General features: G+C 39.6%; 4 protein-coding genes and 1 long non-coding RNA gene across 7 annotated transcripts; 3 read left to right on the forward strand and 2 right to left on the reverse strand.

The window, feature by feature from the left end:
* Window positions 1–27,978: 27,978 nt before the first annotated feature.
* Window positions 27,979–33,219, reverse strand: LOC131996094 (uncharacterized). The gene is made up of 6 exons (XM_059365543.1): window positions 32,596–33,219; window positions 32,157–32,547; window positions 29,962–32,015; window positions 29,484–29,721; window positions 29,184–29,405; window positions 27,979–28,421 (listed from the first exon to the last, which is right to left on the reverse strand). The coding sequence occupies exons 1-6, from the start codon at window positions 33,217–33,219 to the stop codon at window positions 27,979–27,981; spliced, it is 3,972 nt and encodes a 1,323-aa protein (XP_059221526.1).
* Window positions 33,220–41,306: 8,087 nt separating this feature from the next.
* Window positions 41,307–195,213, reverse strand: LOC106093049 (protein cup). 3 transcript variants are annotated; one of them, XM_059365979.1, is made up of 7 exons: window positions 193,610–195,213; window positions 193,075–193,544; window positions 173,714–174,637; window positions 171,828–172,442; window positions 130,653–131,571; window positions 76,060–76,854; window positions 41,307–41,413 (listed from the first exon to the last, which is right to left on the reverse strand). In XM_059365979.1, exons 2-7 carry the CDS (start codon window positions 193,525–193,527, stop codon window positions 41,400–41,402), a joined length of 3,720 nt encoding a protein of 1,239 aa, XP_059221962.1. In that variant the 5' UTR covers window positions 193,528–193,544; window positions 193,610–195,213; the 3' UTR covers window positions 41,307–41,399. The 3 variants fall into 3 exon arrangements, with proteins under 3 accessions (XP_059221962.1, XP_013115477.2, XP_059221963.1); XM_013260023.2 differs by lacking the exon at window positions 41,307–41,413 and adding an exon at window positions 75,907–76,005; XM_059365980.1 differs by lacking the exons at window positions 41,307–41,413; window positions 76,060–76,854 and adding an exon at window positions 127,150–127,245.
* On the forward strand, window positions 54,996–56,611 carry LOC106093048 (serine protease inhibitor 27A). The gene has a single exon (XM_013260022.2). It carries the CDS (start codon window positions 55,178–55,180, stop codon window positions 56,522–56,524), a length of 1,347 nt encoding a protein of 448 aa, XP_013115476.1. The 5' UTR covers window positions 54,996–55,177; the 3' UTR covers window positions 56,525–56,611.
* A 12,106-nt stretch (window positions 195,214–207,319) lies between the features above and the next one.
* Window positions 207,320–213,630, forward strand: LOC131996363 (uncharacterized). The gene is made up of 3 exons (XR_009397799.1): window positions 207,320–207,595; window positions 207,678–207,841; window positions 213,075–213,630. It is a non-coding gene; the product is annotated as an uncharacterized LOC131996363 (long non-coding RNA).
* LOC106093052 (oxygen-dependent coproporphyrinogen-III oxidase) lies at window positions 210,439–212,186 on the forward strand. The gene has a single exon (XM_013260025.2). The coding sequence runs from the start codon at window positions 210,710–210,712 to the stop codon at window positions 211,871–211,873; it is 1,164 nt and encodes a 387-aa protein (XP_013115479.1). The 5' UTR covers window positions 210,439–210,709; the 3' UTR covers window positions 211,874–212,186.
* Window positions 213,631–233,466: the final 19,836 nt, after the last annotated feature.

The raw sequence follows: 233,466 nt of genomic DNA on the forward strand, positions 1-233,466 counted from the left end.
AAAAATGTCCAATTGCAAATAAAGGGTGGTACCACTTTTTTTTTTTGGGGGGGGGGGGGGGTAAATTTCTGAAAATCGTTCTTTCGGTGGTTTGAGGTTACCACATTTGATTTTTCTGAGTTTCTTTGCCCAAAATGTTGCCGTTTTATCGGCTGCTTGCGTGCATGTGAACACACAATGTAGGTGTGAAGACCGTACTCAAATTCATATATGTTTTTGCAATTTCAACCAAACACAAAAAAACGAATGCTGCTTTTATTTGTAATAGTAATAAAGTTTTGTCGTGTTTTCAGTGGTATAAGTTAAATAAGCACAACTTTCCAAAAGCCTTTGCCAGCATGTTCCACTATTATCAAAAGAATGTTGTAATTGCAAGACCAAAAGTACAACACATTCACAATCTTTATCACTTCGTTCTGATTTATTGCAACAGCTTGTTATGACGAAGCATTTATTTTTATATTTTTTATTTTATTTTTATTTTTTTCCACCCCGAGTAAGTACATGTGAACACTAACACCAACAAACACGTCACAATTAGAAGTTTAGCGATCGCGTTTATTTCACGTAAGAAAACTATTGGGTTGCCCAAAAAGTAATTGCGGATTTTTCATATAGTCGGCGTTGACAAATTTTTTCACAGCTTGTGACTCTGTAATTGCATTCTTTCTTCTGTCAGTTATCAGCTGTTACTTTTAGCTTGCTTTAGAAAAAAAGTGTAAAAGAAGTATATTTGATTAAAGTTCATTCTAAGTTTTATTAAAAATGTATTTACTTTCTTTTAAAAAATCCGCATTTACTTTTTGGGCAACCCAATACTTGTTTGGGCATCGTGAAATGTAAATATTTTCCGCTTATTTTTTTTATATGGAGTTTCAGCGCGTCAGCACCCTGCTTTGCCAGAAGTTCCGTTACGCCATATCAACAATGTATTATAGACTGTTGGAAAAGAAATTAAAGTGTTCAGTATAGCTACATAGTTTCATTTTCAATGTAATTATTAGTGTGATTAGTAGTATAAATCCTTTGCGTTAAGATATTCCCTCGCTGCACACATTGTAAATCACATTTCAATTTTAAAAATTCCTGCAAACCCAGTCAAACCACAAATTAATTTTTGGTTTATTAATTTCTCATAATTACCAAAATATCAGGCCGTATCACACTGTATGTTCGAGATATTCTGAGCATTACCTACCTTGCTCTACCACTGCAGCATATTAAATTTCTTCCTGTAAATGTATTCTGAGACGAAGAAGGAAAAAATTATTTAAATAGAAAGATGAGATGGATATCGTGACTCACCAAACTTACCTTGGTCATTTTATTTCATATTTATGCACTTTTCATTTATTATGATTACAGACAGTTTCCAAAACACTATAAAAGGGCAAAGTTTTCAAACATAAAAGGGTCACATGTGAACATGGAGATTGTCCCATAGACAGAGAAGAATTTAAAAGGCGAATTCTGCTTTCTTATTAAAAATTTGTACCAATAATAAACCTGTAAAGGTTTCCAAAGCATTTTATTCAGGGTATCAAACATGGACATATTGTCCTACACAACGTGAAGTCATTGCATTTTATTATATTCTAGAATTTTGATCGAGTGATGAATGCATGACTGACAAACAACGTGTTTAAAGAGCACCTTTATAATTGCATTTAGGTTAGGCTTCTCTACTATGAAATCTCACAACCTAAGTCTTTAACAAAATTTTAAATTAAAACTTGTATGTGATCAAATTTATTCAATAATACTCCAACTTGGGAAATTCTTAACTATTTTGAACGACAATTTATTCAATTTGAAGAATATAGGTTTGTAGCAAGCGTTGAACTCAACATAACAACATGTTTATATTGGGTAAATAAAAGAAGCTTGGTTAAGTAGAATGACTTCCCAAAACCAAGTTTATGAAATATTTGTCACTAATTTCAGATGATTAAAATTTGCTGAAAATTTGGAAATTTTCGGCCGCCACGGTAGCCGAGTTAGCAGCATGCTTGGATTACCAGTGCAGAGGTCGTGAGTTCGATTCCCGCCAGAAACCTTGGTCTGTCGCTACTGTGGTATCACAATGAACTTAAAATTGTCTAAGAGAGTCTGTAAAGGACTGCCACTCTTGCCTAACCTAACCAAATTAGTTTACATTTGGATAATTTATTTGGACTAAGTGTTTTATTTATTTCTCTGAGTGTGTGCATTATAGTTACCATAATACAAAAACAAAGAAAAATGGCGCAAACCAGTAACATACTCAAAACCAGAGTTGCACAACAAACTGATTTTGATAGATAGTGCACTCAAAAATTTGTTGTTGGGCAACTGCCATGTCACCAATTGTAAATTCATTTGCGTTTTGGTAACCAAATTGCGTGCGGCACTACTAAGCCACCTACATTGTAAGCATACGTCACTAAATTTAAACGACTTATCTGGCATAACAATCATGACATAATTACCAGGTAATGTACCGTAAACGGCTGAGTACAATTTTTTCTCGTAAAGTGCACTATCTGCCAACGAGTTTTGGTTGTGTGTGTGTGTATTATAATTAGGAACCACAACACACCAAAACAAAACAAAAATGGCACGAGCTAGTAACATACACAAAATCACAGTTGCACTAATCACTGATTTGGACAGATAGTGCATTAATATTTTGTTGTTGGGCAACTGCCACTACCTCTAAATGAATATATCTTGATAACAATAACGAACAAAAGTACAGTTTTGTGTTTGTATATTATTGAAATGATGACGCCGCCGTTTAGTGATTTTTCAATAATGGCGTCAATAGTTTGTTTACTGGGCATGAGTTTCATTCGTCATTTTCATGTAAACATCTCCATATCTTGATATTGCAACGTTGCCATTTGTAATATAAGTGCTAGCAGTAATGGAAAATATTTTTGATAAATATTCATCACGCAAATAATTATTATTTTCCGTTTTTTTCCTGTATTATTATGTGGCGCGCACATCTGGTTTTCTTTTGATTTATAACAAACATCAAAATTTTTCAATGTTAAAAAAAATGGTCCATTTGCACAGCAAGATGAAGCTTTTTTCTCACCGGTGTAAAAAAACACCCCTACGTCATTTTTACATCTCACCACAGGAGATTGATATCATTCGACACACGCTTAAATCTGACATCCTAATACCGTCCTTCGTAGAATTAGGAAAGTAAAGTCACTAACCCAACAACAACGATACAACCCTGCGGGGATCGTGGCGCAAATTCCCACTAGGCTGTCAAATTTCTGTACACTGTCATGTTGTCATTCGATTTTTTTTGCATTTGCATTTGGATGTTTAGTAGGCAAAAATTTGAATGATTTGTGATAACCAACGTGTAAATTATGAATTAAAACATAAAAATTGCGGAAAATAAATAAAAGGTGGAAAAACTTAGAAATCGAAACAAACTCTTTGACATTCTTGTGTGATTTGGATGCAAGTTTAAAATCGCAAAATGTCATCAGCTGGGCTTGCGACTATACCTTGTATGAATTGGCCTGGATACCATCAGGCCAGCTGTTTACATCTGCACAAGTGAGGCAACTTTTGGTGCTTCAGCCATGATGTCAATGTCAATGCATTTCGTTGTTGTGTACCGTCCTTAATGACTATTCCAAAAATCTCAATTGTAACATAATACCTTAATAAGCATTTTTTTAATAGGTATTGAGGGCACTGAATGAAATCAGCAAGATATTTTGCTTCAGTGTGAACACTTTTATTTTAATAGTTAATATATGTATGCAATAAATATTAGCAAAAAGTACATTCGATATATTAATAAAATAAAACACAGGATTTATGTGAGAATAAATTGTATCTACAATTAAATGAATTATTTCAAGCCTATTAATTAGAACTGAATGGAATAGGAACAGAGAATTTGCAAAAGTTTGCACTGAATAAAGAACTGAACGTTGAACCACAACGAAGTTCATTTGTTGTAATTATATTTTTGATATGCTTTAACTAAAAACCAATAAAAATGTTTTTAGCGCTATATGAAGTTCAACTTTATTCGAAAGTAGTTTATTTTTATTCAAGCATTGGGTCACTTTTTCTTGAGTGTAGGAGGAAACATAAACAAAGAATGAATATAAAAAGAGAACAAGTTGAAATCCCCAATGCCAAGTAATGCCACAAATTAAAAAAATTTTATGTCGTCTGTTCTTTATTCTACATACAAAACTTCTGTCAAAACTTAAAAACAAAAATGCAAAAATTCAGCCACATCGGACAAACATGTCGGATTTGAAGGGCTCAAGAAGTCAAATCTGGTGATCGGTTTATATGGGAGCTTTATCAGGAAAGTACTTGGCACAGTTGTCGGAAGTCGTTACACTACAAAATTACGGCTTATAAAGACTCAAGAAGTCAAATCGGGAGATCAGTTTATATGGGAGCTTTCTATTTGCAATTTGTAAGGGCTCAAGAAGTCAAATCTGGAGATCGGTTTATATGGAAGCTTTAAGCTTAAAATTGAAGCTCCTGGGGGCTCATGAATTTAAATCAGGAAATCGTTTTATGCGGGGCCAAGGGAGACCATAGGGTAATTAATCTGTTTCTATTACAAATATAATACAAAAGAAAACCCTTGCGGCCAACCAATATCCGATTGTATGAATTATTTCAAGACCAAATAAATTTAGCGCAAAACATGTGAATGAACGGGAGGCACACCGCAAACAGTGTAGGCTGCAAATATGCTTACATTGAAAACTTACTCTAATGGCAATCGACGATTACTTAGGGTAGCAGTTGGGCAAGTGTGTTTGTTTGTAATAGTTGGATGTCTTCATTTGGTAGAAACATATGAAGTGGAGTGATTTTCTTTCTTGCTGCGCTACAAATGAAAATACTCCTAAAAGCATAGTTTCAACCTAGAAGACATACATTTTTGACAAATCCTACCGACGAAATGGGTGGTTCCAAACGAAAAAAAAAAGTTTTTTTGTGTTCTCTTTGTAATAGAAACATATGAATTACCCTATGGTCTACAGCTGGACAATATGCGATAGTATGAATTATTTCAAGACCAAATAAATTTAGTGCAAAACTAAAAAAAAAATTATTCCAAACATTTTTTGGAATAAAAAAATTAAAAGCTCAGCCGGGCCACCATGGATCGCATTTGCCAAGTTCTTTGAATGACTTTTTCAAATATATATGAGCTATATCAAGTTATTACCCGATATAGACCGTATTTGTCATGACTATTATAAGTCACCGAAAAACTCCAACTCCGAAATTTCAGGCAAATCGAGGAATAATTGCGCCCTTCAGAGATTCAGAAAGTCAAATTGGGAGAAAGTCAAATCGGGCTCGGGCACGAAATGATTTTGCATAAAGAAAAAAAATGAATTAAATTTATTCTAAACACAAAATGTTAATAAAACTTTTTAAAATGACTTAATTTCTTATTTATAATATTCTACAGAGACAAAATTTTGATCAGACCACCTTAAAATTATTTTTCTTAAGTACACATTTTAATGATTTTTGTCTTCTAAACAGGTAATACTTCATGGTATATATCAACGTAATATTTTTTAATAATTTAGCGCACCATTCTCTTCAGCCCTACCCGGACCCCCCTCGAACTTATTTTTGAAAACTGACAAACTGAAACAACATAAAGACAAAACTTGAAACACATTTTTGTCTGAAGCCTAGTACTGACTTCGACTTTTCACACGAACAATTGTCAAAACGCACTATAAAAAAAATGGTGACACAGATAATGCGAACACATTCTGTACAAGTGGTACTAAGTTGTATGAGCAAAATCGTAGCGACATGTCGCTACACCGGGTAACTTCGCACAGTTTTAATTGAAAATGTAATTAAATGCTAACGAAATGGACCGAATCAATGGACTGAATCGTCGACATACAGCTCATATAGCTCGTGATTCATACGTCGCCTATATTCTCCATTAACGCAAATTGGTGCTTTAATTTTACGAAGAATCTTTCTCTCAAATACTCCAAGTACTGCCTCATCTGCTTTCACAAGTGCCCATGCCTCAGAACCATATAACAACACGGGTAGTATCAGTGTCCTGCATAGCGTAATCTTCGTCTGTCGAGAGGTGGCCTTTTTTCTAAACTGCTTACTTAGTCCAAAGTAGCATATGTTTACCAGTATTATTCTTCGCTTAATCTCAAAACTGGTGTCATTCGTTTCGGTTACGGCGGTGCCGGGCTAGATAAAGTTGCTGACTATCTCAATGTTGTGGTTTCCAACTTTCTCCATTTTCTTTATCTGCTCGGTTGTACAAGGCGTTTTGGGAATTGAATTTACTGCCACTCTTATTTTCACTGACTCTCTTTCGATTCTTTCAAAGGCTGCAGTTACTACTTCCGGTGACCGACCTATGATGTCGATGTCGTCGACATAGCGCGTAGCGGGTCCTCTTGTGATTAGTGTGCCATATCTATTCACATCTGCATCTCGTTTAATCTTGAAAAACCTTTGAAAGTTAAGGGTTATCGAAAGCGACTTTGTAGTCAACAAAAATATGGCAGGTGTGGATTTGTCTTTCTAGCGTATTTTCCAGGATTTCGCGTAGTGTGAATATTTGGTCTAGGGTGGATTTACTTCGTCTAAAGCCGCATTGACAGCGGCCAATTATCTCATTGATTTTGATTTTAATCTTTCACACAGTACGCTCGAGAGTATCTTGTAGGCGACGAGGACGAAACTTATTCCTCTGTAGTTGGCACATACCGTCTTGTCTCCTTTCGTTGCTACTGCTGGCAGGGTTGCTTTATATGCCGCATTCTTGGCTTCAGTAGCATCTCGACACTCAGTAGTCGTATATTGTGTTTCTTGAAGGAGGCTTCCGGCACCCAAGTACGGATTTCGCGCCCTTTTCCATGGGGTGGGCAATAGTTTGCCACTGCGCGATTATATCATCGGAACAAGGAGTGCTTTCATCAAGCAGTTGTTTCAGTCGAGTGGAGTATACCGCTGCCGTCTGTTGTGTTTGCAGCTTTTCAATGTCCAGATTCCGTGCAGTGTCAGATCGTACTTTGCTCGCCATGTTCAAACGGGTGCAAACCTTTGCTTCAACAAGGTAATGATCTGAATCTATATTCGCTCCACGGATCGATCGTACATATAACACGCTGGATAAATGCCTTCCATCTACCACAACGTGTTCCATTTGGTTCCTCGTGTTCTGATCGGTTGACAGCCATGTGGCTTTGTGAATATTTTTATGTTGAAATCTGGTGCTACTAACTACCATGTTTTTGGCCGCGGCGAAATCTATCAGCCTCAACCCATTACTGGGTGTTATCTCGTGGAGGGTGAACTTTCCAACTGTTGGACCAAAAATGTTTTCCTTCCCTATTTTCGCGTTAAAATCTCCCAGAACGATTTTAGTATCATGGGCGGGGCAGCGGTCATATTCGTAGAAAATATCCTTGGTCTGCTCGTCCGTCGGGGCATGGGCACAAATATGGCTGATGTTGGAGAATTTGGCTTTTATGCAGATTGTGGCTAGCCTCTCATCCACCGGCATAAAGCTGGAGACAAGGTCAGTCTGCGACTAACCACAAATCCAAATTCATGCCTCGTGTTATGGCAGCTACAGTAAAGTTCGTCACCGTTTGGTGTTTTAGTCGCACTTCCTGTAAGGCGGTAATATCTGCCTTGTAGTTCTCTAATGCATCCGCCAGGTGCAGATCCGCAAATCATGGTCTTTTTTTCGTTTGCGTGGATCGTCGACGTTGGGTGGGGGGGTCCGTTTTTACTATTTCATTGTTTCTCATAGTATAGGTTACTGACCCAGTTCCCCATCCGCATGGGTTTTGTGGGATTGCAAATGTATCCCTCGTTGGGGCGAGCCGCTTGCTCCAAGTCTGACGCTCGCCGCCAGCCGCCCCTAACCTGGGAACAGACGCTGATGTTGGCCATTGGTTATTTGAAGGCGCCAATAACTCGGCTTGTCATCTCGAGTATTATTGGCGCTCAGTATTTAATTTCGCGATAATTTAATAGGCATTTTTGCTGTGAATGAAGTCAGTACTAGGATTAAAGATAAAATTTAAAATCCTCAAAATTATATTTTCTAAAAAAAGAAATCGATAAATTTCAACTACTTCTAATCAAACGCAAACATTTTCCTACAGACAATTTTCAATAAATATTTTTAAAGGCAAAATTTTAACCCATTACGCTTGACCTTCTCTTCCCTTGTCCATTTTTAACCCATAACGCTTGATATTTCAAATATTCATGGTTTAGAGTATTTATATTGACCTAGTAAATTTAAAAAAAGAAAAAAATTAACGAAAATTTTTAATAAAAATATTCTTTTTATTTCCTAAGCCAAAATGTATTTACAACAAAAAAAAAATTTAATATTTTTTTTATAATAATTTAGTGAAAAAATGTGAATTTATTTCCACAAAATAGCACCTATAGGCTTACCGCCATAGCTTTAATTTTTTAATATAGAAATCATCAAATACAACAAGACACTAAAATGGATTCCAGAAATCTCACTCCTAAGAATTTTGAGAAAAATTTTTGTTGGATATTTTTGAATTTAAAAAATTTCGTGGATAGTTCGGCTTGAGGTCATGTACAATTATTAAAAAAAGGTGTCGGTGTTTTTTATTAATTGTTTTATTTTAAATTTTACCAATATTTCGATTACCGCCGGTAATCTTCATCAGGCAATGGATGACTAAAAAGATTATGGTTATATAAAACAGAATTTAACAAAAGCACAGAAACAAAATACGAATTTGATTAAAATTTAACTTTCGAAACATAAATTACATTTTAAAACAAGTGAACTTATTTCTTATACCACACAAGAATGACTGAAGCTTATTGTCTATTGCATATATTTTTGTATTAAGTTTCTATATATTGGCGCACAGTGGTCTGTATCCGTTTTGTAGTTCATACGTTCGGCAGTTGGGGGTGTTAATTATGTGCTGCATTTCTAATGTGTATCTTCTTTTGTAGTTAGGTTATTGGGCTAATATCTTGACGTCCTTGAAATTTGGTACATGTCCTCGAGTTACACATTGGGCTGGGAGTGCAGTCTTCTGTTTTTAAGGTCTTCAGTTTTGTTTTTGTAGTGCCAATATCTGCCATTGGGCATATATTGGACTTGTCCCAACCGCAGCTTATGTTATATACCACGTTCGATTTTTCCTAATACCTTATCCTGGTTTTGGTCTTGTTAAAATTTTAAAATAATTATTTAAAATGAAATCATGTCGTTTTTTTCCTGGAATTTCGTAATCCACAATACAGTATTTAAGGCAATTGTTACGGAGCTCATATATATATAAGTCAATAGCAAGCAGCGTTGATTCTAGTAGGTTAAGTTAGGTTGAAAAGAGGGGGCAGATATAAATCCGGCCCAAATCACTATGGACATACACCAAAGCTAGTAATCGGCTTGTTGTGTGGTCTAAAAACTATAAAGTTACCTCTTAAAAGAAAATTTTAACTTAGGAATTCCGTGCTACTTACAAAATACTTAATCGCTTTCAATACAACTCCCCTAAGTTGGTTCATGTCTGGTATTGTGTATCCACCTAAGTGCCGGTATCTGTTAGACGCGAAAGCCGGGCAATGACAAAGGAAATGCTCCAACGTCTCATCATCTTCCCCGCCTGCCCTACACATGCTATCAATTGCCGCACCGATTTTACATAAGTGAACTCGTAATCCTATTTGTCCCGTTATGATACCGATAACTATACTTACCACGTCTTCTCACGATCTGGATCCCCCCATAGGATTTTCGCCGTCCTACCGACCGTTTCGCTGTTCCACAATCCTATTTGTCCCGTTATGATAGCTATACTGACCTCGTTGTTGTTGTAGCAGTTTATTGTGTTCTATCTTTCGTCTGCTTGATTCTGTTGAGTGTCAAGACCCAGGAACTCCGCGACTAAGATGGGGTGCGTCCACAGGGATCTTGGTCTGAGTCGAGTGGGTCTGGCCGGGCAGTTAAACAGGTGACGTGTATCGTGCGGTCCCTGGTTACAATCGGGACATACATCTTGCACGTCGGCATCAATCCTAGCTCTGTGGGAATTGGGGCGGCAGCATCTGCCGGAACGTATTGTAATTGAGCCAGAACTACTCTGGTTTGCCGGGGGAGGTCGATTTCTTCGGGTGCAATGGGTGGCGGTCGTTCTCCAAGGACTACATTCACCCGGTAGCCAATTAACGCGTCTGCTACCGTGTCTGCATGAATGTTGTTCGGACCCGCTTGATATGCCGCTTGATCTAGAGGTTCTCTCTTGTAGCGCTGAACCTCACGCTCTAGATCGTGTAGATCTATCTTAAAGCTTCTGGGCGGTGGGTATCTATCCACAAGATGATGATTTGGATGATTTCTGCGATAACAGCCCAAAAGGTATTGCTTAGACAGCATGTAGTTATGTCTTCGCACTGGTAGGATCTTTGTCTCCTGATGGAGGTGGTCCACATGAGAACTGAGGAGACAGCCCGTCGCAGTTCGGAGGGCGGCATTCTGACAGATCTGAATATTATTCCACTACGTGTCACAAAGTTGACGTGACCTCACTGGCTCTGCATAACTTACCACAGACCGGCCAATTGCTTTGTACGTGGTCAACAAGGTTTCTTTGTCTGCACCCCAAGTGCTGCCAGCAAGTGACTTGAGGACCTTGTTCCTACTTTTGACTTTCTTGCAGATTGCTGTGGCATGTGGGGAGAAAGTGTAGGAGCTGTCAAATGTGACGCCAAGTATTTTGGGACACTTGATGGTCAGAATCATTTCTCCATCGACCATCACAGTCAGCTCACTATTCACCTCACGCGTATTTGTAGTGAACAGTGTGGCTGAAGATTTGGTGGCGGATATCTTCAGATTTCTTGCAGCGAAATATGAGGCAAGCTCGTTGAAGTAGACGTTCAACCTATCGCAGATGTCATCAATGGGTGGGGGGCCTGATGCCATGATCGTACAATCGTCCGCATATGATACGATCTCTATGCCGTCTGGAGGGGGTGGGCCGGAGCTATCACCCCACCTTGGGGAACTCCCTGTTTCACTCTACGGTGTTTTGACTTCTTATCCCTAAATTCCACAAATGACTGGCGGCCACACAGATAATTCGCGACCCAACGTTTCAGGCCTGGCTGGAGGGACGTGTTGGCGATATCCTCAAATAATTTGGCATGGCTGACCGTGTCGAATGCCTTCGATAGCTCCAGTGCCACGAGGACCGTCCTATCACATGGCCTGGGTTGATTGAAGCCACGGCAAATGTGTGTGGTAATGGCATGCAAAGCTGTTGTTGTGCTGTGCAGTCTCCGAAATCCATGTTGATGCTCGGCGAATGGAAATTCTCCTACCAGGCTCGGGAGGAGTAATGCCTCAAGCGTCTTTGCCACTGGTGAGAGAAGGGAGATCGGTCTGTACGACTCCCCCAAGCTCGGGTCTTTTCAGGCTTCGAAGCGGGATCACTCTGCCCATTTTTCAGACATCGGGAACTATAAGAGTGTTCAATGACAGGTTAAGGACAGTGGTAAGGTACTCAACTCCAGATGAATCCAGATTCTTCAGCATCAATGTAGAGATTCCGTCGGGGCCCAACGCCTTGGAAGATTTGGCGCCACGGATGACATTCGTAACTTCGCTCACGGTAAATTGTGATGGCTGTTCATCGGCTCGGAGACCACGAATACGGCGAATGACTCTCCTCCTTGCCCTGTCTCTCTCGGGATGCACAATAAATTGACGGTTGAACAACCTGGCGCATCTCTTCGGATCAGTCACGGTTATCTCACCAAAAGTGACTGAGGTCCTGTCGTCCCGTCTACCGGGGTTCGAGAGAGACTTAACAGTGGCCCACAGTTTGCCTGCACCGGTGCCTAAGTTACATTGCTCCAAGTGTTCCAGCCACAAATTCCGCTTATGTTCGTTGACTACCCTGTTTATTTCCAGATTCAGCTCGCTGATTCTGGGGTTAGCGGGGTCCATAGCACGAATCCCGTCACGCTCGTCTGCGAGTACCACTGCTTGCGCCGGGAAATTGGGTCGCACTTGCGGTATTCGACCGGCTGGTATAAAGCGAGCGGCTGCTGCGTTGATGATGTCTCGGAATTTCCTCTCGGCCACAAGCACATCAGAGGGGGGTGGCAGTTCATTGAAGCGGCGATTGGTATACTCTCTGAAGCCAGTCCAATCGGCCTTCTTATAATTGATGAACGCCCGGCGCTCAGAGGTTATGAAGTCGGGTGGTCGGTCGATGGTGAGAATTATGGGGAGGTGGTCTGACCCCAAAGAGATGACGGCTTGCCAGGATACGTCACTCAGGAGATCAGGGGATGCAATTTAGATGTCTGGCGAGCTGCTGCACCTCCTCGTAATCCTAGTGGGGGCATCCTCATTCACCGTGCAAAACGTGGAGCTATCTATCTGCTCTGCCAAAGCTATGCCACGCTGGTCGTTACCTAGGGGAGAATGCCATGACGTGTGATGCGCATTAAAATCCCCAGAACCAGACGATTATGGCCAGATAGCAGCCCACTTATGTCGGGGTTGTAAGCCTGGCCATTAATCAGGACACAGCTACCAACCGGCGGTATATACACGTTGTATATCTATATCTCGGCAGTACCAGACCTGACTGCTACTCCCATACATTCCATGTATGGGTCACTAGCATCAAGCGCAGGCGAGATAGGTCTATACTGCATGGAATGGTGTATAACGAAGTCCAATCCCCCACCTCCATTCCTTGAGCTATCCTTACGTAGCACATTGTAACCGTGACAACTGTGCAAGCTGCAGGTGTTGGTCAGCTTTGTCTCCTGGATCGCTGCGACCGATATGCTCTTCCGACTCATAAAATCTACAATCTCATCAATCTTGCCACGCAGTCCGTTGCAGTTTAACTGCAAGAACGATACACTTCCCGGCACTGGCCTGGCAATAGTAGGGCTAGGGTGCAGTCGTTGCATAAATTGCCATACGGGAGAGGTCGGGGGTCACATAGTCCGACGACGAGGACGCCGAAGGCGACGACGGCGACGCTTGTGACCCACTGCTGGCTATGTTCGCACAGCACCTAGCGACATAGCCAGTATGACTATACTCCCGTAGCGAAGTTAGGCCAGTGGAGGGTACCCAATCCAAGCACCGGTTGGACCTCACCGACACCGACCGATGATGAAGGCGGTTCTGGCAAACCGAACAGAACCAGGGTCCGGGGTTCTTTTCAATCCCGGCACGGACCAGAAGCGTACGGAGAAGGCACTCCGGGATGAGCCTCTCCCATGACGAAAAAAGACGAACACGTACACTGAGGCGACAGCCCTTGCCGATGTGGATTCCATCGGGTCAATCCGGTGCGTACAACCGGCTGCCATGGAATTGATACTGACCTCGTCTTCTCACGATCTGGATCCCCCCAAAGGATTTTCGCCGTACTACCGACCGTTTCGCTGTTCCACAATGCATGCGCATCCGTCGCCCACTCCTTTAACTCGGACTGCGTCGACCCGAAAGGCTTCGGGTTAACCAAGTTTATTGACGGCAGTCCTCTGGCCTTCACCGCCAAATTGTCTGCCCTTTCATTTCCCCTTACTCCGTTATGGTCCGGCACCCAAACGATGCGGATTTTGCCATCCTTAGCTAAGGCGTTAATCTCCTTCTTACACTGCAAGACTGTTCGTGACCTTACCGTCCTGGTTGTTATTGCCCTTATGGTAATTTTACTATCGATAAAAATGTTCACACTCGTTAGCACCACACCACTTCACGCATTCCGTGCTCGCCCGGATCTCCGCCTGCAGGACCGTATTAAGGCCAGGCAGTCTAAAACAGATCTCAGTCCCTGGGTTCTCAATCCCCAGGCCCACTCTGTCCTCTAGCTTTGATCCATCCGTGTAACATGATTTTCCAAATGCAAGACTGTGCCGATGACAGCAGTGCCTCTCACTCGACTTCAAGATTCATCTCAGGTATCCATCACCTTAAGTCTCATAGCCGCAGAGACTGCCTCACACTTAATCTGTACGTCAATGGGTCGGATATCTAGAATAGTCTCCAGTGCCTTAGTGAGCGTGGTCTTCATCGCTCCGCCTATGCCAAGACAACATGTTCTCTGAAACTGTTGTATGTTGATTCTAGTAGAAATTAATTAGTTCTGTAGGCTTTGACCGTAATATTGGACACAGTGAAATATTTTTTAGAAAATTTTAAAATATACTTTTTTAATTATTTATTTCCTTCGAAAAAAATAGAAAATTGAAAATGTGTTATAATAATATTTATAAGTCGACAGACCTTTATCTATGAGAACAAGTTTTATATTACACTTACGGTTGCCGCTAGATCATTGGACGTCAATTATTTATTTCATCTACCGAGTAAAAATTAGTGGGCAAGGAAAGAAAAAAGTTTACAACTGCAATCTTTTCGTATTTCTGATTTTTAGCTCTATCACCATTTCCTATTTTATCTCCAATAAATTAGGAAAACTTTAGGACTTATAAGACATGATGCAAATGACAGCCATATACGACAATAGTTGGATGCAATTTTAACGGACATATTTTCCATTAAAAACAGATTTTCGATCGATTTTAAAAAAGTTCGGAGCAGGGCTGTGGAGTCAAACAATTTTAACTCGAATTTTAATATACTCCTGAGGGCATTAAAATCTGATTGCCACATCAACTCGGCAAAGCTGGAGAGCGCCAACGACAACAACAGGGAGGGGATCCAGGGGCCTTTTTCCCAGAAACGGAACAGCGAATCTCGTTTCTGGGCTTAAAACTAGGGCGTGCGCCCTATAAAGTGCATTTTTCCTCAAAATCTCTTCATTTCGTTTGTAACACCTCGAAATATTTATAATAAATATTCTCAATCGTCTGAGTATTCGAATTCAATCTAGCCATATCCGTTCAACAGGTAAACGAAATCATCACGAAGCTATTTGAATGAAATTTTGCATAAATACTTCTAATTGTGGGTCATTTGCTGTCCACTATTGGTCAAATTATGGTAGATTGATTTTAATTTATACAAAAAAAAAAATTAAACTCTGTACTTAAAAACTGTTTCGTACTACGTACGTTTCAACGGTGATTAATGGGCCACCTTTTTTCTGAACTGGGCTTTCGAAATGTTCGAAATCTGCTTGAAAAACGTGCCCAAGTTTTTAATTTTTATTATCCGTTGCAGGATATGCAAGATAGGTAAGGTTAAGTGGCAGTTTGCCATCAGACTCACTTAGACGTTTTCGTCCATTGTGATATCACAGGAACAGAAGAAGGAAGTTGCCTTCTAGTTTCTACCGTTGAACCATCCAGATCGCTTTAAAAAGCCCAATATCTTGTGAATGTTCACATCCGCTTAATCAGACATCAACTCCACTCCTTCTGACTGCTAGTGCGGGACACACACACAGAAGGCGTTCTATAGCCTCTTCTTCGATGTCCTCACAGCTTCTGCAAAAGTCCGTTAGCATGTTTTCTGATTAGACAGTGACCTGTCATCACGGACACAATGACTGAGACGTCCGACAGCAAATCGGTAGTCCTCTTTAAGTCTAGATTAGGCCACATAGTTCTCGAATGCTCACAGCCCCCTCTATGTGACCATCTATCATTCGTTGCCCCTCGGACCTGGTCCTGAAAACTTAGCTTACATGTCGCTAGAGGCATACCCATAGATTCCAGTATCCCTGGAATGTGTAGGGTAGTTCCTAGTTTCGCAAGCTCCTCTGCTTTACAATTCCCTGGGATATCTCTGTGGCCCGGCACCCAGAACAGGTGAATTTTGACCTGTTCAGCCATCTCGTTATCCAGGGATTTAATGACTGCCTGGCTGTCTGAGAAGATATTTATGTCAATCGTCGTAATGACATTATATCTTAACCATTCCACCACTTCCTTAATTGCAAGGATCTCCGCTTGATATACACTGCAGATCTTTAGAGTTCACCCCAAAGCCTGGTCGTTTAGTTTGGAACCATCCGTATAGAGGTCTATGTAACTTCTGTTACCAGGGATATCGATGTTCCAATCGGTTCTATCAGGAATAGTGGTACAGTAATTTTTAACAATAAGCGGCTTAGGTAGGGTGTAATCCACACTGCCTGGAACACCGGATACTATATCAAGAATAACACAGTGTCCGTAATAGCCACATGACCAATGAGAAAGCTCCCTTAACCTCTCCGCTTGATATACACTGCAGATCTTTAGAGTTCACCCCAAAGCCTGGTCGTTTAGTTTGGAACCATCCGTATAGAGGTCTATGTAACTTCTGTTACCAGGGATATCGATGTTCCAATCGGTTCTATCAGGAATAGTGGTACAGTAATTTTTATCAATAAGCGGCTTAGCGGAACATCGATTTAGATTTAGATTTATTTGTTCGTTTTCACATACAACAAGATAACAATGATCTTATAATTACTGTATGTGAGATATCAATGACATTTAACACAGTTCAACAGAGATTAGTAGTATATAAAGTAACATTTGTAATATATAATTAATTAACAAATAATTTTGACAATATAAACATTATTTAATTAAGACATTATCAATATTAAGATTATTTAAAGATTTTTCTGTAAAGCTTTTTTAAATGAATTTGCGTTGCAAATAGATTGTATTGACAAGGGTAGTGAGTTCCATAGGCGGATCGCATTTGTTAGATATTGCCATTGTGATATCAAAAGGCGATATCGAGGCATCACCAATAGTATCCTTCTGTTTGTTCTCCCAAACTGCAGCTTTTGGTACAGGTATTCTGGACATTTTTCATAAACGATTTTATGCAATAGTAACAGATTTTTTATATCTAGAAAATCGCCAAATTTCATATTGCATATGCTTTTTTCATAGGGTGAACAGCCCTCGTATCGATTTAGGCCATGAACATATCTTATTATTGCACTGTGAGCTGTCTCCAGTCGTCTAGTGCTCCTAGAGTCACATTTACTAAACAGTTCACTTCCATAGCAGAGCACAGGCAGTAAGTACGTTTTAGCCAAAAGGAGGCGAATGTGTTTTGGCGTAAACGATTGTGTTTGGTACAGTGTTCTTAGCATACCAAATATTTTTCCAGTAGTCGCAACTATGTGATCGGTCCATGTCAGTGAGTTATTGAAAGTTATACCAAGATTTTTAGCCTTTTCGACTAGCTGTATGTGTTGCTCACCAATTAATATACATATGTTCTTCAGTAATAATATTATGGTTGCGATTTGAAATTAAGATGCAGTTTGATTTTTTAGGGTTTATGTTAAGATAGTTGGCATGAGCCCAGTTGGAAATAATGCCCAAATCTTCATTTATTTTTAAAAAACCTTGACGTATTTCAGGTTTAGCAAAACTCAGATAGAGCTGGACATCATCAGCGTATATATGTATAGAGGAGTATCTGAGCCGTGGTGGTAGGTCATTTATGTACATCGAGAAAAACAGTGGTCCCAAAATCGAACCCTGCGGTACACCCTTATTCAATTGAAGAGATTTGGACATTATATCCTTGATTACAACCGACTGAGTTCTTTGGCAGAGATAGTTTTTAACTAACAACACAGCAGATGCAGAAAAATTAAAATAGTGCTTCAGTTTCAAGCACAACAGCTCATGGTTAACACAGTCAAAAGCTTTTGAGTGATCCAACAGTACTAGGCAAGTAGCCAGTCCATCATCAATATTTGACCTAATATCTTCGGTAACATCGATTAAAGCAGTAACACAGCTGTGTCTTGGCCTAAAGCCAGACTGTTTGCTGGATAAGAGGCGATGCTCGTTTAAGTATGCGCTTATTTGCTTGTGAATTATCTTTTCAAAAGCTTTTGAGAAGAAAGGCAGAATTGATATGGGACGATATTCATTTCCATTTTTCGATTTTGGCACAGGTATAACTTTTGAATGTTTCCATGTGGTCGGATATTTGCCAGTTGTTAGAATTGTGTTGAAGAAGTATGTGATATACGACAGTGTGTATGGTAAGGTGGATTTTATGAATTTTGGGTGTAGGTTATCCAAACCAACTGCATTTGATTTTATACTCATGCAACCCTCATAAACATCAATAGGCCGAATACATGCAAATTCAAAAGTTGTAAAGTCAGGAAATGCTGGTGTGTTTGATATGACATTCATTGGGTTTGTTTCTATATTATTATCTTCAAGATATGTTGTGCTGTTTAGGAAAGATGCGTTCAGTTCATCAGGATTTGCATCAATTTCAACTATAGGAGTGGACCCGACACCAATTTCTCGTATTGTTTTCCACTTTTTTTTGGAATCGGTAGCCTGGCGGAATTTGTTGGCGTAATAGCCAGCTTTTGCGCGATTAATTGTTTTATTTACATCAGTTCTGAGTGTTCGGTATTCTTCATGGAGCATTGGGCATTTAAAACGTTTCCATCGTCTGTAAGCCAAATCTCTCTTGTCAATAACTTTTTTAATTGACTCACTAAACCAACAGTTCTGAGTTTTTCGAGGACGTGGTGTGCAAATAGGTACGGTGCAGTCAAGAAGATATAATAGATTTTCACTAAGAAACGTTAACTGATCATCAGTAGAATAAATGTCATATATCTTACTCCAATCAATGTTGTGTATTTCAGAAGCAAGTGTATCATAAATTATTTTTTATAACTTGTCTGTTTTTGTTCTGGTGTGTGCACAGCATCATATGTCAGAAATATGAGATCATGCTTAGAAAAACAGGGCATACTAAGCTGATCGTATAGTAGAACATTATCAGATTTTGAAACAAGAAATATGTCAATCAGGCTGTTCGAAGTGTTGTATAGTGAGTTGGTATTGTAGTATTTACCCCATACAATCCCATGGAGTTAAACGACTCAATAAGTGTTTTTTCCTTTAAAAGGTTAGAATTGAGATCGCCGGCTATTATGACATCATCGTAGTGCACAGAAATATCAAGGATAGTGTCGAAAATACATTCATACGGTATATGACAATTTGGTCTATATGCACAACCCAATAGAATTTTACGGGTATTAATAACAAGCTCGACAAAGATTGATTCAATTTTCTCATTTTGTTCAGATTTAAAAATTACTTTGCAGGGTAAGTTATTCTTTACATATAACGCCACACCACCTCCAAGGGAGCTTCGATCATTTCTATATACATTATATCCTTCAACACTTATTATGCTGTCAGTAATAGAAGAATTAAACCAGGTTTCACTCACACATATTATGTCAACTCCAGACAGTTCGAAATTGTGCCGAAATTCATCTATTTTCCTTTTCAGGCTTTGTGCATTGATATGACAGATATTCAGGCCAGTTTTCTGTCTACAGAGTACTTTAATCATGTAATATGATCCGTTATTGGAACCCAAAGTACTATTGGTTAAAGACATTTATTAGAAGTGGCAACGCTTTCAATTTGAGAAATTGAAATGAAGGAGAATTTTGTAATGAATTCATTAAAATATGTATTACTATTTTCGCTAATAAAAAAATTAAAAAATATGCAAAAGATTGGTTTGAAAAAAATATAGTTTGGAAAGACATTAAACAGTATCAATAGCATGACGAAAAAACTGGTCAAAATCTATCTCGTTTGCAATATGAATTGGCTCAGTGTTGGGGGCAGTCTTGGCATATATTAAGCCGCGAAAAGAGTAGATCGAGGTGATTTTTTTCTGTCTTTTCAATTTAATACCCGTTTGCAAGATTTTAAAATTCGTCGAAGTAAGATTTTCATTGATGTATACACATTGATTGGAATCAAAACCAATGTGATGTAAACATAATTGACCATTAAATTTTTTCCTGAACTGTGCCAGCATCTTTAAGATATAGTTTTTCACGAATGGCGTTAAAAGTTGAACAATTATAGTAGTATCAGGGCTATTGTTTCCTCTTTTACCTTTCAATCGATATATTGACTTATATGGAGGTGTTGCTACATTCAGTGCCTTACATATACAGTCAAAAATATGATCTAAATTCTCCGACGGGTAACAAGGAATGCCATTAACACGAAGATCGCATGATACCGCCAAGTTTTCTTGTTTTGCCAGATGGGCTCGAAGGTTTTTTATATCTTCTCTCATGCTAACTATTTCTGCACATTCAGTTGCAGCTTTCAGTAGTCGTTCATTTATTTCGTTTGACTTTGCCTCAATTCGTTGTATGTGTGTATCTACATAATTTAACAGCTTCAGTTCCACTTCTTCAAATCTCTTATTCATGGACGTGTTCAATCTCTCTTCAGTTTCTTTAAGAGCTTCTTTGAACATCGTCCACTGCCTCTCAAAACGCACTTCCATTTCATGTATTATATCTCTTTCATATCGAGCCAGCTTAGGTGTTTTCGCTTTGCTCTCTGGATTTGACGAATCATCTCTCTCCCTCTTTGACGATCCCGTTAACTTAGCCATCAGCTCTTCTTCAAGCTGATTGTTGGCGTATGTAATGTCAGCCATCAGTTTCTCTTGAAACGATTCACTTAGCTGAGACATAATATTTTGTTGTTGGCGTTGGCGTTTGAGAAAAAAGCAAGAAAAAAAACTTTTGAGCACAGAGTGTATTTTTCTTTTTTATGTATGTATGTGTGTACCGCACTGCACTGATTTTGTTTATTTCAATTGATTCAAAACCAAAATAAAATGTTTGCTTTTATTTGATAATATACAGGACAGTTTTTCTCAAAACAAACAGATATTGTGTCAGATACAATTTCACGTGGAAATAGACAAACAGTGATGAACTTTTGTTATATTTTATTGTAGATAACCAGAAAATTATGGAGCAAAATGAAAACAGAACTGTCTCTCACAAGATGAATTGACTTATGGATACTATATCAAGAATAACACAGTGTCCGTAATAGCCACATGACCAATGAGAAAGCTCCCTTAACCTCACGGCAGTGGTCGCAGCTATTTGTCTAGCCACAATTTCCAGAGGCACAAGATGCAGCGTTAAATTCAGTGCACCAGATGGTGTCGTCCTCAGTGCGTCTGTGATGCACAAACAAGCCATCCTTTGGATCCGGTTAAGTATTGAGCAGTAGGTGGACTTTTGAAGCGCAGACCACCAGACCACAACATCATATACCATTATAGGTCTGATAGCTGCAGCATATACCCAATGCATGACAACTTTTGCCAATTGCTCTCTTGCAGATGTATAGGACAAGAGTTGCCTTTATTGCCCTTTCCAAAATGTTGGATTTCAAGTTCAATTTCCTGTCCAGCAAAACACTCAGGTTTTTTGCGCTTTCTGTAATTGAAACATTCTCTTCACCCAAGGAGACAGGTTCCACTGTAGGCAACTTGTATTTCCTGCTGAAAAGAACTACTTCTGTCTTTCGTCTGTCGAGAGGTGGCCTTGTTTCTAAACTGCTTACTTAGTCCAAAGTAGCATATGTTTACCAGTATTATTCTTCGCTTATTCTCAAAACGTGTGTCATTCGTTTCGGTTACGGCGGTGCCGGGCTAGGAAAGTTACCGACTATCTCAAAGTTGTGCTTCCCAACTTTCTCCATTTTCTTTATCTGCTCGGTTGTACAAGTCGTTTTGGGAGTTGAAACCACTCATTTCGTCTTATCTCCATTTACTGCCACTCTTATTTTCACTGACTCTCTTTCGATTCTTTCAAAGGCTGCAGTTACCGACCTATGATATCGATGTCGTCGGCATAGGCGAGTAGCATGTTCTCTTGTGATTAGTGTGCCATATCTATTCACATCTGCATCTCGTATAATCTCCTCCAACAGGATATTAAAGAGATCACACGAAAGGCTGTCTCCTTGTCTGAAACCTCGTTTGATATTAAATGGTTCGGAGAAATTCCTTTCTATTATTACTGAGGAACGCGTATCAGCAAGTGTCATCCTGCAGAGTCCTATCAATTTTGCAGGGATACGAAACTCAGACATGTCTTGAAATACCTTTGAACGTAAAGGAGTATCGAAGGCGGCTTTGTAGTCAACAAAGAGATGGTAAATGTTGATTTGTCCTTCTTGGGTCTTTTTCAGGATTTGGCGCAGTGTGAATATCTGGTCCAGGGTGGATTTACCTGGTCTAAAGCCGCATTGATAGGGCCCAATTATCTCATTGACTTTAGGTTTTAATCTTTCACACAGTACGCTCGAGAGTATCTTGTATGCGATGGAGAGGAGACTTATTCCTCTGTAGTTGGCACATTCCGTCTTGTCTCCTTTCTTGTGTACGGGACATAGTATGCTGAGGTTCCAATCATCGGGTATGCGTTCTTCTAGCCAGATTGCGCAGATAAGCTGATGCATACGCCTTATCAGCGTGTCGCCTCCGGTCTTATATAGTTCAGCTGGTAACCCGTCGGCTCCTGCTGCCTTGTTGTTCTTCAGTCGGGTCACTGATACTTGGACCTCATTCTGACTAGGAGGTAAACATTCTATACCATCATCAGGGATTGGTTCTGCGGTATCCACTTCGCCGCCAACCTCGGACACTAGCAGTTGGGTAAAATGTTCTTTCCATATCCTCAGCATGCTATCTGTATCAGTTACCAGATTTCCTTCTTTGTCTCTGCAGGAGGATGTGCCTGCACCAAAGCCATCGATTGGATGTTTAATTCTTTGGTAGAATTTCCGGACTTCATTTTGACTCCTGTACATCTCAATTCGCTTACACTCACGTCTTTCCATTACTTTTTCTTTCCGCGGAATAGACGTTTCTCCTCCTTCCTTTTCTCCCGATACATCTCCTTCATCTGGCGCGTTGCTACTGATTGCGAGTTGCTCTATATGCCGCATTCTTGGCTTCAGTAGCATCTCGACACTTTTGATCGTACCATGGGTTTTTTGGAGGATGCTTCCGGTACCCAAGTACGGATTTCGCGACATTTTCCATGGAGTGGAACAAGGAGTGCTTCCACCAAGCAGTTGGGTCAATCGAGTGGAGAATGCCGCTGCCATTTGTTGTGTTTGCAGCTTTTCAATGTCCAGCTTCCGTGCAGTGTCAACAAGGTAATGATCCGAATCTATATTCGTTCCGCGGATGGATCGTACATCTAAGACGCTGGATGAATGCCTTCCATCTATCACAACGTGATCAATTTGGTTTCTCGTGTTTTGATCGGGTGACAGCCATGTGCCTTTTTTGAATATATTATGTTGAAATCTGGTGCTACTAACTGCCATGTTTTTTGTTGCGGCGAAATCTATCAGCCTCAACCCATTACTCGACGTTATCTCGTGGAGGCTAAACTTTCCGACTGTTGGACCAAACTGGCGGGGTAGCGGTAATATTCTCTCTTTAGGCGCTCGTAGAAAATATCCTTGGTCTGTTCGCCTTTGTCTACCGTCGGGGCATGCGCACACATAAGGCTGATGTTGAAGAATTTGGCTTTTATGCGGATTGTGGCTAACCTCTCATCCACCGGAGTAAAGCTGGAGACAAGGTGTTTTCGACTAACCACAAATCCACATCCAAATTCATGCCTCATGTAATGGCAGCTATAGTATAGTTCGTCACCGTTTGGGGTTGTAGTGACACCATTCCCAGTCCATCGCACTTCCTGTAAGGCGGTGATATCTGCTTTGTACTTCTCTAATACATCCGCTAGCGCGTATACTGCACCTTCTCTATAAAGAGTGCGGACATCCTAGATGCAGATCCGCAAATCATGGTCCTTTTTTCATTTCGTGGGTTGTCAACGTTGGGGGGGTCCGTTTTTACTATTCCTTTGTTTCTCATAGTAGTTCTCATAGTTATCCGGGAGCGGGTGATCCGACGCTCGCCTCCAGCCCCCCCTAACCTGGGAACAGACGCTAATGTTGGCCATTGTTTATTTGAAGGCGCCAATAACTCGCCTTGTCATCTCGAATATCATTGGCACTCAGTATTTAATTTAAGTATTTAGCGCCAGTACCATCTGACTCCTTACTGAGACTCTCCTCTCGAAAATCACTGACTGCCCGCGGCCGCATTTGCAGCTATTCCACATAAAACGGAACTTTCCACCATCCGCAACCTGTGGACGCACCCGGTAGCTTTCAGCTATGCTTTCCGTGATAACGATGGACACCACACAAGTCGCAGCTCAATGTTCCAGCCTGTGCGGTGCTCATAGTTATCCCGTATCGGCCTGTTCATGTAAGCTTCTCCAAATTAGCGCCGTCTACTGGCTGTTTTCAATTGGAAAAATGTCGTTTAAATTGTGTCTTAAGGATACATTTTATTGGGTCACTGATACTTGGACCTCATTCTGACTAGGAGGTAAACATTCTATACCATCATCAGGGATTGGTTCTGCGGTATCCACTTCGCCGCCAACCTCGGACACTAGCAGTTGGGTAAAATGTTCTTTCCATATCCTCAGCATGCTATCTGTATCAGTTACCAGATTTCCTTCTTTGTCTCTGCAGGAGGATGTGCCTGCACCAAAGCCATCGATTGGATGTTTAATTCTTTGGTAGAATTTCCGGACTTCATTTTGACTCCTGTACATCTCAATTCGCTTACACTCACGTCTTTCCATTTACTTATTCTTTCCGCGGAATAGACGTTTCTCCTCCTTCCTTTTCTCCCGATACATCTCCTTCATCTGGCGCGTTGCTACTGATTGCGAGTTGCTCTATATGCCGCATTCTTGGCTTCAGTAGCATCTCGACACTTTTGATCGTACCATGGGTTTTTTGGAGGATGCTTCCGGTACCCAAGTACGGATTTCGCGACATTTTCCATGGAGTGGAACAAGGAGTGCTTCCACCAAGCAGTTGGGTCAATCGAGTGGAGAATGCCGCTGCCATTTGTTGTGTTTGCAGCTTTTCAATGTCCAGCTTCCGTGCAGTGTCAACAAGGTAATGATCCGAATCTATATTCGTTCCGCGGATGGATCGTACATCTAAGACGCTGGATGAATGCCTTCCATCTATCACAACGTGATCAATTTGGTTTCTCGTGTTTTGATCGGGTGACAGCCATGTGCCTTTTTTGAATATATTATGTTGAAATCTGGTGCTACTAACTGCCATGTTTTTTGTTGCGGCGAAATCTATCAGCCTCAACCCATTACTCGACGTTATCTCGTGGAGGCTAAACTTTCCGACTGTTGGACCAAACTGGCGGGGTAGCGGTAATATTCTCTCTTTAGGCGCTCGTAGAAAATATCCTTGGTCTGTTCGCCTTTGTCTACCGTCGGGGCATGCGCACACATAAGGCTGATGTTGAAGAATTTGGCTTTTATGCGGATTGTGGCTAACCTCTCATCCACCGGAGTAAAGCTGGAGACAAGGTGTTTTCGACTAACCACAAATCCACATCCAAATTCATGCCTCATGTAATGGCAGCTATAGTATAGTTCGTCACCGTTTGGGGTTGTAGTGACACCATTCCCAGTCCATCGCACTTCCTGTAAGGCGGTGATATCTGCTTTGTACTTCTCTAATACATCCGCTAGCGCGTATACTGCACCTTCTCTATAAAGAGTGCGGACATCCTAGATGCAGATCCGCAAATCATGGTCCTTTTTTCATTTCGTGGGTTGTCAACGTTGGGGGGGGGGGGTCCGTTTTTACTATTCCTTTGTTTCTCATAGTAGTTCTCATAGTTATCCGGGAGCGGGTGATCCGACGCTCGCCTCCAGCCCCCCCTAACCTGGGAACAGACGCTAATGTTGGCCATTGTTTATTTGAAGGCGCCAATAACTCGCCTTGTCATCTCGAATATCATTGGCACTCAGTATTTAATTTAAGTATTTAGCGCCAGTACCATCTGACTCCTTACTGAGACTCTCCTCTCGAAAATCACTGACTGCCCGCGGCCGCATTTGCAGCTATTCCGCATAAAACGGAACTTTCCACCATCCGCAACCTGTGGACGCACCCGGTAGCTTTCAGCTATGCTTTCCGTGATAACGATGGACACCACACAAGTCGCAGCTCAATGTTCCAGCCTGTGCGGTGCTCATAGTTATCCCGTATCGGCCTGTTCATGTAAGCTTCTCCAAATTAGCGCCGTCTACTGGCTGTTTTCAATTGGAAAAATGTCGTTTAAATTGTGTCTTAAGGATACATTTTATTGGGTTGCCCAAAAAGTAATTGCGGATTTTTTAAAAGAAAGTAAATGCATTTTTAATAGAACTTAGAATGAACTTTAATCAAATATACTTTTTTTACACTTTTTTTCTAAAGCAAGCTAAAAGTAACAGCTGATAACTGACAGAAGAAAGAATGCAATTACAGAGTCACAAGCTATGAAAAAATTCATCAACGCCGACTATATGAAAAATCCGCAATTACTTTTTGGGCAACCCAATATAACATTTTTGTCTTTAGTAAAAAGTGTGAATTGGAAGAATGCATTATAGAAAAATGGAGAATGTGAATATGTAAATGAACGAATTATACATGCGAAATGCACCTGAACGTGTCAGAAATTTAATAAGGTATGTATTTATGTACACTAATAGTGCCCTATTGTTTTGGAATATTTAATTATTCATCTGTAAATGAGGCCTCTTTATATTGACCAACAGAAACACAACTTCCTAAATACATCCCTTCGTGTGGATCAATACTTCGAGATATTATATACGAAATTCTAAGGTTGGGATTTATTACGAATTTTTTCAATATAAATACAATTTTTTCTTTATACACTTCACAGAGATCGCAATGGCGATGTAAATTCTTGAGACGTAAATATCCAAGTAAACGTCGTACAGTCCAATTCCTTTGCTAATATTCCATCTACATGCGCATATTGCTCTTTTGATGACATTGGTTTGAAGCCTCATTGAAAGTAGAAAAAAATCCAATCTCGGTTGAAAAAGTTAACTTTGATTTCCTTATCTACATAGTGCCCGCGCAACAATAAAGATTTTTTGAACCAATGAAATCCATATAGTTGTACCATTAAGACCCTTTCCGCTTGTAATAACTGTTACTTTTTTACTGTCAAAGATCTACTTTCAATTAAAACACAGTTCGTTTACAATTGATTTTTCTTGCATTTATAAAGCGCGTTCTCGAATATGACTCACTCATATTGCGTTGTGCCACTGCCAACCCGGTAGCTTCGTTATCTAGCATCATCTAGATAACATAACTCTTTATCGATCTCTCACATAGACATACATGACGCTCACATCCCAATCGTTACTAAATCGTAACGAAATCTATACGAACTTTGGATGATTCTTCTGACTTCGGATCCGACATCCTTACGAAAGTTTAATATATATTTCATTCATATTATAAAGTATCCAAATAAGATTTTCAGACCAAAAATAGAAAGCGCAAACAGATGATAATCGAAAGGCACGTCGCATGTGGTGTAGGCTAAAACCTGCACACAGAAACGGCATTGAAAATAATAACCGATGGTAGACAATGGTCTTGAGCCGAACAATATCCTGCAATGGAGTCTAAGTACGATTTTCAAACTAAAAAATAAGGCTCAAAGAGACAAAAAGTATTTCTCCTTAATATTTGGAAATTTGACCATGAACATTCCATTAAGAAACAGAGGCAAATATACCATTTCAATGATCGTTTTTGTTTTGAGCCTGTAATCTTTTTTACAGGCTATTGTTGCAAAAAAATAAAAAAGCGACTATTTAAAGTTTTAATGTGCAAAAGCTCCGATATGAACTTCACTTTATTCGACTGCTTCTTTTCTACGAATGATTTAAAAATTCAATGTATGCAAAAATGATCTCGAAAGTAACAGAATGCATTTACCAAAAAAAAAAGGTTTATGTACAAAAAGATTTATTTTAAACATACATACAATAGAATTGACCAGTCTATGTAACTACAAATAGACTGGCAAGTGCTTAGATGTATGAGGGAGTATGTATGTTTATTAGTTGTGTGTATAATTGCACTGCTTGCAGGTACCAAAATATGCACTCGCTTTAAACAACAAAAAACCTGAGTGCAGCGCAAGTGCAAGTGCATTTATGCAATACAGGGCCGGACTTGCGGTTAACATCCTCCCCCCGTTGAAGTACTTGGGGCTTCAACAGAAAAATCAATAGGAAGCAAGGCTAGGTTTGTTACTGCTCGCTTAAAGATGCCACAGCTAGTTCGTATGTTCACCACTCGAGCGACTTCATCTTGACCTTTAATAATTTCAATAACTCGTCCCAATTGCCATTTAAGTGGAGGTAAATTGTCGTCTTTAATGAGCACCAAACTTCCTAAGGAAATGTCTACGCCTTTTGCTTGCCATTTTGTTCGCTCTTGCAAGAGAGAAAGGTAGGAGCTGCTCCATTTTCGCCAGAAAATTTGTTGCAATTCAGAGACCCTTTGCCAGCTATTGAGACGACCGAAGTTGACCCATGTCATATTTGGTTCTGGGATAGAGATTAATGGACCGCCTACTAAAAAATGTCCAGGTGTTAATACATCCAAGTCATCCGGATCTTCTGAAAGAGGACACAATGGGCGAGAATTTAAGACTGCTGATATTTGGCACACTAAAGTCCTCAGTTCATCAAATGTTAATGTGTTGAGTCCAACAACTCTGTAAAAATGAAATTTTGCTGACTTTACAGCTGCTTCCCAGAGCCCTCCGAAGTGAGGCGATCTGGGTGGAATAAATTTCCATTCAATACCATCATCGAGGCACTGTTCATGGACTGCGTTTAAATGTGACTGCCTCAAAAACATTTCTTTCAGTTCATTGAGTTCATTTTTGGCACCGACAAAATTTATTGCATTATCCGACCATATTGTTCTTGGCTTGCCTCTGATGGAAACAAATCGTCGAAGAGCACATAAAAATGAAGGCGTTGATAGGTCTTGTGCGACCTCAAGATGTGTTGCCTTCGTCGAAAAACAGGTGAAGATGCAAACGTAGCATTTTACTGGCGGGCGACTCTTGACTTCTGATTTGTAGTAGAATGGTCCACAAAAATCCACACCAGTTGTGTGAAAAGCTCTATTCGGTCTAACTCTATCAGAGGGTAAATTGCCCATAACGTGTTGCATTAGCTTTGGCCTCATTCTAAAGCATCTAACACATTTGGATATTATAGAGCTCACCAGTTTCCGTCCACCGATGGGCCAAAATTGCTGCCGAATGGCTGCCAATAAACATTGCGCGCCAGCATGCAGCAATTTGAAATGAAAATGCATCACTATAGATCTTGTAATTGGATGGTTTTTAGGTAATATAATGGGGTGACGTGCATCAAACTCCAAATTTGAGTTTTGAAGGCGCCCTCCAACTCGAATCAACCCATTATCGTCAACCATAGGCATCAAAGATGATAATTTGCTGTATGAAGGAATGGCTTTGTTTGCTTTCAATGTTCTATACTCCTCCGAGAAGCAAACTTGTTGAATATTTTTGATTAAAAGGGTTGTCCCAGTTTTGATGTCATCTGGGGTTAACGCTTCAGAAGAACCTCTCAATTTAAAAAATAGAAATTTAGCAATGTACGCAAATATTCGTTGCATTTTTGGAAATGAGTTGTGATACTTACACTGTATCGACAAATCGGTTAATGTAGTTGTAAGTAATACATTCCTTCTCCGCTCTGGCAAGTCCTTCAAGTATTCTTTACTACCAGGCCAGGCTGCAGATTCGCTCAAAAGGAAATCCGGTCCACTATTCCACAACGGTGATTTGAGCAGCTCTTCAGGGGTTGCGCCTCTTGATAAAATGTCAGCTGGATTGAGCTTCGTTGGAACATAGCGCCAAGACATTGTTGTTTCGAGTGACTGAATTCGAGAAACTCTATTCGAGACAAAAATATTGAAGTTTGATGGTAGTTCTCGAAGCCAGGATAATACTACCATTGAATCGGACCAACAAAATACATTGCAGCGAAAAGAAAAAGTTTTAACAACATTATCCACGAGTTCGGATAAAAGACATGCCGCTGAGAGTTCAAGTTTTGGAATTGTCAACGTTTTTATAGGTGAAACTCTAGATTTGGAGCATAATAAACAAGATCTTACAATGCCATCTATTTCCGACCGTACATACACGCATGCGCCGTAAGCAGCTAAACTGGCATCACAAAAGCCATGAATCTGGGTAGAGGCGGAGATTACCGAAACGTAGCGTGGAAATGTAAATCGATGAACTGAATCGAATTTGCTAATATAATCGATCCACGATGAGTGTAACATTTGAGGCAAACTTTCATCCCAATCCAAATTTTGCTTCCAAAGATGCTGCATGAAGATTTTTGCCTTGGTGATAACTGGTCCAATCAAGCCTAAAGGATCATAAAGCCGGGCAATAGATGACAATATGGTGCGCTTGGTTACCACCTTCCAATCATTGATGGGGTTGAACGAAAAAATAAAATTATCACTTTTGGGATCCCAAATCAGCCCAAGAGTTTTTGTGATGTCTGTACCATCATGAAATTTCAGAAACTGTTCACAATCTGAAACTGGAACACCTTCAAGAACAGCTGGCTCATTTGAACACCATTTACGAATCAAAAAATTGCCTCGTTTGAGTAACGCCGACACTTGTTGTCTTATGGCCAAAGCTTCTTCAACAGAATTGCCCCCAGAAATCATATCGTCAACATAAAAATCTCGCCGAACAATCTTAGCGCCAATAGGAAAACAATTCTCTTCATCGATGGAGAGTTGGTGCATTGCGCGTATGGCTAAGAACGCTGCTGGTTTTGTACCATACGTAACAGTGTTTAATTTGTAGACCTTTACTTCCTTCATTTCACTTTCTCGCCAGAGGATACACTGAAGATAGTCATCAGGATGGGATACACGTACGCACCTGTACATCTTACAAATATCCCCACTCAGCGCCACCTTGAAAAATCTGTATCTGACTAGTGTATTAAACAATTTCGGTTGTATGCTAGGCCCAGCGTATAGAATATCGTTTAATGACATTCCTGATGTGGTTTTGGCCGAACCATCGAAGACAACTCTTAGCTTCGTCGAAGTACTGTCCAACTTATGGACACAATGATGAGGCAAGAAATATTTGGCTTCAGGTACCTGGGGCGATATTAACGACATATGATTTAAATCAGCATACTCACGAATAAAGGCAGTGTATTGGGCTTTTATTTCCGGATGGCGCCTGAATTTCCTTTCTAAACCATACAGACGCTGTAGTGCTTGTTGGTAAGAGCCTCCTAGGGATGAAACATCTTTGCCTTCGACTTTAGGCAATCGAACCGAATATTCACCTGTAGGTAGCCGGACGAAATTGTTGACGAAATGGGTTTCACAATACGTGTCCTCTTCAATAATGGGTTTAAAGTTGGTTTCAATTTCCCAAAATCCTTTAATAATTGTTGAAAGTTGTGCTTCTTCTTCCTTCAAATCGGTATAAATAACGGCAAGCGAACAAGATTGCCGTGAACGAAAACTTCCTCCAGCAACTACCCATCCTAGTAAGGTTTTTTGCAAGACTGGTAAGTTGGCGGCAATCTTAATTTGCCCAACTGACATCAAATCGAAGAATAGTTCAGCACCAATCAAGATATCTATGCGATCAGGCTTATCAAATGATGGATCTGCAAGCTGAATATTTTTGGGAATATTCCAATTCGAAGTTTCCAAATTTATGCCGGGTTGATAGTCTGTGATTGTGGGTACAACCATGGCAGCGAATGTTGTAGAAAACTCGCCAATTCTAGATTTTACTACCAGATCAACAGATTTGTTTACATCAACACTTCCATCCCCAATGCCAGAAATGGTGGCTGAAACCCGATGGCAGTCTAAGCTAAGACGCTTGACAAGGCGATTGGCAATCAAGTTAAGCTGCGACGCAGAGTCCAAAATCGCTCGGCAGGGAATGAATTCACCAAATCTATTTTTGGCAAGGATGATGGCAGTCGCAAGCAAAACGCTACCACTTGAAGATGAGGACGGCCCAGATGAGATGTCGGTGGATGACGTCAGCACCGCTAGAGTGCTCGATGGTTCCACAGGTTGCGATGATGTTGAAGGATGTGGCGTAGATGGTTGCTCCATATGCAACATAGTATGGTGTTTTGATGAACATTGCCGACAGCAGCCTGAGAAACATGTTTTCAAGGAATGCCCCTTACGGAGACAATTCAGACATAATTTGAGCCTTTTTGCTTCTTTGAACCGAAGAGAGGGAGAGAGGTTAGAAAACTGTGGACAATTTACAATAAAATGGTCCACTGAGTCACAAAAAACACACGATGGCGATTTGGCTCCTGCAGCCACATGCACATGACGATTTTTGGGGTTTTGTTTCTTGGTGTTTTGGTGTGTTGAATCCATGTTTGTGACAGAGTGCTCCAAATTTTCGAGCATACGACACCTTTGGTCTAAAAATGATGACATGGAACTCCAACTGGGCAATTCATTTGCCACCAAGCTCTCTTCCCACTTAATCTGTGCGGCCCTGTCCATTTTTGATGTTGCCAAATATATTAAAAGACCATCCGCTATTTGGCCTTTGGAGGTAATGGTCATCATAGCACGTAAATGCGAATTCATTTTGTCACTAAGATGTCTAAGGCCTACAGCAGAACCATTTTCGACAGGTTTCAGGGAAAATAATTCTTTAATGTGACTCTGAAAATGTAATAATTTATTATCGAATCTATTTTTCAATAATTTTACCGCTTCCGCATAGTTTTTCTCGGTCAGCTCCAATGAAGAAACAGTGTCTAGAGCGATACCAGTAAGGCTAGAACGAAGATGATGAAACTTCTCTAAAACACTGAGATCCGTGCTGCTGTCGACAACCGTGGTAAACAAGGAGAAAAAGTTCGGCCAATCTGCATAACCTCCACTGAATTTGGGCAACTGAATTTCTGGAAGCCTAGTTTTTCGCATGGCCGATGAATTTTCACCAAGCGAACCACCATCAATAGAAAATTGACGCATCGTTGAAGACCTAAGGTTTGATTCTGACCTTTGAATAACATTCAATCGCCTGGTCAATTTAGCCTTCGCATCCAAGTATAGAGTTGTGAACCTCAGGCGCCCATTATATTCTTGTTCGACGGTTAATATTTCCTCCAATGCTGATTGAGCGTCTTCAAATGATGCGTTTATTTGGTCCACAAAGTCGAGACGGACGGACAAATCGGCCAAATCATATTGGGCCAGCTGCTCGCTTGTTAGGCTTTTGATTAATGTCTCCAACTGCTTCTCCATCGCTGATATTTTAGTTCGGAACGGCAAAACATTTTCAGCAACTTCCCCATTAATGGTATCGGTACCTTGATCAGTTACAGGCATTTTTCACTGTTCCACTTTCCAAACGATATATTTTTAAACGATAAAGTACTATCCGAATTGATATTTTTTTTTTATATTAAATTTTTGTGATTACAACACTTAATCACGTCGGGGTCACCAATGTTTTGAGCCTGTAATCTTTTTTACAGGCTATTGTTGCAAAAAAATAAAAAAGCGACTATTTAAAGTTTTAATGTGCAAAAGCTCCGATATGAACTTCACTTTATTCGACTGCTTCTTTTCTACGAATGATTTAAAAATTCAATGTATGCAAAAATGATCTCGAAAGTAACAGAATGCATTTACCAAAAAAAAAAGGTTTATGTACAAAAAGATTTATTTTAAACATACATACAATAGAATTGACCAGTCTATGTAACTACAAATAGACTGGCAAGTGCTTAGATGTATGAGGGAGTATGTATGTTTATTAGTTGTGTGTATAATTGCACTGCTTGCAGGTACCAAAATATGCACTCGCTTTAAACAACAAAAAACCTGAGTGCAGCGCAAGTGCAAGTGCATTTATGCAATACAGGGCCGGACTTGCGGTTAACAGTTTTCATTATCTCTGATACGCTAGACATAGCTTTGTTTTTGAATTTTGAAAAATATCAATAAATACATGAATTTTTATACGAATCGTTTGGCACTGTTCACTGTGCCAAATTTCAGTGAAATTGGACAATAAATGCGACTTTTGAGTCCAAGTCCTTAATCGTGTGATTGGTATATATGGCAGCTATATCTATAGACCGATCTGGGCCGTATTGAAGACGAATGTCGAAACCCTAACATAGCCCAATGTGTCAAATTTCATCGAAATTGTGTATGGTCCTACGGACTGGAGGTCCGTATACTCGGTACGAATGTCAAAGGGCATAACACAACCCATTTTGCTAAATTTTAGGAAAATCGGTTAATAAACGGTTACAAATAATAATGTTTAGGTTAGAATGATGTGTGGGTGGACCGGCCTTTCAAATACATGACCACATATTAATTTAGAATAACTTTTTTTAGTTAGAAAATCGATCCATCCGAAAAGGTTGCTTAAATCGCTTAACCCAGTGGCAATTTAAACAAGCAAAATTACAAAAAAATTATTACCATTCTTACATCATGGTATCATTCTACATGATCTGTAAAATGTTCAAGAAAATCGGTTTGCCCTCTTACGAGTACATGCAAAAGAAGATTTTTATAATAACTTTCGGTTCACCCTCTTACGAGTACATGCAAAATAAGATTTTATGACAATTAAGCGTTTTTTTTACTCGCACTCAGAACCATGTACTCGACATCCAAAAAGCAAAATCAACGTCACTCACAACCAATATGCGGTAACATACAAGAAAAAACCCACCACCTTAAACGTTGTTGTTGTTGTTGTTGTTGTAGCAGTTTATTGTGTACTATCTTTCGTCTGCTTGATTCTGTTGAGTGTCAAGACCTAGGAACTCCGCGACTAAGATGGGGTGCGTGTACAGGGATCTGGGTCTGAGTCGAGTGGGTCTGGCCGGGCAGTTAAACAGGTGACGTGTATCGTGCGGTCCCTGGTTACAGTCGGGACATACATCTTGCACGTCGGCATCAATCCTAGCTCTGTGGGAATTGAGGCGGCTGCATCTGCCGGAACGTAATTGAGCCAGAATCACTCTGGTTTGCCGGGGGAGGTCGATTTCTTCGGGTGCAATGGGTGGCGGTCGTTCACCAAGGACTACATTCACTCGGTAGCCAGTTAACGCGTCTGCTACCGTGTCTGCATGAATGTTGTTCAGACCCGCTTGATATGCCGCTTGATCTAGAGGTTCTCTCTTGTAGCGCTGGACCTCACGCTCTAGATCATGTAGATCTACCTTAAGGCTTCTGGGCGGTGGGTATCTATCCACAAGATGATGATTTGGATGATTTCTGCGATAACAGCCCAAAAGGTATTGCTTAGACAGCATGTAGTTATGTCTTCGCACTGGTAGGATCTTTGTCTCCTGGTGGAGGTGGTCCACATGAGAACTAAGGAGGCAGCCCGTCGCAGTTCGGAGGGCGGCATTCTGACAGATCTGAATATTATTCCACTGCGTGTCACAAAGCTGACGTGACCACACTGGCGCTGCATAACTTACCACAGACCGGCCAATTGCTTTGTACGTGGTCAACAAGGTTTCTTTGTCTGCACCCCAAGTGCTGCCAGCGAGTGACTTGAGGACCTTGTTTCTACTTTTGACTTTATTGCAGATTGCTGTGGCATGTGGGGAGAAAGTGTAGGAGCTGTCAAATGTGACGCCAAGTATTTTGGGACACTTGATGGTCGGAATCAATTCTCCATCGACCATCACAGTCAGCTCAGAATTCACCTCACGCGTATTTGTAGTGAACAGTGTGGCTGAAGATTTGGTGGGGGATATCTTCAGATTTCTTGCAGCGAAATATGAGGCAAGCTCGTTGAGGTAGACGTTCAACCTATCGCAGATGTCATCGATGGGTGGGGGCCTGATGCCAAGATCGTACAGTCGTCCGCATATGATACGATCTCTATGCCGTCTGGAGGAGGTGGGATGGAGGATAGGTAGAGGTTAAACAGAGCCGGAGATATCACCCCGCCTTGGGGAACTCCGTGTTTCACTCTACGGTGTTTTGACTTCTTATCCCTAAATTCCACAAATGACTGGCGGCCACACAGATAATTCGCGACCCAACGTTTAAGGCCTGGTGAGAGAAGGGAGATCGGTCTGTACGACTCCCCCAAACTCGGGTCTTTTCCAGGCTTCAGTAGCGGGATCACTCTGCCCATTTTCCAGACATCGGGAACTATAAGAGTATTCAATGACAGGTTAAGGACAGTGGTAAGGTACTCAACTCCAGATGAACCCAGATTCTTCAGCATTAATGTAGAGATTCCGTCGGGACCCAACGCCTTGGAGGATTTGGCGCCACGGATGACATTCGTAACTTCGTCCACGGTAAATTGTGATGGCTGTTCATCGGCTCGGAGACCACGAATACGGCGAATGGCTCTCCTCCTTGCCCTGTCTCTCTCGGGATGCACAATAAATTGACGGTTGAACAACCTGGCGCATCTCTTCGGATCAGTCACGGTTATCTCGCCAAAAATGACTGAGGTCCTGTCGTCCCGTCTACCGGGGTTCAAGAGAGACTTAACAGTGGCCCACAGTTTGCCTGCATTCGCTGATTCTGGGGTTAGCGGGGTCCATAGCACGAATCCCATCACGCTCGTCTGCGAGTACCACTGCTTGCGCCAGGAAATTGGGTCGCACTTGTGGTATTCGACCGGCTGGTATAAAGCGAGCGGCTGCTGCGTTGATGAAGTCTCGGAATTTCCTCTCGGCCACAAGCACATCAGAGGGGGGTGGCAGTTCACTGAAGCCAGTCCAATCGGCCTTCTTATAATTGATGAACGTCCGGCGCTCAGAGGTTATGAAGTCGGGTGGTCGGTCGATGGTGAGAATTATGGGGAGGTGGTCTGACCCCAAAGAGATGACGGTTTGCCAGGAGACGTCACTCAGGAGATCAGGGGATGCAATTTAGATGTCTGGCGAGCTGCTGCACCTCCTCGTAATCCTAGTGGGGGCATCCTCATTCACCGTGCAAAACGTGGAGCTATCTATCTGCTCTGCCAAAGCTATGCCACGCTGGTCGTTACCTAGGGGAGAATGACATGACGTGTGATGCGCATTAAAATCCCCCAGAACCAGACGATTATGGCCAGATAGCAACCCACTTATGTCGGGGTTGTAAGCCTGGCCATTAATCGGGACACAGCTACCAACCGGCGGTATATACACGTTGTATATCTCTATCTCGGCAGTACCGGACCTGACTGCTACCCCCATACATTCCATGTATGGGTCACTAGCGTCAAGCGCAGGCGAGATAGGTCTATACTGCACGGAATGGTGTATAACGAAGGCCAATCCCCCACCTCCATTCCTTGAGCGATCCTTACGTAGCACATTGTAGCCGTGACAACTGTGCATGCTGCAGGTGTTAGTCAGCTTTGTCTCCTGGATCGCTGCGACCGATATGCTCTTCCGACTCATAAAATCTACAATCTCATCAATCTTGCCACGCAGTCCGTTGCAGTTTAACTGCAAGAACGATACACTTCCCGGCACTGGCCTGGCAATAGTAGGGCTAGGGTGCTGTCGTTGCATAAGTTGCCGTACGGGAGAGGTCGGGGGTCACATAGTCCGACGACGACGGCGACGCTTGTGACCCACTGCTGGCTATGTTCGCACAGCACTTAGCGACATAGCCAGTATGACTATACTCCCGTAGTGAAGTTAGGCCAGAGCAAGAACGGAAGTGTACCCACTCCATGCACCGGTTACACCTCACCGACACCGACCGATGATGAAGGCGGTTCTGGCAAACTGAACAGAACCAGGGTCCGGGGTTCTTTTCAATCCCGGCACGGACCAGAAGCGTGCGGAGAAGGCACTCCGGGATGTGCCTTTCCCATGACGAAAAAAGAAGAACACGTACACTGAGGCGGCAGCCCTTGCCGATGTGGATTCCATCGGGTCAATCCGGTGCGTACAACCGGCTGCCATGGGATTGACCACCTTAAACGTCATGTCTTTGTGTGTTCATCCAAGTAGCGTTGTTTTCAATACATAGAAATATTCTGTTTGAGTCATTCCAAAAATTAAAACATGATGCGTTGAGGCATGAGTTGCGTTCGCCCGTTGCAGATCTCTGATAGGCACTCAGTATTTGTGCAGGAGCTGGTGCCGCCCGGCCTCTCACTGAGACAATCCGCTGAATACCAATGATTGTCCGCGACTACCGTGCACTACTCAGTATGAAACATTCCACTATCCGCTTGTGGACGCGCCCGGTAGCTCGCAGCTAAGCTTCTTGTAACACCAATAAACACCACACACGGCCCTGATATCAGCCTGCATCCTCACAAGCTGGAGAAGGACGAGGCATTTCCGCAAGGACGTCGACAACTACTACCACCAAGCTGTCCTTAGTGATATTAGCAAAGGTTTTTTGACCCATATTATTGTTTGCCTTAGTTCTTTTTTTGATTAGATACCTTCTTTGTGACCGCAGCCTTTAAACTGCCTGCTGTGCCGTTTCCAAATCTAGACGTATAGCTTAAGGGGTAGCCTGTGCTCGAATCTTCGTGTCCAATCATCGCATTGACCCGATGGAGTCTTTCATCATCCGTGGCCCCAAGTCGCGCAAAGCGCTGGTTCCAGACAGAATCTCTACACTGATGCTGAAGAATCTGGATCTGCCTGGAGTCGTTAACCTTACAACTGTCCTCAACCTATCTGAACACTATTATAGTACCCGATGTTTGGAAGATGGGCAGTCTGATCCCGCTACTGACATCTGAAAAGGACACTAGCAAGGGGGAGTCGCACAGACCGATCTCCCTTGTCTCATCAGTAGCCAAGATGTATGAGGAACTACTCCCCTCGTTGGACAATTTCCATTCGCCTAGCATCAGCGTGCATTTCGAAGGCTACATAGGACTACAACTGCTTTACATGCCATCGCCGTATACAAAAATACACTTGTTGTGCTGACGAAGATACCTTAGACTAAACATCTAATGCTTTTGGACGTTATGGCTAGATAAATTGCTACGACCACTGATGTGAGGCTAAGGGAGCTTTCTATTTGGTCATGTGGCGGCTACGGACACTGTGTTATCATTGAAGATATCTGTATCCGTTCACAATTGGCAGACTAATTTGCACTAATTTGTTATAATCCCACTGTGCGTCACTTGTTTAGCATCTTCCCTCTTAACAAATTCAAAGGAACAGTGTTGGTTTCATCAAAACACTTAGGAAATCGATAATTGCTCTTTACTTGGTGTCTGGAAGGATACAATGTTTAAATTTTTCAAGATTTTCCAAATAATTCCGCAAATTTTGCACCTACCTTCTAATGTACAACAACCGACATGAGGTAAAATTACAACTGCTTGTTAGTATTGTTTGCGGCGTGCCTACCGTGTTGAATATTATTGAATTATTATTGTGTATTGTTGACCTTTTTTTTGATTATAATTTCGTGGATAGTTCGGCTTGAGGTCATGTACAATTATTAAAAACAACTTCATTTGTCGAGTTTTCTGTAACTGAACACTAGCTGCTGCCATGAATCTTCATTAAAAGTAAATAAAAATGAAACAAATTTAAGAATTGCCAATCAACAATATTTATATTTTTTCTTACCTCTCCCTTTTTGATCCATTTTGCCGTTAGCTTTTGTATTTTAATGTAACGGCTGCTCTTCATAAAACAGCTGTCCTTTACAAAACATCTGTTCAAAGTTGCAAATTTCTGCTGGCAAAAGAAGTCCCAGCAGAAATTTGCAGGTTTTCTAACTGTTAAAATTTGCTCTCTCTCGCGCTCTCTTCTGCTGGCAAATAAAGTACGCAAACGACTTCCAGTAAAAATTTGTACAAATTTGCACAAATGTTCGCGTGGGACCACCTTTTCAAATCCGCCTTGGTGGCCAATTAAGGGAGCCTCATACCTTATTGGTGAGAGTTTTAGGATCATTCGCACTCTCAATAAAACCGAGAGCGGTGCGCCTTTTATTATTCCAACCCTTAAAGAGCGTATTGGTTTGCCAGACAAGGCTGATGCCCTAGGAAAATTACAGGCATGTGAAGATAAAATAGGTTCGGCCTTGTCCATCACAAGTTAACTCTGGAAGAACCTCAATGAAATTACGGCTTTCTTAGATCTGATTGCAATTGGCGTGACAAGCTTCAGGCTATTGCAAAACATGACTTTCGTTCTGGCGCTCTCTTCTGCTGGCAAATAAAGTACGCAAACGACTTCCAGTAAAAATTTGTACAAATTTGCACAAATGTTCGCGTGGGACCACCTTTTCAAATCCGCCTTGGTGGCCAATTAAGGGAGCCTCATACCTTATTGGTGAGAGTTTTAGGATCATTCGCACTCTCAATAAAACCGAGAGCGGTGCGCCTTTTATTATTCCAACCCTTAAAGAGCGTATTGGTTTGCCAGACAAGGCTGATGCCCTAGGAAAATTACAGGCATGTGAAGATAAAATAGGTTCGGCCTTGTCCATCACAAGTTAACTCTGGAAGAACCTCAATGAAATTACGGCTTTCTTAGATCTGATTGCAATTGGCGTGACAAGCTTCAGGCTATTGCAAAACATGACTTTCGTTCTGGTTTATTAACCGATGTGCCGAGTGACTTATTACAAAACTGTCAAGTGCAAAAAACTAGAAGAGAATGTTGTAAATGAACAATTGAAAATGATTTAGCTAGTTTTTAATCGATTACGAACAGTTGTTTGCTTTTAAACTTTCAAAAAATTTTACAATTCACTTAATTAATCCATTTTTGGTTAAGAGTGCAAGTACGATTAGTTTACAGGACATGTGTGCATTTATATAAGACGTATCATTCAAATTTAGGGGTATACTTTACTTCTCATTTTATTTCGAAGAATAATTCAATGGTACATATTCAGTTTTTAAATTTTTTTACAGATTATTAACATCCAATTTAATATATAAATAATCCATATTCAATAGAACTTAAAATTAAATTGAACTAAGCTTTCATTCACGGTATTAGTTTTTGCAAAAAAAAAAAAGCTTTTAATTCAGATCTTGTTGGAGAATGAAATCCTTGTTGATCTCATACCTGCACTGGAACTATAGATACAAAGATTTAGACATGCGGATTTTATATTCGCGTACATACTTGAAGTCATATTTGAGGCATATTTGAGGCATATTTGCGCCTAAGCTAAGATGTCATATAAGGTTTTCATGTACTACATCAAATAAAGAAATTTTGCTTGTAGCAACTAAACGAAAAAAAAAGTTATTTAAAGGATAATAGAATAATACATTTGCCCTATATGCAGCTTTGCTTTTCATTTGCAAAGGAATGAAATTTCTGGGGATACGATGAAATTACTTAATTTTATGGGCACTCCTTTTCTATATTTAAAATGTGTCTGGTTTCTTTGAATTACGTTGAACTTCACGCTGGAAGATATAATCCGCAATTGCTTCAGCTTCTTGTCGAGTTTTCCTCTCAAGATCTGGTTTAATAAGCACTCGATAACCAACGGTTATAATTAATGTTGAGAATATGCCGATGGCCATCAGACCAGCTGAAGAGGTGGTGAACTGCTTTAAATTATTAATGATGCTCATCTGAAAAAGAAATCAATTGCTACATTAATATCGGCTGTCAATAATAAAAGTAATGAGATAATATGAGTGTAAATATGAGGATCTGAAAAGTTTTATGTGCATTTAGTTTGTTGTGTACTAACTTTGAGGGTTTGGGTATTAAGTTGTCCGAGGTTTTGGAGTTTTCTTCGCTCTTCCACTTCAAAATAAGTGGTTTCCAAATGTAAACACCACCTAAAAATCCTATCGCAGTTACAACCATTAACTGCTGGGTTGTAACACCACGAGGACGCCTTATTTGCATTATCAATATAAACGAAATAATGTTAAATAACAACCAACATGGATTACAACCGCAACACCATATGATTTCACGGTCACCTAAATACGCGACGCTCAATCACTGAAAGGTAGCATTTTTTGCCCAAGGGGCTGTGCCAAATGATACAAATTTACTATGGTGATATGCATGGTACAATTAAGAGGTAGCGTCATTAGCACAACAATATAATATATAAAAAATCAACTAAGGGACAGGGTCAAAAAAAAATCTACCCCAACGAGACTAACTTGATTGACAAATGCTGCAGATGTCAAAGTGGTTTCAGAAATAAACGTTTTATCAAGGCGTATTTAATAAGGTGGCTGCATCTGCGAATTGCTGCATCTGCGAATTGCTGCATCAAAACATTTTTTTGGGAACTTGATATGTCAAAATGTGTAGGCAAGGCGAATAAAATTCTATTCGGCGTGACATTTAAAATTTTCGGCAAATTTGTTTCATCCAATCAGAATATTTGAATTTGTTTTTGAGTCAAGCAGTTGTATCAATAATGAAGAAATAAAATTACAAAGCTACCAATAGCACGTGAAGCGTTTAAACCATTAATGTCCAAAAACAATATATCTTCCTATGCCGACGCGTGAAGCCGAGAATAGTCTAGTAAAGAATAAGAAATCAATAGGTGAACTTCGGAAAACCTAAAAACAATTAAAAATTCATCGGGATAACGATTAAAGCAAAATGTTGGCTAAAAAGAAGTTTTTGGTACAAAGTTTGCTTTCGCCACTGCCGCATAACAGCAACAAACAAATGAAATGCAAATAGTAAAGAATATCAATCACAATATAATGATGCTCAAGCTGAAGGTTTGCTTAGCAAAACCTAACGTATCAAGTGGTGGAGTTATTAACAAAGCTAATTTGCATTAACTTCATTATTTATAATTTACAACGACAATAGTAACCGAAAAACCAATGAAGAAATGAAGTTTCAAATTATTTGTTAATTCATAAATTTACGTTGTTTTTGTGCGGCAAATTCAAAATTGTTTTGACGCATCAAATTCTATCACCTGGGCTGATGCGGCCAACTGTTTAAAACGCCATGCGTTTTACAATTTATCTTCTTCAAATGTGTTTTAAGTTTTATTTTCATCATTATAACATTGTTTTTTTGATTATGTGTGGAATATCGGATCAAATAAAACATCGATCTTAGAAAAAAAATCACATCTGTGTTAACAGGCAGGGTCGATTATGGATGGCGACCCAACTTTAGTTGCGTTGCAAACGGCCAAATTCGTTGTCAAGGGGCCAAATTTCGTAGTAGCTGAACTTTAAAAATACTGATATTAAATGAAATTGACAAAAATGGCCAACTTTATGCTAATTTTTACTTCGTGGTGCTGTCAACTGTAGTCAAGTTGCAATACATAGTCGACCCATTAGATTTATTGCAAAATCAAAACAAAAACAGAAAAATTTAACTTATCTGTTCGCATGACCTCACCTTATAGGTGCATCTTAGTGACTGTTGAGAAAAAAATACATTTTGCTGTGCCAAACACTAGCGCGAACAGAAATGGTCCGGATTCACTAATAGAAGATAAGGTCACTTGCGAAAACATAAAGTGGATAGGCACCATCAAAATCATTTAAGATGCCAAATCTGCCGAATAAAAATGACATCAAAAGGGAGTAAACGTCAGGATTCATTGAATAAGGTTAAGATAAGCGGTCAGCCGACATACAATTTTTTTATTTTTTGCCAGTACTTGTCAATGAGGATGTCGATTTGTTCTCTTTTAAGTTTCATTCTTTACGTTTTCTCCTATTTGATGACTTTTCATTCAGGCATGTTTTACATCCCTAATGATGTTCATGGGGCCTATCCACTTTATGTTTTCGCAAGTGACCTAACCTTCTATTAGTGAACCCTGAATAAACGTAAAAAAAGAATGAATGTAAAAAGAGAACAAGTTGACATCCACAAGGTTAAGTACGTCTGATCGCGTGGGTTAACCTTGTTCAGTAAATCCTGAGAAATGGCTAGAAATGTCTAATTTGACTCAAATTAAAGACGTCTCAAAAAATACGATTTGGTGCAAAAAATTACAAAAAAACCTGGAAGTCGTTTAGTGCTGCAATCGGTACTATTTAGTACTCTATATATGTATGTTTTTATTGAGTTTTATTCGTTTTCGATTATAATTGAATAGATTTATTGATAATATAAAAATATATTTACAACTATTATGGTCTCGTTCTAACACACAATGGTACTTGGCTACATTCTTAACAATGTGAAGTGTATATGTATGGAATACAAAACAAGAGTAGAAGGGCTGGCTCGCGGTACTATATAGTACTTCCTTTGTTATTTGAGCTAGAGCTCCGAATTTTGATACTTAGGTACACCATGGCAACCTTAATTGGGAGACTATATATGTTTTTGAAAATCTGTACACCCAGGAACTAAAAATTACCAAAAAGATACTAAGGCACAGGGCGAACGGAAAGAGCAAGATTTTCGAAATTTGGCTTAAAAGATTGATGTTAGAAAAAAATTGAGGGGAAAGAAAAATTTAAAGAAGTTGGTACCAATTATTACTTTCTTTACCGATTGAGCTAGAACTCTGAATTTTGGCATGTAGGAAATATATGATGGGCGATTAACCGATTTTTTCAAATGTACCAAAATGAACCAAATTTTGTAACGATCTACCATATAATGGCCCTATTCCCCTTGGAACTGGCTACCTAGTAGCCCCAGCCGTGCTCAGTCTTGGGGGCGTTCTTTCTCCAACAGAAATAGGCATGGATGCGATTACATAAAGAAAATTTTAGGTAGCTCTTGAAAACTAATAGACAGATGGAAAGGAAAAGCATAGATAGTTAAAGAAGGAGAATGACGTTATTATGAAGGTGTGACACCAGATGTCAATTGGTCACATTGTATCTTACACCCACCCTGCCGTACAGAAAAGTATCTAAATACCTAACTGCCCTCCAGAGTGTCCTTTAGCGTGAGAACCGAACCTTTCGTGAATAAAAACTTTCGTTTACAAAAACATTGTGATATATATTAAAGAAATTATTAATAGTACATAAGATTGATTAAGGGAGAGATTAATTAGAATGCAGTAATTCAATAACAATAAATGGAAAATAAAATGTGTATTAGTGTGTAATGAAAAATTAAAAGCAGTATAAATTAGTAATGTAAATGTCTGAAAGTATTTCTAATTCCTAATTGAAATGATATGAATTTAATTTAGTAAATCTTATTGAAATGCTATAGAGATAAAATGATTGTTTTGTTTTAAAAGTTCGAGCATTCCAAACCGTTAACAAATGAAAGTGATAATAAACAATGACTTACCACAATTGTCCCACGTTGTCATCTGGCCAGTTGACGATCGTTGTTGACATGGTAGTTTAGTATGGCAAAAGAGGGCTTAAAGTTTTGAGATGCTCGAGTACAATTGGTTAAAGATGAATATGTGTAGTAAATAAGGTGAAAACTTAATCTATTTCAATGAGGTAAATTCCTGTTTAAGCTCCATTAAAACTTGATATGACATTAAATTGAAATTTAATTTTTTCTTAGATTTTCTTGTCAAAATGTTCCAAAAACGTTCCATCCATTGATGGAATAGTAAAATCCGGGTAGTGTTCTGGTACCCTTAAGGATACCAGAACTATGTATATGACTGTCCTAGTTAGTTGTAGGGAGATACACAATTATTGCCACAATAAATTTTTGCAATCTCCAACAATCCAATTGAAATAAATTTGAAAACTTCCTTGAAGCGGAAAAAGAACCTTTGAACCAAAATGCTGTACTCAAAATGTGCACCCAAATATGCTTTTAATGGGGCTGTCCGCCCTTATGAGATGGATTGCGATTCTTAAACTCTCCCAAACAGATATCCAAATGAGGCAATTCCTTGCTCTTTCTGCTAAACTTCCTTAGCAATCGATAATGGGGCTGTCCGCCCTTATGAAATGGATTGCGATACTAAAACTCGCCAAAACAGATATCCAAATGAGGCAATTCCTTGCTCTTTCTGCTAAACTTCCTTAGCAATCGATATATTAATTCCTATTAGGAGAAATAATTCTGGAATGGTTCCTCCTTCAAATTTTATATTTGAGAAAATCTTTCTTATTATCACGACTGAACAGTTTGAAATTTGAATTCAAAATGAAAAATTATATACACCAAAAATGAAATTCAGTCTGACATTTCTTTTAAAGAAAAAGTTTTAAAATAAAATATTCGGCCTACTACAATTTTCTGTCATTTGGACATAGAAAGTTCCATATCAATAAACCATATGTACACTACAGGATACAGGTGCACTTTGGCGGTATATACCAAGCGACACAAAATTCTTAAATTTAGATATTAAAACGTACAAAATGGTACTGTGATCACAGATCGAGTTCAGCTCTCAGAACGAGGATACATTACTCATTGAAAATATTTAATTTTCCTTACAGATTGAGCTACAGCAATAAAAAAGGGGGTACAGTAAATCCGGCGGCTAGATATTTTTAAAATTGGAATATTTAGGTACGAAAACGTTCAATCTTTCTTTACTGATTGAGCTAGAGCTGAAATTTGGGACACAGGTTCACCTTTAGTTTATATTTTAATCTAAATGGTTGTTGTTGTTGTTGTAGCAGTTTATTGTGTACTATCTTTCGTCTGCTTGATTCTGTTGAGTGTCAAGACCCAGGAACTCCGCGACTAAGATGGGGTGCGTCCACAGGGATCTGGGTCTGAGTCGAGTGGGTCTGGCCGGACAATTAAACAGGTGACGTGTATCGTGCGGTCCCTGGTTACAATCGGGACATACATCTTGCACGCCGGCATCAATCCTAGCTCTGTGGGAATTGAGGCGACTGCATCTGCCGGAACGTAATTGAGCCAGAACCACTCTGGTTTGCCGGGGAAGGTCGATTTCTTCGGGTGCAATGAGTGGCGGTCGTTCTCCAAGGACTACATTCACCCGGTAGCCAATTAACGCGTTTGCTACCGTGTCTGCATGAATGTTGTTCAGACCCGCTTGATATGCCGCTTGATCTAGAGGTTATCTCTTGTAGTTGATAACCTCTAGATCAAGCGCTTGACGTGACCACACTGGCGCTGCATAACTTACTACAGACCGGCCAATTGCTTTGTACGTGGTCAACAAGGTTTCTTTGTCTGCACCCCAAGTGCTGCCAGCGAGTGACTTGAGGACCTTGTTTCTACTTTTGACTTTATTGCAGATTGCTGTGGCATGTGGGGAGAAAGTGTAGGAGCTGTCAAATGTGACGCCAAGTATTTTGGGACACTTGATGGTCGGAATCATTTCTCCATCGACCATCACAGTCAGCTCAGTATTCACCTCACGCGTATTTGTCGTGAACAGTGTGGCTGAAGATTTGGTGGCGGATATCTTCAGATTTCTTGCAGCGAAATATGAGGCAAGCTCGTTGAGGTAGACGTTCAACCTATCGCAGATGTCATCAATGGGTGGAGAATCTGATGCCATGATCGTACAATCGTCCGCATATGATACGATCTCTATGCCGTCTGGAGGAGGTGGGATGGAGGATAGGTAGAGGTTAAACAGAGCCGAAAATATCACCCCACCTTGGGGAACTCCCTGTTTCACTCTACGGTGTTTTGACTTCTTATCCCTAAATTCCACAAATGACTGGCGGCCACACAGATAATTCGCGACCCAACGTTTCAGGCCTGGCTGGAGGGACGTGTTGGCGATGTCCTCAAATAATTTGGCATGGCTGACCGTGTCGAATGCCTTAGATAGGTCCAGTGCCACGAGGACCGTCCCTTCACATGGCCTGGGTTGATTGAAGCCACGGCAAATGTGTGTGGTGATGGCATGCAAAGCTGTTGTTGTGCTGTGTAGTCTCCGAAATCCGTGTTGATGCTCGGCGAATGGAAATTCTCCTACGAGGCTCGGGAGGAGTAATGCCTCAAGCGTCTTAGCCACTGGTGAGAGAAGGGAGATCGGTCTGTACGACTCCCCCAAACTCGGGTCTTTTCCAGGCTTCAGTAGCGGGATCACTCTGCCCATTTTCCAGACATCGGGAACTATTAGAGTGTTCAATGACAGGTTAAGGACAGTGGTAAGGTACTCAACTCCAGGTAAATCCAGATTCTTCAGCGTCAATGTAGAGATTCCGTCGGGGCCCAACGCCTTGGAAGATTTGGCGCCACGGATGACATTCGTAACTTCGCCCACGGTAAATTGTGATGGCTGTTCATCGGCTCGGAGACCACGAATACGGCGAATGGCTCTCCTCCTTGCCCTGTCTCTCTCAGGATGCACAATAAATTGACGGTTGAACAACCTGGCGCATCTCTTCGGATCAGTCACGGTTATCTCGCCAAAAGTGACTGAGGTCCTGTCGTCCCGTCTACCGGGGTTCGAGAGAGACTTAACAGTGGCCCACAGTTTGCCTGCACCGGTGCCTAAGTTACATTGCTCCAAGTGTTCCAGCCACAAATTCCGCTTATGTTCGTTGACTACCCTGTTTATTTCCAGATTCAGCTCGCTGATTCTGGGGTTAGCGGGGTCCATAGCACGAATCCCGTCACGCTCGTCTGCGAGTACCACTGCTTGCGCCGGGAAATTGGGTCGCACTTGCGGTATTCGACCGGCTGGTATAAAGCGAGCGGCTGCTGCGTTGATGATGTCTCGGAATTTCCTCTCGGCCACAAGCACATCAGAGGGGGGTGGCAGTTCATTGAAGCGGCGATTGGTATACTCTCTGAAGCCAGTCCAATTGGCCTTCTTGTAGTTGATGAACGTTCGGCGCTCAGAGGTTATGAAGTCGGGTGGTCGGTCGATGGTGAGGATTATGGGGAGGTGGTCTGACCCCAAAGAGATGACGGCTTGCCAGGATACGTCACTCAGGAGATCAGGGGATGCGATTGAGATGTCTGGCGAGCTGCTGCACCTCCTTGTAATCCTAGTGGGGGCATCCTCATTCACCGTGCAAAACGTGGAGCTATCTATCTGCTCTGCCAAAGCTATGCCACGCTGGTCGTTACCTAGGGGAGAATGCCATGACGAGTGATATGCATTAAAATCCCCCAGAACCAGACGACTATGGCCAGATAGCAACCCACTTATGTCGGGGTTGTAGGCCAGGCCATTAATCGGGACACAGCTACCAACCGGCGGTATATACACGTTGTATATCTCTATCTCGGCAGTACCAGACCTGACTGCTACTCCCATACATTCCATGTATGGGTCACTAGCGTCAAGCGCAGGCGAAATAGGTCTATACTGCACGGAATGGTGTATAACGAAGGCCAATCCCCCACCTCCATTCCTTGAGCGATCCTTACGTAGCACATTGTAGCCGTGACAACTGTGCAAGCTGCAGGTGTTAGTCAGCTTTGTCTCCTGGATCGCTGCGACCGATATGCTCTTCCGACTCATAAAATCTACAATCTCATCAATCTTGCCACGCAGTCCGTTGCAGTTTAACTGCAAGAACGATACACTTCCCGGCACTGGCCTGGCAAAAGTAGGGCTAGGGTGCTGTCGTTGCGTAAATTGCCATACGGGAGAGGTCGGGGGGGTCCATAGTCCGACGACGAGGACGCCAAAGGCGACGACAGCGACGCTTGTGACCCACTGCTGGCTATGTTCGCACAGCACCTAGCGACATAGCCAGTATGACTATACTCCCGTAGCGAAGTTAGGCCAGAGCAAGAACGGAAATGTATCCACTCCAAGCACCGGTTACACCTCACCGACACTGACCGATGATGAAGGTGGTTCTGGCAAACCGAACAGAACCAGGGTCTGGGGTTCTTTTCAATCCCGGCACGGACCAGAAGCGTACGGAGAAGGCACTCCGGGATGTGCCTTTCCCATGACGAAAAAAGACGAACACGTACACTGAGGCGGCAGCCCTTGCCGATGAAGATTCCATCGGGTCAATCCGGTGCGTACAACCGGCTGCCATGGGATTAAATGGTATTTTTTTACGTTCCAAGCGCCTCGATCTTCTGCCCTCATTTTATAATCTCTGACACCAAGTTGCGAAGGGTGTCCCACCAATTGATCTTTCCATCGGGCTTTTGGTTATTGTTATTGTTGTTGTTGTTGTAGTAGCAGTGTGTGGTACACTGAGGCGGCAGCCCTTGCCGATGAAGGAATTCATCGGGTCAATCCGGTACGTACAACCGGCTGCCTACTTTAAATATTACATATTACTAAAGAATATTTCTTCCACACAAAAAAAAATCAAACAATAACCAATTTCAAAACATTGCATATGAAGTTATTGTTATTGTTGTAGCCACATGTGGAGGTGGCGATCCTCGTCAAGCTCCTGTATGTGAGCAAGCTCGTTTCGGTCCAAAGGACTGATCGCCGCCAGAACAAGGGGCCATTGGTAAGTTAAAGGTGGCCATTGGCTTCAAATACCTTTGAACGTATTGTGATGTCGAAAGTGACTTTGTAGTCAACAAAGAGATGGTAGGTGTTGATTTGTCCTTCTCGGGCCTTTTCCTGATTTTGCGCAGTGTGAATATCTGGTCCATGGTGGATTTACCAGGTCTAAAGACGCATTGATAGGGCCCAAATATTTTATGGGCTTTACGTTTTAATCTTTCACACAGTGCGCTCGAGAGTATCTTGTATGCGATGGGAAGGAGACTTATTCCTCTGCAGTTGGCACATTCCGTCTTGTCTCCTTTTTTGTGTACGAGACATAGTATGTTGAGGTTCCAATCATCGGCTATGCGTTCTTCTAGCAAGATCGCGCAGACAAGCTGATGTATACGCCTGATCAGCGTTTCCGGTCTTAAATAGTTCAGCAGGCGGGCAACCCGTCGGCTCGTGCTGTCCTGTTGTTCTCCAGTCGGGTAAGAGCTACTTGGACCTCATTCTGACTAGGAGGTAAACATTCTATATTATCATCAGAAATTGGTTCTGTGGTATCCTCTACGCCGCCATCGTCGGCTTGGTAAAATGTTCTTTCCATATCCTCAGAACACTATCTGTATCAATTAACAGATTTCCTTCTTTGGCTCTGCAGGAGGATGTGCCGGTACCAAAGCCATTTCTCTCCATGCTCAGACGGGTGCGAACGTTTGCTGCAACACGGCAATGATCCGAATATATGTTTACTCCTCGGATCGATCGTACATCTAACACGCTGGATGAATGCCTTCCATCTATTACAACATGATCAATTTTGGTTGCGGCTGTGTGAATCCTTCGGTGCTGCTAACTACCATGTCCTTTACCGCAGCGAAATCTATTAGCTTCAATCCATTATGGGAAGTTTCTCCGCGTGGGCTAAATATTCCGACTGTTGGACCAAAGATATTTCTTTCCCTATCTCCCAGAACGATTTGAATATTATGCGCCGGGCAGCAGTATTCCCTCTCTAGGCGCTCATAGAAATTATCCTTGGTCTGCTCGTCGTTGTCTTCCCTCGGGGCTTGGCACAAATAAAGCTGATATTGAAGAATTTGGCTTTTATGTGGATTGTTGCTAGCCTCCCATCCGCGGGAGTGAAGCAGACGCCATTCCCGGTCCATCGCACTTCCTGTAAGGTGGTAATATCTGCCTTGTACTTCTCATACAGTTCTCAAATTGGGATAAACTTACATTTTGTGTTTTTTATATCCGTACACCTCGGTACTTAAAGTTACAAAATACAACACATTCTTTACGCATTAAACTACAGCTCTTAAATTTGAGATAGCGGTTAACCTAGAGAGTATATAGAGGTACACTTTCATACACTAAGGTACTAAAACGTGCAAAATGGTACATTCTTTAGAGATTGAGCTACAGCTCTAAAAATCGGGATACATTACATCTTGACTGTACTTATCGGGCGACAAAAAGATTTTTTAGAATTTTAGGTCTTAAAACATACAAAATGTTACTTTCTTCACGGACTAGGCTTAAGATTCTCAAGTTGGGATGCAGTTACATTTTGACATTGGGTGTAGCTTCGGGTGTAACAAATCATTAAATTTTGCACGGATGTAGGTCTTGGGTTACGAGATAAGACGGGGTTTGGTGATATTCGTACGTTAAGGTACTAAAAATTAGTAAATAGTACAAAATTGTGAATGTTTGTGCAGGCCGAATCGAAATAGAAGAATGAATTTGGGAACATAAAAAGCGTCTAGAGAAAAAAAGATTTGGAGAAAAAAAAAAATCCAAAATAGTATCCGAAGTGGAAGACATTAGCATTTAGTGTCGCAATTGGTACTATTTGGGGCTTTCTTTTCGGATTGAGCTTAAGATCTGAATTTTGGAACTTACACTGATAAAAATAATGTTGAGAACCAACATCTTTTGTCGAACAACCACCACAAAATTTGTTAATTTTCCTGCAACAATTTATTTTGAATCTCAACGACGCAAAGCAAAAAAAAAAACAATAATAATAACAAATTATTATTATTCATAAGCAACAAAACAAAACCATTAAACACCACAGCACATGTGCTTCGGTGTGAAGTGGTGGTTTGTTTTATTTTCTTAGCTTGGCACGCGCTGCTTATTCTCGTTTCTTAACTACTTGCTCTTGGATTTTTCTCCGTAACGCATTTTACTATTACTCCTCCAAAAACAATTGCCGCCGCTGAAGTTTGAACTCTTGTTTGGAATTCAATAAGCATTACTGCACAGTTATACAATAGATGTCTCAATGAAATTCGATTATAAAAAAAAAATTAAAATACATACACTTAAAAACATATTTTAAAACGAAACACATTTTTTATGTTTTTTTTTTTTTTTAAATAATTTAAAAAAAAAAAATAAAAAAAAAATTGTATGACCGGCCGGAGGAGGATTTGAACCTGGGTTTGCAAATCATGAATGGCACTGGTGTCTGGTGTGCTACATGGTAGTACGCGTATTTTAACAACTAACTCATCAAAAGAATTAATCGAAAATCTACAAAAGTTCAACTTTAATGTCTTGTATTCAACCCTAAAATTAGTTGAGAAATTTGTAGTTGGTTCTTTCTTGGAGTTATTTTTTCTGTGTAGGTATATTATGACAACCTAAAACCTAAATTTGGTGACTATATGCGTTCTTGGAAATTTGTACAAAAGTACCAAAACGGTGCGAAACAGTAGAACATCATACAAGGCGTAGCTAGAACTCCGAAATTTGACTTATATGATGCTGTTGCGAAAAAATGAAGGCGAAAAGAAAAGCTTTGCAAAATAGTCTTCGAAATGAGAGAAAACGAATTTTAAGTATCGCAATTGGTACCATGTGGTACTTTCCTTACGAATTGGGCTAGAGTTCTGAAATTTTGTATGTAGGTACAACTAAGAAATGCATGTTGCCTGGCAATAATTTTTTTTCACAATTCGTAATTGGTACCATTTAGCACTTTATTTATGGATTAAGCTACAACTCTCAAAAGTGGGAAAAATTGGCAGTATATATGCGGCAACTATAAGAATTTTTGAAATTCCTACATTTAGGTACTAAAATGTACTAAATGGTAATTTCATTACAGACTGAGTTACAGCTCTCAAAATGGGAAAGAGTTATGCCTTAACTGCATAAGTCTGGCGACTAGATTTTTTTTGATATTCGTATATTTAAGTACTGAAACGTACAAAATAGAACTTTCTTGTGAACTGCTAAGCAAATGTGTTTTTTGATTTTTTTTAAATCGCACATTTAAGTAGTAAAAAGTACAATGACGAAATTTCTTGTGAACTGTTAATGCTATTGCAATAAATGTTAACGGTTTAAGTCGATTTGAAAGCTGTTCGTCATATGAGCAAAGCATATGCAATATGAAAGTTTGTGATTTTCTTGATATAAAGAATTTGTTACTTTTGCATAAATTAATATATGAAATATTATTAAGCAATATCTTAATAACGCAATCTTGTTATTGAACACTCTGCCCTCACTAATTCAATCTATTGGCAACGTGATTTCATTTAAAAAGGCTATCATGAAAAATCTTTAAATACAATAATATTAATGTTGATAAAGTCTTAAAGGAGACCACCGTGGCACAGAGGTTAGCATGACGCTGAACGTTTGGGTTCGAATCCTGGCGACACCATCTGAGAAAAAATTTTCAGCGGTCGTTTTCCCCTCCTAATGCTGGCAACATTTGTGAGGTACTATGTTATGTAAAACTTCTCTCCAAAGAGGTGTCGCACTGTGGCACGCCGTTCGGACTCGGCTATAAAAAGGAGGCCCCTTATCACTGAGCTTTAACTTAAATCGGACTGCACTCATGGATATGTGAGAAGTTTGCCCCTGTTTCTTAGTGGAATGTTCATGGGCAAAATTTGCAATTTGCAAAGTCTTAAATAATCTTCATATTGTTGTTGTAGCCACATTTTCATGTGGAGGTGGCGATCCTCGCCAAGCTCTTATAGGTGAGCAAGCTCGTTCCGGTCCAAAGGATCGATCGCCGCGGGTACAGGGTGGCCATTGGTTATTTAAAGGTGCCAATTGCTCGCCTTGTCATATCGAGCATCATAGGCACTCAGTAATTGTGCAAGAGCCGGTGCCACCCGAACTCTTACTAAGACTCCGCTCGATACGGTTGATTGTCCGCGAATGTCGTTGCAGCTACTCCGCATGGAGCATTCCACTATCCGCAGGCAACCTGTGGACGCGCCCGGTAGCTCGCAGCTAAGATTCACGTGACAGCAATTAACATCGCACAGATCGGAGCTATGTTTCAGCTTGTGCGTTGCTCAGAAAACCAGTTTTAAAAAAATTTGCCAATAAAAAAACTTTAAAAAAAAGTTTGAAAACGCAAATGCTGTTTCCACATATCGAAAATTAGTAAAGAAGCACACAAGACCGAAGCGTTTGGAGAAATTTATTTCGTTCGTAAGCAATATGCACGTAAATAAGATATTATTCCCCAATGAACGTAAAAAACAATTCAATCCAGGTGTATGTAGTATGTTGGCTACATATAGAATACAGCTCCCAAAATAAATGACCACAAATAAAGATGGAGAAACAAACAATGACTTTCCATTTTCACTTCACTGCAGAATGCTACTCTTCATGTCAGACAATCCCTATACATGAGTATTGCGAGTGTTTTTAAATAAACAAATATGATAAGAGATTTCATCCTCCGCTGACAAAGACGATTTGTTTGCTTCGGCAAGGTAGCGGGATTCTCCGCATAACTTTTACAGAGACAACCGCTTTACACAAACATTATGTGTATGTATGTGTGTATGCATATAGCACCTACAGCCAAACATATGAGTAATAAGCAACAAAAATACATGTCGGAGAGGAAAGAAAACTGGTTTTAAATGCAAATTCTCAGGCTGAGATGAAAGCATTTACAATCTAAACTTTAAGTGAAAAAGACCGACACGAGCTCAAAGCGTAAAGCACTAGGCGCAGTTTAAAGACGGCAAAGAAAATACATAAAGGAACACATTTTAAGATAGTGAAAAAATACATTCATATAAATAAAATGATAACAAGAGGCAGACACCGTTTGAAAACGTTACTAATTTTTTGTTCGTTTTTAATCTACATCGAAATTGGTAAAGCGAAAAAGGCGCCAGAGACATTGTCAACAACGAGCAGTGCAATTAATGCGGTGACTCCAACGGGAATTTTCAATGTAATACCCCAAACATTTGACACAGGCTATTACGCGTACGATGACTTTGATGACTATGTGCCGTTCAGCAGCGATGCTCATGATCATTTTTCATGGGAGTTATTACGAAATGTTATCAAGGATGAAAAGACCAACGTTGTTATCTCACCTTTTTCGGTGAAGTTACTTTTAGCTCTGTTGGCTGAAGCGGCTGGTAACAATACGCAGACACAAAATGAGTTGGTAAAAACCCTGGAAGTAATTAAATCGCCGGACAATTTGCGTGGTTTTTATAAAAAGATGTTGACATCATTAAAGAAAGAAAATCCATATAACACGTTAAATTTGGAAACGAAAATGTTCACAGATCAGTTTGTTGAACCTAAGCAGAGATACGCAGCAATGTTGGCAACTTTCTATGGTACAGAGATTGAACGCCTTAATTTCATGGATACCCAAGCGTCCGCAGACCACATCAATGGATGGTGCAGAAATGTGACACACGGTCATTTGCAAAGCCTCGTTACTAAAGAAAGCATCAAGAACAGTGTTATGCTTTTGGTGAATGCCATATACTTTAATGGGCTGTGGCGGCGGCAATTCAATGAGACATTTGATGGTGTGTTCTTTACGACACCCCAAAAACAAACTAGGGTGCAGTATATGGAACAAACGGAATATTTTTACTACTATGATCACAGCTCGTTGAACGTCAAAATTTTGAGATTGCCCTACAAAGGCAAGAAGTTCTCAATGTTCATATTGTTGCCAAAGACTAAGGGGGGTGTGGATGAGCTGATACACGTGTTGCAAAATGACCAAGTCAAGCGTATGCAATTCATGATGGAAGAGGTTAAAATAAAAGTAACGATGCCCAAATTCAAATTTGATTTCGATAAAAATCTTAAAAGCACTATTTCTGCTCTGGGCATAATGGAGATCTTCACGGACGAGGCATCATTGCCAGGTCTCGATAGGGGGGCTACTGTGGCCGGCAAATTAAAAGTGACCAATATCATTCAGAAAGCAGGCATTGACGTAAATGAAAGGGGTACAGAGGCGTTCGCTTCAACAGTTATTGAAATCGGCAATAAATTTGGAGGAGATGCAACTATTGAAGAGTTCAACGTAAATCGACCATTTATTTTCTTTATTGAAGAAGAAGCAACTGGCAGTATAATATTTGCAGGGAAGTTTTTAGAGCCGGGTTTGTAACCCTTTAGATATTTTAAGCCAAATATTTATTTTGAAATTTTAGATTCGTAATATTTGTAAGATTTCAACAAAATAAAATATATACAATTTAAAAAAAAAATAATAAAATTTAAATAATTCCTAACGCAGTATGTTCGCGATTCACAGTGAAAAGCCGCCCAGTCAAATGCTTTAGCAACAACACACCTTTTGCTGACTTTTAAATGTTTATTGCTATTGTCCGGTCTACACCCGGACAATATCTTGCAATGGAATCCCAATAAAAAAACATATAGGCAACACTCCCATCATATTTTTTACCACCAGCATTAGCTGTGTTCAGGAACTCAAAAATTTCTTCTCCATCGACCATCACTTTCAGCTTCCTACGCAACTCATGCGTGTATGTAGTGAACAATGTGGATGAAGACTTGGTGGCAGATATCTTCAAACTTCTTGCAGCGAAATAAGAGGTAAGTTCATTGAGGTAGATGTTGAACCTCTCTCAGATGTCATCAATGGGTGCAGGCCTGATGTCATGATCGTACAATCGTACGCCTATGATACGACCTCTATTCTGTCTGAAGGGGGTGGAATGGAGGATAGGTAGAGATTAAACAGTGCCGGAGATATCACCCCTTATTTTACATTGATCCAAGTGTTCCAGCCACAAATTCCACCTATGTTCGTTGACTACCCTGTTTATTTCCAGATTCAGTTCGCCGATTCAGGGTTAGTGGGGTCCGTACAACGAATCCCGTCAGGTTCGTCTGCGAGTACCACTGCCTGCACCGAGAAATTGGGTCGCACTTGGGGTATTCGACCGGTTGCTGCGTTAACGATGTCTCGGAATTTCCTCTCGGCAACAAACACATTTGAGGGGGTGTCAGCTTAATGAAGCGGCGATCCAAGTGTTCCAGCTACAAATTCCGCCTATGTTCGTTGACTACCCTGTTTATTTCCAGATTCAGCTCGCTGATGCGGTGGTTAGTGGGGTCCGTACAACGAATCTCATCACGTTCGTCTGCGAGTACCACTGCCTACACCGGGAAATTGGGACGCACTTGGAATATTCGACCGGCTGCTGCGTTAACGATGTCTCGGAATTTCCTCTCGGCAATAAACACATTTGAGGGGGGTGTCAGTTTAATGAAGCCAGCTCAACCGGGCTTCTTCTGATTGATAAACGTCTGGCGCTCAGAGGTTATGAAGTCGGGTGGTCGGTCGATGGTGAGAATTATCGGGAGGTGGTCTGAACCCAAAGAGATGACGACTTGCCAGGATACATCACTCAGGAGACCATGGGATGCAATGGAAATGTCTAGCGAGCTGCTGCACTTCCTCGTAGGGGCCATCCGTATACACCGTGCAAAACGTGGTGCCTTCAATCTGCTCTTCCAAAGCCATGTCACGCTGGTCGTTATCTAGTTCTCCCCTAGGTAATGAAACGTCTCCTAGAACCAGACGGTTATGGCCAGACAGTAGCCCACTTATGTCGGGATTGAAAGCTTGGCCATTAACTTGGCCACTGTTTATCATGTTGGCCCAACTTGACAAACGCTTCGTTCACGCTTTTAATCAATGCCAAATTTCCACTCTATAAAGAACTTAGTAACACAAATGAAATTTTCACAGGTTTTTTTCACTATTTTTTTTATATGGAGCTTCACTCTGAAAACTGAAGTAAATAACCACCTTTACTTAAAAAAGTAATTGCGAAAAATATTGATTTCAACGCGAGAAACAAACTATTGTAGTACCAGCCTATAGTTTTGAAGTTTATGCTGGAAAACTATGTAGGAGACGGGAATTCGGAATATTACGCACCCTGACTAAAAACAGTTGATCTGGTTAGATATAATTAAATCTGGCATCAGATAAAATTGAATCTGAAAAATGGTTATATATTAAATTGGATCAAATTAAATATAAATGTACACTATTAGATACAATTTTATCTCATATTTGTCCCAGACACAATCTGATTTATTTTGATGCAATTATATCTAATAAAGGGTGATTTTTTTGAGGTTAGGATTTTCATGCATTAGTATTTGACAGATCACGTGGGATTTCAGACATGGTGTCAAAGAGAAAGATGCTCAGTATGCTTTGACATTTCATCATGAATAGACTTACTAACGAGCAACGCTTGCAAATCATTGAATTTTATTACCAAAATCAGTGTTCGGTTCGAAATGTGTTCATTCATCGTAACGTTGCGTCCAACAGGATAAGCAATGTAACTTAGGCACCGGTTTAGGCAAGCTGTGGTCTACTGTAAAACACTCTCGAACTCTGGTAGACGGGATGACAAGACTTCAGTTACTTTTGGCGACGTACGATCAGATGCGTCAGGGTGTTCAACCGTCAATTTATTGTGTATCCCGCCGTATCCGTGGTCTTCGAGCCGATGGACAGCGATCACAATTTACTCTGGGCGGAGTTACGAATGTCATCCGTGGAGCCAATCTGGATCTACATGGAGTTGAGTACCTTACTACTGTCTACAACCTGCCTTTGAACACTCTTATAGTTCCCGATGTCTGGAAAATAGGCAGAGTGATCCCGCTACTGAAACCTGGAAAGAAAACGAGCAAGAAGGAGTCGTACAGACCGATATTCCTTCTCACATTAGTGGTCAAGACGCATGAGGGACTACTCCTCCCGATCCTCCCGTTGGACAATTTTCAGTCGCATGCATTCGAAGGTTGCATAGGACTACAACTGCTTTGCATGCCATCACCTTATACAAAATTAGAAACAACGTTCTTGTCGGCTAACAAAGAAACCTTGTTGACCACGTACAAACCAATTGGCCGGTCTGTAGTAAGTTATGCAGCGCCAGTGTGGTCTCGTCAGCTCTGTGGCACGCAGTGGAATAATATTCAGATTTTTCAGAATGCCGCTCTTCGAATTGCGATGGACTGTCTTTTCATGGGACCACCTCCATCAGGAGACGAAAATCCTACCAGTGCGAAGACAAAACTACATGCTGTCCAAGCAATACCTTTTGGGCTATTATCGCAGAAACCATCCAAATCATCATCTTGCGGATAGATTTCCACCGCCCAGAAGCCTTAAGGTAGATCTACACGATCTAGAGCGTGAGGTTCAGAGCTACAAGAGAGAACCTCTAGATCAAGCGGCATATCAACATTCATGCAGACACGGTAGCAGATGCGTTCTAAGCTATATATCCATTTGGCGGGTTTTGGGCGTCCTCCGAGGCACCAGACAATACAACAATAGAAACCATGTTTTGTTTTTGGTGACTGTGAGAGTGCAAAAAAAATTTCGAACGAATTGCATCACTTATATCCGAGATCTGGTGCTTTACAAATTAGGGTAATGAGAAGTGCTTTTTAGGGGAGGAACGGCACCTCAGACATTTCGACTCAAATATGGACAGCAAATTAGTGCTACACTCCCAAATCCCTTTAATTTGAGCCCCACATTGCCATAGTCGGTAAATATGAATCGTTTGGAGGGTGTTTTGGAACTGGGCGGCCACCGGTACTTTGCCTTGAAAATAGATATAAAATTCGTTCTTTACTCCCAAATACCCTTGATTTGAGCTCCATATTGCCATAGTCGGAAAAGAAGTTCTGTTTAGGGGGTGCTTTAGGCCGTACCCCAAACACTTAGCTCCAAAAGTGGATATCAAATTCGTTTTCTACTCTCAAATACCATTTATTTGAGTCCCATATTGACATAATGGGTCAATTAACCTATTTGACATATTTTTAGGAGGAAAAGCGCCACCTAGACTTGAACGCAAATTTTAATGTCATATTCGTAATCTACTCCTAAATACCTTTCATTTACAAATATTTTAGAATTTACTTGTTTGGTCAACGATGGCTTTATGGAACGCTACCAAACGGATACTATCTATACCGATTTTAGTAAAGCATTTGATAAAGTCAACCACAACCTTACGTTAAGAAAAATAGACCTTATTAGTTTTAGTCCCTCTTTACTAAAGTGGATCTGATCATATCTGACTGGACGTACTCAAAGAGTTAAATTTGGTACTGCAGTTACCAAATCAATTGTTGTCTCTTCAGGTGTCCCACAGGGTAGTCATCTTGGCCCTGTGCTGTTTTGTTTGTTCATAAACGATCTCCCTTTTACTTTAAAGCACTCGAATATTTTGATGTATGCAGATGATACAAAGATCTTCAGATCAACGAGAGACTCTGATGAACAGTGTTATCTTCAGTACGACCTTGATACTCTTTACGAATGGTGCAACCAGAAATTTATGGAACATAATATTTCCAAATGCAAACACATATCATTTTCAAGAATAACCTCTCTTAAAACTAGCTACATTTTGGGTTCCAATCAACTTGAAGTAGTCTGTAGCTTTAAAGACCTTGGATTTCTTCAACACATCTCAATGGTTGTAAACAGATTACGTAGTGCTCTTGGCTTCATGAAACGCTGGAGTAAAGAACTTAATGATTTCTCTGTAACGAAAAACGTATATACGTCGCTAGTTAGAAGTAATCTCGAGTACGGTTCAGTGGTATGGGATCCGTACTACAATATTCATTCTGATTTGATAGAATCGGTTCAAAAACAATTTCTACTATTTTGTCTCCGACGAAATGGGTGGGACAGAAGTTCATTACCTTCGTATGAGTACCGATTAAATCTTATAAAGCTTCCTACATTAAAGTCGTAGAACCATGCTAAACATTACTTTTTTTGACTAAATTAATTCATGGCCAAATAGATTCCTGCTTTCTTTTGAGTCGAATTTTCTTTAACGTTCCTATCAGACCTACCAGATATTTTGATCTTTTGAAAATTTCTTATTATAAAACCAGCTATGCTAATAATGATCCTTTTCGGCACCTATGTTATCAATTTAATCAACTGAAAGATATTATAGATCTATCTGAGAATCGAGAAAGTTTAAAAATGAAAATTATATTATTTTTAAATTCTTAGGTTAATATATTTGTAAATATATTTTTATTAGTCTGTAAGGGTATTTATTATCTATAGACTTAAATAAAAAAAAGTCCCATATAGCCATGGTCAGCTAATAAAATGGGACGACCTCTCATTAATTGGAACTAATTTGTTTTGCCATATTTGTAGTCTAATGCCGATTACTTTTCATTTGAGTCCCCATATTGACATGAACGTCTAATATATATGTTTAGAGGAGTTTTGGTGTTGGGGTGGCCCGCTGGGTCCCTGGACCAAGATTTTAATACGATATTCGTTTCCTGGTATCCAATACCTTTCATTTGATAGCCATATTGTGCCCATCGGTACTCTTTTGTTTGGGTTTTTGGGGCAATGAGGAGGGTCCGCTACCATCCGATATCAAAAAATTATATAGCCTATGTTTCCTTCCAGACAAACCTACACAATCTGCGAAAATTAGTTCAGCAGAGTTCCATATAGCCATAATGGGTTTAATGTTCATTTTTGGCGTTTTGAAGGGGTAGGGTGACCCCTATACTTCGATCTGATTTTGTATGCCAAATTCGAAATCTACTCCCGAATATCTTTTATTTGAGCCCCATATTGACATGAACACCGATGAGTACGTAGACTCAAATTTTAATACCATATTCGTATTCAACTTTACAATACCTCTCATTTAAATCCCATATTGTCCCGATCGGTCCACTTTTATTTTTGGGTAGTTCTTTTGGGGAAAGGCGGAGGGTCCGCCCCCTCCCGATATCAAAAAATTATATAGCCAATGTTTCCTTCCAGATCAACCTACACAATCTGTGAAAATTTCAAGGTAATCGGTTCAGCCGTTTTTGAGACTATACGGAACAAATAAACACACCGAGAAACAACCACAAATTCAATTTTATATATAAGAAGAAGAAGATATGGAGTAATCATTCAATTTGAATGAGAAAAATAAAAGAGGAAGAACGCAACATATTTATTCACTGACTAAACACGTTACGAAGTGGCAAAATTGCTTAGGATTTTAATAAAATCACATTTATGAACTCCGAGAAACATTTATTTAAAATTACTTATTTTGTTTGTTTTATTGATATTAGATTGTTTAAATAAAACAAGCAATTGTATGAGACAATTGGGAACTGAGTAAAACAGATAACAAGACAACGAGATAAGTGAATGCAAAAAGAGGCCTTCAGCAAAAAGAAAGATTGATTCAGATTTCGGTGAATGCATGTTGTACAATGCATGTACACGGTACATTTTGCTTCAGAAAAGTATTTTCTTGTCGTCTGCTTTCGTAGTACGAAATTCGTACGAAGACAAAGTGGTTGATTTGGCAAAATCATGGGTAAACACACACACACACACGTGTAGTTTTTTTTTATGAAAAAAAGAAAGAGTTTGCAAACGATTTGTGTGATCAGTTCATCTTTTGAAAATGACAGCGAGATTAGAATACACCAAGCAATGAATGGTGGTTGTTTTTCAAAACTATCTACTCAACAGCAACTTGTTCAGTGTCTCGCTCTTCAGCAGTCTTGAAATACAACGTCATGTGGGTTCAGTGTTCTTGAGTTCAGCAAAAACAGCAACCGGTGTTTATATATGAAGCATTGAACATATAATTAGCCTGTTTTACTGCAATTTGAAACTGTGAGACCTCTCGTCCAGAATGGATATTTTTTACATGTATCTGCCACATAGACCCATTTTGGGCTCAAAATTGGCATCTTTTTTAGGATTTAGCTAAACCGACGGAGAAACCGGACCACTAGGTACTTTAAGCCAATCAGTCTGCCGTTTTTTTTTTTTGTCTTGAAAACACTTGAGACTGTTGGATGCGTACATCAGGGTTCCTTTGCACCCATCGTGGTTACATAGAGAGGAACTTTGGGACAGGTGACTTCATTTTGGCGGCCTTCTTGAACGTAAAAGGTGTTTTTAATAAAGTGGAGTTGGGCTCTTTGTTAGGAAGTCCATTAGAATGGTGTATATGATCTTATATCTGTCGATGTGAAATGTAGCTTTCATTCGGGCTAAGATCAAGATACTAAGCCTTGGTTTAATTCCACTATCAGCAATTATTCGCAACAGGGACCTAGCCTACTCCAGGTGGAAACGTTTTAAAACGCCTAAACTTCATGAGGAATTCCACACGGCAAGAAATAAAGTTAATGCACTCATTAGTGAAATTACGATATTATTCATTCAAATATTATTCGGCGTTAGACACGAAAGGGAAGTGGAGGGTTATAAACGATATCGGAATTGGAAAATTCAAGGCAATTTCGAATTACCATGGTGATATAAATGAATTGAATGAAACTTTTATTAATATTCCGACCTAGACTCGATATAGACTCGACTTTTTACCAACACTCTAATAGGCTTCCGGAAAGCACAAATGTTGATTGCAGTTTTAAGTTTAGATGTGTATCGCACGACGAACTTTTACATTGTCTTAGATCAGTCAAGTCAAATGTTATTGGTCTTGATACCATTGACCCAAGATTCATTAGAATATTAGTTCCTTTCCTTCTGCCTTATTTTACTCATCTCTTTAATTCAGTTCTAATCGCCAGTGCATATCCGACTATTTGGAAAAGACCAAAGATATTTCCAATCCCTTAATCGAATAGTGATTTCCGTCCGATTTCTATACTATGTTACCTCTCGAAAGTTTTCGAGAAGATGAATCTTTGTTGTCCGATAGACAATCCGGGTTTCGTGGCCATCATAGTTGCATTAGTTGAAGTTTCGGAATCAATTAAAAGTGAAATTGTTGATGGCAATGTTATTTTTCTCGTCCTACTAGATCATTCAAAGGCTTTCGACTCGGTTGATCATCAAACTTACATACATATGAAGCTCAGAAGATTTTTCAATTTCAGCGATACTTCTATGAAATTGGTTCAATCATATCTTAGTAAGTGTACATAGGGGATTTAATATCAGAGTCAATTCTAGTGCCCAAGGGAGTTCCACAAGGCTCAATAATTGGACCGGTCCTTTTTTCGCTCTACAGTTATTCCTTAGCGGATCTGTTAATAATAGTAGTGAATGCGTTGCAAAACTCAACGAGGACCTGTCCTGCGTCTACAAGTGGGCTGCAGCAAATGGTTTATTTCTGAACCCCAGAAATCGAAAGTGATTGTTTTTCACAAAAATAAAATATTTAGTTTGCGAGACCTGGATATCACTATAAATCAACAGAAAATTTATATTGTGTCTAGTGCTAAGAACTTAGGCGTGACAGCCGGCAACAGCATTCATATGATTTGACCAAGTTAAAGTAATGCTGTTGCCGGGCAGACATATGCAAAGCTGCGAACTGTGGATAAAATACTCTTATACACCAATCGAAATTGGAATTCAGTAAGCAAAGACATATCTAATTCCTAGTCTGATCTATGGGTGTGAACTTTTTTCATACTGCGATTCACCAAGCCACCGAAAATGAAATGTAGTTAGTATTCAACAGCATTATTAGGAATATCTAAGGTGTAAGTAGAACTCAACATGTTTCTCACTCGGCTACTTCCCTTTATGGCTGTAGCTTCGACAATCTACTTAAAACTAGATCTCTACTATTCTTACATGAAATCATTTGGAAGCAAACACCTAAATACCTCTATGACAAATTAATATTTGCACGATCTAGAAGTGGTAGGATACTTGTCCCTTTTAGAAGAAGTAGCTTAGTATCTGAATGGCAGTTTTATACGAGTACCATACGTCTTTGGAATACTCTTCCTCACAATATGCAAAACATCAGCAACGCGTCAATTAAAAAAAAAAAAGACTTCCCATTTCTCTTCGAATTTATTTTTTTCTTTTAAACAATATTACTTTCTAACCTATTCTAAAGTCTATTTTAACTATTTCACAAAATTCCAAAGTTTATTTTAATTATTTTCTAGAATGATTATTCGAAAATGTTTATTCCTTTAAAAATAGTTTTATTATTTTTTAAGAAGGATATATGACTGATCTCGTAAGCATGCACTTTAACTATAAGATTTAATATTGTTGTGTAGGTATTCTTTACATAAACAATTGGAAATCTGGCACTCATTCTTCAACTCCCTCTGCGGACCAGTAGAACCTTGACTATTACATAGGCCTATTGATCATCTGGCACCTAGTCTACAACTCGCTCTGCGGACCAGTAGAACACCACTAATGAACGGCTATCTTGTGATTATGTTAACTTCGTTGTTATGTGTTGTTTTTGGAAATCGTTGTCTAAATATTTGGGTTAGCTTATGGATAAATAAAACGCTCTTCCCGCTTAATGCTTTGTATTTTAACGTTGGCAACACTAAAGGTACGTTAAATTTTTCAAGTTTAAGATTTTTCAAATATTTGACCCAGCTCGTTTTATCATATTCGGCGAAAATATGTCAAGTTCGTAAATTCTAGATTTTGTTGTCACATAAGACAAATTTTGTTTGTCAAAAAAAAAAAAATCAAATAGCCTTAACCATAAGATCAAAAAAGGCTTTTTATTTGTCCTACATTCTATTGCATGTAAAATTTGTGTTTCCTCGTTTGATTAAACAAAATAATTGCAGTCATTTTGTTTTTGCAACTCCTGGAAATATTGATCTGCGACTCTATAAAGTGTATATATTCTTGATTGTCTTGATATTTTAAGTCAATCTAGACATGTTCTTCTGTGTCCCCGTCGGTAAAACGAATAAAGCTAGCCACTTGAAACATTGATTTAGGTCATTAGAGATTTCAAATGAACCATATCGGTTCAGATTTGGATAAAGCCCCCATATAAATGGATTCATAGATTTGACTTCTTGAGCTCTTAAAGGGCACAATTCTTATCTGATGCGGCTTCAATTTTGCGTAACGACTTCTCATACAACCTATAAAATCGGTGCCATGTATGGTGTAAATCGGTCGCTAACCTGATATAGCTCCCATATAAACCGATCTCCCGATTGTATTTCTTAAGCCCCTAGAGGGCGCAATTCTTATCATCACTATCACCAGAGACCACGGTAGTTAATGAAAAGGAAACTAGATTGAATCCCGCAAGTTCCAGTCCATGGAATTCATAATTTGTGTTTTGTTGGCAGTTTTTGTATAAGCTACCATTACATATTTTTGTTTCCTATAACATATAAGCACAGGTCACAAAAATATTTTTTTATATTAGTACATACATACCTCTCCTCTCAATGAAAAACACAATTTTTTTTGTTTATTAAATTGATACAAAGGCGTGGGAACGAACGAAAGGGTGAAAGTAGTCGTACTGATGACGTCATCATTTTGAGTGGCCGTCAATTTCTCTCTATTGTCACGAATATCCTTCAGGGCGCGCTGAGAAATCTGCCGAGATTAGCGAGGGCCAATGAACTTGGCATGAACCACAGGAAAACTGAGCTGGTGTTGTTCACGAGAAGGAAGAGAAATGGCGAGTTCAGGGGTCCTTGATGGAATGAAGCTGCCGCTATCTCGAATGGCTGAGCGTTATTCTTGGCCTGGGGACCCTTGTGGTTGCAGAGCCTGACCCATGAAGCTTGAAAGTTGATCACCTCGAATTGAATTGCTTGCCAAACACTATTTTATGAGCCGATCAGCTTAATTCTTTTTTTAAATGTATAATGTACCTCTAACTCTAAATTCAACGAGTTTTAAAAAATTGTGCAAATTGTCCCTTCCAATTAAAAATTATTCGCTTCAGTATCAAAAATTTCGAAAATTTTTTTTTTGCAAAATTTTGCATTTGTTTGTAAGAATATAACATCTTTATCGTTTTCTAACATTTTGTTTTTTCTTCCAGTAGGTGTTATCATCTAATGTATATGTTAAAGCCGTCCCGAAATTGACAATTTTCAGACGAAATATCTTTTACCTCAAATTTCTCAAATCGCGAAGCATCGATTCTTAACTTACTTTACTTTAATTGGCTTTGGCAGAACATTTGTTTCATTAGGCGAATATCGAATATCGCTCCAAGCGCCTCGATCTTTGCGCTCCTTCTATATTCTCTGACTCCAAGCTTTAGGGAGTCTCTCACAACTTGATCTTTCTATCGGGCTTTTGGCCGTACCGGTTTGCATGTACCATCGCTCAGTGGGAGAAAATCATAAAAAAAACAGGAAAAAAATATGGGTACAGATATCTCTTTCAAATTTGAAATGGTTTGAGCTGAGGTTAGCGAGATTGTGTTCAACATTCCAAGGCCCTAGGTTGTCCCAACAAAAAAGTCCGCTTGTGGTGTACAATACCTTCGCTGGTTTTGGGGATACACGAGTTTTAATTTTGAATGGAGATATCTTAGTAATTCTTCTTAAATTGAGCAGATACAAGTGTCTTTAAAACCAAAAATAAATTCTGGTCGATTCGTCTGCTTTCGCATGCATCGGAACCATATAACAACAGTGTCTTGTATAGTGTGATCTTCGCCTGTCGAAAGGTGGCCGGGTTTCTAAACTGCTTACTCAATCCAATGTAGCATCTGCATGCCAGTATTATTCTTCGCTTTAATTCTAAGCTGGTGTCATTCGTTTCGGTTACTGCGGTTCCGAGCTATATAAAGTTGCTGACTATCTTATAGTTGTGGTTCCTAACTTTCTCCATTTTTCCTATCAATCCCTATCAAATATTCACACTGCGCCAAATCCTGGAAAAGACCCGAGAAGGACAAATCAACACCTCCCATCTCTTTGTTGACTACAAAGCCGCTTTCGATACTCCTTTACGTTCAAAGGTATTTCAAGCCATGTCTGAGTTTGGTATCCCTGCAAAATTAATACGATTCTGCAGGATGACACTTGCTAATACGCGTTTCTCAGTACGAATAGGAAAGAATCTCTCGGAGCCATTTTACCATTTAACACCAAACGAGGTTTCAGACAAAGAGACATGATCTCATTAATATCCTTTTGGAGAAGATTATACGCGATTCATATGTGAATAGATATGGCACACTAATCACAAGAGAACACATGCTACTCGCCTATGCCGACGACATCGACATCATAGGTCGGTCACCGGAAGTAGTAACTGCAGCCTTTGAAAAAATCGAAAGAGAGTCAGTGAAAATGGGTCTGACAGTAAATGGAAATAAGACGAAGTGGATGGTTTCAACTTTCAAAACGCCTTGTACAACCGAGCAGATAAAGAAAATGGAGAAAGTTGGGAACCACAACTTTGAGATAGGCAGCTATTTTATCTGCCTCAATACCGCCGTAACCGAAACGAATGACACCAATTTTGAGATAAATCGAAGAATAATACTGGTAAACAGATGCTACTTTAGATTAAGTAAGCAGTTTAGAAACTATGCCACCTCTCGACAGACGAAGATTACACTATACAAGACACTGATACTACCCGTACTGTTACAATATTCTGAAGCATGGGTACTTGTGAAAGCAGATAAGGCAGAGCTTGAAGTGTTTCAAAGAAAAATTCTTCGTAAAATATATGGACCAGTTTGCGTTAATGGAGAATATAGGCGACGTATGAACCACGAGCTGTATAAGTTGTATGACGACGATAGCATAGTTACACGTATCAAAATGCAACAGCTGCGTTGGCTAGGTCATGTTGTCAGAATGGATGAAGAAACTCCAGCAAAGAAGTCTTTTGAAGGCAAACACGGTGGTACACCTAAATTTTTTTATTGCAATAGTCCTCTGAAATACTTTTCCAAATATACAGTGCCGGTCAAAATAATAGCACCAGTAAGGTTGTCTGCATACTGGTGTACAATATGCACATTAAAATATTTTTATTGCGTTCATTGTAGGTAAGATAGACAATTATGTTATCTTTTGAAAACTTATGCATTTGTCCATCAAATAACTTTTGTTTATAAAGGGTGATTTTTTTAAAGCTATAGGACTGTTTTTCAAAATAAAAAGATAAAATTCAGAACAATGCATAAAATATTTAATGGAATCTATAGAACCGTCCATATATTTTAATATTTGAAGATTATTTCATGCAATATTGACCGTGACTGCGTTTCAAATGGTCCATCCGCTTAGTCCAATTTTGGCATACTCACGAATACCGGTATCTTACGAATAAATGCTTCAATGTTGTCTTCTAATGCGTCAATTAAAGCGGGCGGGTCTGTATAGACATGAGCTTTAACATTGTCCTACACAAAAATTGTATAAAGGCGTTAAATCGCACGATCAAAGCGGCCAAATGACCGGTCCCGAACGTGAATGTTCACCGAACTCGCCTCTCACTAAGTCCATTGTAACGCGTGTTGTGTGGCATGTGGCACCGTCTTGTTGAAACCACATGTCATGCAAGTCAAGCTCATGAATTTTGGGCAGAAAAATTGGATATCATCCAACGATAGCGCTCACCATTCAGTTACTTTACAATTCGCATCATCTTCGAAGAAGTACGGTCCAATCATGCCAACAGCCCATAAACCGCACCAAACTGTAACTTTTTCTGGATGCATTGGTAGCTCTTGCAATGCTTCTGGCTGATCTTCACTCCAAAATCGACAATTCTGCTTATTTACGTACCCATTGAACCAAAAACGACTTCGTCGCTCAATGGAAAAAGCGCGCGATGAACTTTCTTTACAGAACACGCATTTGATAATAAAATTCAATAATTTGCAAGCGTTGTTCGTTTGTAAGGCGATTTATGGTTAAATTATATACCGAACTGAAGATGTTTGACAGTGAAACAAAACACGAAACGTGCCTCAGTTCTTTAAACCAGTGTTGCCATAAAGATAATAGCTAAAAATCATCCTTTATATTCTAATCGATTTTCCCGTTTTTTTTATTGAATAAATAGACACCAGACGAAATATCGAATAAATAAACAAATCTGAAGACCTCGAGCTTGATTTCACAAAATTTAAATATTCAACTTAAAAGGTCGAACAACTAAAACAAACAATTCGAATTGGAAAATGTTATGATGCGTTGTTACCGCACGATGCTTGTTAAAAAGACATCCTAAACAAAAAAAAATAATTTCATAACAAAACCTGAAAAGCATGGGGATTTTAAGTGTAATGATATGGGGTTAGTTTCCGTACCAATATATTGGATTAGAAATATCATGGATGCAAGCTAACATGTTATCATTCTTCACGAAATTTTGCTACCATATGCCTCCTGTGAAATGCCACTGGTTTGGGTCTTCACACTAGCAAAAAAGTAAAATGTGGTTTACGGACAATTTAAAAAGTGGCCAGAAAAGTCACATCATTTAAACTCGAATGAACATTTGTGAACAGAAATCAAGTAAGGAGAGTACCCAAGAGATCCAACAAAAAATTAAAGACATTGAAATGTAATATAGGGTATCTGGAGCTCTTTTTCCTAAGAAAGATGCCAAAATCTTTTCAATTCTGTTGGAAAACGTCGCTTTGCTGTCATTACATACAAGGGACTCGTCACCAAATTTCATTGCTTCAAACTCTAATTAAAAATCAAAAAGGTAAAAAAAAGTGTTTTACTTCTGATGTACATGCAAATGACGACAACACACACAACAACGCAAACATGTTCCAAACGTGCGTACACAGAAAAAATTAAAAACTATGTTCAATAAGAAATTTCAAATTCGATTAAAAAATTTGCTGAAATCGGACCTATAAAGGAATTTGTATTATTGATTAACCATTTGCAATTTGGATTTATAATTTATTATTATTTTATTTATTATTAACTCAATAAACCATTTATTTAAAATTCGTCATTTCTTTTAAATAACGTTCTTACTTTTTTTATAAAAATAGGTTATGTTAGGTTGGGTTTCAGTTGCAGTTTGCCCTCAGACTCACTTAAAGGCTGGTACTACATTCGCTTTTGGCGATATTACTATTTTTAGGCAATAGATTTTAAAGCAAAACAACTTGATTTCATTCAGCAGAACATTCCCTCATTACTTGTGGTAAAATTTTAATAAATTTTTTAATTTATCATTGCTTTTTATGTAGTGTTTCAAAAAAGTAATCGCAAAAAAATGAGTTTTCAACGGTGAAAAACCAACATAGTAATAGCCATAAGACGTTTTCGTCCATTGTGATACCACAGGAACAGTTCCTACCGTTGAAGCATCCAGATCGCTTTTAAAATCCCAACAACTTGCGAATGTTCACATCCGCTAAATCAGACAGGTTCTCAAAGAAATGAGAACCTAAAGTGGAACTCCTTCTGACTGCTAGGTTGGGACACACACACAGAAGGAGTTCTATAGACTCTTCGTCTTCGATTTCCTCACAGCTTCTGCAAACGTCGTTACTGGCAACCTTCAGTTTGTCAGCATGTTTTCTGATTAGACAGTGACCTGTCATGATGGACCCAATGACTGAGACGTCTGTTCTAGCCAGATGAGGCCACATAGTTTTGAAATGCTCACGGCCCCCTCTTTGTGATCGTCCATCATTCGTTGCCCTTCGGGCCTGGTCCTGAAAACTTAGCTTACATGTCGCTAGAGGCATACCCACCGATTCCAGTTTCCCTGGAATGTGTAAGGTAGTTCCTAGTACAAATTAAAGTTTTGAACTGTTCAACCATATCTTTGAGATCTGCAGTAGTCGAGGGCGGTGGACAGTGGTCGGATAACCTTTTCGATATGACCAGTTTTAGATCTTTAGAGTACATTCCAAAGCCCACCTGGTCGTTTAGTTTGGAACCATCCGCATAGAAGTCTATGTAACTTCTGTTACCAGAAGTTACATAGTAGTTCCAATCGGTTTTATCAGGAATAGTGATACAGTACTTTTTATCAAAATTCGGTTTAGAGAGGGTGTAATCCACACTGCCTGGAACATCGGACATTGTATCAAGGACATGACTAAAGAGGATCTACCTTAGCCTCACAGCAGAGGTCGCAGCAATTTGTCTCGCCGCAATGTCCAGAAGCATTAGGTGCAGCTTTAAATTCAGTGCATCAGATAGTGTCGTCCTCAGTGCAGGTTGATGCCTAGAAACTCCAACTGCTTCATAATTGATGTCGGTTTTACTTTATTTAAAGCACCTTCGATGTCAAGAAATGCTACCATTGTATATTCCTTGACAGCTAGAGAACCACCTATGTAGCCGACTAGATCATTAAGGGCTGTTTCAGTGGATTTGCCTTTGCTATATGCATACTTCTGCCGCGACAGGCGATCTCTAAGGATCTTTGCACTAAGATATGTTTCTATCAACCTCACAAGAGTCTTCAGCATAAAGGATGACAGTCTAATAGGTCGAAAATATTTCGCCTTCGTGTGGTAGGGTTTTCCTGCTTTCGGAATGAAAATGACGTTCGTGTCAATCCATCCCACAGGTATATATGATATTTGATACAAGCTGAGTATATCTTCATAAGCCAGGGAACCAGTCTATCAGACACACCTTGTAATTCAACCGGTGATACATCATCAGCGCCTCGCGACTTAAAGGAGTCGAAACTTCTTATCGAAACTTCTTATCGCCCAATGGATTTTCGACTCGGACACAATTTCCCTAATGGCTCCTGACGAATGCATATCAGTGACAACCTCTTCTGGCGCCACGTTGTTCGTTGGAGAATTTCCCGAGTAGTTCTAGTGCTTCCTCACTAGTTCTAGTGTTTCCTCACTAGACATTGCCCATATATTCTTTGACTTCCGAATATACCCCACCGTAATAGGTCTCGAGGACAGAATCTTCCTTAGCCTAGAGGCCTCAAATGTATCCTCCACGGAACTGCAGAATTCTACCCAGGATTTGTTCTGGTCTTTCTAAGCTCGTCCTTGCTTGGCATTAGGGCATGCTGACACAAGCGAGTCATTTAGGGCCTTCGCGATCCGCTTGACCACTATGTCTGTATCCTTCGTAGTTTCCACTTCCTTTTCTAGTCTAGAAGGAATAGTGGTGCAGAATTTGTGCCGAAATTTATCCCACTCTTCTGTTTAGCCGAGGGACCACTACTGCAGTATTTTCTCCAAGATTGAAATTAATATAACGATGATCGGAGAAGCTTTGGTCATCCAACACTTCCCAGTCGCATATTCTTCCACTTATATCTTTCGATACAAAGGTAATATCTTGTACCTCCTGCCTGTTCCTGGTAATAAAGGTCGGTTTATCCCCTTTATTACAAATCGCCAGATTTCAACTTATAATATATTCAATAAGCGGCTCACCCCTATCGTTGGCATTCGAACTTCCCCATATCTGATAATGTCATTAGCATCACTTCCTACAATTAGGTTTTTCTTCCCTACGGAAGCAGCTTCAACCAGTGACTTAAAGTTTAAAGGCTGGAGATGTGGTCGATAGTTCCTCAGATAAGTGTTCAGCAACAACTGCTGAGTCGCCTCCTGATACCCCAACCCCACCGCTTCTATAGACCTTCAGTTTCATCTTGTTGAATTCGTAGGATAGAACTCCAGCCGAGACAGCCGGAGTTACGTACGAATACTGCATGTCTCCGGTCGCAATCTCAGGGATTACAAAGCTTAGTCTCCCAAGTATTGATTCAAGATCTGAAGGAATCCTTGTTATCCAAGCCATTGGTCAAGAAGGAGTATCTTCCTTCTTAACTAAATCCAGTGCTGCGCCAGGCCAGATTCCGCAAGGACATCAAAGTACACAGATGACAGCCTATTGACTATCCCACTCCAATTGTGCCAAGATATGCAGGTCTATTCTCCACCCTTGTCGAGAACTACCATCACCAAACCGTCCTTAGCGACATTAGCAAAGGTTCTTCCATCCATATTACTATTTTTTGCCTAAGGTCTTTTGAGGATGCGATTCCCTTTAGGTGCCAGGACTGCGGTGCGATTTCCGAATCTAGACGTGTATCCTTTGGGAAAGCCTGTGCCTTGACCTTAAGACCCAAATCGGGTGTTTTCGGCGCAATTTTCCACCAGTCGAGGTCTCAGTAGAAAGCAACATGTTACGGCCTGATACCACCACCGCATCTGTAAGGTCTTTGGAGTCCATTCTCAGCCTACCCCCGGGCTCTAAATCTGCAGCTCCACTGGAATCAGACGCAGATCATCAATGGCCTAATGGATAACACTATTCTTGAGTGACTTAAAATTCTCTCCGAAAATTACAAACTACTACAAGTTACAGAAAATTCTTGCAAAGCGAGATAAAAATACGTTCGCTGCACTCAAAGGATCAAACAAGAATCTGTGACGGACTATGTGGCGGGCGAATTTTTCTTCGATGGCGATCTGAAGGTTGGTCTGGGTCGCTCTGTCTACACGGATGGGTCCAAGCTGGATGGAGCACCGGGGCAGGAGTTTTTGTTGAATTTCCAGAATTTAGGGAGTCACATAGACTTCTCGATGGGTGCAGTTTTTTTTTCAGGAAGAGGTTCTTGCGATTCTCAAGGCTTTGGATATGATCCTGGGTCAGGAGCGGTGACCCTCTCAAATTGTCAAGAGTTATGTGGACAGTCAGGCGGCGCTGAATGCCGCGGCTGCTGGTCTCCTGAAACCGAGGCTTATCGGGAAATGCTAGCAGCGTGACTGTTGCAGTGGGCTGCTGTCAGATTGTGATGGGTTGGGCCATTAAAGGGTGGGGTGAAACGAAGCGGCTGATAAGCTGACCACGATTGGGTGGCGGATGCACTGTGGAAGTGCGACGCCAATGGTGGCTGTTTGGGATGACGGATTCCTACTATGACGAATGTGGTGGATCGGTGAGGGCAGGGTTGCCAAGGCCCTGTGGTCGAAGTTCTCCAGAACGAGAACGCGAAAATTCTCGAGCTAAGGAAGCGTGACTTTGGATTGTTGATGGGAGTTTTGAGTGGCCACTGCAATGTCAGGTCGATGATATAGCGATGAGCTCGGGAAAATGAGAATTTCTACAGGGTCTGTGGGGATGAGGAGTAGTTGGAAACGGTGAAGCATCTGCTGTGCCTGTGCCCGCGATTACGGGGAGAAGGCGTAAGTGAAGAGGTCTTCTCTTCACTGAGCTCTCCACAATCTTTCGACCCCAAGTGATTCAGAACTTCAGCGAGGGTCTTGGATGGCAGACGGGCTGCCCTCTAGTCGGGGACACTTCTTTCGGTCCCTATGCCAGATTTTTTTGTTTTTATTTATATTTTTCTAAAATCTTTCCAGGACGAATGTCTTTTCTTTCTAGGACGAACACTATGGAACAGAGGTCTACGAGAAAAGCAGTTGGCAACTGCTGTTGCCAGGCACGTGTCCTTAACCTAACCTAGCCGTGGTAGGAACCTGCCAAAAAGGGCAAAACTGCTTATAACCAATCATCCCAGAACAAAGCACTCACATTTATTTCAACGCTGACAAGTGGCAGCTATTCTAAAGGTTAGGTTGTTTTATTTACCGGTCTAGCAGATTCCCTAGCTTATGGAATAAGTAAATCGCTCTTCCCGCCAAATGCTTTGTACGTTAACGTCGTCAGCACTGTCATCAAAAAACAAACAAAATATGTCATTTTAATTAAATGTTTAGTTTTTAATACAAAATACGATCGGCAATCAATTAATGTTGGTCCAAAAAAGCAAGCAGTCTTAAGGACCCAAAACAATTGTTGGTAAAGGTCTGAGCCTGCCATTCACTTAATGTTTGCTTTCACCTGTTCTCGGCAAATGGTAAATGTAAATGGTAAAAATAATAAAAAAATACTTACTTCCACCTCCGGTTATAATTGCAGGCGACTGCTGCTGTGCTGAATGCATTTTGTTGGGTCTTTCGTTTTGTTCATGATGATGTTCAGCGATTTTGGATTTTTGCTGACTATTTTCTACATCGGAGGCAAATTTAATTTGTTGGCCAGAAGAGCCAGACGAACGTCGGTATTGATTTGGGTTATTATTGCTGCGGTTGTAGCGATGGTTGCTATTGCCAGCACTAACACTTGAATTATTATTTTGCTGCTGTTGGACATTGTCAACCATACCGTTGGAATCATTAAACAGATTTTGTAATGCTTGCAAACGACGATTTCCCTGTGCATTACGAGAAGCATTCGGATTGTACTGATTATAGGAAGTATAAGTGTTTCTATTATGGATCTGTTGCTGTTTGGCTACATGGGCTGCAGCGTTCAACTGTAAAATTTTCTGCAGTCCGAAAACGTTTGTTTGCTCCTCAATCTTTCGTTTAATCAGAGCATTTTGCATAATTAGATGAGCATGTGTTTGTAACTCCTCCTGGCTCATTGGTTGCATTGTTGAGACGCGTTTACCATGACATTGTTGCTGTTGTTGTTGTTGTTGCTGGGCAGCTAAAGTTTGCTGAACGATGGCTAAATTTTGAAGATTTTGTAACTGATTAACAAGTAAGTTGTTGGATAAAATATCGAAGTGCTGCTGCTGTTGTTGTGCTGATGTAAATGTCAGAACAGCTGTTATAGCCTCTCGATCTCTCTGAGGCAGCCGCGGATTTGCCAGTTGAACAAACAAACCATGCTTTGAAATATCTCCTGTTTATAAATGATAAAACGTAAAAGGGAACATTAATAATATATACAATATATATTTTAAAATAAGAAGGGAAATTATGTGGTCAAATCTAATTATATCCACTAGTATATTAAATTGGATCTGTCATATCCAATAATATAGGGTACCAGATATATTTCACACATAGATAAAACTCTTTCTGATATAAAATTGTTTTATTAACAAATCTAGCGGATTCGTTACCTTTATGCAGAAATAAAACGCTCTTCCCGCTAAATGCTTTGTATTTTAACGTTGGCAACATAATCAATTATCAACAAAACAAGAACAAAATAATTTATATAAATATTTCTCAGAGTTCAAAAATGTATTTTTTTTTTCAAATCCTAAGCAATTTTTTTAATATGTTGCGTTCTTCCTCTTTTAATTTTTGTCATTCCGATTGAATGATGACACCATGTGTTTTGATAAACGGCGATAATAAGCGTGGGGACTCTGATCGAAAGCATTGAACGAGAATACAGCGTTTTTATACCTGTTGAACTCTGCGAAATTAGGGCTGTGGTGCAAATACCAGCTGAATCAGAATTGACAGTGAAATTTCCATTAGAGTCTGATTATTATGCACAAGACCGAGTATGGGCCGATTGCTGCGAACATCGATATAACTGATGTCAAACGCTTCACCAGATGCAATCCTTCCAATGAAGGTAGGAGAATCAATTCGCACTCGATAATGTTGTCTCTCTGTGGAGACAGATTACCATCCCACGTATATTGAAATAAGGTCTTCTTTCCGGTGAAACCGTTCATTGAGCGCATTCTTCAATGTAAGAGACGTAGGAAGTACGGGCACTCCGCCGGAGTCTGTATTCGATCGCACGAACTATGCCTACGATGCGGTGTCGCACATACGGGCATTTGTTCATTATTACACAAATGCATTAACTGTGGAGGACCACACGACTAAAGGTCTAATCGATATGAAATTTGAGAACGAATTAGGCAAAAGGTCAAAAAAGAAGCTGATGAAAAAGCACCGAAATTACCGAAATTACGAAGCAATCCATTTCTCCGGCATCTTCAATTTTTCGCGGGAAGAATTTCCCGAATTCCCGAAACTCGAACGAACTCAGATATATCTAGTAACACTAAGGAGTTTACTGCTACTCAAGTCTAGTTCAATATAAATTTGCTTTGCAACTCCACATCAATTGAAAACATCCAGATTAATCCAGTACCTAACTATACCATTAACAACGACAATTCTCAAACAATTACAATCACAACTGATCTCATCAGAACTCGAAATTCTAATCATTTATCCATAACCCCCGATAGTTGCATCAATACACCCTTACATCTTTTTGAGACATTTCAAAAAGAAAAAATGAAGCGCTTTGACGACCATGAGGATTCTTCAAACTAACTTAAAAAGCATTAGAACTAAGAAACCGCAATTGTCTCAATTCCTGAAAGATTCAGGGGTAGACATTGCTTACATATCAGAGACATACCTGGATAACTTAAATGATTTCTCAATTCCCAGCTATGGCATTTTAAGGAAAGACCGGATTACCTACGGGGACGGCGTCGCCATTCTAATAAACAAATTTGTTAAATTCACCAACATTAACATCAATATTGTAAATAGAAGTAATAGCATGTTGTATGAACAGCGAAATTAGCAAAATTGTAATCATATCCACTTTTATTTCCTTTAACGTCACCTTTAACAAAGCAGATCTTATGAACATTATTTCATTCATTCAGCTAAATGCCAAAATTATTGCGTGGCGATTTCAACTGTCGCCAGATATGGGGTTGCACCAATACTGATAAGCGAGGAGAAAATATGCTTCAATTTATAAAGGACAGAGACCTTGTGCTTCTGAATGACGAATCACTTACATACTTTAGCATTACGACCCCTCGGCATTGGACTTATCAATCTGTAGCCCTGCGAATGCTCTGGTTACTTCTTGGTATACTATAAATGAATGCTTTGGTTCTGACCACTGTGCCAAAGTTATGGATTTATGCATACACGCAACATGTCGCAAAAATACCTGTGGAATACCAAAACAAGACCGTCTTAATGGTGGTATAGCTGAAATATTTAATGATGAACAATATTCACACTTCCGTGCGGAGTTTCCATGCTACTTCTCCCATCGGATGCTTCGCAAGGCGGTTGATTGTGGAAAGCTCATCAGATATGACGGCAACAGCAAAAAGTTAGCACAACGAATACGAACACGACGGGTCCGTGCAATAGGGTCGGCAGCGGGTGAATCAAAGAAATGGCCAACGGTGGCACTCGCATACTTTCTGAAGATTTACCACCAAGAAAACCCGGCCCAGAGGGTCGATGGTAGCTCCAATACTAGGTACCCTTGCGATGGCCCAATCCGCCATCTATGAGAAATAACGGAACTGACAACCCCCCGATGACGACCTATGGATTCGGAACACTGTTTATGATTGGAACATGCCGATCTGACGTTCAGAACTTTCTCAGAAGTATCGAGACTTTACCATTGTCCATTGTCAAACTACAATGGCCGAAATCCGGAACTATGGAACTTTAAAGTGGCTACTACTTCATTTTTTCAGGCAATGAAATCCACCGAATATATGGGGTCGGTATTTTACTGTAGCCAAAAGCAAAGCGAGCTCTTCCATCATACAATATTATATCTGAATGCATCGTGACGGCAATATAAAATTCAAAATTCCGCAAAATATTTATTGTCAAATGTTACGCGCCAACCGTACGGATCAATTCTATTCCCAACTCGACTTAGTGACAAGCTCTCTACCAAAAGGAGACATTAAAATTTTTATGGGATATTTTAATGCCAAGGTGGGCAATAACAGGTTTGCCAGTGTTTTCCGATTACAAGTGAATATCCCCAATTAAAATCCTCAAATAATTTTGAAACGCTTTTTATAGAAAAACATTTTGAATTAATTTCTTGGACAAAAATATTTTCTATTGAAAATATGAGAATATGAAGTCACGGATATAAAATTTGTAAAGTCGTAAAAAGTGAACATCTATATAGGGTTTTTTTTTAGCATTACACATTCAAAGCAAATCAGGCGTAATGGAAAGATAACCTTTGACAAAATGGGCTGAATAGATTGTTTTCGTTAGTCGATAACGCGTGCTTACACTGTATTATATAAAAAAAATTCCTCCCCAAAAAAATCCCCAATATCCCCAAGTCCCCAAGTCCAAAATTTAGTCCCCATTTTCGAAAATGAATCCCCAATTTGAAGTGAAATCTCAAAAATGGCAACACTGGGAAATAACAACAATAATCTACAATAAATCATGGGAATGCAAGGATTTGGCGATACCAAGAATGGCACAAAAATCCCCCATAAAAATATACACAAATACTCTTGGAAATCGCCAGATGGAAACACCCGTAATCAAATCGACCACGTACTTATCAGCAAATTCTATCTGTGCTCGCTGATGGATGTAAAAACTAGACGAGAAGCTGACACCGATAGTGACCACTTGATCTTAGTGGCCACTCTACGACTATGCCCAGCCGTCGTCAAAAGGACTCAAACAAAAAGCACAAAATTTAACCTCTTAAACCTAAAAGAACCCGAAACAGCCCGCGAATACAAGACAACATTAACGGAAAAGCTGTAAAATAACACCCATACATGGGCCGACATAACACCAGCATGTACGAAGACGGCCACCTATATCACATACATTGCTCGACGATCCCAAAAACCATGGATATGCAACGAAACTATAGAGGAAATAAAACAAACGGAAACGTCTACGCAACGCTCTGCTACGGGCAAAATCAAGTGTAACAAAAACCTCAGCCAGGACTGAATATCGCGCCTCTGCCTCGCTGGACTATGCTGCCAGAGCAAGCCGAAAATACAGCTAACATTGGAAACATGCGTGGTGTTTACGAGTCAATAAAACAAATGGGCTGCAACAATATAAGGCCAACGAAAAAAAAAGATGAGGACGGGTCGGAATTAACAACTCCCGAACAGCAATTAGAGCGATGACGCGGTCTCTTCAGCACCGAAGGACACGCAACGTGCGCCGAAACCCACGCAGGGATATATCTACAGCCCAATTACGAAGAAATGAAATCGTGCTGGTCGCACTCAAAAACGGCAAATCAGCCGGCCCTAACAATATACCTTCTGAATTGTTGCGTTATGGGGCACACCCCATAGCTCAAACGATCACCCAAATAATCGGACGCCAGGGATACAAACGCTGTCTCCTCGGAATGGAAAACAGGGATCATGGTCACAATCCCAAAGAAGGGTGACCTCACCCAGTGTAAAAGTGATGGCAAGTCTTCTTCTGCAGCGTTTTTCGCCTGCTTTCGGCCAGGACGTTCTTGTGCCGACCACATTTACTGCCTGCGCATAATCATTGAACAGTCTGCATAACTTAATACACACCTATACCTTTTATTCATCGACTTCTAGTGGTCATCTAACACAGTTTCGAGAACTTCAATGTGGAGTACGCTGTTGAATAAGGACATCCCTGAAAAGATCGTCACACTAAATAGGCAAAGAGAGTCAATGGCAAAGAGAGCCAACCTATCGGGATCGATAAAGGAGTGAAGCAGGGTTGCATACTATCGCCGGCGCTATTTTTAATTTTATTAGACTCCGTATTAGAAGCTGCTAATGCTGAGGCACCCTATGGCATACGCTGGGGCATAAACGACGACTTCCTTGGAAACATCGACTACGCGGATAACATATGCCTCTTTGTGCATCACTGGAATTGGAACGACTGAATGAAAATGCTGGCAAAGTAGGTCTGAAGATAAACATAGCAAAGAAGAAAATAATGAGGATAAGAACATCAAATTTGACCCCGCTCACTAGGATCGGAAGCAGCCATATCAACAAAGCTAGAAGCGCCTTTCTTAAACCCAACAAAGTTTGGAGATGCAGTGACATCTCACATAATAAAAAAGTCAGAATCTTCAACTGTAGTGTGAAATCTGTTTTATTGTATATTATCGCTTGACACAAGCGACTACCAGCAAAATCCAAGTTTTTATAAATCGCTGCCAGCGACAAATACTTCGAATTGAACAAACACTTCCCCTGTCGGTGTAGAGATCCGGAAGAGAAAATGGACTTGGTTGGGTCATATCCTACGCCGACCGCGCGATGTTATAGCCAGAAATGTCCTCGAGTGGAACCCGCAATGACAGCGAAGGAGGGGACGCCCGAAAAAAACATGGATCCGCTGCACGAAAACAGAGTTGGAATCAACCCATATATCGTGGAATATATATACATTTTCCCCGGCCGATACGGGATGACTTTGAGCACTACACAGGCTGGAACTTTGAGCTCCGACTTGTGTGGTGCCCATCGTTATCACGATACCAATCGCCGCTTCAATGAACTGCCACCCCCCTCTGATGTGCTTGTGGCCGAGAGGAAATTCCGAGACATCATCAACGCAGCAGCCGCTCGCTTTATACCAGCCGGTCGAATACCGCAAGTGCGACCCAATTTCCCGGCGCAAGCAGTGGTACTCGCAGACGAGCGTGATGGGATTCGTGCTATGGACCCCGCTAACCCCAGAATCAGCGAGCTGAATCTGGAAATAAACAGGGTAGTCAACGAACATAAGCGGAATTTGTGGCTGGAACACTTGGAGCAATGTAACTTAGGCACCGGCGCGGGCAAATTGTGGGCCACTGTTAAGTCTCTCTCGAACCCCGGTAGACGGGACGACAGGACCTCAGTCACTTTTGGCGAGTTAACCGTGACTGATCCGAAGAGATGCGCCAGGTTGTTCAACCGTCAATTTATCGTGCATCCCGAGAGAGACAGGGCAAGGAGGAGAGCCATTCGCCGTATTCGTGGTCTCCGAGCCGATGAACAGCCATCACAATTTACCGTGGGCGAAGTTACGAATGTCATCCGTGGCGCCAAATCTTCCAAGGCGTTGGGCCCCGACGGAATCTCTACATTGATGCTGAAGAATCTGGATTTACCTGGAGTTGAGTACCTTACCACTGTCCTTAACCTGTCATTGAACACTCTTATAGTTCCCGATGTCTGGAAAATGGGCAGAGTGATCCCGCTACTGAAGCCTGGTAAAGACCCGAGTTTGGGGGAGTCGTACAGACCGATCTCCCTTCTCTCACCAGTGGCTAAGACGCTTGAGGCATTACTCCTCCCGAGCCTCGTAGGAGAATTTCCATTCGCCGAGCATCAACACGGATTTCGGAGACTGCACAGCACAACAACAGCTTTGCATGCCATCACCACGCACATTTGCCGTGGCTTCAATCAACCCAGGCCATGTGAAGGGACGGTCCTCGTGGCATTGGACCTATCGAAGGCATTCGACACGGTCAGCCATGCCAAATTATTTGAGGACATCGCCAACACGTCCCTCCAGCCACGCCTTAAACGTTGGGTCGCGAATTATCTGTGTGGCCGCCAGTCATTTGTGGAATTTAGGAATAAGAAGTCAAAACACCGTAGAGTGAAACAGGGAGTTCCCCAAGGCGGGGTGATATCTCCGGCTCTGTTTAACCTCTACCTATCCTTCATCCCACCTCCTCCAGACGGCATAGAGATCGTATCATATGCGGACGACTGTACGATCTTGGCATCAGGCCCCCCACCCATTGATGACATCTGCGATAGGTTGAACGTCTACCTCAACGAGCTTGCCTCATATTTCGCTGCAAGAAATCTGAAGATATCCGCCACCAAATCTTCAGCCACACTGTTCACTACAAATACGCGTGAGGTGAATTCTGAGCTGACTGTGATGGTCGATGGAGAATTGATTCCGACCATCAAGTGTCCCAAAATACTTGGCGTCACATTTGACAGCTCCTACACTTTCTCCCCACATGCCACAGCAATCTGCAATAAAGTCAAAAGTAGAAACAAGGTCCTCAAGTCACTCGCTGGCAGCACTTGGGGTGCAGACAAAGAAACCTTGTTGACCACGTACAAAGCAATTGGCCGGTCTGTGGTAAGTTATGCAGCGCCAGTGTGGTCACGTCAGCTTTGTGACACGCAGTGGAATAATATTCAGATCTGTCAGAATGCCGCCCTCCGAACTGCGACGGGCTGCCTCCTTAGTTCTCATGTGGACCACCTCCACCAGGAGACAAAGATCCTACCAGTGCGAAGACATAACTACATGCTGTCTAAGCAATACCTTTTGGGCTGTTATCGCAGAAATCATCCAAATCATCATCTTGTTGATAGATACCCACCGCCCAGAAGCCTTAAGGTAGATCTACATGATCTAGAGCGTGAGGTCCAGCGCTACAAGAGAGAACCTCTAGATCAAGCGGCATATCAAGCGGGTCTGAACAACATTCATGCAGACACGGTAGCAGACGCGTTAACTGGCTACCGGGTGAATGTAGTCCTTGGAGAACGACCGCCACCCATTGCACCCGAAGAAATCGACCTCCCCCGGCAAACCAGAGTGATTCTGGCTCAATTACGTTCCGGCAGATGCAGCCGCCTCAATTCTCACAGAGCTAGGATTGATGCCGACGTGCAAGATGTATGTCCCGACTGTAACCAGGGACCGCACGACACACGTCACCTGTTTAACTGCCCGGCCAGACCCACTCGACTCAGACCCAGATCCCTGTGGACGCACCCCATCTTAGTCGCGGAGTTCCTGGGTCTTGACACTCAACAGAATCAAGCAGACGAAAGATAGTACACAATAAACTGCTACAACAACAACAACAACGGGAAGCTTAGCTGAAAGCTACCGGGCGCGTCCACAGGTTGCGGATGGTGGAAAGCTCCATTTTTATGCGGAGTAGCTGCAAATGCGGCCGCGGCCATTCAGCGATTTTCGAGAGGAGAGTCTCAGTGAGGAGTCAGGTGGCACTGGCTTTTAACTAAATACTGAGTGCCAATGATACTCGAGATGACAAGGCGAGTTATTGGCGCCTTCAAGTAACCAATGGCCAACATCAGCGTCTGTTCCCAGGTTAGGGGCGGCTGGCTGCGAGCGTCGGATCTTGGAGCAAGCGGCTCGCCACAACGAGGGATACATGCAATCCCACAAACCCATGCGGTTGGGGCGCTAAGCCAGTAACCCGCCCCCGGAAAACATAGAATTACTATGAAAAACAAAGGAATAGTAAAAACGGACCCCCCAACGTTGACGACCCACGCAAACGAAAAAAGGACCAGGATTTGCGGATCTGCACCTGGAATGTCCGCACTCTTTATAGAGAAGGTGCAGTATACGCGCTGGCGGATGTATTACAGAAGTACAAGGCAAACATAACCGCCTTACAGGAAGTGCGATGGACTGGGAATGGCGGCACTACAACACCAACTACAGCGGTCAAAAAAAGTATTCATCATTAGCAAAATTGATAATAAATTCACTTATTTTGGGTAATTGAAGAAAATTTAAAGTAAACAAATAATGCAGTTTTATGCAATAGTTTATTTTTCGTAATATGTTTTAAAATAAATTCAAAAAATAAATTTAATTAGCGCAAAAAATGCAATTTTATATAATAACACCAAAAACAGAACAAAAAAAGTATTCATCATTGATGTGCTATCATCAAAGTCAAATTCAAATATTATTTGGGAATCCCCCTTTTCTGTTTTATTTAGTAAAGGAGGCTTTGCCCTTGACAGCAAATATTTAATTTCATTGAAAATATAGTTTTTGTCAAAATGGGTCGTAAGCAAAACGAGGTTTCTGATGAGGTAAAAGTTTTGATAATAAAACACCACAGGAATGGTTTAACTCAAAAAACTATCAGTGAAATATTAAATAGACCACGATCTACTATACAATCCTTCATCATGAAAGTGGACAGAAACGAAAACTGTTGACAATAAACCAAGATCTGGTCGACCAAAAGCACTTTCAGTTGGAGATGTGCGTTGGCTAGTGCGGCAAGTTCAGAAAACTCCGAAGACAAATGCGACCATTCTTCGTAAAAACACTATGGAATATTTAGGGAAGGAAGTTACTACACAAACAATTCGAAATACACTCAAAAGGCATAGTTACAGAGGAAGAACTGCACGTAAGAAGCCCTTTATAAATAAAATAAACCGAGTGAAAAGGCTAAACTTCGCAAAAATGTATGTAAAACAGCCCGAATCATTTTGGAAAACAGTCATTTTTGCAGACGAGAGCAAGTTTAATCTTTTTGGTGCGATGGAAAGGTCATAGTGTACAGAAAACCAAATACAGAGCTTGAAGAACGAAACACAGTTGCTACTGTAAAACATGGTGGAGGTGGTTTAATGGTTTGGGGGTGTATGGCGGCTTCAGGAGCGGGAAATCTTGAAATTATTAATGGAGTAATGGATCATAAGTATTACATTGACATTTTAAAGAGGAATTTAAAAGATAGTGCTGTAAAACTTGGGCTTGGTAATAACTTTCAATATTATCAAGATAACGACCCCAAACATTCTGCTTTAAATACCAAGATGTGGATGCTGTATAACTGCCCCAAAGTCATTAAAACTCCACCTCAAAGTCCCGACTTGAACCCAATTGAACATCTTTGGGAACATCTCGAACGCAAATTGAGAACGCGCAATTTTTCGAGCAAGAGTCAAATGCAACAGGTGATAATGGAGGAATGGACTAATATAGACCAAAATATAACCGCTAAATTAGTCCAATCGATGTCAAACCGTTTAAAAGAAGTTATAAGACGCGGTGGTCGAATAACAAAGTATTAATTTTTTTAAATTATGTTATTTATTTTTTTGTTTTTTTGCAATGATGAATACTTTTTTTGTTTAATTTTTTGTGTTCAGCTGTAAAATGGCTCTTTTTGTTCCAATAAATACTATTTTTTTCTTTAAAAACAATGAAATTGTGTACATATATATCACACAAGCACTACTGCATCATTAGTTTAATATGTTTTTATTCCAATTGTCTTTTGTAGACTTATTAAAAAAAAAACATTGAATGATGAATACTTTTTTTGACCGCTGTATACTATAGCTGCCATAACACGAGACATGAATTTGGCTGCGGATTTGTGGTTTGTCGAAGACTGAAACACCTAGTCTCCAGCTTTACTCCGTTGGATGAGAGGCTAGCCACAATCCGCATAAAAGCCAAATTCTTCAACATCAGTCTTATTTGTGCCCATGCCCCGACGGAAGACAAAGACGAGCAGACCAAGGATATTTTCTACGAGCGCCTAGAGAGAGAATATGACCGCTGCCCCGCCCATGATATTAAAATCGTTCTGGGAGATTTTAATGCGAAAATAGGGAAGGAAGACATTTTTGGTCCAACAGTCGGAAAGTTTAGCCTCCACGAGATAACGTCGAGTAATGGGTTGAGGCTGATAGATTTCGTCGCGGCAAAAAACATGGTAGTTAGTAGCACCTGATTTCAACATAAAAATATCCACAAAGCCACATGGCTGTCACCCGATCAAAACACGAGAAACCAAATTGATCACGTTGTGATAGATGGAAGGCATTCATCCAGCGTGTTAGATGTACGATCGATCCGTGGAGCAAATATAGATTCGGATCATTACCTTGTTGCAGCAAAGGTTCGCACCCGTTTGAACATGGCGAGGAAAGTACGATCTGACACTGCACGGAAGCTGGACATTGAAAAGCTGCAGACACAACAAATGGCAATGGCATACTCCACTCGACTGACCCAACTGCTTGATGAAAGCACTCCTTGTTCCGATGATATAATGGCGCAGTGGCAAACTATTGCCCACTCCATGGAAAATGCCTTTCTTGGGTACCGAAAGCCTCCTCCAAAAAACCCATGGTACAACCAAAAGTGTCGAGATGCTACTGAAGCCAAGAATGCGGCATATAGATCAACCCCGCAATCAGTAGCAACGCGCCAGATGAAGGAGAGGTATCGGGAGAAAAGGAGAGAGGAGAAACGTCTATTCCGCGGAAAGAAAAAGTAAATGGAAAGACGTGAGTGCGAGCGAATTGAGATTTACAGGAGTCAGAATGAAGTCCGGAAATTCTACCAAAGAATTAAACATCAAACCGATGGCTTTGGTGCAGGCACATCCTCCTGCAGAGACAAAGAAGGAAATCTGGTAACTGACACAGACAATATGCTGAGGATATGGAAAGAACATTTTACCCAACTGCTAGTGTCCGATGTTGGCGACGAAGAGGATACCGCAGAACCAATCCCTGATGTTGGTATAGAATGTTTACCTCTTAGTCAGAATGAGGTCCAAGTAGCAGTAACCCGACTAAAGAACAACAAGGCAGCAGGAGCCGACGGGTTACCCGCTGAACTACTTAAGACCGGAGGCGACACGCTGATAAGACGTATGCATCTGCTTATCTGCGCAATCTGGCTAGAAGAACGCATACCCGATGATTGGAACCTCAGCATACTATGTCCCGTACACAAGAAAGGAGACAAGACGGAATGTGCCAACTACAGAGGAATAAGTCTCCTCCCCATCGCATACAAGATACTCTCGAGCGTACTGTGTGAAAGATTAAAACCTAAAGTCAATGAGATAATTGGGCCCTATCAATGCGGCTTTAGACCAGGTAAATCCACTCTAGACCAGATATTCACACTGCGCCAAATCCTGGAAAAGACCCGAGAAGGACAAATCAACACCTACCACCTCTTTGTTGACTACAAAGCCGCCTTCGATACTCCTTTACGTTTAAAGGTATTTCAAGCCATGTCTGAGTTTGGTATCCCTGCAAAATTAATAAGACTATGCAGGATGACACTTGCTGATACGCGTTCCTCAGTAAGAATAGGAAAGAATCTCTCCGAACCATTTAATACCAAACGAGGTTTCAGACAAGGAAACAGCCTCTCGTGTGATCTCTTTAATATCCTGCTGGAGAAGATAATACGAGATGCAGAAGTGAATAGATATGGCACACTAATCACAAGAGAGCACATGCTACTCGCCTATGCCGACGATATCGATATCATGGGTCGGTCACCGGAAGTAGTAACTGCAGCCTTTGAAAGAATCGAAAGAGAGTCAGTGAAAATGGGTCTGGCAGTAAATGGAGATAAGACGAAATGGATGGTTTCCACTCCCAAAAAGCCTTGTACAACCGAGCAGATAAAGAAAATGGAGAAAGTTGAGAACCACAACTTTGAGATAGTCAGTAACTTTATCTACCTCGGCACCGCCGTAACCGAAACGAATGACACCAGTTTTGAGATAAAGCGAGGAATAATACTGGCAAACAGATGCTACTTTGGACTAAGTAAGCAGTTTAGAAACAAGGCCATCTCTCGACAGACGAAGACTACACTTTACAAGACACTGACACTACCCGTGCTGTTATATGGTTCTGAAGCATGGGTACTTGTGAAAGCAGATGAGGCAGTGCTTGGAGTATTTGAGAGAAAGATTCTTCGTAAAATATATGGACCAGTTTGCGTTAACGGAGAATATAGGCGACGTATGAACCACGAGCTGTATGACGACGATAGCATAGTTACACGCATCAAAATACAACGGCTGCGTTGGCTAGGTCATGTTGTCAGAATGGATGAAGAAGCTCCAGCAAAGAAGTCTTTTGAAGGCAAACACGGTGGTACACGCAAACCGGAAAGACCAAAAGCCCGATGGAGAGATCAAGTTGTGGGAGACACCTCGAAACTTGGTGTCAGAGATTTTAGAATGAGCGCAGAAGATCGAGGCGCTTGGAACGCTATTCTACGTTCGGCTAGTGGAAGAAATATTCTGTCATAGCCAATTAAAGTAAAGTAATATATACATTTTTTCTAAATACAAAATGCCAATGAATTTTTTTCTAAAGTCAAAATTTCAATATACTATTTCTAAAGGCAAAATTTTAACTATTTTTTTTTCTAAAAACAGAGCTTCAATCAGTTTTCTCCCGAAAACAAAATTAAGATTTTTTTTCCGAAAACAAAATTAAGAAGACTTTTTTTTTAAGATTGTTTCCGATTGTTTTTTGTTTGAGATTGTTTCCGAAGACATGATTTCAAAAAAATTTTTTGTAGATAAACTTTTAATTAATTGTTTTCTTAAGACAATATTTTAGTGAAATTTTTCTAGAGCTAAAATTTCAATGAAAAAATTTTAATGAATTTTTTTCCAAACACAAAATTTCAAAATTTTTTCCAAAGACTAAATTTGAAAGATTTTTTTCTTAATATATAATTTTTTTTTTTTTTTTTGAAACATATTTTTCTTTTTTGTCCGGAGTTGGAGTAGAGGTAATTTTTTCGACTCCGACTCCAGGAAAAATCGATAGATATAGAACTCCGAAATTTGGAATAAAAGACATCTGTTGCAAAATAATGAGCGTATAAAGAAAAACTATGAAATATAAGAACAACGAAAAACAAACTCAAAACAAGGATAGCGGGACATAAATCGGATTTGCGATCAAGACACGTCAGTTCAATTTAAAAAACAGCATTAGCGAGCCACTGTGCGGAGAGAAAACACACACCTAACTTGGATAATGCAGAGATACCATAAAGAGAGGACAACTATCGCAAGCGTTTTACATAACACATGTTTCAAATCATAAATGTACCGCAAGAAAAGAGAATAAACTTTTAGACTTCTGTAGAAAATATTGCGTCGAGCTATAGGCATATAATAAGAGAAAAATAACTTGTTAGTTCAATATAAAATGCTGTGTTTGTAAGACGTTTGAATATTGTTACTCTGTAAGCAAATAAATAAGTGTGAGTTTGTGTTTAATTAATCTATATCTTTTATTATTTATTGGGTTGCCCAAAAAGTAATTGTCGGTAATATACTAGTAATATAGTAGGCGTTGACAAATTTTTTCAACGGCTTGTGACTCTGTAATTGCATTCTTTCTTCTGTCAGTTATCAGCTGTTACTTTTAGCTTGCTTTAGAAAAAAAGTGCGCGAAATTTTGTTTACATTTGTTTGTTTGGCGTCAATTTTAATATGGGTACCACATGTATTGAAAGAAATTCATTTAACAAACCGAATCAACGCTTGTGATATGCACCTTAAACGCAATGAACTCGATCCGTTTTTAAAACGAATCATAACTGGAGATGAAAAATGGATTGTTTACAACAACGTTGGTCGAAAACGATCATGGTCCAAGCATGAACCAGCTCAAACCACTTCAAAGGCTGATATCCACCAAAAGAAGGTTATGCTGTCTGTTTGGTGGGATTGGAAGGGTGTGGTATATTTTGAGCAGCTTCCAAGGAACCAAACGATTAATTCGTATGTTTACTGTCAACAATTGGACAAATTGAATACAGCCATCAAGGAGAAGCGACCAGAATTGGTCAATCGTAAAGGTGTCATATTCCACCAGTACAACGATAGACCGCACACATCTTTGGTCACTCGCCAAAAACTGAGTGAGCTTGGCTGGGAACTTTTGATGCATCCACCATATAGCCCTGACCTTGCACCATCAGACTACCATTTATTTCGATCTTTGCAGAACTCCTTAAATGCTAAAACTTTCGGCAATGATGAGGCTATAAAATCGCACTTGGTTCAGTTTTTTGCAGATAAAGGCCAGAAGTTCTACGAGCGTGGAATACTAAATTTGCCAGGAAGATGGCAAAAGGTTATCGAACAAAATGGCAATTATATATTTGATTAAAGTTCATTCTAAGTTTTATTAAAAATGCATTTACTTTCTTTTAAAAAATCAGCAATTACTTTTTAGGCAACCCAATAGTATCTAATTATTCATCAAAAAATTAACAATAAGAGGTCGAATAAAACTAATTAAATAAACTATGAAATATAGTTTTGGAAACGGGATTCTACTTTCTACTATAGATTGAGCTAGAGCTCTGAAATTCGGCAGTAGGTACAACTAGGAATTAAATTATGGGTGACTACAAATCGTACCGGAAGTGGGAGAATAGTTCGTTTAGTACCGTAATTGGCACTATTTGATACTTTCCTTGGTAATTGAGCTAGAGCTATGCATTTTGGTGCTTAAGTATACTATGGCAACCTAAGTTGAGTTTTTGAACATTTGTACATGTAGGTACCAATAAATTGGAAAACTTTGAGCATGGTTAGATATGGGCGATGGGAAAATACCCAAAAGGTATTTACCCGGTAAATTGTGTAAATACCTGGATATTTAAACATTTATATGCAAAAGCTGGGTATTTATAATTTTGCCGATATCTTGAGTATAAAAATATTTTCCAAAAAATTTTTGATGATTTCGTATTCTTTATATATAAACGGTTTCAAGTTTCATCCAAATCGGATGAAAAATGCTCCTTTTATGGGCTCAATACCCTATATCGGGAGATCGGTCTATACGGCATCTATATCCAAATATGGTCTGAACTTGACGCTATTCAACAAAAAGGTTAAGAGGGCCACCAGAACTCACTGTGCCAAATTTCATTGAAATCGGATGAAAAATGCTCCTTTTATAGGCTCATTACACTATATCGGGAGATCGGTCTATATAGCAGCTATATACAAATATGGTCCGATCTGGACCACATTTGACAGGAATGGGTAGCGGTCTACGAGAACACACTGTGCCAAATTTCATAGAATTCGGGTAATAAATGGATCTTTTATGGCCTCAATACCATATATCGGGAGATCGGGCGGTCGGTCTAAGGACAGCTATATCCAAATATAATCCGATCTGAACCACACTTCACAGGAATGGGTAGGGGTCTACCAGAACTCACTGTGCCAAATTTTATCGAAATCGGATGAAAAATTACCAATTTATTGCCTCAAGATTAAGTCTGGAGTCCGGTCTATATAGCGGTCTATATAAATAGCCGCTATGGCTATTTAAAATCCGATTTTATGAGATGAGAATACGAAATTATCAAAAATAGTTTGGGAAATATTTTTATGTCCAAGATATCGGCAAAATTATAAAAACCCAAATAAATACCTAAAAAAGGTATTTATTGGGTATTTACCCAATAAATACCCAAACGTTGGGTATTTACACTGTAGAAACCCATCTCTAAGCATGGTGAATGGATGAAGGTGGAAGTTTGAAATTTTGCTTTAATGATGCTGTTAGAAAGTCATTTGGATAGGGAGGAAAATAATGGAAACAAGAAAAAACGTACATTTGGTGCCAATGTTGGTACAATTTGGTACTTTTTTTTACCGATAATGTATAATGGGTCACAAATTGATTTCATTTATTTTAACGTATGCAATACGTTACTCCATGCATACATTATTTTTAACATAATATTACAAACTATTCAATAATGAAGCATTTGATCTTAAACATAAATTCGTATACAATGACAATAAGAAAATGTTGTGGTGTACAACACACTGCTACAACAACAACAACTACTACTCAATGAAAATATAGGAATAATTATTATTATTTTTAAAAATAACAATGATATTAAGAAAAACATTTCAAACATTAAAATAGATAAAAAATTATTAAAAAGGATAAAAAAAACAAAGGAGAAAAAATATGTTTAAAAATAAAAAGAAGAAAAAAATACGTAACGATGCATAACACATTAAAATCCTTAGTCCCACCTTAAGAGTATTAAACCAAGAAGAAACCAAGAAAAATAAGGGTTTAATTTAGAGAAAGTGTTGCAGAAGCTTTCAGCAAAAAGGTGCAAATGAAATACTGGGCTGAATATTTCTAGTAGACTGTGCTAAATCAAAGGTTCAACTAGAAACAAAGGACTGCAGTGCTTAATGTTCTTATACTTAAATAACAATAAACGCGACTTGACATACCCCGAAAAGGAACACTCAAGAAATCCAACAACGTATAGAGTAACATGTACGTGACGGTTAAGATTATATAAAAAACGGACAACGCAGTTCACCGTCAGCCGAATGGCATTAAAATAAGACTGCGTTGAAGCAGAAAAAACTTCAAGGCCATATAACACAATGGCCATAATAAGTATCTTTGCAGGGTAGAATCTGACAGAAAGCGGCAAAACAGATTAGTACTATAAAAATTTCATAAATATATATATTTATGAAATTTAACTTTTTAAACAATACATATTTACTATTCATAAATACATATTAACAAGTTTATATGACTCTCAAAACTCAATTTATTATCCACCAACACTCCATCAATATCACTCACAAAAGCAACATCAATATTATTGTATTTAACAAGAGTACTATCTAGCACAACAGTCGAAAACATAAGGGTCTTACATTTAAAAGGATTAATGGAAAGGCGATTTAAGCTAAGCTTCAGCAGGCCTAAATCAATCGTTGACTGCAAAACTGCCGGGCAACGTAAACTCCTTTTAAAGAGCAGTTGAATATTATCCGCAAACACGAATGGGACACACCAATCCGACAAATCACCTAATAAATCGTTAACGAACAAATAAACAGGAGGGGACCCTAAGACCGACCCCTGTGGAACCCAGCTCTTAACATCAAGAACGTCACTATGATCACCATTTACGCAAACCATCTGTTGTCTCCCGGTTAGATACGAAGACAACAAACAATGCAATCCGTTAAACCAGAAGCAAGGACGTTGTGCTTCTGTTGCGCCTAAATCTACACTGTGCATCATGGAAGATCGAATTACCCTCCAAAAATCCAATATCTGGGACACCAGCATGTTTTCCACTACCTTGGACAGGAACGGAAGAACAAATATAGGTCGGTAATCATTTAAAGACTTAGGTCTTTTTTGGCAAAGGAACTATTTTCGAGACTTTCCAATCCGTTCGAAAACGGGATGTACATAATATCGTATAGACCAAACATATGGATAAACCAGAACGCCTTAAAAGCCAAGTCACACATGAAGACATGGAAAGAGATAACAGGACAATTAAACCAATCATCAGTCTATTCCGAACACTACCTCTTTGAAATTGGAAAAGCGAATGAAGAATTAAAAGGGACTCATTAAGACGCTGCCATTGCATGTCAACATTGTTAGAGGAATAAAAATCACGAAAATTAAAAGAGGTCACGGCATCATCCAACACATCCAAATTACCCGCATCGTAATCTACATATTCTTAAAAACTATTAATATTGATCACAGCAACTTCCAGAGACATAAAATATATTGATCATAAAAGTTTAGGCACAAATTCGAAGAAGCTAAAAATTAACAATCAGTCAGTGATGTGGAGCCATGCACCACACTGTAATGATGCACAACTACAACATTTAGCCTCCGCCAAGCCTCCAAAGTACAACAATCAGAATACCGAATACCCAACAAGAATTGCAGCCACACCATATTACTACTCGATTTTTCTAAAATTCGTACATCTTGGTACCAAACATAATGCAAAATAGTACGAAATAGCTTTCTGCCGATTACATCGAAAGACGACAGCTACATTTATTTTTAGGTTAGGGTAAAGTGGCGGTTTGCCATCAGACTCACTTAGACGTTTTCGTCCATTGTGATGCCACAGGAACAGGAGAAAGAAGATGCACTGCAAATATGACAAACTATGTTCAATTAAGAAATGTGTGCATTCAATTAAAAAATTTGCTGAAATCGGACCGGAAATCATTAAAAATTTTGCAATTTGGAATTATGACAAGCTAAAAAATCCCATTAAAGTTGTCTTTAAAAAATTTGTCATTTCTTTAAAATAACGTGTTTACTGTTTTAATAAAAATAAAATCACATAATTAAAAACTCTTTTATTCATCGGATTAAATTGCGAATACAACATGAAATATATTGCTCAAAAATATTTATACATTTTCTTATTGGTTCCAGGGCTCTAAACAAACAAAAAATTTTCGATTCCATTTTGAGCCTCTCTTCGTTGTCGAGGACACCGTTTGTAAAGAGTATTATAAACAATACAATTTATATACATGTATATTTAAAATGAATCGCAATAAAAACCAATCTTAGCCTTTTGCGTGCAATACCACGAAATTTAGATCCACATGTGTCGGTGCGGAAAGTGATAGCATGTGTAGGGCATGCGGGGAAGATGATGAGACGTTGGAGCATATCTTTAAGAAAGATGATATTAATAATATGTATTTGCAAATAACACGTTTATATTCTACAATGCCCTCCAATTTGTTGCGTTTGGAATTTGTATATTCTATTTGTAAACATCCGACATTTTTCTTCATTGTTTTACTTTAAAACTATAATAAAGTTGTTTTACTTTAAAACTATATATACCTCAATTTTTTGTTTTTTTTTTTGGAAAGGGTACTGATCCATCGGCGGTGACATTTGGTCATAAAGTCATAAATGAGGTTTGTACTGATTGCCAACACATTACTTATAGGCCGATGCAAATATTTCAAAGCCTTCAAAGTTCGGTTGTCTTTGCGAATGTCTTAGTTTTGTAGTGAGTTTCGGCGTATCAGCTTCCGAATTTTGATGAAATGTTTTCATTTGCGCTCATTTTTGCTCTCAAACTAGTTTTATGATTTCAACAGGTTATTTGTGCAAACATGAAAACATTAGGCAACTATAATTGTTAAATTTTTCAAAAAATAATCTGCTTATATGATGTCGCTAATTTCTTCTTCGAACTTAATTAAAATTGATCGAAAATTCGTTTTTGATGGAAAGATTGCATCCAACTATTGACGTATGTGCTTATAAATTCCATCATGTCTTTATTTCAAATGTAAATTAATCTGGGTGATCAATGCTTGGAAAAGTTTTTCAGGCTAACAAGCAAAATATTTCATTTTTTTAAATAATATTTTTTCTACAGATAAAACTTCCATTAAAATAATAAAACGAGAATTAAGAGAAAACGCATATAGGAAATTGCTTGTTAAATGTTTGTCTTTCGAAACAATTTTTATAATTTTTTTTTTTTTGCAATAAAATTTCATGATGGTTTTGGGCTTAAAGAAACTTTTAATAACATTTCATTTAAAACAATCACAAAAATTGTATCTTTTAAAAAAAAATATTTTCCGATCCTGTCTTTTAAAAAATTGCATTAACCCATTAACGACGAAAAATATCCAAGAATAGAGCTGCCTTAGAAAAATTCTAGCACGAGTTGAGAAAGAGGTAACGTAATGAAAGTTGGATTGGCGTAAAATGGAACACTGTAACCAGTTACAACAAATTTTCCCGTCATGGTTTGGGGGAATATTGGCAGGTCAAAAATCGGCAATTTTTTATATTCCAAAAATCAAACGAAAAAAAACTCAAAATTCCTAGGAGAGAGATTTCTGGAATCCGAAAAATTCAAAAAATTTAAAAAATTCCTACGTCAATATAAATTCTCTAAATTATGAATAATTAAAATTACATCAAAATCAGACAACGGAATCGAGGGTCAGGCGTAATGGGTTAAAATGTTTTCTATTAAAATATTTATTTAAATTTGTCTATGAAAAAATTTTTCCACAATGTTCTTTGGGACAGATAAGCATAATAAAAGACTTTTAAATGTTTGTGCAAAATGTAGTGTCGCAAAATGCAAAATTTTGTCTTTAAAAATAATCTCGAGGTTAGGTTGTCTTTAGAGTGTTTTTCGCTGGAATTTAAGTCTTAAAAAATCAATAACATTTTTTCTTAAGACAAAATGTTGGCTTTAGTAAAAGCTAAATTTTAATATAATTTTTTCTAAACAAATTTAATCAAGTTTTCTAAAGACAAAATTGGATCGTGACATCCTCTAATGACAATACTTCAGCACGGGCTGTTTTTCGCTGAAATTTAATCCTTAAAATAATTATTAAAATATTTTTTCTAAAAAGACAAAATTTTATTGAATTTTTTTTATAAATATTGTCTTTAGAAAAAATTTTATGAAAATGTTATCTTTAGAAAAAATTTAAAGAAATTTTGTCTTTAAAAAATAATTTCGAAGGGAGTCGGGCCCGTGCTGAAGTTTTGTGATTAGAGAATGTTACGCTGAAATTTTGTCTTCAGAAAATTTAATTAAAGTTGTTTAGAAAAAAATTTATTAAAATTTAGTTTTTACTACGAATTTTATTACAAGTTGAACCGCTTTCGAGCAAACGGCTGTTAGCTTACATGTCGTCAGCGGCATACCTACAAATTTCACTTCCCCTAGAATGTGTAAGGTAATTGTTAGTCTCGCAAGCTAATCCGCTTTACAATTCCTTGGGATGTCTCTGGGGTCCGGCACCCAGAACGGGTGAATATTGAACTGTTCAGCCATCCTGTTGAGAAATCTGCGATAGTCCAGGGTGGTTTTTGAATTCAGAAATATGTTCTCCAGGGAATTAAGAATTAATTAATTCTTAGCCATTCCACCACTTCTCTGATTGCAAGGATCGCTTGATACACACTGCAATGCTCGGATAACCTTGTCTTCAGAGTACACCCCAAAGCCCATCTCGTCGTCTAAATTGGAACCATCCATATAGAAGTCTATGTAACTTCTATTACCAGGGATACCGTAGTTGCAATAGGTTCTATCAGGAATAGTGGTACAGTACTTTTTACCAAAAAGCAGCTCAGGTAGGGTGTAATCCACACTGCCTGGAACATCGGACATTGTTTTAAGGATAACACAGTGTCCGCAGCCGCCACATGGCCAACGAGAAAGCTTTCTTCGCTCACAGCAGTGGTCGCAGCAATTTGTCGTGTTGACTATTGAACAGTAGGTGGACCATCCACCAGATCACAACACCATATAGCATTATAAGTCTGACAACTGCAGCATATACCCAGTGCATGACACGCGGTTTAAACCTCCAACTTTTGCCAATGGCTTTCTTACAGGTGTATAGGGCAAGACTTGTCTTTCTTATCCTTTCTAAAATGTTGGATTTGAAGTTCAATTTCCTGTCAAGCAAAACACCCGGGTATTTGGCGTTTGCAGTAAGTGGAACATTCTATCCTCCCAAGGTTACAGCTGCCACTGTACCTCCTTCCAGTTGTACCTCCCTCTGAAAATACTCGTAACTACTTGCCTTTCACGGATTTACGACCACTTTCGGTAGCCCACTTTGCTGTGACACGTTGAGCTTCCCAAAGTATATCCCTTAGAGTGCTGGGAAACTTTCCCCTAACCACTTTCGTATGGTACGGGTTTTCTGCTTTTGGAATATAATATGTTCCTCAATCCCACAGGCTTAAACGACATGCTGATATCTCACCAAGCCAAGGAGCCAGTCTTTCGGACACAGCTTGTAAAACAACCGGTGATACATCATCAGGTCCTGGCGATTTAAAGGAGTCGAAACTTTTTATCACCCAAAGGATTTTCGCATCAGACACAATTTCCCCAAAAACCTCCTACGAATTCATAGCAGTGACAACCTTTTCTAGAGTTTCTCGGGAAATGTGTGTCAACCTGTAGTTCTAGTGTTTCCTCACTAGACATCGACCATGCATTCTCTGACTTCTGAATATATCCCACCGTAATAAGTATCGAGAATATGATCTGTAGAACTCCACCCGGGATTTGTTCTGAACCTTTCTCTTAGCTCAGCCTTATAGACGTCCCAATCATGTGGTGCACTTGTGGCTTTCGCTCTGTTGAAGAGTTTTCTGCGGTCCTTCCTTAGACCAACCAGTTCTGGGGTCCACCATGGCGGTCGCTGTGCGAATCATTTAGGGCTTTCGCGATCCGCTTGGCCATTATCTCTATATCCTCTGCAGTTTCCACTTCCTTTTCCGGTCTAGAAGGGATAGTCGTGCCGAATGTGCGCCAAAATTAATCGCAATCCGCCTTTCTTCTGTTTAGGCAAGGGACCACTTCTGCAGTATTTCCGCCAACGCTGAAACTAATATAACGATGATCAGAGAAGCTTTGGTCATTCAACACCTCCCAGTCGCATATCCTTCCGATACAATTGTGACATGTGGCACCTTCTACCTGTTTCTGGCCGGTTAATTCACTTTATTACAAATTGCCAGATTGCAACATCGCCTATCGAATTTTTGGCAAAAACATCACAAAATAAGCCAAAAGATTCAAAAAAACTAAATTTGGGAGGAGCACTGTGCGAAAATGGAAAATAGTAAATCGATATGAGTGCTGTCTCAAAGCAGATTAGGAATCCTAGTTTTCATATACACCTATATTCCAAATAATTGTCTTACTATAGTTTTTGGCAAAAAAAAATTTGCGAAAAGACAAAAAAATCAATTTTGTGTGAACCACAATGCAAAAATAGAAAATAGTAAGTCGTTGAGTAAAAAGTAGAACTAGTAGCCGTTAAGTGGAGCGGACGTGTTTTCATTTCGCTCCTCAAAGAAGAATATCCGTATCTCGGAATAGGTAGTAACTATGACGAATAATTTTAAATCCTTTTTGGAGTAGGCTAGAAATGGTGGCTGGTGGCTGTAGTCGAGAGTAATGCTTCAAGCGCATAACTAGTCGCTGTGGAACTCTGTAGAGGGTCCACCCATACAAATGATAAGCTGCTGATGAGCTTAGAGGGGACATCTTTACGCTGCGTTTTGCGTCGGCGGAATGTATTGATACCGTCAAACAGCTCGTCCGAGGTATTCACGCTACATGGGAGGGCACAACGCTCGACCTGGTGAGAAAGATGGACATCCCCAAGCTCACAAAGTCGACTCACAAGTGACGGGGCAGTACATGCAGACGGAACGCATGTTGGGATTCTTGGGCAAGAAAAACCAAGAAGTGGGAAGTCTTCCACAGGAAGGAGAAGGAGGAAGGAACTCCCCTTGTAATGGGTATTAACAAATCTTCGTGACAAGTTTGGCTTAGACTAAAGACATGGCGTACTACGGGGCCATGAACGTCTTTTTCAAGATTGGGAAGAATAGGATGGGCAAATATCCTCATATTTGGCCATCAGGCGGTGCAGTGGCGGGACACACGATAACTCCTAACGGACAGGGGGCCGACGACGAGACAATCACCGACTCTCTCAATATTAGGAAGTATCCTAGTTTTCCCAAAGACTCTAATACTAAAACATCAGGAGACCCAACACAGCGTAACGAACAGGGACACGACGACAGAACCATCAACGACTTTCTCGAGATTAGGAAGTCTAGGATGGATAAAGATTCGAATGCTGAAACATTAGGCAGTGCAGAGACAGAGAACTCAATGTCGCCTAACGCACAGGGAGCAGACGATGAGACCATAACCTACTCAAGATTTGGAAGACTAGTTTAGGTGGGACGGTAGACTCAATACAGTTCCAGATGGAACTCTATAAATATAAATTTGTATTATTAAAACATGATTTTGCAATACCAAATTATTGGAAATTTTTTCATTCTCTCAAAAACAGGTTTAACTGGCCTAATTAAAATAAATATTTGGTATTTTTCCCATAAGTAAAGCATTTGTCACTTCAGTCGGATACACCAGGAATACTCAAAATAAAAATATGATTGTGTAAAGAAGCAACAAATATATATTTGCCCCTTTTGCACTTCTATTCGCTTTACATGTGTGCACAATACCATCTTGGTTTTTGCAAAAACAGATACATACAGTTTATGTTATTAAATAACAATTTTAATTCGTGCAATTTGTGCAAATATGTTAAAAAATAGTCTTCTTACCAATCGCATGTCATGATTCAATGGCAAATGGAATATCAATGTCAACAATTATCAAAGCAATTAATAGCTTTGTTTAAAATAGTTTTATAAATCGATACCATGTTCAATTATTCAAATTCAGGTCAATATTTTTTCTGTGTATATCTATCGCGTTATTAATAATATATTATGAGTCCTTTGTCAAATTTTTCAATATATCGGCCGGAAAGAAGTCCCTTCCTTGTGTTTCTTAGATAATCCATAGTTTTCAGGAGGTAGGGATGTTTTTGTGATCAATTTATTCTTCTCTAGTGGATTATTAAACTAGAGAGAAGATTCATATTGAATAGAATTTCAACTAAATTATTGTTTGTGTTCTAGAGGTTGGTAGTTGGATCCTTTTTGAGCCGCCTATACGTGCACATATCATTTAAAATCCCATTCATTTGTATCTTTTAGTCAGTTTTTGTCAAAGCGACTGTCTCTCCCCATTATCAGCACTTAAAATGAGTAGATCTCTATGGTATCTACCAACAAGGTGTTAATTGCTTTAATTTTATTTATCTCTCAATCTTTAATTTTTTATTTATCTCTCAATAAAATAAAATTAATTATTATATAATAATTGTAGAGTAGAAACAATGTATATCAAAAAGTGTTATCCTGAAATAATGTAAAACAGAAAAAATTAGGATGTGAACAAATAAGTACATTACAAACGAAACAAATTTGGGGACATGGAAGAAGGTGGATGTGGTATTTATAAATTTTATTTTAATATACAATTATCCCTATAGAGATTATATTGGCTTGGACCCCACATTTTTGTAAAATCGAACATTGGAAAAAAATTCTGTTACTGTGAAACTGATAAAGATACCACAATTTTTTTTAATTTTCGCCCATTTTAATCCGCCCATCGGCGGTGACTTGGTGTTAAAGTCAGAGCTGAAATTTGTACGTCTTGTCAGCACACTATTTTCAGGACAATCTTTCTAAGCCTTCAAAATGTGCTTGTCTTTGCGAATATCATAGTTTTATAGTTATAGTTCTGGCGAACCAGCTTCAGTATTTAGATGACATTTTTTCTTTTGTGCTAATTTTAATTTAAACTACAATAGTTTTACGATTTCAACAGGTTATTGTTTGTGTCGGTCAATTGGTTTTAAATGACTTTTATTTCCATAAAATTTTACGCAAATAAATTAAAGAACAGTAAATGTTAAATATTTAAAAAAATAAATTTTGACCAATTTTTACTACGAGCCATACGTTCTGCTTAAATGATTCCGCTTATTTCACCTCCCATGGCAATTAAAGGTGGTCTCGTTTGTATAATAATTGGTATTGTTCTTAACACTACCAAAGAAACTTGCCTCGTTTGCATACGCGTGCCAGTTAAATGAGAGAAAGAGAAACTCATACAAAGAGAACGTGCAAAAAAATGGGGTAGTTTGCAGAGAATGTAAACATAGAACTGACATTTTAATACCGTCAAACTGGCCGGCTGTTTTCAGCTGTGAGAGACCACCTTCGCGTGAGACCACCTTCATTCACCCACCTTGTTCTGCTCCGAACTTAAAGAAAATCGATAGAAATCCCATTTAAAAGGAAAAGATGTTCGGTAAAAAATGCATCCAACTATCGCCGTATATGGCAAAATTTGCATCATGTCTTTATAAGTCCTAAAGATTTCGTAATTTATTGGAGATAAAATAAGAAAAGGCGGTAGAACTAGAAATCAGAAATACGAAGAGAATTCCCCGTTATTGCAGTTGTAAACTTTTTTCTTTCTTGACTCACTAATTTTTACTCGGTAGATGAAATAAATAAATAATTGATGTCAAATGACCTAGCGACAACCGTAAGTGTAATATAAAACTTGTTTTCATAGATTAAAGTCTGCCGACTAATATTAAATTCCTTTCATTGTAATATTTTCAATGTAAAAAGATTTTTTTTTTTTTGAAGAAAATAAATAATTCAAAATGTAAATTTTAAAATTGTTTAAAAAATATTTCACTGTGTCCAACTCTACGGTCAAAGCCTACAGAACTAATTAATTTCTACTAGAATCAATGCTGCTTGCTGTTGACTGATAGATTTCGATCCCTATGAGCTCCATATCAATTGTATTAAATACTATATTGTGAAATTCCAAGGGAAAAAAGGAAAGACTTTATTTGAAATGTAGATCTGGGTGAATCGGTCTTTAAAGAAAATGTTATTAAACAATTAAATACGAAAGGGTAGAAAAATAGCCATGAATGGAGCTGTCTTGGAATAATTCCAGATCGAGCTAAGATAGAGGTATCCTAATGAGATTGGGGTTGGCGTAAATTTAACGACTAAAACTAATTAAAAAAATATCTTATAAGGTCATGTTTTTGGGGAAATTGCATTGTCGAAATTCGCCAATTTTTTACATTCAAACATATCCAAAAAATTTTTTTATCAAAATTCTTAGGAGTGAGATTTCTGGAATCCATTTTAGTGTCCTGTTGCATTTGATGGTTTTTATATTAAAATAAAATCAACTTATGGCGATTAGTCAGCAGGTGCTATTTTATCTCAATGTTAATAAATCCACCTTTCTTCGTTTAATGGTTATAAAATATTAAAAGCGTTGTGGCTTAGGAAATAAAAAAAAAGATTTTTTATTTTTTCAAAAATGTTTACAAATTTTCTTTAAAAAAATGGTCGTTCAAGAAATTAAAAAAATAACTACGTTAATATAAACGCTCTAAATTATGAATGTATGAAATTTCATCCAATTGGGACAATGAAGTCGAGGGTCAAGCGTAATGGGTTAAATTATGCTTTAAAAATATTTATTAAAAATTGTCTATAGAAAAAATTTTAAGAAAATTTTTTTGTTTGAAAAGATTCTATTGAAATTTATCGAAATCTTTCTTTTAAAAGAAAATAATTTCGAGAATACCCGGGCCTGAGCAACATATTGCCTTTAGACATATTTCATTGAAATTTTGCATTTAGAAAAAATGTCTTTCAAGTTTTATCTTTACATAGAATAACTTCATTTTGTTTTGTATTTTATTTTGTGATTTTTCATTTTCTATTTGGGACAGAAAAGCATATTAAAAAAAATTAAAAATCTAGTGTCGCAAAATGCATTGATCAAACGCAATAAATTTTATTGAAATTTTGTAAAGTATTATAAAAATGAAATTTCATCATTTTAAAGTTTTACTAAAATTTTGTGTTTAGAATAAAATAAATAATATTTTTTTAGATAAAATCATTTTGAGATGTGCTCGGGCCGGAATATATTCGCATTTTATAGGATAAGAAGCGCATCGATCTTCTGCGCTCCTTCTCCATTTGCTGGAGATTCTTCGTCCATTCTGACGGCATTACCTAGCCAACGCAAACGTTGTATTTTGATGGGTTTAACTATTCTATCGTCGTTATACAGCTCGTGGTTCATACAACTGAAGATTTCAAATCTTTAGTCCAGTCTATGCGGGGGCAATGAAAAGATATAATCCCATATGGCCCATCCTCGAACATAACGGATAAATAATACATTTGTGTAAAATTCAGCTTCCATAAACATAAAACTATTAAAATGAACCTTACACTTATGATGATGCAATCCTAAAATTTGGCTTGAATATGCACAAACTTTGACACGAGTTATTTATGGCAACAAGAGTAAAGCAAAAAGCAATGAATCGTAAAATTGGAAACAGTTCATACCAAGCAGCAACATTAGCAAAACCAAACTTGTATCTCTGTGTAGCTTTCTTTTCGACTATTCGACTTCAAAATCGATTATTCGACTTTTTAATCATTGAAAGTCCATTTTGACTTTTTTACGTAAAAATTCGACTAATCGATTAGTCGAAAGTCGACTTTGGGATCCCTAGTATGAAAGGGAACACAATATAATACTGGCCAATACACAATTTAATAAGTACAATTGAAAATATGTTCAGCGTATGCCTTCTATACCAATCACATGCCGTAATACAAAAAATATCGAATTTCCATGTCAAGAATAATAAAGCAATTAACACCTTTTTGGAAAGATTGTTATAAGCCAATACTATGTTTAATCGGTCAAATTTAGGTCTATATTTTTATACCCTCCACCATAAGATGGGGGGTATACTAATTTTTATACCCTCCACCATAAGATGGGGGGTATACTAATTTCGTCATTCTGATTGTAACTACTCGAAATATTCGTCTGAGACCCCATAAAGTATATATATTCTTGATCGTCGTGAAATTTTATGTCGATCTAGCCATGTCCGTCCGTCTGTCCGTCCGTCCGTCCGTCCGTCCGTCCGTCCGTCTGTCTGTCGAAAGCACGCTAACTTCCGAAGAAGTAACGCTAGCCGCTTGAAATTTTGCACAAATACTTCTTATTAGTGTAGGTCGGTTGGTATTGTAAATGGGCCATATCGGTCCATGTTTTGATATAGCTGCCATATAAACCGATCTTGGGTCTTGACTTCTTGAGCCTCTAGAGTGCGCAATTCTTATCCGATTGAGATGAAATTTTGCACGACGTGTTTTGTTATGATATCCAACAACTGTGCCAAGTATGGTTCAAATCGGTTCATTACCTCATATAGCTGCCATATAAACCGATCTTGGGTCTTGACTTCTTGAGCCTCTAGAGGACGTAATTCTTATCCGATTGAGATGAAATTTTGCACGACGTGTTTTGTTATGATATCCAACAACTGTGACAATTATGGTTCAAATCGGTTCATAACCTGATATAGCTGCCATATAAACCGATCTGGGGTCTTGACTTCTTGAGCCTCTAGAGTGCGCAATTCTTATCCGATTGGAATGAAATTTTGCACGACGTGTTTCGTTATTATATCCCACAAATACGCCAAGTATGGTTCAAATCGGTCAATAACCTGATATAGCTGCCATATAAACCGATCTTGGGTCTTGACTTCTTGACCCTCTAGAGTGCGCAATTCTTATCCGATTGAAATGAAATTTTGCACGACGTGTTTTGTTACGATATTCAACAACTGTGCCAAGTATGGTTCAAATCGGTCTATAACCTGATATAGCTGCCATATAAACCCATCTTGGGTCTTGACTTCTTGACCCTCTAGAGTGCGCAATTCTTATCCGATTGGAATGAAATTTCACACGACGTGCTTTGTTATGATATCCAACAACTGTGCCAAGTATGGTTCAAATCAGTTTATAACCTGATATAGCTGCCATATAAACCGATCTTGGGTCTTGACTTCTTGAGCCTCTAGAGTGCGCAATTCTTATCCGATTGGAATGAAATTTTGCACGACGTGTTTTGTTATGATATCCAACAACTGTGCCAAGTATGGTTCAAATCGGTTCATAACCTGATATAGCTGTCATATAAACAGATCTGGGGACTTGACTTCTTGAGCTTCTAGAGAGCTCAATTTCTATCCGATTTGGCTGAAATTTCGCAAAACGTTTTTTATTGTTACTTTCAACAACTATGTCAAATAAAGTACAAGTCGGTTCATAACCTGATATAGCTGTCATATAAACCGATCTGGGATCTTGACTTCTTGAGCCTCTAGAGGTCGCAATTATTATCCGATTTGTCTGAAATTTTGTACGACGGATTCTCTCATGACCATTATCAAATGTGTTTATTATGGTCTGAATTGGTCTATAGGCCGATACAGCTCCCATATAAATCGATCTCTCTATTTTACTTCGTGAGCCCCAATGGGCGCAATTCTTATACGAATTGGCTGAAATTTTACACAGGTCTCCAACATATAATTTAATTGTGGTCCAAACCGGACCATATCTTGATATCGCTCTAATAGCAGAGCAAATCTTTTCTTATATCCTTTTTTTTTGCCTAAGAAGAGATGCCGGGAAAAGAACTCGACAAATGCGATCCATGGTGGAGGGTATATAAGATTCGGCCCGGCCGAACTTAGCACGCTTTTACTTGTTCTGTATGTACTGCTAATGCCAGTAACAGAGGGCTGTTATGTCAGTTGTTTGTGTCTCCACTAGTTTAATTCGGAATTTATTTTCGCTGACATTTCCGTGTTATTGTTTATGTTTTCAATTAGTTTCAAGTATCCGTACGATACGCCAAGCTGTAAAAGTTTGTAAGTGAGGAATTTTCCAAATACATTTTGATATGACCTTGGTTTCCCGTATGACAAATTTCACCAAAAAAAAAAAAAAAAAACGTGAAACCATTTCGCTAAAAATTTTATGATGAAATTAATGCGAATTCCTCCTTATACTGAACCTACACCTTAAAATCATTGAGATTTAAAAAAACATCTACAATTTGGTCTCAACAGGACAGCCAACAAGAAAGCTACAGGCATTTCGAAATTTCCAAAAATTAAAAAAAAATGAAGTCTAAGGTTTTCTTCTTCTCTCTATCTTTTGTTTACCTTTGTTTCTGCAAATTGTATGAATTTGCAGACAAAACATGTTTTAATTTTTCCAACTGTGACTTTGAAAAAATTATTTCGTATGAATTGTCGGTCACCTAAATATTTATTTGGTGAAACGAATGTGAAAAGGGAAAACTATTTTTGGCGAAACCAAGGTCACATCGGATTATCAAAATCTTGCCTTTGTTATGCTTAAGACTTTCAGGAGATGCCAGTTTATAAAAATTATCAACGGCCGAATACGGCATGGTACTCAGTAAGTACTCGATGCCAATCTACCCAATTACACAATTTCTCGTTTAAATAATGACGTTATCTATAGCTCCGGCATTCAATATTCTGTTGTACCTGATCATTAATTGTTTATGAAAATCCTCTGGGGCAACGACAATATGCTCAAAGGGATCCAGTTCTCTCCTGTCGCTTTATTTATTTTCACTTTCTTCAATATATTTTGTCACTCTCCCCAAATAACTTCATTGTCAAACATCGGATCATATTAAGGCACTGGCTTATTTGAAGATCGTTTTGATTATGATTTAAAAAATTTTGAAAGTATTGAAGTCTGGAGATATTGTTGTGCTTATTTGAAAGGTTATGTTCCTCATTGATTGCCATCAGAAACCTTGGTCTGTCGCTACTGTGGTATTACAATGGACTTAAAACTGTCTAAGTGAGTATGTAAAGGACTGCCACTCTTACCTAACCCAACCTTTTCTTGTTTGTTGTTTTTACAGATCTCTTTGTAACTCAGTTGTAATATTATTTGTACGGTATTTGTTGAGTAGTGAAAGCATTTTTTCTCGCATTATGGCATTTATGATTATAAAAGCAAGGCTTTTTATGTGTGATTGAAGCAATTTTGCTCATCATAGATTTTACCGAAGCTTTTATAGTGTCTCCAAGATTTCATAAGGTTTTTCGGGATTTCTGTTTTGTTTTTATTCCAGGTTAGCTTATGTAACAAATTTAAATTTTTATTGGTAGGATTTTCTGTTAGTAATTTGATACGTAACTTATTGGTAAACGATCGGACCATGTTGAATCTACCCTTGCAAATTTACAACAAAATGTAGTATTTCTTGGGATACAACCTAAATATCATTTACCGATTGACCTATTATATATATGAAAAAAAGGATTTCCTTCATCTTGACGTGGGCTACCATTCAGTAGAGAAGGTTGTTATTTGTTCACAGCTCTATTAGTTGGTTTCCTTTCGCATTAAAATGCTTATTCCTAGATTTTCTTTCATCTTAATTAGCCGAAAATAATTTGGATACATGATTATAATCGTTTGTCCATTGATCGAGTCTTCAGTATCGCGTGATGATAGTGAATACCGGTCACAGAATCAATAGCTGTTTAAACGTTCATAGTTTATAAATTTAAGCGTTAATCATATATTATGACGGTTTTATTTATTCCTAATACAATACCGCCGATTCCATGCCCACATGTGTTTTTTTTATTAAGTCTATAGATAACAAATATCCTTGTCGACTGCTGTATACATATATAAATTCTTATTATATAACATAAAAAAATATATAAACCCAGTTTAAAAACTGTTTAAGCGCAATATAATATTTCTTATTAATGTGTCTCGATTCTACTAGATATGTTTATGATATTACAGAACTTGTTGAATTTATGGCAAATACTACGAAAACGATAATTGTTTGCAAAATTTGTTGTATAATATGTTATACGTAATAATTAAAAATTTGTGGTAGGTCTGATCAAGACGTTTAAAACAAGTAAAGACGGGCTAAAGTTGGTTGAAGCCGACCTTTTGATATGCAGACTTAGTTGTAGAATTTCGGTCAAAATCCGTACATATTGTAGAAGCGATAGAGTAAATCGTTGTGGAAATTTTTGAGAAGATCGATTGATAAATGCGTTAACAAAGGCCTTAAAAGTGAAAATCGGGAAATACATATAGATGGGAGCTATATCTAAAACTGAATGCATTCCTATGAAATTCATCAGTCATCAGAAGAGTTATAAGAGAAACCTTCGTCCCAAATTTTGTGAAGATCGGTGAAAAAATTATTAAATTGTTGAGTATTGTCCAAAATCGGACGAAAATTAATTTGGGAGCTATATCTAAATCTGATCCGATTTCTATTAAATCTAATAGCAAAAGTGGGAGCCATAAGGGAATCCTTTGTGCCAATACTCTTGTGAATCGATTAACAAATGACTAAGTTATTGCAATACTAGGCCAAATCGGACTACCATATACATGGGAGCTATATCTAAATCTGAACCGATTTCTATAAAATTCACGAATAATGCCGAGACTTCTAAGGGAATCGGTCGTGCGAATCGTGAGAATCGGTTTACAATTGACAATATAATTGCAGTTTTAGTCAAAATAGGTCGAACATATGTATGGAAGGCTATATCTAAATCTGAACCGATTTCTATGAAATTCACCAACAATGTCGATACTTATAAGAGAACCCCTCGTGCAAAATTTCGTAAGAATCGATTTACAAATGCCGATATAATTGCAATTTTAATCTAAATCGGATGAACATATATATGGAAGCTATATCCAAATCTGAACTGATTTTTTCCAATTTCAATAGGATTCGTGTCTAGGACCAATAACATGCTTGTGCCAAATTTGAAGTCGATCGGATGAAAATTGCGACCTGTAATTTCGACATAAATTAACATGGGCAGACGGACAGATAAACAGACAGACGGGCATAGCTAAATCGAATCAAAAGAGATTCTAAGTTGATCGGTATACTTGTCCTTGGGTCTATATCTCTTCCTTCTGGGTGTAACAAACAATACCCTGTACCACAGTAGTGGTGTAGAGTGTAATTGCTAAGAAGAAACTCAGACTCAATTTTCCCATGAATGATATTCATTGCAAAGGTAACATTCAACATTGTCCTCCGGCTTGACAATGTAAGTAATTTAATAAGGCCCAGTCTTAACTCATATGAAGGTAGAAATTGCCGATCCCACCCGTCATCGGAGGCAAAACAAAAGTAATTGCTTTTGAACAGATTCACTCAGTTTAGCGTAAAGAGCATAGTAAGGATCCCAAACTATAGACCCGTATTCTAGGTTGCAACGTACTAAACAAGTGTATAAATTTTTTTGTCACAGAAGTATCATTAAATTCTCTGTTCCAAGGTTTCGTAAAACCAAGAGCGCCGTAAGCTTTACAAACTGCCATAGAGATATGGTGACGAAACTTTAAACGTGGATCCATAAGTAGCCCAATATCTTTTAATTAGGGATCTTAAAGTCGACTTTCAACTAATCAATTAGTCGACTTTTTGTGTAAAAAAGTCGAAAAGTTTAAGTCGACTTTAAATGATCGAATAACCGATTTTGAAGTCTGCTTGAAGAAGTAGAAACTACTTCTGTCTACAGATGCATAAGAAATATGTGGTTACGCAGTGATGATACATTTTATACTTTCATATGCGTTAAAATACCGTTTGATTTGAAACGCATAAAAAAAAATTGGTATCCGCTACATAGAAAAATATTTTTTAACCGTGAGTCCTGATTTTTCACTGATTTTTCTCGTGGATGTCTCATGAGTCGTGCGTGAGTAAAATTTTGTCTCGGGAAAGAGCATGAGTGCAAAATCACTCATGCGTCAACTCCTCGAGGAAGATCAAAATGTGAAAGTGCATTTGAAAAACTAAAGCAGGAGATTATTGTTGAACCGTTGCCGGTTCAATTAGCTTGTGATGCCAGCCCAATAGGTATAGCGGTAGTGCTGTCATATATCATAAACGGAGTAGAACGCACGTAACATTCATTTCGAGAGCTTCAACCAAGGCCGAGCAAAATTATAGTCAACTTGGCGATAGTGTTTGCAGTTGACAAATTCTACACATACCTGTATGCAAGTGAGTTTAGCCTTATTACCGACAATCGACCACTTTCAGGTATTTTCCATCAAAGCACAGAAACTCCAGCTAAGATTTCTACTAGACTTCTTAGGTATGCATCTTTTTTACAAAATTTTAATTACAAAGTTGAGCATCGCAAAGGCGAACACAATACAAATGCCGATTGTTTATCTAGAGCCATTTGTCATTTTCAAATGGATAAAGACATCTTCATGAAATTTTACTTAGTTATAGCTGAGGTGTTAACCTGTGCAAAATTTCAGGGCCCTAGAGCGCCCATTGGTGGGCTTTCAACGTTGGTCACCTCGGCCCCACAAAATTTTGTTCGGGCTGGCAAAAGCCCATGCTTAAATTTAAAGGGACACCTTTTATAGTGTTCAAAAAATTTGACTAATGATTTTCTTTTTTTAAATTTTCGCATAAGCTGTCCCTTCACAAGCAAGAAGGCATTTCTGAACCAATTTCAAATTTTTTGGTTGGCTGATTTGGAAACCTGATAAAATTTATTATATTCTTGTACTGTAGACTTAACTAAATGTAGATGCGTTTTAAGTGTAATTTTTATAATTTGTGTTGACTTAGTAGGAGATATGTGAAGTACAATATTGACAAAAAAAAAACTGGGAAAACCCTTCGACTTCTCAAAACGCAAAGCTGAGACCGCCATAACATATTTTCATTGCCCCAAGTGGTCCCCAATTACACGCAAAACATGTTTTGAGCCATCAAAGGATTGAGATCTTTAGGCTATTTTACTAAAAAAAATGCCAATTTTGCTAAAATTTTCCCCAGTATGGATATTTTGGGTATTTTCATCAAGAAATGTGGGTAAAAATTATATTAATTTTATTTTTTTTTGTATTTTGGGTAGATATTTATGTACAAATCTATGTGAAAATTTAAACGTATCTTTATTGGTTCCGATTTTATAATAATTTCAATTTGAATTTTTGTTTTCACATAATTACATATTTTGGACTCATTTTGAGTTTTACTCAAATAATCCGAAACTAATTAAAAAGTTTTCTTTCAGCATGAACATTTTATTATAATTCACGTCCTGACTTTCCAAATATATATATTTTATATATAAAATATTTTCAAATATGAGCAAAAATTGCTTTCCAATGTGGACTCCTCGGTGATTTTCATATACATTCACGACTTAAAAGATGGCCATTTTTTGAACAAATAGAGATATTTCTATGAAATTTGAAATGATTAGAGAGAAGGTATTTGTAAGACGATATGCAAAATTTCAGGGCCTTGAAAACCGGGGCCTTCCGTTTAGGTCATTACCCACAAATGTTTGCTTGCACTGTGAAATGTTCACTATGGTCCGATTTCAAAAATTTTTTATTTGTTGGAAAGTGTTTCTCAAGACCTATAAAAGTATTATATTTTATGTTAAATGCTCTAATTGTTATCGAGATATTTGACTTATAAAATTATGTTTACCGAGGGTGGCCTAGTGTTTTGTGTATTGCGCAGACATTTGTGAAAATATTTGAAATTGAATTTACAGATTAAGATTGCTTACAAAATTAACAATAATTTTGATGCATCACATTTGCATCCGATTATTCATTCAAAGAAGCAGGGTAACAACTAAGCTGTAACCATGCATTTCATAAAGATGTCTTTATCCGTTCGAAATTGCAGACTTATTTCCACTTATTTTTTTCCTCCAACTGTGCAACGGCTTAGCCGAAATATACATCTAAAAATTTAAAAATAAATTAAACGCAATGAAAAATTAAAAATCAGCGTTGTATGAGAAAGTGCAGGATATTGTTTTTCGCTATAGAGCAACACCGCTAGCCGATCAATTCCATCGCAGCCGGTTGTACGTACCGGATTGGCCTGATGGAGTCTTTCATCGGCAAGGGCTGCCGCCTCAGTGTATAACACACTGCTACAACAACAATAACAACTGCAAGCCGATGGAAATAGTTCTTGGAAATCCGAAATTGGGATTCGTTCATTGCCAAATAAAAGTCGATAACTTTTTAAATCAAATGTCGAGAAACCTCAAAAGCATGTTGCGATTATTGATTTACCACCGAAGCCTAAGTCGATTTATATTGGGTTGCCCAAAAAGTAATTGCGGATTTTTTAAAAGAAAGTAAATGCATTTTTAATAAAACTTAGAATGAACTTAAATCAAATATACTTTTTTTAGACTTTTTTTCTAAAACAAGCTAAAAGTAACAGCTGATAACTGACAGAAGAAAGAATGCAATTACAGAGTCACAAGCTGTGAAAAAATTTGTCAACGCCGACTATATGAAAAATCCGCAATTACTTGTTGGCCTATACCGACCTAAGCAACCTACATCGGGAACTTTTAGAAGATCATGTCGAATTAATATACCTCAAACGTATCTTTCGGATCATGTCCACTTTTAGTATGGGAAATTGTGGTGTCCATTACATGAATATGGCAAAAATTTTTTCGATGTTATAAATTCCATTTTTAATCTCAATGTTCTTTTTGTTAATCCATATTCTTAAACCCGTTATACTTGTTATGCATTTGTACAAGTTACTTATTCTATTGTATATATATTATGTTATCTTTTTGCACTCAGCTTCCTTGTGTACAACATCTATTGTAAAGTTTTTTTAAGAATAAAGTACTTATTGTTGAGAATTGAATCTCGTTAACCAAATGTAATGATGAATTTCCTTGCAGGGAATTGTTTAGATTTTTGTTATATCTGTTGTAGCAGTTTGTTGTGTTGTATCTTTCTGCTTGATTCTGTTGAGTGTCAGGATCCAGGAACTCTGCGACTAAGATGGGGTGCGTCCACAGGGATCTGGGTCTGAGTCGAGTGGGCCTGGCTGGACAGTTAAACAGGTGACGTGTATCGTGTTGTCCCTGGTCACAATCGAGACATACATCTTGCACGTCGGCATCAATCCTTGCTTTGTAGGAGTTGAGGCGGCTGCTACTGCCGGAAAGTAATTGAGCAAGAACTACTCTGGTTTGCCGGAGGAGGTTAATTTCAATGGGAGACGGTCATTCTCCACAGGGACTTCATTCACCCAGTAGCTATTTACCGGCATCTGCTACCGTGCCTGCATGAATGTTGTTTAGACCTGCTTGATATGCCGCTTGATCGAGAGGTTCTCTCTTGTAGCGCTGAACCTCACGCTCTAGATCATGTAGATCTACCTTAAGACTTCTGGGCGGTGGATATCAATCCACAAGATGATGATTTGTATGGTCTCTGCGATAAGAGTCCAAAACGTATTGCTAAGACAGCATGTAGTGAGTTGTCTTCGCACTGATATGATCTTCATCTCCTGATGGAGGTGTTCCTCTTGAGAACTGAGGAGACAGCTTCGCAGTTCGGAGGGCGGCATTCTGACAGATCTGAATATTATTCCACTGCTTGTCACAGAGCTGATAGGACCACACTGGGGCTGCATAACTTTCCACAGACAGGCCAATTGCTATGTATGTGGTCAACAAGAATTCTTTGTGTGCCCCCTAAGTGCAGCCAGCAAGTGACTTGACTTTTGACTTTATAGACATCACTCCGCTTAGGGGAACTCCCTGTTTCACTCTACAGTGCTTCAACTTCTTATCCCTAAATTCCACAAATGACTGGCGACCACAAATGAAATTCGCGACCCAACGTTTCAGGCCTGTCTGGATGGACGTCTTGGCGACCTCCTCAAATAGTTTGGCATGGCTGACCGTGTAAAATGCCTTCGATAGGTCCAGTGCCACGAGGATCGTCCTGTCCCATGACCTGGGCTGATTGAAGCCACGGCAGATGTGTGTAGTGATGGTATGCAGAAAAGTTGTTGTGCTATGCAGTCTTCGAAATCCATGTTGATGCTCGGCGAATGGAAATTCTCCTACGAGGCTCGGGAGGAGTAATGCCTCAAGCGTCTTTGTTACTGGTGAGAGAAGGGAAATCGGTCTGTACGACTCCCCCAAACTCGCGTCCTTTCCAGGCTTCAGTAGCGGGATCACTCTGCCCATTTTCCAGACATCGGGAACTATAAGAGTGTTCAAAGACAGGTTGAGGACAGTATTAAGGTACTCAACATCAGGTAAATCCAGATTCTTCAGCATCAGTGTAGAGATTCCGTAGGGGCCCAAGCCTTGGATGATTCGGCGCTACGGATGATATTCGCAACTGCGCCCAGGAAAATTGTGATGACTGTCCATCGGCTCGAAGACCACTAATACGGCGAATGGCTCTTCTCCTTGCCCTGTCACTCTCGGGATCCACAATAAATTGGCGGTATTCGACCGACTGGTATAAAGCGAGCGACTGTTGCGTTAATAATGTCTCTAAATTTCCTCTCGGCAACTAGCACATCTGAGGGGGATGGATGCCAGTTCACTGAAGCCTGTCCAATCGGCCTGCTTCTGATTGATAAGCGTCCGGCGCTTAGAGGTTATGAAGTCGGGTGGTCGGTCGATGGTGAGAATTATGGGGAGGTGGTCTGAAACCAAAGAGATGACGCCTTGGCAGAGTACGTCACTCAGGAAATCAGGGGATGCAATGCAATTGTCTGGCGAGCTGCTGCACCTCCTCGTAATCCTAGTGGAGGCATCCTTATTCACCGTGCAAGACGTGGAGACTTCAATCTGCTCTGCCAAAGCTATGTCACGCTGGTCGTTACCTAGAGGAGAATGCAATGGAATGTGATGCGCATTTAAGTCCCCTAGAACCAGCCCGATAGTTCTCGTCGATCTTGCTACGGAGACCATTGCAATTCAAAAATGACACACTTCCCGGCACTGGACTTTCCATATTGTGGCTGGTATGCTGCTGTTGCGTTTATTGCCGCACGGGAGAGGTCGGGGGTCACATAGTCAGACGACGAGGACACGGAAATGCAATCGACCGATGATGGAGGCGGTTCTGGCAAATCGAATCGAACCAGAACCGAATCCGGGGTTCCTCTCAATCCCAACACTGACCAGAAGCGTGTGGAGAAGGCACTCCGTATGCGCCTCTCCCATGACGAAAAAAGAACGAACACGTACACTGTGGCAACAGCCCTTGTCGATGAAGGATTCTCTCGTCCAGATATTTCTCATGCAATTGAAGTATTAAGAAAACCCACTACAAATACATATCAATGCAAATGCAAATTTTTTGCAAATTTTGCCCATGAACATTCCACTAAGGAACAGGGGCAAACTTCTCACATATCAATGAGTGCAGTCCGATTCAAGTTTTAAGCTCAATGATAAGGGGCCTCCTTTTTATAGCCGAGTCCGAACGGCGTGCCGCAATGCGACACCTCTTTAGAGAGAAGTTTTACATGGCATAGTACCTCACAAATGTTGCCAGCATTAGGAGGGGAAAACCACCGTTGAACATTTTTTTTTTTGATGGTCTCGCCAGGATTCGAACCCAAGCGTTCAGCGTCATAGGCGGACATGCCTGCGCTACGGTGGCCTCCATATCAATGCAGAAAAACGAATTTTATCTATCTCAAAGTAACCATCACACAAATGTATGATCGCTTAGAAACGAATACGGATTAGCAAATAAAGAAGAAAGGATAGGATTATGATTATGGTTTGCTTTATATAAGATTTTGTTGGTGACATTGACAATCGCAAACGAACTTCTGGAATGGTACCACAGTTTGGCAGTTGTACTATTTTATGGTGATAACCATCGGCAACATCGATAATGCCACTTACTATCGACCGAAGCCGAATTTATGGTAGTTACAGAATCTCTAAAGCAATTACTTTGGACAAAGTGGAAGTTGTTAAAGGAAGTTGTCAACCAAATAGGAATCAATCAGTTGTTAATAGATAATGAAAGGAACTTCATAGCGTATTGATAAAAAATCCAAAGATGTGAAGTATCGTTTTATCCGAAAAATTTCAATGGAAGTGAATTTAAACTTGCTTTGGTTAATATGAAGCAACAACCTGCTGGTATTATGACTTAGCCGCTTTCGAAGACTATTTTTGAAAACCGGAGGAGCTTATTGAATGTTTCAAAATCAGTTGATATTGGTAGTTGTAACATTTAGGGAGGGTGTTGGTGAAATGTTAAAAATAACTGTAACTCAATTTCAGCTTGATTCTTGTTTGAACCGTTGAGTGGAGCGGACGTGTTGCTGTCACTCCGCAATAATTATCCGGTAACTCGTAATAGGTCATTATTTTAGAAAAAAAAATTTAAGTCACTCAAGATAGGTATTCATTAGGCGGTTGATAATCTGCGTCTGTTTCCAGTGGAACGGCAGATCTCAAGCCCGGGAGTAGGCTTAGAATGGACTCTAAAGACCCAACAGCTGCGGTGGTGGTCTAAGGCCGTAGCATGTTGTCTTCTACTGAAACCTCGACTGGTGGAGCAGCTGCTCCAGGCTCTACTAGCCGACAGACGACTGGTCAGCAGAGGCTTTTGACGAAGACATCTGGTTCACGTCTAAAGGACAAGGCCGAACCTACTCCTTCTTCGCATGCCTATAATTTGCCTAGGCCATCGGCCTTCCCCGGCAAACCAACACGCTATTTAAGAGGTTGGAATAATAAAAGACGCATCCCTCTCAGGTTTATTGAGAGGCTTGGTGCGAATGATCCTAAGACTCTCACTGATAGGGAGAGAGGTAGGGTAGCCAGTGCGGGAATTCTATGCTAACACTGGTACTCGGCCGAGCAAACCTTGCCTTATCTGCCTTTCGGAGGACTAATGATTGAGGTTATCCAGATAAACCTCCAACGGAGCGAGACTGCTACACACGCTCTGATGGAGAAAATCAGCAAGGGCAAGATTCATATTGCCTTAATTCAGGAGCCATGGAAGATCGGGAACAAAGTTTCTGCACTGAACAATATCAACTACCAATTATTCTATGCTATCACTGGTACTCGGCCGAGGACCTGCGTTATTTGTCATAAAAATTTGAATTACAATATATATTTTCCCCAGAGTTGTCAACGTTGGATGCAATAGTGGTGAGATTATTCTATGCTATCACTGGTACTCGGCCGAGGACCTGCGTTATTTGTCATAAAAATTTGAATTACAATATATATTTTCCCCAGAGTTGTCAACGTTGGATGCAATAGTGGTGAGACAGGGAGACGGTGGAGCATACCTGGCATCACCTTATCTGCCTTTCGACTCTCCGACGCCGCCACCCACGTCGGAGTTGCAACGGCTGGTGAAGAGAGCAAAACAGACTGGAAACGAGGGTGCGATGAGAATTCTCACCACATTTCGTGGGGTAGTACCAACACTAATAAGCGGGGCTAAGCCCTGACAGAGTTCTTGAATACTAACGACCTAATAACACTCAATATTGGTAACTCCGCTACCTTTGTTAATAGGATTAGGGAGGAGGTATGAGATGTAACGATATGTTCGGAAAATCTGATCGATGAGGTTCAGAATTGGAGGGTCTCCATGGAACACTCTTTCTCTGGCCATTAGGCTACATTAGGTTTAGAATAGCACGGCCAGCGCCGAATCCGATAAGCTTCCGGAATAAGTTGAAAACCAACTGGACAAAATTCGGAAGGCTACTCAGAAGATTTGGGCAAGATAATATAGATTGTCAAAGCATAGAATACATTGACGGTCACCTGTTAACCTCTTACAAGAACGAAGCGTTTGTTGGTTGCTCCAGTGTTTTGGTGATTTTTTTTCGTGGTTTCTGAGACGTATTCCTTGGGCCTTTTTGAATCATTCTGTTGTTCGTCGGAAGTGGGATAGTGGACGTTGTGGAGAGGGCTGATTTTTGTGTGCAACAGGCGAAGTTACGGATTTAAAAATTGTAAGTTTCACAAAGAAAAACTGGTGGAAATTACAAAATATAATAATATTTGGCACGGAGAGAATTCAGCAGACTGTAAACAAATATATCAGCTGTTCGAATTGACAATTATATAAAGTTGCCACTTAGTTGGACTAATCATAAGCTCAGTTAAGAAGGGCTGCATTTCTTGATTTGGTTTGTGTCCCAACTATAAGAAATCCGTTAAACTAATACTAGTTTACTATGCAACGAACACCGTGTAAAGAAAACATCTCCCAGCAAACAAAAAGAAGGCTGAATGAGACTTCGCCGGAGGACAGGAACATGTCTAAAAAAAACCAGTTGGAAATATGGAAGTTGGTGAATTAATGGAAATGATGAAGCTTACCATGAACTCCTTGTTGGAGGAAAAGCTTGAAAATCTTCCAACTAAGAAGGATTTGGAATCCATCAAATCAGACATAAATAATGTATGCGAGGAAATCGGGACACTAAAATCCGAAAACATAAAATTAAAAGAGGAAATAGGATGTTTAAAACACAAAATAGAGGAAGATGAAAACAATATACGATGGCTAGAGCATCAGATTAAAAATACGAAATTGGTATTTAAAGGCCTGGTTTTTGAGAACTCTGTTTTGAAAGTGTGTGAAGAAAACCTTAATATAAAAGCTAAAATATCTTCAGCACAGATTGTTGCGGTTAGAAATAACACAATGAAACGGTCGTAAACCAAGTATTACATACTACAAAAAACTTAGCCGGAACATCTATATCTATAGACAGAGATTTAAATCCCAGAAGACAAAAAAATAAGAAAGCCATGCTAGCTTTAAGAAGACTAATATTGTCAGACAGTAATAAGCACAAAATCACTGTTCGGGACGACAAAATGCTTATATCCAACAAAAGATTCCAATGGAATAGTAAGAACGATTTGATGTGTGGAAACCAGCCTGCGGAGGAAATATTTAAAATGCTATACGGCCCAGACTTGAAGAAGGCTAGTTTTAACGATATGTATGAAATATTAACTACTAATTCAAAAAACTAATAAAACCCCTTTCTGCTGCAAACAAACATGAAGTCGGTGCTAGATTGGAAAAACAGAAACTACTAATAGCAGCTTACAACATCAACGGATTGCAGAATAAATTATTATTTCCAACATTTTTCGAATATCTAAAAATTTTTGATATATTCTTTTTAATTGAAACTCATATCACGCAAAATAAAACTAAGCAGGCTGAAAAGTATTTTCCTGGTTTCACAATTTATTGGGATTATGCTGAAAGGGACAGCAATTACGGTAGAGCAAAAGGTGGAATAATGCTTGCTGTAAATTCAAAAGTGCATGAAAAAGGACTTAAGTATGAATTCGTATCCGGCGGTTCTATCAAAATTTTAAAGATATTAATGCAAAATTTGATGTTCAATATTATCCCGGTATACATAAGAGGGGCAGATTGGGATTCTGAGTTCCGACGGTTGAAATCTTTTGTAGCTGATAATGAAATAAATAACCCTGTGTTTATCGGGGACATGAATGTAAGAATCGGAGAAAATCAGCAAGATATTACGGCAATAAACAGATCCAATTTTATAGCAGGCTTAATTAGGCGTAAGTCGCGGGATAAAGAAGTTAATTCGAAAGGGCGTAAATTGTTAGAATTTTGCGATGACTACAATTTGATTTTACTTAATGGTCAAACTCTCGGCGATGAAGAAGGCGAATTTACCTATATCAGCAATCTTGGGCAATCGGTTAACGATATATGTGCAGTATCCGCAAACTTGTTGTGGTATGTAAATAAATTCTCTATAGAAGAAAAAATATGGTCGGATCATCTTCCTATTGTACTTGAAATGGGTTTCAACACCGAAGCAATGTCTACTAAAAAACTAGCTTTACTGCCGAAGTTAAAATGGAAGGATTCTCAAAAGCAACAATACCAAAGAAGCCTAAACACTAATCTACAAGCAAATTCTGAAAATGTCCCAAATATTACTGAATTAACGAAGATAATTGAACGGTCAGCACCTTCGTCTGTCTCTACTCGTGCCTTTCTCCAAAAAAATAAGTGGTACAATGAACGATGCCATTGGGCTAGGAAAAAGGCTTTTGATCTTCTAAATAACTTTCGGAAATCACAATTACATTCCGATAAGTCCAAATATTTAAAAGCCCAAGCAAAATATAAAGAAGTATGTCAAATTTGCAAAACCAACTATAATAACGATTTACTCTTTAAAATAAACACCATTAATAACGGCAAGGAATGGTGGAGCTTAGTGAAGGAAATAAGGGGCGAAGATCTTCGTATAGGTGCAAATATCTCGGCAAACATATTTTAAGATTATTTTATATCATTACTTAATCCGGCTCAAACATGTTCAGAAATATTATACGCACCTTTTTTGACTCAAGATCAGTTTCTGGACGCAGATATAACTGTGGAAGAAATCAAAAAAGTACTTCGAGCAGTCAAACCGAATAAAGCACCAGGAGAAGACAGAATATCGTATGAATTCTTCATAAATGGCACAGAGGAACTTTTTATAACGCTAGCACGTTTATACAATAAGATGTTTTCTGAAGCTAAGGTGGAAGAGTTTCTGGAAAAAACTATAATTTTTCCTATTTACAAAAAGGGGCCAGTAAATGAAGTGAATAACTACCGTGGAATATCATTTATGAACTCATCGGCTAAGATTTTTATGGGAGTCCTGAATGATAGGTTACAGGCGTGGGTTGAAGCTAAGGAAATAATTGTCGAGTATCAGGCTGGATTCAGAAGGAGGTACTCCACTGCAGACAACATTTATAATTTGTCAGCCATAGTCAACATTAAATTAGCTGAGCGAAGAAAAGTGTACGCTTTCTTCGTTGACTTTAAAGCAGCTTTTGATACGGTCCCAAGAAAGTCACTATTATATAAACTGCATACTATTGGCCTCTCATACAAATTTATTAAAATGATATCGGAAATATACAAAAACACAAAAGCAGCAGAATGGACTGGTGAAGAATTGTCAGAATATTTTGACACAAAATCTGGAGTGAAGCAGGGATGTCTCCTTTCACCTCTTTTGTTTTCGCTTTATGTAAATGATCTGCATGATGTCATAGAGGGTGGCATAAACATTGATGGGCACAATATCAGGGTTCTGTTATATGCAGACGACATTGTGCTATTGGCGGAAGAACCGGAAGTAATGAGCAGTATGATTGAAAAGTTAGATAGCTACTGTCAATTGTGGAATGTGCATATTAATCTAAGTAAATCCAAAATGATGGTGTTTAGAAATGGGGGCCGGCTTGGACGGCACGAAAACTGGAAGTTCAGAGGGTACGACATTGAAATAGTTCCCGAATATAATTACCTAGGGGTAATATTAACTCCTCGAATGACCTTTACAAGGCACATCCAAAAAAGAAATAATGAAGCAAAATGCGCCATAAATATGACATGGCAAAATTTTCTTAGCTCAAAAAATGTGACTCTGGAAAGCAAATGGAAGCTGTTTTTGGCGGTCTGCAGATCAATACAAGCATATGCATCTCAAATCTGGGGTTACACATATTTTGATCAAGTAGATATGCTTCAGCGACATTTCCTTAAGAAAATAATGAATCTGCCGGATTCAACACCAAACTATGCCTTAGAAATTGAATTTGGAATTAAAAATGGCCACCTATACACGCTTGAAATGCATTTAAATTATGTAACGAAAACCTTGTTTAAATATGGAACAAACCGCTTACCGCACGTTTTGTCAAAAATTATTTTATCTAGAAATATATTCTGGGCCAAAGGTTTAAAAGATTTGGCAGATAGTCTAAGCATAGTAACACATAATCCTGATGCAAGAGAACATGAATGGATAGAGTATAACGAGATATTGCTAAAACATGTTGAAGCAACTTACGCTAATGAACGATTTCGAAAAGCGCTGGAGAGTCAATCGCGAATATACAGATTCCTAGACCATACTAGAGGGAAACTCTATGCGAAGGATGCATATACTCAAAACGAGATAACATGAATTTTTAAAGCTCGTTCTGATTTAATAGTGCTAAATGGCAACAGTTTTGATCGTTCAAGAGGGGAAACTTGTACGTTATGTAATCTACAAGTTAAAGAAACACTACAACATTTCCTAGGCAAATGCCCAATTCTCAGAGCATACAGGGTATGTTTCTTCAATAAACCATTGCTAGCTGACAACGAAGTTATCAACATCTTGGATGGAAGACAGGAAACAGATTGGAAGAACTTGGCACGCTTCTTGATCTCAGCACTAAACTATAGAAAATTAATATTATCTGAATTTGCTTAAGTAAAATTATTATAATAATAATAATAATTAACTTATTAATTTTGAACTCCCGACTGACGACATTTTGTCATAGTCGTAAAATCTTTGATTGTTTTTTTTCGAGAATTTAATAACCCGAATAATGTAATATGCAAATTGAAAACGAAAGAAATTAACAATAAAGATTACACTACTACTATAGCTGTCATATAAACAGAAAAAAAAAAAAAAAAAAAAACATTGACGGAAATGTCAACAGGATTACGACTGCACTGGTGGGGTTCTTCGAAGATAGTTGACCTCTTCAGGAAAGGAAATCAGCCCAAGAAAAACCCTGGATGACCGGGGAGTTTCGCATATTGGGAAAGAGGTCCGCAGACTTTTTAACAGAGCACGTCGTAAAAAAGCGGAAGCTTATTGGGATGTGTATTACACACGGCTCAAGGAATACAATAAGATTACCAGAGTGGCAAAGCGTGCCTCCTGGAAGATTTTTTGCGAACAGGTCGATAGATAAAAAAGTTTCTCTCAAAAACCCATGTCCAAACTGAAACTTGAGTGAGAGCAGAGACAACGGAGGACATGTTGAGGCTTTTGATGAAAACCCATTTTCCACAGGATACGAAGGGACTCAAAGAGACACCGGAATCTTGGAATAATGACGTTGATAGAAGATTTATAACAACGGAATTTATGGTGAAGGAATCCTTGAGGAGCTTCAAACCATTTAAGTCACCCGGACCTGATGGAATATTTCCGGCTTTACTACAGAAAGAGGTAGACTGTGTGGCGCCTCGTCTCGCCAAAATTTTCAGTGTGCATAGGACTTTCATATACTCCGAAAGCCTGGCAGGGGGCAAGGGTGGTATTTATAACCAAGCCCGGCAAGGCAAGTTATGCGACAACAACGGCCTGCAGACCCATAAGCCTTACATCCTTTCTACTCAAAACCATGGAACGTATTGTGGAGACCATGATAAAGAGTATGCCATCCAGCGAACTGCTCAAATACAAACAGCATATCTATGTTAAGGGAAGGTCGGTGGAGACTGCCCTGCAAGAGGTTGTGGATAAAATAGAAGAATCCTTCGATGCCAAAACGTACACACTGGCGGTATGCATTGACATCGAGGGGGCTTTAAACAATGTGCGGAGCGACACACTGATCCAATCCTTAGACCAGTACCGGGTGGACCCCGTCCTTACAGATTGGATAAACCATATGCTTAGGAACAAGTGGATAAATTGTGTGTCCAATGGCATAAATATAAGGGAGAAAGTGGCACAGGGCACGCCACAGAGGGGCATTTTATCGTCACTCCTATAGGTGACCACCATAAATGACCTATGCTGACTGAGGAGGAATTTGAACCTGTCTGCTATGCAGACGATGTTATAATACTTCTAAGAGGTAAGGATCCGAACGAGCTATGCAGAAAGGCCGAAAGGGTTTTGCATATGGCATTTGACTGGGCTAGACCCAGAGGTCTCAATTTAACCCAGAGGATACTGAAATATGCTTGTTTACGAGGAAGACGAAGATGTGCGAATTCAACGCACCTCGTTTCCCCAATAAGACGATTTCGATATCTGACAAGGTCAAATACTTAGGTGTGATCTTGGACAGGAAACTGAATTGGAAGTGTCACATTCAGGAGCGTAAGGCTCACAGATGTTGGGCACTATGTAGAAGGGCCGTAGGCTCGAAATGGGGCCTGAATCCTAGGATAGTCCACTGGCTCTACAGGAGCGTGATTAGACCAATACTTACTTACGCCTTAGTAGTTTGGTGGACTGCTATGGAGAAAAGGTGCAACATAAGGACCATACAACAGGTTCAGAGAACATGTGTTGGGGTGTTGGAGTTGGGGCCCTGGGCCAGTAGCACGCCTCCGAAAAACTATAATAATCACTCTGAGAAACAAAAGAATAGTAAAAGCGGAAAAACGCAGAAGAAATAAGGACCAAGATTTGCGGAACGTCGGCACTAGAGAAGGTGCAGCATACGCATTGGCAGATGTATTGGAGAAATACAAGGCAGATATTACCGCCTTACATAAAGTGTGATAACCCAGAAATGGCGCCACAACAAAACCAAAAGGTGACGAACTGTGGATTTTTGGTTAGTCTGAGGAAGAGATGCTAGCCAAAATCCGCATAAAAACCAAATTCTTAAACATCAGCCTTATTTGTGCCCATGCCCCGACGGAAGACACACGCCTTTAGACTATAAAGGCGTTAAATCGCACGATCTAGCCGGCCAATTGACCGGCCCCGAACGTGAAATAAAATGTTCACCGAACTCGTCTATCAATAAGTCCATTGTTACGCGTGCTGTGTGGCATGTGGCACCGTCTTGTTGAAACCACATGTCATGCAAGTCAAGCTTTTGCATTTTGGGCAAAAAAAATTGGATATCATCTCACGGTTACGCTCACCATTCACAGTTACGTTACGATTCACATTATCTTTGAAGAAGTACGGTCCAACAATACCACCATCCCATAAACTGCACCAAACTGTGACTTTTTCTGGACGCATTGGTGGATCTTGCTTCTAGCTGATTAGCTATAAAATCACACTTTTTATATGTTTATGTATATACAAATTTTGTAGGGTCGGAATTGGATATTTCAATGTGTTGCAAACGGAATAACTAAATGAACAGAATATACCCCCTATTCTGGATATAAAAATAATACAACTTCGCTAAAAATTTACTAAAATCCAAATGGACCGTCCATCTGACCAAACTCTTAAAATTGAAAGTAAATCTTACCAAATTTGGTAGAAAAAACCCAAACCAACTTGACCACATTGTGATTGGAGTTGGGGCCCCTCATCCATCTTGTTAGATGTACGATCGAATCGCGGAATATAGATTCAGATCATTACCTTGTTGCAGCAAAGGTTCGCACCCGTTTGAGCATGGGGAGGAAAGTACGATCTGACACTGCACGGAAGCTGGACATTGAAACGCTGCAAACACAACAGATGGCAACGGCATACTCCACTCGACTGACCCAACTGCTTGATGAAAGCACACCTTGTTCCGATGATATAATGGCGCAGTGGCAATCCATTGATCACTCCATGGAAAATGGCGCGAAATCCGTACTTCGGTACCGGAAGCCTCCCCCAAGAAACTCATGGTACGACCAAAAGTGTCGAGATGCTACAGAAGATAAGAATGCGGCATACAGAGCAACCCTACAATCTCTAGCAATGCGACAGATGAAGGAGAGGTATCGGGAGAAATAGAAAGAGAAGAAACGTTTATTCATTCATTCATTCATTTTTATTAATCAAACATCGCCCACCCGGGCTTTACATTGATAGATTGGAACACTTTCAGGTTTTTATAATACAAAAATCAATACTAAAATCTAATATAATACTATCACTAAAATAAATAGCTAACAAAATTAATGAATGTAAAAAAAATTGTTTAAAAAAAAAATAGTAACATAGTCTAACGCACAATTATCCGTTCAAACACCAAGAAAAAGCAGCAAATGTGAGATATTATCAGTGATGAAAATTAATTCAATTGAGTTGCCTATAAGAAATGTTGGATTAGCTTAGACTTAAAAGTTTGTTGACATACTGAGATGTTTTTAAGACTAGAAGGAAGAGTATTCCATAGCCTAGGCAAGCGAATTACAAATGATCTTTCAAATACAACGTGATTAAAACTTTCAATACGAATTTGAGAGTTCCGGGTCGAATGCAAGAATTGAAAGTAAGGAAGAAGGTAACTGGGTTCACGGTACTTAAGGATATTGAAGAAAAAGCAGAGGCATCTAATATTGATAAAGTGCTCAAAAGAACATCCAAGTAATTGTTTCGCAAAGTGTTCATAGTCTCGTCTACAACGACGACCGTAAACAAACCGTAGTATGCTGTGGAAACACTTCTGAAGCCTAAGCAGATTAGTCCTATTGGATCCGGAATATACCTCAGCACCATACAATATATGAGGCATCAGCAACGAATGAGCCAGCATATATTTTATTTGTGTGGGTAAAATAACATTCAAATTGTAGAGCTTTTTAAGTATAAAGATTAATTTGGAGCAGATTTGTGCAATGTGCAAGGAGAATACAATATCCGAATCAATTACAAAGCCCAATGAGGTCATAGTATCAGTCGATGTGACAACATTGTTTTGAACAATAATATTTTAAGGATAGTAGTGATGACGTGAGCTATTGAATACCACGTATTTTGTTTTACCAATGTTAATTGTTAAGTTATTTGACCGAGCCCATTGACAAACTCGTCCAATATCTTCATCAAGGTTCGAGATGCAACTTTCTAACGTACCGGTGTCAGCTGTACTTAACAACTGAAAATCATCGGCATATATTGCTAAATCGTTTTAAACGTTTCTTTGGAATAAACGAAACGTTTATTCTAAAGAAAGAAAACGGAAATGGAAAGACGTGAATGTGAGCGAATTGAGATTTACAGGAGCCAGAATGAAGTCCGGAAATTCTACCAAAGAGTTAAACATAAAAGCGATTTCTTTGGTACAGGCACATCCACCTGCAGAGACAAAGAAGGAATTCTAGTTACTGTCACAGATAGCGTGCTATGGATATGGAAAGAACATTTTACCCAACTGCTAGTGCCTGCCGATGGCGGCGAAGAGGATACTGCAGAACAATCTCTGATGATGGTATAGACTGTTTACCTCCTAGTCAGAATGAGTAGTAGTGAACCCTCTGAACTATTTAAGACCGGAGTCGGAACGTTTATAAGGCGTATGCATCAGTTTGTCTGCGCAATCTGGCTAGAAGAACGCATACCCGATGATTTGGACCTCAGCATACTAGGTCCCGTACACAAGAAAGAAGACAAGACGGAATGTACCAACTACAGAGGAATAAGTCTCCTCCCCATCGCACACAAGATACACTCGAGCGTACTACGAGAAAAATTAAAACCTAAATTCAAAGAGATAATTGGGCCCTATCAATGCGGCTTTAGACCTGGTAAATCCACCCTAGACCAAATATTCACACTGCGCCAAATCCTGGAAGACTCGGAAAGGACAAATCAGCAACTTCCATCTCTTTGTTGACTAACAAGCCGCTTTCGATACCCCTATACGTACAAAGGTATTTCAAGCATTGTCTGAGTTTGGTATCCCTGCAAAATAAATAAGACTCAGCGGGATGACCCTGGCTGATACGCGTTCCTCAGTAAGAATAGGAAAGAATCTCTCCGAATATCATAGTTAGGTTAGGTTATTTTAGGTTTAAGTGACAGTCTGCCATCAGACTCATTCAGACGTTTTCGTCCATTGTGATACCACAGGAACAGAAAAGGATGATGCCTTCTAGTTCCTACCGTTGATCCATCCAGATCGCTATAAAAGCCCAACAACGTTTACATCCTCTAAATCAGACAGGTTCTCAAAAAATAAGAACCTAAAGTGGAACTCCTTCTGACTGCCAGTGCGGGACACACACACAGTAGGTGTTCTATAGTCTCTTCTCCTTCGATGTCCTCACAGCTTCTGCAAAAGTCGTTATTGGCGAACTTCAATCTGACAGCATGTTTTCCGATTAGACAGTTGCCTGTCATTACAGACACAATGAGTAAGACGTCTGTTCTAGCCAGTGACAGTAAATGGAGCATTCCACTATCCGCAAACTGTGGACGCGCCCGGTAGCTCGGAATGAACACCACACAGATAAGACCTTAATGTTTCAGTCTGTGTGGTGCTATCCCATTCTAGGCCACATATTTTTGGAATGCTCACAGCCCCCTCTTTGTGACCATCTATCATTCGGTGCCTTTCGGGCCTGATCCTGAAAACATAGCTTACATGTCGCTAGAGGCATACCCACAAACTCCAGTTTCCTTGGAATGTTTAAGGTAGTTCCTAATTTCGCAAGTTCGTCCGCTTTACAATTCCAGGGATATCTCTGTTGCCCGGCACCCAGAATAGGCGAATTTTGAACTGTTCAGCCATCTCGTTGAGAGATGAACGGGGGCGGTTTTTGTGTTCAGGAATACGTTCTACGGGGATTTAATGGCTGCCTGGCTGCCTGAGAAGATATTTATGCCAATCGTCTTTATGACATTATATTTTAGCCTTTCCACCACTTCCTTTCCATCGGGAAAGATCAAGTGGTGGGAGACACCTCAAAACTTGGTTTTTGAGATTTTAGAATGAGCGCAGAAGATCGAGGCATTTGTCGCCGTTACATTTTATTTAATTGCCCTGTTCTCATTTTTAATTTTAGATTTCGTTCTGTTAAAGCTAGTTAATACCTCATATATGTTGTTTTTTCCCTTCTTATTTTCTTAAACTTATACATCGGCTGATTTATTTTTCGATGAAAAAAACCATATTCCTGAGAATTTTCTTTATTTCTGTTTCATTGTCCTTGTGGAATTCAGTGTCGCTTCTGATAACACTCGTCATAACGGGATAGCTGTAAGCACCACACAGGATGGAACATTGAGGTCCGATCTATGTGGTGTTCATTGCTGTAACGAAAAGCTTAGCTGCAAGCTACCGGGCGCGTCCACAGGTTGCGAAAAGTGGAATGCTCCATGCAGAGTAGCTGCAACGGCGGAGTCTCAGAGAGTGCCTATGATACTCGATATGACAAGGCGAGTTATTGGCACCTTTAAATAACCAATGGCCTCCCTGTTTCCGCGGCGATGGATCCTTTGGACCGGAACGTCTTATAAATAAATAAATAATTATAAGGAAAATGTTTTCATTCCCCTTTTCCGAAAGATTGAAGTGGCTGTAAATTTTCCATTGTGAAATAAAAACACGTCCGCTCCACTCAACGGTTTCGAACAAGAATCCTAGATTTAATTTTATCTGCTTCTAGATACAAATTAATTTAATCTAACCTGATGACAGATGTACTTGTATTTAACCATATAAAATTTTTTAGTCAGGAGGTTGTATCATATCGATTTATGTATGTAACTTACCTTTTGCCAAGCCCAACAGGATAATTTGAGCTTCGGGACGACTTAAGATGGCCTTTAGCTGTAAATTTGCTAACAATGTAGCTTGCTGTTGTTGCAAAATAGCGTTTGTTTTATGGGAATTTGTCTGCAATGTGTGCGGTGTTGTTAATGGGGGTTTCTGCTGTAATTGTTGTTGTTGTTGCAACGGTTGATTTTTTAATATATCACCATTAAATAAATTGTAAAAATGCTGCTTATTTTGCTGTGAACGTTTTAACAGCGGCGAGTTTGTTGCATCAACATTGATGACACGGTTGCTTAATTGACCAATCAGCTTTTGGAAATTTTCGGAATCTCCACTCACGATATTGTTGTTAGAATCGTTGAGCGTATTTTCGTTGGTTTTGTAGGTAGAAGAGTTCTGTCGCCATTTAGCTTCTAGTTCATCAACTAACGGAATTTCTGCAAAATTTAAGTTAGACGCTGGGCGTAAGTTTGGCGAGTTTTGCGGTTTGGGCAACTTCTGTGAGTGCAGCACATCAGTTTTGTTTTGCGAATTCATTGCTTGTTTGAAAAAATCATTCAAAGAATTCGACGACCCACTTCTATCTAGTTTATCATTGGAATTAGATTGTGATGTACAACCGCCAAAGAACTGCAAAAATTTGGAACTACTATTTTGATTTTGATATTGATGATTATTGTTGTCTTCGGCCCCGTTACAATTAGGAATGTTTGAGGCATTATAAGAAGACCGAGATGATTTTGAGTTACTTGAGAAATGATCGTACTGAAATGGAAGTACCTTCCTGTCACGATGATATTTTGTTTTTGAAGTTTCCGATGATGTCGCAGCCTTGTGATGAGCGTGAATATTATTATTTGCGTCACTTTTCAAGTAATGTTTATCAAGTTTTTCCCATTTGGATTTTAATTCAATCTAAACAAAATAAAAAGGAATTCATGTACATTATCAAACAAAATATAAATTAGAATATCCATGAATTTTACATATGGATACGAGTAGTAAATACATTAGAATAAAAATTGGCTGTATCTTTGAGATAGTTTATAATAGGGATTCCAAGTTGGGATGAAAAGTCGACGAACAAAATCGTGCTTTCGACTTTGTTAGCATTTCTATTGTTATTAAAATTTAATCTTTTGGCTTCTATCAACAAAAGCCAAGCATTGTGTTGTTTATATACTAATGTAGTCATTCCGCTTATTACACCTCGAAATCTGCGACTCCAAAAACTAAATACTTACATGTATTCTTGATCGTTTTGAGATTCTGTATCGATGTAGCCTTATCCATCCGTCCGTCTTTGGAAATCACGATTTGTACAGATACTTCTTATTGACGGAGGTGGCTAAAATTTTGCTCGTATTGGTTTAATATGACTTCCAGCAGCTGTGCTAAGAATTGTTTATATAGATCTATAACCTCATATAGCTCTCATATAAACCAATCTCCCGAACTGACATCTTCCGCATATGGAGGCCGCAAATTGTAATCCGATTTGACCGAAACAAAATACAATTTTTGGCTGATGTGGCAGAAATTGTTTGCGTAAAGTTTCCATGCTACCTCTCCCATCGGACGCCTCCTCAGGTCGTGTACTGGGGAAAGATATGACGAGTACCGCAGAAATGGGTCCGTGCAAAAGGGTCGGCAGCGGATGAGCCAAAAGAAATGGTCAACACTGGCGCTCGCATATTTTCAGAAGATTTACCATAAAAAAAAACCGATCTAGAGGGTCGCTGGCAGCCATAGCACAGCACAAGAATAAATCGCGATTACAGAAACATCAACAAGAAATACTGGAACTGACAACCCCCCGATAACGAGATATGGATTCAGAACAGGGTTGATGGTTGGAATATGGAACGTCAGCATTCTCCCAGAAGCATCGATACTTTACCAAGTCTAGAACGAGATGTCAAATTACAGCCTAGACATCCTCGGTTTAAGTGTAGTACGATGACCGAAATCTGGAACTATGGATCTTCAAGGTGGCTACAATTTCATTTTTTCAGGCAATTAAATCCACCGAAACCAAAGCGAGCTCTTCTATCATACAATGTTATAACGCATCATGATGGCAAGATTAAATTCTAAATTCCGCAAAATATCTATTCTACAAGCGTTAACCGAAAGCGATGACGACGAAACAAAGGATTGATTCTATTCCCAACTCGACTCAGTGACACGCTCTCTATCAAAAGGAGACATTTACCTTGTTATGGGAGATTTTAATGCCAAAATGGGCAATAACAACAATAATTTAATGGATGTGAAAACTAGACGAGGCCTGGCACGGGATAGCTGCGAGCACAACACAGCTGAAACATTGAGCTCCAATTTTTGTGTGGTGTTCATTGCTGTCGGGAGAAGCTTAGCTGCGCCATACCGAGCGCGTCCACAGGTTGCGGATAGTGAAATGCTTCATACGGAGTAGCTGCAACGGCAGTCGCGGACAATCAGCGGTATCGAGCGGCAAGTCTCCGTGAAAGGCCAGGCGGCACCGCCACTTACACAAATACTGAGTTCCTATGATACTCGATATGACAAGGGGAGTTATTGGTGCATTTAAATAACCAATGGCCACCCTGTTCCCTCGGCGATCGGTCCTTTTGACCGGAACGAGCTTGCTCGCCTACAGGAGCTTGACGAGGATCGCCACTACAACAAAACTAGACGAGGTACCGGCATCGATAGTGACCACATGCTCTTATTGGCCACTCTATGTATACGCCCAGCCGTCATGAGAAGGCCTCAAACAAAAAGCACAAAGTTCAACGTCTTAAACCTAAAAGACCCCGAAACAGCTCGCGAATACAGGACAACATTAAAATCTAAGCAACGCTCGGCTACCGGCAAAATCCAATCCAATTCCATGGCAGCCGGTTGTACGCACCGGATTGACCTGATGGAATCTTCATCGCCTTCTCCGTACGCTTCTGGTCCGTGCCGGGATTGAAAAGAACCCCGGACCCTGGTTCTGTTCCGTTTGCCAGAACCGCCTTCATCATCGGTCAGTGTCGGTGAGGTGTAACCGGTGCATGGAGTGGGTACATTTCCGTTCTTGCTCTGGCCTAACTTCGCTACGGGAGTATAGTCATACTGGCTATGTCGCTAGGTGCTGTGCGAACATAGCCAGCAGTGGGTCACAAGCGTCGCCGTCGTCGCCTTCGGCGTCCTCGACGTCGGACTATATGACCCCCCCGACCTCTCCCGTACGGCAATTTATGCAATGACAGCACCCTAGCCCTACTATTGCCAGGCCAGTGCCGGGAAGTGTATCGTTCTTGCAGTTAAACTGCAACGGACTGCGTGGCAAGATTGATGAGATTGTAGATTTTATGAGTCGGAAGAGCATATCGGTCGCAGCGATCCAGGAGACAAAGCTGACTAACACCTGCAGCTTGCATAGTTGTCACGGTTACAATGTGCTACGTAAGGATCGCTCAAGGAATGGAGGTGGGGGATTGGCCTTCGTTATACACCATTCCGTGCAGTATAGACCTATCTCGCCTGCGCTTGACGCTAGTGACCCATACCTGGAATGTATGGGGGTAGCAGTCAGGTCTGGTACTGCCGAGATAGATATATAACGTGTATATACCGCCGGTTGGTAGCTGTGTCCCGATTAATGGCCAGGCCTACAGCCCCGACATAAGTGGGTTGCTATCTGGCCATAGTCGTCTGATTCTGGGAGATTTTAATGCACATCACTCGTCATGGCATTCTCCCCTAGGTAACGACCAGCGTGGCATAGCTTTGGCAGAGCAGATAGATAGCTCCACGTTTTGCACGGTGAATGAGGATGCCCCCACTAGGATTACGAGGAGGTGCAGCAGCTCGCCAGACATCTCAATCGCATCCCCTGATCTCCTGAGTGACGTATCCTGGCAAGCCGTCATCTTTTTGGGGTCAGACCACCTCCCCATAATCCTCACCATCGACCGACCATCCGACTTCATAACCTCTGAGCGCCGGACGTTCATCAATTACAAGAAGGCCAATTGGACTGGTTTCAGAGAGTATACCAATCGCCGCTTCAATGAACTGCCACCCCCCTCTGATGTGCTTGTGGCCGAGAGGAAATTCCGAGACATCATCAACGCAGCAGCCGCTCGCTTTATACCAACCGGTCGCATACCGCAAGCAGTGGTACTCGCAGACGAGCGTGATGGGATTCGTGCTATGGACCCCGCTAACCCCAGAATCAGCGAGCTGAATCTGGAAATAAACAGGGTAGTCAACGAACAACGGAATTTGTGGCTGGAACACTTGGAGCAATGTAACTTAGGCACCGGTGCAGGCAAACTGTGGGCCACTGTTAAGTCTCTCTCGAACCCCGGTAGACGGGACGACAGGACCTCAGTCACTTTTGGCGAGATAACCGTGACTGATCCGAAGAGATGCGCCAGGTTGTTCAACCGTCAATTTATTGTGCATCCCGAGAGAGACAGGGCAAGGAGGAGAGCCATTCGCCGTATTCGTGGTCTCCGAGCCGATGAACAGCCATCACAATTTACCGTGGGCGAAGTTACGAATGTCATCCGTGGCGCCAAATCTTCCAAGGCGTTGGGCCCCGACGGAATCTCTACATTGATGCTGAAGAATCTGGATTTACCTGGAGTTGAGTACCTTACCACTGTCCTTAACCTGTCATTGAACACTCTTATAGTTCCCGATGTCTGGAAAATGGGCAGAGTGATCCCGCTACTGAAGCCTGGTAAAGACCCGAGTTTGGGGGAGTCGTACAGACCGATCTCCCTTCTCTCACCAGTGGCTAAGACGCTTGAGGCATTACTCCTCCCGAGCCTCGTAGGAGAATTTCCATTCGCCGAGCATCAACACGGATTTCGGAGACTGCACAGCACAACAACAGCTTTGCATGCCATCACCACGCACATTTGCCGTGGCTTCAATCAACCCAGGCCATGTGAAGGGACGGTCCTCGTGGCATTGGACCTATCGAAGGCATTCGACACGGTCAGCCATGCCAAATTATTTGAGGACATCGCCAACACGTCCCTCCAGCCACGCCTTAAACGTTGGGTCGCGAATTATCTGTGTGGCCGCCAGTCATTTGTGGAATTTAGGGATAAGAAGTCAAAACACCGTAGAGTGAAACAGGGAGTTCCCCAAGGCGGGGTGATATCTCCGGCTCTGTTTAACCTCTACCTATCCTCCATCCCACCTCCTCCAGACGGCATAGAGATCGTATCATATGCGGACGACTGTACGATCTTGGCATCAGGCCCCCCACCCATTGATGACATCTGCGATAGGTTGAACGTCTACCTCAACGAGCTTGCCTCATATTTCGCTGCAAGAAATCTGAAGATATCCGCCACCAAATCTTCAGCCACACTGTTCACTACAAATACGCGTGAGGTGAATTCTGAGCTGACTGTGATGGTCGATGGAGAATTGATTCCGACCATCAAGTGTCCCAAAATACTTGGCGTCACATTTGACAGCTCCTACACTTTCTCCCCACATGCCACAGCAATCTGCAATAAAGTCAAAAGTAGAAACAAGGTCCTCAAGTCACTCGCTGGCAGCACTTGGGGTGCAGACAAAGAAACCTTGTTGACCACGTACAAAGCAATTGGCCGGTCTGTGGTAAGTTATGCAGCGCCAGTGTGGTCACGTCAGCTTTGTGACACGCAGTGGAATAATATTCAGATCTGTCAGAATGCCGCCCTCCGAACTGCGACGGGCTGCCTCCTTAGTTCTCATGTGGACCACCTCCACCAGGAGACAAAGATCCTACCAGTGCGAAGACATAACTACATGCTGTCTAAGCAATACCTTTTGGGCTGTTATCGCAGAAATCATCCAAATCATCATCTTGTGGATAGATACCCACCGCCCAGAAGCCTTAAGGTAGATCTACATGATCTAGAGCGTGAGGTCCAGCGCTACAAGAGAGAACCTCTAGATCAAGCGGCATATCAAGCGGGTCTGAACAACATTCATGCAGACACGGTAGCAGACGCGTTAACTGGCTACCGGGTGAATGTAGTCCTTGGAGAACGACCGCCACCCATTGCACCCGAAGAAATCGACCTCCCCCGGCAAACCAGAGTGATTCTGGCTCAATTACGTTCCGGCAGATGCAGCCGCCTCAATTCTCACAGAGCTAGGATTGATGCCGACGTGCAAGATGTATGTCCCGACTGTAACCAGGGACCGCACGACACACGTCACCTGTTTAACTGCCCGGCTAGACCCACTCGACTCAGACCCAGATCCCTGTGGACGCACCCCATCTTAGTCGCGGAGTTCCTGGGTCTTGACACTCAACAGAATCAAGCAGACGAAAGATAGTACACAATAAACTGCTACAACAACAACAACAACGGGAAGCTTAGCTGAAAGCTACCGGGCGCGTCCACAGGTTGCGGATGGTGGAAAGCTCCATTTTTATGCGGAGTAGCTGCAAATGCGGCCGCGGGCATTCAGCGATTTTCGAGAGGAGAGTCTCAGTGAGGAGTCAGGTGGCACTGGCTCTTAACTAAATACTGAGTGCCAATGATACTCGAGATGACAAGGCGAGTTATTGGCGCCTTCAAGTAACCAATGGCCAACATCAGCGTCTGTTCCCAGGTTAGGAGCGGCTGGCTGCGAGCGTCGGATCTTGGAGCAAGCGGCTCGCCACAACGAGGGATACATGCAATCCCACAAACCCATGCGGTTGGGGCGCTAAGCCAGTAACCCGCCCCCGGAAAACATAGAATTACTATGAAAAACAAAGGAATAGTAAAAACGGACCCCCCAACGTTGACGACCCACGCAAACGAAAAAAGGACCAGGATTTGCGGATCTGCACCTGGAATGTCCGCACTCTTTATAGAGAAGGTGCAGTATACGCGCTGGCGGATGTATTACAGAAGTACAAGGCAAACATAACCGCCTTACAGGAAGTGCGATGGACTGGGAATGGCGGCACTACAACACCAAACGGTGACGAACTACAGCGGTCAAAAAAAGTATTCATCATTAGCAAAATTGATAATAAATTCACTTATTTTGGGTAATTGAAGAAAATTTAAAGTAAACAAATAATGCAGTTTTATGCAATAGTTTATTTTTCGTAATATGTTTTAAAATAAATTCAAAAAATAAATTTAATTAGCGCAAAAAATGCAATTTTATATAATAACACCAAAAACAGAACAAAAAAAGTATTCATCATTGATGTGCTATCATCAAAGTCAAATTCAAATATTATTTGGGAATCCCCCTTTTCTGTTTTATTTAGTAAAGGAGGCTTTGCCCTTGACAGCAAATATTTAATTTCATTGAAAATATAGTTTTTGTCAAAATGGGTCGTAAGCAAAACGAGGTTTCTGATGAGGTAAAAGTTTTGATAATAAAACACCACAGGAATGGTTTAACTCAAAAAACTATCAGTGAAATATTAAATAGACCACGATCTACTATACAATCCATCATCAGAAAGTGGACAGAAACGAAAACTGTTGACAATAAACCAAGATCTGGTCGACCAAAAGCACTTTCAGTTGGAGATGTGCGTTGGCTAGTGCGGCAAGTTCAGAAAACTCCGAAGACAAATGCGACCATTCTTCGTAAAAACACTATGGAATATTTAGGGAAGGAAGTTACTACACAAACAATTCGAAATACACTCAAAAGGCATAGTTACAGAGGAAGAACTGCACGTAAGAAGCCCTTTATAAATAAAATAAACCGAGTGAAAAGGCTAAACTTCGCAAAAATGTATGTAAAACAGCCCGAATCATTTTGGAAAACAGTCATTTTTGCAGACGAGAGCAAGTTTAATCTTTTTGGTGCGATGGAAAGGTCATAGTGTACAGAAAACCAAATACAGAGCTTGAAGAACGAAACACAGTTGCTACTGTAAAACATGGTGGAGGTGGTTTAATGGTTTGGGGGTGTATGGCGGCTTCAGGAGCGGGAAATCTTGAAATTATTAATGGAGTAATGGATCATAAGTATTACATTGACATTTTAAAGAGGAATTTAAAAGATAGTGCTGTAAAACTTGGGCTTGGTAATAACTTTCAATATTATCAAGATAACGACCCCAAACATTCTGCTTTAAATACCAAGATGTGGATGCTGTATAACTGCCCCAAAGTCATTAAAACTCCACCTCAAAGTCCCGACTTGAACCCAATTGAACATCTTTGGGAACATCTCGAACGCAAATTGAGAACGCGCAATTTTTCGAGCAAGAGTCAAATGCAACAGGTGATAATGGAGGAATGGACTAATATAGACCAAAATATAACCGCTAAATTAGTCCAATCGATGTCAAACCGTTTAAAAGAAGTTATAAGACGCGGTGGTCGAATAACAAAGTATTAATTTTTTTAAATTATGTTATTTATTTTTTTGTTTTTTTGCAATGATGAATACTTTTTTTGTTTAATTTTTTGTGTTCAGCTGTAAAATGGCTCTTTTTGTTCCAATAAATACTATTTTTTTCTTTAAAAACAATGAAATTGTGTACATATATATCACACAAGCACTACTGCATCATTAGTTTAATATGTTTTTATTCCAATTGTCTTTTGTAGACTTATTAAAAAAAAAACATTGAATGATGAATACTTTTTTTGACCGCTGTATACTATAGCTGCCATAACACGAGACATGAATTTGGCTGCGGATTTGTGGTTTGTCGAAAACTGAAACACCTAGTCTCCAGCTTTACTCCGTTGGATGAGAGGCTAGCCACAATCCGCATAAAAGCCAAATTCTTCAACATCAGTCTTATTTGTGCCCATGCCCCGACGGAAGACAAAGACGAGCAGACCAAGGATATTTTCTACGAGCGCCTAGAGAGAGAATATGACCGCTGCCCCGCCCATGATATTAAAATCGTTCTGGGAGATTTTAATGCGAAAATAGGGAAGGAAGACATTTTTGGTCCAACAGTCGGAAAGTTTAGCCTCCACGAGATAACGTCGAGTAATGGGTTGAGGCTGATAGATTTCGCCGCGGCAAAAAACATGGTAGTTAGTAGCACCTGATTTCAACATAAAAATATCCACAAAGCCACATGGCTGTCACCCGATCAAAACACGAGAAACCAAATTGATCACGTTGTGATAGATGGAAGGCATTCATCCAGCGTGTTAGATGTACGATCGATCCGTGGAGCAAATATAGATTCGGATCATTACCTTGTTGCAGCAAAGGTTCGCACCCGTTTGAACATGGCGAGGAAAGTACGATCTGACACTGCACGGAAGCTGGACATTGAAAAGCTGCAGACACAACAAATGGCAATGGCATACTCCACTCGACTGACCCAACTGCTTGATGAAAGCACTCCTTGTTCCGATGATATAATGGCGCAGTGGCAAACTATTGCCCACTCCATGGAAAATGCCTTTCTTGGGTACCGAAAGCCTCCTCCAAAAAACCCATGGTACAACCAAAAGTGTCGAGATGCTACTGAAGCCAAGAATGCGGCATATAGATCAACCCCGCAATCAGTAGCAACGCGCCAGATGAAGGAGAGGTATCGGGAGAAAAGGAGAGAGGAGAAACGTCTATTCCGCGGAAAGAAAAAGTAAATGGAAAGACGTGAGTGCGAGCGAATTGAGATTTACAGGAGTCAGAATGAAGTCCGGAAATTCTACCAAAGAATTAAACATCAAACCGATGGCTTTGGTGCAGGCACATCCTCCTGCAGAGACAAAGAAGGAAATCTGGTAACTGACACAGACAATATGCTGAGGATATGGAAAGAACATTTTACCCAACTGCTAGTGTCCGATGTTGGCGACGAAGAGGATACCGCAGAACCAATCCCTGATGTTGGTATAGAATGTTTACCTCTTAGTCAGAATGAGGTCCAAGTAGCAGTAACCCGACTAAAGAACAACAAGGCAGCAGGAGCCGACGGGTTACCCGCTGAACTACTTAAGACCGGAGGCGACACGCTGATAAGACGTATGCATCTGCTTATCTGCGCAATCTGGCTAGAAGAACGCATACCCGATGATTGGAACCTCAGCATACTATGTCCCGTACACAAGAAAGGAGACAAGACGGAATGTGCCAACTACAGAGGAATAAGTCTCCTCCCCATCGCATACAAGATACTCTCGAGCGTACTGTGTGAAAGATTAAAACCTAAAGTCAATGAGATAATTGGGCCCTATCAATGCGGCTTTAGACCAGGTAAATCCACTCTAGACCAGATATTCACACTGCGCCAAATCCTGGAAAAGACCCGAGAAGGACAAATCAACACCTACCACCTCTTTGTTGACTACAAAGCCGCCTTCGATACTCCTTTACGTTTAAAGGTATTTCAAGCCATGTCTGAGTTTGGTATCCCTGCAAAATTAATAAGACTATGCAGGATGACACTTGCTGATACGCGTTCCTCAGTAAGAATAGGAAAGAATCTCTCCGAACCATTTAATACCAAACGAGGTTTCAGACAAGGAAACAGCCTCTCGTGTGATCTCTTTAATATCCTGCTGGAGAAGATAATACGAGATGCAGAAGTGAATAGATATGGCACACTAATCACAAGAGAGCACATGCTACTCGCCTATGCCGACGATATCGATATCATGGGTCGGTCACCGGAAGTAGTAACTGCAGCCTTTGAAAGAATCGAAAGAGAGTCAGTGAAAATGGGTCTGGCAGTAAATGGAGATAAGACGAAATGGATGGTTTCCACTCCCAAAAAGCCTTGTACAACCGAGCAGATAAAGAAAATGGAGAAAGTTGAGAACCACAACTTTGAGATAGTCAGTAACTTTATCTACCTCGGCACCGCCGTAATCGAAACGAATGACACCAGTTTTGAGATAAAGCGAGGAATAATACTGGCAAACAGATGCTACTTTGGACTAAGTAAGCAGTTTAGAAACAAGGCCATCTCTCGACAGACGAAGACTACACTTTACAAGACACTGACACTACCCGTGCTGTTATATGGTTCTGAAGCATGGGTACTTGTGAAAGCAGATGAGGCAGTGCTTGGAGTATTTGAGAGAAAGATTCTTCGTAAAATATATGGACCAGTTTGCGTTAACGGAGAATATAGGCGACGTATGAACCACGAGCTGTATGACGACGATAGCATAGTTACACGCATCAAAATACAACGGCTGCGTTGGCTAGGTCATGTTGTCAGAATGGATGAAGAAGCTCCAGCAAAGAAGTCTTTTGAAGGCAAACACGGTGGTACACGCAAACCGGAAAGACCAAAAGCCCGATGGAGAGATCAAGTTGTGGGAGACACCTCGAAACTTGGTGTCAGAGATTTTAGAATGAGCGCAGAAGATCGAGGCGCTTGGAACGCTATTCTACGTTCGGCTAGTGGAAGAAATATTCTGTCATAGCCAATTAAAGTAAAGTAATATATACATTTTTTCTAAATACAAAATGCCAATGAATTTTTTTCTAAAGTCAAAATTTCAATATACTATTTCTAAAGGCAAAATTTTAACTATTTTTTTTTTCTAAAAACAGAGCTTCAATCAGTTTTCTCCCGAAAACAAAATTAAGAAGATTTTTTTTCCGAAAACAAAATTAAGAAGACTTTTTTTTTAAGATTGTTTCCGATTGTTTTTTGTTTGAGATTGTTTCCGAAGACATGATTTCAAAAAAATTTTTTGTAGATAAACTTTTAATTAATTGTTTTCTTAAGACAATATTTTAGTGAAATTTTTCTAGAGCTAAAATTTCAATGAAAAAATTTTAATGAATTTTTTTCCAAACACAAAATTTCAAAATTTTTTCCAAAGACTAAATTTGAAAGATTTTTTTCTTAATATATAATTTTTTTTTTTTTTGAAACATATTTTTCTTTTTTGTCCGGAGTTGGAGTAGAGGTAATTTTTTCGACTCCGACTCCAGGAAAAATCGATAGATATAGAACTCCGAAATTTGGAATAAAAGACATCTGTTGCGAAATAATGAGCGTATAAAGAAAAACTATGAAATATAAGAACAACGAAAAACAAACTCAAAACAAGGATAGCGGGACATAAATCGGATTTGCGATCAAGACACGACAGTTCAATTTAAAAAACAGCATTAGCGAGCCACTGTGCGGAGAGAAAACACACACCTAACTTGGATAATGCAGAGATACCATAAAGAGAGGACAACTATCGCAAGCGTTTTACATAACACATGTTTCAAATCATAAATGTACCGCAAGAAAAGAGAATAAACTTTTAGACTTCTGTAGAAAATATTGCGTCGAGCTATAGGCATATAATAAGAGAAAAATAACTTGTTAGTTCAATATAAAATGCTGTGTTTGTAAGACGTTTGAATATTGTTACTCTGTAAGCAAATAAATAAGTGTGAGTTTGTGTTTAATTAATCTATATCTTTTATTATTTATTGGGTTGCCCAAAAAGTAATTGTCGGTAATATACTAGTAATATAGTAGGCGTTGACAAATTTTTTCAACGGCTTGTGACTCTGTAATTGCATTCTTTCTTCTGTCAGTTATCAGCTGTTACTTTTAGCTTGCTTTAGAAAAAAAGTGCGCGAAATTTTGTTTACATTTGTTTGTTTGGCGTCAATTTTAATATGGGTACCACATGTATTGAAAGAAATTCATTTAACAAACCGAATCAACGCTTGTGATATGCACCTTAAACGCAATGAACTCGATCCGTTTTTAAAACGAATCATAACTGGAGATGAAAAATGGATTGTTTACAACAACGTTGGTCGAAAACGATCATGGTCCAAGCATGAACCAGCTCAAACCACTTCAAAGGCTGATATCCACCAAAAGAAGGTTATGCTGTCTGTTTGGTGGGATTGGAAGGGTGTGGTATATTTTGAGCTGCTTCCAAGGAACCAAACGATTAATTCGTATGTTTACTGTCAACAATTGGACAAATTGAATACAGCCATCAAGGAGAAGCGACCAGAATTGGTCAATCGTAAAGGTGTCATATTCCACCAGTACAACGATAGACCGCACACATCTTTGGTCACTCGCCAAAAACTGAGTGAGCTTGGCTGGGAACTTTTGATGCATCCACCATATAGCCCTGACCTTGCACCATCAGACTACCATTTATTTCGATCTTTGCAGAACTCCTTAAATGCTAAAACTTTCGGCAATGATGAGGCTATAAAATCGCACTTGGTTCAGTTTTTTGCAGATAAAGGCCAGAAGTTCTACGAGCGTGGAATACTAAATTTGCCAGGAAGATGGCAAAAGGTTATCGAACAAAATGGCAATTATATATTTGATTAAAGTTCATTCTAAGTTTTATTAAAAATGCATTTACTTTCTTTTAAAAAATCAGCAATTACTTTTTAGGCAACCCAATAGTATCTAATTATTCATCAAAAAATTAACAATAAGAGGTCGAATAAAACTAATTAAATAAACTATGAAATATAGTTTTGGAAACGGGATTCTACTTTCTACTATAGATTGAGCTAGAGCTCTGAAATTCGGCAGTAGGTACAACTAGGAATTAAATTATGGGTGACTACAAATCGTACCGGAAGTGGGAGAATAGTTCGTTTAGTACCGTAATTGGCACTATTTGATACTTTCCTTGGTAATTGAGCTAGAGCTATGCATTTTGGTGCTTAAGTATACTATGGCAACCTAAGTTGAGTTTTTGAACATTTGTACATGTAGGTACCAATAAATTGGAAAACTTTGAGCATGGTTAGATATGGGCGATGGGAAAATACCCAAAAGGTATTTACCCGGTAAATTGTGTAAATACCTGGATATTTAAACATTTATATGCAAAAGCTGGGTATTTATAATTTTGCCGATATCTTGAGTATAAAAATATTTTCCAAAAAATTTTTGATGATTTCGTATTCTTTATATATAAACGGTTTCAAGTTTCATCCAAATCGGATGAAAAATGCTCCTTTTATGGGCTCAATACCCTATATCGGGAGATCGGTCTATACGGCATCTATATCCAAATATGGTCTGAACTTGACGCTATTCAACAAAAAGGTTAAGAGGGCCACCAGAACTCACTGTGCCAAATTTCATTGAAATCGGATGAAAAATGCTCCTTTTATAGGCTCATTACACTATATCGGGAGATCGGTCTATATAGCAGCTATATACAAATATGGTCCGATCTGGACCACATTTGACAGGAATGGGTAGCGGTCTACGAGAACACACTGTGCCAAATTTCATAGAATTCGGGTAATAAATGGATCTTTTATGGCCTCAATACCATATATCGGGAGATCGGGCGGTCGGTCTAAGGACAGCTATATCCAAATATAATCCGATCTGAACCACACTTCACAGGAATGGGTAGGGGTCTACCAGAACTCACTGTGCCAAATTTTATCGAAATCGGATGAAAAATTACCAATTTATTGCCTCAAGATTAAGTCTGGAGTCCGGTCTATATAGCGGTCTATATAAATAGCCGCTATGGCTATTTAAAATCCGATTTTATGAGATGAGAATACGAAATTATCAAAAATAGTTTGGGAAATATTTTTATGTCCAAGATATCGGCAAAATTATAAAAACCCAAATAAATACCTAAAAAAGGTATTTATTGGGTATTTACCCAATAAATACCCAAACGTTGGGTATTTACACTGTAGAAACCCATCTCTAAGCATGGTGAATGGATGAAGGTGGAAGTTTGAAATTTTGCTTTAATGATGCTGTTAGAAAGTCATTTGGATAGGGAGGAAAATAATGGAAACAAGAAAAAACGTACATTTGGTGCCAATGTTGGTACAATTTGGTACTTTTTTTTACCGATAATGTATAATGGGTCACAAATTGATTTCATTTATTTTAACGTATGCAATACGTTACTCCATGCATACATTATTTTTAACATAATATTACAAACTATTCAATAATGAAGCATTTGATCTTAAACATAAATTCGTATACAATGACAATAAGAAAATGTTGTGGTGTACAACACACTGCTACAACAACAACAACTACTACTCAATGAAAATATAGGAATAATTATTATTATTTTTAAAAATAACAATGATATTAAGAAAAACATTTCAAACATTAAAATAGATAAAAAATTATTAAAAAGGATAAAAAAAACAAAGGAGAAAAAATATGTTTAAAAATAAAAAGAAGAAAAAAATACGTAACGATGCATAACACATTAAAATCCTTAGTCCCACCTTAAGAGTATTAAACCAAGAAGAAACCAAGAAAAATAAGGGTTTAATTTAAAGAAAGTGTTGCAGAAGCTTTCAGCAAAAAGGTGCAAATGAAATACTGGGCTGAATATTTCTAGTAGACTGTGCTAAATTAAAGGTTCAACTAGAAACAAAGGACTGCAGTGCTTAATGTTCTTATACTTAAATAACAATAAACGCGACTTGACATACCCCGAAAAGGAACACTCAAGAAATCCAACAACGTATAGAGTAACATGTACGTGACGGTTAAGATTATATAAAAAACGGACAACGCAGTTCACCGTCAGCCGAATGGCATTAAAATAAGACTGCGTTGAAGCAGAAAAAACTTCAAGGCCATATAACACAATGGCCATAATAAGTATCTTTGCAGGGTAGAATCTGACAGAAAGCGGCAAAACAGATTAGTACTATAAAAATTTCATAAATATATATATTTATGAAATTTAACTTTTTAAACAATACATATTTACTATTCATAAATACATATTAACAAGTTTATATGACTCTCAAAACTCAATTTATTATCCACCAACACTCCATCAATATCACTCACAAAAGCAACATCAATATTATTGTATTTAACAAGAGTACTATCTAGCACAACAGTCGAAAACATAAGGGTCTTACATTTAAAAGGATTAATGGAAAGGCGATTTAAGCTAAGCTTCAGCAGGCCTAAATCAATCGTTGACTGCAAAACTGCCGGGCAACGTAAACTCCTTTTAAAGAGCAGTTGAATATTATCCGCAAACACGAATGGGACACACCAATCCGACAAATCACCTAATAAATCGTTAACGAACAAATAAACAGGAGGGGACCCTAAGACCGACCCCTGTGGAACCCAGCTCTTAACATCAAGAACGTCACTATGATCACCATTTACGCAAACCATCTGTTGTCTCCCGGTTAGATACGAAGACAACAAACAATGCAATCCGTTAAACCAGAAGCAAGGACGTTGTGCTTCTGTTGCGCCTAAATCTACACTGTGCATCATGGAAGATCGAATTACCCTCCAAAAATCCAATATCTGGGACACCAGCATGTTTTCCACTACCTTGGACAGGAACGGAAGAACAAATATAGGTCGGTAATCATTTAAAGACTTAGGTCTTTTTTGGCAAAGGAACTATTTTCGAGACTTTCCAATCCGTTCGAAAACGGGATGTACATAATATCGTATAGACCAAACATATGGATAAACCAGAACGCCTTAAAAGCCAAGTCACACATGAAGACATGGAAAGAGATAACAGGACAATTAAACCAATCATCAGTCTATTCCGAACACTACCTCTTTGAAATTGGAAAAGCGAATGAAGAATTAAAAGGGACTCATTAAGACGCTGCCATTGCATGTCAACATTGTTAGAGGAATAAAAATTACGAAAATTAAAAGAGGTCACGGCATCATCCAACACATCCAAATTACCCGCATCGTAATCTACATATTCTTAAAAACTATTAATATTGATCACAGCAACTTCCAGAGACATAAAATATATTGATCATAAAAGTTTAGGCACAAATTCGAAGAAGCTAAAAATTAACAATCAGTCAGTGATGTGGAGCCATGCACCACACTGTAATGATGCACAACTACAACATTTAGCCTCCGCCAAGCCTCCAAAGTACAACAATCAGAATACCGAATACCCAACAAGAATTGCAGCCACACCATATTACTACTCGATTTTTCTAAAATTCGTACATCTTGGTACCAAACATAATGCAAAATAGTACGAAATAGCTTTCTGCCGATTACATCGAAAGACGACAGCTACATTTATTTTTAGGTTAGGGTAAAGTGGCGGTTTGCCATCAGACTCACTTAGACGTTTTCGTCCATTGTGATGCCACAGGAACAGGAGAAAGAAGATGCACTGCAAATATGACAAACTATGTTCAATTAAGAAATGTGTGCATTCAATTAAAAAATTTGCTGAAATCGGACCGGAAATCATTAAAAATTTTGCAATTTGGAATTATGACAAGCTAAAAAATCCCATTAAAGTTGTCTTTAAAAAATTTGTCATTTCTTTAAAATAACGTGTTTACTGTTTTAATAAAAATAAAATCACATAATTAAAAACTCTTTTATTCATCGGATTAAATTGCGAATACAACATGAAATATATTGCTCAAAAATATTTATACATTTTCTTATTGGTCCCAGGGCTCTAAACAAACAAAAAATTTTCGATTCCATTTTGAGCCTCTCTTCGTTGTCGAGGACACCGTTTGCCAAATCCAAAAATAGCAAAAGGTGCCGAAATGCTGAATGTAAACCGGTACGCCTTGTTGAATGAACAATACTGTGAGCATGCTAGCAAAACTTCCTCCTATATACTTGCGAGAACAAACGTCGTACACCCATGTGAACAAATTGTCGCAGGCACTAGGTAAGGATAATTTTCATGTAGTATATTTGCGTAGAGGTAACGTTCTGGAGACTAAGACACAAACGTAAACCAAAAGCATCTATAGGATGTTAGTAGTTCATTTGGACAAAGAAAAGAAAAACTACTGCAAATGCAAATTTTGCCCATTAAACTTCTCACATATCAATGAGTGTAGTCCGATTCAAGTTTAAGCTCAATGTTAACGGACCTCCTTTTTATAGGCGAGTCCAAACGGCGCGCCGCAGTGCGACACCTCTTTGGAGAGAAGTTTTACATGGCATAGTACCTTGCAAATGGTGTCAGAATTTGTTGTTGCTCTGTTGTCTTTTTTAGTAAATAAGTGTGTTGGTTTTTGTAGGCCTTACCATGATTAAAACCGCCACAAATAAATTACTACTCTCAAATTATGTCGGTCCTAGTATTAATTACCGTTATATTTTCTGTAGTGTAGTGTAGTGTAGCGACTGCCAACGCTATTGAAAGATTGAAGCACAAAACATGAATCGGAAGGGCCGTTTTACAAATATCTCTGTATAGATTTATGGTTGGGTAAGTTAGCGGCAGATTAAAAGCTGTTTTTAAATCCCTGTTTTGCATGCATTGTAACGTTTCCAATACATTTGAATTTTGAATTTTGATTTTTGAATTTTTTGAATTTTTGACTTTGAACAAGTGATTGTTCGTCTTATATATCAATAGAAGGAGCCATTTAATGTTGACACAATTTATTTGCGCATCCCACGTGAGACTACTTTGCAAGGTAACACCCAAATATTTCACATTATTAACCTCGCTAACCTTGTTTCCATCAAAAATAATGTGTTCATAATATGAACAACGCTGAACAGTAATGTTTGTTCTCATATGCTTTTCTTATAGAAGTTGTTATACGGTGCACTTGTTCTGCGGTGCTATGGCTCTCTCGAAAACCGTACAGGTGATCGGGTATTACGTTTTTGTTCAATATATAAGGTTTTATTTTTGTCAGTAAATTTTTTTTTCAAATAATGTTGATAAAATTGGTAAGTGGCTTATGGAAACTTGCCGAGTTTCTGGAGCATAATTATTTCAAATCGTTTCCAAGATTTTGGAAAGTATCCAAGACGTAATATGCCGTTGAAAATGAATAATAATATGCTAATAGCTGATTGCGGGTGTTCCTTTATCATTTTTGCGTTATTACCATTGCCACCTGGCGATTTCTTGGACTTCAAATCTTTTATAGATAATTCGATTTTATTAAGTGTCAAACACATTAACTGTAGAGGATTCAAAAGCTGTAGTTTGAAGGCTTGAAAGAACGAAACTATCTGGAGTATCATTAGGTGTGAAAACTTTTTCAAGGTAGTTTGCAAAGAGTTAAATGTTTTCTTCTTCACTCTTTGCAAAGGAGCCAGATTCCTTTTCTCTCTGATTAGGGTGTCGATACTAGGTGATTGCATTAGTGAGGAGCTTTATTGTAACAGGATTTTGACGTAACTCAATCAAACATTGTCTATTCCCCGAATACAAGATCAACCACACTCAAGCAACTCCGATCAACACATTTATAATAAAATTGTCACACTTATAACTAAAATCTCTTTCATAGATGCGTTTTCACTATTAATACGATTCAAATACAACATACCAACACACGGCCCTTGAAGCCATCACACCTAAAATGGTTGAAAAGTCTTCTAACCAAAGACGAAATGCGCCCCATAGTGGTTGGTGTGTTGCTATCTTTAGCTTTCCTTTTCCATTTGCATCTCCGATCATTGAGCTCGTCTCGAAAGAGAAACAAACAAGGATTGTAAAATTTAATAAACAAACAAAAATTGTAAAATGATTGTGAAATGATCTTCGCCCTTACAGGCAAAAAACTTGAAAAATGGAAAAAAATTTACTGACAAAAATAAAACCTTATATATTAAACAATACCGTAATACCCGATCACCTGTATGGTTTTTGAGAGAGCCATAGCACCGCAGAACAAGTGCACCATGTAACAACTTCTATAAGAAAAGCATATGAGAACAAACATTACTGTTCAGCGTTGTTCATATTATGAACAACAGGCTGAACCTTTGAGCTCCGACTTGGTGCCCATCGTTATCACGGGAAGCTTAGCTGAAAGCTACCGTGCGCGTCCACAGGTTGCGGATGGTGGAAAGCTCCGTTTTTATGCGGAGTAGCTGCAAATGCGGCCGCGGGCAGTCAGCGATTTTCGAGAGGAGAGTCTCAGTGAGGAGTCAGGTGGCACTGGCTCTTAACTAAATACTGAGTGCCAATGATACTCGAGATGACAAGGCGAGTTATTGGCGCCTTCAAATAACCAATGGCCAACATCAGCGTCGGTTCCCACAAACCCATGCGGTTGGGGCGCTGGGCCAGTAACCCGTCCCCGGCAAACATAGAACTACTATGAAAAACAAAGGAATAGTAAAAACGGACCCCCCAACGTTGACGACCCACGCAAACGAAAAAAGGACCATGATTTGCGGATCTGCACCTGGAATGTCCGCACTCTTTATAGAGAAGGTGCAGTATACGCGCTGGCGGATGTATTAGAGAAGTACAAGGCAGATATAACCGCCTTACAGGAAGTGCCATGAACTGGGAATGGCGTCACTACAACACCAAACGGTGACGAACTATACTATAGCTGCCATAACACGAGGCATGAATTTGGCTGCGGATTTGTGGTTAGTCGAAGACTGAAACACCTAGCCTCCAGCTTTACTCCGTTGGATGAGAGGCTAGCCACAATCCGCATAAAAGCCAAATTCTTCAACATCAGTCTTATTTGTGCCCATGCCCCGACGGAAGACACAGACGAGCAGACCAAGGATATTTTCTACGAGCGCCTAGAGAGAGAATATGACCGCTGTCCCGCCCATGATATTAAAATAGTCCTGGGAGATTTTTTGGTCCAACAGTTGGAAAGTTTAGCCTCCACGAGATAACGTCCAGTAATGGGTTCAGGCTGATAGATTTCGCCGCGGCAAAAAACATGGTAGTTAGTAGCACCTGATTTCAACATAAAAATATCCACAAAGCCACATGGCTGTCACCCGATCAAAACACGAGAAACCAAATTGATCACGTTGTGATAGATGGAAGGCATTCATCCAGCGTGTTAGATGAACGATCGATCCGTGGAGCGAATATAGATTCGGATCATTACCTTGTTGCAGCAAAGGTTCGCACCCGTTTGAACATGGCGAGGAAAGTACGATCTGACACTGCACGGAAGCTGGAAATTGAAAAGCTGCAGACACAACAAATGGCAGCGGCATACTCCACTCGACTGACCCTGAACTGCTTGATGAAAGCACTCCTTGTTCCGATGATATAATGGCGCAGTGGCAAACTATTGCCCACTCCATGGAAAATGCCGCGAAATCCGTACTTGGGTACCGAAAGCCTCCTCCAAAAAACCCATGGTACGACCATGAGTGTCGAGATGCTACTGAAGCCAAGAATGCGGCATATAGAGCAACCCTGCAATCAGTAGCAACGCGCCAGATGAAGGAGAGGTATCGGGAGAAAAGGAGAGAGGAGAAACGCCTATTCCGCAGAAAGAAAACGGAAATGGAATGACGTGAGTGTGAGCGAATTGAGATGTACAGGAGTCAGAATGAAGTCCGGAAATTCTACCAAAGAATTAAACATCAAACCGATGGCTTTGGTGCAGGCACATCCTCCTGCAGAGACAAAGAAGGAAATCTGGTAACTGACACAGCCAACATGCTGAGGATATGGAAAGAAGATTTTACCCAACTGCTAGTATCCGATGTTGGCGGCGAAGAGGATACCGCAGAACCATTCCCTGATGATGGTATAAAATGTTTACCTCCTAGTCGGGTTACCCGCTGAACTATTTAAGACCGGAAGCGACACGCTGATAAGGCGTATGCATCAGCTTATCTGCGCAATCTGGCTAGAAGAACGCATACCCGATGATTGGAACCTCAGCATACTATGTCCCGTACACAAGAAAGGAGACAAGACGGAATGTGCCAACTACAGAGGAATAAGTCTCCTCTCCATCGCATACAAGATACTCTCGAGCGTACTGTGTGAAAGATTAAAACCTAAAGTCAATGAGATAATTGGGCCCTATCAATGCCCTATCAAGAAATCTGGTAACTGACACAGATAACATGCTGAGGATATGGAAAGAACATTTTACCCAACTGCTAGTGTCCGATGTTGGTGGCGAAGAGGATACAGCAGAACCAATCCCTGATGATGGTATAGAATGTTTTACCTCCTAGTCAAAATGAGTTCAAGTAGCAGTGACCCGACTAAAGGACAACAAGGCAGCAGGAGCCGACGGGTTACCTGCTGAACTATTTAAGACCGGAGGAGACACGCTGATACGGCGTATGCATCAGCTTATCTGCGCAATCTGGCTAGAAGAACGCATACCCGATGATTGGAACCTCAGCATTCTATGTCCCGTACACAAGAAGGGAGACAAGACGGAATGTTCCAACTACAGAGGAATAAGTTTCCTCCCCATCGCATACAAGATACTCTTATCAATGCGGCTTTAGACCAGGTAAATCCACCCTAGACCAGATATTCACACTGCGCCAAATCCTGGACAAATCAACACCTACCACCTCTTTGTTGACTACAAAGCCGCCTTCGATACTCCTTTACGTTCAAAGGTATTTCAAGCCATGTCTGAGTTTCGTATCCCTGCAAAATTAATAAGACTCTGCAGGATGACACTTGCTGATACGCGTTCCTCAGTAAGAATAGGAAAGAATCTCTCCGAACCATTTAATACCAAACGAGGTTTCAGACAAGGAGACAGCCTCTCGTGTGATCTCTTTAATATCCTGCTGGAGAAGATAATACGAGATGCAGAAGTGAATAGATATGGCACACTAATCACAAGAGAGCACATGCTACTCGCCTATGCCGACGATATCGATATCATGGGTCGGTCACCGGAAGTAGTAACTGCAGCCTTTGAAAGAATCGAGAGTCAGTGAAAATGGGTCTGGCAGTAAATGGAGATAAGACGAAATTGATGGTTTCCACTCCCAAAAAGCCGGTAACGGAGGAAATCACCATTTACACTCAATGCTACATGAATAAATTGAGGTCACAACCCAAAGCCCTTGCTAAACTTTGAAGGACATGTGCGCCTCAGAAGGACCAACACATTGAATCTTGTATAGAATTTGCTGCAGAAAATGTTAAATATATTGGGTTGCCCAAAAAGTAATTGCGGATTTTTTAAAAGAAAGTAAATGCATTTTTAATAAAACCTAAAATGAACTTTAATTAAATATACTTTTTTTACACTTTTTTCTAAAGCAAGCTAAAAGACAGAAGATAGAATGCAATTACAGAGTCACAAGCTGTGAAAAAATTTGTCAACGCCGACTATATGAAAAATCCGCAATTACTTTTTGGTTTATAATTGTTTATAATTATTCTTAGTTGTTTATAATTATTCTTCGAAGGACCAGCAACCGAGGACATAAGCTCCGACCCTCCTAATCCTTTGGGTCGAAACCTTTGCGCCGAAAGCCACGCACGAATATATCTACGGCCCACCCACCTGAAGAAATTGAAGCCGTTCTGATCTCGCTTAAAAACGGCAAATCAACCAGCCCAGACAATTACATGCTGAACTGTTGCGGTACGGGGCACATCCCATAGCTCAAGCGATCACCCCAATAATCAGAGAGGCCTGGGATATAAACGCTGTCTCCTCGGAATGGAAGAAAGGGATCATGGACACAAAGAAGGGTGACCTTAGCCAGTGTAAAACGCAATAAATAGTTTATGTCCGTGTCAATGGAAAAGGGAGCCGTCCTTTCGGGATCGATAAAGGAGTGAAGCAGCGTTGCATCCTATCGCCGACGCTATTTTTTAAACTTTGTATTAGAAGCAATAAATGCTGAGGCATCCTATGGCATACGCCGGGGCATAAACGACTTCCTTGGAGACATCGACTACACGTGTGACATATAGCTCTTTGCGCATTGCTTTGAGCACATAAAGGCGAAATTGGAACGATTTAATGAAAGTGCTGACAAAGTAGGCCTGAAGATTAACAGCAAGGACCAAATTAATGAGAATAGGAACATCAAACTTGACACTGCTCACTATAAGTTAACGGAGTATCGGGAGCACATATACGCATACGTATCAGCAAGGCTAGAAACGATTTTCTTAAACTCAACAACGTTTGGAAATGCAGTGACATCCCGCATAATACACAAGTCAGAATCTTCAACAGTAGTGTGAAATCTATTATAAGGCTGTATAACTAGAAGCTTGACACAAGCGACTACCCGAAAAATCCAAGTTTTTATAAATTGCTGCAAGTGACAAATACTTCGAATTTTCGGTCCAAACCGTATTTCAAATGAGGCATTGCAAATAAGAACAAACACTTCCCCTGTCGATGTAGAAATCCGGAAGAGAAAATGGACTTGTTTGGGTCCAGGGTTGCCAGTATTTTTCCGTACCCTGTCCCCATATTCAAGTGAAAATCCCCAAAAAATTTTTAAAGGCTTTCTAAAAAAATAGTATTAATTTCTTGGACAACAATATTTTTTACTGACGGCCAAACTGATTAAAGATTTGGGTCACGTGAATGGACAGAGATATAGGGTTTGTTTTTTAGCATTATACATTCAATGCAAGTCAGGTGTGCTGGAAAGATAACCATGGCAAACTTGGACTGAATAGATTGTTATTATGCAATAACAGTCATTAACACGTGATACACTGTATTGTATAACACACAGGGACATAGTATTTCATTGGTACCGTTGTTGTGTTTTACTTTTATCTTATCAAGTGTAAGTCATATGTTCTGGTTAGAATTTCAGTGCAAAGTTATTCTGAATAGTTATTGATATCATGCGATTATAGATAATAACAACGGGTTAATCGTGATTTGCACTGTATAGTACATAATTACAACACAGCAAGTATAAATTGGCGTAAATTCTACCGATTTATGTTTTCTAAGTGTTTGTAAAAAATAACAATCAAAACCTGTAATGGTAAAATAAAAAAACAAAAATGTCTTCCTAAAAAATCCCCAATTTTGTCTTCGAGTCCTCACCAAATCTACAAGTCAAAAATGTAGCCCCCATTTTCGAAAATAAATCCCCAATTTGGGGAGAAATCCCCAATACTGGCAACACTGGTTAGGTCATATCCAAAGCCAACAGCGCGATGATATAGCGAGAATTGTCCTAGACAGCGAAAGAGGGGAAGTCCGAAAAACACATGGATCCGCTGCATGAAAAGAGAGTTGGATACAACCCATATATCGCGGAATCAGGCCAAGGCTTTGGCCAATGATAGAGCTAGATGGAGAGAGCTTGTTGATGCTCTATGTTCACATTGAACAGTTGTCTTTTGGTCATATTTTATTGTAATATCCCGAGTAAAAAGTTGATATGGTCAAATCCAATTATATCTGGCAAAAGGATCCGAAAAAATGTTTATATATAATTGGATATAATTGTATTCAATTAGATCTAATTGGATACAATCTGATACAATAAGAAACAATTGTATCGCAAATTTGTCCCAGATATAAACAGATCCAATTATATATAATATATATTTAGATCTTAAATGTAAAATTAAAAAAAAAATTGTTTTTTTTTTCTTGTTTTTGTTTTTTTTAACATTTAAATGTTGTTTATTAGACATTTTACCGTAAAGGTAAACACGCAGCTAAAGGTAAACAAATACAATTGGTCTATTTTTAGAACAAACAGCATCGTCTTTTGCTCCTTATTTTTGCTTATTCTTGGAAAGTAGTTATAAATTTGTTTACTCTTACTCTTTGTGTTTGGGTTGCACTCACACCCAATATATCGTTCATGTGTAGAGTATTGAGCTCAAAAAAGGAGTACTTTTATCCGATTCCGATGAAATTTGGGAACAGTGAGTATTGATAGATCCCTACACCTTTTTGTTGAGTGTGGCCCAGATCGGACCATATTTGGATATAGCTGCCATTTAGAACGATCTCCCGAAATAAAGTATTGAGTCTATAAAATAAGCTTTATTCATTCGATTTCGGTGAAATTTGAAACAGTGGGTTTTTGTAGACCTCTATACCCCTTTGTCAATGTGGTCTAGGTCGGACCATATTTGAATATAGCGGCCATATAGACCGCTCTCCCGAAATAGAGTATTGAGTCTATAAAAAGGGCATTTTTCATTCGATTTCGGCGAAATTTGAAACAGTGAGTTTTTGTAGATTTGTATAGTGCTGCCATATAGACCTATCTCTATTCTCTATGTGTAAATGCCTTTTGGGTATTACCCATTTCTATTCATATAAATAGTTGTATGACACAAAAGAGTTGATTTTGCAGAAAACGTTTTATGATTTCATTTCCCTTTCCTTTATAAATTAACTTGATCTTGAAAAATTTTTTTTTATTATATCAAACCAAACCTCCCCCTTACCCTAATTTTCAGAAACGCTAGATCTCGGAGATGGGTGGTGTGATTTAAGCGAAATTTTGTGTGCTCTCATATAGTACCCTAAAAATAAAATTCGGATGGCGTACCTAGGGGGGCCGCCCCACCCTAAAACCGACCAAACATATATTTAGACAAATCACGACAATATGGGGCTCAAATGAAAGGTATTTAGGATAAGAAAACGTATCTGATATCCAATTGTCGCACCAAATGCTAGGGGGACCACCCCAAACCCCAAAACACCCTTAAATCGGACATATTTACCGACCATGGCAATATGGGACTCAAATGAAAGGTATTTGCGAGTAGAATACGAATCTGATATCCAAATGTGGGACCACGTTTCTGGGGGTCCACCCCTTCCCCAAACAGGACTTATTTACTGACCATAGGAATATGGGGCTTAAATAAAAGGTATTTGAGTGTAGAATTAGCATCTAAAATCCAAATATGGGACCAATTGTTTGGGCGGTCGCCTCTCACCAAAAACATCCCCCAAAGGGGACAAATTTGAGACCATAGCAATATGGGGCTCAAATAAAAGGTCTTTGGGAGTAAAGCGCGAATCTGATATCAATTTTCGGGAATAGTATCTATGGCGCCAGCCCACCTACACAACAAATAGGAAGTATTTGCTGACTATTTCAATATGAGGCTCAAATAGGAGGGTTTTTAGAGTGGAACACGAATCCGATATATATTTTCAAGGCCAACTCACTGAGTGGCCGCCCATCCCCCAAGCCGGTCATGTTTGCCGACTTTGGAAATATGAAAATATATATTCCATGGAAACTTTTGTTCCAGAAGGCGCAGCGAAGCGGGTCCGGGTCAGCTAATTTGGTATATAATTAAAAAAAAATTTAAGCAATTCTACTTTAAAACACTGAAATAACATCATTCAGATTTTTGTAGCGCAAGATATACATATATATTGCCCAAGATATAATTAAATCTAATGTCAGATATAATTATATCCAAGACCAGATATAATTATTTCCAAGGTCAGATATAATTATATCTGGCCCCATACCAATTATATCTTATACCAGATATATTAATATATAGCATCAGATATAATTAATATGGCAGATCCAATTGGATCTCATTAGATCCAACTATATCTTATCCGAGATGTATTTGGATCTGAACATACCAAGTTTTTGTACTCGGTATATTTAATATACTTCAATATAAATAAAGCACATATATATAAATATATTTATACATATGCCCTTCAACTAAGCGACTAGCCATCTTAAAAATTGCTTATTAATATTTATTTATTTGTTTATTATGCAATTTTTAGCCACAAGTTGCCGATTAACAATCACAATATTCAGCAAGTCTAGTAACTATTCCATCAAAAAAAAATTAACATAAAATTTGATGGGTCGATTATGGATTACAACCCAAATTCAGTTGAGTTGCCAACGGCCAAATTTGTTATAGAAATTTCAATTTCTCAGTTAAATTGCGTATGTTACTAAATTTCCCACGAAGATTCCACTAAGGAACAGAGGATGCTTCTCTTATACCAATGAGTGCAGTTCGAAATAAAGTTTAAGCTCAATGAAAAGGGGCTTCCTTTTTTATGCCGAGTCCAAACGGCGTGCCGCATAGCGACGCCACTTGGTATAGAAGTTTTAACATGGCAGGATACCTCACAAATAAAGCCAACATTAGTAATGGGATAATCACCGCCGAAAAATTTTCTGATGTTCACGCCGGGATTTGAACTCTTTCGGCTTCATAGGCGGACATCCTAACCTCTGCGCCACGGTGGCCTCCAACCAAATTGCATATGTTACATATGCTAAATTTCAAAAAATTTATTAATTTTGATTTCATTGTTTCATCCACTGGCAATGCAACTATAGTTGCGCGAGCATCCATAATAGACCTCTAATTCTGATTTTTATAGTAAACCCTATTATCGGCTTAGTAAACATAAAAATAAGTTTATTATCAGCGCAAGGATACTACTGAAAGTCATAAGAAGTCGTGGCGCAGTTCTTAAATGGAATGTTGAGGCAAATTTGCTTCCAAATGCGGCTGTAATGCGCTTGAGTTTGTCTCCAAAACTCTTTAGAGTTGGTGTCCATCACTTTTGACAATCCAGTAATAAAACAGGGCTTGGTATTATTTTTGAAATAACGATATAAACCCGTTAGAGTTTCCCAAAAAGCAAAAATTATTTTTTTTGGAAACGCATATCCTCCATTTTTTTCTTTTTTATCCTAACGAGCAAACTACGAAATATTATGAAACGATTTGATAAAATTGAATAGAGGCTTTCAGTAGTGCGATTCTTAATCATTTTTTTTATCGAACCAACATCGCAGTGTTGCCAAATCGAAAAATCTTGGAAATAATTCTTTTGAACCGATAAAGATATGGACACGAAACTTAACAAAGCCAACATAGATTAGGATGTATATTCATGTAATCAATACGTTTGCAATGCATCAATTCAATTTCCGACTCTGTAAAGTATATACATATATTTCTGATAGTCGTAAAATTTTAAAACGATTTCACGATGTCTGTCCGTCTGTTGTATAGCCTTTTAAAAATGAGATATTGGGCTGAAATTTCGCACAGATTCATATTTTCTTTTCATACGCTGGTTAAAGTTTTTGAACGGATCAAATCGGACCATATTTGGATATAGCTGTCATATAGAACGATGTCACAATTTAGGGTATTAAGTCCATAAAAGGTGGATTTATTATCCGATTTTTCTGAAATTTGCAAACAGTAAGTTCTTCAGAACCCTCTGAAATCCTTGCAAATAGCTGCTATATAGACCCACCTCCTGATCCAGCCATAGATCTTAAAACCATAACAAACGCATTAATTACCTGATTTGGATGAAATTTGAAGATGGTACTTGTATAAGGTTTTGGGCATCTTAACGAAATATGATCCAAAATGGACCATAATACGATAATAAATGTATCCATGGTATCCAAAAATCGGCACGGCCAAACTTAACCTCAATTTTTGGTAAGTTTTTCCAACATATAAATACAAAGTAAATTACTGAAAAAATCGACGGGCATAACTCAAAATTTATTCACTTCTTGTCGTTTCTGTATACTCGTTAAGGGTGCAGAATAAAACCATGAATGTTAACGGGCAATATACTGTTACAAGGGTCTCACTACTTCAAATTTCAGGAAAAGGGCTTAATTGACATATATTGACTGTAACTGGTAAGAATGCAAAGGGATATCTTCCAAATTTCGTAAATTTTGGGTAAGAAATGTTGTTGAATTTCTTGGCATGTCCGTCCATGCCAAGAAATGCGAGAAATCGTCTATGAATATAACGACGATCTAGTACTTTCTAGCGTTGAGAATGTGTACTTTGATGTGTTGCAAATGGAATGGCAAAATGTCCAACTCTTCGGTGATGGGTACAAAAACATATATAGAGCATTTTTATCTAATAGAACATTTGGTAGGGTTTGAACAGATTTGGTAGGATTTTTCTTAAATTTTGGTAGGAAGTAATTTTCTTGAGTGGCAACACTGGTCGCATTTATTGTCCGACTGTTACAAAATTTTGCACATGTCACTTCCTTGGTCCAAGGACAAGATATAATCCCATACATATCTTTCATTCGATATGGCCTTTTAAGGCTGTACAATTTCATGCGATCCCAATACGTGCGCAAAATTTCATTAAAATCATATAAACATTTCATTCGATATGGTTGTTGTTGTAGCCACATTTTAATATAGACGTGGCGATCCTCGTGAAGCTCCTTGCTATAGATGAGCAAGCTCATTCCGGTCCAAAGGACCGATCACCGCGGGAACAGGATGGGCATTTGTCATTTAAAGGCGCTTATAACTCCCCTTATCATATCGAGCATCATAGGCACTCAGTATTTGTGCAAAAGCCGGTGCCACCCGGTCTCTCACTGAGACTCTCCGCTCGATACCGCTGATTGTCCGCGACCACTGCGGCTATGAGAATTCAGGCGATAGGAGAATGGATTGAGGATGGGAGCAGCTCATACCATCGCGGTATAATCGAGGCAACGATAGGAAACTTGAGGTCGAGTGCGAGGCACTGCTGCCAGCGGCACAGTCTTGGAGTGAAGGAAGCTCTAGTATTACCAACTGGAAGATCATGTTACACGGATGGATGAAAGCTAGAGGACAGAGTGGGGCTGGGGGGTCTACATTGAGAACCCAGGAACTGACTGACAGACTGCCTGACCATAATAAGGTCCTGCAGGCGGAAATCCGGGCGATCACGGAATGCATGAGGTGTTTTGGTACTAGATAAGGTTGAAAAGAGGGTACATATATTAATCCGCCCCATGCCACTATGTACATACACCTAAGCCAGTAATCGGCTTGTTGTGCGCTCTAAAAACTATAAAGTAACCTCTAAAAAGAAAATTTTTAGTTAGGAATTCCGTGCTATTTACAAAACCCTTAATTGTTTTCCATGCCACTCCCCTAAGTTGGGTCATGTCTGATATTGTGTCTCCACCTAAGTACCGGTATCTGTTGTACGCGAAAGCCGGGCAATGACAAAGGAAATGCTCCAACGTCTCATCATCTTCCCCGCATGCCCTACACATGCTATCACTTGTCACACCGATTTTACATAAGTGAGCTCGTAGTCCTATATGTCCCGTTATGATACCAATGGCTATACTGACTTCCTTCTTGCTTCCTTTCAGTAATAGCCTCGTCTTCTCACGATCTGGATCCCCCATATGATTTTCGCCGTCCTACCGACAGTTTCGCTGTTCCACAATGTTGCATGCGCATTCGTCGCCCATTCTCTTAACTCGGACTGCGTCGACCCGCAAGGCTTCGGGTTAGCCAAGTTTATTGACGGCAGTCCTCTGGCCTTTTACCGCCAAATCGTCTGCCCTTTCGTTTCCCCTTACTCCGTTATGGCCCAGCACCCAAACGATGCGGATTTTCCCATCCTCAGAGAAGGCGTTAATCTCCTTCTTACACTGCAAGACTGTTCGTGACCTTACCGTCCTGGTTGTTATTGCCCCTATGGCAATTTTACTGTCGGTAGAGATGTTCACACTCGATGTCCTCGCCTAGCACCACACCATTTCACCCATTCCGTGATTGCCCGGATCTCTCCTCCTGCAGGACCGTATTATGGTCTGGCAGTCAAAAACAGATGTCAGTCGCTGGGTTTTCAATGTAAACCCCCAGGCCCACTCTGTCCTCTAGCTTTGATCCATCCGTGTAACATGATCCTTCAGATGGTGATACTAGGGTTCCGTCATTCCAAGACTGTACCCATGGCAGCAGTGCGTCGCCCTCGACTTCAAGGTTCATCTCAGGTATCCGATCGGAAACCTCTCACCTTCTTTCCAGGTTTCCTATCGTCGCCTCGATTATACCGCGATAGTATGGCCCACCTTTGTCCTCCTCGTGAACGAGCATATTTCAGTCTTCTCTGGGTTAACATTAAGTCACCCATGGGAGGGGCGATAAAATGCCCCCGGTAATGGTCTAAGGATTGGATCAGTGTGTCGCTCCGCACATTGTTAAAAGCCCCTTCGGGTGACTTAAATGGTTTGAAGCACCTCAAAGATTCCTTCACCATAAATTCCGTTATTATAAACCTTCGATCAACGTCATTATTCCAAGATTCCGGTGTCTCTGTGAGTCCCGTCGTATCCAGTGAAAAATGGGTTTCCATCAAAAGCCTCAACATGTCCTCCGTTGTCTCTGCTCTCACTCCCATATCGTCTACTAAAGTTTCAGTTTGGACATGGGTTTTTGAGAGAAACGTTTTTATCTTGGTGGCGTAATTAACGTTATCCACCTGTTCGCAGAAAAGCTTCATGGAGACACGTTTTGCCGCTCTGGTAATCTTATTGTATTCCTTGAGCCGTGTATAATAAACATCCCAATAAACTTCCGCTTTTTACGACGTGCTCTGTTAAAAAGTCTGCGGACCTCTTTCCCAATATTGCGAATCTCCCCGGTCATCCAGAGTTTTTCTTGGGCTGATTTCCTTTCCCGAAGAGGACAACTATCTTCGAAGAATCCCACCAGTGCAGTCGTAATCCTGTTGACATTTTCGTCAATCTCTTCTATCTTGCCCAAGTCTTCTTCTGAGTAGCCTTCCGAATTTTGTCCAGTTGGTTTTAAACTTATTCCGGAAGCTTATCGGATTCGGCGCTGGCCGTGACGAATATCGTTACATCTAATACCTCCTCCCTAATCCTATTAACAAAGGTAGCGGTGTTACCAATATTAAGTGTTATGAGGCAGATAGTATTCAAGAACTCTGCCAGGGCTTAGCCCCGCTTATTAGTGTTGGTGCTATCCCACGAAATGTGGTGGGAGTTCGCATCGCACCCTCGTTTGCTGTTTGTTTTGCTTTCCTCACCAGCCGTTGCAGCTCCAACGTGGGTGGCGGCGTCGGAGAGTCGAAAGACAGATAAAGTGATGCCAGTTATGCTCCACCTTCTCCCTGTCTCACCACTGTTGAATCCGACGTTGACTACTCTGGGGAAAATATATAATTCAAATTTTTATGCAAATAACGCAGGTCCTCGGCCGAGTACTAGTGTTAGCATAGAATAATTGGTAGTTGATATGGTTTAGTCCAGAGACTTTGTTCCGGGTCGTCCATGGCTCCTGAATTAAGGCAATGTGAATCTTGTTCTTGCTGATTTTCTCCATCAGAGCGTGTGTAGCAGTCTCGCTCCGGTGGAGGTTTATCTGGATTACCTCAATCATTGGTCCTCCTGTAAATGGGCATCTTGGAAGTAGGTGATGATCTCATCGTCTGATCCCAATTCTTTAGACTGCATTGACTTTCCTGTCACTGCACTGTCTGATGTCATCGTTTTGGGTTCATTGCCTAGTCTAGTCTTCCGACTTTTTATAAAGTCGGTAATGGTTCCATCGCCGGGTCCCTGTTCGTTAAACTTTATTGGGCTTCCATTTCCTGATCTGCATGGTATTTTAATACTAGGATCTTTGCCTATCTTAGCCTTCGAAATCTTAAGTAAATGGGCTTCTTGGGAGTAGGTGATGGTACCATCATCGGCTCCCTGTTCGTTGGGTTGCATTGAGTCTCCTGTAGCTGCGCTGCCTAATGTTTCAAAATTTAGGATCTTTGAGAGAGTTCCTTCCTCCTTCTCCTCCCTGTGGAAGACCTCCCACTTCTCTGCGACCAAACCTTCGTTTTGCTTGCCCAAGAATCGCAACATGCATTCCGTCGCAAATTTACTGTCCCATCCCTTGATTAAGACCGTAGCCTTTGTGAGCTGGGAGATATCCATCTTCCTCACAAGGTCGAGTTTTGCGCCCTCCCAGGGAGCGTGAATACCTCTGACGAGCTGTTTGTGGTACTAACGCGACGACGTCGAATCTGAACATCTTTCAAACAGTAAAATGGGCTTAAGGGCAATAACAACCAGTCTTGCAGTGTATGAAGGAACAGTCTTGCAGTGTACGAAGGAGATTAACACCTCTGAAGATGGCACAATTCGTGTAGGGCATGTGGGGAAGATGATGAGACGTTAAAGCATTCATTCATTTTTATTAATCAAACATTGCCCACCCGGGCTTTACATTGATAGATTGGAACACTTTCCGGTTTTTATAATACAAAAATCAATACTAAAATCTAATATAATACTATCACTAACATAAATAACTAACAAATTTATTGAATGTAAAAATATTGTTAAAAAAAAAAATTAGTAACATAGTCTAACGCACAATTATCCGTACAACAACACCAAGAAAAAGCAGCAAATGTGAGTTATTATCAGTTATGAAAATTAATTCAATTGAGTTGCCTATAAGAAATGTTGGATTAGCTTAGACCTAAAAGTTTGTTGACATACTGAGATGTTTTTAAGACTAGAAGAAAGATTATTCCATAGCCTAGACAAGCGAATTACAAATAATCTTTCAAATACAACATGATTGAAACTTTCAATACGAATTTGCCATTGCCCGGCTTTCGTGGCTAAAAGTCACCGGTACCAGACATGAACCAATTTGAAATGGCAGTTCTAGCCCTTCCAGCATCTTGCACTTTCGCCCGATTGCGCTGCCGATGCACACTCCTCTGTCTTCTTAGTCGTTCCCCGGATCGCTTTCTCGGCTTCAACAAGCGACTTCTGCCGTCATCCAGCTACCCTCATCTCTCGATTCGGCTGTAATGACTGTTTCATTAAATCTGTCGATGACTGAATCTGAATCGGAAACACCACCTTCCGTGAAGGCTTATCCGTGGTTTATCCGTCTTTTCCTTATTTGTTAGTCTGACGACTGGTTTTGCGCTTGAAGCATAACTCTCGACTACAGGTGTCAAGGCACCCACACCTATAGAAGCGGAGGACAACATGCTCCGGGCTGACCCCACCACCGCAGACATTGAAGTCCATTTTGAGCATACTCCAAAAAGGTTTTGAAATTTTTCGTAATAGGTAGTACCTATTCGGAAATACGGATATTTTTCTTTGAGGAGCGAAATGAAAAGGGAAGAGAGACACAAAGTGTAGTCTAAATGTTTTTCTTCTTTCGTTGCTAAACACCGAAGATTCAGTAGTGGCCAGCCTTGAGATTAGTAATTAGTGTCTCATTACTGGCTGGCTTCCTTATATATGGCATACGATTCAGAGATGCCACCATAAGTTGCTTGTTGAAGCCGCTTCTGCAGGGAAGAAAGTGCTGCTAATGCACATCACCAGATTTGGGGAAGTTCGAATATCAACGAAGGGGGTTAGCTGCTTATCGAATATATAAGTTGCAATCTGGAAGAAAGGCGTATTTGGATAAAGAAAGGCGTATTTGGATTTAAGAAAGGCGTATTTGGATAAAAGAAAGGCGTATTCGGATAAATTTTGGCACAAATTCTGCACTAATATCCCTTCTGGACCAGAAAAGTGGAAACTGCGGAGGACATCGACGCAATACTCAAGTGGATCAGGAATGCCTTGAACAACTCGCTTGTTTCACCATGTCTTAGAGCCAAGCCAAGGGACACACAGCGAACCAGAACTGGTTTGTCTTAGAAAGGGCTGCAGAAAACTCTTCAACAGGGCGAATACACAAGGGCCCCACACGATTCGAGCGTCTATAAGGCTGAGCTAAGCAAAAAAAGGCGAGCTGCGAAAGGCTCAGAACAAATCCTGGATGGAATTTTGCAGCACCATGAAGGATAGATCTGAAGGCTCTAGGCTAAGAAAGATCCTATCCTCGAGACCCATTATGGTGGGACATAGTCAGAAGTCAGAGAATGTATGGACAATGTCTAGTGAGGAAACACCAGAACTACTCGTTGATACACATTTCCCGGGAAACTCACCAATGGACAAAGAGGTGCCAGAAGAGATTGTCACTGTTAAACATTCATCGGAGGTTATTGAAAATTCTTTGGGCAATAAGAAGTTTCGACTCCTTTAACTCGCCAGGTCCTGATGATCTATCACCGGTTGAATTACAACCTGTGTCTGATAGACTGGTTCCCTGGCTTAAGGAGATATACTCTGCTTGTATCAGAATGTCATATATACATGTGGTCATTTTCATTCCGAAAGCAGGAAAAACATATTTAGAGCAAACATATTTAGGACATACAAAGGGCATATAGTGAAGGCAAATCCACTGAAACATCGACATAGAGGGTTCTCTCGCGGTCAAGGAATATACAATGGTAGCGTTTCTTGATATTGAAGGCGCTTTCAATAATGTAAAACCGAACACAATAAACTGCAACAACAACCGTCTAATCGGACTGAAGGTTGTCAGCAACGACATTTGAAGAAGCTGTGAGGACATCGAAGAAGAACAGACTATATAACACCTTCTGTGAGTGTGTCCCGCACTAGAACTAAGGAGGAGTTCCACTTTAGGTTCTCATTTCTTTGAAAAGCTGTCTGATTTAACGGATTGAACATTCGCAGCTTATTGGGCTTTTTAAAGCGATCTGGATGGTCCAACGGTGGGAACTAGAAGGCGTCTGCCTTCTTCTGTTCCTGTGGTATCACAATGGATGAAAACGTCTAAGTGAATCTGATGGCAGACTGCCACTTCTAACCTAACCTGATGGAGTCTTTCGAAGATAGTTGTCCTCTTCGAGTAAGGAAATCAGCCCAAGAAAAGCCCTGGATGACCGGGGAGATTCACAACATTGGGAAAGAGGTCCGCAGACTTTTTAACAGAGCACGTCGTACAAAATCGGAAGTATATAGGGATGCTCAAGAAAGCTTTTCTGCGAACAGGTCGATGGCGTTAATGATGCCGCCAAGATAAAAAGTTTCTCTCAAAAACCCATGTCCAAACTGAAACGGTAGTAGACGACATGGGAGTGCGAGCAAAAACAACGGAGGACATTTGGGGGATTTTGATGAAAACCCATTTTCCGCAGGACACGACGGGACTCACGGAGACACCGGAATCTTAGAATAATGAGGTTGATCGTAGATCTATCATAATGGAATTTATCGTCAAGGAAGCCTTGAGGAGCTTCAAACCATTTAATAAGTCACCCGGACCTGATGGAATATTTCCGGCGTTACTACAGAAAGAGGCAGACTATCTGGCGCCCCACCTGGCCATTATTTTCACAGCGTGTCTGGGACTTGCATATACTCCGAAAGCCTGGCAGGAGGCAAGGATGTTATTTATACCCAAGCCCGGCAAGGCAATTATGCGACACCAAAATCCCATGGCAGCCGGTTGTACGCAACGGATTGGCCCGATGGAACCCTCATCGGCAAGGGCTGCCGCCTCAGTGTACGTGTTCGTCTATTTTCGTCATGGGAGAGGCACATCCCGGAGTGACTTCTCCGCACGCTTCTGGTCCGTGCCGGGATTGAAAAAACCCCGGACCCTGGTTCTGTTCGGTTTGCCAGAACCGCCTCCATCATCGGTCGGTGTCGGGCAAGTGTGACCGTTGTATAGAGTGGGTACATTTCCGATCTTGCTCTGACCTCACTTCACTACGGGAGTATAGTCATACAGTCTATATCGCAAGGTGCTGTGCGAACATAGCCAGCAGTGGGTCACAAGCGTCGTCGTCGCCTTCTGCGTCCTCGTCTTCGGACTATTTGACCCCCCGACCTCTCCCGTACGGCAATTTACGCAACGGCAACATCCTAGCCCTAATATTGCCAGGCCAGTGCCGGGAAGTGTATCGTTCTTGCAGTTGAACTGCAACGGACTGCGTGGCAAGATCGATGAGATCGTGGACTTTATGAGTCGGAAGAGCATATTGGTCGCAGCGATCCAGGAGACAAAGCTGACCAACACCTGCAGCTTGCACAGTTGTCACGGTTACAATGTGCTACGTAAGGATCGCTCAAGGAATGGAGGTGGGGGATTGGCCTTCGTTATACACCATTCCGTGCAGTATAGACCTATTTCGCCTGCGCTTGACGCTAGTGACCCCTACAGGGAATGTATGGGGAAAGCAGTCAGGTCTGGTACTGCCGAGATAGAGATATACAACGTGTATATACTGCCGGTTGGTAGCTGTGTCCCGATTAATGGCCAGGCTTATAACCCCGACATAGATGGGTTGCTATCTGGCCATACTCGTCTGGTTCTAGGGGATTTTAATGCACATCACACGTCATGGCATTCTCCCCTAGGTAACGACCAGCGTGGCATAGCTTTGGCAGAGCAGATAGATAGCTCCACGTTTTGCACGGTGAATGAGGATGCCCCCACTAGGATTACGAGGAGGTGCAGCAGCTCGATAGATATTTCCATTGCATCTCCTGATCTCCTGAGTGACGTATACTGGCAAGCCGTTATCTCTTTGGGGGCAGATCATTTCCCCATTACTCTCACCATCGACCGACCACCCGACTTCATAACCTCTGAGCGCCGGATCAATTAGAAGGCCGTTTGGGCAGGCTTCAGAGAGTATACCAATCGCCGTTTCAGTGAACTGCCACCCCGCTCGGATGTGCTAGTGGCCGAGAGGAAATTTCGAGACATCTTTAACGCAGAAGCCGCTCGCTTTATACCAGCCGGTCGAATACCGCAAGTGCGGCCCAATTTCCCGGCGCAGGCAGTGGTACTCGCAGACGAGCGTGATGGGATTCGTGAAATGGACCCCACTAACCCCAGAATCAGCGAGCTGAATCTGGAAATAAACAAGGTAATAAACGAACATAAGCGGAATTTGTGGGTGGCACCGGTGTAGGCAAGCTGTGGTCTACTGTTAAGTAACTCTCGAACCTCGGTAGACGGGATGGCAGGACCTCAGTCACTTTTGGCGAAGTAACCGTGACTGATCCGAAGAGATGCGCCTGGTTGTTCAACCATCAATTTATTGTGCATCCCGAGAGTGGCAGCGCAAGAGGAGCCATTCACCGTATTCGTGGTCTCCGAGCCGGTGGACAGCCAACACAATTTACCGTGGGCGAAGTTACGAATGTCAACCGAGGCGCCAAATCCGACGGAATCTCTACATTGATGTTGAAGAATCTGGATTCACCTGGAGTTGAGTACCTTACCACTGTCCTCAACCTGTTATTGAACACTCTTATAGTTCCCGATCTCTGGAAATGGGCAGAGTGATCCCGCTACTGAAGCCTGGAAAAGACCCGAGTTTGGGGGAGTCGTTCAGACCGATCTCCCTTCTCTCACCAGTAGCAAAGACGCTTGGGGCGTTACTCCTCCCGAGCCTCGTAAGAGAATTTCCATTCGCCAAGCATCAACATGGATTTCGAAGACTGCATAGCACAACAGCTTTGCATGCCATCACCGCATATATTTGCCTTCATTTGTGGCTTCAATCAGCCCAGGCCATGTGATAGGACGTTCCTCGTGGCACTGGACCTATCAAAGGCATTCGACCCGGTCAGCCATGCCAAATTATTTGAGGACATCGCCAACACGTCCGCCATTGTTGACATCTGCAATAGGTTGAACGTCTACCTCAACGAACTTGCCTCATATTTCGCTGCAAGAAATCTGAAGATATCCGCCACCAAATCTTCAGCCACATTGTTCACTACAAATACGCGCGAGGTGAATACTGAGCTGACTGTGATGGTCGATGGAGAAACGATTCCGACCATCAAGTGTCCCAAAATACTTGGCGTCACATTTGACAGCTCTTACACATTCTCCCCACATGCCACAGCAATTTGCAATAAAGTCAAAAGTAGAAACAAGGTCCTCAAGTCACTTGATGGCAGGACTTGGGGTGCAGACAAGGAAACCTTTTTGACCACGTACCACGTACAGTGGTAAGTTATGCATCGCCAGTGTAGTCTCGTTAGCTTTGTGACACGCAGTGGAATAATATTCAGATCTGTCAGGATGCCGCCCTCCGAACTGCGACGGGCTGTTTTCTCAGTTCTCATGCAGACTACCTCCATCAGGAGTTAAAGATCCTACCAGTGCGAAGACATAACTACATGCTGTCTAAGCAATACCTTTTGGGCTGTTATCGCAGAGACCATCCAAATATCATCTTGTGGATAGATATCCACCGCCCAGAAGCCTTAAGGTAGATCTACATGATCTAGAACGTTCAGGTTCAGCGCTACAAGAGAGAACCTCTAGATCAAGCGGCATATCAAGCAGGTCTAGACATCATTCATGCAGACACGGTAGCAGATGCGGTAAATGACTGCTGTACCTGAAGAAATTGACCTCCCCCGGCAAACAAGAGTACTTCTTGCTCAATTACGTTCCGGCAGATGCAGGCGCCTCAACTTCTACAGAGCAAGGATTGATGCCGACGTGCAAGATGTATGTCCCGATTGTAACCAGGGACTGCACGATACACGTCACTTGTTTAACTGCCAAGCCAGACCCACTCGACTCAGACCCAGATCCCTATGGACGCATTCCATCTTAGTCGCAGAGTTTCTGGGTCTTGACACTCAACAGAATCAAGCAGGCGAAAGATAGAACACAACAAACTGCTACAACAACAACAACCACAAGCCAGATGGAAAGTTCAAGTGGTGGGAGACACCTCGAAACTTGGAGTCAGAGATTTTAGAATGAGCGCAGAAGATCGAGGGGTTTGGAACGCTATTCTACGTTCTGCTAGTGGAAGAAATATTCTGTCATAGCCAATTTAAGTAAAAAAAGTAAGAGTCACACAACTGAAGAAGGTAAAAAGTGACAACAAAAAAAAATAAAAAATGAAGGAAATTACATATATAAAGACTTGTTTTCTAAGCAATTCAATTCTAAGCAATCCAATTCTAAGCAAACCAACTCTTAGCATCATAGGCACTCAGTATTTGTGATAGAGCCGGTGCCGCCCGGCCTCTCACTGAGACTCTCCGCTCGATGCCGCTGATTGTCCGCGACTGCCGTTGCAACTACTCCGTAGCATTTTACAAATTGGAGATCAATGTTCCAGCATGTGTGGTGCTCACAGCTATCCCGTACCAAAACTCCCATGGAGTGACAAAGTGGAGAGCGACATCACGAAACTGGGTTTCAGAAATTGGAGAAGAAGCACAGAAGATCAACACGCTTGGGCACTATTTTGTATGTTTTTTTTTTCATCGTTCAAATTACCGCCTAAAATTATAAGACGATATGATGATGCCCGTGTTTTTGTCCGCCCGTCTGTCGAAATCACTACAGCGTTTAAATGCGTAAGCCTAGCCGCTTTTACTTATAGATGTATTTTGTTGGGAATTGTGGTATATATTGGTTCAATTGTGTCGACTACCAAGAACTGTGCCAGTTCGGATCCAAATCGGTCTAAAATCGGATCTATCTCCCATATAAAACCTTTTCCCTATTGGTCTTCTGTGCCCTTCAACCCTTCACATGGGTTCCCAAGATTGGGCCCGGCAGAACATAGCACGTTTTTGCTTGTTATTAATGCAAAATATATTCAAACAAATATTTTCTCCTTAAAGTTTCAATTTTCAAAATGTGCAAATATTGTATGTAAGACATAAGCGACTACTATTTTTTAGTTGTTAACTTAACGATCATTTTCAGTAGTTACCGAAAGCTAATACCGAAAACTTTCGTCAAAATTTTTAAACACAAAGCACCTACCAACGAGTGCCGTTAACTTCCGACGAATATCGTTAATTCTGTCGGTAATTTGAGAATCGCACTACAGGTGGATATACAATAAATAAATAAATGAAATGAATTGAATTACCTTATTTGCCTGTTGTTTCTGATTCTCTTTAGTTTCATCATCATGTTTGAGACCTTCTGCCCTTTCCTTGCTAGGACGACTGCAACTCCTAACCGAATGACGTTCTTCGTCTTCTTCGAAACCACATAATTCAATTGTGTCTAAGCGTGAAGTTGGACCACAACTAAACCACTCGGGTTCTTCAGTATGATTTTTATTTTGCTGTTCATATTTGTTCTCAGCTTCTCGATTCTTAGAATTTGACACAACAAGAAATCCAGACATAACCCGCTTCACATAGTTAGCACTACCAACATCCGTTCGGTTCTTTAAATTTTCATCTTGATATGCAGCAGTATCGAGGCTATTTGATGCTGTATTATGAAGTCTCGATTTATGTGTTTTATTCACATCCTGGCTACAAATACTTCCATTGTCAAAGAATTGCATCAATTTGAACTTTACCGTAACATTTTCATCACTCTTAATTTGATCATCCGTTTGCGCATATTCGGACAATTTGGAGTGGTTTTGTTGATTGCACTCTTGTTGTTGCGATAGAGAGCTAACTGGCCATTTTGCATGCTGTATACGTCCACTTCCAATCCGACGTTGATTTGTTATAATTGCTGGATCCTAAAATAATGAACCGTTGAAAAAATCTATATATTGGGTTGCCCAAAAAGTAACTGCGAATTTTTTTAAAAGAAAGTAAATGCATTTTTAATAAAACTTAGAATGAACTTTAATCAAATATACTATTTTTACACTTTTTTTCTAAAGCAAGCTAAAAGTAACAGCTGATAACTGACAGAAGAAGTATGCAATTACAGAGTCACAAGCTGTGAAAAAATTTGTCAACGCCGACTATATGAAAAATCCGCAATTACTTTTTGGGTAACCCAATATATATATAGATGTCCTTTATTTACAATTGGAGTATACTAAATATATTACAATAAAATATGACCAATAGTAAACTGTTCAGTGTGAACAAACGCCCAACAAGCTCGCTCCATCTATGATTGCATACAAATATTATGCCTGACTCCCAAAAATTGTTCCGGCTCGAAACAATACACGGCAAAAATGTTAATTGTCCAATTAGTCCATAGCAATTATGGAGAACAAATTCAGTGACTATACAAAGGTGTTCTCCTATTGAGGGTTTTTGAGTGCGGACTTTCGGGAGGGTTCAAACAACACAAAAGAATCTTCTTGGCTAGACATTAGTTAAGGTAAAATCACGCATAAATAATCTTTTACCTTCAATTGAATCATTAAATAAAACTTGTACAGACACCATACATATTATCTAATAAGTCTGTAACAATTTTCCCTAGCTTAAATAAACTAACCTAACTAAATAAAAGCTGGACATAGAAAAGGCGATCGTAGCTTCAGCGATAAAGCTTAAATCATCTCAGTTCGATACGTACTCATTGCCATGCATGAGTACGTATGTGGGCAATGTTAACCTGCAACTGTATTTACATTATTTTTAAAAGTTTTCCGTATTATCACGCCCTTATGGATTTTGGTTTTGTATGTATGTTTTTATTGCAAATTGCTAAATTTGCCCATGAACATTCCACTAAGGAACAGGAGCAAACATCTCACATATCAATGAGTGCAGTCCGATTCAAGCTCAATGATAAGGGGCCTCCTTTTTATAGCCGAGTCCGAACGGCGTGCCGCAGTGCGACACCTCTTTGGAGAGAAGTTTTACATGGAATAGTACCTCACAAATGTTGCCAGCATTAGAAGGGGAAAACCACCGCTGAAAATTTCATTCTAATGGTCTCGCCAGGATTTGAGCCCTGGCATTCAGCGTCGTAAACGGACATGCTAACCTCTGTGCTACGTAATAACGGGTAGTTATTACATGCCACAATAAACTGACTTACCTTAAATTCTACCGGCTGTGGTGGTTGGCTTGTTATAATCGATTCATCCATAAATTTGCGTTTAACGAAGGCTGGCATCATGTCATTGCAACGAGGTTTTAAATTTTTATTATTAGACTCGTGATTGTTGTTGCTTACATTTCTCTTGCCCAACACAGTTAAAGTGGCATCGGTATCAGCAGCTTTCCAAATAGCAAAGCGTTTTAGACGAGCTTCCAACTCGATCACATCACAATTTATCATGTTTGGGGGACTATAGGATAACAATTCTTGTTTAGACTTGACCGCGGCAGACATTTCATTCCGAATGACAAGAAGACTTGCTCGATTATAACGCATTTTTTTGCAGCAAGCGCTTGTCGTAGAAAGTTCGGTAAAGTTAGAAACGGGTTTTGATATTAACAATGTCGTTCTTTTTAGTTTTTCTGTTAACTCCGGTATACTTTGTTTTGAAATGTTCCCGTGGATATCCTTGACAGGACTCACATGTTCGCCAACATTTTCCAAATCGCAACTAGCGGCGGTGCAAGACATTGGCTGTGTGTAAGGTGTAGAAGATCGAGCAGACAAAACTTGCAAAGACAAGGCCTCTTCCTCATTTTGATTGTCATGTTGGTGGTGGTGGTGAAGACAACTTTGTTGCTGTAGACAATTTCCCAATGTCTTCTTTCCTACTTCAGTGCTGCCCTCAAGTTCCACACCAAACAATTCGTTTTTGCTATCAATGGATAGTGGGGCCGGTGGCGGTAAAGGTATGGCCACGGATATAACCGAAGATCTCGTGATTATTTGTTTTTCTTTGAGTTTTTGAATTCTAGTGTCACGTTCAGCTATTTTTAACATTTCTTGTAATTTCGATTTCTTTGGAATTTCCATCAAGGCCAAACAATCCGAGTAATGAAATTTAGCATCAATTAATTTGACCTGGAATTTAAAATTATATCAATATATATAAAAATGAATTTGTGTTTGTTTGTTTGTTTTTTTTTTTTTTTGTGGGTATGTAAGTTTATTTGTTCCTTATAGACTCAAAAACGGATGAACCGATTTTTTTGAAATTTTCACAGTTTGTGGATAGTGGTCTGGAAGGAACAATAGGCTATATACATACATATTTGACGTACATATCAATATGGAATTTAAACGATAGGTATTCGGCTGTAGACTACCAATATGACATACAAAATAGGGTCCAAGTAATTGGGTGTCGCCCCTAGTGGCAGATGGTGGCAGATGGGGTGTGGCACACAACCCTCCTATAGACGCCCTCCACCAAACGGCTATGGGGTTAAATTAAAGGCATGAAGTTGTGATCTGCGAATCTGATATCTTTATTCTGCTCATAAATCTAGCGGACCACCTCACTCCAAAAAAGTTTGATCAATCATAATAATCTAACACGACACTGTGTGATTTAATTAATGTGGGGACATACATTATTGTAAGTCGCCATACCCACGAAGTTATGACGTTCATTGTAATAAGGGGAGTTGCAAACCTTAACGTCAAGGTGGCCGCCATTTTTAGCTCATCAATACGGGGCTTTCTTTTCCTAGATAAGCGCAAACGACGTACTCCTGGACAACACTTTATTGTTCGAACGGTTTTACATGGTTTAATCACTAAGAACTGTCGCTACCGCAACAATTATGTAGACCGGCAAATAAGTTCTTTACAGAGAATTGTTAAATTGATTTAAAGAAGACTTAAAAATTATGACTATTTAATAGGTAGTCATATAGTAAGCTATAAACAACTACTACATGATATTCAATGATATAGGCGCTAAGTCACTCCAAGCGAGTAGCACAATAGACAAAGGAAATCTATAGACTCATAACAATATATTAAAAAAAGCTCTCAGGTGTTTTTATGTGATTGCGCCAGGGTCCAGGGCGACATGGTTATTTTATTAACATTTATACCTTTCCTATGTCGATGGCAGCAATAAAATTTAAATTAGCGCCATCTATTGGTTGTTTTCAATTGGATCAACAGAGAGAGGGCAGAGTGGTCAAAATTTATCATACAGCATTTATTTTTGTTATGACAACCTATCGGTCCGTTTGAATAATGAAAAATAAAATATAGAAATTGGTTTTTTGCGGTATTACTTTTTTTCCACCCTATGATGGGCCCTAATAATTGGTATTTTAGGTATTTTAAGTGCCAATAAATACGAACAATTTCTATAGGAAAAAAAATTGGAGAAAAGTGTGATTAATTAAAATGTCACAGTTTTAGAGTAAAGCCTGGTACTGACTTTGACTTTTCACACGAGCAACTGTCAAAACTCATTATAAAAAAAATGGTGACGAAGATAATGCGAACACATTCCGTACAAGTGGTACTGAATTCTATAATAAAAATTTATTGTAATTGTAATTTATTTATTTACACCCGCACAACAAGAATTTAAAATTCTTATAATTAAAGTGCGGGTAATATCTCCAACAATTGTACATAGTAAACACTTAAAACTAAGAATCTATAGCTATACAATACATCACAGATTTTGAATGAATAACTTACTAAAGGAAAAAACAAACATTTGTGGCTTTGTCGATTTGAAATTAAAAGAAAAAAAAACAAAAGTGAATTTATCAATTAAAGAGGAATTAATAGACTTAGTTTATCCATAAAAAGAAATTAAGGTAAGTATAAAAGAATAAAAATAAATATAGAAATGAGTTAACATTCATCAACTTAATGCAGTAAAATGTTTCCAAAGTCTGGTTTTAAATGTTGCCGAGTTACTCAGTAATTGCAGATCGTTAGGAAGTGAATTCCAGAGACGTACAGCGAATATGAACATATGCCATTCAGAAACAAGCCTCCGATACATTTTGGGAATGATTTTTTTACCTCTAGTAGATCTGGCGAAATCAATAAATCCATACAGTAGCGACATTTCGCTGCATCAGGATAAATATCACACAATTTTATTTGCAAATGTATCTAAATGCTCACAAAAGGACAAAATAACCTCTGCATCAAAACTTTTTTTCATTGTTGTGTGTTGTAGTTTGACTTTTGTTTGTGTTCTGACAAAGAAAAAGAATCCGTCGGATTTCGCAATAATTTAATAGGCATTTACGCTGTGAATGAATTCAGTACTAGGCTTAAGAATAACAAAATGGTGTAAATGAAGGCGCAGCGGAACGGGCCGGTCTCAGCTAGTCTATAATTAATGTTTGTTTGTTCCGTATAGACTCGAAAACGGCATAACTGATTTTCTTGAAATTTTCACAGGTTATTTAGGTTAGTGTGGAAGGAGTCCTCTGTCCATTTTATAGACATCGGGAACTATAAGCGTGTTCAAAGAGAGGCTGAGGACAGTAGAAAGGTACTCAACTCCAGGTAAATCTAGTATCTTCAGCATCAGTGCAGAGTTTCCATCGGAGCCCAAGCCTTGGATGATTTGGCGCCACGCATGACATTCGTAACTTCACCCACGGTTAATTGCGTTGGCTGTCCATCAGCTCGGAGACCATCGACACAGCGAATGGCTCTCCTCCTTGCCCTGTCATTCTCGGGATCCATAATAAATTGCCGGAAGAACAACCTGGCGCATCTTTTCGGATCAGTCGCGGTTACGTCGCCAAAAGTGATTGAGGTCCTGTAATCCCGTCTACCGGGATTTGACAGTAGACCCACAGATTGCCTAAACCAGTGCCTAAGTTACATTGGTCCAAGTATACCCCGTTTATTTGCTGATTCAGCTCGCTGATTCTCGGGTGAGTGGGGTCCGTATAACGAATCCCATAACGCTCGTCTGCGAATATCGCTGCCTGCATCGGGAAATTGGGCCGCACTTGCGGTATTCGACCGGCTGGTATAAAGCGAGCCTCGGAATTTCCTCTCGGTAACTAGCACATCCGAGGGGGACGGCAGTTCACTGAAGCGGCGATTGGTATACTCTCTGAAGCAAGCCCAATCGGCCTTCTTCTGATTGATAAACGTCCGGCGCTCAGAGGTTATGAAGTTGGGTGGTCGCTCGATGGTGAGAATTATAGGGAGGTGGTCTGACCCCATAGAAATGACGGCTTGCCAGGATACGTCACTCAGGAGATCAGGGGATGCAATGCAATTGTCTGGCGGGCTGCTGCACCTCCTCGTAATCCTAGTGAGGGCATCCTTATTCACCGTGCAGAACGTGGAGCCTTCAATCTGCTCTGCCAAAGCCATGCTTCGCATTAAAGTCCCCTAGAACCAGACGATTATAGCCGGATGGTAACCCACTTTTGACGGGGTTGTAAGCTTGGCCATTAATTGGGACACAGCTACCAATCGGACCTGACTGCTTTCCCCATGTACTCCAGGTAGAGGTCACTAGGGCCAGGCGCAGGAGATATGGGTCTATATTGCACGGAATGGTGAATCGCGAAGGCCAATCCGATGAGCGATTACTACGAAGCACATTGTGTCCGTGACAACTGTGCAAGCTACTGGTTTTGGTCAGCTTTGTCTCTTGAATCGCTGCTACCAATATGTTCTTCCGACTCATAAAATCCACAATCTCGGCGATCTTGCCACGGAAACCGTTCAATTCAATTGCAAAAATGATACACTTCCAGACACTGGCCTGGCAATATAGCCGCACGGGAAAGGTCGGGGGGGGTCATATAGTCCGACGACGACGCTTGTAACCCACCGCTGTCTATGTTCGCACAGCACCTTGCAACATATGACTATTCTCCCGTAGTGATGTAACCTCAGAGGAATATTGGAAATGTACCCACTCCATGCACTGATTACACCACACCGACACCGACCGATGATGGAGGCGGTTCTGGCAAACCGAACAGAACCAGAGTCCGGGGTTCTTTTTAATCCCGGCACGGACCAGAAACTTGCGGAGATGGCATTTTGGGATGTGGATCTCCCATGACGAAAAAGGACGAACACGGACATTGAGGCGGCAGCCCTTGCCGATGAGAATTCCATCGTACAACCGGCTGCCATGAGATTGTTAATTTTTCTGTGTTAAGTACATGTTTAATATTGGGTTGCCCAAAAAGTAATTGCGGATTTTTTCATATAGCCGGCGTTGACAAATTTTTTCACAGCTTGTGACTCTGTAATTGCATTCTTTCTTCTGTCAGTTATCAGCTGTTACTTTTACTTTGCTGTAGAAAAAAAGTGTGAAAAAGTATATTTGATTAAAGTTCATTCTAAGTTTTATTAAAAATGCATTTGCTTTCTTTTAAAAAATCCGCAATTACTTTTTGGGCAACCCAATAATAAGTTCATTTCAGATCTAAAAAGCGTTGCTTTGGTTTTGCACGACACTGTATATGAGAGCTATATTCACATCTGAATTTCTATGAAATGCAATAGCAATTTCGGAATCCGGAATTCAACAGCCAAATGGGAATCCTTTGGAAATCGGTTGACACATTGCAAAAATCTGGCAAAATTCCGATATTCAGTGTATACACAATACACTTTTTTCTGTTTTCTTCAAAAATATTAGATTTTTTTGTAAAACTATGAACATTTTTTGTAAAAATATTTTTATCGAAATACGAACTAGGAAAAAAAATTAAAAATATCTTCATTGTATTATTTCGATGGATTAAAAGAAAATCTAAAAAAAAAAATCTTGCTCACAAATGTATTCGTCAGTACATTGTTCACAAAGTTAGGACTGTACATTGATCACATTTACTATTAATGGTTGTTGTTGTAGCAGTTTGTTGTGTTCTATCTTTCGTCTGCTTGATTCTCTTGAGTATCGAGATTTTGGAACTCTGCGACTAAGATGGGTTGCGTTCCGAGGGATCTGGGTCTAAGACGAGTGGATCTGGCTGGGCAGTTAAACAGGTGACGTGTGGTCCCTGGTCACAATCGGGAAATGCATTCTGCATGTTGTCATCAATCCTTGCTCTGTAGGTGGAGTTGAGGCGGCTGCATCAGCCAGGTCGATTTCTTTAGTTGCAATGGGAGGCAGTCGTTCTTCAAGGACCACATTCACCCGGTAGCTATTAACCGCACCTGCTACCGTATTTGCATGAATGTTTTCGCCTTGTCATATCGAGCATCATAGGCACTCTGTATTTACGCACGAGCCGGTGCCACCCGGCCTCTCACTGAGACTCCGCTCGATACCGCTTAATGGCCCCGACTGCCGTTGCAGCTACTCCGTATGGAGCATTCCACTATACGCAACCTGTGCACGCGTCCGGTAGCTCACAGCTAAGCTTCTCGATGGACACCGCACAGATCGGATCTGAAAGTCCCAGCCTGTGTGGTGCTCACAGCTATCCCTATGCTTAAGTGTTGCACCTACTTTTTTTTATTTTCAGTGATTTCCCAGGCATTCCCAAATTATTTTTTGGCATAGTTAGGTTTTCTATACACGACTCATTTCAATAAAGGTTATGGATAAATAATACGCTCTTCCTGCTAAATGCTTTGTATTTTAATGTTGGTCAACAAGAGAACAATTCCGAACCTATTCTATCTTCGCATGCCTATAATTTGCCTAGGCCATCAGCCTTCCCCGTCAAACAAACACGGTCTTTAAGAGGTTGGAATAAGAAGACACATCGCTCTCAGGTTATTGGGAGGTATGGTGCGAATAATCCTAAGACTCTCACTAATAGGGAGAGACTCCCTAAATTGGGCTCGGGAATTTGCTGCACAGGCTACCTCAAAGACCACACGTCTAGATTCGGAAACTGCACCGCAGTCAGCCAAAAGGCTGCGGTCACCTGACCCCATGCCTAAAAGAACTAGGGCGAACAATAGTAAGATGGGTCCAAGAACCTTTCCTAATGACGCAAGGGACAGTTTGATGATGGCAGCTGTCGACAAGGGAGAAGAACAGGGCTGCATTTCTAGGAATAATTGGAGTGGGATAGTCAATGGACTGTCATCAGTTTACTCCGATGTCCTTGCGGAATTTCCTGGGTCTCTTCCAGTTTGTGACGATGCAGGCTGGTATCGAGGCCGATACAGACTAATTGCCTTCGGCGATCAACGGTCAATTGAAAAGTATCGTTGTGCGGTAAAAAAGATTGGTGAGATTTGACCAGGTGCAACACTAGATTTAGTCAAGAAGGAAGACTCCCTCCAATCCTGAATCGATACTTGGAAGACTGAGGGAATGTAATCCCAATTGTTTAACCACCGACTGGAAGATTGGTAGATTAGTTGAGGCTGATGGTGACCGGAGACATGCAATATTCGTACTAAACTCCGGCTGTCCCGCAGACCTAAACAAGTCTGAAGGGGTTATATCCTACGGATTTAACAAGTTGAAACTGAAGGTCTATAGAAGCGGTGGGGTTGGAGAATCAGGAGACGACTCAGCAGTTGTTGTTGTAGAACACTTGCCTGAGGAACTATCGATCACATCGCTAAAGTCTGGCGGATTGCAGGAGACTGAAAATCCCCCTGCCATAATCGAGACAGGTGGGGATGGCATTGAAACGGGACCCGGAAAGCCCTGTGTGGATGGGTCACAAAGTTGGACTGGGCTTAGGGTGTGCACCAACGGGGAAGCATGGAACTCAAAAAATACTTCGAAAGTAGCAGTTAGTGAAGCATGTAAGGAGAAATCGTCCACATCGCAAGTGTCGTGTCCTGAGGAAGTGTGGTTTCACAGCTTTCTCACCTACCCCTGGATGCGTACGGTAGCTCATCATGACAAGTTCTTACGAATATTGTGGGGATGAACTCCTGGTGGAATCAGAAGACGAGGCTAACACAACAGTGGTGGAAGTTTGGAATCCTGACTGATAAATCTTCACATTTTTAAGGCCGCTTCGGCGGCACTAAAGGCCTTCCTGATAGCAGGTGGATTTGACGTGGTTCTTTCCAGGAACCATGGGTGTGTGGAGGAATGGTTCATGAACTAATAATTTCGGGGTTTAAACTTCTCAAAGATACGGGGAATGGGAGACACATAGCCTGTATTCTTGCAAAGAGTAGTCTAAATGTTTTTCTTCTTCAGTCGCTAAGCACTAAAGATTTAGTAATAGCCAGCCTTGAAATAAACAAGTATCATTACTGGATGGCTTCCCTGTATATGGCACACGGTTCAGAGCTGCTGCCTTCAAACCTTAAGTCGCTGGTTAAAACCGCTTCTGTAGGGAAGAAAAGCCTCATTATAGTAAGTGATGCAAATCAACAGATATGGGGAAGTTCGGATATCAATGAAAAGGGTGAGCTGCTTATTGAATATAATGGGTTGCCCAAAAATTAATTGCGGATTTTTTTAAAGAAAGTAAATGCATTTTTAATAAAACTTAGAATGAACTTTAATCAAATATACTTTTTTACACTTTTTTTCTAAACCAAGCTAAAAGTAACAGCTGATAACTGACAGAAGAAAGAATGCAATTACAGAGTCACAAGCTGTGAGATATCCCAGGGAATTGGAGAGCAGACGAGCTTGCAAGACTAGGAACTACCTTACACACTCCAGGGACACTGGAATCTGTGGGTATGCCTCTAGCGACATGTAAGCTAAGTTTTTAGGATTAGGCCAGAAGGGCAACGAATGATGGATGATCGCAAAAAGGAAGCTGTGGCATTCCAGAATTATGTGGCCTCATCTAGACTTGAAGAAGTCTACTGTTTTGCTGTCATTGGCTAGAACAGACGTCTCAGTCATTGGGTCCATCATGACAGGTCACTGCCTAATCGGAAAACATACTGACAGACTGAAGGTTTCCCGCAACGCCATTTGCAAAAACTGTGAGGACATCGAAGAAGAAGAGACTATAGAACACCTTCTGTGTATGTGTGTCCCGCTCAAGCAATCAGAAGGAGTTCCACTTTAGGTTCTCATTTCTTTGAAATGTCGTTTGATGAGAATATGGTTCCTGTGGTTAGCAGTTGTGCAAATATTAATACTTTTTAAAATTCATCTAATGGAAAATTTAATGTTGGTCACCTCAACTGTCAGAGTATTAGGCCTTCTACCAGTTTTGTAAAATTTGATGAACTGAAATCGATGCTATCTGGTTCTAAATTTGATGTTTTTGCTATTTCTTAAACCTGGCTTAAACCAGTTGTTTCTAGTAAAGCTGTTAGTATTTCGGGCTACAAATTTTACAGAAATGATCGCGAAAATATGCGGGTCAGTGGAGTAGCAGTTTATGTTTCCAATTCAATCAAACATTAGGTAATTTTTCGACCTATTGCTTTGGACAAATGCGAATCTCTTTTCCTTTAGCTGTGCTCTATGGTTCTGTTTGGAATAGTTTATTTACCTCCAGTTGGAGATCTTGCATCTATTGAGGAACTGCACAATAAATTGCTTTTGAATTATTCCAAAGTTATTGTTGCTGGCTGTTTTAATTGTGATTTGTTCAATATATCAAGATCTACCTTGTTGCGATCTTTGTGTACTAGACTTGCTTTGTCTATTGTGCACAATTCCGGGCCAACTCACTACAGTGTTGCTCATGAGACGACATCTCTGATCGATTTAATGCTGGTTGGTGGTCAGTGATTTTCCGTCCTAATCAGTTTCAATGTCCTTCAATTTCTCACCATGCACTGATTCTTTGTTCGATTGATTTTGATTTTACTCCATGTGAGGAGGAGTTAATAGAGTTTTGTGACTATGAAAATAATGACTGGGGCGGTTATTTACAATGCTTGTCTACCTTCGATAGTTCTTCCTTCTTCTATAATTCTGACGCCAACGATATAAGTTCGCGTATTGCTGTCCTCTTTGATACTCTATTCTCGTTTGTTGTTGTTGTTTTTGTTGTTGTTGTAGCAGTGAATTGTACACTGAGGCGGCAGCCCTTGCCGATGAAGTACTCCATCGGGTCAATCCGGTACGTACAACCGGCTGCCATGGGATTGATTCTCGTTTGTACCTGCTGTTAGGCGAAGATTTCATAGCTCTGGTGATGATTGGATGAAATGCAGGAAGATTGTAGATGCTTAATCCCTCAGAGACTTTTCATTTACGGCTTTCCGTCAGGACAATACTCCAGAGAATTGGAGAATATTTTGTAAATACAGAAATAGGCTATATCTGTTATACGTAAGGAAAGGTGTAAGCATTATTCCAAGCCTTTTGGCAATTTGGGTTGCTTTAGTGATAACATACTGGATTATGATGGTGATGTGATGGTGATAACACAATTAATAATTTTTTTGCTACGAGTGTTCAATCTAACAGAGACTCAGGTGCTTACATCCACTCATTCCTTGTCTTATAATAGGCGGTTTCTTTTAACTGTGTTAATATTGACGATGTGGTGAATTTTTTTTTGGAAAAATTAGGCGGGGGACTTAAGGCCGATCTCGATTCTTCTACTTCTTTCTCAGGTTTTGGAATATATTCTTAAGGAGCAGATAATGATGAGTACCAGACGAAAGATCTTAGATTCCCAATATGCCTTTCGCTCAGGTCACAGTACCACTTCTATGTTGCTACACCTTACTGAATCGATTAGGAATGATATTGGTAATGGTAAAGTTAGTGCTCTTCTATCACTTGACGAAAGCTTTTACCTCCATTTGCTTCAGGACTATGATTGAGAAGCTTAGAAACAACTTTGGTTTTGCCAGATCTGCCTACAAACTTGTAATGTCGTACGTGTGTGGTAGGACTCAATTTGTTGAGTTAAATGGTATAAAATCTGGAATTATTTCCTTAATTTATGATATGCCAAAGTGTTCGGTTTTAGGGCCTCCACTTTTTTCTTTACATTAAAGCATTTTCAGAATTCCTGGGAACAAGCCAGTGCAATTCTTTTATGTTTGCCTATGATTTATATCTGCTTTTTAGTGCTGATCGTGATTCTGGCAATCTTTTGGAATTCGATGTGAAGACTTGTCTCAGTAGATTCTTATTGTGGTCTAACCTTAACTCCCTTTCTATAAATCCCTTGAAGACTAAGGCTATGTTGTTTAGGTGCCATTTGCAATCTGAGTTTTAATTTGAATTTTGTTAGTCATATAGACATTGTTCATTCTCGGGTATATGGTATTCTGCGAAGATTGTACTCTGCTGGTATTCACCTACCATTCTGGGTAAAGAAGAGACTTGTTACTTTTAATGCCACAGATTCGGGACGGATTGTAAGTAGTATCAGGAACTTTTGACTACAATCTTCGGGAATTGAAGCGGATTATGAATATGGTGGTTAGATTTGTGTATAATGTGTTCGCGATCATATTTCGAGGCACGTAAAAGGCTTTCTGGGCACTTCCTTTTACCGTTACATTGATCTACGCAATACTAAAATTTTCTACAAGGTTGCCGGTGACATTATGTAGATATTTTAATTTTTCTCGCTCAAGTAGAAGTACTTATATCCTGTTGCCCCGTATATTCAGGTCTATATTTGAGAGATCTTTTCCTGTGGCGCGATGTTGGAATTTATTGCCAATTGAGCTACGAATCTGTTCACATTCTAATAATGTTTTTCGCCTTAAACTTCTAAACTTTTTTCTTCGGCTTCCACTTAATTGTTTTTTTGATTTTTAGAAATGACAACATCCACCTTATAATAGGACGGATTGACATCATTGTTTCTGAAAAATGGTAGAATCCTTTCAATGCTGGTATCGATTAATACGAGATAATGGTGTCTAACTTTGAAAATATGTGCTTGCATTAAGTTGAGTTTTTAGATACCAGTCGATGCAAGCACATTTATTTTGAAATTTAAGTATGTAATGCCCGTTACAAAAACAGATCAAAGATTTCTTTTCAAACGAATTAATTTAATTCTTTTTTGAAGATTTCATGAAATAAGAAGATATAATGGTTGTTGTTGTTGTTGTAGCAGTTTATTGTGTACTATCTTTCGTCTGCTTGATTCTGTTGAGTGTCAAGACCCAGGAACTCCGCGACTAAGATGGGGTGCGTCCACAGGGATCTGGGTCTGAGTCGAGTGGGTCTGGCCGGGCAGTTTAACAGGTGACGTGTATCGTGCGGTCCCTGGTTACAGTCGGGACATACATCTTGCACGTCGGCATCAATCCTAGCTCTGTGAGAATTGAGGCGGCTGCATCTGCCGGAACGTAATTGAGCCAGAATCACTCTGGTTTGCCGGGGGAGGTCGATTTCTTCGGGTGCAATGGGTGGCGGTCGTTCTCCAAGGACTACATTCACCCGGTAGCCAGTTAACGCGTCTGCTACCGTGTCTGCATGAATGTTGTTCAGACCCGCTTGATATGCCGCTTGATCTAGAGGTTCTCTCTTGTAGCGCTGGACCTCACGCTCTAGATCATGTAGATCTACCTTAAGGCTTCTGGGCGGTGGGTATCTATCAACAAGATGATGATTTGGATGATTTCTGCGATAACAGCCCAAAAGGTATTGCTTAGACAGCATGTAGTTATGTCTTCGCACTGGTAGGATCTTTGTCTCCTGGTGGAGGTGGTCCACATGAGAACTAAGGAGGCAGCCCGTCGCAGTTCGGAGGGCGGCATTCTGACAGATCTGAATATTATTCCACTGCGTGTCACAAAGCTGACGTGACCACACTGGCGCTGCATAACTTACCACAGACCGGCCAATTGCTTTGTACGTGGTCAACAAGGTTTCTTTGTCTGCACCCCAAGTGCTGCCAGCGAGTGACTTGAGGACCTTGTTTCTACTTTTGACTTTATTGCAGATTGCTGTGGCATGTGGGGAGAAAGTGTAGGAGCTGTCAAATGTGACGCCAAGTATTTTGGGACAATTGATGGTCGGAATCAATTCTCCATCGACCATCACAGTCAGCTCAGAATTCACCTCACGCGTATTTGTAGTGAACAGTGTGGCTGAAGATTTGGTGGCGGATATCTTCAGATTTCTTGCAGCGAAATATGAGGCAAGCTCGTTGAGGTAGACGTTCAACCTATCGCAGATGTCATCAATGGGTGTCATGAGCCGGAGATATCACCGCGCCTTGGGGAACTCCCTGTTTCACTCTACGGTGTTTTGACTTCTTATCCCTAAATTCCACAAATGACTGGCGGCCAAACAGATAATTCGCGACCCAACGTTTAAGGCCTGGCTGGAGGGACGTGTTGGCGATGTCCTCAAATAATTTGGCATGGCTGACCGTGTCGAATGCCTTCGATAGGTCCAATGCCACGAGGACCGTCCTATCACATGGCCTGGGTTGATTGAAGCCACGGCAAATGTGTGTGGTGATGGCATGCAAAGCTGTTGTTGTGCTGTGCAGTCTCCGAAATCCGTGTTGATGCTCGGCGAATGGAAATTCTCCTACGAGGCTCGGGAGGAGTAATGCCTCAAGCGTCTTAGCCACTGGTGAGAGAAGGGAGATCGGTCTGTACGACTCCCCCAAACTCGGGTCTTTACCCGGCTTCAGTAGCGGGATCACTCTGCCCATTTTCCAGACATCGGGAACTATAAGAGTGTTCAATGACAGGTTAAGGACAGTGGTAAGGTACTCAACTCCAGGTAAATCCAGATTTTTCAGCATCAATGTAGAGATTCCGTCGGGGCCCAACGCCTTGGAAGATTTGGCGGCACGGATGACATTCGTAACTTCGCCCACGGTAAATTGTGATGGCTGTTCATCGGCTCGGAGACCACGAATACGGCGAATGGCTCTCCTCCTTGCCTTGTCTCACTCGGGATGCACGATAAATTGACGGTTGAACAACCTGGCGCATCTCTTCGGATCAGTCACGGTTAACTCGCCAAAAGTGACTGAGGTCCTGTCGTCCCGTCTACCGGGGTTCGAGAGAGACTTAACAGTGGCCCACAGTTTGCCTGCACCGGTGCCTAAGTTACATTGCTCCAAGTGTTCCAGCCACAAATTCCGCTTATGTTCGTTGACTACCCTGTTTATTTCCAGATTCAGCTCGCTGATTCTGGGGTTAGCGGGGTCCATAGCACGAATCCCATCACGCTCGTCTGCGAGTACCACTGCTTGCGCCGGGAAATTGGGTCGCACTTGCGGTATTCGACCGGCTGGTATAAAGCGAGCGGCTGCTGCGTTGATGATGTCTCGGAATTTCCTCTCGGCCACAAGCACATCAGAGGGGGGTGGCAGTTCATTGAAGCGGCGATTGGTATACTCTCTGAAGCCAGTCCAATTGGCCTTCTTGTAGTTGATGAACGTTCGGCGCTCAGAGGTTATGAAGTCGGGTGGTCGGTCGATGGTGAGGATTATGGGGAGGTGGTCTGACCCCAAAGAGATGACGGCTTGCCAGGATACGTCACTCAGGAGATCAGGGGATGCGATTGAGATGTCTGGCGAGCTGCTGCACCTCCTCGTAATCCTAGTGGGGGCATCCTCATTCACCGTGCAAAACGTGGAGCTATCTATCTGCTCTGCCAAAGCTATGCCACGCTGGTCGTTGCCTAGGGGAGAATGCCATGACGAGTGATGTGCATTGAAATCCCCTAGAACCAGACGACTATGGCCAGATAGCAACCCACTTATGTCGGGGCTGTAGGCCTGGCCATTAATCGGGACACAGCTGCCAACCGGCGGTATATACACGTTGTATATCTCTATCTCGGCAGTACCAGACCTGACTGCTACCCCCATACATTCCATGTATGGGTCACTAGCGTCAAGCGCAGGCGAGATAGGTCTATACTGCACGGAATGGTGTATAACGAAGGCCAATCCCCCACCTCCATTCCTTGAGCGATACTTACGTAGCACATTGTAGTCGTGACAACTGTGCAAGCTGCAGGTGTTAGTCAGCTTTGTCTCCTGGATCGCTGCGACCGATATGCTCTTCCGACTCATAAAATCTACAATCTCATCAATCTTGCCTCGCAGTCCATTGCAGTTTAACTGCAGGAACGATACATTTCCCGACACTGGCCTGGCAATAGTAGGGCTAGGGTGCTGTCTTTGCATAAATTGCCGTACGGGAGAGTTCGAGGAGAAAAAGAGGGGGGTCACATAGTCCGACGACGAGGACGCCGAAGGCGACGACGGCGACGCTTGTGACCCACTGCTGGCTATGTTCGCACAGCACCTAGCGACATAGCCAGTATGACTATACTCCCGTAGCGAAGTTAGGCCAGAGCAAGAACGGAAATGTACCCACTCCAAGCACCTGTTACACCTCACCGACACTGACCGATGATGAAGGCGGTTCTGGCAAACGGAACAGAACCAGGGTCCGGGGTTCTTTTCAATCCCGGCACGGACCAAAAGCATACGGAGAAGGCACTCCGGGATGTGCCTCTCCCATGACGAAAAAAGACGAACACGTACACTGAGGCGGCAGCCCTTGCCGATGAAGATTCCATCGGGTCAATCCGGTGCGTACAACCGGCTGCCATGGGATTGTATTGATTGAAGATATAATGGTGGTGGTGGTGTGTTGTTGTAGCCACATTTTCATGTGGAGGAAACGATCCTCGTCAAGCTTCTGTATGTGAGCAAGCTCGTCAAGCTCCTGTATGTGCTCACAGGACCGAACGGTCATGTGAGCAATGACCGTTCGGTCCAAAGGCCCGGAACGAAATGCATTCTTGGCGCATTGTAATATTTACATGGCAAAAAAAAAACTTAAAACACATAAGTTAGATCGGACCATATCAACATAAATGTAACGTAAATGTAACAAGCAAAAAGGCGTTAAGTTCGGCCGGGCCGAACTTTGGATACCCACCACCTCGGGAATATATGTAAACCACCTTTCATCAAAATTCGGTGAAAATTTCATACTTTATGTCCCATATCAGTTATATCAAAATATGTTCCGATTTGGACCAAATTGACGAAAGATGTCGAAGGGCCTAACACAACTCACTGTCCCAAATTTCAGCAAAATCGGATGATAAATGTGGCTTTTATGGGCCTAAGACCCTAAATCGGCGGATCGGTCTATATGGGGGCTATATCAAGATATAGTCCGATATAGCCCATCTTCGAACTTAACCTGCTTATGGACAAAAAAAGAATCTGTGCAAAATTTCAGCTCAATATCTGTTTTTAAAGACTGTACGTGATTTCAACAGACAGACGGACGGACATTTCTAGATCGTCTTAGATTTTTACGCTGATCAAGAATATATATACTTTATAGGGTCGGAAATGGATATTTCGATGTGTTGCAAACGGAATGACAAAATGAATATACCCCCATACTTCGGTGGTGGGTATAAAAAGAGACAAATATGCTTATTATAAAACGTAGCATTTGAAATTATAAACAAAACAATTTTATTAATAAAGACGTGAAAATGAGGGAGGGTCTGACGTCGGAAAACTCCAGGCATACCTCAAGGGCAGGTCGGAGGAGACGGCCTTCCTCGAAGTGGTGCAAGAAGTCGAAACGTCTCTCAGACTAAAGGAGCACGCGATGGCGGGTTTCCTAAATATTGAGAAGGCATTTAGTAACGAGGAGATGGGTCGACAGTCAACGCCCTGAACCGCACGGGGCCCAACTGAGATACTCCCTAAGTGACTATATGCTACTTGAAAGGTCTATCTACACGGACTTCGGAGATCACGTTGTTGTTGTTGTAACAGTGTTGTACACTGAGCCCTTGCCGATGAAGGAATCAAGCGGATCAATCCGGTACGTACAACCGGCTGCCATGGAATTGGTATATAATGTAATCAGAAGGCGGGCGATAAGGGGAAAGCCTCAAGGATGGGGTGTTCTCGAGATTCGTTTTCCCGGGTGGGTGGGAATAATGGGATGCGAATGAAGAAGAATGATACCTCGGTCTTTATAGATAACTCCAAGATGGAGACAGGGACTGGATTGGGGCCATACTCTGACACAAAAAAAAATATCAGTACGTCAGTGATACTGCCGAACGAGTGTATGTTTTTTGGGGTAGAGCTTTGTGCCATAACGATAGCCGCAAAGGAAATTCAGGGAGGGGATTTTCAGTTTTCGAAATCAGTATACATGTGTTCTAGGGCAGTGAGTTCGAAGTTCTTGGCGGAATTTGTGAAATCCCTGAATAGACTCCAGTTTCCGACATAGTGCTAATTTCTTTTTATCACATATTTTTCATAACAGGTCAGACTGGCCACCGAGTGAACTAACATTTTCATGGTGGGCTACCCATTCAACCTAAACTTTTAGCAATAAATTGTAATAAATTCTACAGAGAAATCATAGAATAGTAAAGAAGCCGTTTTCTAAATGTAAATTTTTGGTTTTGAAATTTGCTCAAACTTTTTTATCAAATTTTGTCAGCTGACACGAAAACGAAACGTAAAATTTTGTTTTACTGAATTCTACTTTCCGGTTACGGTCGACAGATTTCCGGTAATCAAACCAAAACAAAACAGCTGACACGTTTTCCTACATTTACTGTAAATTTACGAGAGCATAGTAAATTTACAAGGCCTTAATAACGCCCGTTACAAATAAATGTTATGAAATTGGGTGTAGAATAATTTTTATCAGATAAAATATAATTTTGATAGGTTTCATGTCTGAAATTATTGAATGATATTCTCATACAAAATTTGTATGCAATGAAGCGATTTTTGAGTCCTTCAAGTTTTGCTAATTGTAACGTTTACGCCTGTTACGCTAGGTTTGAAGGCCGTTGCACATTATATGCTGGGAAAACCTATGATATTAATTGATGGTTTGTTAAAGGGGAAAAAATGATATGCAACTTTGAAAACAATTTTTTTTGACTTTAAATTTATATGGCCGAGACACGTCTCACATATGCCAGGTTATATCCAGAAACAGCGGTCCAAGCTGCCACACATTAAACGTAATCACAATGTGATGTAAGCTCAAAATCCAGTGCAGCTCTCTTTACGTCAATTATACAAAACACAGCCCACTTATGTTCCAATAGTAGTGTTGAGTCTTACTTCGTCGTTGTTATCAGTTGAGGGGTGCTTGTAGCTAGTGAGTTAAAATCGAAAGAGTAAAATTAGATAGGTGTACTATAAGGCAATACACATATGAACTCCACACATCCGAGAGATGATATCAACAGACACTTATAATCAGGTACATGTTTACTAGAAAGTAAATATCGGAAATCATCACACTTCGCAAAAAACTATATCGTGTCCTCAATGAGAAATACCTCGGACAGATAAATATATGCTCAGCAGACTCAGAACAGCCACAGCTATCACAGATGCACGACAGACCAGGTGCAAATTTCTGAAAATACGTTTTGTTATAAGTGTGGCTCGTAAGCGGCCTGTTTATTATCGTAATTTCCACAGGCTCCAAACCAGACTTGAGGAACCAGTGACAGGTGGGGACTTCCGGGAAAAGTTCAAATAACCTTCTGCCTCTCTCTAGTGATTTCTGATGAAAGCCATAATTCCATTTTTTGTATACCTTTCACCAGGGTCAATTCTACATAGACTGGGGCAACATCCTCTGTCGCATTCTTAGCCAACCAATTAGCAGTCTCATTCATTCTTATACCAACTTCACATGGTATTTCTCAATAGTGTGTGTGGCACCAATCAGTCTACAGGCATTCATACTGTTACTGTGCATGTAATTGTTTATGATTTGGACGAAGTTGTGTATATTCGAAGGTACATCTCAGGCAACTCTAATACAAAAAATTATCAATAATAAAACATTTGGCAACAGCGCACCTCCGATTTCGCTGAAATTTGATATGTACACGTAAAATTTTCAAAGTTAATTTTTGGGACAAAGACCCGTGGACAAACCTAGGGGGCCAATAACTCCCCCTCAATGAAAAGTGATCCAACTTAGGCAATATGCATACCAAAGGTATTAAAGAGTAAATACAAACGTGCAAAAAAAATTTGCTAAAAACCGGACCCGGGAAGGACCTACGGGGTCTTTAAACTTTTTAACCCGCTATCCTAGGCACAATGGGTGTCAAATGAAAGCGTTTGACGAGTAGATTACTAATGTGGTATAGTTGTTTAGAAATAAATATGAAAAAATTTTAATACTCCGGCGGGTCCCTTTTTCAATGTCCTGGGTACCTTTTTTTTTTGTCTAAAGATTAAAAAAATGCATTTTCATATATTTCATAGAAAAAGTACATGGACCTTGTATTATCGGCAACGAATGGGGACCTTTTTCATTGATGTCTAAAAATTTAAAAAATTTTTTTTCATATATTTCAACAAAAAGTACATGGACCTTGTATTATCGGCTACGGATGACTCAAACGACGGAGGATTAAACATTTTTTTTTATTTTATGAGAAAAGAATAGAAAAGCGTCAAAGGTGAGTTAAAAAAATCGGGCGATTTTTTGAAAATATTTTTTCGCCTACGACGCTTTTTCTTTCTTATCCTATAAAATAAACTAATGTTAATATTTTTCCATTTTCATTTGATACCCATATTATCTAAGTTAGTTAATACCTTTCGTTTGAAATGTATATTTGACATTTTTTAATTGCACACGTACATTAACTTTGTTCAAAAAATGTTTAACAAAAAAAAATCTGAAAATATACGAACCTTTTGCAAATCTCCTGGGTTAACTGGTTTCAATTTTAATTTAACTTCACTGAGATTTGCATTGGAAAGGCCGATGTCAGTCTTTAAAATGCGTGCGAATTTCCTGGACCCTTGTGGCATTGGAGGAGGAGGCGGGGGCTCGCATGGATCTTGACATTTATCATTTGCCAATGATTCGGGAAGGTTTATTTCATGCAATTTGTCAACATCATAATCCAAATTATCACGCACTACATCAGTACAATCTGAATTTTTTGTGATTTTATGCTGAATTGGAGTTGGCGGCGGTGGTGGCGGTGGTGTAGAAACTAGTTCCTTCCTCTCTAAGGGCATCGACACTTTTTTATACGCTTTTCCAATCATGTTTTGATCAACAGGTAACTGAATGGCGCCAGCGCCATTTTCTTGATGATTTTCACCAATAGAAGAAATTGTATCATTGCAAGATGACATTCTTAAATATTTTGTTCCTGTAAGAAAAACTAATTTTAAGAAAAATGTCTAGTCGCATTCTTTTGCTGGGGGGGCTGCTCACCACAAGTATTATACGAATAACTCCTACTGTTGTTTACAATTTGATTTGAGTTTTCAGAATACAAACATTAACTACTTCCGATTTGAATGCAGAATATCTTCAATAAATAAAAACTAACACTTCTTCTAACAACTAAAATTTGTTCGTGTCTCCAGGTACAAGGTCGCAAGTTTAAAGCGTTTAAAATTCCACAAACTTCGACAGAGACTGAAAATTCGAAAATTGCCGTTATATAGCGCTATTTGTTATTGTTTATCTCATTGGAATATGTTTCGAAATTTATCGGGCTCAGCGTTGCCATTTTATCGTTCACATAAAGGCCGTGCACACATCATAAGCCTTTCATAATGCACATCAAGATCGTACTCATCGTGTGAACGTGTTGATTACTGCTTTTGCCAAAAACGGTAAATTGATTTTTTCTTTTGTTGGGTGTTATTTAATTTTTTCGTACTTTACTTCTCATTTTATAACCTAAAGTATGGTACAACGTTCGCTTTTAGGGGTGAAAATCCATATAAAAGTAAAAAAATAGCTGAAATGTTTTCATTTCACCATAAAGGCCGGTACTACATTCGGTTTTCGCGTTGAAACTCCATATAAAAAAAAAATTGCCGAATTGTGTTCGTTTCGTCATAAGTTGTTTTTCATCTAGGGAAAATTTTCATTTCAGGACGCCTATTGAGAGCACAACCACAGTCGCTGAGCAACAAGTCATTTTCTTAAGGCCGGTACTATATTCGGTTTTCGCGTTGAAACTCCATATAAAAAAAATTAACAGAAAAATTTGCCGAAATGTGTTCTTTCGTCATAACTTGTTTTATTCATCTTGGGAAAATTTACATTTCGGGACGCCCATTGAAAGCACAACCACAGTCGCAAGTGTTAGCGATTTTGCTCACATGTACTCTGGTTGGAAAAAAATAAACTGTTTGTGGATGCATAAATAAGAAAGTATTTTTTTAAATATGTAAATATACTCGAAAGAAAAATACATTTTTCTTTCACAACATGCAACCCAATCAATCTGTAGGAAATTATAAGGTTTGTGAAATAAAGTGTTGCGCTTTTGGTCTTGCAGTTACAACAACAACATTTGGATAAAAGTGGAAGATGCTGACAAAGGCTTTTGGAAAGTTGCACTTATTTAACTTATAGCAGTGAAAATACTACAAAATCTAATTACAATTTATTAATAAATTCTGCATATGTCTCTTTTTAAATTGTTTTGTGTTTCATTATATATTAATTACGAAGGGGTGGTTTTTGTTGAAATTACAAAAACACTTGAAATTCAGTACGACCCATACACTCATATTTGTGTGTACACACGCTCGTAACCAGCCGATAAATTCGGAAATTTCTCCGTAAAAAAGAATGTAGTACCAGCCTTAACGCCCAAGGAAAGCATAATCACAGTCGCTAACAAATTGGATTTAAAAAAAAGGTGGTCTCACGCAGCAACAGCCGTTAACAGCTGACCAGGTTTGACGGTATTAAGATGACAGATTTTTGTTTGCATTCTCTTTGTTGTTATTTTCTTTCTTGCATATTCTCTGTTTATGTACGTACATGTATACACACACGCTCACAAATTTCTTTGCGTGTTGGTAACAGTACGATCAGCTTGATGACAAGATGGCAGTTTACACCATATGATTTGTGGTTGTTGTACAAACGAGACCACCTTTGATTGTATCGCCATGACGCCACACGTATATTTGTGTTAATAAGTTTTTATCTGCTTTAGAAGAAAATTAAAAATAATTATACTACATTATCTTTTTATTTCGTTTTGGAACCGTATGATGATAAAATGCAGAGTGAGAAGTTTATTTTGCCACACTCATACCTGGTGAGTTTGCCACTTTAATATCTGTACGATTGTGTCTATTCGTAAACAACCCCTTTTCGAAGGATTGGTAAAAATCAAGTGGGAAATACTTAAGATGTCATACATTAAACATCCAGTGGGCTTTGATTTGAAATTTCTTCGCCATTTCCTGTATTCAGCTTTAATAACTGCCAGTTGACGTTTCCAATACTTGCCCTCAAGGGAGACGCTCTGTTAAAGAAAACCAAGTATATAATAATTAAAATGGTATTGATATAAGAACTTCAAAAAGTGTAACATATGATAAAAAAAACATTTAGAAATTATTAAAGTTATTCCAATCAACGCTAAAATTAAATATATAGTTACCCCCTAACAAAGATTGGCCAGGCGCAGCACTGTGTTTAGATAGATAGAAGGATAATCCTTCTCGACCAATGGCACACCCTTGGACACCTATGATTGCTTCAGATCTTGAATACATCCTTGGGAGACTAAGGGACTGTATTCCTAACCTTTTAATCATCGACTGGAGGATTGATAGATTGGATGAGACTGATGGCGACAGGTATTCGTATGGCATGGTCTATATGGCAGCTATATCCAATTATGGTCCGATCTGGACCATATACAACAAACAAATGTAGATTTCTATCAAATTGCACTGTTTTCAAATTCATCAAAATCGGATGAAAAATGCTCATTTTATGGGCTCAATTCTCTATATCGGGAGATCGGTCTATATAGCAGCTATATCCAAATATAGTCCGATCTGGACGATATTCAACAAAAAGGTTTAGAGGGATACCAGAACTCGCTGTGCCAAATTTCATTGAAATAGGAAACATGCTCCTTTTATAGGCTCATTACACAATATCGAGCGATCGGTATATATGGCAGCTTCATCCAAATATGGTCCGATCTGTACCACATTTGACAGAAATGAGTAGGCCTCTACCAGAAGACACTATGCCAAATTTCATCGAATTCGGGTAGTAAATGGATCTTTTATGGCCTCAATACCCTATATCGGGAGATCGGGCGGTCGATCTAAGGGCAGCTTTATCCAAATATAGTCCGCACTTCACAGAAATGATTATTGACAATTTATTGCCTTAAGACTCTGGAGATCGGCCTATATAGCGGCTAAATATAACTAAAATCCGATTTTATGAGATCAGAAGATCAAGTTTTTATACAAAGAATACGAAATAATCAAAAAATTTTTGAAAAATGTTTTTATACCCAAGATATCTGCAAAATTATAAATACCCAAAAAATGTATTTATTGGGTATTTACCCAACAAATACCCAAGCGTTGGTTATTTACCCGATAGAAACCCATCTCTAATCATTGATAATAAGGCACTGTTCCATTATTCCAATACCAATATCCCTGGTAATAGAAGTTATACGAGTATAGACTTCTATATGGATGGTCCCAAAATAGTCCACCAGCAGGGCTTTGGGGTGTTCTTTGAAGAACTTGGATTGGTTATATCGAGAAGGTTACCCCAAAACTGCAGTGTTTATCAAGCGGACATCCTTGCAATTAAAGATGTATTGGAATGACTCAGATATACTGCCTGGTTCACTAACTGTGTATCACTGAAAGTGAGCGATTCTCGTTCGTATTTTTGTCAAAACCAGCTGATTTCATAAATGAAAAACAGATGTTCAAGTGAGTGACTCCAAAGCCAGCCAGCCATTAAATTCCGGAAGAGCGTATATTTGAATTCAAAATCCGCCCTGGACTGTCGCAGATCACTTAACGAGATGGCTGAATAGTTCAAAATTCACTTGTTTTGAACGTCTGTCGACCTTAACCGGAAAGTAGAATTGAACAAAATTTTACGTTCCGTTTTCGTGCCTGCTTTTAAAATTTTAAGTTTGAACAAATTTCAAAACCAAAAACGAGTATTATTAAAGAGCTGGTCATATTCAATGGTTGTTAATGGTTAAGGTTGAATGGGTAGCTCATCATTCTTTTGCGGCTATCGTTATAGCTCTACTTCAAAGAATGTACTCCCAATCCAGTCTTTAACTCCATATTGGAGCTATCTCTGAAAACCGAGGTATTCCTTTTTTTTTTTTAATAGAATACTAGGCCGTGATATTTCGTCTTCTTCCATAAATACAGGATGATCCCGTCCAAAGACTAGAGTCTAAAATCCGATAACTCAATCTCGGAGTGAAGAGGGCCAACTATGTATTTCCTGGGGTCATTCCCAACTCGTTACTCTTAGCCCATCTCAACAGTCTTCCTATGACTTTCCCATAATCTCGCTGATAGTCGACAGAAATTTGCTTCGCAGTATGACGTCCTCCGCATATGCAGTAGTAGGACGTCGTCCGCCGATGCGATCATTCATACACCATCTCTCTTGAGATCCAACAAAATTTGGTTTATCACTATGTTCCAGAGAATAGGCGAGAACATTCCTCTTGTCATCCGCTTTTTGATGACACTACCTCTGAAGTCCGGCTGGACCCACAGCGGTCTAAAGTGCTGACTATCGACCCTATCGCTTACTCCTCAAACTTGCCCTTGAGGTATGCATATTGTGCCCCATTAAAGTTCTCCGGCGTCGGGGGACTGTTCATACTATCATATTGATAATTTAATCCTTTGTATATTTGTGAAACGCTGGAGTAAAGAACTTAGTTATTTCTCTGTGACGAAAAATTTATATACTTCGCTAGTCAGGAGTAATCTCGATTACGGTTCAGTGGTATGGAATCCGTACTACAATATTCATTCTGATTTGATAGAATCGGTACAAAAACAATTTCTATTATTTTGTCTCCCTTAAAATGGGTGAGACCGAAGTTCATTACCTTCGTATGACTACCGATTAAATCTTATAAAGCTTCCTACATTAAAAAGTCGTAGAACCGTGCTAAACATTACGTTTTTGACTAAATTTATTCATGGCCAAATAAATTCTTGCTTTCAATTTAATTAACTGAGTTATCAATTTAATTAACTGAAAGGCATAATAGATCTATCTGAGAATCGAGAAAATTTAAAAAGGAAAATTATATTATTTTTTAATTCTTAGTTTAATACATTTGTAAATATATTGTTATTAGTCTGTAAGGGTATTTATTGTAGCCGTTGAGGAGATGTATTGTAGCCGTTGAGTGAAGCGGACGTGTTTTTATTTCGCCCCTCAAAGAAAAAATTAATATATGTATATTAGAATCTCGGAATAGGTACTACCTATTACGAAAAAATTTTAAAGCCTTTTGGAGTAGGCTAGAAATGGACTCCAAAGACTCAACATCTGCGGTGGTGGCGTCCGACCGCAGCATGTTGTCCTCCCCTCCTATAGGTGTGGGTGCCTTGGCAACTGTAATAGAGAGTAATGCTTCAAGCGCACAACTGGTCCTCAGACTAATAAATGAGGAAGAGACGGATAAACCAGAGGGATGCACAGTTCGTCCCCAGCCTTTAAGTAAAGGTGGAGTTTCTGACACGGATTCAGACAGCGGCGGTGTCAATGTCGTCGCATCCGAATCGAGAGATGAGGGCAGCGGGATGAATGCAGAAGTGAGCGATGGCTTTGCTAAGCTCACAAGCAGACCGAGAAAGCGATCCGGTGCACAAGGAGACAGAGAAGTATGTACCGGCAGCGTAATCGGGTAAAAGTGCAGGATGCTGGAAGGGATAGAACTGACATTCCAGGCACTTCTACGGAGCTGGAAAAAGAATCAGATCTCCCGAAGAGCATAACACTGCTAAAATACTGAAGAAGAAAAAGAGCTCCCCGCTTTCAAGTACTTTGGGAAAACCAAGCCAGCCATCCCGCAATGGAGACTCCAGACTGTATCCTGCGGAGGTGGACAAAGTTGGAACAGAAACGAAGGAAGCACCCACGGCCCCTAAGTCTTCATGGAGGACTGTAACTGTGATGGTCGCGGAGCCGCCCTCTTACGCCAGAGTGGCAAGGAAGCACAACAGAGATGAGCTGACTTATGCAGTCATCAATATCGACTGTCCATCCGGTAGGATTCCACCAGATCATCGGTCCCAAGTGGACGATCTGGTTAACGATCGGATTTTTTAATATGTAAGGAACTCTGTAGAGGGTCCGCCCATACAAATGATGAGCTGAGAGTTTAGAGGGGACATCTTTACGCTGCGTTTTGCGTCGGCAGAATGGGCAACGGCTATGGTCTTCATCAAGGGATGGGGCAGTAAATTTGCGACGGAACGCATGTTGGGATTCTTGGGCAAGCAAAACCAAGGCTTGGTCGCAGAGAAGTGTGAGGTCTTCCACAGGGAGAAGAAGGAGGAAGGAACTCTCTTTGTGGTGGGCATTGATCAAGCCTCCGTGACGAGTTTGGCTAAGACTAAAGGCATGGCGCACTTCGGGAGCAAAGCTGTCTTTTTCAAGATTGGGAAGACTAGGATAGGCAGAAATTTTCATTCTGCGGCACCAGGCCGTGCAGTGGCAGGTGACTCAACACCGGCCAACAAACAGGGGGCCGACAACGAGACATTCACTGCATCTCAAAATATTGGAAAGACTAGGAGAAGCAATGATCCTAATACTAAAATATCAGGCAGTGCAGTGGCGAGAGACCCAACACAGACTAACAAACAGGAACCCGACAAAGAACCCATCACCGACTTAAAGATTCGGAATACTGGGATAGGTAAAGATCCTAATATTGAAACATTAGGCAGCGCAGCTACAGGAGACTCAATGCAACCCAACGAACAGGGAGCCGGGGATCACCTACTCCCAAGAAGCCCATTTACTTAAGATTTGGAAGGCTAAGAAAGGCAATGATCCTAGTATTGAAACACCAGGCAGAACAGAGAATGGAAACCCAATAAAGCTTAACGAACAGGGAACCGACGATGGAACAATTACCGACTTTATAAAAAGTCGGAAGACTAGACTAGGCAAACCTAAAACGACGGCATCAGGCAGTGCAGTAACAGGAAAGTCAATGCAATCTAAAGAAGAGGGAGCAGACGATTCCGGGTCGTCCATGGCTCCTGAATTAAGGCAATATGAATCTTGCCCTTGCTGATTTTCTCCATCAGAGCGTGTGTAGCAGTCTCGCTCCGGTGGAGGTTTATCTGGATTACCTCAACCATTGGTCCTCCAGTAAATGGGCATCTTGGGAGTAGGATGCCCATTTACTGTTAGACTGCATTGACTTTCCTGTCACTGCACTGCCTGATGCCATCGTTTTATGAGATCATCACCTACTCCCAAGATGCCCATTTACTGGAGGACCAATGATTGAAGTAATCCAGAAAAACCTCCACCGGAGCGAGACTGCTACACACGCTCTGATGAAGAAAATTAGCAAGGGCAAGATTCATATTGCCTTAATTCGGGAGCCATGGACGACCCGGAACAAAGTTTCTGCCCTGAACCATATCAACTACCAATTATTCTATGCTATCACTGGTACTCGGCCGAAGACCTGCGTTATTTGTCATAGAAATTTGAATTATATATTTTCCCCAGAGTTGTCAACGTCGGATGCAACAGTGGTGAGACAGGGAGACGGTGGAGCATACCTGGCATCACTTTATCTGCCTTTCGACTCTCCGACACCGCCACTAACGTCGGAGCTGCAACGGCTGGTGAGGAAAGCAAAACAGACAGGAAAAGAGGCGCTTATAGGGTGCGATGGGAACTCTCACCAAATTTCGTAGCACCAGCACCAATAAGCGGGGCCAAGCCCTGGCAGAGTTCTTGAATACTTACGACCAAATAACACTTAATATTGGTAACACCGCTACCTTTGTTAATAGGATTAGGGAGGAGGTATTAGATGTGACGATATGTTCAGAAAATCTGATCGATGAGGTTCAGGATTGGAGGGTCTCCATGGAACACTCTTTCTCTGACCATCGTTACATTAGTTTTAGAATAGCACGGCCAGCGCCGAATCCGATAAGCTTCCGGAATAAGTTGAAGACCAACTGGACAAAATTCGGAAGGCTACTCAGAAGAAGACTTGGGCAAGTTAATTTAGATTGTCCAAGCATAGAAGAGATTGACGAGAATGTCAACAGGATTACGACTGCACTGGTGGGATCCTTCGAAGATAGTTGTCCTCTTCGGGAAAGGAAATCAGCCCAAGAAAAACCCTGGATGACCGGGGAGATTCGCAATATTGGGAAAGAGGTCCGCAGACCTTTTAACAGAGCATGTCGTAAAAAATCGGAAGTTTATTGGGATGTGTATTACACACGGCTCAAGGAATACAATAAGACTACCAGAGTGGCAAAAAGTGCTTCCTGGAAGCATTTCTGCGAACAGGTGGATAACGTTAATGACGCCGCCATGATAAAAAAATTTCTCTCAAAAACTAATCTCCAAACTAAAACTTTAATAGTAGACATATTGAAGCTTTTGATGAAAACCCATTTTCCACAGTATACAACGGGATTCACGGAGACACCGGAATCTTGGAATAATGACGTTGATAGAAGATTTATAACAACGGAATTTATGGTGAAGGAATCCTTGAGGAGCTTCAAACCATTTAAGTCACCCGGACCTGATGGAATATTTCCGGCTTTACTACAGAAGGAGGTAGACTGTGTGGTGCCTCGTCTCGCCAAAATTTTCAGTGTGCATAGGACTTTCATATACTCCGAAAGCCTGGCAGGGGGCAAGGGTGGTATTTATAACCAAGCCCGGCAAGGCAAGTTATGCGACACCAAAGGCTTATAGACCCATAAGCCTTACGTCCTTTCTACTCAAAACCAAGTCAAATACTTAGGTGTGATCTTGGACAGGAAACTGAATTGGAAGTGTCACATTCAGGAGCGTAATGAGAAGGCTCACAGATGTTGGGCACTATGTAGAAGGGCCGTAGGCTCGAAATGGGGCCTGAATCCGAGGATAGTCCACTGGCTCTACAGGAGCGTGATTAGACCAATACTTACTTACGCCTCAGTAGTTTGGTGGACTGCTATGGAGAAAAAGTGCAACATAAGGACCATACAACAGGTTCAGAGAACATGGTATCTTAGCATAGGCGGAGCTATGAGGACTACGCCCATTAGGGCACTGGAGACTATTCTAGATATCCGATCCATTGACATATAGATTAAGTTTGAGGCAGCCATACGGCTATGAGACTTAAGGCGATGGGAGAATGGATTGATGATAGGAGCAGCTCATACCATCGCGGTATAATCGAGGCGACGATAGGAAACCTGGAAGGAAGTGGAGGGTTTCCAATCGGATACCTGAGATGAACCTCGAAGTCGAGTGCGACGTACTGCTGCCATCGGCACAGTCTTGGATTGACGGAACCCTAGTATTGCCATCTGGAAGATCATGTTACATGGATGGATCAAAGTTAGAGGACAGAGTGGGCCTGGGGGTTTATATTGAAAACCCAGGGACTGACATCTGTTTTAGACTGCCTGATCATAATACGGTCCTGCAGACGGAGATCCGGGCGATCACGGAATGCGTGAAGTGGTGTGGTGCTATCGCGAGGACGTCGAGCGTGAACATCTTTACCAACAGTGAAACTGTCATAAGGGCAATAAAAACCAGGACGGTAAGGTCACGAACAGTCTTGCAGTGTAAGAAGGAAATTAACGACTTCTTTGAGGATGGGAAAATCCGCACCGTTTGGGTGCCGGGCCATAACGGAGTAAGGGGAAATGAAAGGAGAGACGATTTGGAGGTCAAGGCCAGAGAACTGCCATAAATAAACTCGGTTAACCCGAAGTCTTTCGGGTCGACGCAGTCCGAGTTAAGGGAGTAGGCGACGAATGCGCATGCAACATTGTGGAACAGCGAAACTGTCGGTAGGACGGCGAAAATCCTATGGGGGATCCAGATCGTGAAAAGACTAGGCTACTACTGAAAGGAAGCAAGAAGGAGGTCAGTATAGCCATTGGTATCATAACGGGACACATCGGTGCTGCAAGTGATAGCATGTGTAGGGCATGCGGGGAAGATGATGAGACGTTGGAGCATTTCCTTTCTCATCGCCCGGCTTTCGCGTCCAACAGATACCGGTACTTAGGTGGAGACACAATATCAGACATGAACCAACATAGGGGAGTAGCATTGAAAACAATTAAGGATTTTTTAAGTAGCACGGAATTCCTAACTTAAAATTTTCTTTTTAGAGATTACTTTATAGTTTTTAGAGCGCACAACAAGCCGATTACTAGCTTAGGTGTATATCCATAGTGGTATGGGGCGGATTAATATCTGCACCCTCTTTTCAACCTAACCTAACCTTACTTAGGGGTACTTATTATCTATAGAATTAAAAATAATAATAATGTCAAATGCTACTTTTTTATAATTCGCATAATTGCTTCTTTACATTTAAAATACATTTATTCTACATTAATAGCATTAATTAAATTATCAATTAAAATTATCAACCGTTTTTGGCTTCGGTCGCCAGAAAATAAGCTTTGAGTTATCTACTTCCAGCCTGGTGGCCAGAAACGGACATAAATCTTCGTACAAAAAATCAATGGGGAAATCAATACCTTTAATTTGGTGTACCGCACATACCCCAGAACTGTTTTTTGTTGAAAAAATCTTCCAGATTTTTGTTCTGAAACTGGAGGGCAGGACATTAAATCCAGTCTGGAAGTCATAAATGGGCTTCATTCAAAAAAGTACATATACCAAATTAAAGAGGAAATCAACACTTTAAATTTGGTGTACCACAAAAAGTACATATACCAAATTAAAGGGGAGATCACTTTTAATTTGGTGAACCACACATATCCCAGAACTGTTTTTCATACAACAATCATTCGAGATTTCTGTTTAAAAAGTTCATACCGACAAAATTCGGTAAAATTTTTATAGAGAATAGCACTTACCGACAAATATCGTTAATTCTATCGGTAAGGATTTAGAGGATGGCACTACTGGGGACAAATTACAGCACACGTGAACGAATAATCTTGTTCGTAAATGTTTCTTTAAGCATTACCGCATTCGTTAACGACTGCATAATCGAGTATCAGCTATTCAAAATCCAATCGTGAGCTCAGGAGCAATCGAATAAAATTGTTACTTGATATAAATAGTTAAAACAAAAGTTAAAATGTAAGAGTGTAATTATAATATGAAAATTCACAGTAAATATTTGAATATAATAGGTAAACAAACAAAAAATGAAAAAAATTCGGTGGTGCGCCCTATAAAGTGCAGTTTCACCAATATTTTCACAACAAAAATGTGGTCGTGTGAATTGGAAACACTTTCTGTCAGCTACCCGCTAAATCTAAATAATATGCACTTTTATTAACAATTTAGTGTGTTTATTTAGATTATTAATGTACGGATTATTAGCATTGACATCGAATTACTTTTATTTACGCTTTTTTATTTTTAAATCCACGTTTTTCTAAAAATTTCAATAAATTTGCATTTTTTTACAAAAGTCGAGTAGATGTTAATTGTCATTTATGTATTTGTGTTGTTTAGTTTGGCCAGGGATCCGGAGCAGGTACCTTTTTTTGGCTCCGCTCTAGCAAAAATTTTTACGCTCTGGCAAATTTTTTCGCTCCCGCTCCTTTACAGTTAAATTGAGTATGTATTTTTAATTTTTCTTTTCATTCACACCGTGCCGTATGAGGTGATATATTAATTTTGTCATTATGTTTACACCATCAAGCAATATTCAACTCCAATTATATGTATTCTTGATCACCATGTATCGGATTATATCCTTATGAAGACCCCATATAAACCGATCTCCTAAATTGATTTCTTGAGCTTCTAGAGGGCGCAATTCTTACCCGATTTGGCCGAATTACTGCATACGTGATCGAGTACGCTCTTGTATCGAATGAGATTTCGTCACGTATCGAATGGATGTATTACCACACTCGAAAGCTGTCGTATCCAAATTTTTCAAATGGCTACCGATTATTTTTCGCATCAGAGTTGATTTGAACATATGTTTGTGTCAAAGCAAAACAACACAAATGACAATTAACATCTACCCGACTTGTGTAAAAAACATGAATCTATTGAAATTTTTGGAAACAAACGTGTATTTATATATAAATAAAGCATGCTTACATTGATTTTGTTGTGCTTGTCGTCATCTGATTCTGAACAGGACAATAACTTCTTGCGTATTCGCAGAGAAATGATAGATAAAAGTGATCCAATGTCACTGCCGAATAAAGCGTACATAAATAATCTAAATATAACATTTATATTATTAACAACAAATGCATATTATTTAGATTTACCGGGTAGCTGACAAACGTCCACATTTTTAGTGTAAAAAAATATTTTTTATTGATTTAAACTACGAAAGTATGTAGAAATAAGTTTGAATCCATTCACTTTTGCGCGATATGACCACATGTTCCATTATCATTTGTTCTGAGTCGTTAAAGAAACGAATTGTAATCTGCCGGTATGTTGGCCTATTCCCGTACAATGTATTTCTTCAGCGCATCCATACGGGCATATTTTGTAGTCCTTACCTTGCTCTCAAAAGTGGCCTTAATAAAAAGTCTGTCGGATTGGCACGTGGCGGATTGGACTAAATAAAGTACGGAATATGATTTTTTTGCGATTCTTGGTTTACACGTGCTAAAGCACGGTGGCGAGTCTTGTTGTGACAGTGCCGTGACTTGTTGTTGCGTCCATGGTCTGCGACCGAAATATAAGCTTGCCCACGGCTCCAAAACAGTAGCCAACATGTTTTAACGATAATAAATTACTTTTACTTTGATATATTTGACTTGATTTGAGTTAAACTTCAAAGGGCTCATGTCTACCACGGTACACCAAAGCTGCAATTGGCTGTTTCTTACATTTCTCCAAGATTTAGCGTCATTTGTTCTTTAGATTTTGCCTTCCTCTTGGCTACAATTTCGGTTTTTTTGCAAAATTCGGATGGCCATGAATTGAGTCATTTCAACCTTTTGTAGGCCATTTATTTTGCATAAATTATTCCTAAGTACGCAAAAGTATGTATTTATTTATTTCATATTATAATTACACTAAAAAACTTACATTTTACTTTCATTTTAAGTATTTATATCAAGTAACTATTCTATTCGAGCTCCAGAGCTCACGAGTGGATTTCGAACCTCTGATACTCGATTATGCTCTCGTTAACGAATGCCAATATCTCGAATGTCGAAGTGCTTATTCGTTAACGAATGCTGTAATGCCAAAACAAAAAATTTTTATTTTTTTCTTACCTTCTTAGCCTTACATATTCATTAAATTACATTAAATGACAAAACGGAAATAGTTCGATTCATCGTGTCTTGGGTTTTATGGCATTTCTGCATGAATTGGACTCAATTTAAAATAACTTAAAAAACAACAACAATTAGCGGAAAATCAACCAAAACAATTCAATTTAAAGATAAATTAATTACAAAATTTCATGTTTTACGGTAGATAAAAGAAAATGTCTTCGGTTCAACAACTCATTAATTCTTGCTTGTTCTTCCTTCAGGGTTACGGGTGATGGACTTGATGTTGGAGTTGGTATCGTCTAGCGATAGCACCAGCCTTAAAATGTTACCGACCCCGCTTGATGATGGAGGCGAATCCAATCCAAGCCGGCTGTTGATCCAAAGCAGCGAATGGACAGTTTTTTGAAAGAAACGAAAAAATCTTGAAAAGTTAACAAATGAAGAATAAAACAAAATGAACTGAAATGTTACAGGCATAAAGTTTAAATTATTTTAAGTTGAAAAATTAAAGAAAAAGCTAAAACTATTCCACAACTCTAAAAGAAAAAAATAAATGAAATAAACTATTTGAAAAGCCCGAAAAAAGAGGGGAAAAAACATTAATTAAAACATTAGTTAAACGTTAAAAGTAAAAGTAATTTAAAAGACCTGAAAATAAAAGAAATAAACTAGAGAAAGAAAAGTTAGTGAAAGCTGAAAAAGAAATGTTAATACAAAATTGAATTGAAAATTTGAACAACTAAGGACTTAGAAAAATCAAACCCATAAATATTTATAATTGAAAGGCCAAAACCAAATAACCAAAGCCAATATTCCTCCACCTCCACTGCCATAAGAAAAGACAGCAACCACACATCGGCAACAGGTGATGGATCACGGGGTACCCTTAATCAATTCAGAACAAGGGGTGCCACGGTTGGAGCGGGCAATGTCCTGAGGCTCCGTGAAGGTATTTTAGACGCCAAGCAATTCCACAGTTGTGATGTCAACAAGTTTGATTGTATATGTGTTTTTTCTTGTTCCGTCGATAGCTGGTTGATTTATGTTTTTTTGTCACTTGCCAGAGGGTTGGATTGGCAAAAGAATCGCGCCCGACAGACTGAGCCGAAAGCCGGTGCTCAAATGCCAGCAACCAGCGCCCGCCAGTCCTACAACTTACTCCGATGGTAAGGGACACTTGGGTCCAAGACAAATGGTAAGTATAATGTAGCTGTAGCCTTGGCCTTTTGATTGTTATGTACACTATTATAGTGGCAACACTTGAAACTATTGCCGGCATAATTTTTGCTTGCTTTATTGGTTTCATTGGTACGTTTTTCTTTATTTATTGGAAAAAAATATCTAAATTAGAGAAAACAATAATTGCAGATAAAGAAACCTGATTTGGCGTGGAAATAAAAATATTTAAAAAGTTGTTCTCACGCGAACAGCTGTTAACAACCGACCTGGTTTGATGTTATTAAGATAACAGATTTTTGTTTGCATTCTCTTTGTTGTTATCCTCTTTCTCGCATATTCTCTGTTTATGTACGCACACGTATATATACACGCACACAAATTTCTTTGTGTATCTTGGCAAAACGTCGATCAGCTTGATGGCAAGATGACGGATTGCACCAAATGATTTGTGGTTGTTGTACAAATGAGACCACATTTATTTGTTTCGCCATGCCTTCTAATGTAGATCAACCGACTTGGGGTAAAATTAAAATTTCATTTGGCGAGTTTTATGTACCTGAACACAGCCTGCTGTCTTGAATCTTCGTTAAAAGTACATAAAAAAATGAAACAAACTTAATAATTACCAATAAAAAATATTTTTATATTTTACTTACCTCTGCCTCTTTTTCCTAAAACTGCTGACCTTAGAAATTACAGGTTCCCTGTAGAAATTTACAGGTTCTCTTTTCTCAAACTATCAAAATTTACACTCTCTCGCGCTCCCTTCTGCTGGCAAATAAAGTACGCGAATTACTTCCAGTAAAAAGTTGTGAAAATTTGCAAAAAATTTTGAGTTCCCGAACACAGCTACAGTGTAAACAGGATTTGTTTTTGGATTTTGTTAAATACAAATTATAAAAATTTCAATATAAACGTGCTTTAATAAGGTGAGGCCATGCGAACAGCTGAGTACATTTTTTTTATTTTTGTTTTGTTTGTAGTAAATGTAAATGTCAAAGGTTTGATATCAGAGCTGGGATATTTTTCCAAAATCCAAGAGATGTTCTATTTGATCCGATACTCCACACATAGGGTTGGTATACTGTTCTGCTTTCACAATAGTCGCAGAAAAGTTTAATTTTTTCGGGAGCTTAATTTGACATAAATCATTTGTTTTTTCTTTCATACTAAAAACGTTTTTTATCTGCACTTATGATTTTATAATTTTTTCGCAATTAAATAAAATAGCAAAAATTAAGAACCACTGAAACCAATAAAACAAACTAAAATGATGCCGACAATGGTTTTAAACATATAAACAGAGTACTACTTTTTCGCCTATTTTCCCATAGCACTTCGCCGATGTTTTTTTTTTTTTTTGTATGAAGTTTGTCAGCATTCCGCCTGAAAAGCTGAACAGTATACAGCTATAAGCGACAAAACAGCTTATAATGATGAAAATACAATATAAAACACATAAATATAAATTTGTAAAACAAATTTTATTTCTAAAACCACTTTGACATTTTACTGAAGGTAGTTTTGTTGGGGGTATATTTTTGTTGTTATACTAATGACACTACCTCTTAATGAGTGCATTTTAAGGTTGTGTCATTGAACAATTATAGAAGGTAGCATCACTTGCCCAGCAACAACGAAATCAGAGATACATCCCTGTGGGGATAGGGGTAAAATTTCCACTCATTTCTCAAACATTTGTACACTGTCAAATTGATATTCTAGTTTTTATTTGCACTGCCACGTGCAGCAGCCAAAAAACGAAAAGGCTTGTGCATGGTTGAATTAAGAAGGTTGGCTCACTTGCCCAAAAACAACTACACCAACGATACAACACTGTGGCGATGGTGGCGCATATTCCCACTAGGCTGTTAAATTTCTGGACACCTCCTTTGTGGCTGCTACAACCAAGATATTTTCATTTACAGGTAGTAGAAGTTGCCCAACAGCAAAATATTGAGTGCACTATCTGTTTTTTGTGTCAGTTATGGGTCCTGTCTATAATACACACACACACAAACAAAACTCGTGAACAGATAGTGCACTCCGCGAGAAAAAAATGTACTCAGCTGTTTACGGCACACTACCTGGTAATTATGACATGGCTACAATCACAGGATTGTATCGTTTAACTTTTTAGTCTAATAACTTAATTAGGCTAAATTAATCCTAGTGTAATATGAACAATTGCCGTAGATATGTTTGATTAATTTGAGATATTTTGTTGAAGCTTTTCATAACTAAAGGCTGGTACTTTTTTCTTTTTTCGCTATTTTTTCGCTATTTTTTTAGATAATAGATTTTAAAGCAGAAAAACTTGCTGATTTCTTTCAGTTGGACATTCCACCATTACTTTTGGGAAAATTTTAATAAAATTGTTTTTTCCTAACCTTGTTATTTGTGTAGTTTCAAAAAGGTATGAGGTTTCAACGGTGAAAAACGAACATAGTACCAGCCATAAAAACAGAATACCCTCCTTCAAGTTTAAAAATATATAAATATTGAGATTTAAATTAGATCATATATGGAAAATTTTTGTCAACAAAGAAATGTTAATTATAATTCAAACACTTTGTATGCTAAAAAGTTTGAAAATAATTTTGTAAAATATTTTTACCAAGGACTCGCCTGCAAATTGTTAATGACAAACCAAACTGACTGTAGTTTCTAAATGTTAACATATCATATATTTTCGCGAACGCATTTCATGTAGGTAACACGATTATTTTATTATTATGTGTTGACAAATTGTTAGTGGGTGCCACGATAAGATATTTACCGGTCGGTCATCAATTAAATTTGGCTAAAATCGTGTCATAAATACGCAAGAGAGTTGCAGTCTGATTTGAATTTTTGTCCAATGAAGTTTTAGCCTACTATTGAAATGGCATTTGTGAAAGTTTTTAGGAGAGCGGTGCAAAAGATGGGCTCACTGAGCTTGTACCAATACGCACGTAGAACATCCAGGAGCCATTTAGGGGGATTTTTATTGGGTACTGGAATATCTGCATTTGCAACAGTCGTAATTGCTCATATGGAACCCTATAGAAGCAGGAAATTGAATACATCAAAATACATGGCGGAACCAATTACTGATGTTACTTATTTGATGGAGTCTGAGGGGGATATGAGGACCAAAATGGAGCTGCTTATTATGGAGATTCAGGCGGATTTTTGCAGAGCTCTTGAAGTTGAAGAATACGCTGGTCACAAATTTAAAGTAGATAGATGGTTACGCAATGAGGGCGGCGGAGGTATTACATGTGTTTTGCAAGACGGCGAAGTTTTTGAGAAGGCCGGAGTAAACATTTCTGTGGTAAAGGGTCATTTGCCACCACAAGCAATTCAGCAGATGCGTTCACGAGGAAAAAAGTTGAGTGAAGGGAGTAAACTGCCATTCTTTGCTGCTGGTGTTAGTGCCGTTATTCATCCTAGAAATCCCATGGTACCTACAATACATTTTAATTACCGTTACTTTGAAGTCATAGATACGGATGGATCTAAGCAATGGTGGTTTGGTGGTGGTACTGATCTTACGCCATATTATTTGGATGAGAAAGACGCAATTTCTTTCCATAAGACACTGAAGGATGCATGCGACCAAAGCGACACGGGCTACTATCCAAAGTTTAAAAAATGGTGTGATGAATATTTCAGGATAACGCATCGCAATGAGTGTCGGGGCATTGGTGGGATATTTTTTGACGACATCGACACACCCAGCCAGGAAGAAGCTTACAAGTTTGTTTCAGATTGTGCCCATGCCGTCATTCCTTCATATCTTCCAATTGTAAGGCGCCATAAAAATGATGATTTTGGCGACAGAGAACGTCAGTGGCAATTATTACGTCGTGGGCGCTACGTAGAGTTTAACTTGATATACGACCGTGGTACTAAATTTGGTCTGTACACTCCAGGTGCCCGATACGAAAGTATACTAATGTCCCTGCCTCTGACTGCTCGTTGGGAATATATGCACACTCCATTGCCCAATTCAAAGGAAACAAAACTATTGGAAGTTCTAAAAAATCCAAGGGATTGGCTGTAATTTCCACAAGCCCAAATCTAATTCCCTACATTGAAATTTTATTAGTCAATGATATCACCTAGAAGATAAAGTGAAGAGCAAGTTTTTTGGAGCATAAAAAATACACGTTTGAATGTATTTATAAAGTAAATAATATCGAACGAAATTATAGGTGTGAGGGATCCTCCTTTTTATACTAAACTTTACAAAAGCTGGATATGGACAAAGTGACGTTTTTTATATGTTTATCCGACAAAAAAGAAATTGTTGCAAATAATTAAAAGAAAAAAATAATAATTTTGTACTGATGAATAAAAATTAACGTGTAAACTTTTTCAGATTTTTTGGTAAATAGTTTAATAGGTTAGATTGAAAAGAGGGAGCGAATGTTTATCCGTCCAATGCCACTATAACCATTCACCTAAGCTAGTAATCGGCTTGTGTGCTCTAAATACTTAAAATTAACCTCGAAAAAATCTAAGACACGAATTCCGCGCTTCTTGCAAAATCTCTAATTGTTTTCCATACCTCGCCTTTATCACACGATATGAATTGTCTAATGTATTTTCTAAGATAACTCTGAAAGTTGCACACATCGTATGATGCGTACGAAAAATTTAATATGAAAAATTTCTCTAATTTCATCGAAGATACATGTAGACACATGTCTGTAAAAAAGTACAATACATATGAGAATACACGCCGATTTAAACGCGCTCTATTCGTATTTGACGTACATAAGGAAAGTCTTCTGGATACTTAGCAATTTTCCTATGTGCCTCATTAATATACCGAAAGCTATACAAACGAAACTAACATATGAAAATCAGTTTTCAAATAGCACATGTAATATTTTTCGATTAGAGCGAAATCAACAGTTTTTGTTGTCAATCGAATGATGGCAACCCCAAATTTATGACTTAACCAGCTTTCTCACAACGTTAAAAATTTTTACGCATAAAAAATTAGCTTTTGCTCAAATTTTTAGGTTATGTCATACGAAAATAACATACAGGTGTGATAACAAAAATGATGAGTCGTATGGAAATAGGGAATTTTGGTAAACATTTTCATTTACATGTGAATAAAAGTAACATGTCATAAGACATCTACATGCCGTGTAATAGCGCCTTTACTTCCTTTCAGTAATAGCCTTGTATTCTTACGAAACGGATCTCCCTATAGGATTTTCGTCGTTAACGACCGTTTTGCTATTCCACAGTGTTACATGCTCGTTGGATGCCCTCCATGCCCAGAAGGAACAATAATAATATGGAGCCAAGAACCTTTGCTAATGTCGCTAAGGACAGCTTGGTGATGATAGTTGTCGAAAAACGAGAAAAACGGGGCTGCATAACTAGGAACATTTGGAGTGGGGTAATCAATGGACTGTCATCTTGTATTCTCCGATGTCTTTGCGGAAATGCCTGGGCCACCTCCAGTTTGCGACGATGCAGGCCGATACAAATTAATTCCTTTCGGGGATAAACGCTCAGCTTAAATGTATCGTGGTGGATTGGATGAGACTGACGGCGATCAGAGACATGTAGTATTCGTACTAAACTACGACTGTCTCGCAGACCTTAAAAAGTCTGAATGAGTTCTATCCTACGAAATCAACAAGTTGAGACTAGAGGTATAAGAAGCGGTGTGGTTGCCGAATCAGTCTGAGGAACTATCAACCACATCTCTAAATCATGGCGAATTGTAGGCAACTGAAAATTCCCCTGGAAAACGGGACAAGCCCTGTGTGTGTGTGGTCATCCGGTTGGTTTGGGCCAGCGGGGTATGAAGGAACTCAATATTGGCAGAGCTCAAGTAAATAAAATCCGTCGATATAGAAAAAATGTGTATTTATTCAATGAAGAAACTTACAAGAACGAATAACTTTTAAAAAATTAATGCCAACATTTTTCGTTTTTACATGCATACATATTTTTAAAGCTAGCTTGATTTGAATTCACAAGAATATTACAAGTATGTATATATACAAGTTAAATTGTATTCAACACTCTCAGTTTAACTTTATTGCAAACAATGACTTTTCTGGAACCGTTGAATTTTACTCAAATGAAGGGGTTTGTTAAATAAAGGGTGATTTTTTAGCTATTGTCTTTTTGGCATCACTCCTTTAAATAGCTCACGCACGTTTTGTGTTTTGCTTCACTCCAACACAAAGCACTGCATATATAGGGGACACACCTGCGTGTTGGTTGGTTGAAAAAAAAATATTTAACTTTATTATCTGTTAAGAAAGTTTATCGCGCGATTGCTAGTGTTCAGCCACAAAACTCATTTTTGACTCCATTGTCGATTTTGGAGTGAAGATCAGCCAGAAGCATTGCAAGCGCTACCAATACATCCAGAAAAATTCAGTTTGGTGCGGTTTATGAGCTGGTGGCACAATGATGCCACCGTACTTCTTCAAAGATGATGCGAATCGTAACGTATCCAACTTTTTTGCCAAAATGCAGTTTGACTTGTGTGACATGTGGTTTCAGCAAGATGGTGCCACATGCAACGCAGCACGCGTAACAATGGACTTATTGAGAGGCGAGTTCGGTAAACATTTATTTCACGTTCGGAACCGTGGGGCTATGTTGTTGTTCTTGTAACCATATTTGCATGTGGAGGTGGCAATCCTCGTCATGCTCCTGTAGTTGAGCAAGCTGGATCGCCGCGTGAACAGGGTGGTCATTAGTTATTGAAAGTCGCCAATAACTCGCCTTGCCAAATCGAGCATCATAGGCACTCAGTATTTGTGCAAGAGTCGGTGCCACCCGGTCTCTCACTGAGACTCTCCGCTCGATGCCAATGAGTGTCCGCGACTGCCGTTGCAGCTACTACGTATGGAGCATTCCACTATCCGCAACCTGTGGACGCGTCCGGTAGCTCACAGCTGAGCTTCTGGTAACAGCAATGAACACCACACAGATCGCACCATCAATGTTCCAGCCTATGTGATGCTCACAGCTAGCTATTTCATGTGGGGCTATGTTAAAGTTCATGTCTATACAGGCAAGCCCGCTTCAACTGACGCATTGGAAGAGAACATTGATGCATTTATTCGTGAGATACCGGACGAAATGTTGGAAAGAGTATGCCAAAATTGGACTAAGCGGATGGACCATTTCAGGCGTAGTCTCGGTCAAAATTTGCATGAACTAATCTATTGATTCAATAAAGATTTGATACATTTTTCTAAATTTTTTGTGTTTTTTTTTTTTTGTGAAAAACTTTCCTATAGCTTTTAAAAAATCACCCTTTATATCAGCTTCCATTATTTCAGTAGGGTAAAATTCCAAACCTAAGTCTTTTTTCACTTTTAAATCTTTTATGAAATAGTATTTTCTGGATATATGCTTGCTACGCAGACTGGATTTTTCAGACTGAACCAAATTCAAACAACTTTGGATATCTTCATAGATTATAGTAGAATCGGTTGATAGTATTTCAAAATCGTTTAATAGTCTTCTTAAGCACAAGGATTTTTGAACTGCTTCACATAACGGTATATATTCTGGTTTGCGGCAACACCAGGATATAGGAGATCCATTGTATTCAATCAATCGTTTCTATTTTGAGCCCAATCAGCATAAGCAAATCCATATAAACCTTTCGTGCCTCGTCATTTTAGATTTAGTCGCAACCATTAAGATAAGTTATCAGCCTCTTTAACTCATTTCAATCACCTTATGTAGGATTACATACATGACGGCTAAAAATTGAGACAGCTGCTATTGTGTCAGGTATAGAATTTACGGATATATAAAGCAGGCATCCAACTAAACGTCTATACTTTCATTATTATGCATGGATTCACTTTTCACGTTTTCTTTTACATATCCAACGTTCAATGGTATCTTGGGTGTCCTGGCAGTATTCAATCCAACATATTTCACAATTTCATTTATGACATATACTGTAAAAAACATCATACCCCTGTGACGACCACTTTGAAGAAATACATTATTTTTCATTTCTTTGGCGGTTGTTGTGTATGTCTTCTTCTTCTTTTGTCATTTCTTTTTATGGCCATTCACAAAGACGAATTTCGGTGGCACGACCTATGCATAGGCGTATCATGTACGATAGGGGTTGCCATTTGTGTAACATGCACAGAGTTGTATAGTCATTACGACGTAACGGCGTAAGCGGCATGGGGATCCTAGATTAATTGATTGATGGTTGTGCTTTTTGAGATCCTCTTTCAATTTTTGGGATCAAGCTGTCAACATCGTTTGCTAGTGTGCCTTCTACTTGGACAGAGATAAGTTCTTTTGAAGTCATTTTTTTGTGAAGTGATTTTTGTATTTGGCCCCGGCAAGTGCGGGTAAGGAAAAAGTTTTCTTTTTAATTTCTTTCATTTATGAGTTCGTGAATTCTAAATGGATTTATGGTGTTGAACATTAAAACATGTGTGAATATGGTACATTTCTTTTTGTAAGAAACGTGGTATGGAAGTGACATCAAATTTTAAGAGGAGAATTTAATTAAAGTTAAAGAGAAATTTAAATTGCATAATTTACAACGTGTTTTAATGTTCTGGATTGTATTTTATGCATAATTTTTGATTATATGCGACATCATTATTTGTGGCATTCTTACTAGGGTTCCACCGTGCAACAGAGCCATCTGGTGTTGCACACGCACCACTTTTAAGGTTAGCCACACGTGGTGAGTTTCTTCAAGTGCTGCACGACATCCCTGTTTTTTTTGGTACTGTATTCAACCGAATATGGACCGTTTGAAATTTTTATCAAAGAAAGGCAGATTTCACAAAATGTGTAAGTCTGAGACCCACACGTGGCGACTAAACTAACCTTTTATATGTCCACTAACACCAACACATCTAACGTGATAGACCCAATATGAAAACTAATTAAAACTTAACCTAAATTACAACTAAAATAGGATAAATACTAGTATCACAGCTTGAAGTTGCACTAAATTTATTTATAATACTATGAAAATATAATAATAATTGTCTAAAAAGAAAATAATGATATATGCACACATGTATGTGTAAAGATATTTAAAACTTTCTTTACTACTAAAATGTGATCGTTATGTTTAAAACTATGAAACCTACATTATTATCATTATAAAAGAAACAGAAAAACATTGCAAAAAAAAAAATACAAAAATTGGATAAAACATTTATTAAAAAAAAAAAAAAAAAAAATTAAATGTCTGCTATAATCTCTAATCTAATCTCTCTAATCTATTAATCTCAAACCCTATAGAATTAAAAAAATATTAAAAATGTAAACAACATAATTATTAAAAAAAAAAATTATTAATAACATAATTGTTATTAATAATCAATATTTTAAAGAATTTTCTAAAGATTAAAACTATAAAGAAATATGCTTTGTTAATATTTAAAAAAAAGGGACATTTATAATTTTTATATGGTATTAAATTTTCTCATTGTTATATTATTTTTAGGATGTAAAGAAATTATTATTCAAATGTTTATATAGAGACCAAAACTTATGAATTAATTGTTAAATATTTTTGTTTTATTATAAGATCTTGTTAAATATTCCTAGGAAATCCAATTTGTTATTATTTTTTTTATAAATTTAGTCCCTCTTAGAAAATAAAAATGTGAATTTTGATATATAATACTAACTAATTATGTGTTAGATTTTTTTTTAAGGCTGAAAAGAAGCGGTTATGTGAGTCAGAATTGATGGTTCGATTTTGGGATATTTCCAATTATATCTGGGCAACGGAAATATCACGGATGACAGAAATGTCATATGGGGTGGGATTGCCCTGGAGACTAAACATCCAAGTCTCATTATAGCGGAATCCGAATTATCGTTGAATTTAAAAATGAATGTGTGTATGGCAGAACGAAATGTAAAAAGCATATCCGTTTCCGACTTAATATCAATAGCCCATTTCCGGTCCATAAAAAAAAACAGTAGAATTAAAAAGGTACAAAATGAATTTAAATGTACAGCCTTTAGCGGAAGAAGAACCTCCCCATCCGGCGAGCTAAGCCGCAGCCTAACACCATTGTACCATTTCCGCTAACAAAGGGGGTTGTTACATATTGGCGCCCAGCAACGTGGGTCAGTCGACAAGAGATGTTCAAAACTGGGCACCGTCGCTACATTTTGGAACTCAGAAAGGTGAGGCATCGCTTTTCGACCCCCACACATTTATCCATTTAAGAATTGTTTCTATACAATAGCCCCAACTCAACATGATATTTTACTATGAGCATTGGATGTCACGGAAGGAGCTTTAGCACCATACCGATTTGCAACAATGTTCAAGTGAAATTGAATGTTAAGTTCGAAGACCAGAAATTTATCGTTTTGTTATAGATGAATCTTGAAAGCATAGTTTATTATGGCTATATTGCTAAATATATCTATTTGTTTCAGTTTTGAAGAAGCAAGATGACAAATATTTGGAATTTATATCCAATATATAAGAATTGTTGCTTTTATGTTTTTTTTCGAGCTTTGCCAACAAAAATCCATTGATATATTTATGGGGAAACACATGTTTTTAAATTCAATCGAATTTTCTATTTGTTTATTAAAACAAAACCAAATATGTAAAATTAAATACAATCTAATTTTTTTATGATATTTAAATTCTATATAAATTTAGAAAATTTAAGAATATTATCGAAAAATGTTGTAGAGATTGTATTCGGATTTCGGAATTGCCAAATTCTGACCATACCCGTTACGAAATTTCAGCCTTGTTTACAAAATACCTGTATCTGAAAGGAAATAAAAACAAAAAAACATATATATTAATTATTTTGTAGACGTTTATGTTTATTAATGTTTTAAGTTACTAACTAGTAGCAATCGTATTAAATAGTACATACTAAAACAACTAAATTTATTTAAATAATTATAATAGAAAGGTTTAAACAGTATTTTTTTAATATTATTTAAACTTTTTGTTGTTGGTTAAACCAGCGTAGACAAAAGTGTTTTTATTTTTTTTTTTCCTTCTATTTCAAAACAAACCAATAAAAACACGCTAAAGTATCAGTATTTACAATAAAAATTAAAATTATTTGAGTCACAATTCAAAATTTTTACGAAATTATTATTATTTAAATAATAATTACATTTATACCTCATTCAATTATTCATATATCTAATAACAATTGAAGAAATACTAATTTTCCAAACATAGAAAGTTTAAAGTTTATTCAATACGAACTAAATTTTTTTCTAATGATGCTCATTCTTGGAAATCGCCAGTGAATTGATATAGATCGCAAGTGGGGAGAAAGCGCGAACATTATTTTTTATATTTAACTCGTAATGCACAAAGGAATAGGAAACACTGCTCCAACTAGGTCCTCGAGCAGAATAGCAGCTAGGAACAACCGAGCAAGTAGCCTGAACCCGGATGCTTTGAATTTCGAACCCCATTCTGACATAAGTTTAGAGATAGCTAACAATTCAAATTCTACAAACCATACACATCACACAAATTCTATTACTTCGGAATCGGGTACGAATAGGACTGTTTTGGAGACAGGTAGTATACGTCCTTTGATATCGATACGATTTCCTAACGAATTAGGACCACAGACAACTTCTTCACCGGAATCCTTACGTTCTATTACGACACCTGAGTACGGCACAGACAATTCGGAGAGAGTTTTCAAGAATGTCACATGCAAATGCAAGACTTCCAACCTTAGACGAGGATGTAGATCCCGAAGCTGCAGTGAATATGGATGGATTGAGTTTAAGGGATTATGTTAGCGCATCTGTAGGGGCCGCACAGGCAAATATGTTGAGGATAATGGAGGACAGGCTAGCAGTTATGATTCCGCAAGCCATTAGGGATTCGATGGGCTCACAAGCTAACACCTCAGGTTTCCATCATCTTTTGACAGGTAGGGCTCATGATTGGATTTGGCAATTTCGCCAACAAAACCCAGTGTGCCAATGGGACCATCTTAAGTATCACCTTATTAAGAAATTTCGAAATTTTGAAAGCGATTTCGAAATTCAGAGGCGTATAATGGAACGACGGCAATTGCCTTCTGAAACTGCGGATATGTACATTTCCGAGATTGTGAAGCTCAGAAATCAACTTCGTATTCCGATACAAGAATACGAATTGATTCGTATAATGAAAGATAATTTAAAGGAAGGCCTCGTACAATTGATATTTCCCAGAGATATTGAGACGATTGATGAACTACTTGAGGAATGTAGGAGGGCGGAGAAGAATATCTCTAAAAGGATTTCACATCGGCAACAGAATCAAGGTTTTAGACGTGTGAATGAACTCGAAGTAGAAGAGAATGTATGCTCAAATGACAATCAAGACGTGGAGGCATTGTATCAAAACACGGTACCAGGTAGACAATATATTTGCTGGAATTGTAGGAAAAGTGGTCACTCATTTATAGACTGTCCGGATGAACAACGTAACATATTTTGTTACAAATGTGGGTTCGATGGTACTACATCACACAAATGTCCAAGATGTGCGGGAAACCCAAATCGGAACATGACGGGAACTGGGCCAACATGTTCGAGGCAGGGATCGACCCAGTGACACAAGACTATGATTTGACTTGCAACAATTCTACTTTGGCAAAAACCACTGATCATGGAAATTTTGAAGATATTGGCAGGGAATGTAGTGATTCATGTGCAACAACTAAATTGGAACCTTACAATATTATGCAGAAAACCCGTGTTTACACCCACACAGACACAGATTTGAACACAGGCAGAAGAATAAAGACTATTATACCATATGACACAAGATTGGAAAATTATAATCGAAAGAGAGAGGACATTTTTAGGAATTTTGTACCTGAGGTAAGCAAAAAGGTGTTAAAGGCCAGAAAAGGGTATGAAAAGAGAAAGAAAGAGAGAAAAGAAATAGCATCGGCTTGTATATCTGTAGAAGGGGACATTAGGCCTTACATGGACGTGAAACTCAATGGTTTTCCATTTCGCGGATTGATGGATAGTGGAGCAGCTGTTAGTTGCCTAGGCAAAGGGTGTATTGAGAATGCTGAACGTATGAACCTACCTATTTCTAATTTCAAGTCCTCTATAAACACAGCTGACGGTAAACCCCTTAAGATTATTGGAAAAGTTAGATTATTAATTCAATGTGGTAATAAAAGCGAGGAGATGACATTTTACTTAGTACCAGCATTAAAACAGAGCTTGATTTTGGGTTATGATTCTTGGCAGAGATTAGGAATAAAGATAGCAGTACCAGATCATTCGATATGTGAAATTGAGTCACAGGAGGAGGATACAAAGGCCCATAGACTGACACCACAGGAGCATGCTATCCTTGATAATGTAAAACTCTCGTTTCGATGCTATACTAGGTTTGGCTTAGGTAGAACCAATTTGGAGGAACATTCGATAGATGTGGGAAATTCGACCCCAAAGAAAGTGAGGTATTTTCCAGTTAGCCCAGCAGTCCAAAAGTTATTGTACAATGAGCTTGACCGAATGATTGCCCTAGATGTCATTGAAGTAGCCAGGAACGCAGAATGGAACAACAGAGTTACTTTGGTGATTAAGCCAAATAAAAATCGTCTATGTCTTGATGCAAGGGAGCTCAACAGGGTGACACGTAAGGACGCCTACCCACTACCTAACATAGATGGGTTGTTAGCTAGATTAGGAGACACATTTTATATTTCAGCCATAGATCTAAAGGACGCATTTTGGCAAATTCCTCTAAATGAATCTAGTCGACCGTTAACAGCGTTCACAGTCCAAGGGAGGCCCCATTACCAATTCAAGGTAATGCCCTTTGGACTATGCAACGCTGCACAACGAATGTGTAGACTAATGGACAAAGTGATTCCTCCAGAATTGAAGGACCGTGTATTTGTGTACCTGGACGATCTTTTGGTTGTGTCACCTAATTTTCAGGTTCACATGGAAATGTTGAATGTTGTGGGAAACAAGCTGACAGCAGCTGGACTGACTATTAACATGGAAAAATCCAAGTTCTGCTATAGAGAATTGAAATACCTTGGGTACATAGTTGGGGCAGGTAAATTGAAACCCGACCCTTCGAAAATTGAGGCGATCATGGACATTAGACCACCGAAGAGTCAGAAGGATGTACGTAAGTTTTTAGGTACAGTGGGGTGGTATCGACGCTTCATTCACGAATTCTCAACACTGACGGCATCTCTTACGGACACATTGAAGAAGTCACCGAAGTTTGTGATGACCCCCGAGGCATTGGAAGCTTTTAACAAATTAAAGTTGTGTTTGGTATCGAGCCCTGTTCTAAGTAGCCCCGATTTTGAGCGGCCATTCTTTATTCAGTGTGATGCGTCGAACGTTGGTGTAGGGGCAGTACTTTTTCAAAAGGACAACGATGGTGACGAGCATCCTATCGAATATTTTTCGAAGAAATTGAATACTGCTCAAAAGAACTATTCCACAACCGAGAAGGAGTGTTTGGCTGTGATCCTGGCGATAGAGCGCTTTAGACAATATGTGGAGCTTATGGATTTTACGGTTATTACCGACCATTCAAGCCTTCAATGGTTGACGAGACAACGTGATCTCAATGGTAGACTGGCCAGATGGAGCTTAAAGCTACAGGGGTACAGGTTTTCTATAGAACATAGAAAAGGATCTAAGAATGTTGTTCCCGACATGTTGTCTCGGCTGAGCATGGATGAACTCGAATTGGAGAACGCCGCAATATTAGATTTTAATTCAAAGGAATTTAGAAATTCAGATTATTTATCACTTGTCGATACAATCGAACAGAATCAAGGCAGACTACCTGATTTGAAGGTCTGTGAGGGCATAGTGTACAAAAGGGTTCTGTTCAATCGTGAACATGTGGCATCAGAAGGTAGCTGTTGGAGAATTTGGCCACCATATGAATTAACGAACAATATAATCGTAAGAGCACATGAGAAGGATACTACACATGGCGGAATGGCGAAGACATTGCAAAGTGTCAGGCAATATTTTTATTGGCCTTCAATGGTTTCACAAATAAGGGACTTCGTGAGCAAGTGTGACACATGTAAGGAGGTGAAACACCCTAGACAGACATTAAGACCACCTATTGGTAACGAAGTGGTCACACAAAGACCTTTTCAGAAAATCTATGTGGATTTTCTTGGTCCATACCCACGAACACGATCAGGCAAGGCATATATTTTTATTGTATTAGACCATAAAACTAAATTTGTCCTATTGAAATCTATGGCGAAGGCTACAACAAAACAGATGTAGAGGAAATTTTCCACAAATTCGGAGTACCTGAATGCATACACTCTGATAATGGAAAACAATTTGTATCCGAATCATTTCAGGAACTTTTAAAGACATTTGGTATGCACCATATTCGTTCACCAATACACTCACCACAGGCGAACGCAAGCGAACGGGTTAACCAGACGATCCTAAGTAGCATTAGATGCTACCTGAAGACAGACCAGACACAATGGGATGAGAAATTGTCAAAAATAGAATGTTCGTTGCGATCTAATATACACACATCAACTGGTACATCTCCATATTTTGCTCTCACGGGTTATCAAATGATAACACATGCGGACGCTTATAAAATATTAAGGAAATTGAACGCTTTGGAAGACGGTGAGATAGATGTGTTACCGAAGTCCGATAGAATGCAAATGGTACACAGAAAGATCAATGAGAAACTACACGAGGCATATGAACGTAATGTACGGTCTTACAACCGAAGAAATCGAGTAACAAAGTTTCAGCCTGGACAGGAAGTTTTTAGGAAGAATTTTGTGCAAAGTAATTTTGCAAAAGGGATAAACGCGAAATTCTGTAGGCCATGGTTGAAATGCCGAATACGAAGGGTAATTGGAAATTGTCAATATGAGGTGGAAACACTTAAGGGACAGCTAATAGGCATCGTTCATGCTCAACACTTAAGGGTATGAAAGGGCGACAAACAGATCTACCTGACATTACAACTTTCTTCTTTTTTCTTACCACATATCATGTCGGTATTCCATCACCGAGTCATTGGGTCATATAGCGGCCTTTGAGCGAATCACATTCTTTGTTGTTATTGTACCAGTTGTCCATAAAGCACCTATAGTAGAGAAAGAGAAACGACTTTAGTAAAATTTGATACATTGGAAAAGATACCTGTAATTAGAGAAAAGAATTAGTATTTGGTATACAAGACGAAATTTACAAAGTGACTTATCTTTCATAAATGGATGCATATGGATGGCTGTTCTTCTTTTATTCAGCATTCATTATTGGCGATATTTATGTGGGAGATAGGAAAACATGTCGAAAGTGTCATCACAATCCATCCATCCCCCATTTGTATTCCATGCATGTATTTATAGCCCACACAGCACAACATACACACATGTCTTTTTATATGGTCACAGATAGCAGACATCTTATTAGATTTATGTTAGATTATTTCTGTGAACGGCCATAAGCATCATAAGCAGACAAAATTGGACATTTATTGCACACACATTCGATTACCCATAGGCGATGTACAGGTAAAGAAACATCTATGACCAACACAGATATTATATTTCAGCATCCACATACATATGTTTTACAACGTAAACCGCAACAAACTCTTATAGTAGGCTCTTGAAAATTGCCTTCATTTTGCATACTTGACATATTTTTCTGTGAAAGATAGACACAAATAGATTTTCATATACATTATTTCTAGCAATTATTTGTTTTCATTGCAATTTTCTTACCCTTCGTTTGCATATGTTTTGCTTATTTTCTGTCAGGTATTTGGTTGCTTGGAAATGCATGCAACAAGGGCAAACGACAGCCTAGTTTGACATGTATTTGCTGGATGATATATACACACCTTTCCCAATTATTTTTACTCTACAGGCTACGTAAAAATAATTGGCTTTGTGACGACCACTTTGAAGAAATACATTATTTTTCATTTCTTTGGCGGTTGTTGTGTATGTCTTCTTCTTCTTTTGTCATTTCTTTTTATGGCCATTCACAAAGACGAATTTCGGTGGCACGACCTATGCATAGGCGTATCATGTACGATAGGGGTTGCCATTTGTGTAACATGCACAGAGTTGTATAGTCATTACGACGTAACGGCGTAAGCGGCATGGGGATCCTAGATTAATTGATTGATGGTTGTGCTTTTTGAGATCCTCTTTCAATTTTTGGGATCAAGCTGTCAACATCGTTTGCTAGTGTGCCTTCTACTTGGACAGAGATAAGTTCTTTTGAAGTCATTTTTTTGTGAAGTGATTTTTGTATTTGGCCCCGGCAAGTGCGGGTAAGGAAAAAGTTTTCTTTTTAATTTCCTTCATTTATGAGTTCGTGAATTCTAAATGGATTTATGGTGTTGAACATTAAAACATGTGTGAATATGGTACATTTCTTTTTGTAAGAAACGTGGTATGGAAGTGACATCAAATTTTAAGAGGAGAATTTAATTAAAGTTAAAGAGAAATTTAAATTGCATAATTTACAACGTGTTTTAATGTTCTGGATTGTATTTTATGCATAATTTTTGATTATATGCGACATCATTATTTGTGGCATTCTTACTAGGGTTCCACCGTGCAACAGAGCCATCTGGTGTTGCACACACACCACTTTTAAGGTTAGCCACACGTGGTGAGTTTCTTCAAGTGCTGCACGACATCCCTGTTTTTTTTGGTACTGTATTCAACCGAATATGGACCGTTTGAAATTTTTATCAAAGAAAGGCAGATTTCACAAAATGTGTAAGTCTGAGACCCACACGTGGCGACTAAACTAACCTTTTATATGTCCACTAACACCAACACATCTAACGTGATAGACCCAATATGAAAACTAATTAAAACTTAACCTAAATTACAACTAAAATAGGATAAATACTAGTATCACAGCTTGAAGTTGCACTAAATTTATTTATAATACTATGAAAATATAATAATAATTGTCTAAAAAGAAAATAATGATATATGCACACATGTATGTGTAAAGATATTTAAAACTTTCTTTACTACTAAAATGTGATCGTTATGTTTAAAACTATGAAACCTACATTATTATCATTATAAAAGAAACAGAAAAACATTGCAAAAAAAAAAAAATACAAAAATTGGATAAAACATTTATTAAAAAAAAAAAAAAAATTAAATGTCTGCTATAATCTCTAATCTAATCTCTCTAATCTATTAATCTCAAACCCTATAGAATTAAAAAAATATTAAAAATGTAAACAACATAATTATTAAAAAAAAAATTATTAATAACATAATTGTTATTAATAATCAATATTTTAAAGAATTTTCTAAAGATTAAAACTATAAAGAAATATGCTTTGTTAATATTTAAAAAAAAGGGACATTTATAATTTTTATATGGTATTAAATTTTCTCATTGTTATATTATTTTTAGGATGTAAAGAAATTATTATTCAAATGTTTATATAGAGACCAAAACTTATGAATTAATTGTTAAATATTTTTGTTTTATTATAAGATCTTGTTAAATATTCCTAGGAAATCCAATTTGTTATTATTTTTTTTTTATAAATTTAGTCCCTCTTAGAAAATAAAAATGTGAATTTTGATATATAATACTAACTAATTATGTGTTAGATCTTTTTTTAAGGCTGAAAAGTAGCGGTTATGTGAGTCAGAATTGATGGTTCGATTTTGGGATATTTCCAATTATATCTGGGCAACGGAAATATCACGGATGACAGAAATGTCATATGGGGTGGGATTGCCCTGGAGACTAAACATCCAAGTCTCATTATAGCGGAATCCGAATTATCGTTGAATTTAAAAATGAATGTGTGTATGGCAGAACGAAATGTAAAAAGCATATCCGTTTCCGACTTAATATCAATAGCCCATTTCCGGTCCATAAAAAAAAACAGTAGAATTAAAAAGGTACAAAATGAATTTAAATGTACAGCCTTTAGCGGAAGAAGAACCTCCCCATCCGGCGAGCTAAGCCGCAGCCTAACACCATTGTACCATTTCCGCTAACAAAGGGGGTTGTTACACCCCTCCTCAATTTGTTCACACAGACAATAATTCATTTCTCCAAGGGAAGTTATTTCAAAATTTCTTTTCTTCAAATTCAATACATAATCATGGTTAATCCGATTTCGTTGCCACAAAAATATTAGAACGAATATTCACTCGCCATTTTTTTCGTTCGTAGAACACAATTATCTGTGAGCCCTTTGTTGAGATCTGCATTTAAAATAACTTGTCATAACTTTACATTCCAACGTCGGATATATTGTTTAAGTCCGTATATGCTTTTTTTAGTTTACAGAATTATCCATTGGAAATTTCTAACCCTATTGGTTGCTTAATGTATACCAGAGAGCTGCAACGCGTATGATTGTGTAGGCTTGATCATCTGTTTTGAAAAACGAGTCAAATAAATAATGTGCACAAGTGGAGCCAGTCTATTTAACTGCCTCAAAACGCAACGAAAATGTTGTGATTCAAAAATTAATTGATTGAAGCACTAGGTTCCAGTCGAACAACGCACATGCTTGCTTTGGTTACAGGCCTGTGAATGATTCTGCTGAACGGGACGCTCAATTTTAAGGCTCGTGTTAAATATGAGTTTTCTGTTTCTTGTATTTGATGCAAATACGAAAGCAATCACTCTCTGTTCATCCACCCAAACAAAATGGGCAAATTTGTTATAGAAATTTACATTTTTGCATTGAATTGCATACTTTTTTATACCCACCACCGAAGGATGGGGGTATATTCATTTTGTCATTCCGTTTGCAACACATCGAAATATCCATTTCGGACCCTTTAAAGTATATATATTCTTGATCAGCGTAAAAATCTAAGACGATCTAGACATGTCCGTCCGTATGTCTGTTAAAATCACGCTACAGTCTTTAAAAATAGAGATAGTCAATTTGGCTCAGATCGGTCCAGATTTGGATATAGCTGCCATATAGACCGATCCTCCGATTTAGGGTCTAAGGCCCATAAAAGCCACATTTATTATCCGAGTTCGTTGAAATTTGGGACAGTGTGTTGTGTTAGGCCCTTCGACTTCCTTCGTTAATTTGGCCCAGATCGGTTCAGATTTGGATATAGCTGCCATATAGACCTAAGACCGATTTAGGGTCTTAGGCTCATAAAAGCCACATTTATTATTCGATTTTGTTGAAGTTTGGGACAGTGAGTTGTCTTAGGCCCTTCGACATCTTTCTTCAATTTGGCCCAGATCGGTTCAGATTTGGATTTAGCTGCCATATAGACTGATTTCTTGATTTAAGGATTTGGGCCCATAAAATGCTCATTTATTGTCCGATGTCGCTGAAATTTGAGACAGTGATTTTAGTTAGGCTCTTCGACCTCCTTCTTCAATTTTGCCCGGATCGGTCCAGATTTGAATATAGCTGACATATAGACCGATCTCTCGATTTAAGGTTTTGGGCCCATAAAAGAGGCATTTATTGTCCGAAACAGTGACTTATGTTAGGCTTTTCGACATCCGTGTCGTATATGGTTCAGATCGGTTCATTTTTAGATATAGCTACTGCACTTATTAGTATTTGGTCCAAATCTGAACATATTTTTATATAACATAAGGTATGCATTTTTCACCGAATTTCGATGAAAGGTGGTTTACATATATACCCGAGGTGGTGGGTATCCAAAGTTCGGCCCGGTCGAACTTAACGCCTTTTTACTTGTTACAATTTATTTAGTAGTTGAACGTTAAAGACACTGATATCGAATGAAACTGAAATAAATGTTCAATTTTATACTATTTTTTATGGCATGATTTTAACGCAACTATAGTTGAGTTGCCATCCATAAGCGACCCCTCAATGTCATACTGTTTGACAGACATATCACTTTGACCAGACAGTACCAATAACATTCGAAGTGTTGATTGCCTTACAACCGGCGCAAACACTCCGTCATAATCAACACCATACTGCTGACTAGAACCTTGCGCTACAAGTCTTGTCTTATATTTTACAACCTTCCCGTTTTAGTTTAAAACCCATGTGCAGCTGTTCTCTTTTCAATTATCTGGCAAATTTTCTATTTACCAGGTGTTGTTATAATGCAATGACTTGAGTTCCTCCTTCATTGCTTCCAACCACATTTCTTTGTCGTCCCTTTTCATAACATCTTTAAATGTTTTAGGTTCTGATTCATTAATTCCGATGGTCATCATAAATCATCCTGGAAGTTTATCTGTTCTAAGAGTTTATCTCTTGCCATTGCCATCTGGCTTGTTTCTCGCAATGTCTGCATTCTATCAGTGGTTTCAACGTTGTCGTCTACTTCGAAGGTATAATGATCGTCTACATCAACATCATAACAATGCTCTTCAAAGTCACTTGATTCTTCAAGAGTTTTTTCGTCAGTACCAATCTGTGGCAATTTAAAAATCTCTAGATACACTTCTTTGTTATTTTTATTTGAAACTTGTCTTGGTTGGAAATTATCACAAACTATTTTGTAAACACGACTTATTGTAATTCTATTAGTATTCCTGTCCAGAAATCGCAATCTCTTCGCTTCCTCTAAATATCCTACAAATGTAAGCATCCCAGCTTTTACATCCAGCTTCCTTATTTTCTCTTTCGGTACGTATGAAAAGCATTTATTCTGCTCTGAATTAAAAGGTAGGGCGAATTGCTGTTATATTCCAAATTGCTTCAAAAAACTACGAATTTCACTACCAGTATATTCTCCTCCATTGTCAGATCTTATGACTTTAGGGTACTTGCCAAACTTAGTTTTAACCATATTGCAGAATTCCTTTAGGTTTATAGACTTATGGCTCAATGAATATATTACCATATATTTACTAAAATCGTCTATAAATGTCACAAAATAACGTTTATCCCCAGGGGCGACAGCTTCCATGGGTCCACAGACATCGCTATGAACCAGATTCGGTACTTGATCACATTTCTGTTTCGAAGTTTTCGGTAAAACGTTTATGGATAATTTTCCTTTTATGCATGTCTGGTCCGGTTTCTACAGATAAATCTCCACCATTGTAAGGCCGCTTCGGCGGCACTAAAGGTCCTCCTGATAACAGGGGGATTTGACGTGGTTCTTATCCAGGAACCATGGATAAACTAACTTAAACTTCTCAATGATACGGGGAATGGGAGACACAGAACCTGTATTCTTGCGAAGGGTAGTCTAAATGTTTTTCTTCTTCCGTCGCTAATCATTGAAGATTTAGTAGTAGCCAACCTTGAAATAACCAAGTCTCATAACTGGCTGGCTTCCCTATATATGGCACACGATTCAGAGCTGCTTCTGTAGGAAGAAAATCCTCATTGTAGGAAGTGATGCTTATGACATCAGATATGGGGAAGTTCGGATGTCAACGAAAGGGGTGAGCTGCTTATTGAATACATTAAAAGTTGAAATCCGGCGATTTGTAATAAAGGGGATAAACCGACCTTTATTACCAGGAACAGGTAGGAGGTACTAGATATTACCTTTGTATCGGAAGATATAAGTGGAAGAATATGCGACTGGGAAGTGTTGGATGACCACAGCTTCTCTGATCACCGTTATATTAGTTTTAGCCTTGGAGAAAATACTGAAGTAGTGGTCCCTCGGCTTAACAGAAAAATGGCGGATTGGTATAAATTTCGGCACAAATTCTGCACCACTATCCCTTCTAGACTAGAAAAGGAAGTGGAAATTACGGAGGATGTAGACATAGTGGTCAAGTGGATCACGAAGGCCCTGAATGACTCGCTTGTGTCAGCATGTGACAAGCCAAGGGGCAAACAGCGACCGACATGGTGGACCCCAGAACTGGTTGGTCTAAGGAAGGACTGCAGAAAACTCTTCAACAAAGCAAAAGCCACAAGAACACCAAACGATTGGGACATCTATAAGGCAGAGCTAAGAAAATATAAGGGCGAGCTGAGAAAGGCTCAGAACAATTCCTTGGTAGAATTGAGGATACGGGGTCAGCTGTAGGCTAAGGAAGATTCTGTCCTCGAGACCTATAAGAGTGGGGTAAATTCAAAAGTCAGGGAATGTATGGACAATGTCTACTGAGGAAACACTTGAACTACTCGTTGATATACATTCCCCGGGAAATTCTCCAACGGACAACGTGGCGCCAGAAGAGGTTTTCACTGGCATTCATTCGTCGGAGGCTATTAGGGAAATTGTGTCTGAGCCGAAAATCCTTTGGGTGAAAAGAAGTTTCGACTCCTTTAAGTCGCCAGGCCCTGATGATGTATCACCGGTTGAATTACAAGCTGTGTTTGATAGACAGGTTCGCTGGCTTAGGGAGATATAATCTGCTTGTATCAGAATGTCATATATATCTGTGGGATGGAGAGACACGAAGGTCATTTTCATTCCGAAAGCAGGAAAACCCTACCACACGAAGGCGAAAGATTTTCGTCCTATTAGTCTGTCATCCTTTATGCTGGAGACTCTTGAGAGGTTGATAGAAACATATCTTAAGGCAAAGAACCCTGGAGTTCGCCTGTCGCGGCAGCAGCATGCATATAGTAAAGGCAAATCCACTGAAACAGCCCTTCACGACCTAGTCGGCTACATAGAGGATTCTCTTGCAGTTAGGGAATATAAAATGATAGCATTTCTTGACATTGAAGGTGCTTTCAATAATGTGAAACCGACGTCAATCATGAAGGAGTTTGTAGGCATAAACTCTACCATAAGAAAGTTTATTAATAACTTTCTTACTAAAAGATGCATTACGGCAGGCTTGGGATGTGTGTATCTTAAAAGATGGGTTAGCAGAGGAACTCCTCAAGAAGGTGTACTGTCTCCTCTACTTTGGAATATAGCCATTAACAATATATTATTGTCTCTGGAAGAAAAAGACGTAAAAGTGGTCGCGTATGCTGATGGCGTGGCAATTGCGGTTAGGGAAAAGTTTCCCAGCACTCTAAGAGATATACTTCAGGAAGCTCTACGTGCAACAGCAAAGTGGGCTATCGAAAGTGGTCTGGGTATAAATCCGTGCAAGACAGAAGTAGTTCTTTTCAGCAGGAGATACAAGTTGCCTACAGTCGTACCTGTCTCCTTGGGAGGAGAGAATGTTCCATTTACAGAAAGCGCAAAATACCTGGTTGTTTTGCTGGACAGGAAACTGAACTTCAAATCCAACATTTTGGGAAGGGCATGAAAGGCCACTCTTGTCCTATACACCTGCAAGAAAGCCATTGGCAAAAGCTGGGGATTTAGACCGCGTGTCATGCATTGGGTATATACTGCAGTTGTCAGACCTATTATGCTGTACGGTGTTGTGGTCTGGTAGACGGCGCTTCAAAAATCCACCTACTGCTCAATATTTAACCGGATCCAAAGGATGACTTGTTTGTGCATGTGGCGGCCGCGGACACTGTGTTATCCTTAATACAATATCCGATGTTCCAGGCAGTGTGGACTACACCCTACATGAGCCGCTTTTTGATAAATATTACTGTACCACTAATCCTGATAGAACCGATTGGAACTTTGATATCCCTGGGCTTTGGGGTGTACTCTAAAGATCTAGAACTGGTCATATCGAAAGGGTTAACCGACCACTGCATTGTGTATCAAGCAGAGATCCTTGCAATTAAGGAAGTGGTGGATATAATATCATTACGACGATTGGCATAAATATCTTCTCAGACAGCCATTAAATCCCTGGAGAAGGTATTTTTGAACACAAAAACCCCCCTCAACTGTCGCAGATCTTCAACGAGATGGCTGAAAAGTTCAAATTCACCTGTTCTGGGTGTCGGGCCACAGAGATATCCCAGGGAATTGGAAAGCAGACGAGCGACATGTAAGCTAAGTTTTCAGGACCAGGCCCGAAGGGCAACGAATGATAGATGATGACAAAGAGGGGGCTGTGAGCATTCCAAAACTATGTGGCCTCATCTAGACTTGAAGAGGTTTACTTTTTTGCTGTCATTGGCTAGAACAGACGTCTCAGTCATTGTGTCCGTCATGACAGGTCACTGTGTAATCGGAAAACATACTGACAAACTGAAGGTTGCCAGAACGACTTTTGCAGAAGCCGTAGGGACATCGAGGAAGAAGATACTATAGAACACCTTCTGTGTGTGTGTTCCTAGCAGTTAGAAAGAGTGCCACCTTCAGGTTCTCATTTCTTTGAGAACCTCTCTGATTTAGCGGATGTGAGCATTCGCAAGTTATTGGGCTTTTTAAAGCGATCTGGATGGTTCAACGGTAGGAACTAGAAGGCATCTTACGTCTTCTGTTCCTGTGGTATCACAATGGACGAAAACTTCTAAGTGAGTCTGATGGCAGACTGCCACTTAAACCTAACCTAACCTAACCATGTCTGGCAAACATCACTACAGGTACATACTTTTTGGTAATCACCATAGACTCCTTTCAACATGCTTTTGACACATTCTATAACACGATGACCGAAACATCTATGCCATTCGTGTATGCATTTTGAGTGGCTGACCATCAAAATCTTTTGATTTGGTCTTATATTTGGTGTATTTTATTTATTTATTGATTTGTAATTAACCAATTAAACCCCTATTGATAGGAGTTTCATTACACAAACTACAAAACAACTATATATAAGTATATATTTAGAATTTAAACACATGAACAT

Source organism: Stomoxys calcitrans, chromosome 3 (genome assembly GCF_963082655.1).
Source record: "Stomoxys calcitrans chromosome 3, idStoCalc2.1, whole genome shotgun sequence".
Lineage (NCBI taxonomy): Eukaryota > Metazoa > Arthropoda > Insecta > Diptera > Muscidae > Stomoxys > Stomoxys calcitrans.

Coding starts and splice junctions, on each gene's coding strand:
- LOC131996094 (XM_059365543.1), bottom strand. CDS start 33,219: ATGCCTGTAACTGATCAAGGTACCGATACCATTAATGGGGAAGTTGCT. Junction 32,548..32,595: donor AGAAAAACTATGCGGAAGCG/GTAAAATTATTG, acceptor TTACATTTTCAG/AGTCACATTAAAGAATTATT. Junction 29,722..29,961: donor GGTCGGAAATAGATGGCATT/GTAAGATCTTGT, acceptor TCTCGAATTCAG/TCACTCGAAACAACAATGTC.
- LOC106093048 (XM_013260022.2), top strand. CDS start 55,178: ATGATAACAAGAGGCAGACACCGTTTGAAAACGTTACTAATTTTTTGT.
- LOC106093049 (XM_013260023.2), bottom strand. CDS start 193,527: ATGTCATCTTGCAATGATACAATTTCTTCTATTGGTGAAAATCATCAA. Junction 131,572..171,827: donor AGAAACAACAGGCAAATAAG/GTAATTCAATTC, acceptor TATTTTGTTTAG/ATTGAATTAAAATCCAAATG. Junction 76,855..130,652: donor CCTGTTGGGCTTGGCAAAAG/GTAAGTTACATA, acceptor ATTTATAAACAG/GAGATATTTCAAAGCATGGT.
- LOC106093052 (XM_013260025.2), top strand. CDS start 210,710: ATGGCATTTGTGAAAGTTTTTAGGAGAGCGGTGCAAAAGATGGGCTCA.